We start from the raw sequence: 288,358 nt of genomic DNA, 5'->3' as shown, positions 1-288,358 counted from the left end.
AGGCAATCGCTGGAGCAAGCTCTGAGTTTATATTCAGAGATTATTACTTCATCTGCATGGCTTTTGGGAATCTTATAGGGAGAGCAATGTGGAATCAGAGCTTCTACCTTATATCTATTTCCTTTCCTTCTGAGCAATCGTTCCAATACGGGCAGCAATCCATTGGTTGCCAGAGTTAGTGGTGAACTCAGGATAGTTCAAGCAAAGAGGGACAGGAAGGCTCCCACTGAAAACTCAGACTCTGACATGTATGTGTGCTGTTGGTTTTCAGCTTAAACTCTCCTTCCACATCTTTTCTTGCTTTATTCCTATTAAATTGCCAATTTCATTTACAATACATTGAAAACCACTCAAGCCTTTACTCAAAAGTTAGGTCACATCTGTGCTTTTTGTTGCTGTGGTTATAGTTTCAGAAACTCTGACATTCCTTTCCGTGATATAAATGGTCATATTTTATACCATGTGACCCCATCCTCACTGGCCACAGCAGCTTGAACTAGAACTGGACACTTAACCCAAGGGAAGCCAGTCCAGGGCTCATCTATGACATGCCTTCTCTGCTAGTCTGACAGTGGTAGCCTCCCTTTCCCATCTTTAAAAAAAAAATCATCGGGGCGCCTGGGTGGCTCAGTCGGTTAAGCGGCCGACTTCGGCTCAGGTCATGATCTCGCGGTCGGTGAGTTCGAGCCCCGCATCGGGCTCTGTGCTGACAGCTCAGAGCCTGGAGCCCGTTTCAGATTCTGTGTCTCCCTCTCTCTGACCCTCCCCCGTTCATGCTCTGTCTCTCTCTGTCTCAAAAATAAATAAACGTTAAAAAAAAAAAATTTTAAAAAAAATCACCTATTTGGGGCGCCTGGGTGGCTTAGTCGATTGGGTTTCTGACTTCTGCTCAGGTTATGATCTCACAGTCCATGAGTTCAAGCCCCGCGTCAGACTCTGTGCTGACATCTTGGAGCCTGGAGCCTGCTTCAGATTCTGTGTCTCACTCTCTTTCTGCCCCTCCCCCACTTGTGTTCTTTCTTTGTCTCTCAAAAATAAATAAATAAACAAAAAAAATCACCTATTTTAGGGAGGCCTCCATTGCGGAGTGCTCAGATTCTTCTGAGGATTAAAAAAAAGGGGGGGGGCTAATTTAAAAGACAATTTCCAGGCCTCTGTCTTAGAGATTCTGATTCAGGAGTTTGGATGGGGCCTATGAATGAGTTTGCTTAACAGGGCGCCAGGGATGTCTTACCATCAGCAAAATTTGGACAACAGGTGCCTATTTTATAAAGTCATTGGGAAAAGGGAAGGAATTTTCAAACTTCAGTGGCCATACCAGCTACCTGGATCTACCACAGAGATTCTGACTCTGTAGATCTGGCTTGGGGCCCACGAATCTCCCTTTTACTCCCTTAGATGCCTGATGTGCACACTCAACTTTGAAGACAGCCGAGAGTGAGATGGCTTCAACAGATTGTTTTGTTTCTGAGATCTCTTACCATAAAATAATGTAATTTTTTTTTTAATTAAAAGGTACATAATGGAATGAGGACAATTTTGGAGCAGACCGCATTCTCCCTGCTCCTAGGGACGTGTGATGGGACACCATGGGTCGCTTAAGCACAGCTCTGGGTATTTAGGACCTGAGGCTGGGGTAAGGGTGAGGCAGGGGGGCAGAGACACAGAAGCTCTGTTCCTTCCCTCCTCCTGGCAGCCCCTCAGTCCAGTCTAGTAACTGTTACCAGCCTGACTTTTAACATTGAGCATGTGCCTGAATGACAAAAACCACATGGAACAGCCACAGGACATGATAAATGCCTTTGTAAACTGCAGCTTGGACTTAGTCTTGGTGAAGACAGCAAATTACGCCCTGGAGGTTCCCAGCCCCTGGAATCTCCTTATTAATATCATACATGGGCTGCCCTAGCCGGAAACCAGGATGCCAGTTCTCAACGAGGTACTTATCATTGCTATCAAAAGACCACACAATTCATTTTACAAGAAGGTCCAATTGCACTCTGCTTATTCTCCTTCCTAGAAAGAATTTAATGACTTGTGCCAGCTTGATTGGGTGCAATAGCTCTTCGTTTCTCTTACTAGAGAAGTATTGTTGGCTCACCTCTCAGGATTCATAGTGAACCACTACCTCCTGATCTCTTTTATTCTGGTTACTGCTTTTCAGGTCTGGAGGCACAGGTCACATAAAACAAGCTTTATTTTGCTCTGCAGCAATCTATCCCTATCTATCAAACTGTATATTGACTTATTTATTTTGTTTTCTGCCTCCCTGTACTAGAATATTGGTTCTGTATGAGAGCATAGTTTTGGGCTGTTTTGTTCCCTGGGCTTTAGATGGTGCCTAGTTCTTAGTAGACCTTTAGTAAGTATGTGTTGAAGGCATGAATAGGAGTAAACAGATTTGGTCTTATCTCTGACCAGTTGGGGGAGAGGAGGGTAGAATGGGTTGAAGCTTGCTGAGCCAAAGGACAGGTAGGAGTGGTGGGTTCTAGGGTCCAGGCTTAGACAAAGAATATTATTTAAGGCAATAAGAGATACCACGGGCAAAGAGGCAATCTGAACCAAAGTTTAGCAGTTTTAAGGCCCTAATCCTGGAGTGAACACAAAGCATGGATACCAAAGGGCCCAGGGGACAGAAACTAAGGTTGGAACCACAGACCCCAGAGGTTGGACATAAGGTCAGAGGCTGAGCAGGAGAGAAAGGGCAAGGCAGATGAGTCAGCACAACGACACCTGACCCACCAAATTCTGCTTCCCACTGGTTTTCTCTTATAAAAGTAGGACTTTGAAAACTGGTTTTTGTTTTTGCTTTTTAATTTACATTGAAAAGTAGCAAGTTATCATTAGTATTAGATAAATTAGCACAGAAACGTCTAAGAGATAAGGAAATACAAGATAGGGTGAACTAGTAACAGCATACCATTTCCCCCATTTATTGTACCATAAAACCTGACAAATTCATACCTATTATGAGACCTAGTTTGAATCTCAGAGTATTGCTTTACATATGTTTCATTTTTTATTTTGAAACAATTCCAGACTTACAGAAAAGTCTCAAAAAAAAAAAAAGAATTTTTGTATACCAGATTCCCCACATATTAACATTTACCATGTTTACTTTACCATTCTTTCTGTGTATACTTTTTTTTCAAACCATTTGAGATAAGTTGTAGATATAATACTCCCTAATCCCTAAACATTTCTGTGTGTACTTCCTTTAAAAAGGACATAACGGGGCGCCTGGGTGGCGCAGTCGGTTAAGCATCCGACCTCAGCTCAGGTCATGATCTCACAGTTCATGAGTTCGAGCCCCGCGTCGGGCTCTGTGCTGACAGCTCAGAGCCTGGAGCCTGCTTCACGTTCCGTGTCTCCCTCTCTCTCTGCCCCTTCCCTGCTCATGTTCTGTCTCTCTCTGTCTCAAAAATAAATAAACATTGGGGCGCCTGGGTGGTGCAGTCGGTTAAGCGGCCGACTTCAGCCAGGTCACGATCTCACGGTCCGTGAGTTCAAGCCCCGCGTCAGGCTCTGGGCTGATGGCTCAGAGCCTGGAGCCTGTTTCCGATTCTGTGTCTCCCTCTCTCTCTGCCCCTCCCCCGTTCATGCTCTGTCTCTCTCTGTCCCAAAAATAAATAAAAAACGTTGAAAAAAAATTAAAAAAAAAAAGGACATAACTACAGTACAATGGTCAAAATTAAAAAAATAACTTTGATCCACTACTATATTTAACCTAAGGGCCTTATGCAAATGTTGCCAACTGTCCACTACTCTTTTACAGCATCTTGCAGGAATGGCCCTGTGCTGTAAGCCCGGCTGTGTCAGTCACTGGCTGGGAGCAGCTCAGCGTGAACACCATGGCAGATCCAGACAGCTGGGGCTGTCACTGAATTCTCATTCTGCAGTGAGACGTCTGTGTGGTGAATTTGCATGAATGCAAAAAGCATCTTGTAACCAAATCAGAAAGGCCAAGAGCATCCCCAGAGGTCCATCCTGAACAAGATTGGACTGCTGAACCCCTGCCAGAAACTACCTGCCTCTAGACCTCTTGCTAGGCAAGAAACATACAGTAGTCCCCCCTTAACTCTGGAGACACATTCCAAGACCCCCAGTGAATGCCCAAAACCATTGATAGTGCCAGACCCTGTATACATTAGGTTTTTTCATATATATATATATATATATATATATATATATATACACACACACACATATATATATATAATAAAGTTTAATGTATAAATTAGGCTTATTAAGAGATTAAAAACAACTAATAATAAAATAGAACAATTATAACAACATAGTGTAATATACGTTATGTGAATGTGGTCTCTCTCTCAAAATATCTTATTGTACTGTACTATACTCACGTTTCTACGAATAAGGGGAAACTACTAAAAACCCTATGCATTTAAGCCACTGTAAGTCAAGTTTTTTGTTATTTATAGCTATAAGCATTCCTAACTGACATAATCCTCTAAAAGTAGAAATACCAGATTTTTATAGCTGTATGCCCACAGGCACACACGCACGCACACACACACACACACACATACATACAAACTGCTCTCAAGAACAAATTTAACGAATGAACTACGTAATATATGAGTGCACCTGTTTCCCCTCAGCATATCCAATATATTTTTATCACTTCAATTTATGTTGATGACTTTAATAGGCATAACACCCTTCTTTAACAATTCTTACAGGATCACAGAATTTTAGAGTCAAAAGAAACCTGAGTGATTATCTCATCTAAAGTCCTTCACAGTACATATCATTTTAAGAAATGTGTTTGCAAGCAACAAAAGTAGTCACCAAAGGGGAAGAGCAGCAGGTAGGAGAAGCAGTTGAACCCAGGGCAAAAGTACTTCAGTGATCCCAAGCCAAAAATCTAAAGCTGTATTCATCAATGTGTTCATTACACATTTTCCTACAATACTCTGTATAGTCAGAATCAGTAAATTCTCTTTTTTATAGATAATACAATAGTAATTTTAAAGACATTCATGATGATAAAGTTTACTATGTCATTATACCAATACAGTGTAATGGAGAGAAGCAAAGCCTTTGCTATCATTGCTATCAGCCTCAATCAATTTTACTGTAGGCTTCACCACTTGATAAGGATATAACCTTGGGCAACTGATTGGTCCTCTCTTTGCCTTAGTTTCTTTATCTATAAAATGGGAATGATAGAATAGTTCCTAGTTCTTAAGGTTGTGTGAGAATTAAAAGAATTAATATGTGTAAACACTTAGAACATGTTAGCTATTATTATTACTATAGTGTGGTAGGTTAAGCCATATACACTAGTTACATTTTGGAAATGAATATGGATTATTACATTATCCTGGTATTTATTGGCCTCAGATTGTCCACCTTAGGGTTAATGAACTTTGGGATCTATCTTCCACTGGATCTGACTGAGCCCTAGCCTCTATGCCTTTCCATTGTTGGCAGGATGCTAGACCTCAGATCTTTGTACTTTGAGAACCTTTGAACCTGAAATTGCAACAAAAGAAGGGCAGTTTATTTGGCAAGGTTTTAGTCATGTTGCCATGGAGATTGAATCCTTTTCCAGCCTTCTGTCCACACCCTCCAGTGCAGAGTCACTACTTCTTAGCAGACTTTTATTTTTTTTTAATTTTAAAAAAGGTTTATTTATTTTTGAGAGAGAGAGAGCATGAGAAGGGGAGGGGCAGAGAGAGAGGGAGACAGAGTATCTGAAGTAGGCTCTGCGCTGATGGCAGAGATCCCGATGTGGGGCCCAAACTCATGAACTGTAAGATCATGACCTGAGCCAAAGTTGGATGCTTAACCAACTGAGCCACCCAGGCACCCCTCCTTGGCAGACTTTCAAAAGACACCAGCAGATACCCTCAGGAGCATCTAAAACACCCAAACCAGGGCCTGAGGCCTTCTGTGCAGTCCCTTTAGTAAACCATACAGATCCTTTCTCTAGAACTCATGAAATGTTGTAACTTTATATTAATAAGTGGAACTATGTCTATACCTATGCCTGTATTTTCAGAGCAGAAACATTTGTAATCTAATTGTCTATGGTCCAGCTGAGGTGTTGTTCATGCATGAAGGCAACAGAAATCCATTCTTTGTTATTCAAGGGCCCAATCTATTACCTTCATAACATTTCTGAAAAAATTACCCCAAGGTATACTAAGCACTGAGAAATAAGTTAAACTTAATAGTGGAAAGTTCATGGCATAAAAAGGACTAGTGATGACCACTGAGACCAGTGAATTAAGGCCAAATGAATGCCTTTTTTGCTCAAAAGGTAATTGTAAATTAATTATATGGGCTATTTGTGCAACATTTTGCACTTTATAGGTTGAAGCAAGTAATAGTGGCTTTTGAAAACTTAGCTTAGTAGCTACAGATTTCCTTGAAAATTTCCTGGTCCACTTTCTGCAGGAGGTTCAAGCTCATCTGCAGCCTACAGTAAACAATTTAAACAGAATTTTTGAAAAGTCAGATGAGTTCCTTACTTACCTATACTAAGCTGGGGCTAATAATGCTTCAATTTTTTTTTTAAGTAGGCTTCACGCCTAGTGTGGGGCTTGAATTCATGACCCCGAGAGCAAGAGTTGCATGCTCTACCGACTAAGCCAAACAGGCACTCCAGTAATGCTTCCATTCTAAATAAAATTTCATTTCTATCCTATGGCTTTGGATCAGATAATCCATCTTTCCCTACTGTCTCTAAAAATCATATATATGATGAAGAACAAGTTGTACCAAAAGAATTGTTATTCCCACTCCCAGCCTTTTGGGAGACCAAGTGACATAATAGAAATAGCAAGTCAGTCAGGCCAGGGAGTCAATGCTGAGTCTACAAATTATTAGCTATGTAAATGGAAACAAATCACTTCATGCTCTTTGTCTCAAATTCTTGATTTATCCTTTATTCTACAGCAAGAGGAGACAAAGGAGGTTTCCCAATTCTCTCTAGTCTGGACTCAAGTGAGAGAGGAAATTCTCAGCATTCAGTACTAACTAAAATGACAAACTGTTTGAACAATCCTTCAAAGATAATGAGATGAATTCACGTGCCAGGAAAGCTTTAAAAACTAGGATTGATATGAGATAGAATGTACAGAACTTATATCCTCCCCAACAAGGGGCGTAACAATTGTATTCACATTTGTACAGTTTTCTCTATTTTTTTCAGTGGGCCTGAGTGTGTGTGTGCGTGTGTGTGTGTGTGTGTGTGTGTGTGTATAATTTGATCTTTACCAGTCTCTGAGGAAAGAATTGTCTCCTTTTTTTTCAAATGGTGAAACAGAGGTTAAGAGAAATTAACTATTTATTCAAAAATGAATGACAAGACAGAGTGGAAAGATGATGGCAATAGTGAGAATGGTAGAACCTCTGAAAAGCTGATCTTCCATAAAAACAACAAGAACACTAACAAAAATGGCCAAAACAACTTGTTCAGAACTCTGGAAATTAGTAAAATTGTAGTATTCATGTACAAAAAACCTGCTGTATCTCAGTAAGCACAGTGAGCTTTGTGGAATTTTCACTTGCTCTATTCCCACCCTTCTCCCCAGCTCTGCAGCAAAACAACACTCATGCAAACCAGCAGCCTAGTAGCCACTAGAAGGGACAGAATGGGTTTAGAACTCCCAAAACACCATTCTCAGAGAAAGTTATCATTTAACATGTCTGGCAGTGCTCCAGAAAACCCTGTTTTTAAGGTCTTGTCTTAATTTGAACTGGGTCAGAACAGCTTCTTCCCCTTTTGACATTTGTCAAAAACAATCAATAGCAATTATTTAACACCACAACTGCCTGAGTCAGTGGTAATAATGGAAACAAACAAGAAGCTGAACAAAACAAAACAAAAACAAAAACAAGCAAAAAGAAAATTAAAAGGGAAAGCTGAGAAATGAGATAGTCAGAGGGAGCTTTGAAAAAGTTCAATGTATTCCTAGAAATCTAGAAGGATGCAAACGGGTGAACTGTGCACATGCCCAGGAAAGACCTAACCAAATGGAAAGACATTTTGTGTTCATGGACACCTTAATGGTGTCACCGTTAAGGTGGCAATACTCTCCAAATGGATCAATAGATTCAATCCCTATCAAAATTCCAAGTGTCTTTTTTGCAGAAATTGACAAGTTGATTCTAAAATTCGTGGAAATACAAGGGACTCGGAATAGTGAAAACATGTTTGAAAAAGAAAAGCAAAGTTACAATTACACACTTCCAAAAGTTACTGCAAAGCTATAGTAATCCATTCGGTAAGGTGTTAACATAGGATAGATATATAGATCAATGGAATTGAATTGAGAATCCAGAAATAAATTATTACATTTATGGTCAGTTAATTTCTACAAGGGTGCCAAGATAATTCAATGGGGCAAAGAATAGTCTTTTCAACAAATGGTGCTGGGACAACTGGATATCCGCATGCAAAAAAATAAAGTTTGAACCCTACCTGTATTAGTCATGGCTCTCCAGAGAAACAGAACCAATAGCATATGGGTAGATATATAGAATGGGAATTATTTTGAAGTAGTGGCTCACACAATTATGAAGGCCAGGAAGTCCCACAATCTTCTGTTTGCAAGCTCAAGACCCAGAGAAGCCAGTGGTATATTTCCTAAGAACTTGGGGGCTGATGGTATAAGTCTTAGTCTAAGTCTGAAGTCTAAAGAACTAAGAATGCCTGTCCAAGGGCAGGAGAAGATGGATGTCCTACCTTGAGCAGGAGAGCAAGTTCATCCTTCCCCCACCATTTTGTTCTATTCAGGCCATCAATGAATTGGATGATGTCCACCCACATTGGTGAGTGTGAACAGTCTACCAATTCAAATGCTAATCTCTTCTGAAAACACCCTCACAGACACATGTGGGAGATGCAGGAGAGAACCATCAAAGGAAAAGACTTCAAAAGGGAAGGTCTGGAGAAGGTGCAAGGCGTTAGGACGTGTTTACATAGCTGAACTCGGCTGCAGCTCGTAAGGAACGCCTAGAGCCATTAACATCGTCCAGGGCCGGATCCTCCTTCACATCTCCTTCCTAGTGATATAGAAACCAATTAACTCGAAATTCAACCTTGAAAAGCTAAACCATTAGATTGATTAACACACTTGCTTAGCTGACTTTATGCACATAGTCTTTAGCAATTATACTAATAAAAAGAAGCTTCATTCTGGAGTCGGGGCCTCACTCAGTCTGACTCGAGTATGAGGACCTTCACTTAACTGCACTTTGTTTGAGGACTCATCTTTTATGACTCTGGCCATACCCCCTGCAACAGACACGACCAAAAATAATGTTTTTCCAGCTCTCTGGGCATCTCTTAGCCCAGTCAAGTTGACACATAAAATTCACTATCACATTATCCACCAAAATTTTAAAAATCAGTTACAATCAATCAAAGGCCTAAAGGTAATGTCTAAACTCTATAACACTCTTAGAAGAAATAGGAGCAAAACTTCATGTACAGTGGTTTCTTAAATATAACACCAAAAGCATAACAACAAAGAAAAAATAAATTGCACTTCATCAAAATTTAAAACCTTTGTGTTGCAAACAACACTACCATGAAAGTGAAAAGACAACCCACACGATGGGAGAAGATATTTATAAATGATATATCTGATAAGAGACTAATATCAAGAATGTATTAAAAACTTGCATAGTAAAACAATAAAAAGACCAATAACCCAATTTAAAATTGGGCAAAGTGTGAATAAATATTTTACAGCTAATACAAACAAATCTCCAATAAGCATGTGAAAAGATATTCAACATTACTAATCGGTAGGGAAATGCAAACTGAAACCACAATGAGATACCACTTCTACCCACTAGGATGGCTATAACAAAAAAGATGGACAATAACAAGTGTTGGTGAGGAAGGATGTAGAGAAATTGGAACTCTAGCACACTGTTGGTGGAAATATAAAATAGTTCAGTCACTTTGGAAAACAATTTGGAGTTTAAAAATGTTAAATATAGAGTTACCATATGACTAACTCTTAGCATTCCACTTTTTCTTTAAGATTTTTTTTTTAATTTGAGAGAGAGAGAGAGAGAGAGAGAGCACACGAATGGGGCAGAGGGGCAGTGGGAGAGAGAGAGAGAATCTCAAGCAGGCTCCATGCTTAGCATGGAGCTCCATGCAGGGCTCCATCCCACGACCCTGGGATCATGACCTGAGCCGAATTCCAGAGTTGGACATGCAACCAACTGAGCCACCCAGGTGTCCCTATTCCACTTCTAATTACAGCCTTCTGCTCCAAGAAAATTGAAGACATATTGGGGCGCCTGGGTGGCGCAGTCGGTTAAGCGTCCGACTTCAGCCAGGTCACGATCTCGCGGTCCGTGAGTTCGAGCCCCGCGTCAGGCTCTGGGCTGATGGCTCGGAGCCTGGAGCCTGTTTCCGGTTCTGTGTCTCCCTCTCTCTCTGCCCCTCCCCCGTTCATGCTATGTCTCTCTCTGTCCCAAAAATAAATAAAAAACGTTGAAAGAAAATTGAAGACATATCACAAAAGACTTGCACATAAATGTTCAGAACAGTATTATTTAAAATAGCAAAAAGTAAAAACAGCCCAAATGTCCACCAACTGATGGATAAATAAAATGTAGTGTATTTATTCAAAGAATAGTATTCAGCCATAAACAAGAATGAAGTACTGTCACATGCTACAACGTGGATGAACCTTGAAAACGTGATGCTAAGTGCAAGAATCCAGACACAAAAGGCCACATATTGCATGACCTCAGTTATATGAAATTTCCAGAACAGAATAATCCATACAGACTGAAAGTAGGTTGGCTAGGCTAAGAGGGAGGTTGGGGTGAAATGGAGGCACCACTAATGAGGATGGGGATTCCTTTTGGAATGATGGAGGAAAGTGTTCTGAAATAAGAGAGTGGCAATGGCTATACCACCCCTGAATATTTAAAAGCCACGGAATTGTACACTTTAAAAAGATAAATTGTATGATATGTGAATTATGTCTCAATAAATTTTTTTCAATTAAAAAAATAAAAGATAGAGGTATGGCCAAGAAGCAGGTATTCCAGCTGTGAGATCAAGGGTCCTCTGCTATACTACCTTCAGTGAAATGTGTTGGCCAACCCCAACTACTGGTTAATGAAGATGCACAAAAAGAAAGGGGATTGGTCTTTCTCCTGGATGACAGTCATGAGGAGTTGCGAGACAGTTAGTAGTCCTTCTGTGGTCCTTTGATAGTCTCATAGCCCCCACTGGGACCTGCACAGGGTAAATTCTCAATAAATTCCTGCTAATTACGTAAATGAACTAGGTCTTTGGTTCTCTACTGGAAAAATCTCATTGGGAAGATATGTTTAACAAGTTCTGGGTAATTGTCATCCTCTCCCCCCTAGAAATGCTTAGTAAAAATGAGAGAGACACCAAGGAATCAGAGCATATTGGTGTTTCTTACACAGGAAGCAAATTGGATTGGAAGTCTTCCTGTGTCTGTGGCATACCTCGTTTATTCTAAACTAATCTCTGAAAAAAGTTCTTCCCTTAGTTCCAGGCATGACAAAATGACTGATTTTATGGAATTTCAGAAAAGAAACTCAACCTAAGCTTGTCTGTGTGAAGAGCTATTCTGCCAATAATCAAAATATGCTTCTTTCCCTTTTAACATTAATTTTGAGCAAATAATATAGATATCAAATATACCATACTTGGTAAAATGAAACTCCTAACAAAAAATAAAAATAATGAAAACAATAACTAAATATCAAAGTTTGCTCCATAGTTAAGGACCTTTCTAGCTTTATGGAAATTCTGATTCTTTGCATTCTTCTAGGGAAAAATGGTCATGGGGGTGGGGGGGTGGCTCTTAGCTTGTTTTTTACTTCAAGTGTCACTATATGAAATAGTAAATTCAGTATATGTGTTGAATGTCTTCTATGGTCAAAGAACTGTGTGGAGCATGGTCAAAAATGTATGAATGTCATAAGGACATGGTAGACCTTGGCATCAAGATTATGGCCTTCTTGGGGCGCCTGGGTGGCGCAGTCGGTTAAGCGTCCGACTTCAGCCAGGTCACGATCTCGCGGTCCGTGAGTTCGAGCCCCGCGTCAGGCTCCGGGCTGATGGCTCGGAGCCTGGAGCCTGTTTCCGATTCTGTGTCTCCCTCTCTCACTGCCCCTCCCCCGTTCATGCTCTGTCTCTCTCTGTCCCAAAAATAAATAAAAAATGTTGAAAAAAAAAAAATTTAAAAAAAAAAAAAAAAAAGATTATGGCCTTCTTGTGAGGCCTTCTCTGATCACCCCCTTGAGAAATTTAAACCTCCATACCTCCCTAACACACTCTACTCTCATCCATGCTTCATTTCTTTCCTTAGGAAAATGTAACATACTGTGTGTTTTGTCTACTTATGCTTTTTTGTTCATTGCCTTTTCCTCCCCACGGAATATAAACTTCATGATAACGGGCACTTTGTATGTCTTGTTCACCACTGCATCTTCAGTGTCTAGAATGGTGGTTGGAATTTTATATAGATCTAGACCTAGACCTAGATAAAATGGGAGGTGCAGAAATGAGCCTCTCGTTGGTAAATTGACAAGAATGAGCCAGATGGCTCAGCCATGACTGGTACATGAAGACATGGCTTGGAAGCAGAAGCTGGGTCAATTGCTGGTGTGAGTGATCTTGGACAAGGCATTTTTTTTTTTTCATTTATAAAGTGAAGAAACTGGATTATCAGGACATTCAAATTTTCCCATCTTACAAATTATCAACCATGCCACTAAAGAATCTGAGCGCCTCTATGAGAAACAAAAAGCCCATTCTTTTCCAAGAAGAACATTTATATGCATGTCTGAATTCTGCTGTATTTTTCATGTGTGACAAGTTTTAAGAACATAAAAATTATAATATTATAGATGGGAGTAAATTTGATTGCTATGATTTATAACATAATAAATAATAATGATATACACAGTTAAAATTACAGCAATGCCTTTGGGAATATTTTACTGTAATGCCAACAATAAACACACTAGTAATAAATTAAAAATTGCAGTAATGTTATTAGGGGAGATATCACGTATGTCTCCTGAAAACTACTTATAGTCTTATAATTTACTTTTAAAATGTTTCATACCATAGTTATGTAAGACATTACCATTAAAGGAGACTGTATGTGCCTCAAGAGAACCTTTTAATCAGACCAACACACCTAAAAACCCCAGAAAACTGGGAACTTAATTGAGCTTACAGAACAGGTGGTATAAACCATATGCTGCTTGCTAATAGAGTTTGCTCTAGAAAAATAGGCAGCAGAATTTGGTGTGAGGCTCACATTGATTATAACCAGTTATTCATGTGTCATGATTGAGTTGGGTGGGTGGGTAGTTAATTGTCTCTCCCACCTTAAATTTCTTGAGCAGTTACTGTCATCTTACACAAAGAAGCTGAGTGCTGTGTATGATCCAATTTTCTCAGGTCAGTTTGCAATAGTCCTGAACTAGTTGACAACCTGTGGGTAAAATAACCTTTGGGTCTCCTCCTTTGTAGTCAGAAGATCGTTGGAAAACACACGTCAACAGGTCAGGTCACCACCCTACTGAATCTCCTCCAATGGCGTCTTTGAGCCTTCAGGAGAAAGCCAAGCTCTGTAACAGGTTTTATGGCCCTCCAAGATCTGGACCAGCTACCCATTTCTGTTCATAGCTGAGCACTCCCCATTCACTCTCTGTTCCAGGCATTCCTGTAATTCAAGCTTCTTTCAGTTTCTCAAAAGTGATGCGCTCTTGTTTCAGAATTTGTTTTTCAGTTTAAAAAATGGAGATAAAATTCACACAACATAAAATTCACCATTTAACTGTTTTAAAGTGTATAAATCATAATGTTACGCAACTGTTACTACCACCTAACATCTCCATCACCCCTGAAAGAAACTCCATACCCACAGGCAGTCATACCCCATTCCTTTTTATTCCATCCCCACAACCACTCAGCTACTCCCTCCTTCTATGGATTTACCTGTTCTGGACATTTCATAGAAATGAAATCATACAATATGTGTCTGGATTCTTTCACTTAGCCTCATGTTTTCAAGGTTCATCCATGTTGTGGCATGTAACAGAACTTCATCCCTTTTATGTCTGAAAAATATTCCACTGAAAAAATATCCCATTTTGTTTCTCTATTTATCAGTTGGTATACAATTGGGTTATTTCTCCTTTTTTGGATATTATGAGTAACGCTGCTGTGAACACTTGTGTACAGGCTTTTATGTGAACATATGTTTTCAATTATTTTGCATCTATACCTAGGAGTGGAATTGCTCAGTCATATGATAACTCATGTAGGTAACTTTTTGAGAAACTGTGCAACTATTTTCTCTCCAGGGTATTTTTATTGGCTGCTGGGATTATTTTATAGGTGTCATTCCTTACTCTGGTGCATTCATCCTTTTAGGTCCCAGCTCGGACAATACTTCCTCAAAGAAGCCTTCCCTGACCACTTAACCTGAAACAAGACGTCCTTAAACTCTAAGGTAGAGTGGGGTGTCTGGATGGCTCAGTCGGTTAAGCGCCTGACTTCGGCTAAGTTCATGATCTCACGGTTGGTGAGTTTGAGCCTCCGGTGGGCCTCTGGACTGACAGCTTGGAGCCTGCTTTGGATTCTGGGTCTCTCTCTCTCTCTCTCTCTCTCTCTCAAAAGTAAACATTTAAAAAAAGGGGGGCACCTGGGTGGCTCAGTCAGTTAAGTGTCTGACTTCAGCTCAGGTCATGATCTCACAGTTTGTGAGTTTGAGCCCTTGTATCAATCTCTGTGTTGACAGCTCAGAGCCTGGAGCCTGCTTCTGATTCTGTGTCTCCCTCTCTCTCTGCCCCTCCCCTGCTTGCACTCTGTCTCTCTCTCTCTGTCTCTCTTTCTCTCTCTCTCTCTCTCTCTCAAAAATAAATAAAAGTAAATATTAAAAACATTTTTTTAATCTAAGGTAGAGAATACTACTCCAGCACTCACCATATTATTTTGTACTTGCTTGTTTCTGTCTTTACCAACACATCCCTAGTCTCTGCATTCTGTTAGGAGGAATATGTGTATCATATTCTCTAGCACAGTGCCTGGAATCTTGGGAGGCACACGGGGAGAAACTGTTAGATTGAACACTCACAGAATATACTCTATTCAAAGCAACAAAAGCCTCTGTTAAATGATTCTTTCACTAACAGAAGTCTACATAAACTGATTTATGGAGCTATCATTGAAGAATGATAATTAGTGAATTGTTTATATACAAGTGTATATGTACCGACATACATATATCACTAACGTTCATGACTAATTATTTTAGTGGTTGATTTTTTTTAAGTGTATACGAATAAAGTTTAGGGACCATCTGTTATGCCCAGATTGAAATTGCATTAATTTGTACAAACGTTTCAAAAAATAATTGTTACTTTTTAACCAAGTAATTTTACTTCTGAAAATCCTAAGGAAACAATTTTAAATGCAGAAAATGTTTTCTGCATAAAAGTACTGACTGAAGAATTACTTATAAATAATTAAAGGGGTGTCTGGGTGGCTCAGTCAGTTAAGCATCCAACTTTGGCTCAGGTCATGATCTCCCTGTTCATGGGTTCAAGCCCTGTGCTGGGCTCAGTACTGACAGCTCAGAGCCTGGAGCCTGCTTCTGATTCTGTGTCTCCCTCTTTCTTCACCCCTCCTCCACTCATGCTCTGTCTCTCTCTGTCTCTCAAAAATAAATAAACAAAAAAAAAATTTTAATAAATAATTAAAAATTGGAAACAGGCTCCCTCAATAGGTAATAAAGGAAGGGCAGCATAAATTCTACAGGTATTAGAAGTAATGTTCAAGAAGAATCTAGAATAATGTGGTAGAAATTGTATTATCCTATGATTACAACTATTGAGGAGGGAAAATCCCAAAGCTGTAGTCAGAAATATATCAAAATGCTAACAATGGTATGGTGTGTGTGGTGGGATAATATAAGACTTTTCCCTTTTATTCCCTTTTCTAAATTTTAAATGTGATTTTATTACCATTATAATTTTTCTAAAAGTGTAGTAAACATTGAAGCAAATAACATGAAACTTTTTTGAAGCCCTTCTGACTAAAATGTGTGTCTCTGGTGAAGTTTTTGTTTAGGACTTTGACTTTGAGAATATAGGGACAAAGATTTATGATGTTTTATGAGATCCTGTAGGAAACTGGCAATTCAAAAAACATTTAGCCCAAATCAACTGCAAAAACTCTCTCAGACTCCCGGAAATATTGGTGGTCTTATCTGAAATTTTCCACATTATACAATGCCTGAGGAATGCAGAGCAGAAGTCAGTCCTCAAACTTCAGTGAGCAGAATAATTACCAGAACCTCGGAATTAAATGAGATTCCCCAGTCCTGGCCCCAGAGGTTCAGACTCACTAAATCTGGGTTGGAGGTTAGGTTTCTGCCATTTTTTTCTAAAAAGAGGAGTAATGATACAGATGAGCCATAGACCACATGCTATGAAAAACATGCTTCCCATCATCTTCCAAGGTCATGACCTATTTGTAATCCAGAAGTGGCCAATTGTCCTGAGCTCTGTCTGCTACGGAAGATAAATTCTGCAAAGTTCACCAACTTACAGCACGGCTGACCCCTGCCACCCCAAGTTGGAAGCTTTACAGAGCACTTCACATTCGCTTGCCTGCTCTGATGGAAAAAATAGAAAATAGAAAAAAGAAAAAGAAAATGCCTATGCTTTAAATTTGAATCGGTGTCTTATGTCTTGTCATTTTGGGATAATAACACTATAGGTGAGCAGTCACTTTTATCACTACTAAACTGGCAGCTTTGATAGGTCTGTTAATGTAAAAAAAAAACAAGCTGAAGAATCGCTCTAACCTTCCTTTCCTGATTCTAAGAATCTCTGCTACTCAGTCACTGGACATGCACTTCGGATAAACAATGATAATATCTCCTCAGTGCTTCAGTGTAATTTTATCATCTTAAAACTTGGAGGGTGCAGTGAGAGTCTGGCTGTCTGGCACGGATTCCTCTCCCAGAGGTGCCCTAGAGGCGAAAAGGTGGGATGTCCACACATTCCATGTGATCACCATCCTAGCACTTGCCAAATAATACATCCAACTGCTTGGAGACTATGCTGGGAGGAAAAGGAAATCTTTGCTGGAAGCTTTCACCTAATTCTAAAGGGAATTTTATTCCATTTGTAGCCAGCCCCGAGTTCCACTTCTCCGTCAGGAGTGTAATTAAAACACAATGATTCTTCAAGAGTCTGAGTCATAAAGTGAAGCTTGTAAGAAAAAAATTGCTTCAACACACCCATCAACCGCTGTGCTGCTGTTGTTGTTACACTGTATAATTTAACTTCTTCCTTATTTCTCCCCACCACCCCCCTTTTTTTTCTTACCTCAGGTTAAGGGGTTGGTGCCGGTGCATATATCTACCTCTTCCCCACTCCAGAGGGCGTCTCTATGAAATTGGCTGGGTAAAGGAGTGGTTAGGTCAGGAGACTGTGGGGTCTTTGGAAAACTACCAGCAGAGAAGACAAGGGCTCAAGATACCCTTTTAAAACTCAAGTGATTTTGGCAGCTGGGTGGCTCAGTTGGTTAAGCGGTCTGACTTTGGCTCAGGTCATGATTGCGCAGTCTGTGGGTTCAAGCCCCACGTTGGACTCTGCTGACAGCTCAGAGCCTGGAGCCTGCTTCCGACTCTGTGTCTCCTCTCTCTGCCCCTCCTCTTCTTGCGCTCTCTCTCTCTCAAAAATAAATAAACATTAAAAAATTTTTAAACTCAAGTGGCTGCTAGGATATACTTCAGGATTACACTGGAACCTTTATTTCTCTGGCCAGAAAATAGCCTGTAGTTATTTCCTCCTCCAGCCCTGCCCACTTCCTCCTTGCAGGCACCTGGATTCTGCCCAGTAACATGTCATTTGAGATTCCCATTGGCTGTGACTAACCTTAATTAACAATATCGGCAACACCCCTTTATTACATTGAAGGAATAATTATTGTTGGGTCATTGAGGTTAGGTTTAGTTCAAGAAAGGGATCATCTGTTATATATTTTTTAACTTTTTAGTTTGAAATAATTTCAAACTTGGAGAAAAGTTACAAGAACTGAACAAAGAACTAGTTACCTTTTACTCCTATTCCTCAAATGTTAACATGTTACCATCTTTATTCTGTACTTCCCTTCCTATCTATTAATAGACTTATTAAGAACAACTTTAGATTTACAGAAAAACTGAGATAGTACATAGAGTTCAGATATACTGCCTCCCCCACCCCCACACTTCCCCTATTAGTAATATCTCACTAATAAGATTACTATAGGGGCGCCTGGGTGGCGCAGTCGGTTAAGCGTCCGACTTCGGCCAGGTCACGATCTCGCGGTCCGTGAGTTCGAGCCCCGCGTCGGGCTCTGGGCTGATGGCTCGGAGCCTGGAGCCTGTTTCCGATTCTGTGTCTCCCTCTCTCTCTGTCCCTCCCCCGTTCATGCTCTGTCTCTCTCTGTCCCAAAAAATAAAATAAAAACGTTGAAGAAAAAAAAAAAAATTAAAAAAAAAAAAATAAGATTACTATAAACAGGTATAGTACATTTGTTACAATTAATGAACCAACATTGATAGCATATTGGTATTAACTAAAGTCTACAGCTTATTCAGATTTCCTTAATATTTACTTCCTTGCTGGTATCACTTTACCTTGACTCAATCTTTCTGAAGTACAAGCTGATAAATGTAACAAAAAAACTAAAATTGCACCTGGTAAAATAGCCAAGAAATAAAAGAACCTCCTAATTATTTTTTTACAAAGATATTGACATCAGTACTATTTGTGACCTTGAGAAATGACCCAAATGTCAAACAGTAGGGGAATAGCTAAGCAAACTATCATATATTAACATAGCGGCGTACCTTCTGGCTATTGAAAATGTAAACTAAATTGTTTACATTTGTTCTGAAAATAGTTTTAATGTATGGAATATGTTGTTAATGAAAATAATGCAGGGCAAAATGAAATATGCAAGCTAGTTTGAATTAGGCAACCCAAAGTTAAAAAGGAATGTAAAGGATTGGAAATCATTAGAATTTATTACTCCTTAGACTATATCTTATGTAAGCATGACTGAATTGCTTTTAAAAATTATTACAAAAAAATAAAACTACAACATTGTTCATCTTCAGAAAATGCTTTCAATAAAAGATCTATGATAAGATGTAATATATGATAAAATAAAAATATTTTAGATTCTGGGCGCCTGGGTGGCTTGGTCGGTTAAGCGTCCGACTTCGGCTCAGGTCATGATCTCGCAGTCGGTGAGTTCGAGCCCTGTGTCGGGCTCTGTGCTGACAGCTCAGAGCCTGGGCCTGCTTCAGATTCTGTGTCTCCCTCTCTCTGCCCATCCCATGCTCACGCTCTGTCTCTGTCTCAAAAATAAATAAACATTAAAAAAATTTTTTTAAAATATTTTAGATTCCTATTCTCCCTTCTGCATCCTTTCGTTGAGTGGTAAAGTAGTTCTAAAATAGACTCCCTAACTCTCAGGAAAAATAAAGATAAAAAAACTGGACCAGTGGTACTGGTAGATCTAGCCCATTTTGAGTTGCAGTCAAGCGTAGTAAAGGTTCTTCAATCATATCTGGCCCACACCTGTCTCACGTCTCCGCTGCCCCATAAGCAGTTACAGGTGAGAGATGGGTAGTCACATTTGGGAGTTCCTTCCCTGGGTGGGAGCAGGCAACCAGTTTCCTGGAGGAGGGCCCTCGTACCTGAAAAATCGTGCACCCAGAACAATGGGCAATGAAGCTGGACAAAAACAAAAGAAAATTATTGCTTCTAATGAAAGGAATGCAAAGAATGACTTTTTAAATAATTCAACACTTAGTACATTTGAGATATAGTTCCTTGGCTGCCAGAGAAAGGAAATGACACTGAAGCAGAATCTGGTCTACAAATAAATTCTGAAGTGGCCCACATTCAGCCATCTGAAGACAGAAATTTTCTTTACCTTGAACTCAATATATAATACCTAATTCAAGTGGGAAAATAACAATACATTAAACAAAATAAGTTGGGGGCGCCTGGGTGGCGCAGTCGGTTAAGCGTCCGACTTCAGCCAGGTCACGATCTCGCGGTCCGGTCCGTGAGTTCGAGCCCCGCATCAGGCTCTGGGCTGATGGCTCGGAGCCTGGAGCCTGTTTCCGATTCTGTGTCTCCCTCTCTCTCTGCCCCTCCCCCGTTCATGCTCTGTCTCTCTCTGTCCCAAAAATAAATTAAAAAAAAAAACAAAAAAAACAAAAAAAAAAAACAAAATAAGTTGGAAACTGCTATGCATAGCATCGTTTCATTTTGTTATAAATTCTGGAAGGATACACACAAAAATATTATAACTAATTCCCTTAAGGTGAAATGAGGGCAGTTTTTGTGTTCTTTTCTTCTCTTTACCTGTGTTATCTGATGTTTTTTTTTTTTAGCAATAAGCTTGTATTATTTGTATGATTTTCAAATTTTTTAAAATCATACAAATGATGTAAAATTTATAAAACTCAAACTTTCATCAACTGACTTTGGTTCTGTGCATCTAAAATGCAGAGATAGGGGCACGTGGGTGGTTCAGTCGGTTAAGCGTCCGACTTCGGCTCAGTTCATGATCTTGCGGTCCGTGAGTTCGAGCCCCGCGTCGGGCTCCATGCTGACAGCTCAGAGCCTGGAGCCTGTTTCAGATTCTGTGTCTCCCTCTCTCTGACCCTCCCCCGTTCATGCTCTCTCTCTGTCTCAAAAATAAATAAACGTTAAAAAAAAAAAATTTAAAATGCAGAGATAAAGGGCACCTGGGTGGCTTAGTTGGTTAAGCGTCCAACTTCAGCTCAGGTCATGATCTTACGGTTCCTGAGTTCGAGCCCCATGTCTGGCTCTGTGCTGACAGCTCAGAGCCTGGAGCCTGCTTGGATTCTGTGTATCCCTCTCTCTTTGCCCCCTCCTCCATTTGCGCTCTGTCTCTCTCTCTCTCAAAAATAAATAAACAAAAAATTTTTAATGCAGAAATAATTGATATTCATAATGATAAGCACAAAGCACTTAAAAATCTGCATCGTTTTTTGAAACACATAAATTACTTTGTGCTTAGTTTTACTGCTGTGTATATTTAACTGTAGTTCAATTATCTTAAACTATTAATTATGTAAAGCATATGTAAGAAAACTCTGTTAACTGGAATAATTTATTAATCAAAGCAATCCATTTCCCAAACCTACCAGATAATGGGAATATTTATAATGGTACCTTTCCACATCACAAAATACTACTTCACTAACCTCTCCTCATATAAGTTTTCTATTTCTTTTTATGAACACCAACAATCCATTACTTCAAAGCCATTTTCCATCGTAAGTCAGTATTTAGGTGCTGCGGCTTTACATTTATAGATAGGATTTCCTCAACGTTTTCCCAACTCACAGACAATTCATAAAGGCATAGGGAGTTTTGAACTGAAGAATATACCACACTAAAACCTCCAAAACAGAATCTGAGTCAGAGATGTACCACAATAAAGAGGGAAGCATTAACTATGGCAGAATAAGAGCCATCTCGTGCCCACAGTGCTGGGATTGCCAGGTGATACTTGTCCACCTGCTCTGCCACTTGGCTTTTAATGCTTTGAAGAAGCATTTATAGGGAAAACACCTGGACCCAAGAGACCACAAGAACGTGTTAGGTGTCACACATGTAAGAGACAGAGAGTTACGGTTAGGTAACCTCTAATACAACTTCTGCCTACAGATGTCTGTCTTTGCTCTGTGCTTAGAGAATTAATCCTTTTCTCAAAGAATCACAGGCTATTCACAGGATTAGGAATTTTAGTGGTCTCTGGGTTAGCTGCCTCATGCAGATGCTTTCCTTCACTAGCAATCGGGAACACATCTTAAATAAGTGCAATAAATCCTATGGTGGAAGAATACAGCTACAACCAGTTCAACTCCCTATTATGCCGCCTTTAGAACATACATGGTGGGTGTGGGGGTGACAAAAATATCAATAACACCAGTAATTGATGTTTTCAAATAATTTTACCATCTTAATAAGTAGTCTTGCGTTTCAACCCTTCAGTCAGTCCCTGACTAAAGCCTGTAGCTGGCCAAGAACGAAGATCAGAAGAGAAAATGCCTGTGAAATATCATCTACACTGAAATTCACACTGATTCTGAAAGAAGTGCTTATACCTCAGTTTTGAAAGGTGGTTCTAGAATTTGGTTTTCCCAAGTATCTGTAACAGGCATCAGGAATCTTGCCCAAGAAATCAGGGCAATATTTTCTGATCTCTCTGCAATGCACAGAGAGATGGCTCCACGGATTAGCTAATTATATGCCATTAGGAAATGTTACTTAGGTCATATGCCCCTTAGGAATCAAGAATTAAAATCACTACTGTGAGAAGATTTGGCCTCAGGATAAAGCAAAATCCACCTTTTATGGTTTCCCCAAATTTGCTGCTACCTGTTAGTAATATTGCACATTTCAGCACCTTCCATCCTGAAGATCAGAGGCCAACTTGATGCCATTGGTCTCTTTTTCTTTTTCTTTCCCCTCTCCTTTCCTCACAAAATCAAGGCTCACAGAGATTTCATATTCAGCATAGAGCAATTTAGTGTCATACGAGGTGAAAATTAAGAGCATTCAGTCAACATACACTGTAAAGGCATAGCTAGTCCTATGTAGGTGATATATGCTAGCCCTTTCCAGAAAGAAAAATCAATATGACTCCCTAGACCATCAGTTCAGACAAAGCTATTGGCATTAGCTGAATGAATACTCATTTGGTCACTTTTTTTTTTTTTAAGTTTATTTATTTTGGGGACAGAGAGAGACAGAGCATGAATGAGGGAGGGTCAGAGAGAGAAGGAGACACAGAATCTGAAACAGGCTCCAGGCTCTGAGCTGTCAGCACAGAGCCCGACGCAGGGCTTGAATCACGAGATTATGACCTGAGCCGAAGTCGGACGCTCAACCGACTGAGCCACCCAGGCACCCCTCATTTGCTCACTTTTAAAAACTTTTTTTAATGTTTATTTATTTTTGAGAGCGAGCATGAGCGGGGGAGGGGTGGGGAGAGAGGGGCACAGAGGATCTGGAGGGGTCTCGAAGCAGGGCTCCAACTCACAAATGCAAGACCATGACCTGAGCCAAAGTTGGCCGCTTAACCAACTAAGCCCCGCGGGCACCCCTCATTTGCTCACTTTTTAAAGTTCATTTTAATTACAAACTCCAAATACTCTCATCGAGACAACCTTATGTGATCCGGCAAGCCTAAGTCCTCAGACCACTAAGGAAATAGGACTATTCCTGGCCTGATTCCTCCTGGTCTCAGTCCTACCTTGACTGGCTCAGTCATTCGTACTATGAGACCCCTCGTGGGATTGAGGTAAATTGCTTGGTTTCACTATAGTCATGTCCCTGCATCACTTCCCTAGTTGACAGCAAAAGATAAGAGTTCAGTGGAAAGCTGATTGTATTTCAGGACATAAATGGCAAAAAGCTTCAAGTCCTGTAAGATTAACTCTTATGGTTTCAGAAAGACTGATGGTATAGAAATACCTATTAGAAACTGCTAGATTTGGGAGTGTTTACTCATCTCAACAGAAGAAATAGAACACAGAAAAGAATTAGACCCTCTCAAAACAGGGTGCTGGCTTTGGTCCCAACAAACTAGTTGAAAATTATCTTTATTTGTCTTATCATTTCCTTGCCTAATTGAGGCATAATTTACATACAATAATGCTTTTTTTTTTTAACCCAACTCTTAAAAAGTAGAAGAGTTAAACTTGGAGGTGGGGATCAAGAAGTACTATTTTCAGACCAAAAAGGAGGAATAATTTAATATGTCAATATTTTTTTTTAGATTTTATTTTTAAGTTATCTCTACACCCAACATGGGGGTTGAACTTACAACTCTGAGATCAAGAGTTGCACGCTCCACTGACTGACCCAGCCAGGTGCCCCAATGTCAATAATTTTTAATCCACTTCAATGAGATTTGATTTTGACCAAGTTAGTGAAATTTTGACAAAGTTTACTACATAGTTGAATTTAGATGTTTTAAATTTCACAAGTGATAATGGCTTCAAATAACCACACGCTCAACTCCTCATAAACCTTACCTCTTCAGAGTTTTGCCCAGTTTTTAGTTCCAGGCCAGAACAGAACTGCTAATTTGACAACTGTCAGTTTATGTGACTTCAGTTCGACATAATTCTGTTTAATGACATATCGTAATAGCTAGTGATTGTTACACACAAGGGATAGTTAAATAGACTTTTTCATCAGAAATGAGAAATGTGACCATCTTTTTTTTGTAGGAGCATAAGGAAAAAGGTTTGAGTAGCAAACCTTGTTCTTGTAGCACCTTTTTAATCAACCAGAGGATTTTTGTCTCCAGCATAGATGGAAATTTAAAGTGAACTGCTTTAATGCTTTTAAATGGTGTTAAAAATAACAACAGCTGGGGTGCCTGGATGGCTCAGTTGGTTAAGTGTCCGTCTCTCGATTTCAGCTCGGGTCGTGATCTCACAGTTTTGTAGAATTGAGCCTTCTGTGGGGCTCCATGTGGACGATGTAGAGCTTGCTTGGGATTCTCTCTCTCCCTCTTTGCCCCTTCCCCACTCATGCGCGCTCTCTCTCTCTCTCAAAATAAATAAACATTAAAAAAAAGATTCTCTCTCTTGTCCCTCCCCTGCTTGTATGCACATGCTCTCTCCCTCTATAGATAAATAAATAAATAGGTAACAGCTAACATTTATTCAAGATCTATTGTGGACCAGGCACAGAGGAACTCAGGCAACCTAGCTTCATTGTCATGTGCTTAAGTACTGCACTTCCCTATGCTTTCATTACACATTTTGAATTATTTGTTTGATGTTAGCAAACATAAGCACACACTCTAGCTCTGCTATGCTGATCAGCCCATATAGAGTTTGACACTCTTAGATCCAGTGGCATCATGAACCTAGACAGTCATCAGAGTAATCAAATGATATAATCACTGAACAAGGGCAGTTTACAGATGAGAGGAAATAGAACCTTTTGGTTCTTCCCTAATTCTATTCAACCAAATCAGCCTCTCTGACTAGAATTTGCTCTCCTCACTGTAGGCAACCAATCTTATTCACCTTATCTGGCTACGATATTTGTAATATTTCTAACATAAATCTAAGAAACTATAGTGACTGGTCTCTGCTTCTTGTTTGTTTCCCTTACCCTAGCAAGAGGAATCTGTTTTGCTTCACTCTACATAAATCATTCTCCTGCAATAAATTGTCAATGGCTTCCCATTGCCTGGGTCAGTGGGTCTCAAACTTATACAGGAATTTATTGTGGTGATGGTTGAGAATACACTAAAACCCACTGAAATGTATGTTTTAAATAGGTGAATTGTATGGTATGGGAATTGAATGTCAATAGTTATTTTTAAAAATTTACAATCAGGGGTGCCTGGGTGGCTCAGTTGGTTGGGCGTCCAACTTCGGCTCAGGTCATGATCTCACGGTTTGTGAATTCGAGCCTGGTGTCGGGCTCTGTGCTGTCAGCTCGGAGCCTGGAGCCTGCTTCGGGTTCTGTGTCTCCTTCTCTCTCTGCCCCTCCCCAACTTGTGCTCTGTGTCTCTATGTCTCTCAAAAAATAAATAAATGTTAAAAAAATTTAAAAAATTTACAATCAAAAATGTCTGGAAGCCTTGGCATGCTATAGGTAACATCCTGAAATGTTGAACCATAAGCGATTTTACTAGAAGGAAATAAGACTGTGGTATATACCATATATATTTATAAGATTGAAATTCACTACTTTACAACTATGTCTACACAAAAAAGCAAGAGATTGAGCTAAGGTTATCCGACAGTTTCTGATGTTTGTCTTTATTATTAAATTGCCATTTGTTAAATTATTCTGTTGCCTACCACTACTTCCTGGCAAATAAGCATTAACAACACTGAACACTTAAGAAAGATTTGAAAGGGAAACTTTTAAACTAAGTACATCCTACCTAATACTTTGATATATATTTTTGTCTTCATATTAAGACTTTAGGAAATCATCTATATTTGCAATAACACTAAGGCTTTCTGGAGGAGTTTCGACAATCCTTAGCTTCTTAGAAAGCGCCTATATTTCTTTAAAAATATTTTTTAAATGTTTATTTATTTTTGAGAGAGAGAAAGACAGAGTGCAAGCAGGGGAGGTGAGAGAGAGAGTGAGACACAGAATCTGAAGCAGATTCTGAGCTGTCAGCACAGAGCCCGATGCCAGGCTCGAACTCATGGATGGCGAGATCATGACCTGAGCTGAAATCAGACGCTCAACTGACTGAGCCACCCAGGCACCCCGAAAATGCCTATATTTCTTGACATAGCATAAAAGACCCTTTTCTCAACCTGGCCTTAAATTACCGTTATATCTTCATCTGTCTCCACACTACCTCACCTCAGCCTGTGTATTCGCCACAGCACAAGTGTCCAAGTGTCCCTCAAACACACCCTGCAGCTTTACTCAAGCTCCTTCCTTCTTCTGGAATATTCTCTCCTTCTTTCTCCACTTGGCCCTTCAAAGACTAACTTCCATTTTACCTTTTTTTTTGTTGTTATTTTGTTGTTTTCTTTCAAGAGAGAGTGTGAGAGCATGAGGAGGAGGGGCGGAGGAAGAAGGAGAGAGAATCTTTTTTTTTATTGTTTTTATTGTTTATTTATTTTTGAGAGAGACAGAGACAGAGTGGGAGCAGGGGAGGGGGCAGAGAGAGAGGGAGACACAGAATTCAAAGCAGGTTTCAGGCTGTGAGCTGTCAGCACAGAGCCTGACACGGGGCTTGAACTCACAAGCCATGAGATCATGACCTGAGCTGATATTGGATGCTTAACTGACAGCCACCCAGGTGCCCCAGAAGGAGAGAGAATCTTAGGCAGGCTCCACTACCAGCACAAAGTCCCACAGAGGCTCACTGGATCTCACGACCCTGAGATCATGAGCTGAGCCAAAATCAAGAGTCACACAGTTAACCAACCGAGCCACCCAGGCAACCCCATTTTACCTTCTCAACTTCCCTGGTTCTGAAAACTGCTGTGAGAGCAGGAAATGTGTGTATCTTATTGGATGTTGTATTTCTATAAACATGTTGTATGTCCTACAAATATAGAGCCTAATACAAAGAAAATCCTCCACAAATACTATTCTCGTAGTCTAGATGCACACATCTATCCACCTACTTTGCGGTGCTAAAATTATTTTTCAGTGACCCTCCTTCCCCAATAGATTATGACTTCTTGAAGGTAAGAATTATATCTTTGTCACATAGTAGATGTTCCATAAACATCTGCTAAATTTTGATGCATTGAAAACGTATTCTCCAATCTTCAGACGTTCAAAGTCTTCAGGAAAAATAAAACATTCAAACAATTTATTAAACTGCCCTGTGGCAGAAACTTTCAGTGAAGTGTGTGCACAGCATTATGAGAATTCTTGTGAAAAAGCTATACATCTTCTGGTTTGGAGGTGTTTACCCTGGAATCTTCTTAGAGGCTTGACATTTGAGCTGTCCCTTGAAAAATAAGGAAAAGGTTGCCACTTAAACTGTGATAGGGATTCTGAGCTGAGGGAATTTAGCACCAAGACAGAAACTGAGAGGGTAGGGCCATTAGCACTCCAGTGGGTCTGGTGTGGCTGCAGTTTAGGGTTCATGCCAGGGAGTGGTTGGCAGGAGGCTGGAAAAATATGCTGTAGGCCTGTCAGCCCTCCTAGCCTGGACTTCACAAGTTGAGCAAGAGAGTGACACAATCAGATTTGTATTTTACTCTGCTCTCAGTACCCTCTTCAGCCCTGCCCCCTCCTAACATAAATGTTGACCATGTAAGAGAGTTAACCAAAGCCATAAGTATGATGTGTGGACAAAGGCCAAAGGAACCTGAATCCTCATAAGAATCAACATAAGACCCAGGACTGTGTTCTAACCAGTGAGCCATCTGTCAACACCAGTGCTATGCAAATCACACACTGAAACAGATGTCAAGAATGTGGTAGAACCAATAAAGCTGGTTTCTTTGGAAAGCCAGCAGCATTCACTTGAAGATCCCAGGCCTCCATGGGAGCCTCCATGAAGCCCTCCCTGATTTTCCCAGCCCAAGGAAATCTCTCCTTTGAAATTCTCTGGAGCACTGAATTTTGTACTTAGGACACTTTGAAAATTTTTTCTTGCAATGTGGTTGTTTTGTCCTCATTCCTGGTACCACCTTTTTTCTCTTTGTCTCATTTTGTTTTAAGTAGGCTTCACACCCAGTGTGGAGCTCAAGGTGAGACTTGAACTCATGACCCTGAGATCAAGAACTGAGCTGAGATCAAGAGTAGGACAATTAACCAACTGGGCCATCCAGGCGCCCCACTCTCTGTCTCATTTTAAAAGCTTATATCTAATATAATGCAGCTTTGAAAGACACCTTGGGAGCAAGATACGATATACATCAATCAGCAACAGATCTCATTAGATTTTAAGTTAAGATGAATTATTAGATGGTAAGTTTCAAGAAAGGTGAGGTCACAGCGCACTCACCCTTGTAAACCCCCCAGCACTAGGCAATAATATGTTTGCTGAATAAATTGATGTTGTGATGAAAATATGGTAAGGTAAAAACATTCCTTGACTTTTAAAAAAAAGTTGATATTTATAAATTTTTTTCCTTGAAAATCTCTCACTAGGGTACTTATATAGTTGTTTATCTTTATGCTTTCAAATTTCATTTCTCCTAACCATGCCCCCACCGTCTGTGATCGTTGTTTTTTTCTTGATTTGATTTGCCAAAGCTTCATCTCTTATAAAGGTCTTTTTGGAAAAAAACAACCGGTAGAGTTATGTATTATACCTATCTTGTAAAATTATACCTATCTTGTAAAAAAATATGTTTTCTAATTGAACAGAGTTATATTTATTTCAGCAAAATTATAAGGTAAAAGTACAAAGAAATATTTGACACTCATTTGAAACACAATTTTCTAAAGAAGAAAGTCAATAGTAATCAGCATAAGTACAATAACTTATAAAGATTTGTTGATATTTCAATGGTGAAAAATAACCAGAAGAAACACAAAAATACTGTGAAAATACATCACTGACATTGCACATGAAAACATTCCATAAAAAATTAACAATTTCCATATGGAAATTTAATTTTTCAGCTCTGTTTGAATTTACATTCTGAAATCTTAATGTTCTACTGCAATTTACAGAGTAGCCATTCTCTCATTCCATGGACCCACAGAGATCAGAACCATCACAAACAAATAAAAGGAACACTTCCTGTTAGAGATACAGCACTTCAAGGCTAATGTTTAATCTTAATTGGCAACAAGTTTAGTGCAAATTAAATTATATTTTTAGCAGCTTAGAAAATTCCCGGTGGGGAAGCATTTACCTCTTAACCCTTATTGCTTCCCCAGAATATGAACATTGGCTCTTCCATCCTATTGACAACTACTAATGCTGATTTTGCCATTTGTTACACAGGGAGTTTCCATGAAAGATGATTTCAGCAACTATGCAAATGAGCCAACAGTTTTTACATTTGGAAAGTTTCCCTTAGGTTGATTTATTTAAAAAAGCAGAGCCTGAATGCCAGTCATAACTGGATCTTACCTAACTGCTTCTCTAATCGTGGAGAAGAGATACAAATAAGGTATTAATCATCTCACATATTAGCCACCTTAGGTTGTATTCAAAGGAAGATCTGAAGATAGGGCTGAGGAATCTTAAAATAAGTTCAACTCTCCAGCAATAATTTTATTTCATTGATTTGGAAAGAAAGAAAAGAAAGAAAGAAAGAAAGAAAGAAAGAAAGAAAGAAAGAAAGAAAGAAAGAAAGAAAGAAAGAAAGGGAAAGAAAGAAGAGGGAAGGAAGAAAGGAGGGAGGAGGGAGGGAGGAAGGAAGGAGGAAGGAAGGAAAGAAGGAGAGGGAAGGAGGAAGGGGAGAAGGAGGGGGAGGCAGGGAGGGAAGGAAGAAAGAAAAAGAGAAAAAGAAGAAAATAGGAGCCATCTGATTTCAAACCTGGTGCTTTCCACTCAGCCAGGATTTATTCTCCAAATGAATAGAGGCCAGAGAGGTACTAGCCAGAGGATTTTGTTTGAGCTTCCTCAATCCCTTGAATTGCCTCCCTTTTTCTTAAACATCTGTTCTCTCTGTAGTCAAGGCCTGGGGCTGCTGCTTCGAAAACCAATGTGGCTCACTGTGCCCAGATCTGTGGTGACAAGGAAAGAGGAAGACTATTTACTGGGTTTTAAGTCTGACTCTGCCCTGTGTCTAGGTTTCACTGGCCCAAAGACTTGAGCTGTCAGAAAGTTTGGGTGACCCCTAAGGTCCAGGATGTGCTGACATAAAATCCAGGCAGGTAAACACGAGGTAAACCACATCAGACGATCTCTTCCTTACCAACGCCTCAGCAATTTTTCTATTCCCCCTGAATTTTCTCAATGAATACCTCAAGGATGTGCTGGTGTGTGGTGTGTGGCTGCATGTTCAAAAGAGGGGCCCACCTCAGTCACTGTACTCTTCTCTTTCCCTTGGATTGGGGAATTTCTCATACTGGTTGGCCAATTTCCATTTGCTGTGCTGACTTTTGAGTAGTGCAGCAAAGGAAGACTTCCGGGTGATATTTCTAGATATTTCCCGGCTCTTGGCCTTCCTGGTGGGGGAAGAGCTTCGGACTAAAGGATAGACAGGAAAAATGGGCCTTCCCCGAGGGGCTTCCAGTAGCTGCCATACCTCCCCAGAGGTATTACTGGTCAGATACTGCCATGGCTTCTTCCCACTGCTGTCCCGGACATTGACCCGAGAAGCCAACCTCTGCACTAGCACTTTGATGACCCCCTGGTGGCCGTGAATGGCTGCAAGGTGCAGAGGGGTATATCCACAACTGGACTTCACATTTACATCAAGAGTAACCCCAGCTTTCTGTGCACTAGAGACAAAGTCCTGAAGGGCCCTGAGGTCACCATGTTTGGCTATCCAGTGCAAGGCTGTGTACCCAGTCAAGAAGTCTTTGTGCAGAGCCAGCTGGGGGTCCTCCCAAAACAAAGTCAACACGTGAATCCAAGAGCCACTGGCAAGCTTCACGATCCATTCATGTTCCCTGGCATCTAGGGGGACCAGAGATGACTTGTGCTCAGGTCTGTGCGGGACCAAGGCTGCAGATTCCTCCCTACCCTCGGCCCAGGGGGTGTGAGGACGCCACTCAGCAGCAGCAGCCTTAATGTCTGCAGGTTGTGGTGTCAAAGCAGCATCCACTCTTGGGCTGGACACTGCTCCTGCCTTGGAGGGTTTCCTGGACCGTGGTGGGCGACGAGTCCTTTTCAGCAAGTCCTGCTCAAGACACTCCTCATCGGAAGAAGACAATTTGGCTCTCCCTGCCTGTGAGCTCCTCCTGAGGGCTCTCCTTAACTTGGGAGTTGGCCAGGGGAAAGACTCCTGGGGGTGGCCTACAAGGCCATTAGCCTTTGTCGAGACCTGCTGAGAGGTGTGACCATCCCCTCTGTTTCTGAGGCCCTGAGGGCTCCTGCTGGGTCTGCCCTCTTTTGGAGAAAGGCCCCCAGCCGGATCCCTGAGCTTTCTCCAATCTGGGGTTCCCAGGGTAACTTGCAGCCCCTCTTCAGAACCCCCTGGGGACTCTTTGGGCCCACTGCTGCTCTCCTCGCTTCCATGGCTCTCTTGGTCCACAAAGTCATCCAGATCTTGGAGGGACAGCTGACTACGAATGCTACGAAAGATCGTCAATGGAGGATTCTGGGGACAGGATTCCGGAACAACAGGAAGGAGAGAATGAGATGAAAGAGAGGGGTCTAGAGGCTCTGAGTCAGGTTCTGGGACACAGAAGTTGGGCTCAGATGGTATCTGGGGGAAATTGTCTGGCAGCACTGACCAGGCTCTGATGGGTCCTTGGTTCCGGGCCTTGGGTATCTGGGGATGTCTGGCCACCCATTCCCAAGTGCGCTGTTGCTGCTGCTGCAGGATGGAATAATGCAGAGAGCTCGGGGTCAGCAGCTCTGGCTGGTCTGCAGGGGAAGTAGGGAGGGACAGGAGAGGAGGCGGCCAAACACCACTTCCAGCAGCCTCGACGGTTGCAGGAGGAGAGCAGGGCGCTGTGGGCACCGGTGCGTGCTCAGCGGGCAAGCCTTCCGGCTGCTGCCCGGGAGGCTCGCGATCATCCCGGGCCAGCGGGACACGCGCCGGCTTGTCCCCGGCGGTGGCGGTGGCGGTGGCGGGGTCTGGGACTGCGCCGAGCACCTGCTCGCCCGGGAGTCCCTCCAGGCTGTTTTGGTGGCATTCCCAGCAGCAGCGGCCCTGCGTCTCCACAGCCGCGCACCTCGCTCCGGCCCTGTGGCCAGAGCCGCCCCTCCGCCCGCCGCCTCCCCGGGCTGCCTCCCGGGTGCGGCTGGCGGTGAGTCCATTACAACCTGCGTGGGCGGCTGGGGCTGCGGCACCTGCTGGCTCCTCCTCTGGCCCCTTCTCGTGCCGCCGCCTCCTGGGCGGCTGCGGCGGCGGATCCCTTTGGCGCGCGCCTTGCGGGGAACAGGGAGCAGCTCTCCCTGCAGGGGCGGCGGCAGCGGGCGGGTCGCGGGGTCGCTGCAGCCCCTCCTCCCCCAAAAGGTCCCTGTACCTCCTCTTGAGCACCACATACTTGGTGCCGTCGGGGTCCTGGCGCACTGCGGCTACCGAGTTGACGAAGCCCTTGAAGAGCTCGCGGCGGCGCTGGTGTTGGCTGGGGGGCGCGTCGGGGTCTCGGAGAAAGCTCTTGAAGTGGCCCAGCAAGGCGGCGTTGGTCACTCTTCCTCCAGCCTGGCACAGAAAATCCAGTAGTGCCTCCTGGCTCAACTCTCGGGCCATCGCTGCCTTGTCGTCCCCTGGCCCCGGGTGTCCGCGCCCTCCCAGCGCTCTCCCCTGCCAGCCGAAACCCTGGCCTGCGGTGTGTCACCTGCGCTCGGGGCGGCGCCACCCGCCTCCATCAGCCGTGGAGGGCGGCGCTGCTTGCAGTCCCGGAGCGCGCCAAGAGCGCGCGAGGCCCCCGGGCTGAGCCCCCGCACGCAGTCCGGGTGGGAGAGGGCGGTTCCCCCACCGCCCCTGCGCGACGCGGGCCTCTCCCAGCGAGTCCCCGCAGCGAAAGTTCCCGGGATAGGTCGGAATCGGTTTCACCTGCGCCCCGGCGACGCCTCTTCCCTGGCTCTGGAGGAAGGGCCCGGCCCGCCTCCTCCTGTCCTTCCGCTCTCTGAGGTCTCCCCGGCCCTGCCACCTCTCCCAGATGAGTCAGGCTGGTCCCAGCCAGAGACAGCTCCGTAGGTGAGTCGCCAGCCAGAGGGAGCCGGCAGCGAACCTCTCTGCAGGACCAGGAGCCCCTCCCGGGCCGGGAAATGGAAAGCAGGTAAGCGACCGGCCGCTCCTTTGGGTCTCGGCCACATAGAAACGAAAGCAAGGAAAACCCGTTCCTGCGCAAGTCATGGCGAAAGTCGATGGGTGGGGAAGAAGGTGTAAATTTACTGGCATTCTGCGGTCTCCCAAAAAGGTGCCTTTATTAACGCTCTGGGGTAGTAATTTCAGATTCCCTGAGGTGGTATTGAAGTCGTGGTATTGAAGACTTTGCGTCCCAAATAAGCCTTCCTTGATCTGGACACACTGCCCCGGCTTCTCCTCCGGCACCCGGCTGCAAGAGATCTAAATACACCTAAGTCTGTACTGAAAAGAGAAATCATGCTGAAAGTTGCCGGTTGGTTTCGGCCTTTCTTTGCCTTAGTAATTGTCTCACGTTTAGGAAAAATCAGATAGTTGATTGCCCCAGCAGCTTTAAGGGAACAGGAACTATGCAGTTAAGGTATTTGTTGTCTATTGTTACCTTGCTACTATTTACTCCAAAGTTTGTGAACAGAAGAGATTTTTATGCAGTCCCTTTTGTGTTGGCCTGAGTGGTGTTTCTTGTCTTTTCTCTCAGAATGTAAGGTTTCTCCCCACACGCTGAAGCCTATTAAGGTGCACATTACAAGCTTGCCTACTTTAACCCCACTGCTCCCAACCTTAGAATGGCGGCTTGACTCTCATTCCCATTGAGAGCCTGCAAACTTCCTAATATCCAGTCCATTTGTAGATTGGAGCTGTCTTTTTCATTGGCCTCAAGACTGTGGAATTACAGTGCTTTTCCTAACAACTGCTTTCCCCTTCCATTTCATCTGTTTATTTTCTTTAATTGAGGTCTTTGAGTGGAGGTCTTTCTTGTTTGTTGGTTCTGTTTCCATGCCCAAGATACTTTTATTGTTTTACCTGTGTGTGTACCTGTACAGTTCCATGCCCTCCCCCACCCTTTCCTTCAGCTGTATTTCCTATTATAAAGTCTCTATCTCCTACCCTGTCACACCACTTTTCTCTCCTATACTCCCCGCTTATCTTTGCACTTTTCCTTCTGCTCTACTACTTTTGGTGGTTTCATGAGTCCCTATCCTTTTTGCCTAAGGGAGGGTGTTGAAAGTATGTTGGCCCGACAGTTGTCAACACGGACCAATCTTCGTGACTGCCAGGCACATGAGCTTTAAGTTCCCAGTAGTACCCTGGTAGTTTTCCATGAATGAATTGGAATCCTTGGCTTTACATTATCTAGGTCAGAATGAAGAACTGGGAACGATTGTTGTCTGTTTTTGGCATTTTCTTTTTTTCTTTTTTTTTTTTTTTTAATTTTTTTTTCAACGTTTTTTATTTATTTTTGGGACAGAGAGAGACATAGCATGAACGGGGGAGGGGCAGAGAGAGAGGGAGACACAGAATCGGAAACAGGCTCCAGGCTCCGAGCCATCAGCCCAGAGCCTGACGCGGGGCTCGAACTCACGGACCGCGAGATCGTGACCTGGCTGAAGGCGGATGCTTAACCGACTGCGCCACCCAGGCGCCCCAATGTTTTTGGCATTTTCAAATGCCAGCGGTGGTTCAAACCCAACACTGGGTTGAGAAGGGGATAGGGGTTTTTGCTGAGGTGGAACATTAACATCAAGTTTTTCAGATGATTATTAAAATAAAAGTTTTGTATTAAACTTCAGCTTCCTTTTGTGTTTATTTCCTGGTGTGGAGTTTTGATGGGACTGAGGTGTGTGTATGCCTAGGTCAGGAAGGAGTCCAAATGGTAAACTCAGGTGGGCATTTTAGAGCAGAAAGTAGAAAGAACCACCCTCCCCCTCCCCGCCCTTTGATATTTCTCAAAACTTCTGGTTAAAACAAGGGGTCTTGGGGCACCTGGGGGGCTCAGTTAAGCATCAGACTTGATTTCAGCTCAGGTCATGATCTCACAGTTGGTGAGTTGGAGCCCCACATCAGCCTCTATGCTGACAGTGAGGAGCCTGCTTGGGATTCTCTGTCTCCCTTTCTCTCTGCTCCTCCTCTGCTCTCTCTCTCTCTCTCTCTCTCTCTCGAAAATAAATAAGAAACATTTTTTAAAAATAAAAGAAGGGGTCGGGGCGCCTGGGTGGCACAGTCGGTTAAGCGTCCGACTTCAGCCAGGTCACGATCTCGCGGTCCGTGAGTTCGAGCCCCGCGTCGGGCTCTGGGCTGACGGCTCGGAGCCTGGAGCCTGTTTCCGATTCTGTGTCTCCCTCTCTCTCTGCCCCTCCCCCGTTCATGCTCTGTCTCTCTCTGTCCCAAAAATAAATTAAAAAACGTTGAAAAAAAAATTAAAAAAAAATAAAAGAAGGGGTCTTATGGCAAGGAGGAGTGATGATATGGACATAAGTTTGGACTTGAAGCACTACTCGTACACTTGTATTGCAAGACATCATTCATTTATCAAGTTAAAATTTAATAGAAATGTTTGCTCATCTTGCAGAACACTCGCAGAACAAGTTACTGGTAATCCAGGTTTTACTGTACTAGGCTTTAAGGAAGACTGTGTGCAGATGTGCTGGAAAAGAAACTGGAAAAGCAGGAGAGTCCGAAAATGAAGGGCCTATAGCATGGAGGGGAGTGGAGGTGGGGTGTTGGGGGGGACGGGGAGGGGAAAGGAGGGGAGCTTTGAAGAATTTTGGCAAAGGTAGTGACCTGACTAGATTCGTACTTTAGAAAGATCATCCTGGAGGCAGTGCTGGTTTGGAATCATGACCCAGATTAATAAGTAAAAATAGTACATTGCAGAACAGTAGTATATTTAAGAAATTTAAGATGCCATGGATTGTATGATACATTTTGGTTTCAGAGATGTTAAATGTGAGGAAAAACAAGTGCCTCTTAAAGTGAAACAAATAGAATATGTTGAATATGATCATATTTTTAGAAAAACCAAAAGGCTTATTTTGGGAGTAAGATTTGAGGACTGGATTAAGGTGACTTTAACTTTTTCTTTATGACCTTATAAACTTTTTGGCTATTTTACAATAACAGTGTATTACTTTTTAGTTTGAAAAAGACACTAAAGAGAAAAAAGGACATAAATGAATCGCCATGACAAAGAAAAGAACAGTATCAAATCTCCAGGCTGGAGGAGGGAGAGGAAGCTCTCAGCAGGGAGAACAGTCCAGAAGTTATTGAGATGATCCAGAACAAGGTTGTGAAAGGTCTGAGTTCAGCAGTGTCCAAGACAGGGAGATGAACAGATGGATTGAAGAGATAGCTAGTGGGTAAATTCGACAGGATTTGGAGCCAGAGGAGCCAGGACGGTGGGGAGGACACAGTTGAGGTGGGGAGGAACAAACTTGGCTTCTCTCTTGCATCTAGCCTGAGTCACTGGATGGATAGTTGTTATATCTACATGGATAGAAAATATGGAGGAAAGCCAGTTTTTGAAATGGGAAAGATTATAAATTCCATTCAAGGCATATTGAGGTGGAGGTGCCTGTGGGCCATAAAAACAGGAATATCTAGAAAGCAATATAGGTTTGAGACTCCAAGAATGTATGAGATTAGCATATGTGAATAACTGTTGAAACCTTAGGCAATGACAAAATTGCTTAGAGAGAGATTTACAGGCGGTGGGAAGGGAAGGGGTGGAGGGTAAATCCTCCCTTACCAAAGAGAAAGAGGAATAGAAATGAGTTAGGGAGACTTAGAAGGAGCTGCTGGAGGGGAAGAGGAACACCACAGAGTGGGGTGGCACAGAAGCACAGAAGCAGAAGAAGGGACAGCTTTCTAGAGATGACGCCAAGTTTGATAAGAAGTGAAATAGGACTGTAGCTTGTTAGGTCACTGGAGTCTGGTCTGGAGCAGTGTCAGAAGAGTGGTGGGGACAGAAGTCAGGTTTCAGAGGGATGAAGAGTGAGTGGGGTGACCGTGGGGTGAGAGACTTGGCCATGAAAGGAAGGAGATAAATCTAGATAAGGAGACTATCAGATCCTGTAATCTAAGTTTGGTTGGTTGTTTTTTCAGTAGTTGTTTGAAGAGATACGATCTATGTGCTGAGGGAAAAATGCCAGGAAGAGATAAGTTGAAGACCTAGAGGAGAGAGTAAATAATTGATAAATTAGGAGCTGGAGGTGGGGCTGGAGTCCAGAGTTCAGGTAGAGAGATTCCCTGGGACAGGACAGGGAGAGCCACTTTACCTATTGAGAATAGAAAGAAAAAAAAAATAGCTACTACATTAATTGGTGGGCTAAGAGATGGGGAGAAAAGGTTTGAGGAAGTCTTGGTGGGGTTTGAAAAGCAGGGACAATGGGAGTAAGTGAATATGAGAGCTAGAAGGGTGGGATATTGTGAGCGGAACATCAAATATTCTTACATCTTCTGGCTGAAGGTTTCCACAGTGGAGTTGTTTTGAGGGTACAATAAGATTCAGAGTGCAACCATGAGGATGAAGCATAGTGGAAGTGAGAGCATTGTAACATTACGGAACCATGAGGGGGTGCTGAAGGAGATATGGGAGTCATCTGGGATAGAGAGGACACCGAAATCGCCTTTGTAAACCCCCCAGTCTTGTGGCATGAGTAACACAGAGGGCATTTTGCCAGGAGTACTCACTCTCCTCATCAGCAGTGTAATATAGTGACTTATCCATGTGTGGCACAATCCAGATCACTTCCCTTTATCTGATCTTCAGAATACATGTGGGAAATGTGTAGAGTAGAGACCATTGCCTTGCACAAAGTAGCTCTCTTTGCTATTAATATGATTGTATTTCTTGTAGGATGTATTCTGCTGTGCTTATCCTTTGCCTTTGGTCCAAACCTCTACAGTGGATATAGAATGACATTTCCATCCAAGAAGGTGGAACTGCCCAATGTCCATCATCCAGGTAGGCAGGGAGATCCTCAGGGGAAACCAGAGCTAAAGTGAACCTTACACAAGCATGAGAGTAAACCAGGGCTCCCCACCACTCTGTCTTTCTCTCCCAGTCTCTCTTTCTATCTCTTCTCTTCCTTCTCCTTCCCCTCCTCTTCCTTTCTGCCTTCCTCTTTGTCTCTCTCTCTCTCACTCACTCACCCACTCACTACAAGTCTGGGTAGTCCCCAGGGCACTCTGAAGTAGCCAGGGGAAGGCATTTTCCTGCTGAAGTTCAGGGCTCTAACTTACAAGTCAGATGAACTAACGATACAGGGCTCTCTGCACTTATGTCCTTTCTCCAGCCCAGAGCCTACCTTTATTTATTTGTTTGTCTGTTCATTGGTATTCATTGAAGGCCTACCATGCATATGCATTTTTCAGAGGCTCCAAAACCCAGTGGTAAACCAAACAGACAACTTACATTCCAGTAGGGAACATTACAACTTACATTCCAGTAGGGAAGAGTCACAATAAACATAAAAGTGAAAATGAAAATAACACTAGTGACAAATAATTAGAAACAAAAGCCAATGGATATGATGGAGACTGACCAGAGAGCTACTCTAGCAAGGATGGACAGAGAAGGCCTCTCTCCGAGGATGACAGTAAACAGAGACCTCAGTGATGAGGACAGCCATATAAAGATGGAGAATAGCAGAGCAGGATGGGGAAGGCACCCCAGATAGAGGGAATAGCTAATGTTACATCAGAAATGAGTGTGGTGTGTTTCAGGAGCAGAAAGCAAACTGGGGACTAAGCTGGATCAGAGAGCGAGAAAGAGAGAGTGAGAGATGCGGAGTGAGAAGAAGTCCAAACAGTGAGCAGGGTTGGATCTTATAAGGCCTAGTGGGGTTTGGGTTTTAATCTAAGTGTGATGGGAAGCCTTGGAGGTTTATAATCAGGAGGGTAACCAGTGATTTCCATATGAAACAGTTTATCTGGTTGCTGTGTGGAGAATAGATTAAGGGGGATGCTGAGGTAGAAGCAGAAAATCCACTTGGGAGACTACTGCGGTGGCCCAGGTAAGAAGAGATGGTGGTAGTTTGCAATAGCAAGTATCAGGTGTAGAGAGGGATTGAGATTTGGAAAATGTTCTGGAGATAAAACCTAGAGAATGTGCTAGTGTGTTGACTAAAACTCACCAAGATCGTGACTGCTGAGGTAAGACCTGGTTTGGGGGCAGGAAGTCAAGGGTCCCCTTTTGGAAAGCTTAAGTTTGAGATGATTATTAGACATCTAAATAATGGTCTAGAGTAAGGCAGCAGGGCATGTAGGTCTGGAGCTCAGGGGTGAATTCAGAAATGGAGAAATAAATCTGAGAGTCTTGGGGCATCTGGGTGGCTTAGTTGAGCATCCGAATTCGGCTTGGTTCATGAACTCGCGGTTCATGAGTTCGAACCCCACATCAGGCTGCATGCTGACAGCCTGTTAGTGCAGAGCCTGCTTCAGATCCTCTGACCCCCTCTCTCTGCCCCTCCCGTGCTTGCACTGTCCCCAAAATAAATATTTTTAAAAATAATAAAATTATTGAAAACTTATTTTATTATTAAAAATAATAAAAAATTAAAGCTAATGGATGAGATGAATTTATCTACAGAGGGGATCTAGAAGGTGAAACAAAGAGTTCCATGACCAGCCCCAACATTAGAGGTCTAGCCTTTACTAGTATCGTACTTAATATTATATAACGTGTCTCAGTCATACTAATGGCAAAGAGAGGAACTGTAAATCCATGTTTTCCTCCCATGGCCCATCTGCTGGTTGTGGCTGTGAGTGTGACAGAAATAAGAGTAAGGTTAATTTCAGGGTCTGGACTAAGGTCCAGCTACTGCTCTCCAAGTGGAAAGACTCCTCCCAACTTTAGAAGGTATAGGTATCAATTTGTCAAAAGAGTCAGTAGATTTTCCACATACGTCCTGATTTTACCCGTGGGAAAACCAAGTCTCTCAGAGTTTAGCATCTTGTGGAACTGATACTCAAATCAAGTTGACTTCAAATGTAGCATTTTGCACTAGAGTCATACTCTTCCCTCAACTTTCTGGAGTATTTGACTCAGTTGACCATTTTAATCCTTTGAAGTCTCTGTCTTGGCTTCATTACTCTTGTCTGGTGCTTCTCTTACCTCCTTGACCACACTTTTTGCTAGCCCTTCTTTCCATTTCTCCTTTCCACATTCTCTGCTCATTCACTGTGTCCTACTTGAGTTACTTTGACTGTGTGCCCAGATTCACTTACCACTTCTATTCTTGGGATTTCCAAATCTATATGTGAAGCCCACTCAGGGAAAGCAGACTTTCAATTGATTAGTCAAGTCTTGGCTCTGCCTCCAACTATTTCTTTAAACTTGGCCAATTTACAAACACTCTCAGCCTGAGTTTCTCCATTTGTACAATGAAGGCATCTGACTAGATGATTCTGAAGTTCCTTTCAGTGCTCACATTCTGATTCTAAACCTGATGCTACTTTTAATAATGTTAATAGTAATAATGACATTTATTGCATATTCATTGCCAGACACTGAGCCAGATACTTTAAACACATATTAATATATTTAATCTTCCTAACAAATTCCTATGAGGTAGGAGCTATTGTTATGCTTTTTTATAGTTGAGGAAATGAAGATCCAGCGAATGTAATTTCCTACTATTTTACAACCAGTAAGTGACAGATGGTTTTAATCTGGAGTCAACATCATTTAGCCTTTACTCTGTACCTGTTTCCCTTCAAAGACCCTGATACCTACACTGTTTTCCCACGTTTGCCTCATAGCATCCCGCCTGCTCTGAAACATTACTCCTTCTGAACCCCTCTGCCCTGAATCTGCAGCCTCTTCTCATCACCTCTACTGGCTGTTTTCCTTCCTAAAGTAAAACAAAAGCAAAAATGAGAGCCTTGTTTGGAACTGCCCTACCTTTAGTCACTGCTTTAGCTCATCTATTCTTCCTGCATATATCACCTCCCCCAGACCATCTTGATCAGTGTCCCACCTCCATGCATCTCAGGCATTTCTATTTGGGAAAAGTTAAGTTTGAGATGCCCGTTAGACATTTAAGTAGAGATGGCAAGTGGGCAATTGGATATAGAATTCGGAGCTTAACTTTCATAGCCCCTAACACCTACTACTAGAAATAATTTATGGGGGGGGGGGTGCCTTGGTAGCTCAGTTGGTTAAGGGTTCAACTTCCGCTTAGGTCCTGATCTCAGGTTGTGAGTTTGAGCCCCACATCAGGCTCTGTGCTGACAGCTCAGAGCCTGGAGCCTGCTTTGGATTCTGTGTCTCCCTCTCTCTGTGCCCTTCCTCTGCTCATGTTCTCTCTCTCTCTTTCAAAAATAAATAAACATTAAAAAAATTTTTTTTAATTAAACAAAAAGAAGTAATTTATAGGGGCACCTGAGTGGCTCAGTTGGTTAAGCATCTGACTCTTGGTTTCGGCTCAAGTCATGAGCTCATGGTTCATGAGTTCCAGTCCTGGCTTGACACTGACAGTGCGGAGCCTGCTTGGGATTCTCTCTCTCCCTTTCTCTCTGCTCCTACCCCACTCATGCTCTCTCTCAAAAGCAATAAAAAAAATTAAAAAAAAAAGAAATTATATATTTGTTCATTTTTGTGTGGCCCTCTCAATCAGAATGTAGGCTCTATGAGGGCCAGGACTGCATCTTGTTCACCACTAGCAAAGAATTAGTTGTGCAGAGGACTCAGAATAACAATGTGTATTATTCCCGGGGCTGCTGTGATGCATGGTCACAACCTGGGTGGCTTAAAATAACAGAAATGTATTCCTTCATGGTTCTGGAGGTTAAACGGTAGAAATCAAGGTGTTGGAGGAGCTGGACTCCTTCTAGAGACTCTAGGAGAGAATCCTTCTCTTCTTCTTCCAGCTCCCAGTCACTGTCCACATTTCTTGGCTTCTTTGGCTTGTGGCCACATCACTCCAATCTCTGGCTCTCTTCACACGGCCATCTCTTCTTCTGTCTCTTACAAGGATATTTGTCATTGGATTTAGGACCCACTCAGAAAATCCAGGATAATATGATCATAAGATCCTTAATTTAATTACATCTATAAAGCTTTACCTTTTTTTTTTTTTTTTTTTTTAATTTATTTTTTGGGACAGAGAGAGACAGAGCATGAACGGGGGAGGGGCAGAGAGAGAGGGAGACACAGAATCGGAAACAGGCTCCAGGCTCCGAGCCATCAGCCCAGAGCCCGACGCGGGGCTCGAACTCACGGACCGCGAGATCGTGACCTGGCTGAAGTCGGACGCTTAACCGACTGCGCCACCCAGGCGCCCCTAAAGCTTTACCTTTTTACAAGTAAGGTCACATCCGCAGGTTGCAGGGATTTGGACATGCACATATCTTCCTGGGACCCAACATTCAGCCTACTACACAAGAGAACAAGAAGTTCAGGAATGTCTTTCTCTATATCTACCCTTTTTCCCCTTATGTTAGCTAACTTAAATTGACTTCAAGATTCATCTCAGTTGCCACCCAATTGAGGGAGCCACACTCCTAGGCCCATTACCTGCCCCTCCTATAATAACAGTTAATACATATTCAGCACTGTTTTAAGGGTTTAATGTGTAGAACTTATTCAATTCTTGCTACAGCCTATGAGATAGTCCCTGTTACTATCCATATTTTATTAAATCCTAATACTCTGTTTTGTTGTCCCTCTTCCCCAGGCCATCAACCAAGACTTAGTCATCTCTCTGTCCCTGGCACACACTGTGGCACATCCAGGCTCTCTGTAAGGACTGATGGGTTGAATAAAAGACTGAACAAGAGATAAGTTGGCAATAGACTGAGAAGAGTTTTGAGTATTGATTTAAGACATTTGGATTTTATCTTTTAGATCACAGGTGTCCAACAGCCTTAAAGCTGAGAAGTGATAGGATGAACTTCTCTTTCAAATGTATCATCTCTTTGGGAGAAATCTCATCATCAAATATTGTTTTAATTATCACCTCAAAATAGGTCATTGCATTTGAGCCTTCCTCCTGAGCTCCAGTCTCACATTGCCAGCTTTTTTCTGGGTCTCTGGGGCTCAAATTCAGCATGTCCAGACCAGCCCTCATTATCCTTTCCTTCCCCCAAAGTCACTCTTCCTATATTATCAAGTTCACAGGCATCCAAACTAGACAACTTGAATTAATGCCAAACACTTCCACACCCCCACAGCCAATAAGTCATTAAGTCCTATCAACTCCATCTCTTGAACTTTATCTCAAATTCCTAGCCTTCCTTCTCCAACTCCAGTCCATCCTCCACCCTCCTGCTCATCTTCTAAGCCTAAAAACTAGATCTGATCATGCTGCTGTCTTGTTAAAACAGTAACAGAAAAGGTCTACAACTCTGCAATGGTTCTTCATTGCTTACAGGGTCAAGATCTTTAAGATCTACCTACAAAGATCTACCTTTTCTCCCTATTCATTCTTTCATTCATTCAATACATGTGTATTGAATGCCTCCCGTGTATATGGTATTGTGCTCATTGACTTTATATACTAATGAGGGAGATGCCACACGCATATATAGATGGGCACTTGGACCGCCTCGTGTTGTAGGCAGTAAGGGAAGTACCCTAAGGGAAGATGCTACAGGTTGATGGTGGCATCCTCACCTCTTTGCTTTAGTATAATAGTTTTTATACTAAATAGTTTTTGTTTTTATACTATACTATAACATTGTTGGTATTTGTATACCTTTTTTAAAATAAGTGTTTATTCATTTTTGAGAGAGAGAGAGCACGCGCGCGCGAGAGAGACCAGGGGAGGGGTGGAGAGAGGGGGACAGAGTATCCGAACTAGGCTCTGTGCTGACAGCAGTGAGCCACCCAGGCGCCCCTGTATTTGTACACGTTTTGAGTGAATTTGCAGATTATATTATGTAGTTTTAAATTAATCTTCACCAAGAAGGCAAATGATTTTTTAAAAATTCTCAAAAGAAACTACAAATTAAAGATAATACTTAATTTTAAGCCTAAGGGAGGCTTACACCTAGTATGAGCCTTAAACAGCCTTAAACTTAAAACAGTATCTACATCTGACAAGAATTGGGCCCCAAATTTAAAACTGTAGTAAAGAACATTTGAAACAGTGATTTATATTCTCCATTTTTAATGATGAGCTACTCCTCAAGTGTGAATTGGGGCTTGAAGTATTAGCTGATAATAGTATTAAAAGCCATCATGATAGGGGTGCCTGGAGCTCAGTCAGTTAAGCATCTGACTCTTGATTTAGACTCAGGTCATGATCTTACGGTTCATGGGTTCGAGCCCCCCTTGGGGCTCTGTGCTGACAGCTCAGAGCCTGCTTGGGATTTTCTCTCCCTCTCTCTCTGCCCCTCTCCAGCTCTCTTCCTCTCTCTCTCTCTCAAAATAAATAAATAAACATAAATCCATCGTGATTAGCAATATCTTTTTTTTTTTTTGGCAACATACACATAGAGCCTGCTGTGACTATAATTTTTGTGTTTATAGAATGATGGTTCACAAACATTCCCAAGTAGCGTATCATGCTTTTATTAGCTCTCACGATCTTCCCCACTTTCCCAGAGAAAGTAAAGCACCCAGCCAAACAGAAATAAATTGTTCAGTTTCATATTGTTAGACATTACAAAGTTAGAAAATAAATGAATGAGCTTTCAGTTCTCACTGTTTTTAACTACCTAGTGCTCACCATGGTCATGATTACAACTGCTTGTTTTTTCCTTATAATTTTTATTTATGTTTGTTTTTATAGTGTACATTAGTATAGCAGTATATGCATATAGTTTTAAATAAATAAATTGCCCTGGGCTACTTGTCATTCCCTAAGCCTGTTCCATTTTTTTCTACAGTTTTATGCTTTTGTTACTTTTTCTCAGTCTGGTTTCTCTCTTCTCCATTTGGCAGGGTCCTAATGATTGTTCAAGACTTCTCTAACATCCTGAGGCACAAATAATCCCTTTCTTCTCTACTCCTTTAGAACTTACCTCTGTGCTTGTCTTGTTAGCATCTCCCTAGTGGATTGTGAGTCTCCAGAAAGGAAGGATCATTCTTAGTCATCATTTGTCCCTATGCCATACAGCTCTTGTGAGTGGGTGTTGCAAGTGTTAATTGAATTTAATAATCTCAAAACATTCTTTTTAAAAAATGTGCTTATTTATTTATTTTGAGAGAGAGGCAGAGAGCCTACGTGGGGAGAAGATCAGAGAGAGAGTGAAAGAGAGGGAGAGAGAGAAACCCAAGTTCCACTCTGTCAGTGCAGAGCCTGATACAGAGCTCACACTCATGAACCGTGAGATCATGACCTGAACTGAAATCAAGAGTCTGATGCTTAACCAACTGAGCCACCCAGGTGTCCCTCAAAACATTCATTATCTTAAATCTCCAACCAACATGAGATACATATGAGATATGCAGAAACATATGAAATATAAAGAAACAAGAAACAGAGAGCCGCAGATTTAAAGCAAGAGCCTTAATTTCACATATAACATTTTATAAGGATGATTCTCAAGGTATGACCTATAGCTCCTTCTGACAGACTGTAAGTTTAGCAAATGCATATCTTCATTCGCTACATGTGAAAGATGTGTAATTTCAGTGATTCTTCTTTTTGCAGGTGGCTAAGGGCTACTTAGTAATCTACTAAATGGGTTATTAAAAATTGACATTTATAAACTACAATTGACACGTATCAACAGAGTGCTAAAGATTCTAATTGAGCTCTCTACTCTAGTTTTTTTTTTCATATTTATTTATTTTTGAGAGAAAGAGCATGAGCGGGAGAGGGGCAGAGAGAGAGGGAGACACAGAATCCAAAGCAGGCTCCTGGCTCCTGTCAGTGCAGAGCCCTATGCGGGGCTCGAACCCATGAACCGTGAGACCACAACCTGAGCCAAAGCCGGACGCATAATCCACTGAGCCACATCCCTTAACTCTCTACTCTAAAGCCTGGCAGCTACAGAAATGCTTGGCCAATGCACATCTGCGGATAGTTGGATTTCCCTCCGATTTCAAACAGTCCATTTCTTATGTATCATCAGGAGTAAACTGAGGTAGCTGAGGCTCTGGTTACAGTTCTTCTTATTTATTAATTATATATTACTGTTAGTTTAGTATTATCATGGTCAATTTGTTCTTGGTTCATTAATTTGTTGGTGTCTCAGCCGGACAGTTTCAGACATGAGCTCTGGAGGCAGTGTCTTCTGTGTGTAATTTGTGTGAACTTGGGTAAGTTATTTAATTGTCCTGAGCCTCAGTTTTCTATCTTAAACTGAAGGGAGGTGGTAAGTGTAAGAGCACTTATCTCATTGGTTTGATGTGGAGGATCACTGAGTTAAGGCACACGGAGTGTTTCTGTAGGATGGTACCCGGCCCAGAGAGAAGGTGCCCAGCACGTTCTGGTAGACGATTATTGGTTAGGATTCAGTTCAGCCAAGAGTGACAGAAAACCAGTCACAGTGACCTAGTAAGATAAAAGTTTCTTTCTTAGGGGAACCCTCTTGTAGGTGGGAATGCAAACTGATGTGGCCACTCTGGAGAACAGTATGGAGGTTCCTCAAAAAGTTAAAAATAGAACTACCCTACGACCCAGCAATTGCACTACTAGGTATTAACCCAAAGGATACAAAACTACAGATTTGAAGGGGTATATGCACCCTAATGTTTATAGCAGCACTATCAACAATCGCCAAACTGTGGAGAGACCCCAAATGTCCATTGACTAATAATGAATGGATAGAGAAGATGTGGTAGAGGCGCCTTGTGGCCCAGTCAGTTAAGCATCTAACTTTGGCTCAGCTCATGAGTTCGAGCCCTGCGTCAGGCTCTGAGCTGGAGCCTGCTTCGGATTCTGTCTCCACCTCTGTCCCTCTGCCCCTCCTCCGCTCATGCTCTGTCTTTCTTTGTCTCTCAACAGTAAATAAACATCAAGAAGATTTTAAAAAACACAATAGAATATTACTCAGCCTTAAGAAAGAATGAAATCTTGACGTTTGCAATGATGTGGATGGAGCTAGAGAGTATCATGCTAAGTGAAATGTCAGTCAGAGAAAGACACATACCACATGATTTCATTCATATGTGGAATTGAAGAAACAAAACAGAGGAGCATATGGGAGGAGGGAAAAAGAGAGAGAGGGAAACAAACTGTAAGAGACTCTTAAAGATAGAGAAGAAACTGAGGATTGACAAAGGGAGGTGGGTGGGGATGGGCTACATGGGTGACGGGTACTAAGGAGGGCACTTGTTCGGATGAGCTCTGGGTGTTGTATGTAGGTGATGGACCCCTGAATTCTACTCCTGAAACCAGTATTACACTGTATGGTAACTAAATAGAATTTAAATAAAAATTTGAAAAGAAAAAAAGTTTCTTTCTTTACACACGACCACAAGCAGCCCAGAGTTGGTATGACAGTGTGCAATCATCATACGTCCATTTCCTCCCATCTCGTTGTGCCACTGTTTCTCAAAATGGGATTTTCCTGTCATAGTCTAGATGGCTGTCCCACCACCATCCATCACATCTGCATTCCAGCTGCCAGGAAGGAAGAACTGACCCTCACCAGGCCAAATAAAATCTTTTCCCTGGTTTTTAAAAATTGGCGTTAGGGCAAGCAAGCAAATGAATAAACAAAAAAGCAGAAACAGACCTCATAAATACAGAGAACACACTGATGGTTGCCAGAGGGGTGGATAAAATGGATAAAATGGGTGAAAGGAAGTAGGACATACAGGCTTTCAGTTATGGAACAAATAAGTCATGGGAGTAAAAGGTAGAGCATAGGGAATGCAGCGCATAGTATTGTAATAGCATTGTGTGGTGGCGGATTGTAGGTACACTTGTGGTGAGCATAGTGTTACTGTAGAGACATGTCAAATCACCATGTTGTACACCTGAAACTTATGTAACATTGTGTATCAACTATACTTCCATGTAAAAAAATGGAGCTAAGGGAGGAGTTTTCATTTCTTCATGGGTGAAGAGATAATATCCAGTGCTGTTCGCACACTCCTGGGAGGAAAGTAAAACAGTGCTGCTACTTTGGAAAACAGTAATTTTCCCAAAGGTTAAATATGGAGAAACCATGTAACATAGCAACTCTACTCCTACTCATATATCCAAGAGAAACGAAAACACGGTCACATAGAAACTTGTACCTGAATATTCATACCAGCATCGTTCAAATAGCCAGAAGACAGCAACAGCTCAAGTGTCACACACCAAATTGATGATGATTTTTGTTTGGATGAACAAAATGTGATCTATCCCAATGGAATGGAATATTGTTAGTCAATAAAAAGGAATGCAGTAATGATGATTCATGCTACAACATGGAAGAACCTTGAAAATATTATACTAGTTGAGGGGTGCCTGGGTGGCTCAGTCAGTTAAGCATCCGACTCTTGGTTTCAGCTCAAGTCATGATCTCACGGTTTGTGAGTTCGCACCCTGCGTCAGGCTCTGTGATATCAGCACAGAGGCGGCTTCAGATCCTCTGTCTCCCCCCTCTCTCTGCCCCACCCCTGCCTGCCCTCACTCTCTTTCTCAAAATAAATAAATGAACTTAAAGTTAAAAAAAGAAAATATTATACTAGTTGAAAGAAACCAATCATGAAGACCATATACTATATGATTCCATTTATACAAAATGTGTAGTATAGGCAAATCCATAGAGATGAAAAGTAAGTTACTGGCGGCTGTGGGAGGTGGCAATGGGTAAGGACTGCTAATTGTATGGGGAGACTGAGACCAAACACATAACTGTGATTTAATCAATCATATCTATGTAATAATGAAACCTTGATAAAAACTCTAGAGGTTCAGAGTTGGGGAATATGTTAATGTACTGGGAGGGTGGCATAGGCTTCCAACCTTTCCTCTTCCAGACCTGGTCCTATATGTACTTCTATTTGGTTTTAAAGTTAATAAACTAGAATTCAGAAAGATTACCTGCCCAAGGTTACATTGCAGGTGAGGGGCAGACCTTTATAATAAAGTTGATCCTGAGTTGATCCTTTATAATAAAACAGTAATTAAAAGTACAGTGCTTTCCTGAGGCGCCTGGGTGGCTCAGTCCATTAAGCATCCAACTCTTGATTTAGGCTCAGGCCAGGATCTCACAATTTGTGAGTTGGAGCCCTGCATCGGGCTCTGTGCTGACGGTGCTGAGCCTGCTTGGGATCCTTCCCCTCTCTCTCTCTTTGCCCCTCACCTGCTCACACTCTCTTTCTCTCTCAAAAAATAAATACATAAACTTTAAATAAATAAATAAATAAATAAATAAATAAATAAATAAATAAATAAATAAAAGTATAGTACTTTTCTGAGTTCTATGACTCATTCTAGTGAATTATGAAACCTCAACAGATCATAGAAAGCCCCAAATTTGTAGTCAACCTCTTCTATATAGTGCAGGTGGCCCCCTGGACTTGCAGATGTTTGCCAAGTGGGGGCAGTCTTGTGAGACTGAGCCCTTAACCAGTGGGGTCCTCATAGTGTCAGATTTGAATGGAATTTTTTCTCATTTTAAAAGATTGCCATTAGAGTCTTACCACGGGTCTTTATAGAGTGCCTTTACACTAGAGAAAATGTCTTATGTTATTTTCCTAATATTTTAAAACTATAGGAGTCTCTGTTCATAGCACCTTGAGGAAATGGCGAACATGAACAAAATTATGTAGACTATTTTCAGTTTGCTAATTGAATAACACTTTATTTCATTCAAAGTGGTTCCTAGAGACCATAACGAATAAGTAGCTCATTTATTTTTGATTGCTTATTTAATTTCAGCTTTACTACTTTTATTTAGGAAATTACTTTATAGGAGAGAAAGTATCAGGCAACACGAAGAGAACTAATCAAATACGTAATAATCTTTAGGATTCCATCAGGCAGGACTCATGATACTATTTAGAAGAAATGAGGCCATTCTGTAATTTTAACTTCCAAATGGAACGTATATTATATTTGTGATAAAAATAAATATGTATCTTTTTATTTTCTCAATGAGTTAAATAAATTTCAAAAAGGGCTGTGCATTATAGTGGAAGGAAACTGTATGGAAGTCTCAGGTGTTGGTTCTAGGTCCTACTCTGAAACCATCCAGCTCTATCACCTCAACTCACAAGTTAATGCAGCATCCTGATTCCTTACCCTGGGAAACAGACTTAAGAATCTCTAATGTACTTCCTGGCTCCAAATTTCTGTAATTAATTCTATAATCTTCAGGGTGTGCCTACAACATTAACATGTTGTAGGAGTAGTAATGAGCATAGGATTGTAGTCGCACTAAACGGATCCCTGGTCTGCCCCTTACCTGCAATGTAACCTTAGGCAGGTAGTCTTTCTGAATTCTAGTTTATTAACTTTAAAACCAAGTTAATGTTGCGATGAGCACTGGGTGTTGTATGGAAACCAATGTGACAATAAATTTCATGTTAAAAAAAAACAGGTTAATACACTGACACTGTCAATGCCATGCTCCATTGCCCCTCAGCCCACTGCTGCTGCATGGGATAGCTCCCATGCCCTGTCAGCTGCCCGCCTCTGGGCTGCTTCCATCTCTTTCACTGCTCTTGGGCTTTTTCTGGTGCCCAGGGACTTGGACAGCCCAGAAGTACAAGGAGTTAATGTCCCCAAATGCAAACCTTCACCAGTGAGAGAGAATCTTCCTGACTCTCAGTGGGGCAATTTGGGGCACATTAACAAGCTCCTCAGTGTGTCTCCAATTGGACTGAGCCCCACAGTGGTAACCAGCTTATTGATAAACTCTGTATTGGCTTTTCTCACCTACTTGTCTCACTTTTCCTGCTACCTCCCTTGTGCTTCCTGGGATCACCTTCCAAATAGTCTATTTGCACGTAATTTCTTGTCTCAGATCTTGCTTTTGGTAAGCCCATTTCACAATTGCTGTGATGACTGAGAATGTGCGGATAGCACCTACTAGATCTTATAGTAAGATCCTAACAGATAGTAATTATTATATCTGACAATTGAGACAGAATTTCATGGTTCTAGGCAATGCTTAGATTGTGTTTCTACAGTAAGCCAGCGTTGATGTCTTGCTAAAGCATATTTACATAATTTTGTGAGGTTATCTAAAATATACAGAAAACTTTGTAAGCAGGGAAATTTTAGGTATGATTAAAAATTCAGTATAGAAAGTGGTGCCTGGCTGGCTCAGTCAGTAGAACATGTGGCTCTTGATCTCAGGGTTATGGGTTCCAGCGCCGCATTGTGTATAGAGCTTACTTAAAAAAAAAAAAAAAAAAAAAAAAAAAAAAAGGAAAAAATAATCTGGTACAGGAGAATATTTGGGAAGAATTTTTTGCTCTTTCTTTCTCCTTTCTCATTTCTCCTTTTCGTTGTGTTTCTATATTGAGGTCATAGTTCTACTTATATAAGAAATGTCATAAATCGAGTACTATTTCCTTGAAGAAATAAGTAGAAGAGCATTAATAAGAAACAACTTGTATATAAATATAAATCCTTTGACTACTATTCAACGATTCCACAAATGTTTAGTCACAAAAGGTCATTATCTAACATGACAATTCTACAGAAGAATGCTAGAAACTTTGTGTTTCTCAGCACTAGGATTGAATTTCTTTAATTATTTCTTAGGCTATATCTTTCCTAGACAAGTATATTTAACAAGTATGCTGTTGTTCGCTGTCAGTATGTCCCTTTTCAATTCACAATACTTTTGTGGCTTATGTGGAAGTTCTAAAAAATGGTGAAAATGGAATAGAATGAATCTTGTAATAAGCAGCCGTAGGTCTGTCAATACAAGTTCTTAATTACACATGCTAATTGAAAAGACCACTGTAGGACTTCTGGATTTATCTGAACAGGCTTAAAGAAGGGCATCCCTTGGGCAGCGCCGGGTATGTGCAAAGGGAATAATTTGTCTTCTATTTTTAAAATTTTATTTTTATTGAGGTATAATTGACATATAACATTGTGTAAGTTTAAGGTGTACAATGTGTTAATTTGATGCATTTATGTATTGCAATATGATTACCACTGTAGCTTTATCTGATAGCTCTATCATGTCACATAATTATCATTTCTTTTTTGTGGTGGGAACAATTAAGATGGAACTCTTAGTAACTTGGATGTTTATAATTCAGTATTGTCGCATATAACTACTATGCTGTGCATTAGATCTCCAGGACCTATTTATCCACTGGTTGCAAGTTTGTACTCTTAAACAACATCTCACCAATTCCCCCACCCCTGGTAACCACAATTCTACTCTCTGTTTTTGTGAGTTCGGCATTTTTAAATTCCATATATAAGTAATGTCATACATTATCTGTCTTTGCCTGACTTATCTCACTTAGCATACGGCCCTTACAGTCCTTTGATATTGTTGCAATGGCAGGATTTGCTTGTTTGTCATTGCTGAATGATATTCTATTAATATTTATATATATAGTGTATGTGTGTGTATATATATATATATATATATATATATATATATATATATATATACACATCTTCTTTATCCATTCCTCCACTGGTGGACGCTTAGATTGTTTCCATATGTTGGCGGTTGTGCATAATGCTGTAATTAATGGGGCGGGGGTGCAGATATCTCTTTAATATCCTGTTTTCATTTCCTTTAGATACATACCCAGGAGTGAAATTGCTGGAACATATGGTTGCTCTGTTTTTAAGGAAGCATTTGTCTTTATGAAAGTGTCTTGGCCTGGGGACCCCAATATATTAGTAATGGGAATATAAATTGCTTGGTTCTTTCTGAAAAATAACTCTATATATCAAAAGTTTTAAAATATTCATATTCTTACATCCAGTAATTTCACTTCCAGGAACATCTCTTAAGGAAATAATTACAAATTTAGACACATGTGTGCAAAGATGTTTATTGTGTTTTTTATAATAGCAGGAATAAAGAATAAAAGGAAGGAGAGATGAAGGAAAGAGAAAAAAGAAAAAAAAAACATGGAAACAACCTAACATTCAATAATCAGAGAATGATTACGAAATTTTGATGCACTGATACAATGGACTATTTTGTAGCCAGAAAGATGTTTTATATATCTATAACAATGGTTGATACCCTTCATGCATAAAAACTTCTATGATTCAATAAAAAAGTTAAATACTCCTTATGGAAATAATAGGCAAACAATACAAGTAGAAAATTTACAAAGAAAGAAAATAATGGCTAATAAAAATATTTTAAAAATTCAACCACTAATTGTCATAGAAATTTAAATTTAAAAAACTACAAAAACATAAATTTAAAAAACTACAAACTGTCATTCGTTACTATGGAAATGGCAAAGATTTTTAACAGTGATACCCAGTGATGATGTATGGAAGTATTGATTTGCTATATGGTACACCTGAAACTAATATAACACTGTATGTTAACTAACTGGGATTTAAATAAAAACTTAAAAAAAAAACAAACTGAAACTCAATAGTGGCAAGAGTGTAGAGAGCCTTCCTGTAAAACATCAATATGGATCAAAACCTTCAAAATGTGCACACACACAAAAAGAATCCTAGCCTAATTAAGACTTCTTAAAATTTTCTTTATAGGAACTTGTTTCTATCTGATAGTAGTTAGATATTGAATGAAAGGTAAAAAGGAGGTATGGGCATATTGCTATCTGAAAAAAGTCAGCCTGAAAAGGCTGTATAATGTATGATTGCATTTTTGTGACATTCTGGGAAAGGCAAAACTATAAACTCTGTAAACAGATCAGTGGTTGTAAGGGGTTTGGGAAAGGTTGACTAGGTATAATACCGAAGATGCCTTAGGATGGTGAACCTATTCTGCATGATGCTGTATGAATCATATATGGAATGAAACCGTGACATTATGCATTTGTCAAAACCCACACAACTCGCATAAAGAGGGAACCTTAATGAATGTAAACTAGAAAAAAAAAATCATTTAGGAGGTTGGGGATCCCAGGATGGAACACAGAGTGTGACGAAGGAATCTAACTGTATTACAGATGAATGAAAAGTCCTCACTGAAGGGAAAGGTGCTGACCTGAGTAACTCTGGAAATGAGTGAAGTCTGTAGATTAAAGTCAAAAGAAACTGTACACAAGGTAGAACACATAATAAACACTGTGCTCCAATTGATACAGTTGTTTCTTATAGGGTGTATGTTAACAATTCTGAAACTACTTTACAAGTACACTAACATTGAACAACTCACTAAATGAATGGTGGATGATTTGAGCCACGTTTCTCATTGCTGAATTGGGAGGTTACAAACAAGGAAGAAGGCTAGAATGTTCTATGGACTAATGGATTTGAGTTGGGGACGTTCGTATGGACTCATGTTTATCTTCATATAGATATAAATCACTACGTACAAAAATATGTGTAGATATATGCAAATACACAGGTAAGTAGACACACATATGTCCTTACTCCGACACTAGGAGGGCCTAGAAGCAACCATACCCCAATGAGCAATGAGCACCCCTAGCACCTAGATCTCAGTTTCTAATGCCATCCTCCAGTGAAAGGAACCAAAGCCTATTAGAGAAGTGGCAGATTCTAGGACTGGAGCAGGGAATATACAAGATAAGCCTGAAGCATTTTGTAGTGCCAGAAAATAAGAAAGTGCTCAAACACAAAACAAAACACCACCCCCCCAAAAAAACCCCAAAAAAACAAAAACAGAAACCACACCCAAAAACTAAAACAAAAATCAATAAAAGAGGTATGTTAAAGGGACACAGTAGCCAACTGAAATAGCTCCCAATGCTATTCTCATTACATCATATCATGGATACTATACTATCAACATGACTCATTGTTGATATTGACTTAATCATCAGGCTGAGGTAGCGTTTGTCATCTACACTGTATGATGTAATTAGAATGGCACTTTACCTCTTTAATCTTCCTGCCACAGACTCATAACCTCAGTCTAAGCTTGAGGAAAATATCAGACAAATCCAAGCTGAAAGACATTCTACCAAACACTTGAGCAGTACTCCTGAAAAGTGTCAAGGGAGGGGCACCTGGGTGGCTCAGTCAGTTGAGCATCTGACTTGGGCTCACGTCATGATCTCACAGTTCTGTGAGTTTGAGCCCCACATTGGGCTCTGTGCTGATGGCTCGGAGCCTGGAGCCTGCTTCGGATTCTGTGTCTCCCTCTCTCTGACCCTAACCCACTCGCATTCTGTCTCTGTCTCTCTCAAAAATAAATAAACATTAAAAAAAGAATTAAAAAAAACCCATCAAGGGCATCAAAAGCAAAGAAAGTTTGAGAAACTGTCACAGCCAAGAGAAGCACAAGGAAACACGACAACTAAATGTGCTGGAACAGGAAAAGGACATTAGGTAATCTGAATTACCTGATGAAGGAAATCTGAATAAATTATGGATTTAAGCTAATAATAATGGATAAATATAGGTTGATTAATTCTAGTAAGTGTACCATAAAAATATGTTAATAATCGGGAGACTGAGTATGGGTTATATGAGGTATGCCATCTTTACAGTTTTTCTGCAAACACAAAAACATTTTTAATAGAATATTCATTAAAAAATGAGAGCCAATAAAAAAAATGAATAGCTTTGAAACTGGGAAAAACTTTAAAGGACCAGAAGCTTGTAGTAAACAAATAAATACTACAGATCCCCTTCAAGGAAGGATTGGCTTTCCAGCCACTGGGAGTGCAGTTAGCAAACAGTCTCAACTAACAGTTCCTTCAGAGTATGCCTGAGCTGTGGAGAAATGCCCCTCCTAAGGTCACAGCTTCCAGAAGCCATCATCTAGTGACTGAGCAGGGTGGGTGTAAAGGCCTGGCCATCTCTGCCCAAAGACAGACAACTCTGATGGGTAGTATTTGCTCTAGAAGTCCTCACTGGGGGCGGACTCTCCAGTATTTGCTCTCTTCTCTGTTTTGGATTACTTCGTTCTGGAAGGTCAGTTGCTGTGTATGTCACAAGGACACTCAATCGGCCCTGTGGTGAAGTCTGCGTGGCGAAGAACTGAGTCCTCTCACCCACAACCAGTGCCAGTTTGCAGGCGTCTGAGTGAGTCACCTTGGAAGCAGACCATTTACCTCTGCCAAGCCTTCAGATGACTGCTGCCTCGACATTGCGAGTGAGATGTCATTAAGAGACCCTGAGCCCAGAATCACCTAGCTAGGCTGCTTCTGATTTCCTGACCCACAGAAATTGTGATAATCATTGTTTATCCAGTCACTACATTTGGGGGTAATTTGTTATACAGTAACAGCTAACCAATATTCAATATCATATTAGTGTCCTATTTGTCTTCTGCTCCAACATCAGACAATTGAGAGAGCAGAGTTTGAGGGCAGCATTTTTGGAAAAAAGAAGGGATGCTGAGGGCTATGGACACATGCACCAACTTGTACGTGAGGATATATAAGGGCACCTCTGTTCGGAATACATGGTTTTCTCTTTAAGTAAGAAGCATAAAATAGCTACTAGAGGAAATGTCAGGCAATAGAAAAAAACAAAAAGCAGGTGTATTGTGTAGATAGCACAAATATATGGTGATCTGATTTACAGGGCTCTTATCTTTCTCCCTCCATCAATTCTGTAGTGTAGGAGTAGAAATGATGAAAATAGCCAGCAACTGGGGAAAGCCCAAGGGAAAAGTTCATTGAGGGCCAACATATTCAGGGCATTGGCATGGGAGGAGTGATGCCCTTGGTACTAACATGCGTATAATTTCTTTCATGTGAACACTATGGCTAGTAATTTATACTATAAAACTGCCAGTATTTGGAGTACCAGGGTGGTTCCGTTGATTAAGCATCCAACTTTAGCTCAGGTCATGACCTCGCAGTCTGTGAGTTCGAGCCCCGCGTTGGCTCTGTGCTGACAGCTCAGAGCTTGGAGCCTGCTTAGGATTCTAGGTCTCCTTCTCTCTCTGGCCCTCCCCTATATGCTCTCTCTCTCTCTCTCTCTCAAAAAAAAAAAAGGCATTAAAATTGCCAATATTTGACTATTTTGACATATAAATATGTCAATTTCATATAATTCCACCTATATAATTCTATAAAGGGTAACTCCACATCCTTAAGATTAAAGGGAATTTTTGTTAAGTGCGATTTCCCAATGCTTGGAACACAATGAACTCTTAAAATCTTTTAAAATAGATGTACATGCACATGATTTAAAAAGCAAAATACAGGAGATATATAAAAGGAAAAATGTCTTTATCTGCATTCATTGTTTTCAGCTGCAAGTAGCAGAAACTTGTCAGCTGACTAAAACTGGCTTGGATGATAGGGAAATGTATTAGTTCGCTTACCAGAGAGATGGGGATAGGGTTCAGAGTTAGTTGATATAGCAGCTTCACAGTATTGTTAAGGACCCAGATTTTATCGGTCTTTCTACTCTGCTGTCTAGTCCATGGGCTTTAGCCTAAGGCTGAATTCCTTTTATACTTGAAAAATGGAAACCTTGGGCTTCATGGTTCCTTGTTTGCATCCAACAGGACAGAGAAAAACTGACCTATGAACTTATAAGAGTGAGAAAGCATAAATCTGAGAAGCTTCCAGCAAACCTCTCCTCTCATTTCATTAGACAGAATTGGGTCACCCATAACAGGTCACTGTCAAGGGAATGGAACCATATTTATACCAATCAGAGCCATCCCTGGAGAAAAAGTCAGTTTTCCAGATGCATTTGAATAAAATGGATATGGTTGAGTCACCCACAGTGTTTATTACCTTGGTTCACACCTGCCCCATATGCCCTTTCACAGAGGCAAACAGTATTTCCAGTTTCCTTTGCATCCTTCTAGAGATATTCTATGCATGTTCATTTTTAGGAGTTCTTCTCTTTTTAGAGAAATGGTGGCACAGTACACATTGTCTTACATTTTTTGTATAGTACATTATTGGTAAATGTTTAATAAATGGTAAGAACATGTATTTTGTAAGCCAGATGGGTTTTTAAAAATATTTTTAAATTTATTTATTTAGAGAGAGAGTATATATGCACATGAATGGGGTAAGGACAGAAAGGGAGGGAGAGGGAGAACCCCAAGCAGGCTCTGTGCTGTCAATGCAGAGCCCGATGTGGAAGTCGATCCCACAAACTGTGAGATCATGACCTGAACCGAAATCAAGAGATGACACTTAACTGACTGAACCACCCAGGTGCCCTGTAAGTCAGATGGTTTTTATCCTAGTTACTGACTTTGCTTATTTGCCTTTTGTACTTCACTAGCATTAAAGTCTTGTTGTAAAGTTCTAGCCAATTTCTATTGGGCTAAGGGGCAAATAGGGAGGAGTTTTTGGCGAGACTGAGGCCAAAGCATTAAATGGGATCAGTGGACTCTGGATATCAGTATAGTGGTGGCAGCAGGAAGAGATCCTAAGAATTAGTGAAAATGATAGAACAACAACAGTAATAGCAAATGTATATTGAGTGCCTCCTATGTTCCATGTTGTGCTAAACATATACTCTGTAAGAATCAGATTAGGTCTGCTCGGTCAGCTATCTCTTCCCATCTAAAGATTCTCCTTCAAATGCTAAAGCTTGTGTTAGTATTTTAATAATGCAGCTTATTCTTGGTAAGTAAAGCTCCAAAGAGCTGCATTAAGAAAGATGCAAGTGCTAAGAAGGAGGGACACAGCCTGATGATGAAAGACGTGAATAATGAAGTCTAACAAACCTCAATTTTGATCTTCTCTGCCTCTTACTAGTGTCGCGATGATGACTGGACGCTGGACAATTTTCTTAATGTCTCTGTGCTTCACTATCCTCATCTGTAAGGTAGGGAGATATCAGAGAGCTCTTGTGAGGACTAAATGAGATAGGCATACAAAATACTTTGCATGGTGCCTGACAGAGTAAGCATTCAATAAGTCTAAACAGAAATTTGATGGTATGTGATGACTTCTAGAGAAACAGACCTATCATAGAGTTTTTGATTATAAAAGCAACTACATTGGTACAGTGATTTTTTTTTAATACATTTTTTTAACGTTTATTTATTTTTGAGACAGGGAGAGACAGCATGAACGGGGGAGGGTCAGAGAGAGAGGGAGACACAGAATCTGAAACAGGCTCCAGGCTCTCAGCTGTCAGCACAGAGCCTGATGCGGGGCTCGAATTCACGGACCACGAGATCATGACCTGAGCCGAAGTCGGATGCTTAACCGACTGAGCCACCCAGGCGCCCCAGTGATTTTAAAAATAAATTTTATTGATATATAATATACAATAATACATATCCATTTTAAGCATATAGATCAATAAGCTTTGACAAATTCACCTGTATAATCACTACAATTATAGAACATTTTCATTACTCCAAAAATTCCTCTTGTGCCCTTTTCAAGTCAATTCTCCCCAGTTGAGACCCTAGGTTACCACTGTTTTGCTTTCTATAAGTATAGGTTTGTTTTTATAATTTCATATAAATGGAATCACATTGTATATACTTCCTGTCTGGTTTCTTTCACTTAGCCTATTTTTATTTTTTATTTTTTAACTTATTTTTGAGAGAGATTGAGCATGAGCAGGGGAGGGACAGAGAGAGAGGGAGACACAGAATCTAAAGCAGGCTGTAGGCTCTGAGCTGTCAACACAGAGCCCAATGCCGGGCTCGAACTCGTGAACTGCGAGATCATGACCTGAGCCAAAGTTGAATGCTTAACTCACTGAGCCACCCAGGCTCCCCATCACTCAGCCTATTTTTTAGATGTATCCACATTTTGCATATATCTATAGTATATTTTATTGCTAAGTAGTGTCCAGTTGTATTGGTATATCACAATGTATCAACTAACCAGTTGAGACTCTTGGATTCTTTCCATTGTTTAGCTATTATAAACAAAGCTGCTACAAACACTCTTTTTGTGGATACATGTTGTCATTTTTCTTGTGTAAATACCTCTGATAGGAACTGTTGAGTTACATAGTAGATAGATGTTTAACTTTATAAGAAAGTGCCAAGCTGTTTTTCAAAGTGGCTGTATATTTTACAAACAATGCATCAGAATTCCAGGTACTTCATATCCTCCCTAACAATTAGTATTGCCAGGTTTTCTGATTTTCAGCATTCTAGTAGGTGATATGTGTGTGTGTGTGTGTGTGTGTGTGTGTGTGTGTGTGTGTGTGTAGTCTAAAGTTTGCATTTCCCTAAAGATAATGATGTTGAGTGTCATTTCATGCACATTTGGCCAAATATGTATCTTGTTTTATGATGTGTATATTCATGTGTTTTGCCCATTAAGAAAACTAAGTATTACAGATTTTTTTTTTTTTCCAATGTGTGGCTTGCCTTTTCATTTTATTAATAGTTTCTTTGGAGAAGCCAAAGTTTGAATTTTGATAATGTCCAATTGGTTAGTGCTTTCTGTGTCCTAACAAATTATTGCCTAATCCAGTCATTAAAATTTTCCTATGATTTCTTCTAGAAGTGTTACTTGTTAAAAAAGTAATCTCTTGGGGCGCCTGGGTAGCTCAGTCAGTTGGGCGTCCGACTTCAGCTCAGGTCACGATCTCGCGGTCCGTGAGTTCGAGCCCCGCATCGGGCTCTGGGCTGATGGCTCAGAGCCTGGAGCCTGCTTCCGATTCTGTGTCTCCCTCTCTCTCTGCCCCTCCCCCATTCATGCTCTGTGTCTCTCTGTCTCAAAAATAAATAAACGTTAAAAAAAAAATTAAAAAAAAAAAAAGTAATCTCTATGCCCAGCATGGGGCTCAAATTCATGACCCTAAGATCAAGAGTTGCATGCTCCATTGACTAAGCCAGCCAGGCACCCCAAATGTTAGTTTTAGTGTTTACATTTAGGTTTATGACCCACTTGGATTTAATCTTTGTGTATAAGTAAAATAAAGGTTGAGGTTCTTTTTGTCTATATGGACATGTAATGGTTCTAGTAGGATTTCTTGAAAAGACTATCCTTTCCCATGGAATTACCTTGGCATCTTTATCACAATTCAATTGACCATACATGTGTCGGTTTATATTTGGATTCTCTGAATCATTCAAAAACTATGTGACTATATTTTGGCCAATTCAACGATGTCTTGATTATTTTAGCTTTTTAGTAAACCCTGAAATTAAGTAGTTTAAGTTCTCCAACTTTGTTATTTTGTTCTTTTTCAAAATTATTTTAGTTATCCTAGGTCTTTTGTGTTTCTGCATTAAATTTTAGAATCAGGTTTTCAATTTCTATTACAAAAGCTCCTTGGGATTTCAATTGGGATTACACCAAATCCATAGACTGATTGGAGAGAATTACATCTTAAAAATATTGAGTCTTCTAATCCATGAACATGGTATATTTCTCAGTTTAGGTTTCCTTTCTCTCAGCAGTGTTATGTAGTTTTGAGAGTACAAATCTTATGCATATTTTCATAAATGTATCTCTATTTTATGATTTTGATACTATCGTAGAATAACTTTATATTTAGTTATTTCATTATCATAATGACCCTATCTATGAGGTAAATATGAACTTCATTTTATAGGTACAGAAAATGAGACTTAACGAGATCAAGAGACTGGCTCAGTATCATAGGATCGGCTAATCTTACTTCTGGAAATGTATCTTACAGATATGCTTTCTCATGTTCAAAATTACAAACACAAGGTTATTATTTCAGCATCATTTGTAATGGTAAAAGATTAGAAACAACCCTGAATTTATCAATGGGACTATTAAATAGATGATGATACAGCCTTAAAAGTACTAGGCAACAGTATAAAAGAATAAGAAAGATAACTAGTCAGTCATATAAAAGGATGTGCAAAATAGTGTTAAATAAACAAAATAAGGTACAGAATGATCTGTGTGGTTTTTCTTTTATGTAAAACTTGGGATAAGGTAAGAAATAAGAATATATATTTAAATTTGCTTGAAGTTGCTTTAAGAAAACTCTGGAAAGATATACCAGATACTAATAAATTATTTATCTGTCAGGGAAAGGGATGGGGACTGGACAGATGGTATATGGAGTGGGAGACTTCATTGTACACAATTTTATATTATTTTTTTAAACTACGTAAATATAGGGGCGCTTGGGTAGCTCACTTGGTTAAGCGTCCAGCTTTGGCTCAGGTCATGATCTCATAGCTCACGAATTGGAGCCTCTGTCAGGTTCCATGCTGACAGCTCAGAGCCGGGAGCCTGCTTCAGGTTCTGTGTCTCTGGCTCTCTCTGCCCCTCCCCTCCACACACTCACTATCTGTCTCAAAAATAAACATTAAAACAAAATTTAAACTATGTAAATATATTACATCTGAGACTGATTTCCCCCAGTATCTATTTTTCATTTCTTCCTTTTAGCGTGGCATTTGGTGTCATATAAGAGATCACAAATCCTAGCCTCCCCTGCACCTGAGTACATTTGTGTGACCGAGTTTTCGCAATGGATTGTGAGCAGAGGTGATGCATACTATGACCAGGTCACTTCCTTAAAAGGAAATTGCTTTCTTTCCGTTGCCTCTTCATCTCTTTCATCTTTCCCACGGGCTGGACTATGGATACGGTGTTGGTGAACCAGCTTTATTCAGAGTGTACAAGATAATAATCAGAACTCGATGGGGCAACAAGGTTGCAACAAGGAATGTGGACTTCTGGATGGCCTCAAGAATCACAGCTGCCAGGCCTCTGGACTGCTCACCACCTCCTCAACTTTTCATCAGACATAAACATTTATCTTTTTCGGGTCACTGACTTTTGGGGTGTTTCTTTTCTTTAACAATTTTTTTTAACGTTTATTTATTTTTTTGAGACAGAGACAGAGCATGAATGGGGGAGGGTCAGAGAGAGAGGGAGACCACAGAATCTGAAACAGGTTCCAGGCTCTGAGCTGTCAGCACAGAGCCCGACGTGGGGCTCAAACTCACGGATCGTGAGATCATGACCTGAGCTGAAGTCAGATGCTCAACTGACTGAGCCACCCAGGCACCCCAACAATTTTTTTTTTGAAGTTTATTTTACCTATTGAGAAAGAGAGAGAATGGGAAGGACAGAGAGAGTCAGAGTGGAACCTAACAAAGGACTTGAACTCACCACTGTGAGATCATGACCCGAGCAGAAATCAAGAGTGGGTCGTTTAATGGACTGAGCCACCCAGGCATGCCTGGGGTGTTTTTACTATAGAAATAGCCTATACCCAAATCAATATATCAATTTAAGAAACTGCATAGCATATGATATTTGGCAGTGCAGGAACATGACCCCTATTGTTCTGACTCCCAAGCCCATGTTTTTTTGCTATGGATGAATATGGAGGAAGCCTTGCAATGGCTGACTCTATTATTCTTCTAAAGAGTATAATGGCGAGGCATGAAGCATAATCCGCTAAAATTTATCATACCAACTGACTGATATCCACTTCTGTTGATCTAGATGGACTAAATGAAAACAGAAGAAACTTGGAATATAGTGCTGGTGATTTTTGAAATCTCAGGTTGGAAAGGGAGAATTAATGGCAAAGCAAACAGAACTTGGAAAACTTAACAGAAGGAAATGAATGCAAGTGGACAGATATTGGTAGATGAAATAGCAAGGAACCTATGGCTGAAATACGGAAGTATTACCTCATTCAAAAGGAACAAGTCTACAAGACAAGAAATGTAGGTGCAGAGTAACCCCATGAAATAGAATTATTCAGCTGGTGGAAACTGATAATGGTGGAATGGTAGCTAGCAAATAGGTTGAGACAAAAGGTGAGAATATAGAAGCGATATTGCTGTCATAATATACAGGTGCATATATAGGATTCTCTTCTCTGTGGCAACATCTAGTAGTCAGAGGGACTTCAACTACATACTTTTTTTAGGCTCACAAAGAGAAATAATAACTGACATGGAAATGACTGCTCCCAGGGAGAAAGGAATTATCTGATAATTAGGGGTGCCACAACAGGGGAACTGACCCTACTCCAGGGCTGGCTGCCAAAGAGAGTGGCCAGTGTCCAAGTCCTCATATTCCAGGGAGCATGTCATTTCACAGGGTGTTTCTTAACAAGATCAGATTTTAAAAGAGCATGTATTAAAGAGTAGCACAAGCCTACAAGGATGAATACTGTAGGCTTACATAATTTTTGCTTTTAAAAAAAGAATACCAAGGAATTTCCAGAATTTTTTTGTTTTTCAAGTAATGCTTGCCACAAGAGGGTGAACAAGAAAGGATGAAAGCCACTTCTTGGGTTCTGAGGATACAATGCTATCAAATGACAAAAAGGGGTGGGGGGGACAAGACCCCTCAATTTTTGTCTCCTCTCTTAAAGACAGTAATTTTTTAATGAAAAAAAATTATTTTAATGATTAAAAGGCTACTAAAATCCAATGTGGTTAACGAGAAACCAATTATTTTAAGTGAGTTAAACTTTCCAGGCCTAAATGAATTATCCATGAAATACTTAGCATAAGTGATTGTGGAATCAATACAGTCAGCTTTGGAAAGCCAGAGAAAAGAAATGCCAGAAGACTAAAGAGGGGCAAATATTGTCCTGATTTTCAAGGAGCATAAAAAGCAAGAGAGAATTTGAGAATTACTGGTAAATTTACAATGTTTAGAATGAATTTTTTAAAAAGTAATCTCTACACCCAATGTGGGGCTTCAATGTACAGACCCTGAGATTAAGAGTCAGAGGCTCTACTCACTGAGTCAGCCAGGCCCCCAGAATGAATTTTTTAACAAATGTTTTCACAATTAGGAAAAGAGATTGAGCTCATGGATGACAATTTCAAGTTTTTGTGTGTTTCCATCTATATCTACCAGGTTCTTAGTGGAAAAAAGAATTTAATGCAGATTTTTCAAACAAAGAAACTTAAATAAAGGAACTGCTTATCAACTGTAAACCCTTGCTAGTCTAGTATGATTGATTACCAGACCAGCAGTATCAGCATCACCTGGGAGCCAGAGGGAACTGGAGACTCTCAGGCCCCACGTAGACCTAGTGAATTAGAATCTGCATTTAAACAGATCCCTAAGAGGCACCTGGGTGGTGGAGTCAGTTAAGCCTCCCGATCTCAGCTCAGGTCATGATCTCACAGCTGGTGAGTTCAAGCCCCGCATTGGGCTCTGCACTGATGGTGCAAAGCCTGCTTGGGATTCTGCCCCTCTCCCACGTGTGCTTGCTCTCTCTCTCTCTCCCTCAAAATAAATAAACTTAAAAAAATAAACAAACAGGATCCCTAGGTGACTCATAGGTACTAATATTTGAGAAGCGCTGAAGTAGGCAAAGTTAGAAGGACAAATAAGAGATGGCAAGTCATCCCAAAATTAGTAACACTAAGAAGCCGTTACTACTCCTAGGGCTAAAGGAACAAAGTAGAATGTCTTTCTTGCTCTCTCTCCTGCTCCACTTCCTTGGTGAACCCTTTCCTGTTCTGACAGGTGAATAGTTCCTTTTACCATACTTTAAAATCCCATAATTCATATATCTTTTCTTTTTTTAAAAAAATTTTTAATGTTTATTCATTTTTGAGAGACAGAGCACGAGCAGGGGAGGGGCAGCGAGAGAGCGAGATTCCAAAGCAGGTTCCAGGCTCTGAGCTGTCAGCACAGAGCCTGACATGGGGCTCAAACCCACAAACTGTGAGATCATGACCTGAGCTGAAGTCAGACACTCAACCGACTGAGCCACCCAGGCGCCCCCATAATTCATATCTTTTCTAGGATTTGTCTTATCTAGCAGAATTGTTTAAACATCTGTCTCTCAGCAGACTGCACACTGGTTAAGAGTCAGAGAGACATCTGCATTTAAACATTTTTAGTTCTTACCACAGTATAATCTAAAAAGGTAATCTAATCCCTTTGTAACTCTATTACGGAAGAGCTATTATTAAACAGATTTTAAGATGAGAAAATTGAAGTGCTGAAAGGTTAAGTAACTCGCCCAAGGTCACACAGTTATGAAGTGGTAAAGCCAGGATTTTTGAACCTAGGTAGGTCTGGTTGTAGAATAATTATTTAAATAGCTTCATAATGAGAAATGACATTCTGAAATAGCCTTCTTGGCCAAAAGTAATAAAACTATTTTTATTAAATATATTTATGCCTACCTGCCAAAACAAACAAAAAGCAGAGGGGGGGGAACTTAAGGCAATGCTCCTTGTCAGTGACAAAATTCAGGCAGAAGTGGGGTAAACTGGGATCATTTTGTCCTAAAAGGCTTTCTTCCAACAGTTGAGCTGTTGGAATAAGTGACTTTAAGCTTTTGTGATGAGAATAAACTAACCCACCCACCAAGTAGCGAGTTCATAGTCTTACAGTCTAATCTGAGGTTTTCAACATAAACACGAACCGAAGAAGTAAATAAAAATAAAAACAATTAATTAAATCCTGCTATCTGGCCTGGTCAACAGAACACAAAATGGAGAGCTGGTTTCCAATTGCCCTTACATCTGGTTGGCAAGGTGAAGAGCGATGTTTTTTTTACAGGGTTTACGTGAGACCTTTGGTCCGTGGGCAGTGCCACTGTCTAATCCTCCCTAAGGGAGAAGGAAAAAATGGCTATATACAGAGAGCAGATCAAAGTATTTCTCTTTTCCCCTTCCCTTTGCACGTCACCCATCCACACGGTCATCTGAATTCAACACGTAGTGCCTACTTTATGCCTGGCATAAATGTTGGTCCATTTCTTCAAAAGATTTGAAGTCAAGGGGGCAGATATTGGTCAAAACTGACTAGGTTCGTTCCCTGCTAGTCTGGGCCCACCCACACGCACAACAGGTCTCCATTCAGAGATCCTCATCTTGCTTTCATCGGTACTCTCAGCCCTGCGGGTGGAATTCAGCACTGAGCCCCTCAACCCTTCCCGGGGCAACCCAGCGTCTGCTTCACAGCGGCTGGGCCCACGCCCGGAGCCCACTCATCCTTAGCCAAAGGCGGCGCGTTCTAATCCTGCGGCCCACGGTGGGTGGGTGGATGGGTGGGGGCGGGTGGACAGAGGCAGACGCAAAGCCGCTACAAACCTGGGCGCTTAGGTCAGACTCCGAGGCGCCTCAGTCTAAACAGGCGGTTTGTCTTTCACCTAATTCAATAGGCCCAGGCTTTCCCTGAGGGCGCGATCGCGTGGGCTGATCACCACCCTTCACCTCGGCACCACACTTTCCCCGCTCTCCAATCCAGCCGCGGACAGGTTGCTATGCCCAATCACCTCGTCCTCGAGGCCCGCTCCTCCCGCTCCACGAGGGGCCACGGTCACCTACAGCAGCTCTAGCACACCTCGCCACTCAGCACGCGCCAGAACCCTGCCATTCCGTCCGCCACACAGACACGCAGTAACGCCCCAACATCTGCTGCGCAAGTCCTTCCCCACAGCAGAGGAGTTCTCCAGCCCCACGCGGCCGGAGTCGCGCCGACTTCACGGTCACCCGCCCGGCGCTGTCGCCGAGCCCCTCCCCAGCCGCACTCCCGCCCGCGCGCCTCCGCGTCGTCGGGTCTGTCTGTCAGCAATCAAATAAGGTCGGCTGAGCCCCCACGGGTGACCAACGAGCTCTCGCTGCACCCGGGGAAGGCCTTGGCCCCACGCTCTGGGGCTGCCAACAGCTGCGTGAATTCTCCAGCGGGGGCGTCCTTTTCTTCCTCTGCAGCCGGCGGTGGTTGGGTCGTCCGCAGCCGCAACTACTATGGCCTCTTCCTCTCCATGTGATCCCCTACCCAGCCGCGCGCTTTAGGGACAGCTTCCAGCCTTTTAGTCTCTCCCTTGTGAAAAGAATTGTGGAGGGGCAACGCTTCCTCGTGGGGGTTTGCCCAGCCCCACCTCGGTCGCCCACCGCTCTCTCTCTCCCAGGTTGGCCCGCAGCCCTTCCAAGCCGGTTCCTCCGGGTGGAGCGTGCTTGCCCTGGGCTAACTGGCCGCGAGACGCTGTCCCCGCAGACCTGTCTAGCCCCAGTGTCCCTTCACCTTCTCCGCAGCCTCTCCTGCTTGGTGAAGCGCGTGGCGGAACCCGAGGCTAGGACCTCCGCGCCCAGGATTTTACTCGGACTCCAGCACGTGGTGGAGCGGGGGGGTGGCGGCCAGAGTACAGGCTGCGGGAGTCTCGGTGGCACTGGAGAGGGTCGTTTCGGGGCCCACGGCTACCTTCGCTGAGGGCGAGTCCTGCGGCCTGAGCCCGCTGACCCCGGCTGGAGCCCCGCACGCCATCCCCCCTCCCACCGCCTCAGCCCGGGCGCGCAGACTCACACCCCTTCCCGGGGAAGCAAATGGTCCCTTCCAGGCGGGTGGCCATGTTGCTCTAATAAAGCGGGAGGGGCGGCGGCGTGGGGGGAGCAGATGCCGCTGGCTTCGAGCGGGAGCCGGGTGTTGGCAGAGCGCAGCCGCGAGGGAGGCGCGGGGGAGGCGAGCCAGAGCCCGAGCCCGAGCGGGAGCAGCAGCCAGTGTTGGCGGAGAGCACCCGGGCGCAGCTGGAGTCGGAGCCGCAGCCGCGATGGCCGTGGCCGTGGGGAGACCGTCTGTGAGTGCTGGGGCCTCACCACCCTTGCCCGCGGCTCTCCCGGCACTGGGTGGTCCCCGCTTTCAGGCGGGTGCCGGGGGGGAATACCGGGGCCCGGGCGGGGGCTCCGGATGGTGGCGGCTGTGGGTGTGTGCGTGAGATTGGGCGCGCGTCTGGAGCTGAGGGGAGGGCTAGGAGACGAGAGGCTGGGCTACTACGTGATGCAACAGTGTATCGCCTCATCGCGCCCGGGTTCCCGAGATGTGGGAGAGAAAGGACCCCTTCCCTCTTTTCCCTTTAAAAGGTTTCTTTCAGGCACGGTATTTCTCGGCTGCCTCCCTCTCGGCGTGCACACCTTTTCTCTCGTGACAGTCGAGAGAGGCACCGAGTGCGGGGGTTTCCTCCTGACTCCCCCTCGCCGAGGGGCGACCAGGGCATGGGAATTGTTCCCCGAAGCGCGCTGTCACACGGCCGTAGAAGCGGGTCAGAAATGGAAGGCTGGGATTTCCGTGGTGGCTTCCCCATCGTGAGAGCCGGGACACCCCCAGGCACCCACCCGGCTGACCTGGCCCTGCCCAGGATGTGGACAAAAGCCCTAGCTACACACACAAAGTTTTCACAAGGCCCCCTTGTCGTGGTGGGTGGAAGTATTAAATGCTCCGAGGTTAGAAGACCGGGGGCGGCGAACCGAGGAGGCGCGGACGCGAGGAAGAGGAAGGTTAGGGCGGGCGAGTGGAGAACCCGGTGCCCCGCGGCTCGGGGCGAGCGAAGGACCGAGGGTGCGCTCCCGCCCCAAATTCACGAGCCGGGCAGGGGCAGCGCCTGGTGGGGTGCAAGACTCAGCTCGCGATTCAGAGCCGGACTTTGAGGGTGCGGTCTCAGTCGGTGCTCCGCATCCTAGGGTGAAAGGCGGAGGGGGGGTGGGGGGAAGGACGGCGGCGGCCCTTCCTTTTTTATTGAAAGGAGCAGAGCCGGGTGGGAAAGGCGGAGTCCTCCTTCCTTCTCTTTCCCCATTTCTTTGTCGATGTTCGAAGTCCACTTTCGCACCACCGGTTTTGGGGCGCGCCTCGAGCGAGGTTTTTCCCGCTCTGCCTCCTTCCTTTTCTCCTCTCCCTCCCACAACTGTGTGGCCGCAGGTGGTGGCTTGAGAGGTCTTGTGGTTCCACACGAAAGACTTTCAGACGTACTGGAAGCTCCGATGCTCCAGGAAAGCAAGGCTGTGCTCGGACTCCAAGCTCTTCCTCGAACTCCTCTCCAGATACACGCGCCTTTTGCTGCCCCCGCCCCCACCCCGCCCCGGGAACTTCGCGGGGTCCTTCTGCGTGCTTTAACTCGGTTTGGTGGTTTGGCTGCAGGCGTGTTTTCAAAGACGTTCTCCACTGTCACAATGTGCTGTGGTCCTATTGAAGTGTAACTGGGTTTTTTGGGCATTTTATACTCTAATATTTAATGACCTGACGCTTAAGAATCAGGTTTCCTCTTGCACACAAATTGTGCCCTTGATAATTAGTGGTCCTGGATTATTGTTACTGAGGGAATTTACATAGTCTCTGTGCTAATCCCTTTATTTTTCTGGTGGGGGAAATTGAGGTACAGAGAGGTCAAGTTTATCTGGTTAAATTATTCCCTTCTCTCTCACCGTCCCCACACTGTACTTATTTCCAGGGCACATATTTCCATAACTAAAATAACTGATAACTGCTTGAGATAATTGGAGAGTGTCTAGGAATGCAAATTTGGGGGGGGGGGGCTGTTCAGTAACACCTATTGCTGGTGCATTCTTGAGGCTTGGGGGAGGTGGAAGAAATAATTTGCTGCACATTTTCTATAAATTAGTTAGTTCATATATGTCAGTTAAATAGGAACAGTATGTGGATTTGAGATTTAGTTGTGTGGCCATAATCATATCCAACACCAGGTCTGCCAACCAGATGTGAGCTTAATCCCACAGAATTCTTCTCTAAGACCTCTTATTCAAATAATAGAGGAGATTCCAAAAAGAGTATGTGTACAGAGGAGGTAACTGCTTTCTCTGCACATTCCCCGTTGTCACTGGAATTAAGATTAAATTGCAGTTTAAAAACAGAAGACTTTTTTTTTTTTTTTTTTTGGACTGAGCCGTGGTCTGGGTGATCAAAAGTTGACTACAAAGTTGAAAAGTCTTTTCATACATTTCCAACGAATTGTTGACTTGTTTTACTTTGTTCATTCAGTTCTTGCCTTAAGTGTGGTGCCTATAGTCGTACCTTCAAAACAACCCTCGTGAATACAGATTTATCCAAACCCAGCTCCAAGGGATCAACACTACATCCTTCATCTTAGAATTCTCTGCCCCTCCTGTTCCTTTATCTATTCTCTGATTTGAACAAATGAAAGGAAGGGTGTGTTGAGAGAAAAGAACCACTCCAAAGTTGATCTATGTATGAATGGAGTTTCCCTAGTTACTCCTTTAGAATTTAGACTTTTTAAAAAAGTTGTTTAGGGAAACATGAATAGATCTCCTTTCCCTACAAACTGCCTCTCCCATCCAGATTGAGGGAAAGTTCAGTTAGAATAATTTGCTCTCAATGTTAGGCATTCTTGAACTTGAATGTCTTTGTGTGATATCCTAGGTAAGTATGAGATTTTACTGGGGAAAAACCTTGTATGTCAGATGCAGTATTTTCTGTCTTATGAATTGGCTATCTTCAGTTATAACCATTTAAACCTTAAGGCTGAATTAAGATGTTTCTTAAGTTGATTTGTTGGCTGGAAAACAAAAGTTTGAGTTTAGTGTGATACTGTTTATTTTTGTTCTAATCTCAACCCCTAGTGTCTCCATTTTCTCTTGGATGGTGTTGGTGCTTGGCTCTGAGAAGACCCAAAAGCACATCTGTTTCAGAATATAACTAATGATTAACGAGAGCATTTCTCCCTTAGGGATGTGTCCACATTTTGGGTGAGTTAGTATTTTTGCATCCAAGTCCCAGGACAGCTATTATCTTTCTTTTAAACAGAACATGGTAATTTACTCTACCTGGGAATCAGGCTTTATGTAGCTGATCCACTCTCTCTTACGGTGTGGTGTTCAAGTTATATAGCCTAGGAGTTGAAAGGAACTTTAAGAGATTATTCAGTTCAGCCTTCTTCCCAATGCAAAAATATTTCTTACTTTATCCCTAACAGATGGTATGTATTTAAACTTTTGCAGCGATGGAGATTTCGCATGATATCCTTCAAGAAACCTATTTAATTATTCTTTTATCTGTGGAGCCAAAAGAAATGGAAAAACCAAGTTTATTGACTCATTTAAAAGTATTTACCGAGTACCTCCTATGTGCCAGGTACTGTTCTGGGAGCCAGGGTTACATCAGTGGACAAGAGAGACCTTCTCTTTTTACCTGGAGCTTTTATTTTCTGAGAGATTTAGTGTCTGTGCGTAGTGAAGAGATGAACTTCAGTGAGTATGGAGTATGTAAGCCATTTAGGGAGAAAGGAAATTATGTGCCTGTTGCTGAGTCAACACTTATGATGCAGGTAAAGATCTTGTCTGGGAATCATTAGAGATCGTTCCTGAAGATATGGTCTGTTTTCAGCAGGAGGAGGATGAGGGCTGACAGTGAAACGTTATTTTCCCATGTTACAAAATTGCCATTTCTAAGACTTGATGCTGTGGCCCTTGCATGAGGGATTCTGTCTCTTTTGTACCTCGCAAAAGCTTAATGGAGCTGAAAAAGGTCTTCGGGATGGCTATCTAAATGATAAAGGGACTGTCATCTAGGGGGAGGTCTTTAAAAATTAAAATTCTGTCAGTAGTATAAATTATACACACTGAGACTCTATAAGCAATTATTAAGGAATGCTGGAAGTGTTTGAGGTATAGTAATCTGTCCTTTTCAAATCTTTGAAAGCTATAGTTTTTTTTTTTTATGCTTTAAAATATCTTCCTTAAAAATGAAGTGTTTACATTGCAATGAAAAACAGACCCGTGGAAATTGATTAAAAGAACAAAACTACCCATACCCCACCATCCTGATGTAAGAGTTATTAGATTGTTAGCACGTTTTCATCAACTTTGTGAGATTTACACAAGTAAGCTTAACCCATCTAAAAACTGTGACTTAGAAACCAAACTGTGTGTCTGCTAGACCCTGTCTTTTTGGACACCCATATAATTGACACCAATGCTTAGTGCTTTCAAAGGGGCCACCCTCTGTCTGTGTCCAGACAAAGGAGCGAATGATTTGGATGTCCTACTTTGATTGATTGCCAGAAGGCCTAGTATTTATATCCACTGATGATGCCACAGCTGATAATGATCTTTGGGTTTAGACTTCCTGTGGGGCAGGGTATAGAGTTTTCTAAGCCAGTGTTTCTCTTTATAGGACCTTAAACTTGACTGGGGGTGGGGTGGGTATGGGCTGCTCTTGGATTTTATAATTTATTGAAAACTCTTTCATAGTGCTAGCTAGACCTGTCTCAACTGGGGTCAGTGAAGTGAACCATTATTTAAACAAAGACCCAGCAGATCCAAAGCTTCTATCCTGTTCCCTAAGGAGATCTACTTTACAATATAATTGATACCTGCTTTGTGGTTGTTGTTTTTTAAATCCAGATTGACAGAAAACTCCCTCCCAACTAAGCAGTACTGCCTCTGACCCACTCAGGCCTGCTGGCAACCTATCAATGCAACCACTGTGGAACATGAAAACCAATATTTGGGCTGAGGTGATATAGACAGGCTTCTAAAAATAATTTGCTGGGTGATATGAAATCAAATTTGTGTCCTCTCAGGGTTGGTCTCAGGTAGAAATCAGGAGTCTTTACCCTCATATGCCAGAACCAAGGCATTAGAGCCACCTTTTTAAGGATCCATGCCACTGAGTGTGAGTGTCTTTCTCAAGTCGAAGGATGCAGGAACTTGACCTATGTGGTTGCATTCTGTCCACCTGCTGAACTGTGACCGTGTGGGATTGAGTGTGATATGTTGTGGGAGGGGCAGGCTGAGATGAAGAGGTTGATCAGGCTTCATGTTCCAAAAAGAATGTCTTTGGTATCCAACAAGCAGAAGCTTTGTTCATGCCCCCCTCCTTTTTTTGCATTTTAAAAATTGTGGTGAAAAAAATACATAGCATAAAGCATAAGCCTCTGAAAAGAATAGAGTATGGCAGCTGAAAGCTGGGGAAGCAAAGCCAAGATGTTCCTGATTGAGGGGCTTGTGCCAAAGCTGGACTCTGAGGAGGTGAAAGGGAAGATGCTCGAGGATGTGATCTCCTCCATATGGAACTTCCTCAGCTATGTGGCTCTGCTGCAAGTCACATCTTTTAGCCTAAAGAAATTGGAAAGCATATGAAGATGGGCGTCACATGTGAATGCATGATATGAGGAGCCCAGTTACAATTTCTACTCCTATCTGCAAATGAATAGGCCCAGAAAGATGTGAGGGACTCTTTGATTGAATGGATATAAAAATTCTACTTGTTAAGAACAAGAACAAGTTTGGCTCTGGTAACTGACCTTCATAGCTATAATTTAAAACTACTTGAGAAGTAAAGACATTTTGTAGTGATAGTACACCCATATGCCTGTGACATTCAGCCTGTGTGAATGTTGAAATAATAGTAAGTAATGTCAAACTCCATTTTCTAGCAAGTATTAATTATAAGGGAATTATGTCTCCAAAAAAAGTGTGTGTGTGTGTGTGTGTGTGTGTGTGTGTATACACATACCTGTTTTGATAGTTAAGTAACATTACTTTGGGATGAATTTATGATTTTCTTCATAAGTTTTTTCTTATAGAAGTAACACAGATAGCTTAGAGATTGAAACACAAAACAACCCACAACAACCTAAACACATCAATAGCCATTCTTAGTTTCCTAATCCATCTGCTTCATCAGATATTTCTTTCGTACTTTCTCTGAGCAGATGCTGAAGTTATGATGTTGAGTATTTGAGATGCCATCCCTGCTGCTCTCTAAAAATTTCTCTGAAGGATGGGTAAGGAAGCAAAAGGATGAGTAAGGAAAATGAGGTGGAAAAGTGTACTAAGCCAAGGGAATACCTCCTGCAAAGCTCTGGGTGTGAGACAGCCTTTTGAGGAAATCCACCTATGACGTCACTGTTCAGGGTGGGGTAGAGAAAATAGATGTGAGTCGAGGCAGGTGGGAGGAGACCAGATAATGCAGTGTATTCTTTAAGACACGTGCATATTTTCTACACAGTTTTAAAGATATTTTATATCCTACCCACCCTGTGCCCCAACTTAAGATATCTCAGATTCTTGGAATTGGTTGATAGAAGACCTTGAAAGTCTGCAGAGTATTGAATTCTTCAGGATTCAGTAGAATAGAGGGGAGATGAGAAAGGATAGAGGAGTTGATTCCTTTCATGACCAGATCGCATCCTTAAGAATAGAGGAAGTGAAGACAGAGGAAACACACAAAGAGGAGGAGGGATCCAGTGACAACATCCCCAGCATAGGTCTTCCTCTGTTTAGTCTTCTGTATTGAGGCCTTCCTCAAGATGTAGAACTACAAAGTCTTGTTTTCTTAAACATTGAAGCAAGTGAGTCCTAAAGGGTGGAAGAATGGTAGGACCCCTTCTATCTTGGACTACAAGTGTCCAACAGTGTTCTCCATAAAGAATATTAAAAAAAACCATAGGATTCTATGAAAGTAGGCGTAAAGCTATGGTTTTCTTAAGACTTAACACCTTTTCATTCACTACATCCCTTTGTGTATTGTTTTCATGTCAATATAAATTTTGTGAGTATCATTAAGGGTGCCCATTACATTTACTCAGACCTACTGTTGAAAGGAAAAGGCTTAACCAAAACCATCTGTGCACAGGAAGCTGTTCAGCATCCTGATTTTTAATTTTTTTTAAAGATGAAAGAAATTGATGACACAAATGGAAAGATATACCATGCTCTTGGATTTGAAGAATTAATATTGTGAAAATGTCCATACTACCCAAAGCAATCTATAGATTCAATGCAATCCCTAGGAAAATGCCAATAGTATTTTTCATGGAACTAGAACAAATAATCCTAAAAGTTGTATGGAATCACAAAAGACTTCAAATAGGGCAATCTTGAGAAAGTGCAAAGCTATAGGTATCACAATCCCAGATTTCAAGATACACTTCAAACTTATGGTAATTAAAATAGAAGGTACTGACACAGAAATAGACACATAGATCAATGGAACAGGATAGAGAGCCCAGAAATAAACCCACACTTATGTGGCCAAGTAATCTATTACAAAGGAGGCAAGAATATACAATAGGGTAATGAAAGTTTCCTCAATAAATGGTGCTGGGAAAACCAGACAGGTACATGCAAAAGGATGAAACTGGACCATTTTCTTACACTATATACAAAAATAAACTCAAAAGGGATTAAGGACATAAATGTGAGACTTCAAACTATAAAACTCTTTAAAGGAAGTAGTAATCTCTTGGACATTGACCTTAGCAACATTTTTCTAAATATGTCTCTTGAGACAAAGGAAACAAAGTGAAAGTAAACTATTGGGACTATACCAAAATAAAAAGCTTTTGCACAGCAAAGGAAACCATCAACCAAACTAAAAGGCAACCTAATGAATGGCACGAGATACTTGCAAATGAAATAGCTAATAAGGGGTTAATATCCAAAATATATAAAGAACTTTCACAACTCAACACCCTCCCAAAAAAATCAATTACAAAATGAGAAGAGGACCTGAATAGGCATTTTTCTAAGGAAGACATGCAGATGGCCAACAGACATATGAAAAGATGCTCAACATCATTAATCATAAGGAAATGCAAATCAAAACCACAATGAGATATCACCTTACACCTGTCAGTACCAAAACAATAAGAAATAACAAGTGTTAGCAAGGATATAGAGAAAAGGGAACCTTCATGCACTGTTGGTGGGAATGTAATTGGCGCAACCATTGTGGAAAACAGTATGGAGGTTCCTCAAAAAATTAAAAATAGAAATACTATATGATCCTGTAATTCCACTATTGGGTATTTACCTAAAGAAAATACAGACAGTACTTCAAAAAGATATATGCACCTTTATGTTATTGCAGTAGCCAAGATATGGAAACAACCTAAGTATCCATTGATAAATGGATAAAGAAGTTGTGTATGTGTGTGTGTACACACACACACAATGGAGTATTACTCAGCCATAAAAAAGATCTTGCTATTTGTGACAACATGGATGGACCTAGAGGGTATTATGCTAAGTGAAATAAGTCAGAGAAAGATAATACTATATGATTTCACTTAGGTGGAATCTTAAAAACAAGGTGAATGAACAAACAAGATGCCAAACATAATCATAAATACAGAGAACAAACTGATGGTTGCCAGAGGGGAAGGGGTTGGGGGATGAGCAAAATAGGTGAAGGAGATGAAGAGAATACAAACTTCCAGTTATAGAGTGAATGGGTCACAGGAATGAGACTTTCGGCATGGGGTATATAGCCAATAATATTGTAATGGTGTTGTGTGGTGACAGATGGTAATTGCACTTATGGTGAGCATAGCTTAATGTATGGAGTTGTTGAATCACTATGTTGTGCACCTGAAACTAATGTAGCATTGTATATTAGCTATAATTAAGTTAAAAAAAAACAAAAACCTCTGTGCACAGCAAGCCTTCTTGGCATCTTGATTTTTAAATTTTATTTGAATTGTCAAGATAATTATCTCACTTTATCCTTACAAAATTCCCAAGAAGTAACATAGACAAGGAAACTGAGGAACAAAGAAACTAACACCTAATGTGTACAGCCAGTTACTGGGAGCACTAGGCTTTAGAACCAAGGTTCTTAGACCAATATACATATAGACCTACAATTTGTGTTGGTCTGTTAGACTAACTTATGCTACAATTTGTGTCGGTCTGTTAGACTGACGTATGCTGAAGTAACGCATTTGTCCCAAATTTTGGTGGCTTACGCAACAAAGGTTTATTTCTTAACCACAATCTTTGATTCATCCTCTGAGATCTCCATGCTGTTCTGACCCCAGGATCCAGGTCCTCTATCTGGACCTTGCCAGTCTGGTGGCAGAGGAAAAAGATATACTGACCCCTGAACTATCAAGCTCTTACCATGGGTCACTTCTACATGAATTTCATTGGCTAAAGTAAATTTTCACTCCTAAATTCAGCAAGATGGCGATGGATAATCCTTCTGCAAAGAGTGGCTCTGCCAGTCAATTGACCAAGACTTGAGGGCCCTGGAATGAGGATTTAATTCCCCATCCTGGGCTGGGGTGGGGGTGATTATTTTGAATAGTAACAGTTCACCATACTGTCCTAGTCAGGGAATCTGCTACGGAGCCAAGGGTCCTCATTATTTTTGAAAAGTCTTTCCCAGTCTGTAATGATTTTTCCCACTCTCTGTCCTGTTCTGATTCTAGTTGGACATGGTAGAATGCTGAGGAATAGTGTGTGTGTGTGTGTGTGTGTGTGTGTGTGTGTGTGTGTGTGTGTGTGTGTGTTAAGCAGCCAGAATGAATTGAAGGCAGAGGATGTGATTATTCCTATTGTTCACTCACCGTGAGTTTGCAGTAGCATCCTAACTAAGTAAGGGATGGGTGGTGACCTTCTGAAAGACCTTCTGTGCTGTTCTCTGGTGGCCCCAACTCTGGGACTGTACTCTCTGGGAAATGGTTTTGAGGCCATTAGGACTTCCAGCTGCTTGACAGAATTATTTCCCTTGGGATGCTTCCAAATCTGTCCTTTCCCAGCCCATCTGTTCCTAAATGCAGATGCATCAGATGGCACCCTTCTCTTTCTTGCTTTGTTTTCTCTCACTGAGAGGCAGTAGTACTATATCACATTTGGATTATGAACATAGGCTCTACAGTCGGACTGCTTGGGTTCTAGGGTATCGGCTCTGCCATTTAACCATCTCTGTGATCTTAGGCAAGTTACATACCTTGTGTACATCTCATGCGTCAGCTATAAAATAATAATGGTACCTTCCTCAAAGATTTGTAGGATTAAATAAGTTAAGACATACAAAGTGCTTTCAGTGATGTGTGAAACATTCATCCTCAATAAAAAGGAAATAAATATGGAACTAATAATGACTTTATACCAAAGACTGGGCTCCAGCCAGAACTGCCAACCCACCGCACCCCACCCCACCCCAGCAGGAAGTGAGCATTTGCCCCTTCTCTCACACACCTAAAATGCAGTCTTCCCTTTTTCTAATCAGAGCACACCTCTGAGGCATAGATCCAATATACTGTCTGCTCGAAGCCTTGACTCGCCATCCAAGTTTTGGTAATTTTTCTGTCTCTGAATTCCTGCAGCAGTGATTGCCTGCAATGCTCGTGTGTCACCTTTATGGTGTTCTGGAGTCTCCACCCCAACCCTCACCACTCCTTTCTTCAAGACCCTATTTAAAATAAATAGGAATGGGGCACCTGGGTGGCTCAGTTGGTTGGGCATCTGACTTCAGCTCAGGTCATGATCTCGTGGTTTGTGGGTTGAGGCCCTGTGTCCAGCTCTAGGCTGATAGCTCAGAGCCTGGAGCCTGTTTTGGATTCTGTGTCTCCCTCTCTTTCTGCTTCTCGTCTGGTTGTGTTCTCTTTCTCTCAAAAATAACTATACAGGGGCGCCTGGGTGGCGCAGTCGGTTAAGCGTCCGACTTCAGCCAGGTCACGATCTCGCGGTCTGTGAGTTCGAGCCCCGCGTCAGGCTCTGGGCTGATGGCTCGGAGCCTGGAGCCTGTTTCCGATTCTGTGTCTCCCTCTCTCTCTGCCCCTCCCCCGTTCATGCTCTGTCTCTCTCTGTCCCAAAAATAAATAAAAAATGTTGAAAAAAAAAATAACTATACATACATACATACATACATACATACATACATACATAAACAGGAATGATCAAATATAGCTGTGAATGTTTTTAAAAAAAATCTCTCAGGGGTGCCTGGGTGGCTCAGTCAGTGGAGCACCTAACTTTAGCTCATGTCATGATCTCCTGGTTGGTGGGTTAGAGCCCAATGTGGGGGCTCTGTGCTGTCAGCTCAGAGCCTGGAGCCATGATTCAGATTCTGTGTCTCCCTCTCCTTTTGCTCCTCCCCCACTCACTCTCTGTCTCTGTCTCTGAAAAATAAACATTAAAACATTAAAAAAAAATAAATCTCTCATTACCACAAACATATGTTCTGCTAGCCTTGACCACACTCATGTATTCTTAGCCTTCCAGATTTGCAGGGAGAGACTGTGTTGTGCACCCCCCCCCCCCCCCCGCCTTCCCCCCTGGTTAATAAACATGTGACTGAATGAACAAAATTGATCCTTTGGATAAGACTTGTGCCAGCCTGCTTCCTCTCAGTCCACCTTTATGTAATTCATGCTGTTGCTGTGTGTGTTTCAGGCAGGTGTAGACCTCATATCTATAGCTTTCTCCCCCAGGCTTCTCTGCTGTAGCCACCTGGGCTCTGCTTCACTATTTTGACCTATGTACACATCTGGCTGTCCAAGGGCGTTTCCATCCCATGGGCCAACACTTGCCTGATGGGAGATGGAATCTGGTGGACAAATACTTCTCTCTTTTGTCACTAACTTTGGACAATTCTGAGGCACAATATATATGGCTTCTCAGAAGGTCCCACATGGGCCCTAGCCTCAGCCCACAGTGTGATTAGCTCCATATACATATGTTTAGGATGACTGTGCCTCCTTCTCTGTTTCATACTTCTCAGTCCCCACTCCTGTTCCTTTGGATCATTTCCCCAAAGAGCTTTATGTGTGCAAGCCCTAGTCTCAGGCCTCTGCATTTTGATGAAAACACCTTGTTTCCTGGTTTGGGACTCTTGTACCTTATGCAAATGAGGGAGTGTGAATGTTACTTGGTAACATACCAAATTCCTCTGGAATTAAAAAAAATATGCTGAGAACAAACTGATATTTCTTTAATCAGGGTTTTACTATTTATTGGAGGGAAGACTTCAAACTATTAAGAGCTATGCTCAGAAAAGAAGAAAACTGGATGCATCATCTAATCTTTTTTATAATTTTCATTTCTACTTCATTGGAGAGGAACCCACAGTCTCTCAGGATGGAAGTACTTGTCTCTGAATGTATAGTGCTTACTTTGTTCTGTGACTTCTTTAATGTACCCATTTCAAGTCAGTTACATATTTTATAATCTAGAAACTAGATACAGAGTGTATGGGGGAAAATGTTTTTGATACATGAACTGTGAACTTGGGCCAAAGCTTAAAACTGTTTTTGAAAAAGAAATTTTGTGGCCTATACTGCATAGATTGGAAGAATGAGGTAAAAATTTTTGAGGCAACTTCTTGTGAGCTAATGTTCAGCAATTTTATGGGCCCAGATTAACTTAAGTATCTGCCTGAAAGTTCTTCAACTCATCAGAGTTATTCACATCATCTCTTCACTTTGAGCCTATCCCATAGGCAGTTTCTGATAATGTAGGGGACATCCTTGGAAATACCACAAGCCAAACAGATTCATTCTCCAGTTTTCCCCAAATATCTTACCTTTGCTTTCACTCTGAGGTTGGTGTAGACTTTTTGGGGGGTGGGCGATAAATAGGTCTGTACCTCTGCCTTTTGGAATGACTTGATTGTTTATTATATACTTCTTTGTTTTCAAAGCCTTTTCCAATCCTTTGTTTTTTATTCCAAAATAAAGGGAGTGGGAGGGAAAACTTAAATTGGATACTGAAATGTGTTATTTCTCAAACTAAAACTGGAATTATTTTTCAGATTTTTTTTTTTGTCTTTAAACATACATTTGGAATGTTGCTAATTTGCACATTGCCTTTGCCATTGAACTCCTTGCACCCACTACAGTGGTGTCCTAATTGAAATTGTACAATTCTACACATTTTTCTTGTTGATTAGCTTTCATTGGGTAAACATTGATCTTTACAGTTTTCTTATGAGGTAGTCTGAGTAGACACTGTTCTTGAACCCAAGCTTTTCAGCTCCTATTTGATGGATCAGGACTCAGACTTGCCATGGTAAATAAGTTAAAGTCTTCTAACTACTGGTTATAGCTTCTTTCCAAATGGAGATACAACCCTAGTCTGCAGAATAATGCTGTCAGAACTTTTTGCAATGATGGAAATGTTCTATTACTGCATTCTCCAGTATGTATTCACTATCCATATGTAGCTATCGAACACTTGAAATGGGGCTGGTGCAACCATAGAATTAGATTTTTTTTATCTTGTTTAATTATAATTAATTTGCATTTAAATTTAAATAGCCACATGTGGCTAGTGGCTACCATGTTGAACAGTGAACTTTACGAGTATTGTCTAGGGGGCACCTGGGGGACTCAGTCTGTTAAGCGTTCAACTTTACTTCAGGTCCTGATGTTGTGGTTCATGGGTTTGAGTCCCACGTTGGACTCTATGCTGACAGCTCAGAGCATGAAGACTGCTTCGGATTCTTGTCTCCCTTTCTCTATGCCCCTCCCCTGCTTGTGGTCTCTCTCCCTCTCCAAAATAAATAAACATTTAAAAAAATAAAAAATTTAAAAATTTTAAAACAAGGGACGCCTGGGTGGCTCAGTAGTTTAAGCATCTGACTTTCGCTCAGGTCATGATCTCATGGTTCATGAGTTCGAGCCCCGTTATCAGGCTCTGTGCTGACAGCTCAGAGCCTGGAGCCTGCTTCAGATTCTGTCTCCCTCTCTGTCTCTGCCCCTCCCCAACTCAGACTCTGTCTCTTTCTCTCTCTCTCAAAAATAAATAAAGATTAAAAAATTAAAAAAATTTAAAACAAGAAGTATGGTCTAGAAGTATTTATAATCTGATATTTCTTTCTCATATTTTAGAAAACTTTATTAAGAAAAATTCCAAACATTACACAAGAGAGAAGGTATACTCAACCCTTCTATCCTATCACCTAGGCCATTCTTATGTCATCTCTTACCCCTTCTCTCTAACCTCCTCTCTCCTCATCCCGACCCCCCAAATTGTTTGTTTTTTCAAGTTTATTTATTTTGAGAGAGAGAGAGCAGGGGAAGGACAGAGAAAGGGAGACAGAATCCCAAGCAGGCTCCACACTGTCAGCACGGAGCTCTATGTGGGGCTGGATCTTACAAACCGTGAAATCATGACCTGAGCCCAAATCAAGTCTGATGCTTATCTGACTGAACCACCCAAGCGCCCTTGTTTGTTTTTCAAGGTTTTATTTTTTAAGTAATTTCTATACCCATCTTGGGGCTTCGACATACAAACCTGAGATCAAGAGTCACATGCTGTACCAACTGAGCCAGCCAGGCACCCCAAGTTTGTTTTTTAAAAACTATTATCATTATTATTATCATTATTATTATTATCATTATTATTATTATGTAATCTCTACATCCAGCATGGAGCTCAAATTTGTAACCCTGAGATCAGGAGTCATATGCTCTTGCTCCAGCCAGTCAGCACCCCCCCGCCACCACGCCCCTAGTTATTTTGGAGTAAATCCCAGGCTCAGTCTGATCTCATTTTGTTTTAAGAGCTATGCTGGTGACCTGGGGGTAGGAGGAACATGGCATCAGGAAGAGGTATTCAGGGATCTTCAAAGTGAATTTGTGATTTAAAACAAAAGACAAAAAAATTTCAAGTGTATGGATGGTAAAAGTTATAGTTTGTCAAAGATAGGTACTGAGTATATAGATGAGTGATATTCTCTGTAGTTGAGATATTTCATCATCACCATCATTGTAATGAATGGCCAGGCATGAGTGCATAGATGGAACAGTTACTGCCCCAAGCTTGGTTACATGTGCTTTTCTTGAGCTTCGGGTTCATGGATAATTTAATCATTTAAACATTAATACGCAGTGTTTATCATGGAACCTTATTGAATGCCAACAGTGCTATAGAGTCATAGGATTTTTAAAGGTGGAAAGCAAGCTGAGGATCATTTGGCTTTAGCCCAATCTCCTCAGAATGTTTATTTCCAGAGAGGAGTAGCTTGTTCTGAGCTCCCTTTGAGTGGCCCAGCACTTGGTCTGTCACCCTGGCCTGATCAGCTGACTAGCTGAGGTAAAACTGTAACATTAAGTCACGCTTACCTACTTTTTAAAACGGCAGACTCTTAGGGCCTCTTTTAGAGCAGACATGTTTTTTCTAAGTCTATTTGAGGTATTATAGATACTCTTTTGGAGAGAAATGTTTGTGTAAATAACAAAATTTTCTCTTATGGGTTGAGAATTTATGCCTGTTACTGGTGTATATTATTATAGGAAATGCCTGTTTATTTTCTGTATTTCTGTTTATAAAAGAAACTCTTGTAGCAAGCACATTTTGATCATGTGGACACATTGAAGGAAATAATGCTTGCATCATTGATATTTAAAAGTGCTTTTTTTCCTTCACAACGTAAAGCAAGAATTGTTACTGTGCTTTTGTAGTTGAATTTAGGAGCTAATAATAATTTTCTTCCTTATGATATTGTGCAGAATATGTATATTCTAAATTTGGAACTTAGGATTTAAGAGGAAGAATTTGTGATGGTAAAGGATCTTGTATCATCAGAAATGTGCCCAGGCCTTGGCTCAGCTGTTTTATTGATGGAAAAAGATGATATGTTTCAGAATAAGAGCTATTAAAAATTTCAGCAACATTCTGAACAACTGCAAGCTTACTGTTGCAACAGGATGCCATTCCTTTTCCATAGTTAACTCTCCAGGAGTTGTTCCCTGAGCTTCTGTTAACCACATTCCTGGGAGAGAGGGAAGAGCTATGTCTAATCTCAGCATCTACATTGCAGCTTCGTCCAGTTTGCTTTTATTGCATAGTTCCTGGAGAAAGCGAATAGTTGGTTAATACCCTATGTGTTGATGTTACTGTGACTCAGGATTTATGCCATTTTTTTGCAAATACTCCAGTGAAATGGGTTTTCTTATATCTACTGTCCTTTTCATGCAGGGTAAAAACAAGTAACTAGTAAGGCTTGTAAAATGACCATGACCTGATTGGGAAATACAGCAACTATTTTCAGCAAAGAGGGTGAAATATTAGTATGAGTAGCAGATTTTTCTTAATATATTAAGTTCACATATTTAGAAAAAAAACCAAAATTTAAACCCAGCAATAACGCATCTTGAAAAAGAAAATAAATTCATGTAATCTAGGTCTCAATTAATGCTTACACTTTATTACAGTTAGAAAAGTGCTGAACTTGATGTAGCCATCACATTAATAAAAAATAGAAGTTTGCCTTATGTATTCTCTTTAAAATAGTTAATGAACAGTGGTTTATCACAGCTTTGATAGGCCTCAGTTTGGTTCTGGATTGAATTATTTATGGCATGGTAAAATAGTAAGGGAGAGATATAAATAAACCATTTTTGACCAGCTTCATTATTTGGCCTATTGATGAGAGGAAAAAAAAGTACTGAAAAGGACAACCCTCAGATTCTTCAGTTAAATGTTGTAAATGGGCCACCTCTTAGCTCTACCTGGCTAAATGAGGACCTCAGTGGTACCATAGTTTTCAGTTTTTCAAGAGAACACGGACATTTAGAGTTTGAGGTGAAATTTCCCCATCTGAAAATGTTGGCAGTTAAGTCAAATATTTTTAAAATACTGTGTGGGCCACATAAACATGTTCGTGGGCTGAGACTGCCAGTCAGCAATCTGATTTCCATTGAAGATAATTCATTTATATTTTCTTGTATTTGAATAAAGAAGCCATTAACTTTTGGGGGGGGGTGTCTTTTTAAATGCTTTCAGATTTGAATAAGCAAAGCATTTTTTCTAGAAAATGTGCTTGTTTTTAAAACAGAAGTGAAGCAATGACTTGAAGGCAGTAAGGAAAATGGTTTCCTTAACAGGGTATCTCCTAACAGGTTTGAGCTGTAGGAGATCAGATTGGGAGAAGCAGGACCTCGTACAGTGTGTCTAGGGCCCACAACGAGAGAGCAGGGGGGACTCTTGAGTGTTGGTGTCCAGTGCCAACGTCCCTCTGCAAAAACGTGTGCTATATATAGTGAACGGGGTTGGATTTTTTTTCTTTTTGGTTTAGGTCCAATGACAGTTAATGGCTGTTCCTTACAGGCTGTGACATTATTTATGAGTTTGGCAGTAGGATGATGTGAAATGCAAGTGGAGATAGGTAGAATAGGGTCTGTTACCAAATCCCAATAAATTGTTAGCGCTGGAGCCAGGACAGACTTCAGAGGTCACCCAATCCAGGGCCTTCCTTTGAGATGAGGAAACTGAGGCCTGGGGAGTTGGGCTGAGGCTGAAAGTTCTCATTAACTCTTTCCTGTCCAGCAGGAACCCAACCCTTCCTTTCTTTTCCTCTCTTCTTCTTCCTGCCTATAGGAAAATGTGTCTTCCAGGATTTATTTGTGGCAATTAGACAGTCTTTCAGAAAAACAAAGAAGTCAGATGTTTAGTAAACAGAATAGGTAGAAAAGATCTTCCTAGGCTGTTGATTTAGTTTGTCCTTGTTAGAACTTTTTTTTTTTTTTTTTTTTAAACAGAGCGAAACAGTGAGTGTGTGCCAGTTGGGGTGGGGCAGAGAGAGGGAGAGAGAGAATCCCAAGCAGGCTCTACACTGACAGACACCAACAGGGGGCTTGATCTCTGGAACCGTGAGATCATGACATGAGCCAAAATCAAGAGTCAGACACTTAACTGCCTGAGCCACCCAGGCGCCCCAAAACATTTTTATTGTTAAAATTTCTGGTGCCATTTTTGTTTCAGTTTTCATACGCTTCTTTCCAAAAGCCTACCTTTCCATACTATTTTTAGAAAGCAAAAACCAGTTAGGTACTCAACAGGAAAATGTGGCAATTTATTACCTTTCTGCAGTTTCCTAGTGTTGGGTTGAACCACATGAAATAGTTGATTTCAGTTGTTTCAACTACAAAAATGGTAGTGTCATATGCTTCAAGACAGTAGCTTGAGCAAAAGGGTGATGAGTATTGGGGTAGCTTCCTGTTCTTCTAAAGGCATGGTTGACATTTTACATGGTCATCGACCATTCAGCCCTTCTCATGTTACCCTGCTCAAACATTGTTATACTAGAGCATTTTTTTTTACAGAGAAATGTGGTATTGAAAGCTCTGTGTGCATATGTGGAACAGTCTTTCCCCCACGTGCTATGTTTGGCTTGAAAAGCCTCCCTTCGCCTTGAAGAAAAGACAACCAAGCCAAAGTCAGATGCTGGATTTGTTTCTGATTTTTCAGGCCAACAGAAGTCAGTTGAAATGAGAATGATTTTCATTTTGTCTTGGTCAACAGCACAATACTTTGGTATGCAGTTATATTAATATTACACCCCGAGTTGGGGATCTGAGACTCTTGAAAACATTGCCCTGTTACTGAAATTGAAGCCTAATTGTGATTTGGTGGTGGAGGAGTCGGGGGAGCAAATGGACCCACAGAAAGAAATGTCATAAACTTTAGACCTTTTCTTCTACTAGTTTTCTGAATTGAATCCACTGAACATTGGCTTTCTCAAAACAACTTTTGTAAAAGATGTGGCATTTTAGTATTTTGGGGATTACAAAACTAAGTATAAAATAAGAGACATGGGGACTTAACTCTGATAGGGGAAAATTTATTTGAAGGATATTATGACCTCTGAATCATATTTGAGACCGCTGACAAAATGAAATATATCTTTTGACTTTAGGCATCAAGGGAATTAATATTTAATATATGCTCATTTTTCTTAATAAATTAGAAAACAGAAATCCAACCTAAATCCAGTCAATTGGAGAAAGCCAAACTACAAAATTCATGGTTCATAAAGATCTTAGTGCGCCACAGCTGAATAAATACAGCTAAAGAGCCATCACAAACAGCCACTTGGAAATACGATTTTTCTGTACTACTTTGAACTGGAGGGTTAGTTAGAAATTCACTTCTGACATTTCAGGCCCCTTTTGACTATTACTTTAAATTCGAGTGCTTTACTCTAGTTCTTGAAAAGAACTACAGAACTAAACTTTAGAACTAAAGGGCCTTTTTATTGGGGTAAAGGTTTTCTGAAGGAAAAAAGTATCGGACAGGCTGAGTCTGTTTTCCTCCCTCTTAATTTATTTCTGCAAAAATACCCTTCCCTACTGTTCTCTTCAGGATGAAGGCTCACCTCCCCAGGATGGTATGCTGGTCTTTCCATGATTTGATGCCTTTCTTTTCATAATCCTCAATTGGTTCCTGCGGTTCCTTGCAGGGCCCTGGGCACCATACGTCCCCTTTTTTCACACTCTGTCTTGCACCTCATGTAAATGCCTTTCTCCTGGCCTCTTCCCAGCCTCTGTAGCTACTCATCCTTCAAGACTTTCCAGGCCCTTCTGCTTTCCCTTCACCCAGGCAGAGTTTGGAAGACAGCTTTCTGAATTCCCATTTATCTTAGGCTCTTGTAATAAGCAGGTATGTTGTACCATAGTTTTCATGCCTGATTCATTTTCGTATTGTCCATTCAGCAAAGAATAGTGCCTGGCAAAAGGAATTCCTCAGTAAATACATCAAAAATAACTGTGCAGTAACAGGCCCAGGCTTTCTGCCTGTATAGTGGACTTAATCAGTAAAAATAACTGGCATAACATCCTGGAAGGAGATTACAGAACAAAGAATTTAACGATCTGCTAAATTTCCCCAGGAATTCTCAGCATTATTTAATGGTTGACAAGAGGGAGCTTTGAAGGGCTAAGAAATGAACACAAATGCAGTGGGCTGAAGATTTAATTTTCATTTCACCTGTTTCTTGTCTCAGCCCTGGGTTGCTCAGACCATAAAAATTGGAGTTGACAAAGCATAAGATAATTTGCTCCTGTTCATCAGAAAATATTGTGGAGTGACCGGGTGAGGCAGCCTTGGGAAATGGTAAAGGTTGTTCTCTTTGTAGTTCTCTTTGATGCTGCGTTGAGGGTCTTCCCTGGGTTTATTTTTCCTAATTATTGAAATTATATGTATGGCAACAACCCCTGAAGCTATTCTGTGTAGCAATTAGTGTGCTGCTTGGAGTGTTTTTATTACTTACTACCTTCCTGAGAACTGCCAACATGCTTGGTGAAAATGCTGGAGATTATAGCGTGAGAAGTGGTTTTTCATAGATGTCTCGTCCTGTAGAAGTGAGGATACAGGATTCATGGGAAGAACAAATCTTCACATTTTTTTACAGTTTATGTGTGATATCTGTATGTGTGTACCATATAAATGTATTCAATGGCTAGCAGAATTGACATTAAATTGATAAATATTTTAAATGTTGTCTACTATGAAATTGCTCAAAGTGGTCAAGACTATACCAGGGGCTTTCTATTATGTCAGTTGAAACTATAGCAAACCTTTAATATCGATACTATCCCTACTTTACAATTAAAGAAAAGGGGACTTAGAATCAACCTGCCGCAACAGTTGCAGAGCTGGGTTTTTTTACTCGTGACTGACTTGTAGCTGATGCTTATCACACTGTTCCATGCATCTTTGTGTTTTTTATATTAATTTCAGAGAGTTCTTTTTTCCCAAGCCTATCACTTAAGATATTGGTATTTAAATATTAAATTAGATCTAAAAATGGCACCAGAGACTTCATGCACATTTGCCTGAGATGTCGGTTGGTGAGAGATCACACAATTTTTAAAACTTAAATCATTTTATGCGTTGTTCTGTAACAGAGTATTGAAGTTCATTATTTTAGCTAAATGTGTCTTAATTATGATCACTGAATCTTGTCTGAGTGTAGCATAACACTTGTGAATATACCAAGACTTTTACGAGCTACTTAAAAGGGTAGTATTTGCTTGGGAAAGTGGGGGAAAGAGAGCCACCTTAACATGGTCATGACTGTGGGGATATTTGGTGATACACTGCTCATCTTAAAAGAATATCGGAATGAGCCAGTGAGGGTCTGGGTATGAAATGCCAGGTGGTACTTACAGTGCCTCTTTTCTGTCCAGCTTTACATGGTCCTTTAAAACATAGGCCTTTTAGGGGCGCCTGGGTGGCGTAGTCGGTTAAGCGTCCGACTTCAGCCAGGTCACGATCTCGCGGTCCGTGAGTTCGAGCCCCGCGTCAGGCTCTGGGCTGACGGCTCGGAGCCTGGAGCCTGTTTCCGATTCTGTGTCTCCCTCTCTCTCTGCCCCTCCCCCGTTCATGCTCTGTCTCTCTCTGTCCCAAAAATAAATAAAAACCGTTGAAAAAAAAATAGGCCTTTTAAAATATAGGAATGGAAATTACTTTCCTAAGTAATTCTTAAGTCAAGATGGTCAGTGGCACTGCAAGATACAATAATCTTCAGGTGGTTAGGCTATCTAACTGCCATGATTATAGTGAGGATGAACATCTTTTCATGTGGTCATTGGCCATTTGTACTTATTTCTTGTGAATAACCTATTCACATGCTTGCCTTCCACCCCTCCCCCCCACTCCAACCCCCAGCTGGGCTATTTCTTTCTATTTTGCTGACGTTCATCCTTTTATATGTGCAAATAATCTTCTCCCAGTCTGCCATGTATCTTTACTTTTGTTTTTGGTGTCTTGTTGTACAGAAGCTTTAAATGTGTCATCGTCTTTTTGGTTTGTATTTTGGGTCTTGCTTTAGAAATCTAGTTCACTCTTCACAGAAGTTCATTTAATTATAGTTAACAACTGTTTTGTCTTTTGCTCAGTGGTTTAGAGGGAACAAGAATGTAGCAACTGTTAAGAAACAGAGTCTATTCATCCAGTGGGAGATGTCCTGAAATAATAAATTAGAAACAACTCAAAGAGGAGACAGAAAGGGAAGAGCTCGGAACCCAGGACGTGAAAAGTAACAGAGCTCAAGAATCCAGCCTTTTTTACAGAGATGCAGACATTCAATGCTCTGTGACTTGAAGAGACTTTTATGAGTTAATTAACACCTAACTTGTAATTAACAGTTGAGTACACACTGAGCTAGCTGGAGGACAAGCAAGGGAGCTTGGGTTAGTGATAGGGCCTTTACGTTAGCAGTTTGGAGGTGGGGGAGAAATCCCCTTTTAATATTCCTTTCAAGTGGGTTATTTCCAGGTTTAAAAAGTTCTCTTAGTAATAATAATAAGTAATAATACTGGATACTCAGTGTATGGCAGGTACTGTGCCTGAGCACTTTATATGCATCATTTCATTTAGTCAAACTTACGAGTAGGTGCCATAATTATCCCATTTTACAGATGAGAGAACAGACTCTAGGAGGTTAAATAACTTGCCCAATTCACACAGCTGGTAAGTAAGTGGTATCAAGATTTGAGTTCAATTCTTTCTGAACTATGTGCCATCCAAAAGTGATTGTTACACATTTTTGGAAATAAAAAGTATTTGTGAAGATACTGAGCGATGAGTCCCTGGAGTCAATGATTGTGCCTGTTCTACTTGAAAAGCAGGCTCGGTCAAGCATCTTTTGGCATGCCCTGAGTTAGTTGCTCTTAGTGGAAGCAAGAAGATTTTGCAGGACTTTATTGCTTGAAACTTTTAAAAACAAATCAAAGCCCTTTCCTTGCAAGGGTCCATCTTCTCTACCCTTCTTTGCTACCTTCTGCCTGGGTGAGGAATGGGCCAATTTCTCCCAAGCTATGACCTGGCTCTCTAGCACCTTCACTCAGGTCAAGGGCAAAACTCCATGTTGCTGTACGGGATTGGGGATCCAATCGCTAAAGGGACTGGATGGACCTTGTTGGCATGTCTTCATGAGACACACGCATGCATATGAGGCAGCCACACAGAGCATGCACAAGGAAAGCAGGTGTCTTGCTGATACTCAGAGCATGACCATCTCCCCAGGGCTCCTCCATCCATGGTTCAACTCTCCAGCTTGGCATGCATTTTGTCAGACTATCCTAAACTTAACCTTCCACTTCATTGACAGTGAGACACGAGTCAAGCAAACCAGACAAAAACTAACATTTGTTTATATGGAAGAAATGCTGAGGTGAATCACTAATACAATTTCATAGTGTTGAAGCAGGTTAAAAATTCTGGCATTGCTACTTACTTGCTCTGAGACCTTGGGCAACTTTCTTTATATCTCTGTGACATCTGTAAAATGCGGATCATTGTATCTCTCTTATAGGGTTGTGAGGATGCATACTTTAATGCATATTAAGCCCAGGATATAAATAGAACCATGTGAATGTTAGCACATTTTATAGATTTAAAGCAATAAGCTGCTATTTCTAGAGTGGGGGTCCTTGTACAATTTCAGTACACTTCATGGACATCTTTATATTCTTATCTCTGATAGTTTGGGTGAATTGGTAGCACTTTTACCTCCCCTTGTTGATGAAGGCATTTCTTAAGGTCTCTAGAGACGTAGGGTTTATTTGAGCCTCCAGAATACTCCCTCTGGCTTTGGTTCTTTTTTCACTGTCGCCATGTTCTTTTGATCACTCAAATGAAGTCCCCCCATTTAAACCTAAAGAATTGGGTTCTTTCCCCTTCAGTATTAGTGGTGGTCATACATTTTACCCAGAAGCTGAAATCTGGATTAAAGTATCCTGTGGGCCCCTGCGTGGCTCAGTTGGTTAAGCGTCTGACTTCAGCTCAGGTCATGATCTAAGTTTGTAAGTTCAAGCCCCACTTCAGGGTCTGTGCTGACAGCTCAGAGTCTGGAGCCTGGATCCTGCTTCAGATTCTGTGTCTCCCTCTATCTCTGCCTCCCTCCTGCTCACCTTCTGTCTCTGTCTGTCTCTCTCTCAAGAATAAATAAACATTAAAAAAAAAATTAAAGGGGCGCCTGGGTGGCGCAGTCGGTTAAGCGTCCGACTTCAGCCAGGTCACGATCTCGCGGTCCGTGAGTTCGAGCCCCGCGTCAGGCTCTGGGCTGACGGCTCGGAGCCTGGAGCCTGTTTCCGATTCTGTGTCTCCCTCTCTCTCTGCCCCTCCCCCGTTCATGCTCTGTCTCTCTCTGTCCCAAAAATTAAAAAATTAAAAAATTAAAAAAACCCCAACATCCTGGATGTCCCTGTTGATGCTCCCTACTTCCTCTTCCTGTTGCCCTCTTCCTCCTTAAGATTACCCCTTAGCTATGGTGCTTGTCAACTGTTTACAGCTCAGTAACCCATGTTGATCCCTGACATTCTGCCACACCCTGTCCTAGATGCTGTGGAGGCAAAATTAGCCTTTGCCTTCGGGTTTTTGTTGCTTGGGCTTTCACAGAGTGTTTGAGCAGGAATGATTTTTAAAGAAGTAATCTCATCCAGCTCTTTCATTTGACAGAGAAGGAAGCCAAGACCCAGGAGAGTAAGTGACCTGCTTTAGGCCCACAGACTCAGAACTGGAGCCAAATCCCCTGACTTTTGCTTATACTACAAATCCAAGGACAGTTGAACTGAGGCATTCTGGATAGGTAGTTTGTCAGCAGATTCTTTGGTGGTTTCTAGTTGCCCAGTGGAGAAAACCTAAACTCCCCTTTCAGGCTCTTACCTCATGTTTAGGACACTGGTCACCCACTAGTTTATGATGCAAAATATCTTAACGGTTTCAGAGCTGGGCTGCAGATGATATTGAATCAAGTTTAACTTAGGTCCTCAACGCACTTGGACATTTATGGTGAAGCACGCTTTGTAAAAATGTGAGCCCTTGTAAAAGTGTTATGTAACACAGCTTGGGCTACTGTTGGTGCTGTGTGTGCCCCTCTAGCCTGTAGACTAAAGAGTATCCAATGACTTAAAACACAGAGCACCATTTGAAATTCTCTGCCATCCCAAAGTGCTTACTGTGACAGTGTCAATTTGGGACATACTTGGTTAGTTGGCATACTTTACAAAACAAAGTGTGTCCCATAGCCATTCCCAAGGGGTTTTTGTGACAACATCAATCCAGTTTTGTTTTTTTAGGTTTTAAAAACATTTATTAAAAATATTAAAAATAACAATGATCACATTCTGTGTTAACATACGTAACAGTTTTATGCAATATAAATACATTTTTCCAAACCAAAACATTGATGAGATGCATTGTTTTATATTTTTGCAGATCTTTTTAATGTCTGACTTAATAGAAGACAGCCTGGTCTTCATATCTGCTTTTCATTTACTCTAATGCAGTATATCGTTGTAGTTGAAGTACATGAAGAAGATTTAGCTGCGCAGAAATATGGTTAGAAAAGGAAGAACTTATACACCCCAAAAAAGTTCCCAGAGAGGCCCCAGGAAACCTCTGACCACACTTTGAGAACTACTCGTTTCAAGTAACTCTCCTAGTCTCTGTATCCCCATTCATTCCCCTCCAGGGAAGAGGATTGGATTTCCTGATAGGTGGCATGAGGAAGGAAGTAGGCACTTCTATTATTTTGAAGTTAGGACTCTTAATGACTATGCCGAGGTGGTGTATAAGTAACACTATAAAGAAAAACAAGAAAATGATTTTATGCAAATCCAGGATAGAGTTTGCATCTGCTGGTGGCTATGAGAGACAGGGATGCCATCATATAGGCTGCTCTGGGGCATCAAAGCTTTCGGTTAATGTTCAGTTACTTCGGCTGGATGTTTCTAGTACTTGGGGGAAACGATGAATCTGTTCTTTTCCTCATCCAATCCTTTCTGCTGTTTTGGCATAGATCTCTTGACTCTTTCTAGCTTTAAAACACACCTGTTTAGATACACGAATTATAATTATATCTATCAGAGTCCCTTTTCACTTCCTGTACTTGTGTTAACACAAGAGCTAAGGCTTATGATTCCCTTATTGTTGTATGAGTAAAAAAATTAGAGACTTTCAAACTGAAATATGGGGCTAGAATCATGAGCTCTCTTGGTGTGGGAATGGTCTAATGACAATGGCCTCCCACTGCTTCAAGCCTTCTGTGTCTCATTGATACAGGCCCACAAAGGCTAGTTAGTTGTTTTGCTTTCTGCTGGAAAATAGGCTGGTTTTGTGGTTTCAAAACTGTACTAAAGTTTGTGCTTCTTGGACAGGGCAACCAACTATTTGACTTGCATTAGGATCTGTCCCTCCGTTGTTTCTTCACATTTGGCTTCAGTATTTTATACTTTTGTTTTGATGGCTGAATATTTGTACTAAGGTACTCTAATGTGGGCTCTGGCAGCTTTTCTTCTCTGATCCCATTGTGAGTGATAGAATCTCGTAATTTAAGAAGTAGACATCATTCATGTACCCTTGCTCAACAACCCCTCTCATCTGTGTTGTAGATGATGAAACTGAAGCCCAGAGAAATGGTAGTATGTGTCATTTAAAGTATACCCAACCTGGAATAAGGCTGGAAGCCTTCAATGATTTTTAGCTTTGGAACATAATGGCTGAAGTAGTTTTATATGTGTGTGTGCTTATTTGCTTTAAGGTGGCTTTGTCCAGCTACACAATATAATATGGAATGAGGTGGGGAGGAGAGTATTCTGAAGGGTACATATTTGGTGAGAGAGAAATTTAGACCATAGGAAAAATCTTAAGAAAAAGCAACTACCAGTTTTTATTGGAGGGGAAGAAAATGGTATTCGATAATATGTAACTTTAGATTTATTAAAATTTGATTTTAGAATGTTTTGCCATTTGTTTCCCAGGCAGAAATATTATTGCCTAAATAGATGAAATCTGAATATGGTTTCCATGGCCTTGAGTAAACTATTTGTAATTACCTCATAGATTGTTAGCAAACAAAACAAAACAAAACGGGTATTTTGTGTTGGTGCCACAGTGGCTGGCAGTCTGGACATTTGTTTCAAATTGTAAGCTGCAGAGAAGTGCATGTAAAGGAATGTGATTGCAAGTAAAATGCCTTCAGAGATGGGAGTCTGAGTAAATATTACATTAAGTGAAACAACATAAGTGAAATTGCCAACCAATGCCTAGATCAGGGTGAGCTTTAGAATTATGAATGTTAGTAACCCTGAGGGTGAAAATATTACTAGTTTTAAAGGTTTATTTTTATTTTTATTTTTTTAAGATTTCATTTTTAAGTAATCTGTATACCCTGTGTAGTGCTCGAACTTACAACCCTGAGATCAAGAGTTGCATGCTCTACTGACTGAGCCAGCCAGGAGCCCCTAAAAGGTTTATTTTTTAATATAAACTCAGGAAAAGTGGAAAATGGTGTTCCATCAGTATATCAACAGATATTTATTTTCTCTTTAGTCTTAAGTATGTGACTGATAAGCCTCTTTACCCTCTTCTAGACTGGATAAGGTAATGAATCTGGAGATGTCCTCTTATCCCAAAAGGGACATCTTTTTAAAGAAGAATTAAGTTGATAAAATGGCTTGCCAGTTCCTTGCACACAGTAAGCAGGGATACAGAAAATATTTCTTCTTCTGTAGCCCTTACTTCCTGGAAGTTTTAGGGGGAAATATAACCATCTTTGCCTTCGCTCCTCAGTGGTCTGTGAGTAGCCAAGGTGGAAGTGAGGAATTTGAGGCATTAGTCATGTGGTTTTAATTAGTCCGGATGGCTAACTGCATTTCTTACTCTATCTCTGATGCATGTTCCTTGCATCTTCTGTATGAGCTTTGGTTGATTTTCTTCTGTGACTGGTTTTTATAGCCTTGCTAGAGAGAAATAAGGAGGCTTGCTAAGTTTTGCTTTTTAGATGAGTGAGAGATTGCTGTGGGCTGTTAGCTTTAATCTATAATCTTTAGTTTAGACTTGTTCTTTTTGTGTGCAAAATAAATCAGTTTGGGCAGTTGTGGAAATGCATCGCTTCTCAGATTCTTACTCCTCTTGCTTCCTGCTTTCCCCACGCCCCTTAGCATGGCTAAGGGCCACATAGTGGCTTAGGACCTGTGGTCTGGCAGGGCTACTCTCATTTCTGACCCCGGGGATGGTGACCTCAGTAACAATGCACTTGTGTGAAGCTGTGGATATGCCCTGATGGCCAAGACATGCATATCACTCTGTGGTATATAAAAGGTTGGCCAGGCCTTACTAACGTAGTAGCAATCACTTTGGAGGTAGTCTGCCTGGCTTGGAACCAACCACCCTGAGCAGCTCAATCTCTGAGCTTCAACTATAAAATGGGAATAATAATAGTACCTATCTCAGAAGTGATGATGAGAGATAAGTGAGATCAATGTAAAGTACCCAGGATGGTGCCTGGCATATGCATATAAATCTATTTATGGAGAGAGGGAGAGAGTGCACATAAGCGCTTTGTAAGTGTTAACTTTAACGTAGCAGAATGATTATTTCCTGAGAGCAAGAGCCCGTATGATGTTGGACTTCACACTAGGCACAATTGCTTGCCTGTAAGTATTGGGAAGAGACCATACTGAAGCATGTGGCTGAAGCATTAATCTCTCTTCTCCATTTTCCAATGACCCTCTTAAACCTCATCTCTTCCATCAAACACACCCTGGGCATTTTAGCCCATAACGAATGCCACGCCTGCATGGCAGTCCTTTTTTGTTGGGGGAGGCAGAGGAAGACTGTTAACTCTGTGAGAACTGTGTCTCTGCATTCATTCACCCTAAATATACAGCACTGGCACAGGTGACCTTGTGGTACCGTACAGAGGAAGAGGAGTAAAGCAGGTTTCCTGTCCTTAAGAAATCCACATTCTTCCCAGGGCCTGACCAGTGGAAAGCTAAATGTAGTATTAGATGCTGGATGTGATGAGTGGCCCCAGTACAGTGAATAGAGAGCAGTGGTGTGTAATTTAAGGAACCAGGGAAGCTTAATGAAGAAGATAGGATTTTGCCTGGAATTTTAAGGATGAGTAGGATTTCTCACATATAGTTAAGGATGGAGGCATTCTCGGTGCAGAGATGGGTTGCTTCAAAAAGAGTCAGTTGTCCAGTTTAAGGTATTGGTGGTGATGGATTTGGAATCTGGCAAAACTGGTTTGAATGCTGGTTCTGCCATTTAATTGAGCTTTGGTTTGTTTCCTCATCTATAAAATGGAGCTAATAACATCTGTTTCACGAGGTCATAAGGATTAAGCAGGAAGATTTTTTTATAAAGGTCCAGGTACAGTATGTGGTAAAAAAAAGTATCCAGTAAACCATTATTTACATGACGGTTGTGGCAAAAGGAGGAAAATACTCGAAGAGACCACACACGGTCATCTTGGGGTATCTTGTTATCTTGTTTGTTTTTGCTAAACCACACTTAGCATTGTAGTCTTTACATAAATCTTCAGTTATTGCTTTTTGGTTGATTGATCAAGAGAAATATCACCCCCCCCACCCCGCTTTTTAGTTCTCTGGCTAAAGTAGTGGTAGAGCCTGTTCCCTCTTTTCACTACTCTGAATACTTTAACCTTCATTGTTCACGTACTCCAGGCAACTTTGAATTGATACCTTTAAAAGATATCAGTCTACTTTTCCACCCTGATCCCAGAGTACAAAGTACATTTATTAGTGCTTTACTCTTCTGTGAGGACTGAAGCTTCACTAATAATTAGTGATTATTCCCTGAGTGTTTTGTGCGTGTGAGTAGCCAGCCAGATGACTTGTGGCTGTCACACTGTCTTCTGAATTATTAATATCTGGGCTAAAGAGTGTGTAGGAAGTTGGCTTGAGCAGGAGTCCTGGGGGGATAGATGCCAAGTTTCCCTACATTGGTGGTTGCAGCTACCACAGTGCACAAAACCCACTCCTGGTAATAACCAACCTCACTATGCACAGTTGGTGCAATTGTGGCAAAAGGGGTTTAACTCTGTGTAGCCATGATTATAGTAAGATATATGGTCTGACCCTCTTTATGTGGGAGGGATTTGAGGCTTGGATTTTTCTCAAATCTAAATGGCCAAAGTTGCTTTTCTTGTTTTTGCCAGTGTAATTACCACTTTTTCCCCCCTGCCTGCCTTTCATTTTCACTATGTGAATAATAATTATTCTAATGAACCATTAGGCTTTGGAAGAGTTTAAAGGCAGCTACTTGGATCAGTGCCTAAGACTTTCTTTCACACTGGCTCTCATTTAACTTTCTCAGTTTTTCCTTCGTACCGAATATATGAATTACAGTAAGGATCTCTTGCCAAGGTATAATTTTTCAAGTTTTGATTTCAGTTTAATGCCTCCCTCTAATCGTGCTATCAGAGACTGTCAGAAACATATTCCCATTCACATATCCCCTAATTCTTAATCTGTTAATCGAGGAGCATTGGGGTGGAACCAGACCCCATCTCAGTGAGAAGTCTGGGCTGCTGACCCAGCCCCTTTGTGCTCTGTGGGAACAACGTGCATGAAATTGTAACCTCTGCTATTTGCTGCACATATTTTATCATCTATTTTTGAGAGCTAATGGGATTTTATAACAATGTTGTATGTAGTAGAGGTTTCCGTCCATCCTCCTTTCGTCCTACTTGGTTATTCAGAAATACCATGATAATAATGATAATGAAAATGCTTCTTTAAGAGACAATGGAGGGGGTGAAGGGGACTGTGGGAACATTCTTCTGTGGCAGCATGTGAAAAGAAGGTTTGTTTTGCATTAGCTGATCAAGACAAGGAAGCCAGCATCCAAAACCGTCCATCAGTAGCAAACATTTGAGAATAGAGGAAAATTATAATGTAGTCCCTTGGGTCTGCTTTCCTAAGCACACCAATATGTGTGAGAAAACCCCTAAACCACCTTTCTTTTATGGCTGGATGGATGCTTCTATAATATGCAGTTAACTTCTTTAAGGCAGAAAGTTGTCTGTTCTGCTGGTGGAAGTATTTCTCTTTTAGGGGTTAATTGGTTCTATTTTTTTGAGGAGAACAGAGTAAGAAAAGAAGAAAGCTTTAGCTTGATTAGAATGGCAGAAATTATAGTCATAACTACTGGAGTCAATGTATTAGGTTCTCTGCAAGATACACTTTTTTTTTTTTTTTTTTTTAAATGCTCTAAAGGAAGTTTGCATGAAATAGCTTACCATTTGGATGGTTGCCCAGGCTTCTAATCTGGGTTAAAACCTTGGCTAGAAGGCAGTTCTACACTCAAGATCCCTTGGTCTGTTGCTCTGGTGAGATGTTCCTAAGTGCACTGGTTGGAACAGAAAAATCTTTCATGATGACTGGTCAATGATTGTTCCTATTTCCCATCCCTCACTCAGCACTGGAACACCCAGCAACAGAGCCTGGGCATGTATTTAGTTATGTATTGCTTATATGTTTCTTTATAATACTTCACTTTAAGGAATATTTCCAGTAAACTGAAATGTGAACCAGTTTTAAAGTCTTATATCCTCTATTCTTAATTATTCTTCACTTTTTCCAGTTCGTTGATTTCCTTGCCCTGTGGATCTCTTTGTTTTCCTGCTGCTTCCCTTGACAGACTACTTCTTTCTCTCCTCCCATCTCCATTCCTTCTCCACAACACTCTGAATCTAATTTAACCTTACCATGACCTAGGTCAGATCTGTCTTCCTCTAAGGAAACCTTACTTTCTTGCTAGGGCCGATGTCCATCTCCATTGTCCAATCTTGATAAGCTTTGTGCTGTATTTCATCACCAGACATTTTCCATTTGTCTTCTGTTTTGTCTCAGTGACTTTCTCCCCTAATAAGGCTTAAGTTCCTTAAAAGCTTTTGCATTTCCTAGAATTCTTATTATGTAGAGGCACTTAAATATTTGCAAAGTTTACTTCCGTTATTGGAAGGAAAGGCAAAGTGACTCTCTAGTTAGTGGTAACGTGCCTTGAGGGAGATCTCTTTCACTATGCTTTTACTAATTTGTCTTTTTTTTCCTGGAGACTTAGCTGTGTTTTGTTTTGAGTTAGGTAAGTGCTAATATTATCCTATCCTAAAGTTACGTGGGAGAATATAGGCATATTATAACACAGAATCATAAGATGGCCCCCAAATCCCAGTGCCCTGGTGAACACACCTGTATAACCCCCAGAATTTGGGAATATGATGGGACAGTCACTCCCATGATTGAGTTATGTTATGGCACAGCTGACTTTCAGATAAGAAGATTATCCTGGGTAGACAGGACCTAATCAGTCCCTTAAAAGGAACTAGACTCTTCTTGAAGGAGATTTGAAATCTGAAGAGGGACATGAGGGATTCCCTGTTGGCTGTGAAGAGGTGGTGGCCACATGGCTAGTAACTGTAGGCGACCTTTTGTGTCAGTCCCTGGCTGATAGCCATCATGGACAGGAGGACGTCAGTCCTACAGCTGCAAGGAATTGAATCCTGACAATAATTAAAATGAGCTTGGAAGTGGAATTTTCCCCCAGAGCTTCCAGATCAGAACTCAGCTTGGACACCATCACCTTGATTTTAGCCTTGTAATATCCTGAGCGGAGAACGCAGCCATGCCACACCCAGACTTCTGACCTTTACAACCAAGAGCTAATAAGTAGGCATTGTCTTAAGCCCCAGGTTTGTGGTAATTTGTTACATGGCAATAGGAAATTAATACATGCCCCAAATGTATGTAAACGACCTCCATTCCACCCTGATAGTGTTTTATCCAGGATTGAGATTAAGATGCAGTAGAACACTTAGGAAGACTTGAGAATTTTGGCCAGGATTGTTTAATAATATTTGCTGAGTGATATCAAATGTTAACTTGTATGTCTATTTCCTGAGAATGTATTAACCATGGCGTTGGTCATTTTCGGTATAGCCCCTCAATTCTCAGGTGCTAGAAATGTATTGCTGCACTCTGAGATGTTCTAGACCAGCCTGATTTAGGAACTGAATATGGCTACTTTTCATTAGCAAGGTTGGGGCTGAAACATCCATGGTGCTTTTGTTTCTGACTGCTTTAGAGCTGGTTTGGATTTTTTTCTTCTCCTTTTTCAGAGACTACCATTACATGGTCATTGCCATAACTGAAATCCCCTTCCATTATCAGAAAGGGACAGGACAAAATGGTATCTGTCAAAAAGGAAGTCGCTAATTTATATCCGGTGATAGAAATGGTGGCATAGGGAAGGAAGTGTCCCATCCATATTTCATTATTTGCTGATTAATGCATTCAGTGAATAGAAATACATGAACTGAGCCACAATATTTCTCAGAAAGGAAGCACTGAGGAATTGATGTGTGAATATGAGGAGTGGAACTGTACATGAGAAGTTGAGGAAAAAACTCCCAACTGATAAGGGCCATTAATTATCTTTGACCTCCTATTCATCACTGTTTTGAAAAAGCTTGCATGGAAGCTATAGTACACCATAAAGGCAGGCAGAAGGGACAAAAATGACCCACATGAGCAACTGTGAGACATTTGGGTGTTTTCTCCTCTGCAAGATAGGTGATATGTTTGAAATGGAATCCAGTTACTTGGGATCCCACTGCAGAGCCAGAGGGTTTTTAAAACATTATGGCCCTCCTCCATGGTTTTTTCATTAACTTTCCTAGGTGGCTAGCCATGGGAAGGGCTTCTCATCATCTCTGTGATGTGGAGTGGTGCGAGAGAACAGCTGTAGCATCTGTTTCTAATTGGATCGTGCTTTTATAAATACTTCTTGACTGTTTGTCACATTGCTTCCCTCCCACCTCGTCTTCCTCTAAGTACTGCAAAATTTGTAAGAGTCTCTGGAATGCACATGTGGGCCTTGTCATTCCCAAACATGAGACTTTCTGCTGATCAGCACTTTGTAACGTTAGGCTGTTACAGGCATTAGTCACTTTGACTCAAAAAGAAAGACTGGTCTTTGGAAACTTAAGAAAATGTCTTTTTTGTTGTTGTTAATTCTTGGCATGCAGTTAGACTTAACCTCTCTGAGCTTATACGGACTTTTAAAAACACATTCTGTCTATAAGAAAAAAGTGCTCCCACTTTTGCAATTTTTGGATTGTCACACTCGGTGGCTATTTGCTGAAAGTCTGCTTTACTAATAATTCAACACCATCTCCCTCCTCCCCCTCCCCCACTCCCTCACAATCCAGGGTTGTAAGCGGCAGCTGGGGCTCTGTGCGCTTCTCATACCCATTTCTGAGGACTGCTTTTAAACAGTATCTTTCCTAATTATGTGAGAAATCGAATTTCTGATGGGTCAGAGGTGGGACTCTAATCACAACAAGCCAGCCAGGTCTTGGAGGAAGTGTGGGACATTGCTGTGTTATGTGAGGTAGGATGTAGAGAAGACAGAAAGGAGCTGGGGGGTACCAGTGAACAAGAACCACGCCAGCACTGTGTGTCCAGGGCTTTGGGATCAGGCTTCACTCAGCAACCGCTGTGAATTCTTCCCTTCAGAGCCAGGCCAAGTGTAATGGAGAGAAGGGCAGACCAGGCCCCAGGTGCTGGGTGTTCACTGCAGTGCTGTCTGTCCACCTGGCCCAGTTTATAGGGAAAACCAATCGGGAGCTGTACTTGCCTCCTTATCAGAGAATGAGGAGGTGGAGAATATGACTGTGTGAAACATTACACAGATACAAATTTTGGTGAAGTCTAATGGGGGTAGTGTGAGGAAAAGGGGAGTATCCAAGTCATGAAATCAGCTGATAGACTGGATTCAGTCACTTAAAGGGTTGGGTGGGAAAGGTTTGGCCAAAAATGGTGTGGTGGGTGGTTGTTACATTTGGACACAAAGGAGAAAAGCCAGCTTGGTACGAATGTCCTCAAGAAGTCTTCACGGTTGGGGGGCCTAGGTGGCTCAGTTGGTTAAGCATCTAACTCTGGCTCAGGTCATGATCTCTCAGTTCGTGGGTTCGAGCCCCACGTGGGGCTCTGTGCTGACAGCTTGGAGCTTGGGGACTGCTTTGGATTCTGTGTCTCCCTGTCTGTCTGCCCCTCCTCCACTCACACTCTGTCCGTGTGTGTGTGTGTGTGTGTGTGTGTCTCAAAAATAAACATTTAAAATAATTTAAAAAAGAGAAGTCTTCACTGTTGAATTCAGAGGCTAGCAGGGGGTTTAAGATGATTATGCAGTGGACTTTTTTTTTTTTTCCTGCAAGAGGGTGGAAGCCTATAAATTTATGCAGATTTTTATCAGGGTTATAGCAATATGCATGCTAATCAATGTTATTCTAGGGACTCACTGATACCTTGAGGTAGATGTTGCCACTTGACATAAGTAAAGGTGAGGAAGGACAGATTTAAATTGAGAATGGAAGATAGGATGAGCTCCACTTGGGAGATGTTGGCTTAGTGATGCTGGCACCAGGGATGCCCAAGAGGGAGAAGTGGCTACGGGTTATGCCAAGGCAGTCATTAGCCTTTGGAAGGTCACTCAAGTGGCGGGCTAGGAAGAGGTCATCTGAGAAAAGTGTGTAAACTGAGGTGAGGATAGAGAATTATGCTAATTCCTGCAATAGCCCTGTGAAGTCCTTTATCTTAAAGTTGACAGAATTGAAGCTGAGAGTTAAATGACTTACCATAGGTCACACAGCTAAATAATGCCAAAGTTGCCCTTGAGCCCTCTGACTTTACATGTCAAGCAATTTCCACTGCGCTGTTCTACTTTTCTGCTCACTTTTATCACTTTCAATGGGACTTGGTTCTGTTATTAGAAAAAACCAAATACTTGCACATTTTATCCTGTTACCCCTTTATTATTACTTCCTTTAAAACGATTTTTATAATTTGTTATTTGTTATTATTGCTTTTAGCATTTCCTGATGTTTAAAATCTTTTATTTCTTTTCCATTTAAAAGGTGTGAGGTGTTTGTTCATAATAAGTCAAATATTACAGAAACATAACAATTAGAAAGTAAAATTTCCGTGTAGTCATATCATTCCCAAAGAAAACCCCTACACCAAATTATTTTTGCAAGGATCTGGCAAAGCAAAATTTGTTCCTCCTCTGGCAGTCTTTTGGAGAGACTTAACTTAGAAAGGACACTTGAAATTGGGACAGTTACTCAATATTTGTCAAAATCTTTTCTGGTTATTTGGTGGTGTTTTTAAGGGTGGCTCCTTGGGTTTGTTGGGCAGAGCTGATCTACCTGGATTTCTGATTTGGGAGCTTGCCCCTAGGGATGTTCCTTCTCTGGGTTTTGTGACTTGGGAGCTGCCCCCTGGGGATGCTCCTTCCTTGGCTTTGTGACTTGGGAGCTGGCCCCTGGGGATGCTCCTTCTCTGGCTATGTGACTTGGGAATTGGCCCCTGGGGATGCTCCTTCCCTGGCTTTGTGACTTGGGAGCTGGTCCCTGGGGATGCTTCTTCTCACTCAATTTTTTTTCCTCTTAGGGTTTTCCTCGTGACTGTTCGTTCTTCCTGACTGTCTCTATACTGCTGCTTGTGTGAGACAATTTCCTTGGGGGTTTTCTTGGCTCCAACATTGGGATTTCATGGTATAGATGACAAGCAGCATAGCCAGTGTTTTCCAAGTCATCCTTAAAGAATGGGATCCTCGTTGGTAACAAGATGCTTCAGACGTTTTATATTATGGAAATTACCCCAGCAATGCCTGGCTTTAATGGCATCCCCCTGCAGACTTCATAGTTGTGGTTTGAGATACTTCACATTCCAGGGTTTTCCCCTTTGCCTGGGAACTAAAGGCGTCTCCCATCTTCCCACCAACTTTGCTTTCTTTAAAAGAATACGAAACCAGTTCAATACTCTCTAAAACGTGGTGTTGATAAGAATGTGTATTTATGAAAATGATCCATCAGGCACTTGGGTATAACTTACTTCTTGGGAAGTTGGTGAGGCCAGGATCTCTCCAAACACTGGCTGGTGTTCAGTCAAGGATTTCATGTAAGGCACAGCATGTTCTTCTCTGCCCAGCTTCATCTGGGTGGCACCCGTACCACTGAAACAGGACCTCATGACAAGGCACTACCTAAGATGAAGAAGGATACGCACCTTCTCTTTTCTCCTAGTGGGCATCATCATTATGGGGATAAGACAGAGCAGAGGGAGTATGTCTCCTGGTTCCATCTCAGCAGTACTTAAAATTGGACATTTGCTTTAAGACTTGAGTCTTAGTCATTTCTACCTCCACCCATCAAGCAATGCTGGTCAAATAGACTCTGCTTTCATCTGAATTCAACTATACATAGGGGCTATATACTAAATTAATATCTGACAGTGGTGCAGGCTAACACCGTTTTTACATACTCCAGGCAGGTGGATTCCCTGGAAGAATGACTAGCTAATCACATGAGTTATAAGGTTGCACCACATCTTGTACTTTGGATAGTTTATGATTATATGTTAGTGACTACTTGATTAACATCGATGTGCCCCACTAGACTATATGGTTCATGAGTTAAGGATGCTTTATTTTCTCACTGTCACCTCCTTAGCATTTTGCAGTGTCTAGCACATAGTGGCACACAATAAATATTTGTTGAATGAATAAAAGCATGAATAAACATTTACTTTTTTTCTTGAGCACAGATGATTAACTTACACAGAAGAGTTATTTTTTGTTTTGAGGCTATAAATCCACTTTTCAAAAATCTTGTGGAAGTCAGCAGATACAGCTGAAGGAATAAAAAAATGTTTCTAAGCAGGGCAGCTGTAAAGGGTGGGTTTATAACATTTTTTAAAAATTAACTCATAATTATAGTTAACTTTACATTTTTGTTTGTTTAAGCCAGAAAACAGAGGTATACACACAGATTTCAATTAGGTTTGGAGTTTCCCAGGATAAGTGATAGAAACTCGCTTTCAAGGGTCATTTAAAAATTGAGCCATCTTGATTTGGGAAGAGAAAATATACTATCAGGAATTTTCCACCTTGTGTTGGCTTTCTTCAAGCAACATGACAACTGGATTTATGTGTCTGTGATTTTCATACTCAAGAAACCATAGGGGACACCTGGGTGGCTCAGTGGTTAAGTGTCGGACTTTGGTAATGATCAGGTAATGATCTCTTGGTTCGTGAGTTCAAGCCCCGTGTTGGGCTCTGTGCTGACAGCTCAGAGACTGGAGCCTGCTTCAGATTTTGTGTCCCCCCCCCCCCCCCTCTGCCCCTCCCTCTCTTACACTCTGTCTCTCTCAAAAGTAATAAGCATAAAAAAAAAAACAACCATAGAATTAGCATTAGAACGAAAGACTTTGCTTAGAGGCTTTTTGGTTAAACCTCATTTACAGATGAGGAAACATAAGCCCAGGATTTGACTTGGATCAATATAACTTATTATCTATAAAATGAAGCTTTGAGAAGAATGTAATTGCCACTTCTTGTCAACAAAATCTCCAGTTCTCTAAATGAATGCATAAAAGTTATTGCTTAAATATATATGTATATATATATATATTTTTTTAAGGGGTGAAATCTTTGTAAACTTAAATGGTAATATCTACTTTTAAAAGTAAAACTTAAGTCTAATTGTTTGCGTGGTACATTAAAACCTACATCACCTTGGTTAACATGCTCTCTTTCTTGTTTCTGTCTGATAAGGATCGGCAGCCATAGATCACCTAACCACACCCACAGAAGCCTTCAGTTTTAAATGTAAAGAAAGGGGCTAGCCTTTCACTTTGAATATGGTGAATAGAACCCATCTGGGCACATCCAGTTTGTTCACCTCTGGAGGCTCTGGGCTGAATTAAAATACAGTGAAGAGTGAAGCGGGGAATCCAGAATGGTTTCCAGCTGTGGAAGATGTTGATGCCTCCAGACAGGAATGTGATTCTGTGGCTTCCCCCCAGCTTTGTAAATGACTTTCCTATTTAGGGTGAATTTTCTTCCTGTTAGCATCTTCTTTCTCTCCTTCACTTCCTTTTTGTTCTTTCTGTTCTTCCCTTTGTGATCTTTCTTTCTTGGTGAGTCTGAGGGTTTTGCTTATCAGCAGCTTCTCCTGGGGTTCCCAGCAGCACTAGCTGAGCTCATTCATTTCTGATTTTAAACTCACAGCCGTCTCTTCCTCCCACCCAATTTAGGGAAAGGAAACCCAGGTTTCCTGAGGACCTGTTAAGTGTTAGGCACTCTCATACTTGCTGACTCCTTCACTCCCAGCCACCCTGCCAAGTGCTCCATCAGACTAAGAAAAGTAGGAAGCAAAGCTGGCATTCAAATCCACGTCTGTCTGACTCCAGGCCCTTTGCCATCCTGCTCCTGATTAAGCAAGATTTGGAGTTGTGGAACTTATTTTAAAGTAGCACTCGGGGCGCCTGGGTGGCGCAGTCGGTTAAGCGTCCGACTTCAGCCAGGTCACGATCTCGCGGTCCGTGAGTTCGAGCCCCGCGTCAGGCTCTGGGCTGATGGCTCGGAGCCTGGAGCCTGTTTCCGATTCTGTGTCTCCCTCTCTCTCTGCCCCTCCCCCATTCATGCTCTGTCTCTCTCTGTCCCAAAAATAAATAAAAAATGTTGAAAAAAAAAAAAATTTAAAGTAGCACTCATGGGGCGCCTGGGTGGCTCAGTCGGTTAAGCATTCTGACTTCGGCTCAGGTCATGATCTCACAGTCCGTGAGTTCGAGCCCCACGTCGGGCTCTATGCTGACAGCTTGGAGCCTGTAGCCTGCTTCAGATTCTGTGTCTCCCTCTCTCTGACCGTCCCCCGTTCATGCTCTGTGTCTCTCTGTCTTAAAAATAAATAATCATAAAAAAATTTTTTTTAAAGTAGCACTCAGAATGTAGGTGTTGGCATATATTCTTAGATAACTTATTTTATAATTATTTCAATAATGAAATCAGTTAGGCATCTTTGAAAAACTTGTCAATTATAAACTTCAGAGTCTATATTCATAGTAAACTGACCCTTTGGGCAAAGACAGGCTTTTCTGGAACACTGGAAATGGTCGATAAATATTTATCTAGAAGGCTTCTGCAATTTGGACTTCTTTCCCCTGGTAGAGTTGGGGAGCTCTGGCCTCCAAAAGATGTTCCTTGAATTTCCCTAGCCAAAAGCTACTTCTCCCCCTATATCAACCTGTCTCAACCATAAAGTCACTTTATCATTTTTATCCTCAGTAGTATTACATTAAATTATATCCTGCTACATGGTAAACCTGTTAAAGGCAGGAAGAGTTAATCAATGAATAACAAAAATAACATCTGCTCCCTTAATGCTTTGAGCAGTGAGTATATTTTTTTAATGTTTATTTATTTTAAGAGAGAGAGAGAGAGCAGGGGAAGGGCAGAGAGAGAGAGAGAGAGAGAGAGAGAGAGAGAGAGAGAGAGAGAGACAGAAATCAGGAGCAGGCTCCAGGCCCTGAGCTGTTAGCACAGAACCTGAGGCGGGGCTCAAACTCACAAGCTGTGAGATCATGACCGAAGTGGAAGTCAGATGCTTAGCTGACTGAGCCACCCAGGTGCCCCTGAGCAGTGAGTGATTCTGAGTGAACAAATACATAATTGTGTTCATGTGGAGGTGACCTAAAAAGAGAAAATGAGGCCATTAAATTACTTTATACCATAGAATTTAGTCACAACTCATTTCAAGATGGAGCGGGCAAAGAAATCATGTAAGCACAGACCCTCCATGGATAGATTAGCAAATGGAGGACTAACTCAATTAAGGTCTTATAGTTAGTTACCTAGTGGCTCTGTGTTGGCACTTTCATTTAAAGAATGGTCAAAACTAAGCCTTATTATTGGCTTCATGTGTCATGGCTGCATAAATCAGTCTGGCCTTGGCATTGCCAAGACCAGTGAAAATATATTTGGAGCTACTTTGCCAATTCTCATTCTCAACTTCCATCTCTAATGGTTGCCGAAGAATTATGATTTTAGAGAATTTTTTTCTACTTTAACATAACAGATTTTGTTAGTGGCTGAAACCATTGTATTGTCTGGGGCTACCTGAGAACTTAGTCGATCATCCTGTGATACCAGTGACTAAACGCAAGGTCTCTGGATTCTAGAACCTAACTTCTGGGCTCAGATTTCAGCTCCTCAGCTTATCTTTGTGACCTTGAGCAAGTTACTAAATTTCTGTGCCTGTTTTCTCATCTGAAGTTGAGGTTGGGTAATAGTAACTACTTCATAGAATTGTTAAGATAAATTAACCAGTTCACTCGTTATTAAGGCTTTTCTGGAACATTGGAAATGCTCAATAAGTATTAGCTGTTATGATGAACATGGAATACCAAATACCCTGACCCATCTTTATCCAATCATTATTTTCCTTTCTTTGCTAAGGGGAGTATTTATTGAAAGTCTGAGATTTAATAATAAAGATAATGCTGAAGATCAAATTTCAGCAGTATCTGGAAGGTTTGCATATGTAAACATTGGCTATAAATGTCCTTCCAAGTAGAGGAAATGGTGTGAATAAACTGTTGGGGAGAGACATGGGGGTTGTCTGAGGAACAGTAAGTAATTCAGGTTAGCTGCAGTGGAAGGTGCTCCATGGGGAGAAGTGGGAGAGGAGGTAAGGGATTTGGGGTTAACCCATGGAGGCCCTGAGATGGCAGGCCAAGGGGTTTGGATTGTGGGTCTTTGTGTTCTGAGATCCTTTTGCAGCTACAAAGATTAGGGGGAGTGGGGTGGGGGCAAGGAAACAAGTTGGAAGGTGGTTGAGTAGGTAACAATAAAGAGGAGGATGTGGTCTTGGTAACTCTCTGGAATTTATGCAAGGTGTAGGAGGGTCTCAAGCATAGGTAAGTGCCATTAACAGAAATAGAGAACTGTGGAGTAGGAATGGGTTTGGGATAGAGAAATACAATTTCAGTTTCAGGAACATCAGTTTGAAGTACAGGTGGGACAACCCAAGGGAACCATTCCAGAAAGTCAGAACTGGAACTCAGGCAAAAAGTTCAGTATTAGAAAATGCTGAGAGTCATTTCTAGATGTGTGGTAATGGTAAGGACATGAAAATACAGTAAAACCTTGGATTGCAAGTAACTTTTTCTGCGAATGTTCCACAAGACGAGCAAACATTTCTAATAAATTTTAACTTGATAAACAAGTGATGTCTTGTAATACAAGTTTTACGTGGTGCCAAATGTCACGTGATCACAACTGAGCCAGTGGTTCTTGAAATTTACTTTGATATATGAGTGCTTTGGATTACAAGCATGTTTCCAGAACGAATTGTGCTTACAAATCAAGGTTTTACTGTATATGAAATTCCCTCAGACCGCATCCGTAACTCAAAAGAGATCCCATACTTTTTGGGGAGAGGCAGCTAAGGCAAGAAGCAGTAAACATGGAAACATAAAATGTTGGAGTGCAGGAATTCAATTCAGCTGCTGTGTGGGACTTAGAGCCTTTCTTTGCTTTGCTTATAGCACTTTCCAGTTTTTAAACCGGCTCATGAACCACAGAAGGAACTTCCTACTTGCCTTTTCCCAATCACATACTGATGGGCAATAGCCCTCAGAATTTTTTTAATCCTGGGCAGAGAATTAGGCTCAAATTATGGAATTTTAAAATGGCAATATAATATTTACATATTTCATATTACAAAGTTAGAAGACTCTGAAGAAATAAATTTAAATTTAAAAAATTTCAAGACCAAACTGTTTTATAACCCTTCATTTTGTATGTGGTTTTCAGCGGGTATAAAAATACTCAGTGGGTGTGTGGGTGGTTTCTCGTGTTTTGGAAATGGTGAGAATATGAGATGCTGTGCATTGGGTTCTGGGATGAGAGCTATAATTACTAACTCTGATTCTTTCCCAGGATTGGCTCATGGGTGGATATCTATCTGAATCTAAAAACCCAACAATGTGGAATCCACAGTAATAAACCACTCTTTCCTCACCCCCACCCTCCTCCGGAAATGAAAAGAATTGTTGTGGTGGGAGGAGGGGGAGGGTAGGATGATGGTTCTTCCTTGCTTTGCCTCTTTTCAGGCCCTTCACTGACTGTTCAGGTCAGTGATGCAACTAAAATGAAGGCTCGTGTGATGGTGTCTCCCGGGCCTGATGCACGACAGCCATTGTGCAGCTGTGGTGGAAAGAGATCTAAATATAACCCAGACTCCTTTCAAATCCTCCTCCCCCAAGTCTTGGAGTATGTGGTAAACACCCTAAAAATACCTGATGTCTGAACCTTTGAGGTATTGAAGAGGCAGGGGCAGGTGGTAGAATTGGGGCCACACAGTGGTATTGGGAGGCCTGGCCAGCTCCCAGGCCTGCTGTGCATGGGGCCCTGCTACCAAAGCTGCTCGGGAGCTGTCGACCATGCCATCCTGTTCAAGGAGAAGTGCCTACTCTCGAGTCTCATATTGACTGTTGGCAGGTTTCAAGGAAACTATTCATAGACCAGGCATCTGTTCTTTGTCCCATTGACCTCAAACCTGCAGCTGCCATCATGGTATTCAGGCAGTGTGCTGGTTTTTAGTTTTATTTCACAGAATTAGAATTTTAGAATGGCAAGGACCTTAGGCATTATAATGTTCATAAAACATTCCATTAAAATCACTATATTTAGAGAGTCACATTTCCCTGCCTGTATAGTGACCAGAGAGATGTGAAAATGGAGTCTCAGTCCTTGATTATTAAAAGAAATCACTCTCATCATTGTGTAACAAATAGAAGAATAATGAAAACCAATCTTTTTGAAAAGAAATACTGATTAAATGATCCTGTGCAAAGCTTTTTTCTTTTTTATTACAAAAATAGAATTTTGAGGGTCATTTTCTCACTCAAAGTTCAGTATTTTGAATTTACCTATTTATTTATTTAAGTGATCTCTGTACCCAGCGTGGGGGCTCGAACTCATGACGCCAAGATCAAGAGTAGTATGTTTTACCTACTGAGCCAGCCAGGTGCCCCTAGTATTTTGAATATAAAGACCTGGTAAGAGAGCCAGAATACCAGGAGTCTTGTTTTCAAGGAGGCTTTCAGTATCTAGTTTCTGGAATCCCAAACCATAACCATGATGTTGTAATTGAAGGACCGTAGCTGACCTCTGTTTCCCTGGAAAGAAAGTTTTCACAGATTACCTCCAACACATATGAGATTGATTCAAAGTCATGGAGGCAGTCAGCACATTATAAAGAATATAAACCACCCAACTTTTTAAGTGTATGATGACTACCTTATCCCAGTCTCCTTCAGTAGACTCTGAGAAGTCCCAGTGAACACAGAGCCTGTGCTGGGTGCTGTGCAGGGTGAAGCAAAGATGCCCTGAACACCTGTACAGCAGATGGTGGAGATGGGATCAGTTCAAGTGCCAAATAGTTTTAAATATGTTGCATGTATAGTGGTTACAGAATTTTTATATTTGTAACAAGTATGTATCCTCCACTCTGAGGGTCTCAAAACTCCTTCCTATATCTAGAAGAGTGTTACTTATTTTTCATTCTGGGTTGAAAGTAAATTGGAAGTTTTTTTTGAATTCTTGAAGCCATCAACATGATTGTTTTTTATATCACTTAATGCATATCTGAAGTAGCCACCTCCGGAAGCTCCTATTTCCCTGGGCCAGTACACTTTTAGCAGGAAGCGAGATGCCTTGGGATAGAATCTGCTTTGGGAGTCAGTGTGATTTTGTGGTAAGAGCATGGCTTTGGAATTTTTGGTCCCATCAGCTGTGCAGGAGCCAAGAAGGATGTGGGTATAGAGGGAATCTCCTTCTTCCATACCTGTCAAGAAGAGAGGAAGGAAATGGTAATGTCCACAACGTGGGAGACCCAGGTGGCATAGTTCAAGAATTCTCAAATGTTTCCCCTCTGAAATTCTAGAATGAAGAGCTTCGAAACTTGTCCCTTTCTGGCCATGTTGGATTTGACAGTCTCCCTGACCAGCTGGTCAACAAGTCTACTTCTCAAGGATTCTGTTTCAACATCCTCTGTGTTGGTAAGTGACTCATCTCTTGCTGCTGAGCAAGGAGTCTGACCCTTAGCTGTTGGCAGGTGACTGTCAGAGTGGCACTTTTCAGGGAAACAGGGGAATGATAATTTTGTTCGCTTTTTTCATAAAGCAGGGCAATAATACCCGCTCTGTATATGTCACACAGTTACAGAGGTTGAGACTTGTGTTTGGTAAATGTTTTGTAAGCTTTGTGATGTTACTCAAATTGTTTTTATTTGTGTCACATCATCAAGCAGTCATTCAATACTGTTATTAAAATATTTATTTTAACTTTTTTGGGCGGTGGGGTGGGGAGGACTTAGATCCTAACTAGACTATAAGAAATTGTAAGAAGGAACTGATATGTACACACATTGTAAGATCATTGAAAAGCATTTTTATTTCCAGGGTCTCTGACTACAATGCAACAGTTACCACCGTTGAGGTCTTTTTAAAGATATACTACCTAACATAAGTAAAATCTGAAATTATTCTTAACTACCTTAATAAACATAATGTTTAAATTTTTTGTTTTTAGAGCAAAAGAATTTAAAATTCTATTTTATAGTTGAAATAAATTTTCTGCCTGAATTATCAAATTAAACTTCGTTTTTATTTTTTTTAATTTTTTTTTAATGTTTATTTATTTTTGAGACAGAGAGACAGAGCATGAATGGGGGAGGGTCAGAGAGGGAGACACAGAATCTGAAGCAGGCTCCAGGCTCTGAGCTGTCAGCACAGAGCCCGACGTGGGGCTCGAACTCACGGACCGTGAGATCATGACCTGAGCCGAAGTCGGACGCTTAACCGACTGAGCCACCCAGGCACCCCTAAACTTCTGTTTTTAAATTGGAATTTAAAATTGACCTTAGTTTATTCCTGGTAGATAACTGGAAAAAAAAAACCCCAAGAGACCTGATTTATCTGCTTCCTCAATATGTTTGTTGTTGTTGTTGTTGTTGTTTCAGAGTGGGTGCCAGAGGGGGAGGGGCAGACTGAGTGGGCAAGAGAGAATCTTAAGCAAGGTCCATGCCCAGCATGGAGCCTGACCCCAGGGTCAGTGTGGGGCTTAATTTCACAACCACTGTGAGATCATGACCTGAGCTGAAATCAAGAGTCAGATACTTAACCAACTGAGCCACCCAGGTGCCCTACCTCCTCAGTATGTTTTATGTATCCTGTAAATGTTGTACATTAGCCGAGGCCTCTGGCCTTGCTACTTTTCTTCTGTCTTAGCCATATCCTTTTTAAAGTAAGAGAAGGAAAGTTAGAAATGAATGTGGGGGAAAAAAGAGGAAAATAGAAATATAAATTGGTTGGTTTAAAGCAGAAATGTCCCTGGAACAGATAATGGCCTTTCCTTCACTGTCACTCCTGATGAATGGCCAGGCTATACAGCAGTAAAGTGCTTTGGACTGCACTGTTTTGTGGCCGTTGTCTTCTGGGCGTATACTTATGAGATATCAGTCTGAGATGGACAGGAAGAAATTACACATAGGTAGCCAAGTGGACCATCCTTTCCCTAAACTTGGCAGAATGTACCAGACTGATTTCTCTCATCCAAGTAAAATGAAGTGAATTTAGAAAAGGTATGCATTAAACATAAGAACCATCATTTTTAAATTTTCTTGGTTATTGGGAGAAGGGGCAGATATTTTCTTTTTCAGAAACTTCTTGGGGCCACCTCGCTGGCTCAGTTGGTTAAGCATCTGATTCCTGATATCTGCACAGGTCATGATCTCACAGTTCGTGAGATCAAGCCCCAGTCTACTCTGTTGACAGCATGGAACCTGCTTGGATTATCTCACTCCTTATCTCTCTGCTCCTCCTCCTCTTGTGCATGCATGTGCCTTCTCTCTCTCTCTCTCTCTCTCTCTCTCTCTCTCTCTCTCTCTCTCAAATAAATAAACTTAAAAAAAAAAACAAAACTGCTCGAACGTATTAAATATGGCCCCTGTACTGGGTGTTCATTTGTGGAGAGCCACAACTGGCACACGAGATGAGCTCCCACTCTGGCATTATGTCTTAAGCATTGGATAAGAGAATAACTGGAGAGAAATATGACCAAAGCAGCCAGCTCTCATGCATTCCCCTTTTCCCTGCATGAAGCCATTTAAAATTCAGTAGCAGAGCTCCTGAATGGCAGCTAGTTCTACAGCGTGGCATAAATGAGTTGTCTTTTCTCTTAGGGTAAATGCTCATTGCAGAGCAGGGCAATTCTTCATTAGCGTAGCAATTTGTTGGCAATTTGTTGATTTTCTATTGAAAAGTGTGCTAAATTGTAGGCCAATTACTATTCTGGCTTCTCTTCCCCATTCCCCCCAACCCTGTCTCTAAAATCAGCTTCAAGAATACATGTGAGAGTTATGTCCCAGCCCCTACAAGCAGGGTAAAGCGTTTCAGTGGGGTTGGGCTGGCTGGAAGGACCTGGTTTGACCCAGTATGTAGTGTGCAGTGGGGTGTATTGGCTCATTGGCTGACCCTGTCTGCTAAATAGCACAATTAGGATGCTGGTTGGAATTCATCACAAGCCACATGCATGCTGCCCTGATGGATTTGTAAAGCAGCTGCTGTCCTGACTGTCCTAGGTGGGTGAACATGCCTGTGATTCTTAGATCTTTATTCTGGGCTTATTTTTGTCTTGTTCTTTTCTTTTCTTTTCTATTCTTTTTTTTTTTTTTTTTTTTTAAGGGAGAGAGGGAGAGAGTGCAAGTAGGGGTGGGGCAAAGGGAGAGAGAGAATCCCAAGGAGGCTCCATGCCCAGCCTGACTTGGGCCTCGATCTCACAACTGTGAGATCATGACTTAAGCTGAGATCAAGAGTCAGATGTTAACCAACTGCACCACCCAGGTGCCCCTGGCTCATTCTTAAACATTAAAAAGAAAAAAAATTTTTTTTTTTTAATGTTTATTTATTTTTGAGAGAGAGAGAGCACACAAGAGAGAGCAGGGGAGGGACAGAGAGAGAGAGAGACACAGAATCCGAAGCAAGTTCCATGCTGTCAGCACAGAACCTGACTCGGGGCTCAAACTCAGGAGACTGCAAGATCATGACCTGAGCTGAAGTCGGATGCTTAACCAACTGAGCCACCCAGGCACTGCTCATTCTTAAACATTTTTAAAATTAGTTTTGGGGCGCCTGGGTGGCGCAGTCGGTTAAGCGTCCGACTTCAGCCAGGTCACGATCTCGCGGTCCGTGAGTTCGAGCCCCGCGTCAGGCTCTGGGCTGATGGCTCGGAGCCTGGAGCCTGTTTCCAATTCTGTGTCTCCCTCTCTCTCTGCCCCTCCCCCGTTCATGCTCTGTCTCTCTCTGTCCCAAAAATAAATAAAAAACGTTGAAAAAAAATAAAATAAAATAAAATTAGTTTTTAATCTAATTAAAATAATATGTATTTGTTGCTTAAAAAATTATAAGGTCTCCCCCAGCCCTTTTCCCCTCCTATCCTATTTCTATTCCATAGAGGTAGCACTGTGGAATCCTTCTAGAAATCTTCTGTATTTTTCCATACTTAAAAATTATTTTTGGTGGCTTAAAACAACACCAATTTATTATCTTACCGTTCTGTAGAAGTCACACATGTGTCTCACCAGACTAAAATTAAGGCATCCATAGGGCGGTGTTTTTTTCCAGAACCTCTGGGGGAACATACATTTCCTTACTGTTGCCAGCTTCTAGAGGCGACCTGAATCCTTGGCTCGTGGACCCTTTCTTCCATCTTCAAAGCCAGCAGTGTTGCATTTCTCTTTGATTGTTTTTGTATTAGGAAAATTTCCACAGAGAACTCCAGAAATCTGGTTTAAACTCAGTTAAGAGGCCTCTGCAACTCCAAAGCACACTAAAAAAGTAATCTGTGGAATCATGTAATTAAGAACAGCTGTCTCTAGGGATCCGCAGCATGTTTTCGAGACTATGTCTCTGGTTCTTGATCCTGCTTGCTTCTGCTTGGCTTCATGTTCAGGCTTTTTCTTCATGGGGGTAGTATGGCTTCCAGCAGTTTTGGCCGGCTTAACAACCCCAGAGGAAAGAACCAGCCGTTCTGACAAGTCTCGCTGAACAGTCACAGGATGTCTCTGATTGACCAGGCCTGAATCATGTGCCCACTCAGGGTGGGATCAGGGGTTAGTCCACCGCAAAACACAAGGGGTTCCCTGTGAGAAAGAAGACACAATCAGAGAAGAGGTTGGGCATGGACAGATACAAACAGATCTCTCACAATTACATAAATACTTTTATGTTTTGCTTTTATACAAATGAAATCATGCTGTTCATATTCTTCTGTTACTCCTCCTCCTCCTCCTCCTCCTCCTCCTCCTTCTTTTTCTCCTTCTTCTTCTTCTTCTTCTTCTTCTTCTTCTTCTTCTTCTTCTTCTTCTTCTTCTTCTTCTTCTTCTTCTTCTTCCTCTCCTTCCCCTCCTTCTCCTCCTCCTCTTCCTCCTTCTTCTTTTCACTCCACTGTGAATCCTGGCTATTCTTCCATGACTCCTTAGAGCCATTTGGCTGGAGCCAGCATTAGCTCTTTGGGACACCAGAGTGTCAGGATTAAGTATTAAGCATACTTATCCACAGAGGGTAGAACACATCAAATCCCTTTGCCACAAATATTTTATAGCAAAATATCTGTATACGAAAACAACTCTCACTGCCAATTAATGGTCCATCTATTTTTAAAGTAAGGGTGTATGAAAAAGTAACTAGTTGATTGAAATATTTTGACAGCCACTCAGAGGAGTAGGTGTCATTTAAGTGTATCCATGGTACTTTCTTTTCACCTTGTCATCCTAATGTCCCTTTGTTTTTCTTTAAATTTATTTATTTATTGAGAGAGAGAAAGAGAGAGCACATGACAGGGGGAGGGGCAGAGAGAGAGAGGGACATAACGCATAGCCCAACTTGGGGCTCAAACCCATGAACTGTGAGCTGAGCTGAAATCAGGAGTGGGAGGCTTAACCACCTAACTGACTGAGCTACCTTGGGGCCCCGTGTATTTTAACACATTATGCACATGTGTGATAGTTATAGCATCATTTTCATGTGATAAATATGGGAGGGGATTGAGAATTTTAAAAAAAGAATTGTGATCCTTGAAAGGAAACTGATCATGTTTATCAAAAAGGTCTTAGAATCTAATTTTATTTTGTGGCAAGAGCTTTTACCTTGCAAAGAAAGGAAACAAACCAGGGCAGAAACTAATCCTGTCATGAGTTTAGTGTAGTTTTAAATTTTTTTTTTTTAACGTTTACTTATTTTTGAGACAGAGAGAGACAGAGCATGAATGGGGGAGGGTCAGAGAGAGAGGGAGACACAGAATCGGAAGCAGGCTCCAGGCTCTGAGCTGTCAGCACAGAGCCCGACGCGGGGCTCGAACTCACGGACCGTGAGATCATGACCTGAGCTGAAGTCGGACGCTTAACCGACCAAGCCACCCAGGCGCCCCAGTTTAGTGTAGTTTTAGAGGGAATGAATTAAATGTCTGGTATGGTATTAGAACCCATCTCTGTTGAGTCCTGGAAAGAAATGTAATAAAGAGGAGAGTAGTATTCACTTAGCAGGGACGAAAATTCTTGGTGTTAAATTGGGCATCAGAACACCCAGGAGTTCATAGTCTCCCTTCCTGCCTTCCATCTTGCTTATAACACACAAAATCACCCCCCCCCCCCCCACGTTGCACTTGCATTTAAATAAAGCCCTTTCTTTCTTATTCATGCTGTATTTCTCCAGAGAGTCTAAAATTATTCAGCCTTTCTTCACAATCTTAAATTTATATATCTTATTCGTTTTCAAAAATGGAATTTGATCTATGAGAAGCTTCAACATCAGTCCAGAAGTATGTAAGTTCTTTGTGCATATACAAAGATGGATAAAATACTGTACCACACATGCTTTCGAAGAACAACCAGTTCAGTAGTAGGGTCAAAGTAAATTAATAATACATCTTGAAAATAAAAATCTTTCTTATAATCCAGCTATAGTTGTTTTGAGAGGATGATAGAAGAGGAATGGAAAACACACAAGTTTAAGATCATTTTAGCCAAGACTACAGTATCAGCATAAACTGTGGAATTTTACACCTCAATTTTTTTTCTAAAGAATTTTATTAAAAGATTTTTATTTGGGAACAGCTGACACAATGTTACATTTGCTTCAGGTGTACACTTTTATCCTGGTTTGCTTTTCTAGGAAAGGATATGAAATGGTTTATAGGGTGAAATAATGAGTAAATGCATAAAGATAAGATTAACCTGAGAAAATAAAAGAAGCCAGAGATAGGGTCAGAACTCAAAGCTATCAAGTCAATCTGTGCCAATTAATTCTGTCAGGGATACATTTGTCTCTCAGCCAGTGGTCAGAGCTTAGAGTGAACCCATTCATTCAAAGGACACTCACTGAGCACATATTGTGTGCCAAACATGAGTTAAAAGTTCAACAGTGTCAGATTTATAGTATTTGTAAAGTAAAAACTAAATAGTTGCTCCAGATGAAATAGTTTCCCCTAGAAAAATCTCCCCAGGGATTTTGAGAAGAGCTATGGTGTGTGTCACTACAGCTAGGCCTAGGTTCCTGGGTATTCCCTAGATCGCTGCATTAATCCATGCAATGCCAAGTGTCATAATGCCGTTCTTTCAAGTCCCTCATGCAGGCTGGTGGTATTAGCCAAAGCACGTTTCATCAAAGGAGTTAAAAAACACAGCTTAGGTACATAGCTCTCTGATTATGTGGCTCCGTCCAAGAATAAAATCTGGAATATTTAGAGGAGGCAGGCAGACCTTCATGCACAATTACTTGGATAATTATATAGGTTGCCAAATGTGGCAATCAGTAAAAGATGCTGAATCATCGATCAGCATTGATCAGCATCATCATTGATCAACTCAATCTGCAGTTGCCTTCTAATTAATAATACAATCCTTCTGTGTCTTTTTTTCTTTTTCTTTCTCTCTCTCTCTCTCTCTCTCTCTCTCTCTCTCTCTCTCTTTGTTAATGTCCAGCTTAGGGCTTGTGGTTTAAATAAGCCTGAGAATAGCATGGAAAGTAGCACTGCTTCCCTCTGTGATGTGGGTGTCATGTTCACCAGCACTGGCAGGAGCAAGAAAAACAGAAGCCACAGATAGCACTTGAAGAGCAAGTCTCTCCTGCAACAACGGAATGTTTAGGCAGATGTGTTTATAACAGAATACACAACAAACTCTGAAAAATCTACCAGAATGGTAAATCTCAGTATAAATTATCACCATGATCATTTTTCCCCCCTCAATTAACTTTAATAAATGCCTGTTCTGTGCCAGATAGTCTGCTAGGGAGTTCTGAAATGCTTCAGAGTTGGTGTTAGTCATTTATTTTCTCAAAATATTGTTATGGTTATTGGGTTTGAATCCAAGCCTTTGCCCAGTAGGCTTTCAGTTACTCAATTAGAATGAAGCCTTTTTGCTCTTTTGGGTATCTCAGAATTATAGAGGATGCCCCACTTTCCGAGGATACAGAGAGGCCTCACAAGCTAATGCACTCAAAACCTTCCCTAGTTCTGTAATTCCTTTTATTCCAAAATCTGTCATTTCCTTCTCAGCTGCTTTTGGTGAATCACACTGCTGCTAGAGTAGCTGCGTCTAATTACGGCCCTTAAAAGCACGGAGCATAGAAATGGAAAGCAAAGCACTCTGAAATTTAGAGGAACAGTGGTTTTTCCAACCCATTGATTAACCCTGTGCTATAAGTAGTGCCTGGAATGCTAATTGTTCATAATTTCCACCTTAATGTACATGATAATTAAAATTACCTTGCCTTAAAAAAAAAAAAAAAAAAAGAAAGAAAGAAAGAAAAAGCACGATGTTCCTGATTCACACATGCTTAACTAACTCTCAACCTAGTAAAATGGGATGGTAATTTCAGTCCTAAGTAACCAAGAATCCTTACCATGTAAATTGAAGTCTTGATTGCTGTTTTAGGAAAAGAGATGAAAGTTAAATGGGTCACTTTGTACTGACAGAAACTTTAACCTTGTGGAGAGACGTTTATAAGATAGTTCTGCTCTTGTTCCTTTGTCCAAGTTCTGAAAATGGATAAATCCTGAGAAGAAGTTGGCTGCACTTGAGAAAGTTACACAGGTAGCAGGTGCTTCAAATGACTCCAGTGCCTACAGTATTGACTTGCCTACCAGATTCTAAGTATATAGAGTGAGAGCTCTCTTTGTTTCTGTATCCATCACATAGTAACTTTGTTTTGCTCAAAGTTATTTTTGTTAAGCCATGAAACATGGATATGAATGTTTTGAGCTCTATCACATTAGGGAGCAGAAACTAGTTCAGATGACTAAAAAAATATTTTTTTTAATGCTTATTTACTTTTGAGAGAGAGAGACAGACAGACAGAGTATGAGTGGGTGAGGGGCAGAGAGAGGGAGATACAGAATCTGAAGCAGGCTCCAGGCTCCAAGCTGTCAGCACAGAGCCCGACACAGGGCTCAAACTCACAAACCGTGAGATCATGTCCTGAGCCAAAGTCAGATGCTCGACCGACTGAGCCACCCAGGTGCCCCTAGATAACTTTTATTGATGGGCTTTTTTGTAAGAATATTCAAGAAGCCAAGGAAGACAGGAAACAGTCTTCAACTGTTGCTAGACTTTGTGAAGATCTGGGATGACATTCAGGATATTATAGAAGTTCAGTCAGTATCATTTGTATTCTCTGTAGCATCTATGCTTGTCACAGAGTACTCAAATATTAGTAAGGAATGAATTTTGGATACTAAGCTCTACCTCATCTATCTGCTCTCTTTTCCTGTATTCTCAACTAGTTGTCTGTCAACAACACATCTTCTATTTATTTACAGCCTTTTCTGCCTCAAGGCTTCTTTTCCATGCTGTTGCTTTGTGTGTGGATTGTGTATCTCATTCAAACTCCGAAAGAGAGAAGTTCTAATTGGATGGACAGGTCACTGTCCAGTATGAAGCACTTTCTTAGAGCTTAATGATCAGGCTGCTCTAGGTATTTTTGGTCAAGGGGGCTAATCCTGGTCCAGTTACCTGTGGTTACTAGCAAGATCACAGGGTGTGTTCTTGCTCATAAGAGGAATGTAGTTATGGCAGACACTTAGAATATCATTCCGTAACAATAAATTAGAGCCTGACTGCTATTCATTCATGTTCCAGGTCAAATTCTAAGCAATGGGAGAGCACCATATCAAGCTAGATCATTGTTGTATTCCCAGAACTTGGCACAAAGTAGGCACTGGAAAAACTACTGGCTAAATGAAGCCTGGTGAAGGAGGACATTCTTTGGTCTTAGATGTATAAGGGCCCAATGGGAAAGGTTAAGGAGTAAGGCAGATGTACTTCAACAGTTTTTATCCTGTGAGTGAATTGTTATTGACAGTGGTAAAACATAAAGCTTCTAAGAGAAAGCTCAAATCCAAAAAGACTCCATCTTCACTTTCACATTGTGTTTGAAAGCCATGAGTATTATTACAGAACTTCTCATTAATATGTGGATTTGTCGTTACAGTGGGACTGTTGCTTTAAAGCTACAAATCCCAGAGCTCTTCTTTTTCCCATAGAACTGTCACCATCCTAAAAGTCTTTATAGCAATCCTTTAGAAGAGGAACATCATGGGATTTGGATTTGTTGAAAGAGCTGCAGCATATTGGCATGTTTAAATTGAACGGGAAGTGTAATTGGGAAATTTTCCAGATGTGAAAAACAAAGGCATTGTTATGGATAATGTTTCTTGATTTTTACCTCCCTCTTTCCGTGATCACACACAATCACCACCACCACCCATGACAAAGGTAGGTTCTTTCTCATTGCCAGCTATTTTTGACTCAACATAAGAATTGGGTTGAAGAGAGAATCTTGCCGGGTGCCTGAATGGCTCAATCAGTTAAGCATCTGACTTCAGCTCAGGTCATGATCTTATGGTGTTTTCTGCTGTCAGCACAGAGCCTGCTTTGGATTCTCTGTCTCCTTCTCTGTCTGCCCTTCCCCCTCTTTCTTTCTTTCTTTCTTTCTTTCTTTCTTTTTCTTTTCTTTTCTTTTCTTTTCTTTTCTTTTCTTTTCTTTTCTTTTCTTTTCTTTTCTTTTCTTTTCTTTTCTTTTCTTTCTTTTCTCTCTCTCTCTCAAAACTAAAGATTAAAAAAAAGAGGGAATTTTGCTTGGCATGATTTTGGAGGCCTAGCTCACGTTCTTCATTGCTCCCTCCACATTTGGGTCTCATCATTTTGATTAGAGTAGTGTTACCAGTCCCTGCCACTCTTCTTTGTACACATTAGAGCTGCGATAAACACATATTTAACTATCAAAGTGAATTAACAAGGCCGTTGTTGGAAGTCATTCAACTGCATTTAGTCTCATTGTCACAGATATCACCTTGAAACTGGGAAAACTATGTAATAAATGTTTCCCATCTTGATTCCAGTTGAATAAAGAAAGAAAATGGAAATAATAGGGAGGATTCACACAGATGCATAACTAATATTAGGAAAGATCAGGCCGTCGGTTTCTCTATAATAGTAAAGTCGGGATGCTGTGTTGGTTGAGTGTAGGTGTTAGAACCACACAAACTTGGGTTTGAACCCTGACTCTGCCACATAACAATGTGACTTTAGACAACACCCTTTACCATAGTTAGGCCTTACTGTCCCATCTGTAAAATGAAGGAAACCTATTTAATGGAGGACAGTAGTAGGATTTAAATGTGATAATGCATGGGAAGGCCCTGCTACAGGACCTGGCACAAAGTAAGCCCTCAGTAACTTTAGCTGGATTTGTTATTATTGCTGTAATTGTCAAGAGTGTTGTTTTGAAAAATGTAATTCTTTTCAACTTTAGATGGTATCAGGTAATTTGGTGACATCAGATAATATAAATGAGATCAGTCTTTTTTTCCTGGTATCAGAAACAATAGAGTATTTTTTAAAGTTCTATAACTTCACACATCAACATTTAGGAGAAGAGATACAGTTTATGTCTTTGTAATGTACAAACTGACCACAGGCAAGCTTACAGGTTCTTTTTCTCTATATAGAGGTTAAGAACAGCATCCTGACCTGTAAGTACAAGATCTTTTATGCTAATTGGTTTCTGGAATTCATTAAGACTTTTCTAGGGAGATATTTGATCACATAGGTAAAGAACTATCTTTTCATAGTGGGATTTCTGGTGATACTGACTTCTAAAATTTTTTTACAAATATAAGAAATTCCTAATGAATTGAACTGATGTCTGAGAGGCATTGACAGACACATTCTCTGATGTCTCTCTTGTGGCCACGTAGGTGAGACCGGCATCGGCAAATCCACGTTAATGGACACTTTATTCAACACCAAATTTGAAAGTGACCCAGCTACTCACAATGAACCAGGTGTCCGGTTAAAAGCCAGAAGTTATGAGCTTCAGGAAAGCAATGTACGGCTGAAGTTAACCATCGTTGACACTGTGGGATTTGGAGACCAGATAAACAAAGATGACAGGTACGTTTTGGGATTTTGTGGGGATAGAAATGGATCAGGAGATAGCAGGACTTGTCCTGGGTAAATTCAAAGGCTAAAAGTGTTCACTAATTATGGGGCTGATTTTCTGTTGCCTAAAAGATAAGACATTCTTTTCCTCTGAGAAGTTTTCTTAGAATGTTCTTCCCCGAGGTCAGAATGAGACAACACAGTTGATTCTAGCTCGTGTAAGGAAAAAAGGAATTTCTTAGGAATACATTAGCTTATGGCATTTTTCCAGCAGGGTCATGGAATTAGATTTGGGACCTTTCCCAGCAGGAAAAGCAATCTAGAGAAACACTCAATGACCCAACAGGACAGTTAGCAGAAACCCCTGCCACTGGTCACCTGCCACTGGTACCTGTGATGCTGAGGGGAGGTGTTTAGAACCTCCACCAGTTCTGTCCTAGAGTTGGGACAGTGTTACAGGATGATGTTTATTGCCTTCCCCATCCCTTGCAAGGAGAACAACGGTGGCCTCTGCTGTGTGTTCCTCACTCCCTGCTTCCGGGTCTTGTGTGGCTGCATCTGTATGGTAGAAACTAAATTACATCTAGAATACTAGCTGCAAGAATCTGGGAAATGCGTTGTTTTTGTTTTGTTTGTTTGTTTTGCAACTCTGCAAAATAAGAAGGCATTAAAGAGTCAGGAATTCAAAAAAGCATCTGCCAAACTCTCCTAGTGCCTGAGGCACATTGGGATTTTGACTTAACCCCCAAATTCTTACAGATTTTGAATGAAAACTGAGAGCTGATGAGATTCTGCCAAAGAATCCACAGCTCAGGATTTAGGCGACCTGGGTTAGAGCCTGGATTCTGCGATTGACAGGTTATGGGACCTTGACAATTTATCTCACTTTAAGGGAATGTCACCAGACGATCTCTGAGGTCTCTTCCCGTGTGATCCTGTATTCAGTCCTATTCTTAGGCAGAGGCCTAAGGAAGGACGCTGTGAAAGGCAAGGCCTGGAAGAGGGGTATGGTAATAATAGGGGGGTATTCCTGTATTTTGATGTCTTTGGTCAAAGTGGTATTAGCTCCTAAAACCTCAAAGTGAAGAAAGCATTTTTATGGAAGATCTGTTGGAAAAATCTTGATTTCCAGCTGGCACAGATCTTGCTATTGGTGTGAGTGGTTGGTGTGAGGCACTGAGTCTTCTGTGAAGTGTCTGGGTCTTTCTGTAGGCTGCTAAAGGGGTGGGCAGCATGCCTGGTGCAGAATTGTCAAATCGAGTCTGAGTAATGATTGTGGATTCAGTCAAGCCTAATGGGGAATTGAGGTCAGCTGGATTAAACTTTCCCTTTCTATCCAGTGGAGTTTGTTAAGCTAATAAAGTAATGTATACAATAATCCATATATGTGGAAGAAAAGATGTGTTTAAGCTGCTTAAGAAATAAAATACTTTCTAAGAATTTTGTTCCAATAGTTTGTGTGTAGATAGAGGCTACTACCTGGTAAATCAATCTTATGTATTCATTCATTAAAACTGGTTCACATAAACATGAAGATATAATTATAATACAGTAAGGTTTTATTTTTATTTTTAGAAAACACATACTCAATTTATAAAGCCAAGTAAGTTTGACTCTGCTCTCTGAGTTGCTATATGCCTTTATTGAGAGAAGCTGTTAATCTTAAAACTTCCTGGTGCTCAACCCATAGGTTAACCTCAGTCCCAAAATATTGTTCACACTCCTCGAGATCATCCATCCTATTCATCATTCTCAACATCAAGTGTCTTAGGACTATTTTGAATACTGTATTCATTTTCAAAAGAAGTCAGAGAAAGTTAAAATTTTCCCAGGCCCAAAGATGATTCTAGAAGGAGGCTTCCAGAGACATTTTCGTGCAGTGACAACATTAAGGGAGTAAAACACCACATCAATAAGTTATGTTTGCTTAGGGCTCAGAAATTTTATTAGTACCAGGGATTTTTCTTTAAAAATTTTTTTCTCCAAAATGGTATGTATTATATGTATGTGTTTTGTAAAGAGGAACTTGAACTATTTTTTTAATCTAGAATGTGTGTGTATTGCCTAGAGATATTTTAAGTATCCCTGATGTATACGGGCACCATAGTAATTAGGAAGAAATATTTAATTCATTCTCTAGCTGAGCACTGAGCTCTATTTTATCTATAGAGCAATTTAAATGCTCTTCAATAAACATTGTCCTGTAATAACAGGAGCAATTGTTACATGTAGTGAGAAGGATTTTATTTTGCATCTGGTCAAAGTGAACTATCTGTACATTGTGCGGGGTGGGGACAGCTAAGCTCAGACCCTGCAGCTGGGCTATTGCTCTTCATTTATGACCTCAATGCCAAGGAATGATGGAGAGGTTACTGCCTGAAGGCTGATTGTGATGCCAAGTGAAATAGATGAGGGGAAAGCCTTGGCAACAAGAAAAAGAGCACAGGTGCATTGTGGGAGCTGGGGAGAGAGCCAGGGTTCCTGGTCATTGGGCAATCACAGTGTACTCAGAGCAAGATGTATCTCCATCTCTCCAACCCACATAGGTTTCTCTCTGGGGTTAGAGAATGTTATATTTGTGCACTCTGATTGGAAGGCAGTAACTGGACCTTTTCAGGGTCCCTTCCTGCAGGAATGAGAACATCTGCCAGCATCTTGCTGCTAAGATTCCATTTGCTCTTCCCGCTCAGGCTCATTGCCTCAGTGTTGCCACTGAATTGCCTGTCCCCTAAGTGGGGATTTTCCTTTAGCCTGGTGGATTTTCACTGGCCAGCACCGAATAGCCAAGTGGCTACTACAATACCAATTCTCATATTTGCAGCTGGAGGTCCCTTTAAGAAATTATCTGACTCATTTGGGTCAAATAATAGTTTCCAAGGAGATTTAGAAGAGAGGAAGTATGATATTAACCTAACCTAGATACCAAATTTTTTTTTTCTTCTGAAATTTCTTGACAGCTGTTGCATAACCTCTTTAAATGGCATTTAGAACTCTGTGCCCCAGAAGGCATTGTTGACACTGTTGACTCCAAACCCAAGTGATTATTGTCTTAAAAAAAATTTTTTTTTGGACAATCTGATTCCATAAAAGAATTGGATGTGAGGTATGCATTTTTGCATTGATATGTAATCATATGGGAAGCAATATACTGTTTCTCTAAACCCATGATTATTTTTACTACTTTGGGGATGAGGCAAGCTTTTCTGCCATGAATGCAGGACTTCAAGAATGTCCCAGCTTGTTTATATAGGCTTCAGTCATGTCAGCATGCATTCCTGCATGAGTATCTGCCTGGGACTGAGCTAGCTAGAAGGGGGCAGGAAGAGAGATCTGGTAAGGTTTCCTGTTATGTTTAATAGCATGATTAACTCTTCATGGTTTAAGGGCTTCCTTGTTTTGCTGTCTGTACTTTCCAGTGAAGAAGCAAAGAGGTCTGGAGAAGGAAAACCAAGTTTTGTCATAGAACTGGAAATAGAATAATTCATTTGCCCAACATTTGGGAGATGGGAGCTAGAATATCAATGGCATATTGCTAACTGTGATGATTATTAGCCCTGAAAATCATGGATAATTGAACTCCTCAAACTCACCAAATCTTTATATCAGAGTTATAAAATGGTAGTGAAGTGGACCATTTGGTCTTTAATTTCTGTTTTTACCACCTTTCTGATGGGGAGGTAGTTGAGAGATGAGGAAAACTAACTTTCACTAACAGCAAGATAGAGAAAAATATATGAATGGTAGGTATCTGGCCATATGTAAAATGGAGAGTCACTCTCTGAACAATGCCATTGGTTCTTCTGGAAGAATGGTCAGTGGGTAACTTGGGTGGATAGAAAACATTGCACAAAATATTTCTCCCATCAGTTTTAGGTCAACCTCTGTATTTTGTTGTGAATTCTGTGGCTGGAGGTATATGAAAAGAAATGAGTTGTGGGTAAAAAGGACCATCCCCATGCCTGAAAAGGAAATGATGTGAGAATGTAAATACTGCATATGATTTGCCTTCCTTCACTTTCCCCTGCTTTGTATGGCTGAAACCCAGAGAAGTTGGAATTGGCCAAACAAAAACCAGATGGGTGTCTTTTCTATAAAATGGAAACTATCAAAAGGCAAAATTGGGATTAAACCTCCTTATCTTTATGACTGGATGTAGATAAGAAGTGGAAAGGAGTAGAAGAGGGGCAGGTAATTTGTTTAAAGGATTGTGAAGGGGAATACAAAACCACTGGCTGACTTAAACATAGGGAATAATGATTTTGGTAAATAGTTCTCCTGGAATACGTTTCTTTAATTTGTTTATAATAGTTGGAAGGTAAAATTGGTGGAATTTCACGCTGGATTGTGTGGAGGAAGTAGAAGAGGAGGTCTCTGATTGGTATGGATGGAGGTGCCATTCGCCAAGCTAAGGAAAACAGGGAGATGGTTTGGGGGCAAGATGAAGAGTCCCATCCTGGACACATTTAGAAGAGCCAATGCAGATATCTTGTAAGCAGTTGTATGGATGGGGCTGAAACTTGGGTGGATGATCTGGGCTACAAGCAGAAATTTGTGATTTATCATCACTTAGATGGTAAGTAAAACACAGGAATAGATGGAATTTTCTAGGGAGATCACATAAAGGGAAAAAACGGAGATTGGATGATTGGCCAGAACTCCCTGACAGGGGAAGGCAGAAAGAATTCAAGGTATAAGAGGAGAACAAAAAGTTTCTTTGGGTATATTGAATCTAGTGCAGAAAACATGCCTCACTGGAAAAGGAGAGATGTTATACCTCCTATAATCTTGGAGGATTAGAATCAACACCAGAGGCAACAGGGAAATTAATAGAAAGCAGAAACCTATTTGGACCACTGCTGGGAGGAGGTGCTGAGAAGCTAAAAATCAGGAACTAGTGAGGCAGGAAGGAGCAATTGCTTGTGAGCTGCTTTTCCTTTCCTAAGAGGGTGCTGGAGAGAGAGCCTGGTTCCCCAAACACATGCCTCAGTGTCAGGAGACTGGAAGATCAGGCTCTTGGCTGGCATGGGTGAACCTCGGTGGAGTGGCCCAGTCCACTTCCCTACAGGGCATGAGCACAGTAGCAGGATGGTTACCATGGAACTGAGTGAGTGTAAGGTTCCTCCCTGCCACCCCCAACTTTCTCAAAAGTCAAGCTTGCTTTTCTCTTAGTTGTTGCTTTTTTAAAATTATTATTACTGTGAAATAGTTATATCTTTTATGTGCTAGGCCTTTACATATGTTAGCTCACATATTTGTCACAGTAGCTCTCTGATATAGGTACTTTTTTGTCCTTGAGTTACTTATGAGGAAATGGAGACAGAGAGGTTTAGGAACTTGCCCAAAGTTACATATCCTGTAAGTTGTGGGGTTGGAGTCCATCTGTCTTGAATCCATGCTTCTAACCACCATCCTATAATATTATCACTGTTGCTTCAGAATACCCACTTGTATTTTGAAAGTGGAAAACATAGAAGAAACTTCTCACTTGTTCCTTCTTTCTATTGGAATTTATTGGGATTTCTTTTGTCCTATTTACTTACTGGTGTATCCTACTTTTTCTTTTAACCGCTAGAGTTTTTGTCTGCTCAGATTGAATCAGTGGATTGTAATGAATGACCAAAGAAAAATATCAAAAACTGTTTTCTGAGTGCTTTTGGTTTTTGGTTATAAATGTGTTTTTTGTTTTGTTTGTTTTTTCTCTTAGAGTGTGTGCTGTCATCCTTATTTCAAAGATTTGTTGTTCCCTTAAGGATTTCAGTTTAATATATGAGTTGGGGGAGCAAAGTGTTGAAAGGTTTTTATTTTTCTTAAAGCGTAAGTCATTCCTCAGCAAGGTAATAGGTTTGGGGAGAATTAACCCATTGTGTTCCTAGTAACCCAATCTCACTGCTGCTCACACTGGTTTCTCCTGAGCAGGTCCCTGGAAACCTGAAAGTTTATAGCTTTTCCACAGCAACCTACCTAATGTACTGCTTAGTCCTTGGAGAACATATGGTTTATTGAATGCATATTCCCAATATGTTATTAATGATGATGGTCTGCTAATAGAATCATACATAATTATTCAAAACAAATTTGAATTATGATTTGGTGAGAAGAAAGGGATATAGAGTTTACCTTCAAATCATAAAATTTCAGAGTTGGAAATAATCTTGAAGCCTATAATGGCCCAGGAGCACTGGGCTAGATGAGAGCACAGAGGGGCCCTCATCTCTGGAGGAATGGGACAAAGCATGGGGGCAGAGCTCCCACTAGGTTATGCCATAGCCTGAAATCAAAAACCACTTTCCTTTTGTGCGCCAAAGCCAATCAGTTGGTAGAGGCTGTCAAAATCACTTTACTGAGACAAATTTTGAGACTTCCATTTTGGCCCAGCAGGAAAGAATGCCACAATGTCTTAGTAATGTCTTCCATGGGAAGTGACAGCATGGTTCACATATTTATAATCTCTGCTTTAAAGGATGAATGTTAGCCAGGGGAATACTAGGAAGGAGACTGTTCCGGGTAGGGGGTTAGCATGAACCAGGTCATGAAGGCAGCTGTGTGTGATGACTGGGACAGAAATGGTGAGCCAGGGAGGAAGTGGGAGAGAGGAGCTGGAGAGATGTTCAGGAACCAGATGATGGAAGGCCTGGGATGCCCAGGTAAGGAACTGGGACTTCAGCTCTTAGGAGAGGGAACCATTGAAGACTTGACTGCCTGCATGGAGCTGCACAAGAGGTTGAAGGCTAGAAATATGCTGATTTGAAGATGTGTTTAAAAAAAAAAAAAAAAAATTCTTCTGCATTCTAGCTATAAGCCAATAGTGGAATATATTGATGCTCAATTTGAAGCCTACTTACAAGAGGAATTGAAGATCAAACGTTCTCTCTTCAACTACCACGACACCAGGATCCACGCATGCCTCTACTTCATTGCCCCTACTGGCCATTCACTGAAGTCTCTGGACCTAGTCACCATGAAAAAGCTGGACAGCAAGGTACTCACTGACACTTTGGTGACTATCCACTTGCCTTTTGGATCACCTTTATCTGAAGGCCCTGATTTATTTCCTTCTTTTAATGTAATTGGAGTTGTTTTGTTTTACAAGACAGTTTATTGCAGCAGTTTTAGGTTCACAGCAAAATTAAGAGGAAGGTACAGAGATGCATGTATACCCCTGCCCCACGTCAGCACCCCCACCTGATGGGTCCCATTGATGGGTTGTTACAGTCGACGCATCTATGTTGACACACCATAATCACCCAAAGTCTGTTACTTACATTAGGGTTCACTTTTGTTGGTGCACAGCCTGTGGGCTTGGACAAACCTACAAAGACCTGTATTGTGGAGGCATACAGAGTAGTTTTCCTGCCCCCAAACTCCTCTGTGCTCTTGCCTATTCATCCCTCCCCCTTCCTCCAACCCCATAATTGTCTTTTCTGGTTTACAGAACAATAGGGTTTAGCAATGTGAGAAAAATGCTTCAAAACCTCTGGATGTTAGGCTAAACAAAATAAAACAAACAAATAAAACCATGGAGCTCTTTACCAAGTATTTTTAGTTCTTAAATTAGCACCAGCGGATGCTCTGATGAAGGTTGGGGAATTATATAGCGGAGACATCTAAATGGTCATAGGAAGGGTTAAATTTAGGGAGATTGAAATATAAAGTCACAAATTGTTTACTTTCCTAAAACCTTCTCTAAATTTCTGTTTTAAAGGTTTGGCTTTAATATGAAGTTTTGAGTGAAAAAAACAGGTGTTAATTTTTTTCCTTATGTGATAAGGACAGTCCAGCTTCTTAGATTTAAAACTGAATTGCACCCAAATGTTTTTAAAAAGTGGTTTCAGTTTGACACCTGGGCTTTCCACATTAATAAACTCTTCCTTTTACAACATTTGAAGAGAGGTACTGATAAGTTTGATAACATTAAGTGATGTACTTTACAATTAATTTGATTTTTCATTTTGAAATAAATGGAAGGCAGTATATTCTGAATTGAAGAAGCAAATGAAAAGGAAAACAGCCAGAAAAAGAAGCTGTGGTATTTTTTTTAACTTTCCTTGGAGTTCCATAAAAAGTTGTATCATCTTTAGGGGGTTTTGTTGGGTGTTATTTTTTTGTCCAAACAATGCTGTTTGAAAGATGCTTTCTCTCCAGAGGAACGTAATGGAGGGCAGTCAGATGACCAGCTGTCCCCGAGGCCTCTGGCTGAACTGGCCGCCAAATGGGCTGCAGTGGCTGACACAGGGCTTCCAGCATGCACAGAGTTCCTTGGACTTCCAGCATGCACAGATACCTTGGTTTACAGAAAAATGGTCTAGTGATGTGAAGGGACTGTTGAAGCTGGAGGACTCTCGGGAGAATAAATAGAATCCTTTTCATGCATTTGTGTCCGCAACAGTGAGCCACGGGCAGGCAGGCAGTTGAGGGCTCTGGGCCATGAGGCTGGCTCCCCAGGCTGCCGTGTCCCTGGTAACAGGGCTGGGGAGGGGCAGAGATGGAGGTGGTGTCCTAACTGAGGCCATGTCTGTGGACCAAGCCCGGCAAATATTCAACAAAGGGTTATGCTTAGTAGGGCTGGTTTAAAAAGGGAAAGAAAATAAGGCAAATGAACACAGCTGGAAAAAAAAGTCCCTGAAAACAGGTTAAACTGCTTTTAAAGAACCGATACTGCTGTAGAGATGGAGGGCTGGAGAGCATCTGAAAATGGTATTTGCAAAGGGTGTTTATACAAGTGAAGTGAAGAGTTAAGGTGCTTAAGTATATATATCATAAACATATAATTTCAGAAATGATTTTCAAGCACCTGCCACTGAGGAAAAAGAGGTTTTAAATCTCAATTGCCTGTGGCGTCTATCTACTCTGATCAAACTGGTCAAGAAGGTATGAACCTCTGCCATTTTGTCTGTGTAATAGTCACTGAATACTAAACATGTACAGAAGATAACCAACAAGAACAACGGGGAAGTGTTTTGTTTCTTGGGCTCTGACCCAGACATATCCCCACCATTAGTGTTTCTTTTGCTGGATGAGCCCAAGCATGATGAGGTAGGAGCGGGTGGAGGAATAGGTGAAGAATATGTTATTCTATCCACATGTCTTCTCATTGTGGTGTATCAGGGGTTTTGATTCGGCTCTTGGAATAAAAGAAGCAAAGGAATGCAGACATGACCAAGAAAACCTCCCTAAGGACTCCGTCATCTCTTGCTAGTGTGGCTTTCTCACTGAGTCTGTCCCCCTTTCCCCTGAGCTGGGAGAGCATGGCCCCAGGTGTCAGATGTCAGTTGTGTCTTACTGAAACCTCTGTGGCTACCAGGGAGTGGAAGAAAGTTAATCTTAAAAAACGAATTTTTTAAAATGTGCTGTGTGGGCAGTGCTGGGCAAAGTTGGGAGAATGACCCACTTTGGGGTTTGAGGCTTGGGCTTGAGGGTGTCCTCAGCTCTCACGCTGGGCTTTCTGCCACTGTTTTCAAACTCTGCCTTCTCCCTGGTCTCTAGTCAATGCTCTGAAAGCGAGCCTTTGCCGCTAGGTTTCATTCTGACATGAAGAAGTAATGTGCTAGAAGCTGGTGTTTCAAAAGAATTAATTGGTGTGATTTTGAAAACTTTAAAAGTAGGTGAAGCCGTCTTTGTTCTGGTTAATACGTAGGTTCTCTACCCCTAGTAGTCATTAGAAAAAAAGAGAGGGTGTTATCCTGCATAGAGATGAATATTCCACTATTCTAACACAGTCTTTGCTTTGCACTGTGAGGAACATGCAAAAATCAAGCTTTTTAAGTAGCTGGGAGGGTCTAAAAGGAGTGGTTGGTTATTCAAAGAATAGGCTTCTTTGTTATTGCTATTTGTCATAGAGTAACACTTCCTTCTACTCTGTTAAAAAAAAAAAAAATGAGGTAGCACAGAAGAGGAAATTACAAGTATGCTGTCAGTGCCGGATGGGAGGAAGTAAAAGTGTTCACAGATGGAGCCAAAAGATTATCCATGTCTTCTTAATTTTCCCTCTGGGCACAAAGCCTTATTTTCAATATCTATTTTTTAAGTGAAGCTTTACAACTTTTGTTATGTTTCATTCATTTGTCTTATTTTTCTTATATTGGAATTGTGTAAAAATGGGTATGTTTGTTTTATAGGTGAACATCATTCCAATAATTGCAAAAGCTGACACGATTGCCAAAAATGAATTGCACAAATTCAAGAGTAAGATCATGAGTGAACTAGTCAGCAATGGAGTCCAGATATATCAGTTCCCCACAGATGAAGAAACGGTGGCAGAGATTAATGCAACAATGAGTGTAAGTCCTCAAGTTAGGAAGAACTTACCAGAAATTGTCCTGAAAGCTTTTCTTTGTAGCAGCATTGTAGAGTGACTGGAGCACTGGGCCAGGAATCGGATTCTTTAGCGTTGCCCAGCTCTGCCACTATGGCAAGTCATTTAACCACCCTACTCCTCAGAGTATCCATCTATCAAATGGGAAAGTTAGACAAGCCTATCTCCAGTTTCCTTCCTGCTCCAACAGGCAGGATTTCTACAGCAGACCTCTTGGGAAGGGAATGCCAGCCCAGCACCGTCTCACACAAAGCAGCTTAAAGGAAATAGATCTCTGCTTGTTTCTGCCATTGTTGGCAGAAATATCTCCACCTGCCTTCCTTTTGCTTCTGTGATGGGTTCCTGCCTTTCGCTCCATTCTGTTTCCCCTACTCTTTCCTGAATCATTAGGTTAATTGGCAGTTGAGGGTATAATTTCTCCATGTCACAGGCAGAGAACAAGAGAGAACTGAGTAAAGCTTCAGCAATTCTAAGTGCACCTGTGATATGATGTCCGTGTCCTCATGCTATCTGCTGATCCCGAATCTTTCTCACTGCCTCTTTGTGTATCTCACAAAGAGATACATGGCTCATTTCTGGGCCACAATTCCTATACTTTTTTTTTTCCATTTGGGAATGCAAAACTTGTGTAAAACTAGCATCCTTTGCACATAGTAGATGACCAATGATGGCTTTTGGGATTCTTAAAATTGTAGGTTAGCTTCTGTGAAATATAATTAGAAGCTATTAAATAAGTTGCCTTCCCCTGAATACGTGCTAAAAATTGATTCAAAAGTGTGCTGGTGGCAGCAGAAGTCAGTGTACATTTTTAAATTGTGGTAGGTTGAGCTGTGTTCTACTTTCCTTAGATCTGATCATGAAAAGTGTCTAATGAAGTAATTATTAAATTGCCCTGAAGGCACTCTTTTTTTTTTAACAGCCATATTGAGATATAATTGATGTACTGTACAAGTTACCCGTTTAAAGCATACAATTCAGTGGTTTTTAGTATATTCACAGAGTTGTGCAACCATTGCCACCACCAATTTTAGAACATTTTCATCACCTGAAAAAGAAATCATGTTCCTTTTAGTTGTCAACCCTCTAACCATCCCAGTCCTAGGCAACTACTACTCTACTTTCTTGTCTCTTCTGGACATTTGCCTATTCTGGACATTTCATATAAAGGGACTCAGACTGAAGCTCATCTAGAGAATTAAATGGCTTAGTCAAAGCAGCACTGAGATTTCAACCCTGATACCAGTTTTGTGTTGTTTGCGATCATAATTTAGGAGAACAGAGATATTTCACAAAACTCCTTCTTGTTTCTTCAGTTCAGCATATGGACTTTTCTATATAGCACTGTTATCATTTATGGAGGAATATTTTCCTTAAATTTTTCCCAATATGACTAGGACTTTGGAAGCAAATGTAACTTCTCCCTTATCTGGGGCTGTTTGTATGAATTGAAAATTTAGGGGCCCATTAGAGCAGAGATTGTCCATTCTCCACTCTGCTCTAGTGTGGTCACACTCGGAGTTGTGTGACCTACTCTGGTTGTCTTGCTCCTGTGGCCAGGATCGTGAAGACTCTGGAATTTGTGAAAACTGGGGAGCAGATTCTTCCTGGGAGGATGGCCGGAGGGGGTACGAAAGGAAGGTCATCATGACGGAGGGTAACTGTTCTCATTCAAAAGACAGAACTGAAGGGTAGTGAGGGGTTGGGGCCCAGCGAGAAATGAACGTTTGGCCATCGGTGCCACCGCAGCACAGCAAGCACCCTGTGGAAGGAGTGAGTTCCCATCACAAGGTGGTGGACAACAGATTCCGTATCTCAACTCATTTAGATACTGTAGAAGCAGGATCGAAATGGATAACATGTGAAGTCTCTCCCACGTCTAAATTTCTCTGGCTATGGGTACTGAGAGTTTCATAGCCATCATAGCACCAGTCATTTTTGACATTTATGGAGGATTTACTGTGCATCAGCCACCGTGAGAGGTTTTATTTACATCTAATCCTCACACCAGTCCCATAGGTAGGCACTATTATTATCCCTAACTCGCAATGAGGAAACTGCAGCCTGGCATGGTCCAGCCATTGGTCGTGCAGGGAGGATTTGAACGCAGGCAGCTCAGCTCCAGTGCCAGCAGAGCAGTGTGCCTGTTTTACAGCATCATTAGAGCCCAGGCTGAGATAGCGCTGGTTTATTCTGCTGTAGAACTTCAGTTTGGGGTTCTTCTGCTGTAGAACTTCAGCATAGGATTCAATAAATGACATGAGTGAATATTGTCTAATGTTCTCTTTATATCTCTCCCCTTCCTTTTAAATTATTTTGGGTGCTCATGAAACTAAATTTGTGTTAAATTTCTTGGAAAGAAACTACCCATGGGGATGCCTGGGTGGCTCATTCGGTTAAACATCCGACTTTTGCTCAGGTCATGTTCTCGTAGTTACTGGGTTTGAGCCCCGCATCGGGCTCTATGCTGATAGCTCAGAGCCTGGAGCCTGCTTCAGATTCTGTGTCTCCCTCTCTTTCTGCCCCTCGCCCACTCACTCAATCTCTCTCTCTCTCTCTCTCTCTCTCTCTCTCTCTCTCTCTCAAAAATAAACATTAGAAAAAAGTCCCATGAATCTTGGCTCTTTGTCTCTTTATCAGATTAATCAAACTGATAGTCCGAAATTAATCTTGTTCTTTAACAAGAATTTTTTTTAAGTTTCTTCCTTGCCAATAATTCCTGGTGATGAAATCCCATATGATATGTGGAAAACAGATTTCACTGGCAGTTGCTTTTGTCACTCAGTGTGAGCCGAGAAAACTCTTTCCTTGGTCATTATGGCAGAATGGTGGCCAGCGGGGCCCTGTTGCTCCTCAACTTCAGGGGACACATTACAGTTCCAGACTTGGAGTCTGTGAAAGGGATGTGCTTTCTTTCCTTCCTATAGAGTGTGAGATGAACCAGAGAATATAAGTATCTTGAGCAGCAAATGAAGTACCACCTGGGCATCCTGGGCTGAGGGTTATGTCCTCTGTGGGAGAGGATTTGGCTGTAGGACATTCTCATCTTTCTCAACTTGCCTACAGTAGAAGAACAGTGGATCAAGGAACTGAAATAATAATTCTCAGAACAACCATTTCAGATCTTCTTATTCTTACATTTTAATAGAAAAAAAGATGGAATTACTGTCCCTACCACCCACACTCCCAGAATGTAGCCATAGCTACCAAATAAAGCAACGTGAAATAGTCAGTTGTTTTGAACACCACCTCTGCTTGGGAGAAGTCTGGGTTGCAAGGCTTGGGCCAATAATTTGGGCCAAAATGTAGTTCTGATTTGAATTTTGTGCAATGGCCAACTGTAAAGCAATGCTGTTAGAAATATAATATGAACCACACAAACAATTTACCATTTCCCAGTAGTCACATTAAAAAAAGTAAAAGGAAATGTGAAATTAATTAAAAAACTTATTTAACTGAATATATTTAAAATATTATTTCAAGGGGCGCCTGGGTGGCTCAGTCGGTTAAGCGTCCGACTTCAGCTCAGGTCACGATCTCCCGGTCTGTGAGTTCGAGTCCCGCGTCGGGCTCTGGGCTGATGGCTCAGAGCCTGGAGCCTGCTTCCAATTCTGTGTCTCCCTCTCTCTCTGACCCTCCCCCGTTCATGCTTTGTCTCTCTCTGTCTCAAAAATAAATAAATGTTAAAAAAAAATAAAATAAAATATTATTTCAATATGCAATCAATATAAAAATTAATGAGATATTTTCATAGTAAGTCTTTGAAATCCAATGTATATTTTACAGTTACAGCATATCCCAATTTGGAAGCATACCCAAATTACTCCTAACACACTTGAAAATTTTTCAACATGAAATAAGTACCAAAAAGATAATTTTCCTCTAATGTTTTCATCCACATTGAGTGAACTAGTTTTTTAGTTTTTTGTTTTGTTTTTTTTTTAGAAAATTTAAGTTTAAAGCAAAATGAAGTGCAGTCCCAAAACAATACAGTTTTATTTCACGGAAAAATATTTTGTTATATTTTTAAGTTCAAAGGTAAAATAATTAAAAGTAAATAAAAGTGGGACATCTGCGTGGCTCAGTTGGTTAAGCCCCCAACTCTTAATTTCAGTTTAGGTCATGATCTCTTGGTTTGAGAGTTCGAGCCTCACATTGGGCTCTGCTGTCAGTCAGGGCCTGCTTGGGATTCTCCCTCCCTCTCTCTCTGCCCTTCTCCTACTTGCGCTGTCTCTGTCTCTCTCAAAATAACTGTACTTAAAAAAAAAAGAAAAGAAAAGTATATAAGACTAAAATTCAGTTTCTTGTTCCTGTAAGCCCTGTTTCTGATGCTCAGTGGCCACATATATTAGCGGCTACAGTCTTGGACAACATGTGTCTGAAGCTTCCTGTGTGGTTGCAAAGACACCTACGGTTTCCTTTGAATCAGCTCATACCACATAATCAATATTTGGTCATAGGAGGAGTGGGGTACACGAAGCCCACCTCTGCTGACCTGCAGAGCTTCCTCCCTCTTCTACCCACCCTCCCCTTTGTCTCCCCCTCACTAAGTGAGGCTGGCAGAAGGGGTGGAGCCTAGGCAAGGTGGAGAACCAGCCTGGGCAAGACCTGGAGAAGGTAACAACTCTGTCCTTGTGTTGCTTCCCAGGTCCATCTCCCGTTTGCTGTGGTCGGCAGCACTGAAGAGGTGAAGATCGGCAACAAGATGGCGAAGGCCAGGCAGTACCCCTGGGGTGTGGTGCAGGGTATGTGCACATTAGGGGGAAGGGGTCTCCACATTTAACTCCTGTGGTGACTGTTCTGGCTTCTTCCCTCTCTGCCATGTTTGGGGAGGTTTTGGGGGAGGTCCTCAACCAAAGGCAGGACGAAGGGAGGGTTGTACACATGGCAGTTGTGAAGTGAGGAAGCAAGACCCTGTGACCAAGTAGGTAGATGGTGGGGAGAAGTGACCACAGTGCCCTACTTCCGGTGAGGCAGCCCCTCAAGAATGTTGGCTTGTGTGGCAAATTGAGTATAAATTCCTGGTAGAAAAGAGCTCTTCCCTAGAAGTTTCAACAACTTTCATACCAGTTTCATCAGGAAAGTATAATAAGAAAGCTGCAAAAGATTTCTTGTAAACAAGAAGTTACTTGTTTCTCCATTATCTCTGGAAAACCTGTCTTCCAATTAAATGTTATCTCAGTGGATATCTGAGAATTATGACCTGTTTGGTGCTGGGAGACATGATCATAGTCTCTGACCTGAAGAAGCTTCCCATATGTCACTTTGATAGGCAAGGACCCTATTTTCCTGCCTTTGTGTGTTTTGAGGGAGGACATCTGATGCTATAGGTTAAGTAGGATAGCTATAGAAAGTTTCTTCATTAGTTTAAGATCTATCAGTCCCCCTTTTCTTTTTTTCTGAATAAAGGCAATAAATCTGTGAGAAGGGAAAAGAAATTGTACCTTTCAGATCTCTAAGAAAATTACAATTTTTATGAATCTTACCTATTTCTCTATAATAAAGCTTTTTTCATAGTGTTGATGAAATTAAAGGAAGTGGTATGTAGAACCTGCCTTGTATACTTCCAGGGGGCACAGAGTAGTGGAAATAGACCTGGCTTTGCAGCCAGATGTTGTGTTTGAACGTAGATTCTGCTCCCAGTACTCAGGAAGTCAGCTTCCTTATCAAAGCCTTGCTTCTGCATCTATAAGACGAGAGTCACAATGCCTACTTGGCAGAATTGTTCTGAAGGATAAAGACAATATTTATAAAGTTCCTCTTGCAATGCCCTGCCCTGAGCAGGCACTCTGCGATCACTGTGGTCATCAACATTATGGTCCACATTGTCGAAAATCTTGTCCTCGTTGGGAATGTAAGGCGAATCCAGTGAAGGGTCTTCACAGCTTTGAGATTTCAGGAGCGATGGTGATAACTTTTTGAAAGTGTCACTTCAGATTTTTAGGGATGTCATTGCTGATAGCCGCTTCCACCTTCCCATCTCTTGCAGTTGAGAATGAAAACCACTGTGATTTTGTGAAACTTCGGGAGATGCTGATCCGCGTGAACATGGAAGATTTGCGAGAACAGACTCACACCCGCCATTATGAACTGTATCGGCGCTGTAAGCTTGAGGAGATGGGGTTCAAGGACACTGACCCTGACAGCAAGCCCTTCAGGTATGAGGGCACCTAGCAATCAGCTGTTTCCCAGACAGTGGCTTGAATGGTGTGTTGTTCCATCACCAAAATGCTTATCGGATTGAGATAGCAGTGATTGAGGGACCTGGCGGGGACACGTTAGTAAGCATAGTTGCCAGGCATTGCGATAACCACTTTACTGGTATTATCTCAACTAAGCGATGTAGATGATGTCACTGCCATCCTCATTTTCCAGATAAGGAAACTAAGGCACTGAAAGTGTAAGCGACCTACCCAAGGTCCTACAAGTAGGAAGTGATGGAGTGAGTTTTGAACCCCTGCTCTTAATCATTATACTCACAGAGGCACAGAGCCTGGTCTAGGCATTTACAGAGGTGTGGCCGCTCAGTACAGTTTGCTCCGTTCGTTCATGGTTGCCAGCCAGGTTTCACTTCCCAGGACTCTTATCAGCTCTCTGTGTTTCAGTCCAATGCTAACAACTAATGAGGAAGAAAGGGAATAACTTGTAGAAAGTTTCTTGTGTGTTTTCCCACATCATCGATGGATGGAGATGAAGTGGCAAAATGTGAGGGGGGGGAATTAATGCAGAATTAGCGGCCCAGCAAAGGCCCAGCTGCTGTCAGAACCTAGGCCGTGGGGGAGGGGCGGCAGGGGCTGAGTACCTTGGCCACAGAGTGGGGAGGGAAGGCAGGGCCACCAGGCCAGGTTTGCCACCTGTGGGCCCAGAAGAGGATTGCTTTGTCCAAACTGGGCCCACACTGGGTCTTAATGGAGATTTCAGTTGAGGTGATGTGAGGTGTGCCTGGGCATGATTAGGGGCTGCCGTTTCTTGGTAAAGACTGTTCCCTCTTCTGCTCTCTCTGTTTTTGGCATTTAAATTAAAATACCTCCTGCAAGTGCAGGGTAACTGCCCACCAGAAGGAGGTGTTGCTGGGTAGGTCCAGCAGGGCTCTTGAAGGCCTGGCCAAGCTGGGTCCAGCCTCCTGCTCTGGCCTCGCTCACTTCAGGGACTTCAGGATGGTGGCAGATGTTGTCCAGGCCTTTTGACTTGTAGAGGATATGCTTTATTCACACATCTTCCATGTCCCATTTGGTTCCATTTCTTCTGGCCTAAGGTTTCCTTTTTGTTTTGTTTTGTTTTTACATCTCACTATATTTATTTTTTTTATTGAGGTATAATTAACATACAGTATTATATTCGTTTCAGATGTACAACACAATGATTCGGTAATTCTGTACCTTCCTCAGTGGTCACTGTCTGTCACCAAACAACATTATTACAATATCATTGATTATATTGCCCATGCTGTACTTGTCATCTCCATGACTTACTTACTGTATAACTGGAAGTTTGTACCTCTTAATCCTCTTTACCTATTACATCCATTCCCCTGATCCACCTCCCCTCTGGCAACCACCAGTTTGTTCTTTATATTTAAGGGTCTGGTTTTTGTTTGCTTGTTTGTTGCTTTGTTCGTTTGTTATTATTATTATTATTTTTTAGATTCCACATATAAATGAAACCATATGGTATTTGTCTTTCTCTGCTCAACTTGTTTCACTTAGCATAATATCCTCTGGGTCTATCCATGTTGTCACAAATAGCAATATCTCATTCTTTTTTTTATAAGCCGAGCAATATTCCATTGTGTATACATGCCACATTTTCTTAATCCACCCATTTATTGATGGGTGCCCAGGTTCCTTCCATATCTTGACTATTATAAATAATGCTGCAATAAACATAAGGTACACATATCTTTTCAAACTAATATTTTTATTTTCTTTAGGTAAATATTCAGTAGTAGAATTGCTAGATTATATGGTATTTCTATTTTTAATTTTTTGAAGAATCTCCATACCGTTCTCCACAGTGGTCGCACCAATTTACATTCCCACCAAAAGTGCATGAGGGTTCTCTTTTCTCCACGTCCTCACCACTGCTTATTATTTTTTGTCTTTTTGATATTAGCCATTTTGAAAAGCATAAGGTGATATCTCATTGTGATTTTGATTTGTATTTCCCTGATGATTAGTAATATTGAGCATCTTTTCATCTGTATGTCTGTATGTCTTCTTTGGAAAAATATCTATTCAGGTCCTCTGCCTTATCAGCTATTTCATTTGCAAATATTTTCTCCCGTTCAGTAGGTTACCTTGCCATTTTGTTGATTTCCTTTGCTGTGCAGAAGTTTTTTATTTTGGTGCAGTCCAAATAGTTTATTTTTGCTTTTGTTTCCCTTGCCTGAGGAGACATATTTAGAAAGAAGAACAAAGCTGGAGGTATCGTAATCCCAGATTTCAAGATATACTACAAGCCTCTAGTAATTGAAACAGTTTGGTACTGGCACAAAGATAGACCCATAGATCAGTGGAACAGGGTAGAGATCACAGAAATAAACTCACCCTTCTGTGGTCAGAATCTGTGACAAAGGAGGCAAGAATATGCAATGGGGAAAAGATAGTCTCTTCAATAAACGGTGTTGGGAAAACTGGGCAGCTACATGCAAAAGAATGAAAGTGGACCACTTTTTCACACCATGCATATAAATAAACTCAAAATGGATTAAAGGCCTAAATGTGAGCTCTGAAACCATAAAACTCGTGGAAGAGACCACAGGCAGTTTCTCTGACATTGGCAGTAGCAACATTTTATAGATGTCTCAGACTTTCCCTCTGAGGCATTTCCAGCATCCCCAGCACTTCTTGAGCCTGGGACCACACTGAAGGGGTGCAGTGAGGGGACCCTGCATGAAGGGCACCACAATTAAGGGGAAGCAAAAGCTGCTGCTGATTTGAGTGGTTTCCCAAAATTTCATCTTCAAAGCCATCATTCCCAGATGCTCTTGGGATTTTTTTCCATGTGAATTTTGGGTGAGCTGGGAGGAATATAAGTATATTCCCAAAGCAGAGGATTTCTTTGTGGGTGTACAGTGAGGTCCATCCTTCCTTTGAGCACCCGGTATCCACTCTTTGTCCTCCAAGCTGCTCTTGTGTTTATAAAGCACAGAGTAATCTTAATCTCTAAAGCCAAGGCTAGTAAGGGGCAGCCATCACCTGAATATATCGTACAGCAGGAAGCAAAACCAGGAGCTGGACAAACACAGTAAGAGGCTGTATGAAAGCCTTGGAAGTACGTCGGAGCCAGTAAAGCTAACTGAATGTATTTCTGGTGGTGTCCTTGACCTGCCTCAGTTTAGAGTTATGTCTTTGTTGTCCTGTGGCAGAATCTGTGTATCTGTCTACCTACCTACCCACATGTCAGCTTGCTTTCTCCTGTGCCCATCTTACCACCTGCTGCCCTGTGGTCTTCAGCCCAACCAGAGCAGCATGCATTCTCTGGACCCAGGTCCCCCTCATTGAGACCTTGGCCCCTTCCGGCTGGCATCTGAAGATGCCAGAAGAGGGAAGAGGATGTAGGACACAATAGGGACTGGACTGATCCTGTTCCTGATTCTTTTCTCCTGAGACTCCTTTGTACTTTACCCCAACAGTCCCTGTCCAAACTGCCCATTCCTTATCTCAGAGTGCCCCCTTCCCCTGACTCTTGTCAGGTCACAAAAAGGGTTTAATTACCACTATTCTCTCAAGAGATCACAAAGTTTTCAGGTTCATGAGACCCATTTGTTTTGGGGAACATGCGGACCTCTGTGCAATGGAGTGCAGTGGATAGAGTTCCTGTCTGAGCTTGATGGCCTGGGTGCAAATCCCAGGTCTGTTACTCTTCATTGTGTGACCTGGACAGATTACTAAACACTTGTCTCCAAGTTTCTTCATCTATGAAGTGGGAGGTAGATAGTAATACCCACCTTATTGGGTGTGTAAGGATTAGTGAATTCTTGTGTGTAAATTGCTTCGTACCACTGGTGATGTGTTATTCTCCAGGATACCCTTCACCAGGTAGTTCCAGAAGATTGTAACAGAGAGAGAATTACACTGTGTGAATTACCAGAATGAAGTCTGAACTGAAGTACCTATTCTCATTCTCCTTTCCCTTGAAAAGGGAGATCTATTCATTATCATAAATAAAAAACAGAGATTCCCCCCAAATTTTATAGCAGGGAGAGGTCATCTTCTGCCTTCAGCAGTTCTGATCTAAATACTGGTAATGAAGAGTTTATTAGATGCTAACAAGCAAAATCAAATCCATGAATTAGTTCTGTCAATACATTTCTGTATCTCCGTGGCTATGTATCTTAAATCTCAAGTCTAAATATTGCTATTAGTAAGTATTAGCCAATGTCAACATTGGCCCAGAATGTTTTTGTTTCATAAGTGAAAGCTAAATATACCTCTGGAAACTCAAAGTGCTCGATTGTTCATTAACAGGTGAGTGTGGACACCCTTGGGGGTAGGAGAACTTATTTTTAATCAACCAATAAAAGTGTTGATTATAGAAGTATAAGCAATCCTATTGAAGACATTTTCTGACTGTTTGACTCCGTCCTTTTTCTCCTTCTGAAAGGACCAGTGTGGATGCTGGGAGGCAGCTCTGCATGGTCCCCGGGGTTATCCACAGGTTATCCACTCCAATTTGGAGTCAGCACTTAGGATGAATTCAGCCCACGGGTAGAGATGGATATTCCGCAGACTCGCATTACCGTAACGGGTGCTGTTCTAGGGAGACCAAGGGAGAACTAGAAACCGCACCTTATCAAATATCAGCACTTGTCTCTCTGTGTAGGTGTAGGTATGGGGGTGTGTTTTCTTAAGTTGTGTTACCAAAAGCAATTTTTCTGCCAATATATTTGTTCTGACTTAGAGGTAAAGCTGAATCTAGCATTCAATTTAAAATATTGGGCTCAACGTTCTGTAGAGAGTCAGGAGGAGGATGGGATTTAAGATAAAAATAAAACTCTTCCCTGCTCTACTTTCAATTGATAATATAACTTGAAAAGCAGCAATTTTCTATAATATGTTTAGATATACTATTGTCTCTAGATGGTTCACTGAGTCTGTTTTCTGAATTGGGGGCTGGAGGGAGGTGAGTGGGGAAGGGTAATATTTGCTAAGCACTGATGGTATATCGAATGCTTTACTCACTTTGCCCTCACTGAATCCCCATAATCCTATCCCTAGAAGGTAAATGCTGGTGTAGCTGCATCTTACACAGAGAACACGGAAGCATAGGGTCTGTGCCCATCCCAAGATCAGTCAGTAAGTTGCTGTGGCCAGAATCCAAACCCTGGTGTGTGTGGCTCCAGTGCCTTTGCACTCTCTCCCTACACTACTGCTTTCATTTTTTAAAATTCTAACTCTCATCTTGGTGTCTACTTGTTTGCTGCTCTGGAAAATACCAGCCAGTCCAACCCAGGCTTTCTCTGTGTGAATAGAGATAGGATACACTTAGCCAGTAAGACATCCCTGTAGTGCCAAATTGTGTTTATTGACTCATCTCTGGCTCTTGATGTGCTTGTCTTTCTGATCACTGCATAACTCAAAAGAAGATGGTGTGCCATTTTATGTGTCCTTTGATATGGTAAGTGGCAGCCTTACCTATTTATTGGAAGCAATGAGTAGAAATTATATGAGCTGAAATTTCCTATTCAACTTCACAACACTGTCCTTGGTTTGGCTTTTGAATAGTCTTCAGGAGACGTACGAAGCAAAAAGAAATGAATTTCTGGGAGAACTTCAGAAGAAAGAAGAAGAAATGAGGCAAATGTTTGTTATGAGAGTGAAGGAGAAAGAAGCTGAACTCAAAGAGGCAGAGAAAGAGGTAAGCCATCTGTCCTCCTTCAAGTGAGAGAAAAATAAGTAAGATGTGTTATTAATACTTCACATTATATAGAACTTCATGCTCTCCTAAGTACTTTCTACATATATTTTATCACATGAGCAGCTACCATGGTAAGAGAAGCAGGTCATGTATTATTCCCATTTTACAGATGATAAAACTGAGAGCCATAAAGCTTAAATGAGTTATGCAGTCCCATACCTAGTAAGTAGCAGAGCTGAAACCAAAACTAGACCTTAGGTCTTCAGGCGTGGTCTCATGTTCTCTGTAGCTCAATATCTCCTTAATTCATAAGTCTTGCAACATAAGAGTTGGGATTCTGGGACTATTATTACTACTATTGTCTTAGTCTATGAGCCAACTCAGTGAGCTAAACAGTGGATGGGCCCTTGGGCACAACCTGATGGGTAATGGTCTCCATATGCCCTATCTGTATATGCATCTTTTTCCTTTGTGGGCATGCTCTCCCTGCTCCAGCATCCTTTGACTCCTCTCATTGCCCGTGACCAGGCCAGATTAACTGCCTCCTAGAAGGTCATATGGGTTTCTGCATAACACTTTTCTCATATGGAGAGCGTGAGAGGGGGAGGGAGGGAGAGTAATCTGTTTGTCTCTGATGGCAGATAATGAGTATCTCAAGTGCATGACCTATAGCTATATTCATTTCCAAATTGTCTAAATAATTTCTTCATCATTCTCTTTTCATTTATCTTTATAAAGCCTATTGAAATTTAGAGGTTATTTAAATAGCTAAGCACTCAGTATAGTTTTGCTACAGAGAAAGGAAAGTTGAGCCTTATTTGTTGTTGATTATAAATACCAAGTGGATGCTGGATGGAAATCTAGAATTATCTACTAAGAGTTATTTCCTTCATTCTTTCTTCCCTCCCTCCCTTCCTTCCTGCTTTTGTTTCTGCCTTGTGATAATTTTCTGAATTTGGTTTGTCAAGAAATTTGCCAGAAATCTCCCAACATATTCTTATTATTTGAACACCATACATCATCTGTGGTCACTGTGTATGTCTCTAAGTAACTGTATATTATACATTTTGAAAAAGGACCAGAAATAAAGAACTACCATTACCACTTGGGTAATTTCTGTTAGGAGCATGGATAATTTTTATTTTCTTCCTTATGCTTTTTACAATGAATATGTATTTTATTATCAGTAAAAATGAACAGAATTCCCTTTAGTGAGTGCCACAGGCTCCAAATCTCAAAGGCTCATAGGGCTCCGAGGGGTGATCTTTGCCCTCTCAGCCTGGCTCCTCCAGGAGTGCCAGACGGTGCTTCCCTCGTGGGATTAAAGCACGTGCAGGAACACGAAGCATGTTTGGGGTTTGAACAGATGCAGAAGATCTTCAGCTGTAACTTTCCACTCCCCTCACCAAACTTGGCCTCCTCTTTTCCTCTCCAGCTCCATGAGAAGTTTGACCTCCTAAAGCGGACACACCAAGAAGAGAAGAAGAAAGTGGAAGACAAGAAGAAGGAGCTGGAGGAGGAGGTGAACAACTTCCAGAAGAAGAAGGCAGCGGCTCAGCTCCTGCAGTCCCAGGCACAGCAGTCTGGGGCCCAGCAAACCAAGAAAGACAAGGATAAGAAAAAGTAAGCGGGTGTCCCCCCCATGCATCGGGGCCCTCTAACCATTGATTCCTCTTGCATGTTTCTACTTTTTCCCATTTACAGACTGGAAACTGGTCTGTTACCAGAAAGATAAATGCAAGTCTTTTCTCTACAGTGCAGGGAAGATGATACAGGTTTTTAAAGTATTTGTAAAGGGTACAGAAATATTAATTTATAAAACTTGACCACATGACCAAGCAATCAGGGCTGGAGGAACCTGCTGTCTCTGGTGGCATCTTCTGCACCAACACTAGGACTCTTGAGAAGACAGTCCATATCTCTTCACTACTCCCTGGAGACAATCCTCATGACTCTTGATAAAGGGCATCCTAAAATGATGATTGTTAAAATTTTTCTATCCTGTGTCGTGAGGCTTGATAAGCCAGTCACTGAAAGCCTTGTTTCCGAAATGGAAGATCGGGACGAACCGCTAGTGGCCACAAGTTTTCCCTTAAATTCAGTAAGATGGTGAATTGTTTTATTGTGGAAATGGGATCAAAATACCCTTCCAGTTAAGACACCCTCACCAATCCTCAAAACACACCTATCTCCATACCAAAAAAAAAAAAAATTTTTTTTTAAAATATGGCTTTGACTTAATGTGCCAAAGGGTCAGATTCTGCTCTTAAAGTAGTCACTTCCTGTAATATTCCAATAGTGGCTGCCTGAATCCAGTGGGAGACTTGGGCCTGCCTTGAAATTCTCTCATGATTTGAAGCTCTACATCAAAGCACCTTAACGACTAGAGAGTGCGGTTTTATGACAATCGCTACTGGATTGACAATAAGCACAGTGGTCAGTACAGTACCTTCTAGGAAATCTTTTGTGGCGGCTGGATGGCGAACCCACAGATACTGCCCTGCTTGGTCTAACACACGGTGCTCCTAGGGCAGCGATAAGGCAGCCCCGAATGTGTTTCAGGATTCTTGCTCTTTATCCTTAGATGCCGAGATTCTAGGGGAAAAGCGGACAATTAAGTAAACGATAAAAATGTTGGTACTTGGGTAGGCAAAGCATTAAATTTTAACAAATAGAACAGATAGGATTGAATCTGCGCAGTAATTGAGACCTATCATGGGGGACTGGGCACAGTGGTGGTGTCCTTAGTCTTGGTGAGCATGCAGACTCACCCCTGATGGACCTCATTACACTGCCTGTGGCAGAAAGCACAATAGACTTCTACAGTGATACACGGAGAGAGTTTTAAATTATGCCTTTGACTTTCCAAGCTCTGAGACAGCAGAAAATGTGTCAAGAGAGCAAAGAAGTAAGCATGTTTTCTAAGCAATAGAAAGTAGCTGGTGTAGATGTGGTGTGATTTCTATGGGGTTGGTGCAGACCCAAGTGTTCAAGGCCTCCCAAGGGCTGAAACTTTACTTATGCTGGATTAATTCTGGGAGTAACAATTGCCCAGATTTTAATCCAGTTCAAGAAAGTGCCTTGTGCTGTGCTTGTTGGGAGAGTATCAGTCACTCATGGTGACGTTCCCCATGCAGAGATTCAGAGATGAAATGAAAGTCATTTGGCATATCTATACACTTGTTGATCCTAACTAACCCAAGATAAAAAAGAGAGAGAGAGAGAGAGAGAGAGAGAGTGTGTGTGTATGTGTGTGTGTGTGTGTGTGTGTGTGTGTGTGTGTGTGTGTAAATGACCACATCCATAGGCATGGATGAAACAAAAAAGCTGCTGACTCACAGCTTAGGAAACCCAAAGTCAAGTTTTTCTTACCCTTAAGCACTAATGTGCATAAAGGTACATGTTTCAGAACTAAAAATGTTTTTAAAAGACCAGCAGTGTTCCAAGGATATTTCACGTACGCTGGATGTGCCTTTAAGCAATACTAGTTCCAAGAGCGGATCCGTACTGTGCCTCCATTAAAAAAAGGTCTCTCCAGTAATAGACTTCCCAGCGTAGGGAGGTTTTCCTTGCCCTTTTGATCATTTTAGGTTATTTTCACCCCAGCCTTGGGCCTTAGTGGTGTATAATGCTTTTCAAGTTTACATGAAATATGTGCAAATTCTATTTTAGCCTTATTTATACATTCTTGTGTATCATTAATAGAATTAGACTTCATTTGGTGTGCAGTAGTGACCAGGTTTTGTACCTGACGATGGCACATATGTGTTGGCAGGTTCTTAACCTTTTCTACAACTTTCCCATTTGAGCACAGAAAGCAACTGCAAGTTGGAGGCCTGAAGTATAAAAGTTAACCACCCCTCTCCCACCCCTGCCACCCCTTCCAGCCAGGGGAGAGTTCTGGTTAGAGAGGACCACAGAAAGACAGTCACCAGGGTAACCAGAGCAGCTCTTTGAAAATAAATGGGAGACTCTTGTCTCCTCGTGTAGCTGGAAGAGATGCTGGAGTCACCATACATGCCACTTAGGGGCTGGCTCTGTTTCAGGGAGACAATTTTTACGAAAGAGACGCTTATTTATTCACCTGGTATGCTTCCACCTCGGAAATTAGTTTTTCTAATAGTTTTAAATTCTGTTTTTTCTATTCTAATGACGCGCCCTTTATAACGTAGGTAAGGCTTTATGCTTCTACTTGAGCTGTAGTGGCATGAGAGCATATAACCTTCCCTAAGATTACAGACAAAGTAGAGCTAACCCTGGCACTGCCGTTAGCCGGACCCCACCTCCTGCCCTTTCTGGCCACCAAGGCACTTCCCTTGTTTGCGGCTATGCCGCAGTGGTGCGAGTACCCGAGGGTAAGTTGTTCAGTGGACAGCATTCTTTTCTGAAACTTTGCACAATTGCCAGTGGGCGTTGGTGGTGACGTTTCATCCATCCCAAAAGGAAGTTTTAAAATCCATCATTTTAAAACTGTACCTGGCATCTGATAACCATGGTTTATACAGTCATCCACTCATCTTAAAAAAAAACAAAAAAAACTCAACTTTTTTTTTTTTTTTTTTAATTCTTGCTAAGGAATGAAGTTGCATGTTTCAGACTTGCCTAAAATTAGATGTGCGGATCTCGGGTTTGGTTTTGCGTTGTACCTAAACGCGGGGGAAGGCTCCTGGCACCTGCTGTAGCTGTAGCCACACGATGCTCATCCTGTTTTCCCTTTCCAAGTAGATTAATAGCATGACCACTCACTGTATCCCAGTCCCCAAGTTCATCTTTTGAAGACGTTATTGTAGATTTATTCTCTGACTCCAGCCGCTCAGTAATGGGAAGGTGTTGCTCCTATTCAGTACCGATGTGATGACCAAACCTAATAGATTGTGATTTATGTTATTTGAGAAAATGAAAATCAAATAGCAAATCCTTCCACTGTCACATGTAGTGGTTTCAAGAAGTCACTCGTAAATTACATGCAAACGGAAACTAACCATGTGTTTAATTCAGTATTAAAATTTTGCTTTTGCTTGTCGTGTAGAATAGTTTACTCAAATTTGTGGTTTTAATTTCTGTCGATTCCATAATCATTGCATGAGCATTCACCATCACCGAATGCTGGTGCTGGCACTCCTAATTTTCCTTTCTTTTTTATTTATTATTATTTCTAACTTTTTTGTTTTGTTTTTTAACTTGCAGTGCAAGCTTCACATAAAGCCTGGCAAGCCAAGGATGGTCCCGCATTCACCTGCTTTTGCAGTAATATTGTATCTCTGCCATCTGTGTCCTTTTGTTTTATTTTATTTTTTTACCCTTCCCCAGACACCAATAACTATTAACTCATTTTGCTGAATGTTGTTGGGTAGTGGAAAATGATAGAACAAGAGAATAACACCAAAAGCTCTGTGCAGCTGGACTTTGTTTCTGGAAAGTAAATGATTTGCCTTTTATGCCTGTTCAGAGCGGCAGCAGGAAGCATGCCTGTTGCTTGTATGTTGCTTTGGACCGAGGGACGGAGGGTCAATGGCTCCATGTACGTCTGTCAGGAGAACTTCTCATCGTCTCAGCAGCTGAACCATAACCCTGAATAGCCATGACAACAACTTGGCTTTTCTTGATTTCTCATCTCCATGGTGGCAGAAGCCCTGAACTCACTCTGCCTCTTCTCCACATGTGCCCCAACCAGGGTAGCTTTGTATGTAGGTAGAACAGTGGGTCAGCTTTTTAGGACCTATGCATTTGCATGGAGATTCATTATGATAATTTTATTTGACCCATGTTGTGGGTCTCTTCACACTGTCCCCTCATATGGCTCTCAAAATATGTCTGAACCCCTATCTCTCAAATCCTGGACAAGTTGGACTGTAATGAGAGAACTGCTGATGGTCTCTTTTATCAGTACAACCTGATCCTCTCACAGTTAGTGATCTCCAAGGTCAGGTCATATAACATTGCCTAGTAGAAGAATCCTCTACTAAGGATGATGGGTTTCCCACAACCTCCCTTCCACTTACAATGAGCACTCTTTCACGCTCTCCGTGGTCAATGACCGATTCTAGGATATCCGTACTTCTAATAATACTTTTCAATCATGAGGAGAAAATTTTCAGAAATGCTTCAAATAGAAAATTTGTTAAACTGTATATCATCTGCAGCACAAATTATGAGGGGATCTCATCAATTTAAGGTAGAAACGGGAAGGGGGGCACGCCTGGGTGGCTCAGTCAGTCAAGCATCCGACTTGGGCTCAGGTCACAGTCACAGTTCATGAGTTCAAGCCCCGCATCGGGCTCTCTGCTGTCACCACAGTCTGCTTCAGATCCTCTGTGCCCTTCTCTCTCTGCCCCTCCCCCTGTTTACACACACACTCTCTTTCTTCCTTTCTCAAAAATAAAAAAATAAAACATTAAGAAGGAAATGGGAAGGAACTTGACACAAAGCCATGAGTGAAGAAGGTAGAAATTCAGCTGCACATCTAGCTTCTGTGCATGGTCTCCTTTCCATATTTGGCGATAACGGGGAGGAGAACTAGAGCAGCTGGTCTTTCATATCCAGTTGTCTTGAAGGAGTTTCTTCATTTTGTCCTCACCATGACTAGCTCCACCTGCTCTCTGTGTCCCAGCCCGTCACCCTGTCATTGAGAATCAGGGCCAACCCACAGGCCACGACACAGACCACGGAAAGGGGCATATTGACTCTCCTTTCGGTTCTGTTCCTTTGTGAGGCTTATCCCTTCATCTTCTTGATTTTTTTTTTCCCCCTCCATTAACAAGATCTTCCCAACTTCTAACTCAATAGTCTCCTGTTCCTTGCTTAAAAGAGTATTCTTTCTCATGAACCTGATGCTCCTGCTCTGTGCTTCCTCCCAGCCTTCACTAGTCAGACATCAGGTAAATAGGATAGAAGACACTGTACCTTCGCTGACACACACATGCAATCCACCCCCCTCCCCCTTTTTTTAAATAAGTCTCTAGTTGATTCCAAAAAAGTTTCTTTTTTTTCCTTCTCTTCACTCTCAATCATACTTTCAGGGGAAAGAAGTTATGGTCTTCCATGAACTGAGTTAGGCTTAAGTAGGCAAAGTAAAAATTCAGTTTCACTGAAGCCCAAACTAAGCTGGGCTAGAAACTGCAAACTAGAATCAGCAATGGTGGTATAAAGACTGATTTAGGAGGTACTGGACTAATGTTTTTGTTTTGTTTTCTTTAATGATTCTAGTCCAAAGCTAGTTGTGGAGCAGCCAAATACTAGATGGCATGCCGATTCTAACCATGGCTAAATTTGCTCATGTGCTGTGCACCAGACAAAAGCTTGAATACTTGTGTTGTATGCTTGTTCCAACCGCTGCTTGTGTGAGCATTTTTGTGCCTTGTAACAGAAAATATACATGTAAATTCCAAAAATGGTCATTTTAAAATTACCATTTTTAATGCATCACTGAAACCTTTTCAAAAGTGAGCCTCGCTGTGAAAGGCATCCATCCAGCTGACTTTTTGATTCCAAGATTGTTGATTTTTTTTTTCCTCCCATGAAAATTTTCATGACAAAATGAATCATACGGAGAGTCAGGGAATAAAAAGTCAAAAGAAAGTTCTAGAAGCTTTTTTTTTTTTTAACATGTTGCTTCTGAACTCTTTTCTACTCCTGCTGCCCCACCCTGTTTGGTTTGTTATTGCTGCCCTTCTCTTCTTTCTGTATCTGTGCCTTTTTTCACAGTAGTCCTTGGCTCTGCACGGAATAAATGATACCCTCAAATCTAATTGGATGTGCTTTCGCCTTTGCATGTAAGTACAGTAGTAAGAAAACTTTGAGATCTTTTGGACTTTTTTAAAATTAGAGAAACAAACGGGATAGGTGAATTTTTTTTTTTTTTTCCTTTTTTGGAGGGAGGTATAGGGAGGTAATGGTTTGAGTAGCCTTTGCTTACAAAAAAAAAAAAAAATATATATTTAAAATAACCACATTTGTACCTTTTCCACAAGAAATATAAATTCAGTTTTTTCTTGATACCAGTATGGAGGTCAGAAATTATTGTTCCCAGCTGTGTTCTACACAGCATTGTGGGCATCGCTGGAGATTAGAGGGTCCTTGGTTCTGACTATGTAAATAAAGGTAGAATAAGAAACTACCACCTTCCATTGGAGAAAATCAAGAGGGAAATGTTTTTTATGCTAAGCTGCTTTTATGACTGCTTAATTTTTTTGACGATCTTGGTTTAATGGTCTTTCCCTCATGCTAACTGCTAGCAGTGAACACACCTGTTTTTTTGTTTTTTTGCCAGATCTAGCTGGCCTCTCCCCAAATCTTTTGTTCAACCATAATGACCATTGCTTCTGGACTTTAGATACTCGTAACAGTTGTACATGCAGGAGAATGTGATGGAGAAGCATTTTGGGAATTTATTAGCAGTTAGAGACTATGTTTTCCCAACCTAGGCTCCTTCTTAACTGGTCAAAGTTTTGTCCAGAAAGGGCATCTCAACCAGGGGAACATTTAATGTCACACTGAGCACAGGTTCTTTATTACCTTCCTTCTCTGCTTTGGAATCTCACCAGCAATAACACTTAGTCTTCATATCTTGTGCACCTCAAACAAATGGACTGGGTTTCTTCACTTTCTTGACATATCCATTAGTGTGTCACATACAGACTGTTGAATCTTGGTTTCAGCTGTTATCAACCCATGTCATACTGTCTCTGTGTGGTCCTTCCAAACCGTCCTTTCAGATCCCTTTGCTTTGCCATTTGCAAGTGTCTGAAATCGTCAAGTCTCAGCTTCCAGAAGTCTTGGTTCCATTGACAGGATACATATGTGATGACTCTTTAGTGGAAATTATGACCTACAAAGTCTAGATTGTATGTAGGTATGAAGGGAATTTTTTAAATAAATTGAAAAGCTGTGAACAGCATTAGAACTTCGTCTATTTCTTAATTTTAAAATATGCTGATATGCCTTAAACTGTAGTTGTAGAACACTGTCATTTTGCTGTTTGAAAATAACCAATGTGTTTCTAAAAAAAAAAGTGTTGTGTAATCTACTTTCAGTGTTAATGCAGAATTGTCATATATGTAAGCTGCATGTTAGACACTCGTCCTTTTTAAAAACTAAAATAATTGTATCGATATGAACTATATCATTTTTTTCAAGTAAGAAAGTAATCACTTAGCAAACATGCTCCGTAATTTGGTGTCTGTTAAGGTAGGAGAGTGGTGGACAGGTAATCTATGCATATATCACTAGTGCCATGACATAAAAGTGGGGGAAAATATATTTTTACCCAAACAATGTGTGCCCTTTTGTGAGTTCTTTTTAGTCAGTGTTTGGTATGCATATGTACACATGGTTATTATGTTGGGCAAAAGAAGTAGGGATGAAAGAGTCTCCTGCTTTCCTGCCTTGTCTGGTGGATTTCAAATGCTACCATCTGCACGGCTCCAGCTCCTCCCAGATACTTGCCATGTGGTATCCTGTATTTCACATATGGTCTCTGCTACCCTTTCTCCCATTCCCATTCCCTTCTGTCCTGATTGGTGTTCCTGGCACCACACCGCCTCCAGGCCAAGCCGAGGTCTCCTCTTCTTCCCTGGCCTCTGGTGCTACCGCTGCTGGGCTGCTCAGCCCCAGCTGTGCTCCGGGAAGTCATCCCTGTAACTGATACACTGCTGTTCTTTCACAGTTGTAGAAAAGCCCCCCCCCCCTTTTTTTTTTTATTTTTTAAGACTTTAAGAATCAAATTTGAATCTGAATCTTTCTTTTTTCTCTTCTGTAGCTTCTTCTTTATGTAACCATCCTGTTGACAAGCCCTACTCTCTCCTAATGGACATAGAGCATTAGAAGAGCAGGAGCTGTCTGTTCACACGTGTTGGGGAAGAGTTACCTCATTTCCACCATCGCCTCCTATTCTTTTAAAGTCTGGGTCAAATATTGCATTGCTGTTTGTACTTGTCAATGTCTGTTTACAAACCACTGCCCATAGTGGTTACTAAAGTGACTCATCACTACCAAAAACAGGAATACTCAATAGTACTTAAAAGGAAATTGAGTGAAAAAAAGAACTTGGGCCAAGACCCAAGATAGCCATGTGTTGGAATCCTCTTGCTTAGCTGTCATGTTCTTGAAGCTGATCTGAGAACTCACGGACTGAAGACAGCATGTACCCTACTCTGAGGTGGTCACCACCTCCAGGGTCCGCAAACTTGATTTCATGTTAACTCCAGACCTCTCTGTCCCATGAGCAACATTCTGAACAGCCCCATCAGGACCCTCAACCATCAATCAGGTCATAAGATCCGGGCAACATTCTCCTTCCTTTTGTTAGTTTTATGAGTTGTTTTCGCGTTTGGGATTTTTTTTTTTTTTTTTTTTTTTAACATTTGATATTGCATGAACAGAGATGGCTACAATTTTTTTATTCGGAGTGTTCTATTGATGCAATGTTTTTATTTTTCAGCTGACCATCTGCCTCTTGAGAGAGAGAAGTGGGCATCCTTCCTTTAAATTCAGGAACCATTGTTGTTTTATTTAACTCTTTTTCTGTTATCTGCATCCCTTATAAGAGTTGTTTTGGGTTTGGGATTCTGTTTTGGAAAAAAAAAAAAAAATCCAGTTAGCCAGTTCTGTTTTATGTATTGGTTATTCAAACTTAGTTTGGTATCGAAATTATGCCAGTTTTAAGTTCAAGGGGAAATTTAAGTGAAGTTTAAGTCACAGAATTCTGGTTAAGAATCTGTCATCTCAGATACAACCAAAAGATCCCTCTGCTGTCACTGGGGTTATGACCTACAAGTCTTAATCATGTTTAAAATGTGCCAATGTTGGGTAGAGGACTTTTCTGCCTCTGGGACTCACTTTATACTTAAAGGTACCTTAAAATAACTTTCTGGGCCCATCCCTGCCTTTCTATGTACTGTGAACCTCCGCTTTACCTTGTTTCCAGAGTTTTTTGTGTCCCAGACCATGGGAACAAACCCCAACAAACTATAAAGCTGTCCCAGACAATCGCTTCAATACAATGGTTCTGATCACATTGTCTTCTCAGTTACCCAGGTGGCTTTCTCTACCATGTCTGTGGAAAAAAGTTTGCTAGAATTCACTTAAAGTACACCCAGCCTGCAAACACAAACTTTTGCCAGTTGAGCCTGTGGTTTCTAATGCTGACCCAATTGTGAAGGGCTGGAGAGATGGAAGGGCTAGATTACTTTATTAGCAGTCACCTATTAGGGGCACTTTTCCTAATCAAGGGACAACTTCTAAAGTCATTTCTGTTCTAGAGCACGAACATGCATTTAAGTTACCTTATAATTTCATTACTTGTCTATATCTAGTCTTTGCTTATTTCCATCACTTTTCAGCCCCATATTAGGAGGACCATGAAAATACTATTGGTGGCACGGGTTGCACTTGGGAGTGTTCTCCTCCATTTAAGAATGGTAACACGTGCTTCTGTGGTGAAATGAAACAACAGTCCCTACCTCTTAAATCATTTGAATCATTTGCTTCTTGGAAAGAGGTTTCTTTAGAGCAATTGGATGAGCACACTGGTGAGAGTCTTTCTTAGATACTGTAATTAAATGCAATAAAGTCAAATTCACCTGAGCCATTAAATGATCGAAATATAAATGTCAAGAGCCATCCCCTCCATATTACATTATAATCTGTAAACATATAAACCTGCTAGTGATGTCACCATTGGTGACACTAGTGATGCTAGTGATTGGTTTAGGGGTGGAAGGGTAGGTGGCAACTCCTTAACTGATACCAGAGCATGACCTATCAGTTTCATAAGTTAAACACAAACACCCTATTATGTGGAACCATGTAAGTACTAAGAACAGTAATGAGATTTATTTTTAATATTTTGATATGAATTTAACCCTATCAGTCATGTTAAAAATGAATTCTGCATCAGCTGGTAAAGACCTTTTTTTGAGCAATATTTAAAAATCCAACCAGGTAGTTTTTTTTTGTTTTGTTTTTTTTTTTAAAGTAGAGAAATGTACAGTCTATTGTTCCTATTCCCTTTTTTCTCCCATTTTGGCCAGGTTAGAGGAAATGTGGGGGAACAAGTTATTACAATAGGTTAGCTTCTGTTCAGTGACCTAGGGAAAGCTGACCAGATACCACCGGTCAAGTGTGCTGCCCTCTCCATTGATTTGGAATTTTACTTCAGGTGGTTCCTTTTCTCAGGTGTTGAAAAAACTAATAGGTTCTCAAGTTCTCCTGGCTGACCAGTGAAGAGATGTGAAACCATCCCAGAACTAATTATCATCAATAATAAAAATCATTTGCTTATCCCTAGCTAGATTGTCGAAAAGAAAAGCAAGAACTGAGCCAACTGAACGGATTTCCATTGGTAATGGGCTTTTTATTTTTCATTTGGTCTTTTTAAAAATATTACTTGATTTCAGATACAGATTGCCTTCTTGCTTGCTACAAGTGTAGTCTAGATGGTCTACTTGAGATTGGCGCATGTATGAAGGAGAGATCTTCTGAATCAGTATTTGCTGAGCTGGAGCGGAAAAAAAATTAGCTCATCTTCCCAATATGTTAGGCCAAATCCACCCCCCCCCCCCCCCCAGTCCAGTGTATCTACCAAATGAAACTTCCTTCTTATTGATGGGTTTTTGCCTATTGGCCTAGCTTATAAGTAAACCGTTCTGGATGTCTGAAAAACTACAGAACCTTCACTGTATTTCAATGCTGTTTCTACACCAAACCTTTTGCTTTGCAGATGACTGTCCTTTCCACCCTGGAGACAGTGGTATCAGTGTGGATCCCTTTGAAGATCCTTGCACTTGAGTTCTTAAGACCATGGCATTTAGTCCTTGTGACTGGTACCATCTGGCTTTCAGATCAGTCTCTAGCAAGTAGCTGAAACCCCCTTGGCTATCGAAGGGATTTAATGTGTTGATTTGAAAAGACTAATTGTAGTTTTGCATAGTTGCACTACAAGAAGAAAAGATGAATTGTGAGCCTAGATATCGACTCACCTCCCTTCCCAACCTTCCTAACCTGACAAGTAGCTATACAGAAATGAGATCTCTTGGCTGTCAGTGGAATATTGTTGAAGCACAAATGAAGATCTAACATCTGCCTCAAATCAGTTACTTGCAGTGCTGTGAGTTGAATGGTTCATGTAGAAACTTTCAAAATTACAGCACCTAGATCAGAGGAGGCAGAGGCTATTATAAGGAGGCTGGTCCCTGTCCCACATTTAAAACAAACAAAACCCCAAAAGTGTGTATGGGGTAGTGTAGAATAATAATTGTTCAAAGAGTCCAACTTAACCATGCATTCTCTGCCCAATGCTCTTAGAACTGTGAAGGCGCCATTCTAGCACTCCTGCCCTTTATTCACATCCATCCACCCACCTTCCCCACACTGTCCCTCTCTCTCCTTACAAACACTTTATTCTCTATACTGTACCAGGCCTACATTAGATGCTGGGAATGTAGCCAAACACACTGAATTGCACTTGTCTCTGTATATCTTATGAACACAGCAAGTTTTTGGAGCAAAAGGTAAGCCCTTTCAATGCTAAATTGCTTAAAGACATTGTATTCTGAAAAGCAAAAGCCCTCTTCCCCACCTTGCCCAGATTGCTTTTCATTGATTGCTTAAGGTTGCCCTTCAGTCTGGAGTGTCCTCTTTCCTAACAAAATAAGCTGTTTCTGAGAAATGAGAAACCAGTTCACCGGGCCTGTACTTTTCTACTACTCTGCTGTTGTGTAACACATTAAGATCAACAATTCTGGCATTTGATAGGCTATGAAGATTGTACTTTATAGTCAAGACAAAGGGAGAGGTTTTTCCCAGTTCACCCTTAACTCAGAAGCTCCTGGAAACTAAAAATGAATTGTGAGCGCTGCCCAAATTTCTCTGGTAAGATATTCTTGGTTACCTCTTATTACACTTTTCAATAATAAAGGGCTTGCAAGACAGAGGTCTCTATCCTACACCTGGGTCTTAGGCATATTGTTACATCATAGAAACCATAAACTCATGGTGAGTGAAAGCTTTAATTCCTTGATGCAATCTATGCTATATAAGCCTGTACTTCATCTTTTCTGTCTTAGTGAATTTGGTCAAATCAACTTAACTCAAAGCTTGCTGGACTCAAATCCAGCAAGGTTTGGGGGGTTGGCTATTTTCAAGTATTCTCAATCGCATTTCTAGGTTATTTTGCAGGACTAGACAACTCACAAAAATTATGATTAGTTTTGTAAAACTGGTTTTGTTTCTGTTTTTGGTAGACCTGTCGTCACAATCTGCTCCATACCATGGCAGATCTTGGTCATTTTCCCTCAGTCCCAGATACATACACAGGTCTCCTGTGCTTAAATGTGAATTTATAACTGCAAATGATGTTAATGTTTAACAAGAGACAAGTGTTAAACTCCTCACTCTCCTACAGTCAGCCCAAGTGACTCAATTTCTCCCAGATACTTAAAAAGATGTTTTATTTTCGAGGCACCACCTAGTGGCCAAAGCTCAAAACATTATTTAATAACAGGAACAGGAGACATTCTATTAACAATTTAAAGGCTAATTTCAAGAATTTTGGAGGTTTCAGAAGTAATTACATTAGACAACGCCTTGTGTTATCAAATATAAAGGGCAAAGGTTTGAGTTAGAAATTGAGCCTTATTAAAAATTCTTAGCTATGTGGCATTAGGTAATTCTCTAACCCTCAACTTGCTAATGCAGACCAGGGGTAGGAGTTTTCAGGATGGTTGTGAGACCATCTGGCATAGTATCTTCCCTTTCCACTTGAAAATGTACAAACTACCTTTAGGACAAAGACGAGCTCCTTACCATGTTGGCCTAGTATCAGCAGTCACATTAAGTGAAAGGCCAGTGTTGCTCTGGGCAGTAATGTTCAAGCACGACTTACTTTCTTATTTCAGGAACTCCAGAATGAGTAAATTAGGAAGCTTGAAAATCCAGGTATGTAGAGTACAGCGGACACACATATGTTGTTTCTAACAGAAGAAAAGAAATACTACCTGGGGGACAGGCACCAATGTCTTAATTCCAACAGTGGAGATGTTAAGCTCCGTCTCATCAGCTCAACTGAGTGAAGAGCTATGCTCTAGCTTCCTTCAAACCAAAGGCAGTGTCAGCAACACTTGTGGCAAATTGGTTTTACCTTTTTACTGGCATTTGGGAACACTCCCCATTCCCAGCCTTCCCCCTCCCCCACACTAATACATCATCTGTGGAAAAAATTCAGTTCTCCACAGATAACTTTATACTCTCAAATTGAACAAAAAATATTTAGCTTCTTCGCTATAGTCTGATCTTCAAGAGGTAGAGCATTCACTTTAACTTTTTCTGTTAAATGAAAGATTGGATAATTTATACCCGTTTATTCCCTTGCCTTTGTGGAGGTTTCATGGAATGATAGGCTTTCTAACCACGTGGAGATACCAATTACCCATAAAACTCAAGTTTCCAAATACTGAAAGAATAATTTGTGATGTGATGCCAAGATTTAAGACAAGTAACTCGGGACAGAGTAATGAGCAGGAACATATTCAATGAAAAACTCCATGCTGTTCAAGAATATTGTGCTTTTTCTGTCTCAATCCATGAGTTCAGGCTCCTCAGAGCCAAGAACCCATGGTAGCTCAGGTCTCTGGAACAGTGAACTTTTTGAAAAGGGTGCTCAGGAAGGTCTGGTCCCCTAAGTACCTTCATTTAATTGAACTATGGGTTAAATAGCTTTGAAGCATGAAAGCTGGCAGCCCAACCATCCCAACTCAGTTTCCCATAAGAACTACCATGTTCTGGGGCACCTGGGTGGCTCAGTCAGTTAAGTGTCTGACTTTGGCTCAGTTTATGATCTCTCGATTCATGATTTCGAGCCCCACGTTGGGCTCTGTGCTGACGGCTCAGAGCCTGTAGCCTGCTTTGAATTCTGTGTCTCCCTCTCTGCTGTCCTGCTTGTGTGCACTCTCTCTCCAAAATATTTTAAAAAACACTTTTTTTTAGAAACAATACTATGTTCCAAACTGATTTATCAGTTTTTGGTAAGATTAGAAAACCTCAAAGTCAACTAATTAAAATCTTATTGCCCTCTTATATTCAATCTGTAGTGGCTGGACTAGAAATATTCTGATGTTAAGAGTTTCATCCCTAGCTTGAACATCTGTTAAATGGAGGTAGGGGGGATTAAGTGCCATTTATTTAACAGAAATGGTGAACACATGTAGTTGTAAATTTCTTAGAGCTCCCCAATGCAGGAGAATTAAGTAACAGACCAGATGAAAATTAGGGTAAGTGTGATTTTTTAAAGTGTGTATCTACAAAGCCAATCTCTTGCTATCTTCACCCATAAACAGTTCATGTTTTTAAATCTTCCCTCCCACTGCCTGTACTTACACGGAAGTAAAAGTTTCCCATTTGAATGGATTGCAAGGTTGTGCAGGCAGTCAAACCTTAGTAATTTCAAAGAAGTCAAGTGGTGACCTAAGAATACTCTTGCTCTGCTAAACCAGAACGAAACCAGTGGGCTAAAAATGATGTCATCCAGACATGGGTGCTCTCACAAACCATTCCATCAAATGAAAATTTACTATTTGGAAGGTAAGAAAAAGAGATAATAGAAAAATTCTTTACGTCAAAACCTACATTCCTCAGTCACATTTAAATCCTGTTTTATTTTCTGTGAGCATATTTTGGGATTTTTATCCCAATACCAGTGTCTAAGCAATCAGGAACTTGTACCTCTTCACAAGCAGAAAAAAAGTTAAAGATACAAAGGTTAAGGACAACTTTTATTGCTACCAGAGGCTTTTTATCATCAGCACATGGTTCTGACTGCAATACCTTCTTCAGACTGCACAGGGAGCTGAGGATCCAGAAGTCATTAAGAGAAATACAGGTAGGGTAAATAACTTCCATCAAGAAAATCCTAATAGCTTAATATAAATCTAGGGCACTGAATTCAGTTATTACATGTTATAGACCCGAATCATAGAGCTGCCCCGACATCTAGACAGTCTCTCCTACTGATTACAAATGAATGAAAACTGATCAGTTACCAAAAAAAAAAAAAAAAAATCTTAGTTGTTACAGGTTTCTTTGGTGAGCACCTGGATACATGAACTTTATCACAAATTCTTTTATATAAATTTCAAAAATGCTTTCAACAAATCTAACCATATCCTAATTACATGCCACTTTTAAGCTTCAATTTAAGAAAAACAAAAATAAAAACAATAATTTTGTTTCCAGACTCCAGGAATTGAAATAAGAAACACAAAATCAATGTGGTAATGTCAGTCCTTTTTCTATTACCACTTCTCATTCATATGGGGCAATTTTAAAGTACCCTTTTGGGATTAATTTGAATCATGGATTAAACATGGCTGTCACACTGAAATGAATTTATTCACTAAATTGCTAAAAAATAATTTTGAGGGTTTCCTAATCAGTGGAAGTCAGGCTATAGATCAACATGCATAAAGTTCATTTAGTATTCAATAAACAAGCAAGCAAAAATGAGGAAAATTAAATCAGGATGCTGGTGACAGAGTGTGCTAGCTATGAATTTTGGAACTTAAAACACTTGAATATAAATTTTTGACATGGGGTCAATCTCCATTACATCTTAGCAGAGAAAAGAATGGAACTGACAAATACTAAAAAAAACTTAAAAAAAAAACTTGATCTTTTTTGAAGTTTCTAACTTTTTTGGTCTTTAAATGCTTAAATAATGTTGATTATAATTTGCTACCCAAGTAAATGGGTTTTTTTCTGGCTCACTTCAAATCGGCCTGATAAGGTATGTAACTTTATAGAACCTTTCCTGGTTTTCCATGTTCCTAATTCCCAGAGTAGTCTACCTTAGTTTGCACTTGAAGGTAACACTTGAAGCTACATGACAGAAACTGGCTGCAAAGGTGGACAAGGAGAGGTATGTCCCTCTTGCCTTGACAGATCAGTGCCACAAACAGAACCCACACTTTCTGAAGCATTATCTTCATTATAGAGCCGTTTGATTCCATCATAGAAGTCATCCACTTCCATTTCCTCTACTTTGCGTTTAGCAGAGGTATGCTTGCACCCACTGGCAGCTGGGAGATGATGGTAGAAGGCTGCTGCACCTCTGACTGGCACTTCTGGTTTGCTGTTGTCCTTGGAGAAATCTAAATCTGGGCCTGGGACAGAGGAGGGATGTAATCTGGACACTCCTTTGTCACAGGTCACCAGGGTGTGCTTGAGGGGACGGTAGACATAAACGGAATTTAGAGGCAGGGAAGACTGCAGAGAAGAAAGGTGATGTGCCACAAGCTCCCGACAGTGGATCAGCTGGGAGCTAGCCATCTGGGCCAGGAAGAAAAAAAACAAAGGTTGATCATGTAATTAATATGCTGGCAGCTTTTCCTCACTGCGCCCTCTGTCCTCCCCAGCTTTGTCTCTCCCCACATCTTCTACTTGAAATCCAGCTATTCCTCCAGTCTATCCATCATCTTCTTAGGGATTATGTCCAAATCTGTACTTCTAAAGGAAGTCTCTTTGGAACTTTAATTCTGTAACTGCAATTATATGCAACATCTTCATGAAAACAGAAACTATTCTCTTTTGTTCACTGTGTATATGCAATGTCCACTCTTGTCCAGTGTATTCCTCTTGTCTACAGGGCCCTTCACTCCACCCTCTTTGCCACTTCCAATCTCTTCATGAGGACCAAGGAACAGATAAACACAAAATTCATTAAAAATTTAAGGAAAAAACCAGAGGCACAAAAAAATTTAAGTAAGGGATGGGGAAGATCATCTAGCTAAGAATTTAGAACAATTTAAGTATTTTGTTTTTAAAACCGCAAATGAGAACTTTTGACAAATTATATTTTTGTAGAAATTAGCAGGCTTGACAACTTTAAGAAGAAATGTTTTTAATTTGGGGTTTGACTAATTTCTTCTTAACCTTCAGGATAGTTCAGGTATCCTTTCTGAAGCTACCCTTAACTCCTCTTGCCACCACACACCCAAATTCCAGGGCCATCTATATCTATTTCAACCTGTCATTACACACCACATCGTATTAAAATAATCCATTAAACATTTACTTTTTCCATTACAGACTATAAGCCCCCAAAAGGCAGCCATTGTATCATATTCATTTCTATTCCCAAACTTTCTTTTCTAGCACAGTGACTATAATAGGAGGCTTTCAAGGAGTCTAATTAGTCTCTCTGTCCTCCTTTCCCTGTAATTATAGCTCTAGTTAAAATAATCTTCTTCTAGGCAACATACATTTCTTCCCCTATTCAATTTTTTTAGCGGCACCCCAATGCCTACCAGAAATAAGCTAACCTCTTTAGCTTGGTATAAAGGCTCTCTACAATCTGACCCAACCCTCTTTTTCAGCCTTATTCCCTGACTTATCCCAATTTCTGCCAAACAGGCCTGCTTTCTCTATTCTGTGTAAATCTTGCCCTTTCTTACTTTATCCTTGCTCATCCTGTTTCTACCTGTTAAAACTGGATTACCAATTCCATCCAGACCTGGCTAACTGCCACCACCTCCAGGAAGCCTATTTAAACTATTAACTATCGGGGTCACTTTCTAGTCTTGTATATTTTACAAGTATTTTTGGACATTTCTTAACCACATCTTATTTATACCTATATAACCTGCAGTACACAGCATAACTATGTGAAATACCAGAGAGAAAATAAAGTAATATGGTCTGCGATAACAGAAACATATTTGGTCACAATACTATTTTTATCTGTAAGAATATTATTTGTTATGCAGGAAAGCATCAGTGGAAAGAAGAAATCAACAGCAGGTGCTTTCACAGTACAAATGTTAAAATGCCTAAAACTGTCAGAAATAATACACGAAAATGACCATTTTTAATATCTACCGTTTTGTTCACTAAATTTTTTCCTAGCTTAAAAAACACTAGGTAACACCTTAAGGGCAAAATACTATTAACTAGTCTTAGAATTTCTTTTCTTCCCTTAAAAGAATTTATAATACTTAAAGATAATCCCCAACTATTAAGCTTACAACCATAGGCTAGGGCTTATCATGTCTCAGGGATGCAGAACAAGCTGAGTCATGCTAAGAACAGTGGAACAAAAAACACAGAAGAGGAATGGGGCTTTAAAAGTTCTTTAAAGAAAGAGGTACCCTAGCCAATGCTTCAAGAAGCCCACAAAAGAGTGGTAACAGAAATGAAAGACACAAATTGGGAAATGAAAAAAGGGTTAGAGTATAATACTGTTCTTTAGCAAATGACTAATGCTCGGGGGCCCACAAAAGTATCACAAATACTCTAATGCCTTGGCCATGGGGCATAATACCACAGCAGAGTCCTGAAAAGTAGAGTTCATATAGATGCTATTGGTTTGAAAAAAGACATGTATTTCAAGTAAAAGGAAGAGTATGCCACTATAATCTTTCTCTGTGAAAAAATTAATAGATTTTAATAGAACGTTACACAGTTGACCCTTGAACAACATGGGGCGGTTATGGGCACCAACCCCCAAAGTTGAAAATCTGCATCTAACTTTCAACTCCCCAAAACTTTATTAACAGCCTACTGTTGACCAGAACCCTTACCAATAACATAGTTGATAAGCACATATTTTGTGTATGCATTATACACTTACAATAAAGATAGAGAAAAGAAAATGTTAAGGAAATCGTAAGACATATTTATAAGAGCGTACTGTAAAAAAAAATCCATTTATAACTGGACCCATGCAGTTCAAACCTGTGTTGTTCAAGAGTCAACTGTATTTTAGAAAATGACAGAGCTAGAAAGACATTATTCAAACCAATACCATCTATATGAATTCTATTTCCATCCAACTAAATCCTTTTTCCAAAATAACATATCAGAAGAAATTCCTTCTAATTTACTACCTGAATTTGTTCTACGTAAGAGTATGACCCTTGCTGAGATCCAGTGGAGGAAACAAAACAAGCACATAAACCGGAATTACTACAACTTCATACACCAGACAAGTCCTCTAATGAAACTGTTTTAAAGTGAACTCATTCTAATTGTAGGATGTTAAGAGAACATCTATTGTTATTTTTCATGACTACGTTCACAGACTTCAAATACGGTAAACATTTTTAAGTATCGCTTGCTAAGAAAACAAACACAACTGTAATGTAGCTCACCAAGGAAGGTGGGGCAAGTATAGGACAGACATCCAGATGGGAAAGGGGCGAAGAATACCATCACATAAATGATAGGTTCTGAAGGACCCATGTTTGGTGGACAGCATGAAGGACTGAAAACACCTGCTGCAGCAGTCTGATCTTAGGCACCTTAAAGAAGAACTGGGAGATCCTGGTGAGGAAGGCCTGCTTCTTTAATTCCCTACTCTAGTTAAAAATTTTTTTTTTTTTTTTATTTTATTATTATTTTTTTTTTTTTGAGAGAGAGAGAGAGACAGAATCTGAAGCAGGCTCCAGGGCCTGAGCTGTCAGCACAGAGCCTGACACCAGGCTCCAACCCACAAATCACAAGATCATAACCCGGGCTAAAAGCTGGACCCTCAACCAACTTAGCCACCCAGGCACCACATAACACCTTCCTCTAGTTTTAAACTACTGGAGAGAACATCAACTGTGACTACTGCTTGGCTAGGGACTAGGAAGACCACCACACTCTTTCAGCAAAGTTAACATCCTGAGATTCTCAAAGGTGGGCCACATCAGTCAGAAAGAGGAAGATGTGAGTACAGCTACAGAAGTAGGGCAATGAAAAAAGGGGTAAGAGAAAGAGGTTTGGCCATCTCAAAATGGCGACCAACATGTAGCTAAGAGGCAGGGGTGGTCAACTAGGAGGGAAGCTTGCCTTTCAAACCAGGGAAACTTTGTCTGAATTCCAGAGGGAACAAAGGCAGAGCCAGTGACAGTGGCCCCCGCACAGCATGAAGTATCTAGGATAAAAATCAGCAGTCCTCTCAAACCAGGATACTGGGAAACATGTTATAAGTAATTCTGGCATGGTCTCACCAATACTCCACAAAAATTTCCTATACTAGACCCAAGAATCCAGGAGGAATATTTATTTGAACCCATCTAATTACAAAGATATTAGACCTCATATTCCTACCTAAACACAAATGAACTTAGCAAACATAGCACTGAGCCTTCAAGAATCCAGATCTACCAGGTTTAGGCCACATATGTTGGCTATCAGTCCCAGCTGGTTTTAGAGAACTGTTAAGACCAAGTACCAAAATCTCAAGTGCTGTGACAATTGTTTTTATCTTCTCCATTAGAATTTGAATACTACACGGGGCAGAACCTTTTTTTTGTTTTTTTACAACCACTGTATTCCCAGTGCCTGGATCACAGATTTTCCAGTAAAAGTTTGTGGAATATATTTATGTATGTATAAGAAAATTAAACACTGGTTTTCAAACTATATCCAAACAACATGCAGAAGGGAAGGGGCCATGTTCAGACTCTGCATCCAACAGGTCTCTGCCCCAAATACATTATTACAAAGAAATACTTTCCTACCTTACATTCTGGGATTGTGTGTGTACAAGATTTTACTGGAGTCAAGGGAAGGATTCCAGTTCTAAAAGAAATTCTGAAAACCACTGAACTAAATCTTTAAGGTTTGTATGGACAAAGCATTGGTCCTTTACTAAGTAGTCCTGTGGGTCTCTGAGAAAGTACCAAGTACCCTGAACTGCAGATTTAAAATAAAGGAGTTGAATGGAATTTCTAAGAAGATCCCTTCAAATTCCAAGAATTCCAAGTCTATAATACTACTTCAGTAAAAAAGGAACAAGTTTCAATGAACATTTTCTTAACACAAAACACCAGAAGACTTATGAAAGAGAATAAGCATATTTCCCAGTGTTTTAGAAATAAACTCTCAAAGCTACAGAATACATACGTTATTTATCACATTCTTATTATTTATGCTTCAAAGTCCGTCCTTTCTTTTTGACAGTAACAGTTCATATAACAACTTTTCCTGTACTAGCTTTGGGAATTAGCACAGAGATCAAGTCAGAGCATTTAAAGATGTCATTTGTCCCAATAAAAAAATGAAAAATGAAATGTAGAGGTTTTCTATTAATGTCCCATACCCCACTACCACAGTCTAATGTAAACGATTAACATTCAACTTCACTTTCCAATACAATAGATAAGCAAAGTAAATTTCCTGTACCACACTATTCTCTTCTATGATTTGTGATAGTTTCTAAAAATTCTCACTAAATAGCAACTATCTCCTAGAATCTACTTTCACTATAGCATTAATTTCAATGGAAAGAAATACTTTTCAATTATAACAATCTAAGGTACGCTAGAACTTATCTCAGGGTGCCTGGGTGGCTCAATCGGTTAAGCGTCTGACTTCAGCTCAGGTCACGATCTCGTAAGTTCATGGTTCGAGCCCCATGTCAGGCTCTCTGCTGACAAATAGCTCAGAGCCTGGAGCCTGCTGCAGATTCTGTGTCTCCCTCTCTCTCTGTCCCTCCCCTGCTCACGCCCTGTCTCTGTCTCTCTCAAAAATAAACAAATGTTAAAAAAAAAAAAAATTGAAGAAAAAAAAAATCTCTCTCCTGTAAAAGAGAAACAGCCTGTGTTTCTAACTAACATCATATGCCTATCTATCCCAGGGATATAGAACAAGCTGACCCATGCTAAAAACTAAACAAAACAGAAGAGGAATGGGCCTCTAGCTAATATACTGTGTTGATCACCAACCTTCTATGAAAAGACCCTCAATCCTTCTCTGCTCACAGACTAGGGCCTAAAATTTTCAGAGCTAAGAGGTAGCACTGAGGTATTTCTATGTCTGCTAACTTTCACAGTTCATATCTATGACATCAATTATAAGCATCTTACAAAACACCAAATTCAAGTATTATTCTCATTTTTCTTTAATAGTATTCTAAGTTTTATTAGTTCAATAACTGAAGCTCTTTGCTAAGACTAGTTTTTTTATTATAAAATATAATTAGCTCAGAATTTAAGTCTCTTCTCTAAATAAAATCCAATAAAATATATCAGAATAACTACTACCAAATAAGAATAAATAAGGACATATAAAGGGAAAGTGAATTCATAAGTCTTTTATGGACTCAGTTGGCAGAGGCATATGGTTTGCAGATCTAAACTTTACATTCTATTGGGTGACATAAGATTATTCAAAGCATTTGCTAACATATAGTACCATTACTAACTATCCATTTGAGAATTTTCTCCATTAAAACTCTTACATTTTATACAGATAGTTGACAAAAAATTTAACTGGCCTGTAAAATTTTATGCGAATTTGCAGATAGAAGTGATTGACTAATTTTAGGCAATAATAGGAACTACCAGGACAAAACCTCTTTCAGAAAGTTAGCTTCTACTTGACAAAGTCTAGTACAAATACTTCACTTTCTAGTCAATTATTTGCTTGTCTAAAAAGCAAACTTCTTGCCATTTATGTTTTTGATTTTTACAAAATAAGCGAAGTATAGATGTACTATGGTGAAACCTACAAATATAGCTAAGAAGGTTCTTCATACAAAACTAAAGGACAATATATTATAGAGAATCTTATTAATTTGTCAAGATTCTTAAAAATTTAAGTAACTTAGAAGGGTTGAAAAGAAGCAAAAAAAATACTAAGCTTTACAAGAGAAAAAAGTTCACCTAGCCCGTAAGTTTGAAGTGTATATTACTTTACTCTTGTCTCCTCTTAAAAGCAGTTTGCCATTATAAGATTAGAAATGTCTCTTAGTTTTATAGTCATCTAGCAACCCTACGTATCCCAATGAGAGATGAACTTAAAATGAACACTTAATTTGATTGGCACCTACCTGTGCTTTCTGAAGCAGTTCAATTGTAAGAGGAAGCCAATCAGGAATAAGTTTCTCCATTTCCAAACTAACCATGGCCAGAGCAAGCATGGATCCTTTGAATTGCAGAAGTTGGTTGCAGGCCATACAATGAAGGAGTTGCTTGGTAAGGACTGCCAAATGTTGAGATGGGCTCAGTTTGGGCAAACTGAAAAGTAACTGAGGCCTAGCTGACACTGCAATGGCATGGAACTGAAAAGAAATCGTAAGAACATCATACTAGTTTTATTTAAAGTTTTAGGTAAATTATGCACAGAAACTGATATTAACCTCAGGTATTACTCAATTTCTTAAGTCTGTAGTTTTAGTTTCAGGTAATTTGACATATATGTTAATTTCCCAGTTTTCCTTGGTTATCTATGGTAATTTTTCTTTTCCTAAAAATCACAACAAAAAAAATGAGTTGGCAATCTACTTTCTAGGTTACTAAAATAAGACTACATATTCAAATAAAAATCTGAGAGATTCAGGTATACTTACAATGTGAAGAAAATCCAATGGCGTAGCTGTGTGAAGATCCCAGTTCAACTTATCCAGAATAATTCTCTCCATCCTCAGAATTTCAGATGAAGAACATCCACAAAAACTGTCTCTTGCCAACACCTTTAATACTGGAATTCTCTGTCAAAAGCAAAGAGGAACACGGCAGGGCGAAGAGGACAGAAAAAAATAAGCTAATTTTCAATTTTTGTTCACATAAATAGAAAGCAAGCTAATAAATGGAGAGAAATTTTCAAGAAAAAGACATAACTAATCTTTAAAGGAAAATATTTACCTCATCCTCCTCAACAGTCTTGGCAGCTAGGAAAAAACAGCTGATTGCAATACAACTCAAGTATTTTGGGTGGGCCTAAAATTTTGAAGAGGAGAAAAAAGCAACTTCAGTGATTTTTCAAAAAGCTGTAAGAGTTTGTTAAAAAAACAAACAAACAAACAAACAAACAAACAAAACTAGATATACAGGTGAGACAGTATGCACAAAATTCTAAGGAATAATTAATCTGATTCCCACCCATTGTTTTCTAAGACCAGGACCAACTTTTTTAACTTCACAACCCTAGCCATATTATATTCTATGAAAATACTATACTACATTGCTAGAAATTCAACCAATGCTAGTTAGCTAAAGTTAAATTTCTATCCAGCAAAAAAGAATTTAATTTTAGAAGACAATTTTTTATTTAATAAAGTTCCAAAAATTAACTCTTTGTACATGTGTGTATTTTTTGAGCTAATTTTAATCTTACTCTCTTTACCTGTCACGTCAGTAATATTAACATACTAGATGTTAGGAGAATTAAACCGAAAGAATATAAAAAAAAGACAATAAACACATTCGAAATGCTTTAAAAATTATAGGTTGGCAGATGAATAGAAATTTTCTAATTAAGTGTCCACAAAAACAAATGTGTATTGTGTGTGTGTGTGTGTATATACATATATACATATTCATATATTCATATGTATATGCATCATACATATACATATATACATATACATATATTCAAGTTCCATAAGAAAGGTTCCTAAATACATACAGAATCAATTAGTAGGGGGGAAATCTTTCTAAAGGGTTTAACACACATAGGAGGGCTTGAATTTGCCTGTTTTCCTGATCTATGACAAGGTAGACCTACTTTCTATCTTATTGGTAGTATAAGAGTTTGCCAACCCAGCATCAGAATACAGTTTCAAATAACCAGAACAATTAAGTCCAATTATACTGAATGACATAGATGTAACACAAATAAGCCAGCCCTGTTTTGACATTTATTTTATACTCAAATATTACATTCCTGTGAAATTATGGAAATCTTCAGGTAACCTGATGCAGCTTTGATTAACTTATTTAATAAACACGCCAGTGACCACTGCCTTAAAGTGGCATACTGTCTAGAACCTTCTAGTCCTCTGCTTACACGAAAAATAACAGCTGGTTCAAAACTATCAACATTTTTAGGTAATCATTAATATTAATCAGAATATTATGATTTAGAAAGCACTTCCAAAAATATTGTCATGTCTATTATGTCTCAGCAGTTAAGGGACATCACATAAGTGATATAGGAAGTGAAGGCAGATCTTGCAGCTAAGACCATTTTCCAGGCTCCCTTATCTCCCCAAGTATACAACAGACCAAATCCTTGAGGTAATCAGAGTTCACTACAAAGAAAAGCCCAATAGTTAACAACTTTAGGTTAGGTAATGCAACCCTTAAATCAAGGGCACCAATAAATTTTATAATAAAAAGAATCCCAATAGCAAGTGTGATTTTTTTTTTTTTTTTTAAAGAAACAGTAGTTCTCACTCCTGGATGTACATCAGAATCATCTGTGCAGTTTGTTTTGTTTCTTTAAATACAGACATCCAGATATCACCAACTAGAGATTCAGATTCAGAAGCTAAATAGGGCTCAGGGTTCATACTTGTTTAAAAAATTTAAATTTATTTAAGTAATCTCTATACCCAAAGTAGGACTCAAACTCATAACCCCAAGATCAAGAGCTGCACACTCTTCCAACTGAACCAGCCAGGTGCCCCATCAGGGTCCATACTTTTGAATTCAAGAGCTACGTAGCATTTTCTTCTGCACAGCTAGGATTGAGGCTCCATTCATTGCTGCAGCCTTGTATGGTCTGCTTTTATTTAAAACATGAATACATATTTCAACACAGATTAACCACCTAAGAGAATCTTATGCTAATAACATGACAGGACCCATTAAATAAGAAACATGAAAATAATGACATTATACTTGGCAACATTCTCTAACTGATCCAGAAACTCCCCCAAATTTGTTTAAAATGTTCAATAATAAGGTAAGAACCTTTTCTGTGACAGAAGCTACAATAAGGTTATTAATAATTTGTGAAGGACATAAAAATCAATAAAGGACACTATCTTTCTCTGTAAGGGAGGTTAGCTATAGGAGGGGGAATGTGAGGGGGGGACTTGATACAGAGCTAAAAGTAGACATCTCAGATTACCTACATTTCAGGCAATTAGTATCATTATAATTAAAAATTCTTTAAGTCTCTTAAGAGTACAAGTGTGAAACTTTATAAAAAGGTAACTGAGTGGCCATCCAAATTCTTCCACTGGCTTCTATTTTTTTATAACAAAGAGTACAGCATCCCCGACACTGAATTCGTAGTTCCCCCAGCTTACATATTCCTAGGCATACAAATGACAACAAATGATTTACTCTTCTACTTTTTCATGCCTTGCCATTAAATGAATGCTGTATTTCTGATTTAAATCAATTGAGGGCCTACTATGACAAATTTCACATAATATAGCCAATGATATATTACACCAACAGGGACAATATAAACTTCTTTATGTATTTTTGTATGCTGTCATTCAACAAAAACATAACAAACTTATTTTACGTTGTTCATCTTGTTATACTCCAAATGTATGCCTCTAGAATGTATTTATATATTTTCAAAACACTACACAATATGGATATTCAATAAATAAAGAAAAAAATGTGCAACAGGCTTATACTTTTCTAGTCTAGTTCACTGTCCACTTCTAGTACACCAATGTGTTTAAAGACAACGTTCTGCTGATATACGGTATTTAAAATCAGGAAATCAAAAATTTCACAGGTTAAGTATAAGTTATGAATACTTGTAGCAAAAAGAAAATTACAGAATACAATTAGAAATATTTCCAAAAATGTAAAGCAATGGCAAAAAACATCATGTCTTAATAGGCACATATACCATTTCCAGGAAGGTTTTCCACTCTTTTTCACTTTCCAGAATGCTTACTAATTGCCCCTGGTTTAGCATATAAACCCTCAAACAAGAGGTTGTGTTTAAGTGTATCCTAAAATATTTACCTTTACAGTAGCTAAAAACCTGTCCAAAAGACTGCTAGCCAAAGCAAATGTTTCTGGGTAAAGGTTGAATTGGTACTTGAGTTTGGCCAGCCACTGAATCACTTCATCTCTCTGGGATGGAGAAACATTCTATAAGGGAACAAGTAAAAGAGAAAGAGGAAAAAAAAAAAAAAAGAGAGAGAGAGAGAGAACAAGTGAAGTTCCAAGTTACCATCAAGAATGAATTCTCTCTTATAAAAGGTTAGCAAATGCAATGGAATACATTTAGATGTTAAAAATGTTAACTTTACTCAAAATCTATCAAGCTTGAGATGAATGAAAATAAAATGTTATTTACTGATCATAGCATTTATTATCAATATCCACCAGTCTCTTTTTCTTTATTAAATAATCTTCATTATGTCATTTCACCATATACTTATACTTCAATTAATCTAAGGTGTCCAGGGAATATATAACACTCTAAAAGTTTAGGTATCACTATTATCAACTGATAGTAACTTTGGAATTAAGTTTCCCAATTCTAGAGAATAAGAAAATACAGGGAATTTCTTTCTAAGGCAGCAAATAGCCATTAAACCATCTTAGGAAATACAAATGGAGTATGGTAATAGGATTAATAGCCCATTAAAATTAAAACTAAAATCAACAAGAATAAATGAAAGATACCAGTGACAACAGATGAATTACAAATTTAAAGATCACAGAAAAATACTGAAGAGAAAATCACCTGAATTAATTTACCAATGGAGATATTACTATACAAACATATAATGTTACTGCTTCCTATATATTATTTTAAACTGCTTTATAGGCTTAATTTTTAGATGGTATACACTTTAAAGTAATTATTATTTAGATAACTTTACCCTTGAGTTTTGCAGGCCCCACAAAAAAAAATAAATAAAACCTAATACTTATAATAAACAAAATAGATCTGTAAGTACTACTTCTGCCAGGTAAACACAACAAAGTAGAGAAATGACTGTGATTAGTGGAAAAAAGTATTTTTAGTAAGTGAGGGTTCGTTCCAGACAAGTAAAGGTTTAATATTTAACCCAGATTATAAAGCACTGCAGTCTTTATAATCATAACCATTTTAGATGGAAAGCTTTTAAAATATATTATTTATCTAATTCCTTAGAAAGTAGAGAGATCATAGCTTAAACCTTTTTCCTGATTACTCTGGGTCAATTTTATGAAATTAATTCTTATAGCACAGAAAGATACATTAAGAGCTATTAAAACATGGAGGGCTGAGGTGCCTGGGTGGCTGAGTCAGTTGAGCGTCTGACTTCAGCTCAGGTCATGATCTCGGCAGTTTGTGAATTTGAGCCCCACTTCGGGCTCTGTGGTAATAGCTCAGAGCCTGGAGCCTGCTTTGGATTCTGTGTCTCCTCCTCTGTCTGCCCCTCCTATGCTCATGCTCTGTCTCTGTCTCTCAATAATAAATAAACATTAAAAAAAAAAAATTTTTTTTTAAAAACATGGAGGGCTGTATATCTTAACAACTTTATCTCCTCCAAGTTTAAGTTGGAATTTCTCTCTCTCCCTCCTCCTGGCTTTCTTTAGTCTTGTGAGAAATACATGACTTGGTGCTCATTAAAATCTCTGCCATTGAACTAGCTAGCCAATTTCTCATTTTTTTCCAACTTCTCTGTCACTTTTCACTTTGGCACAACATAGTAAAGTGTTTCTTAGTGTGGCTCAAACCAACTAATCACACTTATTATCATTTTTACATCTAACTCTAAACCCAGTTTTAACTGGTATTTTAGAAGATTAACTGCCATATCTACCTTCTGGTCAACTCCTTTTGTCAATAAAGAATGACCCTAGAATACTACACAAGAAATACGGACAAGAAAATGAGATAAAAATGGTTTACAACCTCTTATGTTAACATCTCACCACCAAACTGGTGTTAAGACTATGACCAATAATCTGAAAACATCTGACAATCAAAACATTTAATTCAGTTCATATTAATAAACATTTAGTGTCTATCATATGACACATCCTGGGAATACAATGATGAATAAAAAAACTTCCTATTTAAACTCTGAAACTTAAAGTCTCATGGTGAGGCAAACTTAAGAAAATATCAATCAACTGTGATTAGCGTAAAAGAGAGGTATGTACGAGGCACTAAGGGAGCATACTGGAAGGGCACTTGGTCCTGTGTGGAAGTAGAATGAAAGCTTCTTATAAGAGACAACAACACATCTGCATCTTAAAAAGTGAGGAAACAATATGATCATTTTAAAGGCATGGAAAAGAGCTGTTTTTTTAAGCCTGTGAACTTTACTCTGAAGGATAGGAATGATGTTAACGCAGAGGAAATAACCTATTGTTAAGCTCTTCTGACTTACAAATAAAATCAAGGTGGGTGAAAAAGACTGCTAGAAACAGATACTCTGAGAATCAGTGGTATAATGCCACTGATCAAAAAGAAACATAAGGCAGTTCATGAAACTGAAGCTATGGGCTTGACAGGTTCTGGGTGCATAGAGTAGCAAGGGAATTTATATCCTGCACAGACTACTGTCCAACATGACAGGGGAAACTGGAGTTAGGCTATTAGAACCAGGAGCTTCAATTCTCTCTCAGAGTCTCAAAAAGGTGGCAAAACATTATCATCTGGAGCTGGAGCTTCTTGAGAAAGACGAGAGGAAGCAGACACAGACTGACAGCTAGGCCCTGAGTCAAAAAGCAGTTAGCATAGTCACTGGTTATAATATATCATTTTCCACAGAGCCCTCAGGTGCTACTTTAAGAACTAGTTCCGGTCTAGGGGCTCCCTGAGAGCCAAATGAAGGCAGTCACGATACTTGTATATGGAGAGACTTAAGCATTCAAGAGAAATTAAATTCCTACCAAGATGAGCTTTTATCTAAAATGCCAAAACAGAAAAGTAATGTTAAGCAAGCCATCCAAACAAATCAATGACATGGAAATACATTCATGCAAGGAGAAACAGATGGTGACAGAATCTGATGGAACTGGGGAGGTTTTAGGGAGGTGAAAGAACAATGATCTAGAGTATCAATGAAAGAACAAAGACACCATTAATTCCACCTTCAGCTCAGACATCTACACAATGGGGATAGAGGAGAAAAAGATCCCTAACTCATAAATTATATTACATAGTGTGTTTATTTGGTATTTTTGAATTAAACAGATTAACACAAACATAACTGTAAGAAGTGCCACAAAAGATGAACATAATGTGCTATAAGAGTATGTAACATAGGGAACATGGTTATATAGATTTCATATCGTAGCTATAAAACTAAATGTAGAAACAGAATGCAAAAGGCACTTAGAATACTAGTTTTGTTCTTTCCACTTCTAAAAATACCTGATGCTCTAGTGATGCCAGAAAAAATTTACAAAATATTACATATAATTTTTAAACCAAGTATAATACAACTAGTTATAAAAGAGATAACAGGATCTTTAGACTTTACATCTTATATTAAAATTCGGGAACAGAGCCAAGAAAGCATTCCTGCATGGCTAGTATTAATATCACTAGTCAAAATTAACAAAAATAACAACTACAACAAAAAACTCACAAAAGGTAACAGTTTAAGACTCACTCTTAGGGAAGTCGTACTAACATCACTTTTTCAAATCGATTCAAGCATGTACTTATGAAACAGTAATATTATTAGGATAGCTTTAGAAAAATTAAGTTCTGTGTCTAAGTAATCCCATTCAGAAGGAAGGACAGAAGGAAGAAAGGAAAGCAGAACTGCCTGCCCACCGCAGATAGTACTTCTTGATCAAGGGATGTTTTCTTTTCCGTGGATTCCTCAAATAGGGTTAAGAGAGTTCAGTTCATTGGTTAACAGCCAATCCTCAAGAGAATTTATAATGCATTGATTCAACCTGGTAAAACATAGGGCTTTATATTTCACATGTTACATTCTGATCATTAAAATACAAATCCTCCCCAGCTTTAAACTCTAAAAGGCTCACCATTACCTAAAAGATTAAGTACAATCCCCCAGGCATGGCATACAAATCCCTATGATCTACCTCTCCAGCCTCACTCACCTTCCATCTCTTTCTGCCTTAAAATTCATACTGTAAGGATAGCACTTGTATATTTATAGTCCTTCCTTGCTTCTGCCATGCTATTTTATTCTATCACTGCTCCTCTGTTCATACTGTTCCCTCTGGTTGGAACACACCCCTTCTCTTTTACCTGTCCTATTATTTATCCTTGAAGAGCTATTTCAATGGTCACTCCTCACTACACTTTTCCTAGTAATTCTAGTTGAGCAAAGTACTTTCCTCTGCTCCCACAGCCTCTCCTGTCACATCTCTAAAGTTGAACATTAAGAAAAGTTACATTTCTGCTTTTCGCTATGACAGATTAGGTAATAACCTACAGTCCAGCGGAGAACTAGAAAAGCTATTCACCACCACCACCACTACCACCACCACCACCACCACCACCACCACCACCTGTTTTGAAGTCATCAGAACTTCTAGGACCACCAGGCTTTGCAGATCTAAGATCCTGGATGCGAGGTACAGGTATCCTCAAATTTCAAAAGTCCATGTTATGTCACTTAGCTTTTACTGAAAATCTACATTAGTACATGAAAAACTGTGAAGAGAATTTTTACTTTTACGAAAAAAGGCAAAAAGTAAACACAGCATTCAGCACTTGTTTTGCAACAAGATGTTAAGGAGATGGTGATGGTACACCCAGAGCAGATCGGTACTGCCAATCTCCTTTCCCCACAACTACACTCAGTATCTCAGCATCAAGCCACCATGGCTTTGAACATTGTCTGAGAGCATCAGTACTATCTTGAGTTACTTTGTCCATCTGTTAGCAAGATGTGTCCTAAGGTATCAGAAAAGCCAAAGAGATGGTCTAGGAACACTCAAAAAATTTCCCTGATAAGTTAATGGTAATTGTTTCTTCACTTTACAACGTTTCAGCTTACAAAAGTTTTCACAGGAGTGCTCTATTCACTTTTGAGTATGGGGAAACCTTAAATGAGAGGAATCAATATTCTATAGTAGTTTTCCTTCAGGGCATCTGCCCCTCCTGTGAGTATGCCAAAAGACTGAGTATGGGCAAGGAAACCTACAGAGCTTTTGAGGCTTTTATAGGGCTAGAGACAAAATATGGAGACTTGAGGAGCCAAGAACCTAGAGGGACAGGGAGGGTCAGAGAACTAAATGTGACACTCAGTTGATTTCCCCCTTAATTTTGAAATGAAATTTTAAGTTTATTATTTATTTATTTTGAGAGAACTAGAGAGCACGTGGGGGATAGGCAACAGAGGGAGAAAGAATCCCAAGCAGGCTCTGCACTAATAGTGCAGAGCCTGACATGGACCTGAACTCATGAACCATGAGATCGTGACCTGAGCAGAAACCAAAAACAGGACTCTTAACTGAGCCACCCAGGAATCCCTTGAATGAAATTTTCTGAATGAAATTCTGAAGTTGGGAAGGATAGAGATGTAAGAAGCTAAGCAAAAGCCTCTGAAAAGGAAGAATGAGTTCAGCACCCTTCAGCAACCTCCCAAGTTCTCAGGTGGAATTCTTGGTTACACTCTAGGAGGGGGGCAAACCATAGGGAGATGAAGCCATACCCAACTGCTGCCCAGACTTCAATCAGCACCATCTCTGACTGGGTTAAAGTGATTCATCTCCTACTCAGTTTGTCCAGCAAAAAAAGACTGAACCCTTCTGTAACAAGAAAACATCCAGAGCCTTTACAATTTTTCATTATGTTCAGCATCCAATTAAAAATTATTGGGTATGCTATATAGTATAATGCTAAGCAAAGTCAGTCAGAAAAAGGCAAATACCATATGATTTCACGCATATGTGGAATTTAAGAAATGGAACAAACGAACAAAAGGGGAGAAAAAGAGAGAGACACACAAACCAAGAAATAGACTCTACTACAGAGAACAAGTTGATGGTTGCCAGAGGGGAGGATGGTGGGGGGGGATGGGTGAAATAGGTGAAAGGGATTAAGAATACACTTATCTCGATGAGCACTGAGTAAGGAATAGATATACCGAATCACTATATTGTACATCTGGACTCTAATATAACACTGTATGTTAACAATACTGGAATTAAAATTAAAAACTTAATTAAGAAGAATTAAGCAGGTATGATAAAAGAACAAAGTGACCAAAAACCAAGAGAAAAAAGAGATAGCAACAAAAAGACCTAGATCTTTGAAAAGGGCTTAAGGGACACGTGGGTGGCTCAGTCAGCTGAACATCCAACTCTTGGTTTCAGTTCAGGGCATGATCTCATGGTTCATGGGACAGGGCCCCACATCAGGCTCTGTGCTGACAGTGCAGAGCCTCTGCTTGGGATTCTCTCTCTCTCTGCCCCTCCCCTGCTCATGCTCTCTTTCAAAATAAATAAATAAACATTTTTAAAAAAAGGAAAAAAAGAACTTAATATACAAGAAAATAGAGGAAAAGCAGGAAAATAAATGAAAAAATGAAGAATTTCACTAGAAAAATGATACCTATAAAAAAAATCCAAAAGGAAATTCTAGAACTAAAAAATATAGTAACTGAAATTAAGAACCCCATGTGAGGCAAATGAGACATGGTTAAACAACTACACTTCGAGGAAACCTTAATTTTAAATGTGTATCTTAAAATACAAGAATCAATTTTTTAAGCATCTACTTCAAGATAAAGAGCAGCAAATTACACAAAGGTAACAGAAGCAAGAAATGAAAAAAAGAGCAAAACTTAAAAAGAAAACAAATGTGTGGGGTGCCTGGGTGGCTCAGGTATCCAACTCGACCTCAGCTTAGGTCTGGATGCCACAGTCTTGAGTTCAAGCCCCACAATGGGTTCTATGCTGGGTGGGAAGCCTACTTAAAAAAAAAAAAAAAAAGCAAATGTACAACAGGGAGTATCAACAGAACTAAAAGACTAATCCACAGATCTCTAGAAACACTAATCAAGAAAAAGCACAAATCAATAAGTAAATGAAAAAAGAACATCATTATGAACTTTTTCAATGTTAAAAAGATATTATAGGGCTGCCTGGGTGGCTCAGCTGGTTGAGCATCTGACTCTTGATTTACTCTCAGGTCGTGATCTCATGGTTGTGAGATCAACTCCCATGTGGGGGCTCTGTGGTGGGCATGGAGCCTGCTTACAATTCTCTCTCTCCCTCTCTCTCTCTCTGCCCCTCCCCTGCTCATGTGTGCACTCTCTCTACCTTTAAAAAAAAAAGAAAAATGATATTAAACAACTTTACACAAATAATTTGACAATTTAAATGAAATAAATGAATTACTTGAAAAACACAATTTACAAAACTAAAATAAGATTTAAATGAAGACCTGATTAGTCTCACATTTACCAAAGAAATTGAATTATTTAATACTTTCCCACAAATAAATCTCTAGGCCCCCAGTGGAACCTGCCAACCTTTAAGAAAGAAGTAACACCGACCTAAACAAATTGAGAGAGAGCATTTTTTTTAAAAAAAGCAGGAACATTTCCCAATTCATTTTACAAAGCCAGCATACTTTATTATGAAAACCTGACAAAAGGCATCACAAACCAATCTTACCCATGAACATAAATGCAAAATTCCTAAGCAAACTGTTAACAAAATCCAATGATGTAAATAAAAAACCTTAACACCTATTTAGAAAAAAATCTCTTGACAAATTAAGGGAGATAATCTTCCTAATCTGATCAAGATGACCTAAAGAATATATAACAAATATTATACATAATGGTGAAATACTCAAAACTTTCCCCTCAAACTAAAACTGAGACAAAGATACTTGCTGCTTATATTCAGTGGGATTCTGGAGGCCCTAGCTAATTCCATAAAACAAGAAAAATAAATAAAAAGTATTAAGAACTGGATAGGAAGAAACAAAACCATGATTATTTACAGTAAACATGTCTATGTATAATATACAAAAATACAAATGAGTCCAGGATGCCTGGGTGGCTCAGTTGCTTAAGTGTCTGACTTTGGCTCAGGTCATGATCTCATGGTTTGTGAGTTCAAACCCCACCTTGGCCTCTGTGCTGACAGCTGGAGGTCTGGAACCTGCTTCGGATTCTGTGTCTCTCGCTCTCTCTCTGCCCCTCCCCAGCTCACGCGCTCTCTCTCTCAAAACTAATAAACATTAACATTTTTTTAAATAAAAAAAAATACAAATCAGTCTGTAAGCTAATTTAGTATAATCAATATATAAAAAGCTATTTTATTTCCATATACCAGTGTACAGAAACAGCATATTAAAAAAATAAAAAATCTAAAATACCATTTGTAATAGTCTCACCAAGACTCAAATATCTAGAAATAAACCTAAACTACCAACCATTATTAAAAGAAACTTAGGACCAACTTTAATTTTTTTTTTTTTTTTAACATTTATTCAGTTTTGAGAGACAGAGCACAAGCAGAGGAAGTGGGGCTAGAGACAGAGACAGAGAGAGACAGAGAGAGAGAGAGAGAGAGAGACAGACAGAATCTGAAGCAGGCTCCAGGCTCCGAGTTGTCAGCACACAGCCTGACAAGGGGCTCAAACTCATGAACCATGAGACCATGCCCTGAGCCGAAGTCAGATGCTTTATGGACTGAGCCACCCAGATGCTCCGGAGGACCAACTTTAAAGAACATGGAGAGATAGTCTATGTTCATGAAATGGAAGACTCATATTACAAAGAATTCTCCCCAAACTGACAGATTCAGTAACTGACTCCCCAAACTTTTTAACTGACCAGTGCATTTTAAAATATATTCAAAGAGCAAAGGGCTAACAATAGCCAACACAATCTTGAGAAAAACACAAAGTTTATGCCACCAAACACTTATTATAATGCTATAATAACTAAGGCAGTGCAGTATTTAAAGAGAGGGAGGGGCACCGGGGTGGCTCAGTTGGTTAAGCATCCGACTTCGGCTCAGGTCATGATCTCACTGCTTGTGAGTTCGAGCCATGCATTGGGCTTTGTGCTGACAGCTCAGAACCTGGAGCCTACTTCGGATTCGGTCTCCCTCTCTGCCCCTCCCCCCTCTCACCCTCTGTCTCTCTCTCAAATATAAATAAACATTTTTTAAAAATGTTTTAAAAAAAAGGCGGCTTTAAAAACAAGTTCAATAAGCCAACATTGACACTGCTGCCAAAACTAAACTAAACAAAATTTAGGCTGCTTTAATGAAATTATCAAACCAAGATAAAGTAATAGTTTCACTTCATTGCTTATTATTAACTACAACTGAAAGATCACAACTTAAGAAACACGCTAAAAAGAGTAGATCTTGAAAAAGAAACCCTGGGGTGGTATGAGAGAAATCTTAATCAAAAAATGGTTAAAAAACAAGAGAGATGTCGCACAGTGAAGGAAACAATCAACAAAACTAAGAGGCAGCCTACAGAATGGGAGAAGATATTTGCAAATGACTATTGGATAAAGGGTTAGTATCCAAAATCTAGGAAGAATTTACCAAACTCAACACCCAAAAAACAAATAATCTAGTGCAGAAATGGGCAGAAGACATGAACAGACACTTTTTCAAAGAAGACATCCAGATGACTAACAGACACATGAAAAGATGCTCAGCCTCACTCGTCATCGGGGAAATACAAATCAAAACCACAATGAGATACCACCTCACACCTGTCAGAATGGCTAAAATGAACAACTCCGGAAACAACACATGGTGGCAAGAATGCGGAGAAAGAGGAACATTTTTGCACTGCTATTTGGAACGCAAACTGGTGCAGCCACTATGGAGAACAGTATGGAGGTTCCTCAAAAAATTAAAAACAGACCTACCCTACAACCCAGCAATTGCACTGCCAGGTCCGAAGGATACAAAAATGCTGATTTGAAGGGGCACATGCACTCTAATGTTTATAGCAGCACTAACAACAAAGTATGGAAAGAGCCCAAATGTCCATCAACTGACGAATGGATAAAGAAGATGTGGGGTGTGTGTACATATATACATACAATGAAATATTACTCGCAATTAAAAAAATGAAATCTTGCCATTTGCAACAATGTGAATGCAACTAGAAAGTATTATGCTAAGCAAAATAAGTCAGTCAGAGAAAGACAAATATATGATTTCACTCCTATGTGGAATTTAAGAAACACAACAGATGAACATAAGGGAAGGGAAGCAAAAATAAGATAAAAACAGGGAGACAAACTGTAAGAGACTCTTAAATACAGAGAACAAACTAAGGGTTGCTGGAGGGGAGGTGGGTAGAGGAATAGGTTAAATGGGTGATGGGCACTAAGGAGGGCACTTTTAGTGATGAGCACTGGGTGTCATATGTAAGAGATGAGTCGCTGGGTTCTACTCCTAAAACCAAGACTACACTGTATGTTAACTAACTTGAATTAAAAAAAAAGAAGGAAGGAAGGAAGGAAGGAAGGAAGGAAGGAAGGAAGGAAGGAAGGAAAGAAAGAAAGAAAGAAAGAAAGAAAGAAAGAAAGAAAGAAAGAAAGAAAGAAAGAAAGAAAGAAAGAGAAAAAAAAAAAAGGGAAAGAGATGACTTTTTGGGCTTAACACATCTTTGAATAGATAAAGGGCTACCACTCAAAACAAGGAGATTTATTCTGTATTGCTCCAGTGGACAAAACTAGAACCAGTAAGTGGCCACTAGAAAGAAGGAGTTTTCAGGTTCAATTTAGGAAAAACTTGACAATAATTTATAGTTTTTCCATAGTAGAATGAATAAAATATCCAAAACAGAGGATCACTTACCAGAGATGTTAGAAGGAGAACTTTTCTACTGTGTGGTTAGAGTAAATCAGTGATTCCCAAATCTAATTCATGTTAACAAAACTATAAAGCTTTTTAAAATACATATTTCCATAATTGCCACCACAAGCCCAAGAAGTCTGAGTGAGGTCTGGAATCTCTGTAAGAAGTCTCCTGGGTGACTCTGATACACTCAGAAGCCCAGTGGCTCGAGATCATGTATTGGAAACTACATAATTATATGGCCTTTGAAGATTCCTTAGAGTTTCAAACTTCTAATGAAAACCATCTTTATAGTAACGGCTTCAAGCATAGTTTTGTCTTTGCATATGAAAAGCACTTTAGCAAAATAAAGAATATCTGAAAGTGCATGTCACTTTGACCAGTCTTCAATTTTTCCCCCAAATTCATATAACAAAATTATCGTGTAATTGAACGTACTATTATGTAAAAGAACTTCTCTAACCTGAAATAATTACAAAGAAATGAGATGTTTACTACTATATTATATGCCAGTAAATGTTTACTACTATATGTCTATTATATGCCAGTAAATAAAATAACACAACCCTAGCCCAAAGGAACTCACAATCACATCATTAGGAAATTATAATACTGTGTGCTATAAGGGAAGTAAAAAGTGCTGTAGGAGCACACACACAGGGAGTGATGGGTGTATAACATTCTCGTGTGACCACTCTGTTCTAAACTTGGGGATACGAGCTGCAGATTAAAAGAGAACTGTAAGAGAGTGATCCAGAAGTACAGTTTAGGTAGAGAAAGAAACATAAGGAAACTGAAGGAAAGACACAAAGCAGAAAATTAAAATATTTTATTTTTCCATTTTTACCAGCACTTAAAAAAACATTAGAAACGTTGGACAAAGTATGTATATGGCTTAACAACAAGACTGTTTCTTTTCTGCAAGAAATCAAGAAGGGAAAACATGATTAGAAGTAATAGTGGAAAAAGAAGTAAAAAAGCCAGTCCGTGAAGAGTGATAGAAGAAAATAAAAAAATTAGAACTAGAATACAGAAGTGTCCTTGGGGGTTACTATAGAAAGTGGCTCCAGCCCTTACAGCTCTTTCCTCTTATCCCTACCTTATTCCCTATCTCCATCAGAACAAGCCCATCCACATTTGAGAATTAACTTTGGCTTCTACTTGATGTTACTAAAAGCAAATCCTTAAGTATTCCCTCTTAGAAGTTTAATACTGTTCTATTCTCTGGTATTACCTCAGTAGTATTTACTAAGTCACCTATAGAAATAGGCCAGGTTAAGTGATAACATAGCAATATACTACAATCTTGGTAGAGTACCACCTTTAAAGACTATGTTGTAAAAGAATATTATTGTTGGTTACATGCTGACTCAAGGAGACAGCAGAAGAAGGAAGAAAGAAATGGTTCTAAAGCCAGGTGTATTTAAGCTTTGAGGCATACCAGAATGTCAACATAAGGACAGGAATTTCAGTTTTCTCACTGATGTATCTTCAATGCTTAAAGTGCTCAGAATGTAGCAGATACTTAATGAACATTTACTGAATGACTGAATTCCCAAGTAATCTAAAAAAAATCACACAAGATGGGGTGCCTAGGTGGCTCAGTTGGTTAAGAGTCCGACTCTTGATCTCAGCTCAGGTCATGATCTCATGTTTCATGGGATTGAGCCCCACATCGGACTCTGTGCTGATGGCGCAGAGCCTGCTTGGGATTCTGTCTCTCCCTCTCTTTTCCCCTTCCCAGCTTGTACTCTTTTGCTCTCTCTCAAAATAAACTTTAAAAAAATAGTAATAAAAAAATTAAAAATCACACAAGTACATAAAAGTCAAAACTGAAAACAAAGTATAATGGGAAGAGAACTACCTCAGGTTCAAATTATAACTCTACTACTTATTAAAGTCTTGAGTCCTGGGGCACCTGGGTGGCTCAGTCAGTTAAGCGTCCGATTTCGGCTCAGGTCATGAATCTCAAAGTCCGTGAGTTCGAGCCCTGCATCAGGCTCTGTGCTGACAGCTACAGCCTGGAGCCTGCTTTGGATTCTGTGTCTCCCTCTCTCTCTGACCCTCCCCCATTCATGCTCTGTCTCTCTCTGCCTCAAAAATAAATAAACGTTAAAAAAAATTATAATTATAAAGTCTTGAGCAAAGGGACTATTACCTATTTCAAAGGATTAAATATGGTAACACACTCCAGATAACTAATTTCAATCTGCTAAATGACAAATAAGTAACAATAAATGCAAAACATTTTTCATCAGCTTGTGACAAAGAATGACAGAAATAGGTTAGAATTAGAAGATGCATTTAGATTTCAAAAACCTACAAACAAAGGTTAACCTAAACCAACAAAGGAGGAACTCAGATATTTGCTATTCATTTACCTACACAGATCAAAAATTTCTTGGCCACTGTTCTTTATCCCAAGCACAATGCAAGATACTAGGGATAAAAAGAGCTTATACAATAAGCTTTGGAAGTGCATAAACTGAATAATTATTTGTTAAAAAAAAAAAAAAACATTAATAGGATTATATGTTAGAAGCATATACATTTCTAAAAGAAAAGGCATATGGCTAATAGTTAATTGAGTGGTAAGAAGCCTATCTCTCTAGAAGCATCCAACATTGGCATTATCTTAGTAGCTTACTTGAACCCCTTATAAATATTCAAGAAAGAAAGAACAATTTTTGTGTACTAAAGATAATTTCAGCTTCCATAGCTAACTATATACCTAGAAATAAAGAAGGCTTATTGGCGTTAGCACTGGGCTGTAGTGAAAGAGAACAAATGTATCTTCTTAAAGCTGTAACTCAGATAACACAAGCTAACAAAAAGTTCATTCTTGTTTCAGAATGAAACAAGAAGTTTCTTAAATAAAAAATAGAGCATATCCTTTAATAGTATGTATTTCTCCCAGGCAGTGTCAAGACACCACTATATGAGAGTAGTACACTTATTTCTAAGTCATCTATCTAGAGTGAAGAGAAAAACTATTACCTGATTGGTAGGCATTTTCGGCACATTCACCTTCCACATCTGGGCTTCCCTAGAGATTGCCTTTTCCAACAGGAAAGACAATCTCTGGTTTTCCAAAGGCCCTGGAAACTTCATGATATCCTTTGGATCTGCCTGCCTCCCAGCTTGATGTAGCTACCTATAAAATCAAATATAAAACAATGCTTTTTCTTTAATTATAGAGTACATGTAGCATTGTACAAATATGTTGTTCTTATTAAGCAATTCATAAAACAAAATAAGAATGTTACAAGGCAGTATAGATTTCATAGGTCTTTAAAATACATTAAAACGTTACAATAATTATGTTACCTAAACATATTCACTTTTAATATGAAACCCAGTAGTAAAGACAATAAAAACATGGACATATAATTGATAGAACCTATAGACTCTGAAGAAAATATATTATTACATCTCAAATTGTGCCAACAAATTTTAAGTCATTGGATTTTCATACTAGTAATTCTTAGTAGTAGTTATCTCAAATATTCCTCTTAAAAATCTAATCAGATAAAGGTTACTAACCTTTTCTTTCATTAAAAAAAAAATGAAATCCATAGCATTATATCCCACTCATACCCATATAATCAGTATGAAATCGCCTTTATTTGTGCTTCCAATACAGTGTCCGCTAACACAGAACTATTTATATTAGAATTAAATGAAGTTAAAATATAATTTCTCAGTCACAACTGCCCCATTTCAAATGCTCAATAGCCACATGTAGTTTGTGGATACTGCATCAGATAGTGCAGAAAAGGAACATCTGTATCACTGCAGAAAGTTCTACTAGAAAGTGATCATCTAGAAAACTCAACAATAAAGTGACAGGCACCCTAAAATAAGCAAGTCTAAAGAGCAACAGTCCAGATCAGTGCAGTGCAACTGAAAGTCCAGGAGAAAGGTCTTTAAGTTTTTTTTTTGTTTTTTTTTGTTTTTTTTTTTTAAATAATAGAATAAAATAAAGAAAGAAAAGAAAAGAAAAAGAAACTAGAGACTGAGAGGTACAACCATGCTTAGAAAATTGGATTGAGGGGTGCCTACGTGGGCTCAGCTGGTTAAGTATCTGACTTGATTTCAGCTCAGGTCACTATCTCAAGGTTTGTGAGATCAAGCACAACCCCACTCCCCCCAACCCCACCCCCAGTGCTGACAGCACAGAGCCTACTTGGGATTCTCTCTCTCTGTGCCCTTCCCCCACTCACACTCTGTCCTTTTGTCTCTCTCAAAATAAAAAGAAAATTGGATTGAGAAGCTAAGATGTGGCAAGACTCAACTAGATTTGATAAAAGCTAAGGAAATGAAAGGGTAATTAACATCAGAAAAAGATTATGCAAGAAGGCAAACGTAATAATATCGACATTTACATAACAATAATAATGAATATACTAAATAGGGATTTTATCAAACAGATAAAACTGCACTGAGAAGATGAGAGGTATTACAAGGTAAAACGAGAGCCACCCCTTTACATGTCACAGTAGGAAAACTATTATCTAAAACTGAAATATCAAAAAACAGTAGGGCAAGTTATTTGAAAATATCTTAAATAACAAGAGAAACAGATAAGTGCTCAGAGATTCACCTCAAGAAAGTGAGAAAAGGGTGAGAAAGTCCAGAAGCAGGAGACTGCAGTTCTTCATTATAAACCTTATATAACGATTTCATTTTTTTTTATATTAAATTTTTTTTTTTTTTAACGTTTAAATTTATTTTTGAGACAGAGAGAGACAGAGCATGAACCAGGGAGGAGCAGAGAGAGAGGGAGACACAGAATCAGAAGCAGGCTCCAGGCTCTGAGCCATCAGCCCAGAGCCCGACGCGGGGCTCGAACTCACGGACCGTGAGATCGTGACCTGAGCTGAAGTCGGACGCTTAACCGACTGAGCCACCCAGGCACCCCAACGATTTCATTTTTCAACTGTGTATATTATGTATGCACTTCAAATTTATGGGATTTAAAAAAAATTTAAATGTCTAGAATTGACATGAAAATTTGTTTTAAATAAAATTAAAAATTTTTTAAAACAAATAAACTTATTCAATTTCCATGCCACCCTTATCCTCAACTCCAGGTACTCTTTCTTTTCTGTAATTTAAATCCAAGTTAGTTTAGAGCATAGTAATGGTTTTAAGAAAATTAAGTGACTCATCACTTACATATAACACCCAGTGCTCATCCCTAAAAGTGCCCTCGTTAATGTCCATCACCCATTTAGCCCTTCCCCCCAATCAACTCCCCTCCAGCAACCCTCAGTTTATTCTCTGTAATTAGGAGTCTCTTGTGGTTTGCCTCCCTGTTTTTCTTACTTTTCCTTCCCTTCTCCTATTTTCATGTTTCACTTCTTAAATTCCACATAGGAGTGAAATCTTATTTGTCTTTCTCTTATTTTGCTTAGCATAATACACTCTAGTTCCATCCACACTGTTGCAAATGGCAAGATTCCATTTTTTTTTAACTGCCGAGAAATATTCTCTTGTATATATATACCACATCTTCTTTATCCATTCATTAGTTGATAGACATTTGGGCTCTTTCCATACTTTGTTGATAGTACTGTTATAAACATTGGGGTGCATGTGCCCCTTCAAATCAGCATTTTTGTATCCTTTGGATAAATACCTGGCAGTGCAATTGCTGGGTCACAGGGTAGTTTCTGTTTTTTGGGTATTTTTGAGAAACTATTTTCCAGAGTGTCTGCACCACTATGCATTCCCACCAACAGTGCAAAAGTGTTCCCCTTTCTCTGCATCCTCGTCAACATGTTATTTCCAGAGTTGTTCATTTTTGCCATTTTGACAGGTGTGAGGTGGTATCTCATTGTGGTTTTGATTTGTATTTCCCTGATGATGAGTGAGGTTGAGCATCTTTCCATGGGTCCGTTAGTCATCTGGATGTCTTCTCTGAAAAAGTGTTCATGACTTCTGCCCATTTCTTCACTAGATTTGTTTTTTGGGTGTTGAGTTTGGTAAATTCTTCCTAGGTTTTGGATACTAACCCTTTATCCAATAGTCATTTGCAAATATCATCTCCCATTCTGTAGGCTGCCTCTTAGTTTTGTTGTTTTTTTCACTGTGCAGCTTTTTATCTTGATGAGGTCCCAATGGTTGATTTTTGCTTTTGTTTTCCTTACCTCTGAGACATGTCTAGTAAGAAGTTGCCACAGAGAAGTCGTTGCCACAGAGAAGTCAAAGAGGTTATTACCTGTGTCCTCCTCTAGGATTTTGATGGTTTCTTGTCTTACATTTAGGCCTTTCATACATTTTGAATTTATTTCGTGTACCGTGTAAGAAAGTGGTCATTCTTCTGCATGTTACTGTCCAGTTTTCCCAACAACACTTGCTGTCTTTTTTTTCCATTGGATATTCTTTCCTGCATTCTCAAAGATTAGTTGGCCACACATTTGTGGTTCCATTTCTGGGTTCTGTATTCTGTTCCATTGATTCATGTGTCTGTTTTTGTGCCAGTACCAGGTTCTATCCCTTCCCACTATACCTCCTATGAAATAATAAACGATAGGATAATGAAATGATACCTACCAATATTAGCTTTTTATCACTCATAGAACCCTGATAAAACTGGGACTCAACCAAAGGCTGGTTTCAATCCTTGGGGCAAAAAACAAAAACAACCAAGAAGCAAAACAAACAAACCCAAATCTAATCTTTCACAAGCCAATCCTTCAAATGTTTGAAAGCGGCTACCATGCCCACCAACTCATCTTTTTCATAGCTGTAAAACTGTTCAAGGTTTCCTCACATGGCATGATTTTTGTTCTTCTAAATTAGCACCAGTTTAAGTATTGATACAGTCTAAGATCATTAGCTATTTTTTCGGAGTCTGCATCACACTATCAATTCAGATAGAATTTATGGTCAACTAAAACTCGTAAGACTTACTAAGGTACACTCAGGCAAATTCTCTTCACCTGCCTTACTCCATTGTGCGTGCAGTTTTGGTGCCCTTTTTTTGAAGGTAGAGGGGACCTTGTTCAGGACCATAAATATACTCTTTCTTTTTAAAAAAAGTCATCTTGAAGGAGAGTCACCTTATTAGATTCTAACTATTGTTACATTATGCTGAGGTGTTCTGAGATTCCAATTTTGTTGCCTTGGTAGTTTTCCCAGATTCTCTAAAATTAGATGAACAAAGTCACTATAATTTCATCTGAAGCAGATATAAATATTAACCTTGGAAATGGAGTATAAGCTAGATGACCATCTGTTAAGAGATATTTAGAAAAAACACCTATATTAGTTGGAGATTAAACTTCATTGGTTCTAAGGCTTCTTCTTTACCATTTTAGTACATAATTAACTCTTGTCGAAAGTTACCTGTTTCATTCCATTAGCTATACCCAACAGGGTGGCTCACCAGGATCCCCCAACTTTCTCAACATTCTCCAATGGCTAGCTGCCCCTGTGATTACTCTTCCCTCAAAATGTTTGCTTTGAAAATTACTTTTAAATCGGATGAATAGGGGACAGAGATGCACGCACAGCATCAAATCATGTAAAGAGTAACATCAGATTCAAGAGATTCCTGTTCTTCAATCTTCTACAGTTAAGATTCTAAGTAAGACTTTCAAATATTTAGATGCTTTAACAATTGTTTTTAAAACAAAGGAATCTGGGTCAAAGAAGAAATCATGAGGGAAATTAGAAAATACTTCAAGATGAATGAAAAAGAAAACCTAATATGCCAAAACTTATAGGGTGCAAGTGGAGCAAACTATACCAAAAGCAAATCAGAAAAAAATATGAGCAGAAATTAATGAAGGAATAGAGAAATAGAGAAAAATCAATGAAACCAAAAGTTGGTTCTTTGAAAAGATCAACAAAATTGGCAAACCTTTAGCTACACCAACCAAGAAAAAACAGAAAGGTTAAAGTACTAAAATCAGGAATAAAGAGAAGACATTACCACCTATGCTGTAGAAATAAAAGGTATTTTAAAGAAATTTTATGAATTGTTTGCAAATAAATTGGACAATTTGCATGAAATGGACAAGCACCTAGAACCACAGATTATCAAAACGGACTTCAAAAGAAACAGAAAAAGCTGAACAGCCATACAAGAAACTGATTCAGTAAACAAACAATTGTCAAAGAAAAGCCTATGCCCAAGTGGCTTCACTAGTGAATTCTACCAAACATCTGCAGAAAAATTTTAAAAATTCTTCACAAACTCCTCCAAAAAATAAAGAGCATTTCTCAACTTACTTTATGAGGCCAGTGAAGCAAAAACAATAGCACTAGAAAACTATTGATGAACATCTATTCTTTTTTTAATTTTTAATTTTTATTTATTTTTGAGAGAGAGAGACAGGCAGAGACCAAGCAGGGGAGGGGCACAGAGAGGGAGAGACACAGAATTCGAAGCAGGCTCCAGGCTCTGAGCTATCAGCACAGAGCCCAACGCAGGGCTCGAACCCATGAACCATGAGATCATGACCTGAGTCGAAGTCAGACGTCTAACCGACTGAGCCATCCAGGTGCCCCATGAACATCTCTTCTAAATGCAGATGTGGAATTCCTTAACAAAATACTAGCCAAAAAAAAAAAAAAAAAAAAAAAAGATTATACACCATAATCAAGTGGGATTTAGCCCAGGACTGCAAAGTTGCTTTAACATTCAGGAAATCAATTTATGTAATACGCCATATGAAAATGAGTAAATAAAGGAACCATTCTTTGTTCACACTAGGGGAATGTAACAAAAAATAAAGAGTTAAACCTTCCTTTATCTTTCAAAAATAAGACATAAATAATCCAAGTGAAAGAAAAAAGCACGGAGGACACTTGCAGAAATATTCCAGATCAGAGGCTACAGAAAAATGGAAGTTCAGTATCTGACCGTAGACTCAATCCTGTACTGGGAAGATAAACTGCTAAAAGTCATTACTGGGTCAACTGACATAATGGGAACAGACAAATTAAAGTAGATGTTATCAATGTTAAGGTCACCTGGGTGGCTCAGTCGGGTTGAGCTCAGGTCATGATCTCACGGTTGGGAGTTTGAGCCCCATGCCAGGCTCTGTGCTGATAGCTCAGAGCCTGGACCCTATTTGGATTCTGTCTCTCTGCCCCTCATGCTCTCTCCTCTCAAAAAGTAAACATTTTAAAAAGATTTTTAAAAAATGTTATCAATGTTAAACTTACTAATGATAACTTTACTGCGATTCTATAAGAGAATATTCCTATTTTTTGGGAAATACATAGTAAAAAAAGGGCCATAATGCATGCAACATATATATGCGACAAAGAAAGAGAGGATAAATGATAAAACAAGTGGGGTGATATATTAATGACAGATGAATCTAGGAATAGGGTTTCTTTTTGAAATTACTCTCAAGTTAAGAATGTTGGAAAACCTCCCCCCCCCCACCCCCCCCACAACAGAAGACAAGTTATGGAAGTATTTATATTACCAGGACACCTTTTAGGCTCCTTTTTAAAGATTCTAGTAAGACAAATAATGGTACAGTGAAGAAAACATTAACTTGAGTTTTGTTTCTCTGATAATGTACAAGTTTGTTTTCTGATGTGTAAAACATTAAGTTAGATGAATAATGAAACCTGCTGAAGAATAAAATACAGGGGCGCCTGGATGGCTTAGGTTGTTGAGCGTCCAACTTCGGCTCAGGTCATGATCTCACTGCTCATGGGTTCAAGCCCCATGTCCCGTCGGTGCTGACAGCTCAGAGCCTGGATGGAGCCTGCTTCGGATTCTGTGTCTCCCTCTCTCCCTGCCCCTCACTTAACGCTCTCTCCTTCTCAAAAATAAACATTAAAAAAAATTTTTTTAAAAAGAATAAAATACAAACACTTAAAATATAATTTTACTGTTTGAAATACTAGAACTTTATGGTTATGTGTATCTTATTATTTTATGCCATTAGTTACATCCAAAACTTTGAGTGCTCAGACAGCTAGAAGTCTCTAGGAACTAAGAAACAAAAAGACTGTTTTGGTTGGCATACTCCATACACTTCTAACTTTACAGTAGTTTCACATTTCTCCTGCCATTCTTTCAATTACCACTGCTGCTTCTTTCTCCATGTTTATCAAATAACTTAATGTATGAGTGAATAGTTTATAAAATGCCTACTGCACAGCATAAACTATATTACAAATCTACATACAGAGCCTCCTGCTCTTCTAAGAAAACGTGCTGCACAGGGCTGGATAAACAACAGAAACTTTATTAATACAGAATTCTTATATTTATTATCACCATAACACCAACTCCATTAAAATAATTCTGTACTGATGCTGACTTCTGGAACTAAGTTCCTATTCTAAAAAGAGGGATTTTAATGTGACCATCTTGACTTTATGTTCCTAACCTAATAAAGAACTGCAGGTACTTGTAACTCCAAAACAGCCTGCTGTTTGCTTCCCTAGCTCCATGCCTTTCCACACACTGTTCTTTCAACCTGAAATGTCCTTCTCTAGCTGGCACTTCCCTTTCTACGGAGCTGTCATTTGCACAGGTCTGTAAATAGTACCCTGCCTTCTCACATCTGTACTTGGACATAATCCTACTTTTGAATTTATCTGCTGTGTGATAGACCTGTCTCTCCTACTAACCCTGAGTTCTTTGATAGCAAACACTCCAGAGTTTAGCACTATGCCTAATAAATAGCTTATGCTTAAGTTCTGAATAAGAAAAAGCAATCAGTGCTTACGACTCAGCCAGGTATTGTTCAAAGTATTTATTACACCATATGAACTCATTTAATCCTTATACAACCTAACAAAGTTGGTATTATTATTAAACCCATTTTTAAAGATGAAGAAAGGTACAGAAAGGTACCTTTCGTTTTTAAAGTATTTTACAATCGGAATAAAACGTGTACATGCTCTCAGCTTCCAATCTTCACCAGAAAACATCGTAGAGCTCCATTCTAACCTACTAGGAGTCACACTGTCGCTTAAACCCAGTTATCGGTCGCTGCAAATCATCGCTACCGTGCCTTCCCCACACATGCTGATTCTAACTAGTCTGCTCTACATCAGTAGTAAGAAATTTATCCCAGTCCAGAAGTTCAGAATCTCCCATCCTTCTGGTTCCAAATCTGCAAATCTAAACCCTGTTCATTCTTCACCTATTTGTCCACTACCTTCTATCTCATCTACCACAAATCACGTGGAAAAAGCAGAAGCAGGTAATCCTATCGTTAATGTTTTCAACAAATGCATTTTTCGGTAAAGAGACTCTACAACATAGGCTATTCGGGTTTGAATTCTGGCCATCCGGCTCTAGCTCTGTCACCTACAGGGTAGATTACTTCATCCTGTGGACCCTCAGTTTTCCTCTTGGATAAACTAAGGCTCCCGAACTACCTGCCTCACCACGAGTCCTTTTGAGGCTTCAGTAAGTTGCAAACTGCTTTGAACAATGCCGTCAGATAAAAAGGTTCAACAAGTGTTATTTATTAACATCATACCCTGCTCCTCAAACGCTGAGGCGCTCTCCACTGAGAGAATAAAAAAGCTGAAGACTTGAGCTTGACATTCAGAGGCCTTCAGTGACTCCATTCTACCTCCCCAGGAACACCTTCCACTACTTTGCTACCCAACTCTCAACCCTTGCCCAAATGACCTGCAAAGGAACCTCGAGCTCAAGAGGGGGCCGTTCTGTCCTCTTTTCAAAATTTCGGGTACTTCAACCCCGCCTTTCTATCTCACCTCCTTTCCAATTTCCCCCACCCATTCACACTCGGGGTAACATTCCCCTCCCGCGAGTGCCCGCAGTACTGGCCGTTCAACGGATCGTTTGGCATTCATTCCGCTTTGCAATGTCAATTATCTTCCTTTGGCTCCCGCAGTAGCGTTGAAGTCTAAGGGTGGGGGTGTGTCTCCTTCTTTGTGTGTTACACAGGCTCGAGGTGCCCAGTGCACCAAAGTAGACAATTTGCTGCTGCTACAAAAAAGTTCCTCGCTGACAAAAAACTAGCCCGAAAGGGAACACAGCAGTGCCGTTTACAAACTGGGCAGGTGCTGAACCGTTCTGGCGTGGAGAGGGCGGAGTGGGGGGTGGTCGCGAAGGTTTCCTTTGGAGGGGGAGGCGGGGGCCGGGCCTCAGCCGGGGAGCGCGGCTCCCGGAGCTTCCCTTCGAGTGGCACTGGGTGGAGGGGCAATGGGGGCGCGGGAGGCGGGGCGCGAGCGCGGGGCGCGGAGACGCAAGTCCCCCCCCCCCCCCCGCCCCCTCACCTTCTCCTCCTCTTCCTCCTCCTCCTCCTCCTCCTCCCCGGCGGAGCTGTAGGCCTCACAGTGGTGACGCGGGGTCATCCGGGGGCCCGTTACCACCCCATTTTCCTCAGCGCGCGTCGGCGGGGCGCGCGGGACGAGGACCGGACCGACTGAGGAGGGAGAAGAGGGGGAACCGGGCCGGGGGAGCGCGGGCGCTGGCGATCGAGCGGGACGCACGGCTGTGGCCGGTGGGTCAGCGAATTAGTTCCATGACTTCCCCGGACCTGAGGCTGCCGCGGCCACCGCCGGTCCCACTCCTCCAACCGCCGCCGCTAGTGCCCGGGTGGGGAGGGGGTTCCCTCTCGCCATAGGGCGGCGGGGGCCGGGGAGAGGCGGGGGGTGAGACCGGCTCTGCCCCTGCCCGGGGGAAGCGCCTCCGAGGGGAAATGGTGAAAAGGGGGGAAGGGGAGAAAAAGGAAAAAAAAGGGGAAGGGGGGGAAAATAAGAAAAAGCGAGACAGAAGCGCTGCCGCGTCCGCTCGCGGGGAAGGCTGGGGAGGGAGGGGAGGGAAGGAAGAAGTGCCGGTTCCTCGGCTCCGCCCTCGCGGACCGATTCCTAGACTTGCTCACTCCCTGTAAACAAGGCTGAACTGGTCTCGTGCCCTGTCGTTTTTCCATTCCGCCGCCTTCCTCGTCCTGCGAACGTACAGAGGAGCCCGGCAAAAAAAAGCTGAGCTGTTGGAGACGGGAGGGAGAAGTCTTTAGCACTGGGGTGGAAGAAAGGAAGACGTTTTCTGTGTGCCAAGGGAGGTCAAAAGTGCACGGACTCATTTTCCTTGGAGAAGCGGAAAGGCACATCATCAGCTTCACGGTGACGTAAGCGCTCTCCGCTCGCTGGCAGAGGCGTGCGGTGGCCGGAGAGTGCGCTGCGCATGCGCCCCGGGGAAGAAAGAAGCGGCTAAGAGCTCCGCTTGGGGGGTGGGGTTTTGTCTGGATGCTCTCCTGGACGACCCCAGAGCTACCTGGTTTTATCCAACCTAATAGGTCTCTAGAGCTTGTAAGAAGGGTTTATTGGGAAGGGGCTGGTGCTCTGTTGTGTAAAGATCTTGCATTCTTTGTTGACCTCGCAAAAAAGTGTCTGACAATTACGTATAAGTAGAATTGCGGTTTTTCTCTGTGGCGCATAGTGGATGGAGGTAGATTCTCAAGGGCTTTAGAAATCTGGCAGTTCGGAGGTTCATATCCATAAGCACCTTCTTGGGTGCTAAAGTAGTCTTTTACAACCGTAAATTATACTCCTGATGGTGGGGAACCTTCTTGGTAATGCGCCAAGGGAATTCTATACACTTAACCAACACATCTGAGTATTTGAGTAGGTTTTATTACCAGGTCTTTAATGAGTGTGTGGGGACATATAAATGTGTTTTATTTGAGGTTCTTTCATTCACCTATGATAATTTTGGGCTCATCTTTTAGTTGCTGCAATTATAGAAAGAAGATGTGAAATTACAGAAAGGAAAAAACCCTCAAAGTCAACTATTTACAGGAGTAGCTCCTATTTTTTATAGGCCTATTTTACCAGTCATTGACAAAAATTATATTGAGCATATTCAGCACTTAGACTCAGTGCTAAGGTCTAGCAAACTGGAAGTAACCAAGACAGAAATAGCTCCTGCCTTCATGGAGTGTACAATCCAAACAGGATAAACATTAATCTGATTATCACTATCTAAAATTACTCAGTACATTTTTACCCAAAGATTACAAAACACTAATTTGAAGGGATATATGCACCCATGTGTTTATTGCAGCATTATTTACAATAGCCAAACTATGGAAGCAACCCACCTGTCCATTGATAGGTGAGTGGGTAAAGAAAATGTAGTGTGTATATATATATATATACATATATATATATGTATACACACACACACACACACACACACACACACACAATGGAGCATTATGCAGCCATAAAAAATGAACTTGCCATTTACAACAACATAGTTGGATTTACGGAGCATAATGCTAAGTGAAATAAGCTAATCAGAGAAAGACATATATCCCTCGTGTGGTATTTAAGATACTAAACAGCTAACAAAAAAAGACAAACAAAAAACAGACTCAGCTATAAGAACAAACAAATGAGTTACCAGAGGGAGGTGGGGGGGGGGGGGGATGGGGGAAATAGGTGAAGGGGATTAATAGTACACTAAACTGGGTGAGCACTGAGTAATACATAGAACTGTTGAATATATTATACACCAGAAACTGATATTGGAATAAAATAAAATGAAATGAAGAATAAAATTACCCAGTATATTGAGTTGTATACATGTAGATGTATTCCCACCCTAAAATACAAGATCTAGGATGACAGGGATCTTGCATATTTTGTTTCACCCTGTGTCCCTGTCCCTTTAATAACCTCTCAATATTTGATTACTAAAAAATTACCGGATTCGAAAGTATTAAGATGGAAAATTGCAGACTGCAATGGAAACACTTAACCTTAGCCTAGTTAGGGATATCAGAGAGGGTTTCTCTGAGGAAGTGACATTTAAGATGAGACTTGAAACCACTAGGCAAAGAAGTGGGGAAAAAGTGATACAGGCAGATGAAACAACATATACAAAGGGTCTGAAGCTGAGATGTTCTAAAAATCTCTGAAAGGTAGTATATATAGCTGTCTTGAGAATTGAGGGGGAGAGAACTGAGGACTACAGGTCCTTAGGACAGAGCAGAGAATGGGAAGCCCAGGAAGGATTTTAAGTGGGTTGTATCCTGCTTTTTTTTCACTTCATGCGGCCTTTTCCCATATTGCTATGTGGTTTTCCTTCTACATGGCAAACATTTTTCTGCAGAATACTTTTGAGAGTGTAACACTTCTGCATAATACCTTTGGGAGCACAGCATAATTACATTGTTGGACCATGATTTTCACTCCTATAAGAATCATTATAAATTTTACTTCTAGATATGTAGCCAGGAAAAATGAGAACATGCCCAAGCAAAAACTTGTTCATGGGGAGCACCTGGCAGGCTCAGTCAATAGGGCATGCAACCCTTGATCTCAGGGTTGTGAGTTCAAGCCCCACGTTGGATGTAGAGATTACTATAAAAATAAAATTTTTAATTAAAAAAACACCTGTCCATGAATATTCATAACAGTATTATTCATAATAGCCAAAAAAGTGAGATATCACAAGTGTCCACCAACTGATAAATGTATAGATTAAATGTGGTACATCTAAACAATGGGATATTTGGCCATAAAAAAGGAGGTACTGATATATGATGTAACATGGATGATCCTTGAAAACATATGTTGTCTTTTGTGCCTGGTTTCTTTCACTTAGTGTAATGACTCCATTTATATGAAATGTCCAGAATAGGAAAATCTATAGAGGCATAAAGGATTAGTGTTGCTTACCACTGGTTGCAAAGATGGAATTGGGAGACGATAGCCAAAGGATGTTGGGTTTCCTTTTGAGGAAAATGTTCTAAAAATTGATTGTGATGATGGTTGCACAACTCCGAATATACTTAAAACTATTGAATTGTACATTTAATTGAATGGAATGAAATGTGAATTATATATCAATAATGCAGTTGTCAAAAAAAATGAAAGAAACAAAAAGAATCCAATTAACATCTTCATTTGTGACCTTTTTTGGGTTATTACTGGGTCCAATAGTACTTACAGCTTCATGGCTTTTGATGAATACCAATTTGCCAGGCCATTTGGCAGAGGGGTTAAACCAATTAAAATGTAACTGGGAACATTTAAGAGCTTCTACTTCATTATGTACTTAACCCTTTTGAACTTTATGTTTATTAAAACTGTCTTACTGTCTGTCAGAGTGCCAGTGACAATTTAATCTACAATACTATAAACGGAATTTCAAGTAATTAATAGGTGGTAAGAACAAGTTTCGGTTGTCCCAACAAAAACTATCAACTTTCTTCTACCCTGTTCACCCATAAGACCTTGCAATCAACATCTCTATTTTCTTAATAATTGTGAAATTGCTTTTACAGTGAGTATAGTTGTAAAAAAGGAAAGCCTTTGAAGTTCCCTTAGAAAAGAAATAAGGCATATGAAGTAAATATATTAATATCTATGTATTGGCAAGAAATTCATCGTTTTTCATTTTTTTCAGTCTTTTTAGAAATGTTTCCCTTTTGTCCTAATAGCAAAAATAAATATCTTTCCATATGGCACTTGAAAATAATGATAACTAAAATACATTGGTTACTTACTATGTACAGGCAGTGCACTCATGTTGCATTCTCTCATTTTTATTCCCACAGCACTCCTCCTCCTCGATAGTAGGTATTTTTTGTTGTCCCCATTTTACAGAAGATAAGGAGGTAAAGTAAATCTGCAGGCGTGAAGAGGCATAGCCAGGATTCAGACCTAGGATGTCTAACCCTGGAGCCTGGTGTGCTTCCAATTACTACCCTTTCCTGCCTCACCCTGTGGATATTTCTGGCCTACATTAAATCTTTGAACAAAAATACTAACCCTCTGGTTATTTTTGTCTTGCCTTTAATCTTAGAACACATAATTTTTTTTTAAGTTTTTAGTTAGCAGTTTATATTTGTATTTCTAGAGAGTTGATTTCTGCTTAAAAGGGGGTTATTAAATTTTCTTAGACCTGTTTTAGTTCATGACTGGAATATTGAATCTTGAAATAATAAACCTGCCTTGCTCCAAATGCAGAGTGGTAGAGTAGGGAAACACCTGAGAAACAGTGTTACTGTCATAAGAAAGGCTCTGTTCGGAAATGCAAAATAGTGTAAAGTGAGACAACTGAAGGGAATCAAGTTGATGAGCAGAAAATGGTTTGCCGTCCTTAATCTTTAAAGAAAAATAATTAGAAGTACACTGCTTACATTTTTATGAGTATAGAAGACAGGCTATTAAATCTTTAATGACAGAAATTTCTGGTCTCCTTTGTCTTAAATGAAACTTTTAGGATAATGTTCCCAGCAGAAGATTTATGAAGATACTGTCTTGAAGGAGAAATACTGAGGCCTACAGGAACCAAGGAAATGATTTATTTCCACTATAACCACTTATCTTTAGCATCTGCTTACACTTAAGGATCCTTTTTACAGCTTCCAAAATATGTTTTCATTAATCACTATGGTGGCAGAATGTAAGAGGAATAAACCTCCCAAATAGACATCAAGAGAAATCAAATAATATAAAGACCTCCTACTTACTAGTAAGTGGGGAGAAAGGGCTCAGACAAAACAAGTCAAAAATTCAAAAATAGGAAGCCACAAGCTGCTTTCCAGACTGACCAACTCTGAAGGCAAGCTGGCTTTAGTTTAGGTTTTTCATATTCAGGTGCTTATTTAGAAAGACCTCACCCAAAGGGATCATTGGTTGCATGCTTCATTAAGAAGGGCCTCAGAAGTCAAACAGCAGTCACCTATTTTAAATTTGTAAGTCAAAGAGTCTTCAGTAGAAATATTCTTTTGTTGTTCTTGTTGGAACAAAAATACACCATTCAAATGCCACCACTTTACTCTTTCACAAACTGTTTTGAATCTTGAACGACCAAATTTAGTAACTTCAGGGAAAAAAATCTTTTTAAACATATCTAATATAATCAAACTACCAATACATATTGTTTCTTGTAAAACATTTATGGGGGATGTATGGACAGAGAGGTAAATATCTTCCAAAGTTTTAGTCTCATCACAACATATGTTTACTGCAACCCTTCTTCTTATAAGTAAAGGAAAAGAACTATTTGGAGAATCAATTGAAATTATCCACAATCAGGGTTTCCAAAACTTCTTTCTCACATAGCTAAGCTACTTTTATTACCAGATGGTGATTTAGTAAATACTGAGTCCCAGTCGCATATTGGGCTAGGCACTGTATGGAAGGTGAGTCATACATGGTCCTGTTTGTAAGAAACGTATTCATTCATTCTGTAATTCAGCAACATTTACTAGCTGTGTGCCTGTGAGCAAGTTAATCAGCTTCTCTATAACTTGACCTCAGTTTCATCATCTGTAAAATGAGGGTAATAATATGTCTCGTGGTTTTTATGAGGATTAAACGGGAAAATATTTGCAAAAGACTTACTTAGATCAACGTATGACACTGGAGACACTAACAGGCTAACTATTGTAAGAGTCCTTTATGTGCCAGGCTTGAGTGTGATTTTTTTTTTTTTTTTACACTTAATACAGTTAAAGATGGCCACCCTCAAGCAGCTCTCAGCCATGCAAGTGAAACAATCGCATTAATGAACATTATTCATATAACATGAAAAGTTTTATAATAGTTTTATGCAGAATGCTATGGGTAAACAGAGGAGAAATTCTGTTGATCAGGGGTGCTTTTATAAACTTGAATGTGGCATTATTTGCTGTGTATCAAATTTATATTTACAAAATAACAGCTGTATAAAACAAGTATTTAGGGTCTTACACAGCCTTGGAGGCTCAAGATCCAGGAGTATCTTAGCTGGGTAGTTCTAATTCAGGGTTTCTAATGAGACTACAGGGAAGTTGTTGGCTGGAGCTGATGCCATGAGGGGCCTGGAGAACCTGCTTGCAAGTTCATCGTGTGGCTGTAGTCAGGAGGCTTCAGTTCCTTGCCACAGGGCCTCTCCAAAGGGCTGTTCATGTTGGCTCCCTCATACAAGTGATGAGAGAGACAGAGGCAAACAGAAACAGAGAATCAGAATACCAAGGTGGAAGCTGCAGTCATTTTATAACCTAAACTGGGAAATGATGTACCGTCACTTCTACCATATTCTTCTACTAGTTAGAAGCAACTCACTAAAACCAGGCCATACTTAAGGAGAAGGGAATTAAACTTGAAGAGCATCAAAGAATTTGTGAACATATTTTTAGGACCATCACAGGTATGGAAAGAAGAGTAAGGTTTAGCTCAGTAGACAGGAACAAACTTATGACAGGCAAGGGAAGAACAGAAACAAAAGAATACAGAATTAAGGGAGTTATTGTTATTCCCATTTTAAAGATGAGGAAACAGGCTTAGAAAGGTAAAATAACTTTCCCATCATGTGTTAAACGGTAAGTGGCAGAGCCAGATTCTGAACCCTATTTTCAGTTCTAGAATGCAGATCTTATCACTACCTGTATTAGGCAAGTTTCTTCAGAGAAACAGAATCAAAAGGATGCAACTCCATCTATATCTACATTTATCTCTATATGGAGAGAGAGAAAGGGGAATTTATTCCAAGGAATTAGCAACCATGATCATGGAGGTTTGGTAAGTCCAAAATCTGCAGAGTAGGCCGGTGGTCTAGAGACCCAGGAGGGAGTTGCAGTTCAAGTCCAAATGCAGTCTGCTGGCAGAATTCCTTCTTGTTCAGGAAAGGTCAGTCTTTGTTCTAGTAAGGCCTTCAACTGATTAGATGATGCCCACCCATGTTATGGAGGGTAATCTGCTTTATTCGAAGTCCAATTTAAATGTTAAATCTCATCCAAAAAAAACACCTTCACAGAAACATCCAAGATAATTGTTGACCAAATATCTGGGGACTACAGCCTAGCCAAGATGACAGACAAAATTAACATCATATTACCCTGTACAGTACAGACAATTTGGGGTTCAGATTGCAAAAGGGCCCCAAATACCATACTCAGCAGATTGCTGAATTTACAAAAATTAACCAGTGGCTCTCTCATGGCTTTCTGATGTCTAACCAGACATGACTTTGAACATCTGATATTGGTGGGGCATTCCCATAGAATATTGTAATTCTATTAGGGAAGGTATATTGGAATATTTGTCATGCTTCATCTTCAGTACTATTTTGACAAGTGAAAAATTTGGTTTTATTGACATTACACTTTTTCCTTTGAATGATTTCCTTTCCAATCCACATAGTTTTAGTAATTAGCCTTTCCCATATTTCAAAATGTTTACTCATTTCAAAACTATTTTTCTCTATTCTCCTCACTTGGACTTTTTTCTCTTAACTTTTTCTTTTGTTTTCGTGCCTTTTTTCAAGGATTCCTTTTAAGCCATGCCTCCTACCAGACTGAAATGCAAAACTAGGAAGAAAGACAAAAATGTAGGTGGGAACTAAAGGACCCAGTTTGTATACCAGCTGGACTTGGTGGTTCTAAAAGTATAAATATTGTTCAAGCATCTTTTCTTTGCAGAGGGTGCATAAAAGAAAAGCTGTTTCATCCTTGCTGCTGGAGATATTTTTCTTTGTAGCTAACATCGAGCAGGAAATTCTTTATGTTTATCTCGGAGCTTCAGAACTTGAAGTCATAATGGTTTCAGCCTATTCTTTTGGCCCACTCCATTCTGGGCCTTCGTCGAGAACAAGACACATATAGCGTGGGCAGGAGAGTCTTGTGAGGCCACTGGAAAGTGATCTGAATTACAAGTCTGTGGTTACATCCTGCCATAGCCAGAGAGAACAGGAAGCAAAGTCTGGACAACCAGCAGAGCCAAAGATGCAACAAACTAGAAGGGAAACAGAGCTGGACTTGCAAAATAAATGAGGGCAGAGACCTGGTGGTAAAGCATAAAAGAAGGTAAGAGAGTTTGGGAGTTAGTTCTATGGATATAGGCCAATTTTCACTTTCCCTCTTAAACACATCATTATATAATTTGTGAGTTTCAGAGCACCCATGGGTGGATAACACCACTAGATGGGTTGGTGAATTCTATTAAATGAGCAGATTTTGTGGGTGAGTGAAGAAGACATCAACATCGTTTGAAAGAGATGCTAGCTTCCTAAAAAAGAAATATTTAATGCATCAGTGCTGCTCTGTGTTCTTTTCTTTCCCCCACCATCTCCTCGTTGCTACTGATCATCCTACAAGCTCAACCAAGTGTGATTTCCATATTTAGTGCGTTAGGAAAAGGGCTTCATTAACAGTATGAGGAAACAAAGGTTTTATCAAAATCAGTTTCTTTTATTTTCAAATATATCAACACAAATACTAGGTCAATGAATAAAGGAGATTTTGATCGTTTCTTTATCTTTCTGTCTTTAGTAAAATTAAATCTAAACCATCTTGGAAAAATAGTTTTCCTGTTTTACCTAGAAAGATTGCCACTGGAGGTATTCCATAAATCCTCTTAACTAATCCATTCTAAAGAAATATACTCCTCCTTTTAATTGTGTTCCTTTGCATATTTCAGAAAACTATTCCTTATATTATTACTCATTTGAAGTCTGTGATGGCAGAAATGAAGACCCCAAAATCTAATGAAACAAAATATACTTTGGATCAACCTGTGTAGAAAATGATCAGCTAATTTTGACTTAAATCTTCTCTGTATTTATAACCACTTGCATTTTAAAGCAAAAAGAAAAATACCCCAAACTCACTATTCTGTAAAATAATTTCTATTCCTGAGTCCATATTGTCTTCTGAATGCTTGGGGATGAGGTTGGTAAGGAGGAAAAATAATGCTGCAGAAATAATATTGAGAGGAAACAACTATTGTGCTAAAGAGACTGCAGTATTCCATGGGACCTTCCATTCCTCCTAGGATATCAGATATTCTCCATCATGCCTCTCAGAGAGAGCCACTGATCAATTTTTATAGGTCCATTGAAACTTGGCTTCCTGACCACTATAAGAAATTTATAACATACATATAAATAGGTAATGAATATTAAAAGACTGATTTGAATGCCAAGTCAGGTTTTTTTTCCACCCAGAGAATTGTTGAATAGAACAGACTTCTTTTGACAACTACTCCCACATGCATTATAATATATGCACCATATTCTTTACTGTAGAAAGTTATAGTTAAGGCCACAGAAACTGGATCTTGTCTATGTGAAAAAACAAGGCTATCTATGTTACTGATAATGTTGGTTTTATATTTATACATAGTATCTTGCTATTTGCCTTTGCTTTTAACATATTTTAGTGCTTTAGTTTCTAAAACTATTCAAAAGCCAAGTAGTTATTCACTAAGTTCTCACTATTCACTGAATTCAAAATGAATTTATAAAACTTTTAATGTCAAGTGGTAGCTGTTGACTTTTATAAGTTTGATATACATTAAACTAAGGAACCGAGACAAATGTAATTTCTATGCTAACAAAACCAGGATCCTTTATCATAATACTAAAATTATTTCTAATTCCAGGAGTTGAATTACAGTAAAAGCCAGCATTAGAAAAGATTTTCAACAGGTTTTTTTGAGTGGGGGCTTTTTTTGGATTAAGAGTCAACCATCTTACATTAAAAAATTTCATTAAAGCTTGCTGCAATCAGTACGTAGCCTCATGTCCTACAGCAGCTTGAAGGGGTATAACCCAAGGGGTAGATGCCATGACAACAGGAATTGCTGGCTCTGAGCAACCCCTGTCAATGCTGGTGCCCCAGTCCTCCTGGCACTCAAACTTTCTACTTTCCCTTGGCAGGTTCGAGAAGAGTAAACTTTGATCTGTTTGATAGACGTTGAAAGAATTTCATCTCTGTTCTCTGCCTGGTTGCCTTTGCACAGCTGCGCTGCTGGCTCTCTTCAGATGTGTACTGACCTTGGCATGACCTGTGGGGGTCACTGCCTCACATTTTATGCTTAGCCAACCATCGCTGTCCTCATTGCTGTTGTTGGATTAGGTCCCTTGCAAGTCAGTATCTATGCTGTTCTAAGTAAAGAAAGAGTGAAGTGAACTGAGGGATTCTCTCTTTGCTGGTGTTATAATCCTTTCAATGAATTTCTAAACGGTGTGGACTTGCTTTCCATTTTTATAGAGCTCACAGTGTCAAATTTTATGTTGACACATTTCTTACAGCTTTTAGCTCTTAATGCTCTGTTGTCGACTTATGTGGCACTGGATCAGGTAACATTTAATGTGACACTACTTAACTCCTGAAGTGTCTGTGTCTGGACACTTTAACTTGCAACTCTGCAGAGTGAGTTCCCTGCCCACGTTAGGTAACCCCCAAAGAAATTAGGGGCAGCCTCTCTCTCACCTGATCCTTTCCTATAGAGACTACTGTGAGTTCCAAAGTATTCTCTCTCTCTCTCTGACCCTCTCCCCATCTCTCTTTCTCAAAATCCATTAGAGCCTTTGGTGGCCCTACTTTCTATAAAGTGCGTAAGTAAAGCCCCCATATTAAACATAACTCTCACTTTTAAGAGAAAAATTCACTTTCTGTTAACAAAGGAGTAGAAACATAAAATTCTTTTTATAATAGACTTATAATTACTTACTAATAGAATTATTACTATGAACAATAATATGACTTTTCATTTAATATTATGGTTAGATAAGAGAGATAAGGAGAAACTGTTGTAGCTGAAGATTATATATGAAATCAATCTTTATTATTCAGTTTTGTAAGTTTTATTTTTCTTATCAGAAACTTTTTGTATTTAGATTGACCATCTCCATTCTTTAGAGTTAACTGGGTTTTTTTAAACTGTTATCCACTATCATTCAATAGCTTTTTTTGGGTCAAGCCTCTTTTCTGAGTAGGACCCCCAGAGAAGCTGCTAGAAAGAATTATTTCCTGGGATGAAATATCCTGGCCAGAGCAACATCACTCCATGTTGTATTTGCCAGTAAGTTGATGAGATTATACCTTTTCATTAGGGCCCCCCCCCCCATTTCTCCTTCTTTCAAGAGTAGGTATTGTAAAAGATACATTTTAAGTAACTTCCAAATTCTTTAAGATGAATGCAATAAATTCTTGAAGGCATATTTAAACATATCCTGGTACATCGTGTGGTACAGACTGAGGCTAATGTCTGTTGATTTTGCAAGCTACATTTACTAGTAAGAACTGCAGTCATATGGGACTCCATCTGACTCTGTAAATACCCAAATATTTATTGAGTATCAACTGTGTATAAGGCCTTGGGCTGAGTTGAAACATTAAGCTGAGCACAAGCTGACCACAAAAGCAGGAGATAATGTTACAAACACAAGTATACTTATTGGGAAATATGCAGTGATCATAATTTTAAGGGAAAACTGAGAATAGCTATGCAAATATTTTGTGTAACTTTCCTATGTATTCTTAGAAAATGCTTAGAGTTTCTGCTTTCCTAAATATTCTTTTTTTCTTTTTTTTAGTTTGTTTATTTAATTTCAAGTTAGTTCGCAGTGTAGTATTGGTTTCAGGAGTAGAACCAGTGGTTCATCACTTACATATAACACCCAGTGCTCATCCCAACAAGAGCCCTCCTTAATGCCCGTCACTCATTTTGCCCACCTGCCCACCCCTCTAGCTAGCACATCCCTAAGTATTCTTAAATATTCTCTTTATTCTAACCCTCCTTAATGCCCGTCACTCATTTTGCCCACCTCCCCACCCCTCTAGCTAGCACATCCCTAAGTATTCTTAAATATTCTCTTTATTCTAAGATCCTGTTAAAATCTCAGTGGATCTATTTCACCTCCCGGGGCTCTGTTTCTTGCCCCTGATACGGATTTACTGTGCATACCTACCATCTCTTCAAACATGTTCTGTGCTCTTCCCTTAGATTTATGTCAGGTTCCAGTAAATGGGGAGAGAATCATCTGAAAGGTCTGCACAATGATGGCCTTATTTAGGATACTGCCTAGGTTGTTGAAACAAAAGACTCAAAAATAAAGATACCAAAGTGGTGGCTCTATAATATAGAGAATCAACTCTGTCCGTCTTGTTGGTTTTCCAGCCCTAGAGATTTGGCTTCATTTTTGTGCCCCGAAAAGAGCTCACCAGCACATCCTGATTCCAAGCTCACTTTGAAGGAAAAAGAGTGAAGAAAACACCTGACCCAGAAGTTGCATATGTCATTCTGCTTACATTCCATTTACTATGCTGTCTTTAGCTATATTTAGATGTAGCTTAAACTGTCATTAGTATGGGAGACAAAGGATGTTGAGAGGACAATTAGCAAACTCTGCCACATATTAATATGATCTGTATCTCTTAAAAACATTTTAGTCCAGGACCAGATGGCTTCCCAGGGGAGTTCTACCAGACGTTTAAAGCAGAGATAATACCTATCCTTCTCAAGCTATTCCAAGAAATAGAAAGGGAAGGAAAACTTCCAGACTCATTCTATGAAGCCAGTATTACTTTGATTCCTAAACCAGACAGAGACCCAGTAAAAAAAGAGAACTACAGGCCAATATCTCTGATGAATATGGATGCAAAAATTCTCAATAAGATACTAGCAAATCGAATTCAACAGCATATAAAAAGAATTATTCACCATGATCAAGTGGGATTCATTCCTGGGATGCAGGGCTGGTTCAACATTCACAAATCGATCAACGTGATACATCACATTAACAAAAAAAAAAAGAGAAGAACCATATGATCCTGTCAATCGATGCAGAAAAGGCCTTTGACAAAATCCAGCACCCTTTCTTAATAAAAACGCTGGAGAAAGTCGGGATAGAAGGAACATACTTAAAGATCATAAAAGCCATTTATGAAAAGCCCACAGCTAACATCATCCTCAACGGGGAAAAACTGAGAGCTTTTTCCCTGAGATCAGGAACACGACAGGGATGCCCACTCTCACCACTGTTGTTTAATATAGTGCTGGAAGTTCTAGCATCAGCAATCAGACAACAAAAGGAAATCAAAGGCATCAAAATTGGCAAAGATGAAGTCAAGCTTTCACTTTTTGCAGATGACATGATATTATACATGGAAAATCCGATAGACTCCACCAAAAGTCTGCTAGAACTGATACATGAATTCAGCAAAGTTGCAGGATACAAAATCAATGTACAGAAATCAGTTGCATTCTTATACACTAACAATGAAGCAACAGAAAGACAAATAAAGAAACTGATCCCATTCACAATTGCACCAAGAAGCATAAAATACCTAGGGATAAATCTAACCAAAGATGTAAAAGATCTGTATGCTGAAAACTATAGAAAGCTTATGCAGGTAATTGAAGAAGATATAAAGAAATGGAAAGACATTCCCTGCTCATGGATTGGAAGAATAAATATTGTCAAAATGTCAATACTACCCAAAGCTATCTACACATTCAATGCAATCCCAATCAAAATTGCACCAGCATTCTTCTCGAAACTAGAACAAGCAATCCTAAAATTCATATGGAACCACAAAAGGCCCCGAATAGCCAAAGTAATTTGGAAGAAGAAGACCAAAGCAGGAGGCATCACAATCCCAGACTTTAGCCTCTACTACAAAGCTGTCATCATCAAGACAGCATGATATTGGCATAAAAACAGACACAGACCAATGGAATAGAATAGAAACCTCAGAACTAGACCCACAAACGTATGGCCAACTCATCTTTGACAAAGCAGGAAAGAACATCCAATGGAAAAAAGACAGTCTCTTTAACAAATGGTGCTGGGAGAACTGGACAGCAACATGCAGAAGGATGAAACTAGACCACTTTCTCACACCATTCACAAAAATAAACTCAAAATGGATAAAGGACCTGAATGTGAGACAGGAAACCATCAAAACCTTAGAGGAGAAAGCAGGAAAAGACCTCTCTGACCTCAGCCGTAGCAATCTCTTACTCGGCACATCCCCAAAGGCAAGGGAATTAAAAGAAAAAGTGAATTACTGGGACCTTATGAAGATAAAAAGCTTCTGCACAGCAAAGGAAACAACCAACAAAACTAAAAGGCAACCAACGGAATGGGAAAAGATATTTGCAAATGACACATCGGACAAAGGGCTAGTATCCAAAATCTATAAAGAGCTCATCAAACTCCACCCCCGAAAAACAAATAACCCAGTGAAGAAATGGGCAGAAAACATGAATAGACACTTCTCTAAAGAAGACATCCGGATGGCCAACAGGCACATGAAAAGATGTTCAACGTCACTCCTTATCAGGGAAATACAAATCAAAACCACACTCAGATACCACCTCACGCCAGTCAGAGTGGCCAAAATGAGCAAATCTGGAGACTATAGATGCTGGCGAGGATGTGGAGAAACAGGAACCCTCTTGCACTGTTGGTGGGAATGCAAATTGGTGCAGCCGCTCTGGAAAGCAGTGTGGAGGTTCCTCAGAAAATTAAAAATAGACCTACCCTATGACCCAGCAATAGCACTGCTAGGAATTTATCCAAGGGATACAGGAGTACTGATGCATAGGGACACTTGTACCCCAATGTTTATAGCAGCACTCTCAACAATAGCCAAATTATGGAAAGAGCCTAAATGTCCATCAATTGATGAATGGATAAAGAAATTGTGGTTTATATACACAATGGAATACTACGTGGCAATGAGAAAAAATGAAATATGGCCTTTTGTAGCAACGTGGATGGAACTGGAGAGTGTGATGCTAAGTGAAATAAGCCATACAGAGAAAGACAGATACCATATGGTTTCACTCTTATGTGGATCCTGAGAAACGTAACAGAAGCCCATGGGGGGGGGGGGGGGGGGAGAAAAAAAAAAAAAAGAGGTTAGAGTGGGAGAGAGCCAAAGCATAAGAGACTGTTAAAAACTGAGAACAAACTGAGGGTTGATGGGGGATGGGAGGGAGGGCAGGGTGGGTGATGGGTATTGAGGAGGGCACCTTTTGGGATGAGCACTGGGTGTTGTATGGAAACCAATTTGACAGTAAATTTCATATATTAAAAAATAAAATTAAATTAAAAAAAACAAACATTTTTTCGGAAAACAACCTAGCAGTTGGTGCTCTGGCAGATACATCACTTTCATCCTAGTTCCCTTAAGGTTCTTACTAGTCTTTGGAGCAAAGGAGTGGAGGTAGTAAGAAAACAGTAAAGAAAAATCTCAGCCCACTGTGCAGCAGTATCCCTTAATGCTGACCGTCGCTGCAAAAAGTGTCACCTTTGCACCGTCACTGCACTGTCACAAAGGGCCAGCCCATCAGGCTGAGCTTCAACACTCGACGTGCATCCCACAGGAAGCCCTGCAGTCTTGAGTACATTCACAGGATGTGTGCTTCCTTCCTAGTTAACTCTGAAAACTGTGGCTGATAAGCTCAGACAGTCTTGCTTAGGGATCTCTGCCAATGGCAGCAGAAACCCCCTCGACTTAACTCTCTCACCATGTGTGGGAAGGTTATTTATTGAAGGGATGCAGGGAATATCAGGGAATCTAATTTCAGAAGGTAGAGTCCTATTTCACAGGAAGTAGCTGGCCGTCCAAAAACTACTTTTTCTCATCTCTGCTCCTCTGGGTATGTCCACTTGTTCCATCTCCTCTACATCCCCATTTCTGATCTTTCTAAAGCTTTGGAAGTTGACTCCCCTGTAATTCTCCTCTGAGACTTTGATTTGCCATGGTATCATATTTGCCCCAATCCTCCATGGCTGAGAGCTCCTCTGCACAATTTGACTAGTCTCAATCTCTGTGTTCTCATTCAACTTCTGACATGAGAACATCTAATTGGCTCAGGCTGAATCAGATGTCTACCCCTGGTTCAATCAGTTGTAGCCAGGAAAGCAGAGTCACCTGAGTGAGACAGGCATGACCAAAGGCAGAGTCTTTTAGAATAGTCATGGCCAAAGGCTAGAAGGCAGATTCTCTTAGAATAGGCTGTGAATGGAAAGATGACTGATAAATCTAATACAGACATAATAATTTTTTTATGTTTTTAATCCCAGTTCAAATTGGGCTGATCAGAGTTGGTCCTAGAATAGTGTTAAACCTCTGGTTAGTTACAAAATACCATCTGACCAAATACCATAACTGGTACCAGGGGTGATCCCCCAAAAGGCACTATAGGTCATCTATTCCCATGACCGTATAACTTTCTTCCCTTGCCTTCATTCACTTTATGCTCTAGAACTGGCAGCTTCAGTCTCCTCTCAGGTGGCATCAGTTTATGAAAATGTGGTGCATTTTATCATCAGGATTTCTTCTTTATTTGGATAAATAATAATAGATAGGAAGAAATAATAGATTTCTTTATCTCCTTTTGAAATCTTTCATGATTTCCATCATTTCCTTTGATTTACATGATCTGTGAGTAGCATTGATAAATGTCCTTGGCATTGGTCTTGGCAATGATTTTTTGGATTTGACACCAAAATCAAAGGAAACAAAAGCAAAACTTAACAGGAGGGACCACATCAAACTAAAAATCTTCACAGCAAAGGAAACAATCAACAAAATGAAAAGGCAACCCACAGAATAGGAGAAAATATTTACAAAACACACATCCAATAAGGGGGTAATATCCAAAATATACAAGGAACTCAGTTACATAGCAAAACAAAAATGGAAACAAAAGAACAACAACAACAAAACAAAAACAAAGAAACAAAAACAAAAAACAAACCCACATAAAAAATGGGCAAAAGACCCAAAGAAGACATAACAAATGGCCAACATCTGAAAAGATACTCAATATCATTAATCATCCGGGAAATACAAATCAAAACTACAATATCACCTCACACCTGTTAGGATCTCTATTACCAAAAGGACTTGTCTTTACTGACCTCTCCCCATTTCCCTCATTGCTAGTGAGATATGGAGGAAAAGGGAATCCTTGAGCACTGTTGGTAGGATGTAAACTGATGCAGCCACTTTGGAAAGCAATATGGAGTTTCCCTCAAAAAATTAAAAATATAATTAACATGTGGCCCAGTAATCCCACTTTTGGGTATGTATATTCAAAGGAAATGTAATCATTGTCTTGAAGAGATATATGCACTCCCATGCTCATTGCAACATTATTCACAATAGCTGAAGTATGGATAAACCTAAGTTTCCATCAGCAGGTGATAAGAGATATCTGTATATCTATGTCTATGTCTATATATCTATATCTATATCTCTAAATCTACAATGGAATATTATTTAGTCTTTAAAAAAAAAAAAAAGCAAATCTTGCCATTTGTAATAACATTGGTGGGCCGGGAGGGCATTGTGCTGAGTGAAATAAGTCAGATAAAGACAAATACTGCACGGTATCACTTATGTGTGGAACTAAAGGAAAAAAATCAAACCCATATAAACAGAGAGCAGGATGGTGGCTGCCAGGAGGGTAGGGGGCGTGGACAGAGGTTGGTAAAGAACACAAGCCTTCAGTTATAAGATGAATAAGGTCTGAGGATCTAAAGTATAACCTGGTCACTATAGCTGTTAAATTGTATTGTACAATTGAAACTTGCCGAGAGTAGAAGTGTTCTCACCAAAGGGGGGGGGGGGGGGGGAAAGAAGGTAAATATATGAGGTGATGGATGTGTTAATAAAGTCAAATGTGGGAATCCTTTCACAATGTATACACATATCAAATCACTTTATATACTTTAAATATATTACAATTTTGTTTGTCAATTATAGCTCAGTCAAGCTGAGTAAGCACACATGTGTAAAAGATGTTTGTAACAGTGCTACTTGTTGGCTACTTTGAGAGAAAAACCAGATTCCTGGGTCAGGTCTGGACTACTGAATCTGAACTTCTGAGATGAAGTCCTGAATCTGCATTTTAACTGCTGCACCCTCAGGTAGGCTGAAGATTGCATTTTGAGATAAGCTAAGTGAACTCTGGAGTGAATTAATAAGATTTTAATGATACATTTACTACAGATTCCAATTATTATTATTATTTAAATGTTTATTTATTTTTGAGAGAGCACAAGTGGGGCAGGCAGAGAGAGGGAGACAGAAGATCTGAAGCAGGGTCTGAGCTGACAGCGGTGAATCCTATGTGGGGCTTGAACTCACAAACTAGGAGATCATGACTCGAGCTAAAGTCAGATGCTCAACCAACCGAGCCACCCAGGAGCCCCATAGGGATTTCCATTATTATCAGTGCCTGAAAGAATACTAATTTTGTATATGGAATTTAAGAGGGATTTGTCATAAACTTGTATTTTAATTTAGCTGTTTTATAACCAGAAAGAATAAGTCAATGAAGAGAAGGAAAATCAGAAGCTTCAAAAGATAACAATGAATATCATAATGTTTCACAGAATATTTGCTGTATTTGGGGAATAAAAATGCCCCACAGATGTCATTTTTCCATATCATAAAATAAGAAATAAACACATGAATACCAAATGTAACTTTAAAAAATGAGGGGCACCTAGGTGGCTCAGTCTGTTAAGCGTTCAACTCTTGGTTTCGGCTCAGGTCATGTTCTCACAGTTTATGAGTTCGAGCCCCACATTGGGCTCCATACTGACAGTGCAGAGCCTGCTTGTGATTCTCTCTCTCTCTCTCTCTCTCTCTGTCTCTCTCTGTCCCTTCCCAGCTTGCTCTCTCTGTCTCTCTCTCTCAAAAATAAATTAATTAAAAAAAATTTTAATGAAATTAATTTTTTAAAATTACTCCAAGTACTATAATGATTGTGAAAGAAATATAGAATATGTTTTAAAATGCGAAGTGTTTATGTTACACTGTTTATGTTATAAAGTGTTTATGTTATAAAGCATACACACACACACACACAAAGATTTAATAATAGTATAAATATACTCTGGTTAACCTTACGAGTTAAGGATATTTTGAATGAATAATTGCTAATTAATTCACACTGATTATTAATATGCATAAAGTTCAAACCACACATGTCTAAAAAGAGGACTTACATATTTATTTGTGACAGAAAAAAAAATCAGTTAATAGAGTTGACTGATTTATGTTACTGAACTAACTTGACAGCCTAAACTGTTAGTACTCAAGCAAAATCTCTGTGCATCTCATATTTATAATGAAAACATTCCTGAGCTAAGGAAAAAAAAAAAAAGCCTGCCTTTATAGCTTCAGGGAAATACTGTTAACTAAACTTAGGGGACTTCCAGAGGTAGCAAAATGAGGAGGGGAAAACCATAGAATGATCTCACTTTTCTGATAATTGAAACTCAAACTCCTGGAACATAGCTGCACAATTTCTACCCTTTTCTTTTAAGGTTCGAGGTCTTCCTGGACCTTGAAAATAAAGGGCAGAGAGGTAGTACCTCAGAGTTGGGAATCAGAAATCAGATCCTGAGGGTTTGGGAGTCATAAGTCAGCCAAGGATACAGAGTTCTCTAGAACGGAGCTTTCTTGGGACATGAATCATGTTTATTTTAGACGCAAAACTTTCTAGCTCCAAATAGAAAAAAAAAATCATTCTTACTTTATGAAAAATGTCTCTGCCAGAATGTTAGGAAACAAGTGAGTCGTCCAAGCACTGAGGCTCTGTGGCTCATTTGCAAAGTTCCTCTTCTTCATCTGCTCTCAGTGCCTCCTCCCTGGCCCCGGGCCAGTCTCAAATTCTCAGTTCTACCATTGTGCTAAGGACAAAAGTATGTCTGAAGTGTATGCTGCATTCTCTAATGAGTTTGTCTACCTATTCCAGGTAAATCAGAATGTCTCAAGAGGATCCTTGGGACACAGAAAACATGTTGTGCCTGATGAATGCAACCTGTGTGTGAGCCTGCTTCAGAAACTGTCATTGGACAACACCATAGCTCTCTGCTTCCTGGAGAGGTTCCTGCAGGAGTTTTAAAGTTGTTACATGATGTGCAACTTTATTAATTTTAGTTGCAACTGTGAGCGCATACACAATGCGCTATTTAAATTTTTTTTTTTTTTTAATGTTTTTTATTTATTTTTGGGACAGAGAGAGACAGAGCATGAACGGGAGAGGGGCAGAGAGAGAGGGAGACACAGAATCGGAAACAGGCTCCAGGCTCCGAGCCATCAGCCCAGAGCCTGACGCGGGGCTCGAACTCACGGACCGCGAGATCGTGACCTGGCTGAAGTCGGACGCTTAACCGACTGCGCCACCCAGGCGCCCCCACAATGCGCTATTTAAAACACTATTTTAAACACTATAGTGAGTGGGGTTGTATTCATTTGGTCCCTTGCAGTTTACTATAGTGTTGTAAAGATAAAGTCTCAACTCTTAAACTAAGATCTCCAGATGTGGTGCCTATTCCTGCACAGCCTCTTTTGGGCAGTACCCATATATTTACCACTACCACTTTTAAAGTTGGTTACCAATAGAATTTTGAGGTCATGGATCTAGAGTACCATAATCTGATTTGTTGTCCTCAGACCTAGAAACTGGAGCAAGTGATAGCCTCCATTTGGAGCAAGGTTTCTCAATCTTGGCAATATTGATGCGTTGAGCTGAGGAATTCTTTGTTGAAAGAGTTGTCTTGTGCATTGAAGGATGCTTAGCAGTATTTGGTTTCCTCCAGGCCCCAAGCTTATTAAATGCTGTAGCTAAATGTAGTCAGCAAGTTTTGTTTTGTTTTATTTCCTCCTTCAGGCAGTAAGAGCTGATCTCTGGTGCCTTCTGTTTAAGTGGAATACTGTGAGCCCATTTTTCCTTTAGGAGCCCTAGTCTAATGATTGCCAACTTCTGAATCCGAGCTCTCCACCAACTGGGAGCCTCAATCCACTCTTTTACATTTCTTTTTATTCTCTTCTGTGGGCTACCCCATATCCTTCTAATGAATTCATTTTACACTATTAATTTTTCCCCCAGTTCAGTAAATAGCAACTCCATTCTTCCAGATGGTCAGACCAGAAACTTCCGAGTCATCTTGGACTCCTTTTTCACCTGCTGTGACCTCAGGGTCCCTGCAGGATACAAATAGCACACTAAAAGGGTATCTGAGGAAAATTCAAAAGATTGTTTAGAAATATGTGGTCTGGTTAAGGGAAACTAGTAAGAAATGGTGAAGTGCCCAAGAGGTAGCAGGTAGACTTTACTCCCTGTAGGCAGGAAGGAGCATGGCAGGGGGGGGTGGGGGGGTGGAGGGGAGGGTTTGCCAGAGCCAGCAAGAGCTATAGCTATGGGAGATTGCTGCCTAACAGGAGAGAAGGGTAGTCTTTGCCAGACTGAAGGGTGGCAGGGAAGGATCCAGGAGAATAACCGTCCTGGTCTTGTTCTCCTCCTGCCCTCCAATCTCCAGTTGTCTGAACCCAACCAAAGAAGGACAGGAGAATCCAGGTGTGTGGTCTGTGGAGGTCAGACTTCCAGCCTATGGGAGAGAATGGAGTGTGGATCTGAAGGGGAAATCAGAGAACATCTATGCACTCTCACCAGCAAATCTGTCAGCTCTACCTTGAAATACATCCAGAATCCAACTCTCACTACCTCTTTCATTACCTTCCTGGTCCAAGACACGATTTTTCACATTGACGATTGCATTAGCCTCCCACCTCTATCCCTCACTCAGTTTTTTTAAAATGTTTATTTTGAGAGAGAGACAGAGAGAGTGCAATTGAGGGAGAGGCAGAGAAATAGGGAGAAAGAGAATCCCAAGCAGGCTCCTCGCTGTTAATGCAGAGCCCTATATGGGGCTCAAACCCATGAACCATGAGATCATGACCTGGGCCAAAATTAAGAATCAGACACTTAACTGACTGAACCACAGAGGTGCCCCACCAGTTTTATTTTTTTTACAGCATTTATGACTCCCCCCAAAATATTATATATATATATATATATATATATATATATATATATATATATTATGTCTCTCTCTACTGGAATGTGAATTCCATGAAATTATAAACTTAATCTGTTTTGTAATACTATTAAATTCCTTATACATTCTAGGCAGGCAATAAATATCGAATTAGTTAAGTAATTAATCTTAAATTAATCTGATTTGGTTTCTGTTGCTTATATCCAAAGAACTTTAGATGATTCAAGTGTGTATAATGTAATCTCATTTTGGTTTTTGAAAAGTTTATTTGTGCACAGAGAAAATAATGAAAGTATATTCAAAATATTAGATTTGATTACCATTGGAGAATGGAATTTGGGGTAATTTTAATTTTCTTCTTTGATTTTAATACTTCTGAAATATTCTACCATGACCATGTATGATCCTTGTAATCAGATAAAGAGAATAGCTTTATTTTAAAGTATGGCCTAGATCAGCTGGATCTTCCAGAGAAGCCCAGCAATTCTTTTTCATGTTTTGGCTCCTCATCCTTTTTCTCACTTGTCATTGCTGAACCTTTCCCACTCTTCTTAAGCAGTTGTGTTGGACCCATTCTACACCTTACCTACCCTGCTCTGTGCCCAGGAAGCTGACCATGAGGTTGCAACAACCTGGATCCCTTGCCCTATGGCTTCTAGTTGAGTTCCACGAATGATTTTAGCTAAAATCTAGAGGGTGGGAGGAGAGTGGGTCAGATTGTTTACTCCCGAGCTACCTCCTTACCAGTTCCCTGCAGGTGGGCTATATCCCTTTACTGAAAGGCCATAGTTCCAGTCAGATGGTCCTCTCCAAACAGCTATCTCTGGTCTCAGTAAGTGTCCCTCCTTTTGCTTCTTCAGGCCTACGGATGGTCGTAGTCCCACCTACTTCCAGCCCTGGGGTAATGCCCCATCCCTTGTTCTTCTTCCTAAGCCTTGCTCACAGCTCTATAAACTCCCCTCAAATTACCCAAATTCCAATGGTCTGTATCTTTTCTTCCAAGGTCCCAACTAAGCATTCAGCCTCATCCTCTTCCATTCACTCTCAGCAACTGGTCTTGCCTTATTGTTTTTTACTGAGGTTGAGGCCTTTATTTCTCAGCTTTCTTGGCATTCCTTGAATGTCTGCACCATCACTTTACTAACAGTAGTCCATGTAATGGCCTGCTTTCACCTCTAATCCTGACCTCTCAGAGCACATAACACATCTGGCTCATTAGCAGGGCTTTACCCTGTTTTCCTCTTACTCTAAGAACTTTTCATACAGAACAAACTGGTGGTTACCAGAGGGGAGGTGCGTGAGAGGATGGTGACATAGGTAAGAGGATTAAAGAGTACACTTAACATGATGAGCATAATTGTACAGTCAGCCATGATAATCTTCTTGCTAGTCTTGCCATTTCTGGACCCAAAGTGCTCTGTCACCTTGCCAAAGACCATCCAACCACTCAGTCTCAGTACACACGAAAAGCTGGTTTGTCTTGAGTCTAGCATTTGCCATGGACAAGATAACAAGACTAATGTGATTTGGGATGAAATTCTATTCATCAAACTTAATCCCCATAGGTGAACTTACTAGTCCCATTATGAATGAAGTCGCCGCCTGGCACATAAAGTGCAGAATAATTCTGTGAAAACAAAATTCTTTCCAGTGCTCACAACTTGAAAGTTTTCTGCTGTCTTTGGAAATTAGTCTGCAAACAGCTGGAAGGAGATGCATCCCAAGAGCTCACCATTGATGCCATGTTGAAGAACATTGGGATGACCATGACCGGGCAACACAGGCAGCTCAGGAGTGGTGGCTTCTGCAAGGCAGGAAGAATTTTAGAACATTTAGGAAACTCCCAGGATCACCTAGCTACTGGTGGTTGTGGGATGCAAGCTCCACATGAAACTAGAAGTCTGCTTTTAATCTTTTCTCTATGCTATCCACATCGTTCAACATGACTTCCAAAGCATGCCACAAATTGCTCCCACCCTTCTGAGCTAATCTCGCTTTTATTTCTCTCTATTACACTGAGTTTGCCAATATACTGTAAACACACCATGTTCATTTCAGTTGTTTGCCTTTACTTTTGCACCTGCAGCTTTTCTCTTGTCATCAAATCAAATCTCTTCTTGAGTTAAGGTCTCATTCCAGAGCACAATGAAGTCTTCACAAATGCTATAGTACAGCTGGATCTTTTCTTGGAGCCCCTAAAACCACTTATTGTCTGTCCCATTAACTTTCACATTCAATTATGGAGCACCTTAAATTTTTATTTAACTGATACATGTACAATTGCTATTCATTCATCCCGGAAGAAAATACTGAGCCCTTGTCATTTGCCAGGTACTGTTTAAGTGCTGGAATACAAAGATGGGTATGATTCAGACTCTGAAAGAGTTTAATCTTTGGGGGTAATAGATACATTAACTAAACTATGACAGTATGCTCTAAGTGATAATATTGGAGCATTGTGTTGCATAATAGTTTAGCACATGAGTTTCAGAACTGCCCAGATCCAGATACATTTTCCAGCTCTGCTCTTCAATCCTCTACATTTGTACTTGCCTTTCTCCTCTGCCAACCAGTATTTTCTAAGGTATATGCAAACTAAGGGTGATATTAATCTAGAAAACATAAAATTAGGAATATAAATGGCCTGTTATAAAACCATTCAAGTATACGGTGTACTTTTTAAAAACACTTATTTGTAGATCATTCTTATCTTTTTCACTCTGCATTAGGTTGACATATTTATTTAATTCTTGTCTCAATTTTTTTTCACTTTATATAATTTGAGGCTATGGTATTAATAATGTTATATTACTGATGAAGTGAATTTTCCATCATGTATCTCTTTTATCTCTAATATTGTCTTTTAATCTTAAAGTCTATTTTAGTATAGTGACATCAGCTTTTGCTTTTGCTTTTTTTAGTTGGTATTTGCATGCGCTAACATTTTCAACCTTTTCTTTTCAGCCTTTTAGTGTTACTATGTTTTAAGTGTGTCTCCTGTTGTGAGTCAGGATTCTGGTAGGAAATAAAAAGGCAGTACCCTCAAAATGTTCATTGAGGAGAGTTTAACAAAATTTCTTTAGAGAGGTATTGACAGCATTAAGGAATAAGCAATAAGAGATAGTAAAATACTCAGACACTAAAAATACAGAAAACATTTATACCCTAGTTCTGAAGGGTCAAAGAGAGGGAGCACTGTTAGTAGAACCCAGTATAAGCTGTTGCTGGGAGAGGGGACACCTGCAGGATCTGTGATCTTAAGTAGAGATAACACTAAAAAACTCTGGCGCAGCGTAAGGGAAGCTGGGGGAATTAATACCCCTACTTCTCTCTCCTCCTGCCCTGTGATCTTCTGCCACTATCAGCTACTGACCAAACTCAACTGGAAGTTAAAGAGCAAAGGATCTCAGGAATGCAGAGCACAGACCTGGGCATAGAGCCAGAGAAGAGTAGAGAAGACCCAACACACATGTAAACAGCTCAACAGCTGGACTTTGTTGTTATCCAGTCTAATAGCTTTCTTTTAAATGGAGCATTTAGTCCATTTACTTACATTTATTGAGATTGCTTTTGTAATTTATTTCTCAGCTTTTATTTCCCACATTACCTATGTTTTTTTTTTCTTCTGTCATGACTTCTTTTTTATTATTTGAGCAGTTTTTCTCATTCCATCTCTATTATTTTAGTGGTTACTTTAGAAATTTATACTATCTTTAATTTCCTGCTAAACCATAGAAAGATCTTTGGATCACCTTTGCTTTGATTACCCCTCTCCTGACTTATATACAATTGTTGTTGGCTATTTTAACCCAATAACACATTATTGTTGTTATATTATATCTATATATGTTATATTTAGATAGAACTATATATTTATGATATATAGGCAATATTTATTTAGATGTATTTTCTTTGCTCACCATTCATCCTTATATCTTAGACTTTTCACCTGGAATTACTTTTCTTCTTTCAATCTTTTGGACATTCTGTGTTAAGATATATTGGTGATAAACTCTACATTTTCTTGCTTCTGGAAATGTCTTAATTTCACCCTTTTGCTAGATATATAATTTTAGATTTATATATTTGAAGATTTTATTCTTTTGACTCAGGGCTTTCATATACCTATTGAGAAGTCTGATGTCAGCATAACTGTTAACTCCTTGGGAGAATAGATTTTAAAATATTTTTTTTTTTTTTGTTTCTGGATTGCAGTTTCACTATGATATGTCTAGATATGGATTTCCTCTTATATATCCTGCTTGGGATTCATAGATAATTCTAAAACTGTAGACTGGTGTCTTTCATTGGCTCATAAAATTATCAGATCTTATCACTTCAAATATTGCTTCTACCTTATTCTCTCTCTCTCTTCTCCTTTTTGAACTCTGAATGGGTAAATATTAGGCCTTTTCCTCTATCCTCCATGCTAATCCTTCTTTTATATTTCACATGCCTTTAACTTTTTGTGCTACTCTCTGTAATTTCCTCCAATCTATCTTCTAGTTCATGATTTTTTCTTTAATAGTGGCTAATCTGATGTTTAGCTCGCCCACTCAGTTTTACATTTTAATGCTCATATTCTCATTTTTAGAAATTCTTGGTTCTTTTTCAAATTTGCTTTGTCATTTTTATGGTATTTTCTTCCATTTTCATATTTTTGCCTTTATTTTATTCATTGGAACACATTAAATAAACAATTATTTTATTTTCTGTGCCTAATAGTTCCAATATCTGAAGGTTTGTAGGTCTGATTCTTCTGTTGGTTGCTTCTGCTAACTTTGCAAAAATGTCTTCTTTATGAATTTTATGTATTTTGTGATTTTTGTGCTGCTATTCCTTAGGATGTTTTCTGGGGAAATACTTTGAATTCCGAGTTGAAAAAATGCTCTTCCAAAAAGAAATCGCGTATGCTTTTGGATAATGGATTGTATGTGCCAAAGATGGTGACAACAGTATCATGCATTCCACACGCTCTTCTTACAATGTGACTTTGACACTCTTCCCATTGAGAAGTGGGGTCTATGTTCTTGCTCCTTGAATCTGGGAGGCCTTGTGGGTGAGGGTGGAAATGATTCTATGGGACTTCCAAGCCTGGAAGATAAAAGGCAAGATAGTTTTCCCCTGGTTCTATTGGGATGCTTTGCACTTGGAACCAGCCACCATGCTATGAGAAAGCCCATGCAGCCACAAGGAAAGGCCATATGCAGGTATACTTGCCAACAGGGTCAGCTGAAGTCCTAGCCAACAGGCTGCATCCACCACCAGACATGAGAGTAAACTAGTTTACAGATAATTCCAGCTTCCAGCCCCTCAGTGACCCCCTGATCTCAGTCTTCTCAGATAGGCACCAGACACCATGGAGCAAAGACAAGTTGTCCCTGTTGTATACTTTCCAAATTCTTGACCTACAGAATCCATAAGTATAATAATATCACTGTTTTATAGTACAAAGTTTGGAGGAATGTGGGTTCTTATTCGGCAATCAGCGACCAGAATACTTCCGCCAGATACCTGGGAATAAGACCAATATAAGACTCTAACTTAAATTCTTGGTTTTAGAGTGTTTTTGGGCAAAAAAATAGTATGACTCCTGGCTACTGACTTGCTTGAGGCTGGTTTGTAACCATGAATTGTTAGAAAAGGAATTTTCCCTTCACCCAACACCATGATTGAAGAGTGGGAGTTTTCCTGGAGGTCCCATCCATGGTTTGCAGGTATGAGTAGGGGCCAGGTTTCTTTCTAGCTCACCCTTCCACTGAATGCTTATCCTTTCAGTTTGAGGGGGATTTTATTAGGTTCCATACTTTGAGTAGGTCTTATGTTTCATCTCCTGTTCTCTTTTCCCTGTAAATTAAAAAGCAAAAGCAAAAAAACGGATGTTTACATTTACCAGGTTTTGACAAGTAATCTCAAAGTGAAAACAGTTTCTCTGTTCCCTTTATTTACCTAGGTTCCACTTTAGTTTTTGGCCTGTTTGTGTGTATTTTTTTTTCCCTCTCAGCCCCTTGATGCACTTAAAAAGATGCATTGCTTATTATAAATGGAATGTTGGTGGTTTTCAGCACCAAAATTTGGTGCTGGGGCTCTGTTATGAGCTGAACTGTGTCCCTCCTAAAAGTTATATGTTGTAGTCCTAACCCCCAGCACCTCAAAATGTGACTGTATTTGAAGATTGGGCCTTTAAATAGGTGACTAAGTTACAATAAATAATTAGAATGGGTTCTAATCCAATGGGACTAGTGTCCTTTTAAGAAGAAAAAATTAGAACTGCAATGAAATATCACCTCACACCTGTCAGGACAGCTATGATAAAAAAACACAAGAAACAACAAGTGTCAGTGAGGATGTAGAAAAAAGGGAATCCTCTTACAATGTTGGTGGGAATTCAAACTGGTGTAGCCACTCTGGAAAACAGTATGAAATTTCCTCAGAAATTTAAAAATAGAACTACCCTACAATCTAGCAATCACACTACTGGGTATTTACCCCAAAAATACAAAAACACTAATTCAAAGGGACACATGCACCCTGATGTTTATTGCAGCATTATTTACAATAGCCAAACTATGGAAGCAACCCAGGTGTCCGTCAATAAATGAATAGATAAAGAAGATATGGTATGTATACAATGGAATGTTATTCAGCCATAAAAAGGGATGAAATCTTGCCATTTACAATGACGTGGATGGAGTTAGAGAGCATAATTTTGAGCAAAATAAGTCAGTCAGGGAAAGACAAATACCATACATTTCACTCCTATGTGGAATTTAAGAAACAAAACAAGTGAGCAAAGGAAAAAGAGAGAGAGAAAGAGAGAGACAAACCAAGAAACAGACTCCTAACTACAGAGAACAAATGGATGGTTACTAGAGGGGAGGATAGGTGACATAGGTGATGGGGATCAAGAACACACTTATCACAATGAGCACTGAGTAATAGAATTGTTGAATCACTTTATGGTACACCTGAAACTAATATAACATTCTGTTAACTGTACTAGAATTAAAATTTAAAACTTTAAAAAAAGAAAAAAAGGAAATTTCGACACAGACACGTATGTATAGAGGGAAGATGATATAAAGACACAAGGAGAAGACAGTCACCTACAAGCCAACGAGAGAGGCCTCACCGAGAAATCAACCCTGCCAACACTTTGATCTCATACTTCTTTATTTTTTAATGTTTATTTATTTATTTTTGAGAGAGAGAGACAGAGCAAGCACATGCACAACCAGGGGAGGGGCAGAGAGAGAGGGGGAGAGAGGGAATCCCAAGCAGGCTCCGCACTCTCTCACGAACCATGAGATAATAACCTGAGCCCAAAATCAAGAGTTGGGATGCTTAACCGACTGAGCCACCCAGATGCTCCTGATCTGACTTCTAACCTCCAGGACTGTGAAGGAAAATAAATGTGTTGTTTAAGCCATCCAGTCTGTGGTACTTCAGTATAGCAGCCCTAGCAGACTAGTATAGGAACTCCTCCCGTTCATGTGGTTAATCAATAGTTGAGAGCACCATTACTAATAATTTATGAAGGGACTGGCTATTCAATTTGTGTTTTTTGCAACTTCTATGTTTCTTCTGACTTCTCTCCTGCTGTCTCCCTTTTGACCAATGCATTGCTCTTCAACACTCATTCACAACATAAGAGAGGAAAATAGAGTCAAGAAAACCCCATTTCTTCTGTTGTCTTTCCTAGTTCACATCTCGGGTTATTAGGGTGATGTTGGAGGGGAGAAAGTTTTAGGCCAGGTCAAGTTTTTACACACCTCCATGTGTCATTCTGTGTGGCTCCACATATTTTAATAATACAGCCTCTTATTGTTTTGGCTATAAATGACACTACATAGGTCAATGTGTAATCTATGCCAAAGAAACAAATTTGAATTGAGTAAATTTTAAAGATCAAATTGACACTGCTTAAAAGCACAAAGTTGAACAAAAGTCAAAATGGTTGCACTAATGCCTCAGCGAAGCTCAGTTTTAAAGTAACCCTTTTCCTCTCTATTCTGCATACCTCTCCTCCCTTCTTAGCCTTTTGTTTTAGGAACCCCATATCACCCTGAGGAGACAAATGAAGCTGGCTGACAGCATGTGCACAATTGCTGTCAAAACTGGCTAGATCCTGTATTTCCCTGTAAACCCTCCCACCCCTCACCCCCACCTTCAGCCCCTTCTTTTGGGTGGGTTTGCAATTTTTGAAGGACTTGGCCTGCTGCAGCCCCCTTTGCCCGGCAAAGCAAGAAAGTTCTATTTCATCTTTATCCCAAACTTGGTCTTTGAGTTATATTTTGGCTCAGAAGCATGGAGGTCGGTTTTCGGCAATATTATTGGCTTTATTCAATAATTCATAAATCAAGCAGCATCCAGAAAGGAGCTCCGAGGAGCTGTGCAAAATGAAAGGCTTTTATAGACAGATGAGAGTTGGAACAAGGAAGTCATACTAGGCAAAAAAGTGAATGGTTATGGCAAGATCACTTTCCTTTAGGGGACGGCACGGTTCTATCAGGCAGATTACCTAACAAGTGCTGATGAGGTGACTTCTGATTGGTTTGAGTTCCATTCCTGGGAGAACTGAAACTATAATAAAGTATAGGTTTGGTGACATGGGGCTTACAATGAACTGATTCTGTTTTGGGCCCGTTGTCTTATATTTAACATCTACAGTGTATTGTATGTTACCAAAGATTCATGGGTTTTAAGCTACTCAAATAACATGGCAATGTGAAGTTGCAACAGGGAAACCTTCAGGGCAGTTATATTATTCAGATGTTTTAAATTAGAAAAACACCCTTTAGTCCATCTAATTTTTGGAATTTTAATAAATAGAAAACTTGAAGGAATCATAATTTATTACTCAAATTAGTTGCAATTTTACAACATAGGCAATGAATCAATTTTCCTCAATGAAAATCTGATGCAGGCTTTTCTAAAATTTTTTAAGTTATTTTTGGAGATAACACAGAAACTGATGAAGAATCAGGAACAAATACTTGTTTTATCAAAGAAAGTTGGAATTGGGTTGAAGTACCAAGTGAGTCACAATGTCTGTTCTTTCAGACCAGTTTAACTTCATTATAATTACTCAGGCTTAACACAACAGTCTTCACATGTGTTCGATCTATGACTTACAAGAAGTACATTTTGGTCATCTGAATAAACAAAATATGTATGTATTTTTTAAATGTTTGTTTGTTTAGTTATTTTGAGAGAGAGAGAGAGAGAGAGTGCATGCAAGAGCAAGCACAGGCAGGGGAAGGCAGAGAGAAAGAGGGAGAGAGAATTCCAAGCAGGCTCCCCTCTGTCAGCACAGAGCCTGATGTGGAGCTCAATCTCACGAACTGTGAGGTCATGAACTGGACCGAAATCGAGAGTCAGATGCTCAACCGACTGAGCCACCCAGGCACCCTGCAAAATATATTTCTTATATATATTTGGTCTTCCACAGTTCTTGGCTCATAGTTTCCCAAACCCACGTCACTTCCTAAGTGTTGAGAATGATCAAGGTGTCTTTTGTTATGTTAATAAAGTGACTTCTGGAAAGTATTTAAGGGAGGGGGTTGGTTGCCAGGAGGACCAACCATGCAATTAGAGGTATGGAACTTTCAGTCCTACACCCTGACTGCCTTGAGAGGGCCTGGACGTTGAATCAAATCAATGGCTAATGATTAAATCAGGTGTGCTTATGTAAGGAAGCCTCCACAAAACCCCAAAAGGGTGGGGTTCAGAGAGTTTCTGGGTTGGTGAACACATAGGTATTCTGGGGAGAGTGTCACGCTGGGGGAGGCATGGAAGCTCTGTACCCTTTTCCCACACCCTACCCTCTGCATCTCTTTCATATAGCTAGCTATTTCTGAGTTATATCCTTTTATTAAAAAACCTGTGATCTAGTAAGTAAAATATTTCTCTGAATTTTGTGAACCACTCTAGCAAATTAATGGAGCTCCAGGAGAGGGTGGTGGGAACCTCCAATCGGTAGCCATTGGATCAGAAGCACGGGTCATAACCTAGGCTTGCCACTGGCACATGTGCGGGAAGGACAGTCTTGTAGGACTGAACTCTTAACCTGTGGAATCTGATGCTGTCTCCAGGCAGATAGTGTCAGAATTGCTTGTTGGCATGTAAGGAACCCCACACACATTGGAATTGGTACCAGGACCAATTTTAATTGAAAAAGATGTGATGACATGTATAGGCATTTGGTTGGGGAATTTGGAGATTCTGGGCCCTCTAATAATGGATGCTAAAATGAGACTTCAAAAAATATGACAATCTCATACTTTTTATATTCTGAGTAAGTTAGGGCATTTCTTTATTAAATCAGAGCATTCCAAATTTTCAGAAAAGAGGTGGTATAAAAATATATTTCCATAATGAAAATAAAGTCAGATTTCCTAGAAAAAGTCGACTATGCATCTCAGTTCTTAAGAACATAGGAAGGAGAAATGTTAAAATTTGGAAATAAGGAAGGCAGTGGAAATTCCTACTCAGCCAGCTGAGATAAGGGGAGGTCCAGGAGAAGGGGTGTTCTAAAAAAATCCACACAAGGGCAAGGCCGGGTCCAGGGTGGGGAGAAAACTTGGCTATCACTGAGGATTCCTGGGGACAGGCTTCCCAGAAACCTGTCAGATCTTCATTTAGGAGAGAGAGCCTTTTGAGGAGAGACTCACAGAGCTGTGATTGGAGAGAGAAAGACAGAGAAAGAGCACAAGTGGGGGAGGGACAGAGAGAAAGGGAGACACTGAATTTGAAGCAGGCTTCAGGCTCTGAGCTGTCAGCACAGAGCCTGATGTGGGGCACGAACCCACAAACCATGAGGTCATGACCTAAACTGAAGTCGGACACTTAACCCACTGAGCCCCCCAGGCGCCCTCAGACCTGTGATTTTTGACGTTCACTTCAGGAGCATGAAATGATCTTGATTAGCTCCCATTTCTGGGCCACCCTACTAATAATCCTGTGTGATTTCATAGACCCTTTGTCCCCAAAACATTCTGAGTGTGGATGTGTAAAATCCCATCAACAGATAGCTCTATGGCTCCACAAGCAGAGATAAAAGACTTACAGAGAAAATTCCTGGTTGTGATAGCTCACTGGGAGAAATGTATTCCTACCTGTGAGCAGTTAATCAATTGAAGAGAATAAATTACTGATTAAAGCAGTTCCCAGAGTTTTGGGAAGAGGGAATTCAGCGTAGGTAGCAGTGGGTCGAGTGGACAGAGCTAAGGAAGGAGAGAGCTCAGGGCCTCTTTCTTGTCAATGTTTGCTAACACAAGGGTCTGTGAAGGTATTTTTATGCGGGTGACTTGGGAGTATTGCCTCTAGGCCCCGTTGTGCTACCAAGGTTGTGAAGCAGAATTTATGATGATTTTATTGGCTTATGCAGTTGCTAGTGCCACCAACAGTATTAATAAAGAAGTCATTTTCACAGAGTCCAGTGAGCTGATGTCTCATGGACTGCATTCAAAGGAGCTACTCTAATTTCTCGTGGTTTACTCAACAGAGTGGTCATCCCACATTTTTTTTTTTTTTTTTTTTTTACACAAGTCAGGAGTGCCTATTACGTACAATTGTATTTTATTATATCCTACCTCCTTCCACGAAGCGTTTCAGGCTGCTAGCGGGAAATACACTTTATCAATGGAAACCATGTCATTTTGCTAAAGAAGGTTGGGGTCTTGTTGCTAATCACTGTGAGGGGGAAAAAAAGCCGGGGCTCACCAACTGGAGTGAGGTGGAGTGAGATGGTGCACACCATCAACCTGTCAAATCTAGCTGACCTGAGGCAGCAACAACCAGGATTTGTGATGCAAATCCTACCAATCCAGGAATTCAGTTGTTTATGCTGCCTCACGGACTCTTTTTCTTTTTTTAAATGAGCACTTGGTAACCCAAATAAATCTTTCTATAAATGGAGGAAACATTTTTGAGGGTTGTGGAGGTCTTCCAAATTCCTCATTATGAAGCCTTCTGAAAGTTGCCCAGGGAATTTTTTTGGTAACTTTTTTATTTTAAAACTTACATAGGAAGTACATTCTTATTGTAAAAGTACAGAAGCAGACAGATAAAAGTCCACCTTCACTGAAGACTTTTTTATGCCTTTTCTAGAACAGAGGCTCTTTCTTTGTAGCTCTGGAAAGTGGTGAGGAGAGCAGGGCTGGGTATATATACCTCCTTGCATCTGTTTCTTCATCTCTCTCTGCATTAGTCAGGGGAGGCTCTGCTATGCTGCAGCAATAAATAAACCCTAAGTCTTCACTTAACTCACTCGTGCAAAGTGTACTATAGGTCCAGTAGCTTTTCAGGGAGCTTCCTTGCAAGTGATGACTTAGGAATCAGGTTGCCTTCATCTTACAGCTACTCTATCTGAAACACAAGACTTCCAGCAGCACTGAAGCAGGGAATGAGAGAGAATGAGAACACACATGTGCTCTCAGTTGCTATAGACTGGAAATAACACACATCACTCCTGCTCTCCATTCATTGGCCAGAGCCCATGCATGGCCCCTACTTAACTTCAAGGGAGGCTGGAAAGTGTTTGTGTGTCCAAGACTGAGTAGGAACCCAATTATGATGACCACTACTGAGGTTCTACCATATTTTCTCTCTTCCTAATGTCCCTTCTACCCCAGTACTCAGACATGCAGCAGTGATGACCCCAAATGTCCTTAACTTGTTTGTAGGTATCTTTATACCCACTCCTGAGGACTATCCTTAGCAGTAAGCTAGCTGAGTTAGGATAGAGGCTAAAAAAGGAGAGGGCTTGGACACTGGGTGTGATATATATAAAGGACTAAATCTTTCAATGGACAAGATTCTTATGTTTGAGAAGAGAGACACCAGTCAAAACCAGTTTTCCTTGCCCTAAACCTATTTGCCATCTAACCCTACCGTGATATGATAATGGGGGTAGTAGAATTCTCCATCTGACCCTGTCACTGTATAATGATGGGAAATGTTTAAGATTTATCCTTAGAGACCTATGAACTTTCCATTTACTTGCCCATGACTATTTATCCCTGCCTCTCCAAAACCAGCTTTCCCTCCCACTTCACACACGTAGTTATTTACAATTGCAGTAAAAACACACACAAATACAGAGTCAACTTCAGAAATTCTCTCTCTAAATCAAGTTGCAAAGCCTTCTATGCCTCTACCCCCAAGTCCTCGGTCCTGGTGGAGCCAGATGATTATTCTTGAGGTAAATACCTGGCATAATTTGTGGTTATAAAAGCCTTTATTAATTTATAATTTAATCTATATGTAATTTATGAGCAAACATTTTAATTAGGCTATTAATTCCACTCGTGTTTGCATGTATATATCCTATGCAGTTAGATCTTTGCATTTTTCTGATAGGCCCTTATTCCCCAATTTTCTCTAATTTTAAGGGCTTCAGTTACATAATTTCTATAACATGATATTTTGGCCAACCTATCTCAATCCATTTAAAAAATGAGGACTTTCTTGGATGTAATCTGGCCCCCACTCTGTGAGGTATATGAGGTATGGTCAGATGATTGTAGACAGGGAGAAAATGGTCACCAGTTTCTCTAGGTCTAAGGAGGAGGATGGACAAAACCCAAAGCAGAGTGAAAGAAGCCCAGTGCTCTTGCTAATGAGGGAGCAGTGTCCCTTTGGCAGTAACCTCATCAGATTCACCATGGAGATCTCTCTACCCTCTATGTACATACATACAGAATGAGGCCATGTGCATTGCCCATGTGCGTTATAAGCAAAGACAAGCTCATCTGAGCTCTTCTCTATCCACAGCAGAGTGTGTAAGCTGATTCTAAGTTTCCAGGAATGTGTTCTGGAAACATTAGAGCTTCTAGCCTCCTCTCTTCTGTAGAAAGGTGTTTAAGATAATTCTCATTCATGGTGTATACCATAAAAAGGGTTAACATAAAAAGAGAGGTTCGAAAGATGTAGTCAATCTGAAATAAAACAGACCATTTTAAGGAGTTATTACTCTCCCTTCCTAAAACTGAGGGTTTGGGAGGTTCAGTGACTTCACTTGGACATCCAATGAGAGAGGTAATGCTAGAATCTCTGGGTTCTCAAGTTACTCTTCCAACCACAAGACCACATTTCCTTCCTCTCTTACTGATATGCAGAAAGCAATATAAAATGTAAGCAGCTGGGGTGGTAACAAGGGCATGAAGGGAAACACCACAATGTTACTTAGCAATGGGCAAAATTCTGAATTTTTAAAATTTTTTATTTATTTATTTTTAATATTCATTTTTGAGAAGGAGGTGGAGACAGAGCATGAGTGAGGGAAGGACAGAGAAAGAGGGAGACACAGAATCTGAACCTGGCTCCAGGCTCTGAGCTGTCAGCACAGAACCCAACATGAGGCTTAAACCCACAAACTGTCAGATCATGACCTGAGCCGAAGTCAGATGCTTAACCAACAGAGTCACCCAGGTGCCCCAATAAAATCTGACTTTAAATGGCTCTTTTAAGAAACTGCTTTTGTGAATTCAATAGGTGGGGTGCCTGGGTGGCTCAGTCAGTTAAGTGTCTGGCTCAGGTCATGATCTCACAGTTCATGGGTTCAAGCCCCACATCAGGCTCTGTGCTGACAGCTCAGGAGCCTGGAGCCTGCTTCGGATTCTGTGTCTCCCTCCCTCTCTGGCCCTCCCCTGCTTGAACTCTGTCTCTCTCTCTCAAATATAAATAAAATATTTTAAAAAATTCAATAGGCTACTCTCACTATGTAATTTAAATCAATGAAACAGTTTATTTAAAAAAACCCACTATAACTAGGCACTGTGATAAGTACCAGGGATATAGAGCATGTACAAAGTGAAGTCTCTATTGTCATGTGTTAAAACTCATCACTAAAGAAAAATGAGGAGCATTATGGTAGATGTTCCCAGCCCAGATCCCCTTCATAGGCTGGGGCAGCCATCCTTCAGCAGCTGTGCTAATAGCTTATAGCTGTGACTTTCTCCAGAGACTTGACCTGGGCTAAGTAGGGCTCCTTCACTGGAGATTCCTGAGCGATTATACCTTCCCTTCTCCAAGTGTAACCAAGGACTAACTCATTTCCACTCTTTCATATTTTTCCCAGATTTTACCAGGGACCATATCCTTACTCAACTCTTTTCTATACTGCTTCTTCTCCTCCTTACATTACAGGTTTTTCCTAAACGGCATTCACTCAGTAAAGTATACATATCAGAACCCTTTCTTGGCCTCTGCATCTACAAAACCTGATCTAAGGCAACAGGTGTTGTTTTAAGTTATTGAATAGTTTCCTAGATGCATTGTCTGGGATAGGATTGGTAACATTATGTAAAAGTTTTAATAGAGACCTCAACATTTTAACATGTTGCCTCATATCCCCTCTATTTTTCTTCTGAAGACTAAACAACTAGTTTTTTAATGTGACTTTTTAATATTTTTTGGCACTTAGTCTGTCCTCCAAGGAATATCTCTAACAGAACAGTAAATATGTATGTATCTATATGAATGATATATGTTTTAGCACTTTCCCACAAATTTGTGGTCATTAAAAGCCATTCAGTCAAGAAATGTTTTTCCATGCTTCTTGCAAGATAATAGAATAAAACCTATCTAGGGGAAACCGGTAACCTTCCTGGAGAGGCAATCATCTTTATCAGAGCCCTAACAAGGTTGGGAGATTTAGCTATTATATTCCTTATTTACGCATCTCAACAGATGAGCTTATGACTGCATGATAAAGAACAATATCAATGCAAACCTTATCAAAATTAAAATAATTTTTATCATAAGACCATGTTTTTTTTTCTGGTGGAGGTAATTCTTGTTGTCTCTTCTAACTCTCACAGGCTGGTCCTTCTAAACAATTACATATTCCTTTTCAACTTTCCTATGTAGTTAAGGCATAAACATTCTACTACTAACTCCTAAATATTAATAAATTAGATTAAATTATTCAAGACAAGATTAAAATATTAGAACCATCTCCCAAATACATTTCTTCTCCCATGCTGCACAAGGATGATTGATCATTTAAAAACAAAAACAGGGCAGTGTTAAAGAAAAAATTATTCATGACACTTGTTAGAGATGGTAAGGCAGACTTTATTCAAGTTGGGGCTACCTCAGTGAAGTTCTGTAGTAGAGGAGAGAGATCTGACTCCACTCTGACTCCAGTAAGGACAAGCCAAGGTAGGTGGGGGAGTCAGTGGATGGAAAATTACTAAGAGGAAACATTATAAGTTAAGGAGGATTCTTGCTAGCAGGTTCAATAGAATTCTTGCTGAAAGCAGGCCAGGGTGATAAGAGATCATTAAACTGATTTAGCAGGATTCTTGCTTAAACTGGATTCTACAGGACAAAGAGTGAAACCTAAGGTCTGACCTAGCCCAGCAGAGAGCTCATAGGAGGCTGGTTAAAATTAGGTCAGGGAAAGAGTATTCATCAGCAATAACCAAGAGTCAGTGGAGGTTATAAAGTTAGTGCATTAATAACTAATGCTTAGTATGGCCAGTGTTTTTTCTTTTTTTTAAAAAAAAGTTTTAATGTGTATTTATTTTTGAGTGAGTGAGAGAGACAGAGCATGAGCGGGGAAGGGGCAGAGAGAGAAGGAGACACAGAATCCAAAGCAGGCTCCAGGCTCTGAGCCATGAGATCATGACCTGAGCCGAAGTCAGACGCTTAACAGCCACCTAGGCGCCCTGACCAGTGTTTTTCAAAGAGCTTTGCCATATTAAATAATCTTCACAATATTTGTAAGAGTGGATAATGTTATGATTCCCATTTTGCAGGTGAGGAAAGTGAGGTACAGAGAGTTTAAGCGACTTTCCCTAAGCCTCCCAACTATTGACTGAAAGGTTTAAATCTAGGGAGTCTGGTTACGTGTCCACAGTCTGACCAGTAAGGCATACTGTCTTTTTGTGCAAGAGAGAAGTAGAATTCAAATCTATGATCTGCGTATAGATTTTATAGCTGACAGAGTGAGGTGGAAGCTATGACAGAATAATTTATAATCTCCTTTTGTCGGTTACTGTACCACAGTTACAGAATTTTAGATTAAGTAGGTCAGTTTCTAAGATGATTTGCAGCCCCTTAAATGAGAAAGGAGCTGAAAATATGGGTAATACTTATTAAAATGCATGTAAACACCCATGTTCCTTTTTAAAAAACCAGCTCTTGCTGGACGCTTGTAAATTTGCATTTTAAGAGGACAGAAACTGCAAATTTTGGAAAATTCCCACCTTTGAAAACTCTCTTAGGGCTCATTAAAAACTAAATTTGTTCATTCTTTAGGATGTTAGAAGGTATTGCATAAATGCAGACTCCTTAGGATTTTGCATGTAGTGCCTTCTGTTTATAATATTATTTATTCTTCAAAGAACACAGCGTGATGGCTAAAATGTGCAAACACACAGATAGCAATTACAAAGTAGGTCTGGAAAACAAGACTACTGTTTGGAATGGGAACAGAAGGAAAGGTCAAGATCCACATTTTAGGAGAAATGGGCTGCATTAGAAGTAGTACATTGATGGGCCTCCTTTCTTAATGTATCTTTTTTTTTTTTTTAAGTGGCCCAGGGTTGTTGTTGCTACTGTCAGAACCACTTCTCTCTCTCTCTCTCTCTCTCTCTCTATATATATATATATATATATATATTTGGTATATGTCTTATTTGGAATGGCTAACAGTATCAGACAATTAAAACTCTAACACAGGTTATTTTTCCAGCTGTTATCATGGAGGAAAAGACTGCAATATAGAACAGATAGGTAATACTTGGGTGAAGAACAGGTCTAGAAGGTAGAGTAGTGCATGGGCGATGGCCAGCCCAGGTTTAGTGACAAAGTGGGCTGTGGGAGGCATAAGGCATATGCTGGGGGAAGTCTGCAAAGGGAGAGATTTCTCAAAACATATTTTGACATTATTGCTGGGCGGTTCAGAAAGTGGTTCAGAAAGTGGTTTTTGTTGTTGTTTGTATTTTGAGGGTGGTAGATCTCAAATGTCCTTTTCCAAAGCCGTGAGATGGAGCCTCATCAACTTGGAATCACTGAAGAGTTGTTTTCGCTTAATGGGGTGGTGATATATGGTTCATCCTTTGTAGTGGACATCTTTTGGAATCAGCCAACTAATAAACACCACCCCTCACTTAATTGCTCCATCTGGTGATTCATGGTAGTAAAACCAAGCACTCCCCAACTCCTACATTATTCCAACCATCAATTCCATTTTGTGTAAGGTGGTTCCTTGACTCTGCTTCTCAGTTGCAGTTCATTGTACCAGTGATGAATATTTGACTGAGGCGAGACCAATCAGAGCACTTTTTCTACAAATTTGGAATTGAGGTAGATGAAGAGTAGAGGGAACAAAGAAGGCAAGGAAGGAGGAAACTGGTTCAATTTCCCTGGGAATTAGATGGTGACCTGCAAAGTCAGGAGTTGTGGGTAGCCTCATTCTACCGGGGAGGCAGAAAGGTAGGGTACATGGACAGAAGAATGCAGTGGTTACACTTAGAGAAACATGATGGAGACACAAGGAATCCAGAGGTGGCTCTTTCTGAGGCTGAGCATCTCTTTAAGTTTCTATGAGATACCCCTGCAGTTTATAATGAATTCTCCCTGTTAGCTTAATTTAATTCAACTGGATTTGTTTTTTGTTTTTTGGGGTTTTTTTTGCAACTAAAATAATCCCAACTGGGGACACCCCAGAAAGCAACAAATTCTCCAACTACACAGTTCCCTCTGGCTTGTAGCCTCTGTATTTTATGTATTTAATGGCTTATGGAAATGAAAGTCATGTCAACCTTGTTTGTTCCCATTGCACCTGATGTGTGGGAGCATTGTTGGTACATATGTTTAAGCCAAGAAATATGGCTTAAATTGAGACAATGATGTGAAAGTACCCAGCATGATGCCTTCCCTAGTAGTTAGGAGTTCATCGGACTGCAGTGGTTACAAGGAACACTCAAGTTTTTGTTTTTGTTTTTTTAAACACTGGGTTCTTGGAAGGAAATACATAGACAAAAGGAATCTCAGTGGAGAGCTGAGGCCTGGCACAGCTACTCTAAGAACTGGATTTTCTAGTTAGCCTTTCAGTAGCAGGAGTTTTTTGCCCTTTTACCATCATGATGGCTTGGTTCCTCTTCACCTCTTTTTGAGTTGCTTTTGCAGCTCTACTGACCAACTTGCTCACCCTCTCTTCAGCCCCCTTTCTCTACTTCATCTGTTTTCCCTCACTCATTGTCTCTTTTCTTGTAGCTTCAGCTTATTATAATTTTTGTATGCTTGTGAGCCATTATAGCCCTGACTACCCCATTTCTGATCTGAGTGTTTTTTTCCCTCTCAGCTTCTATGTCATCTACACTTGCTGATTCTTTTTTTCTCTAGTTCATATTTTTTTCTTTTTTCTTTTTCTTTTTTAATTTAAATTCCAATTAGTTAACATCCAGTGTAATATTAGTCTCAGGTGTGCACTACAGTGATTCAACACTTCCATATATCACCCGGTACTCATCACAACAAGTGCATTCCTTAGTCACCATCACCTAGTTAACCCCTCACCCCCATCCACTCTCTTTCTGGTAATAATCAGTTCTCTACAGTTAAGAATCTGTTTCTTGGTTTGCCTCCTTCTCTCTTTTTTTCTTCTTTGCTCATTTGTTCTGTTTCTTAAATTCTACATATGAATGAAATCATATGGTACCCGTCTCTGACTTATTCCACTTATAATACTCTCTAGATCCATCCATGTTGTTGCAAATGGCAAGATTTCATTCTTTTTTATGGCTAATATTCCACTGCATATATATATATATATATATATATATACACACACACACACACACACACACCACACCTTCTTAATCCATTCATCAGTTGATGGACACTTGAAGTGTTTACATAATTTGGCTATTGTAGGTAACACTGCTGTAAACATCAGGGTGCATGTATCCCTTTGAATTAGTATTTTTGTATTCTTCAGGTAAATGTCTAGTAATGCAATTGTTGGATAGTGGGGTAGTTGTATTTTTAACTTTTTGAGGAACCTCCATAGTGCTTTCCAGAGTGGCACCACCAGTTTGCATTTCTGCCAACAGTGCAAGAGGATTCCTTTCTCTCCATATCCTCACCAACACCTGTTGTTTTTTGTGTTGTTGATTTTAGCCATTCTGACAGGTATGAGGTGATATCTCATCAGAGTTTTGATTTGTATTTCCAGAATGATGAGTGATATTGAGCATCTTTTCATGTGCTTGTTGGTCCTCTGTATGTCTTCTTTGAAAAAATGTCTATTCATATCTTCTGCTATTTTTTGGTTGAATTATTCACTTTTTGACTATTGAGTTTTATAAGTTCTTTGTGTATTTTGGATACTAACCCTTTATCAGATATGTCATTGGCAAATATCTTCTCCTATTCTGAAGGTTGCCTTTTAGTTTTGTTGATTGTTTCCTTCGCTGTGTAAAGCCTTTTATTCTGATGAAGTCCCAATAGTTTATTTTTGTTTTTGTTTCCCTTGCCTCATGAGACATATCTGGAAAGAATTTGCTACAGCTGACGTCAAAGAAGTTACTGCCTGTGCTCTCTTCTAGGATTTTTCAGGCCTCACATTTAGGTCTTAATTCCATTTTGAATTTATTTTTGTGTATGGTGTAAGAAAGTGATCCAGTTTCATTCTTTTGCATGTTGCTATCCAGTGTTCCCAACACCATTTGTTGAAGAGACTGTTTTTTTCCCATTGGATATTCTTTCCTGCTTTGTCAAAGATTAATCAACCACATAATTGTGGGTTCATTTCTGGGTTTTCTGTTCTGTTCTCTTGATCTACATGCCTATTTTTGTGATTCTTCTTTTTTTAATTTCTATATTTAAATTTTGGAGAAAAGGAGTCTGATTTCTGTTTAGTTAATCTCTGTTTCAGAATAGCTCTTGGATTAATGTCGTTGTAATATCCTGGTTGCTCTGATCCTCTATATTGGGTGTCCTCAGTCCAAAGTCATAGCTGGACAGTAATAGGGATGTTGGGTGTTATGAAAAAGCTGTATGGTCTCATGGTAAATCATGACATTCCAGAGGTGCTCCATCTCAGGAGAGACCATGGACATGATTCATTTGTTTAATACAGCTCTCAATAAGTTCTTTCTTTCCTTTTCTTTCTCTCTTTCTTTCTTCTTTCTTTCTTTCTTTCTTTCTTTCTTTCTTTCTTTCTTTCTTTGTGACCTGGTAAAACAACTTCCCAAAAATGTTCAGTCATTCACATTTGTATGGCCCTTATATATATGCAAACCTCCCAGAAGATGACTTGTGGCTAGATACTTTTTCAGTTGTCTTGTGCAGTGATTCTCAAAGTGTGGTCAATGGACTCCCCGGGAGATCCTCTCTGGAGTCTGTGAGGTTAAAATTATTATTATTTTTTATTTTTTTAACGTTTATTTATTTTTGAGAGACGGAGTGTAAGTGGGGGAGGGGCAGAGAGAGAGAGAGAGAGACAGAATCTGAAGCAGACTCCAGGCTCTGAGCTGTCAGCACAGAGCCCGATGCAGGGCTTGAACCCACAAACTGTGAGGTCATGACCTGAGCTGAAGTTGGACACTTAACTGACTGAGACACCCAAGCACCCCCAAATTATTTTTATTTTAATACTAAGATAGTACAATATTATAATACTGTTTCTCTGTGTTAACATTTGCACTAATGGGATAAAGCAATAGTGGTTAAAATTGCTGGCATCTTAGTATGACTCAAGGCAGTGGCACCTAATTGTACTAGGAGTCATTATATTTTCTCACCATCTTGCACTCGCAGTAAAAACCATGAAAGTAAGAAAGCAAGCAAGCCAATTTCCCTTAAGAATGTCCTTGATGGAGGGGTGCCTGGGTGGCTCAGTTGGTTAAGCGTCCAACTTAAGCTCAGGTCATGATCTCATAGCTCATGAATTCGAGCCCCGCATTGGGTTCTGTGCTGATAGCTCAGAGCCTGGAGCCTATTTCTGATTCTGTCTCTCCCTCTCTCTCTGCCCCTAACCCACTCACATTCTGTCTCTGTCTCTTTCAAAGATAAATAAACATTAAAAAAAAAAAAAAGTCCTAGATGGAATGGTAAAATAAATTTTCTTGAATCTTGACACTTGGTTATATATTTTTCAATATTCTATGTAAAGAAGTGGGAAATATGCATAAAGCACTTCTGTTGCAGAGAGAAGAGTACAATAGTTGCCTTGAGTAAAATGGCTTGGACAATTGCTGTAGATGTAAGCTGAACTGGTTGCTTTTCACATGCAACATTATTTCTTGAAAAAATGGTTGACAGAAAATGATAGTTATTCAGACTTGGGCATTGGCAAACACTTTATTAAAAATGCATGAAGTGAAACTGTCACTTAAAGGAAAACAATTGATGGTACTTTTTGCCAATGAGAAAAATAGGAGTGAAAATTAGAATTTTGGGAAACTTATCTCCACCGCAGTGAGCTTGATAGTTTCCGAGTATTAAAAACTTCACTGATGAGATTGGTGGTGATATTAGTGAAAATAATTTTTGACCTTATATAATGAAGCATGTCAATATTTGGAAGAGCTGTATAACTCAGTGAAGCAATACTTTCCAAATGACCAATGTTTTATTTTACAAAATCATGCTGGGTAAAAGATCCACTCAGAATGCAAGATAGACTAATGGACATTCTTGTAGTAGAGTTTAAAAGTTTATTGTATGGTTTCAGATTCCACATTATAACTAACCTTTAAGAAACTATCACTTTCGGGGCGCCTGGGTGGCTCAGTCGGTTAAGCGTCCGACTCCGGCTCAGGTCATGGTCTCACGGTTTGTGGGTTTGAGCCCCGCATCAGGCTCTGTGCTGACAGCTCAGAGCCTGGAGCCTGTTTCAGATTCTGTGTCTCCCTCTCTCTCTGCCCCTCCCCCACTTGCACTCTGTCTCTCTCTGTCTCAAAAATAAATAAACATTAAAAAAAAAAAAAGAAACTACCACTTTCTGAGTTTTAGTGTATTGTCAAAGAAGAATGTCCTCAATGATCTGAAATGGATATTAAAATATGCATTCTTCCTCCTTTTTTGTAATAACATATCTACGTGGGACCATATTTTCGTCATATACTTAAGCCAAAACAACATATCCCAATAGAATGAATGTTGAAGGAGATATGAGAATCCAGTTGTCTTCTCATAATTCATAATTAAGAGATTTGCCAAAATGTAAAACCATGCTCCTCTTCTCACTAATTATTTTTTGTTTTGAAAGTATAGTTACATTTTACAAAAATGTTATTTATGCTAACAAGTAGTGGGATTATTGTTGTTTTTAATAGAGCTAAGAAATAAAGAGTCGAAAAATTTCTCAGCTCTAATTACTAATGCTGTAAATATTTGCAGATGTAATTTACATAAACCAAAGTCCTTTGAAGTCCTTAATAACTTTGTAAAGCAATGGTGTGTTGGAGCTTGAAGGCACTGGTTCATGGGAGCCAATTGTGTGGATTTCCTTCCAGCTCTGCATTCAATGACATCATGTTGATGGCTTGACATCAGCGATGGAGGAAGGGTTTACAAAAGAAAAATCAGCATATGCTACAAATCAGAGTTTTTTTTAAAAGCTGTTTATTCAATATTTACCAGTATATTACTCTCCAAAGGAATGCTGAGATCAATATATTGGTGAACCACTGGTCTGCTGGCTACTCTCTTTCCTCTGTCATCTTCCCATTAGGAAACTTCCTAGAGTATTCCTTTACTCACCCAAAAAAATATCCACCAAATGTCTCTATTTTCTAGGCATTATTTTGGGAAATGGAGATGCCAGGATGACTAATTTAGAAATACAGAGTTCCCCATTTATCAGGGATATAAGAAAACAGACAACCACAAAATTATATGATAATTATTGTGCTAGAGGGTTGTTAATGGTAGTACGGAGGGAGAGAAATTTCCAGCCTAGAATGGAGGATGGAGCAGGTGAGGGAATCCTAGGAAGGTGTCTGTATCAGTCCGCATCCAGTCAGGAGACAAAAAGCACACCAAAATGTAACACAAGGAATTATTATCTAGGTACAATGTTGTTACCTAGCGAACCAAAAAAGACAAAAGAAAAACACCAAATTACTAGGGAAGTAACAATTGCTGGGAGCAGCCACCACTCCAAGGCTGGTGGAATAGAGAGATGTTGGGTTTATTAAAACTTAGAAGCTTGGAGCTGAAATTCAGATATCATAGCCTGAGGGATTGCTCAGTTGGTGCTGGTATCTCTCAAGTTTGGAAGAGGAGCCCTTTGGGCTGGAAGCCAGATCTCTGAGGAAAAGGTGCCTGCTGCCTGCTGCTGTCTTTAAAGTAGGGCAAAATGAGGATGGTTCTACAGGAAGAGGAAAAACTGCAAATAGAGTTAAGCTGCTGCTTTGGGAAGAAAAGAAATGGTGCTGCTAGGGTGAAGACATGATGTTAGAGCAATGCTCACAGGCACAGAAAGCAGGCAGAAAGTGCCCTCCTGCAGTTTTGCAGTATCCTTCTCGAATACCTTCTTAGTGGTGCCTAACAGACAGCCAGCTGGCAGAACAAAAGTGTGGGAGTTCCTGTATCAGCATCACAAAACAAGAGTAGAGAAGAGTGCATTTGCAGCTGAGAGATAACAGCTTAGTAACTGACACAGTTTACTCCTCAGCTACACAGCATCCATACTCACCCTGGTATTCGATCGGATGGAAAATGAAAAGAACTCTACATTTCCACTCAGCAAGACTCAACTATCCTTTGTGTAATTGAAGATATTTTTCCTTTCTTGTCAAATTGAGGAGACACAAGGTGCTGATAATCGTTGAATCAGTTTTTGGGCGTCGGTTGCACCACCTACATCTGGACCATGTCAAGTATTCCTCAAACTCAGTCATAGTCTCACCTGAATATTCTTCTACTATAGGCTAACTTGTAAAGGTAACCTCCAGCAAAACTTGTGTAAAATAATAAGGGGAAGAAGGAGAGAGAATAAAATCGTTTTTTTTCCCTCTTTCTCTCTGTATATACACACACATTCATGACAAGCAAGAAAAAATATACAAAGCTGCTACAGTCTTTATTTCTAAAACTGGTCACAAGACCATTGTTGATACTAATAATTTCTCTCTTTCTTTCTATATTTTATTTCTCCTTGGGTAGGACTTCAGCTGATAGGAATTCTTTGCCTGGTGGTATCATGTAAACTTTCAATATGGAGGCATCTAAATATTCAGTTGTCCTGACTTTTTTTATGGCTGTAGTTTTCTATTAAATTGAAGTAGTGAGAAGCTCCTCAAAGTATCCCCCTGGGCTCTAGACATAGTCCTCACCCCCTTCCTTTGTTGTTTAGTGGCAATTCAGTTTTACCTCAGTAATCTGGATCCATCGTTCCAGTAGTCTCAAGTACGCATTCAGCCAGTAATAAGAAGAGTCCTAAATAGGCAGGTATCAATTTTAACTTCCAATTCAATGGAGCCATTGTTCTTTCTCCTGGCAAATATAGTCTGCTCTTTGGAACCAAGATCTCCAAATCAACAGAACTGTAAATTGCAAGGATGGGTAACAAAACTTCTGGGAATGGTCATTAAATGTAATATTGAGGGGATGCATTCCCATGTCCCCCTTCATTCCCGAACCTGTGTGTTTTGGTTATGGAAGGGACTGCATTACACATTAGTTGCTGATTTAGAGTGTTTTTATCTTGTATGCTAGAGCCCCATTCTCTGGGAGACATTGTGAGTTCAGGAGGCTATTCCACTCTTCCTGTAAGCTAACTGCTTCTGACTGATAGACATGTGGTAAGACAAGTGAATTCCATGGGTAAACCCATTGCTTCTTTGCTTGTGAAATGAATTCTTTGACCAGGAGCGACGTTGTACAGAATGCCACTATGGCAAATAAAACATTCTTAAAGTCCACAAATGGTGATGTTTGCAAAAGCATTACAACAAGGAAAGGCAAATCTATCTCCAAAATACATGTCTATTTTAGTGAGGGCAAGTCTCTGCCTCTTCTATAATATAGGGATCCACCTTAATCAGTCTGCACTTGGTAGCTGGCTGGTCCCCTGGGGAACAGTGCTACATTGGGGACTCAGTATTGATCCCTTATGTTGGCCAATTATGGACTCATCAGTAACAGTGGCTAGGCCAGTCCATGTTGTTAAGTCCACAAATAGCTTCCATTCTTGCCACCGTGACCATGTTATATATGGGCCCAGTGAGCAAGCCCTGCAACGGCTGGTGAAAGAAACTGATTTATACAGACTATGTCATTTTTTCCTACCAACGTGATTCCTGAAAGCTTCCTCTGTGATGTATGCTGTTTGGAGGGTATTCACAAACAACTTCATACTCTGTGCTTATTATGAGACATCCATTCATACATGTTTGCCAGAGATCCCTTCTCACCATTATTCCAGTCCTTTTTTGTTGTTTTTTTTTTAACTAAGCCCCTGAACATCCAGTCAAACTGTTACCAACTGCCCATGAACCAGGGTACGTCCATACTTCTGGCCATCTCTTAGTTCAGAAAACATGGACAACCAAATATATTACTCGAAGTTCTGCCTTTGGGGCATATAGTTCTGAGTAGAACTATAACGCTGCAACTGTCTATTCCAGTTTGTCCCAGGATATTGTTTTACTATCTGTAAATCAGGACTGATCTTCTTCCTCCTCATTCAACTGGTAATAAGAAACTCCCCTATGGGGCTATAGATATGGATTGAAGAAGAGCCAGGAGTTGATATTGAAGGAGTAAGCCACCTGCTCGGGCAACTTAATTGTGCCCTTCTGGACCTGCTTGGGCTCAATCTCTTGTATACTATTTCCATTTGATGATAGTTGCTTCTTTGTATACCCAATCTTACGGCCAGGAAGGTCACCTAGTTCGTAATGGGAAATTCAGAATATATGTAAGGCATTCAGTACCGGTCTCACAGCAGAAGTGGTTTCTGAAAAGAATTTTTATCGGTGGACGAGGCATGCAGTTGCTTCAAAACCCTGAGTTCTACACTTGATTCTGCAACTGTTGCTTGCCAGAAACTTCACTCAACCTCCCATTTGTCACAGACAGTCCAAGTATCATTGAGTCTTCTGGGTCACCAAGAATAGCAGCTTGCCCTTCATCCCATACTTATTTTGGTCTCACTCAGTGCTGGCAGCTTTGCAGATTACTTGTAAGTGGGACCTAAGTAGTCCACTCAAATATGGCATATATTACCTCTAAAATCCAAAAAGGCACCAAGAGGTGCCTCTTCTTTAGAGGTAGACCGTTACAAGGTGCAGCAACTATCTTTCAGTTTGAAGGGCATCTTGAGATGTTCTATACTGTTTGATTCCCAGGAACTTCACGTATGTAATGAGCCTCTGAAACTTCATGGGGTTTATCTCCTATTCTCTGACTCACATGTGTTTTCTAAGTCACAGAAAATACCTGCTACTTCCTCTTGAGGTCCTGATCAGGCCCAACCAATATAATGCCCTCAATGCAGTAGCCCGGTGTGATTTTATGTGGACTGTGACATCAGCATAATCTCTGCCAAATACATTGTGGCAGAGAGCAGGAAAGCTGACATAGTACTGAGGCTACATCTGATAAACACAAATGGCTTCTGGTGGCCGGTGCACGCTGATATGGGAAAAGATTTATTTTCAAATCAATAGCCGCACACCAGGTGCCAGAGATGCTTGATGTGTTCCAGGAAAGAGGCTACATTTAAATAGCAGCTGCAGTTGAAGGCACCTGATGGAGTTTGCCATACTGCACAGTCATGTGCAAGGATCCATCCAACTTCCCTATAGGTCAAACAGGCAAAGTAAATGGGAATACTATATGTCTCGTTACCCCTGCTTTTTGTCAAATCTTTGATGGGAATGCTAATCTCTGAAGTTCCATCAGGGTTGAGGCATTGTTTTTAGGCTACAGTCCTAGTAAGGATGAGAATTTCCGGGGTCTTCTACTTGACCCATGTTTACGATAATGGTCCTCACTATGCAGAGATTCAGTGAGACCATTGTAGAACAAATGAAAGAATTATCCCATCTCTGAGCTATCCCACCTGTGTTGGCAGACAGATGGGTTATATATTCACCCACTCAGTCATTGGTTCAGGGCTGTTCTCACATACAGCCTGGACAGACTCTGGAGGCCAGAGAAAATGAACAGGTTACCTGCAGCTTCTGCTACACAGGTATTTGAATGGGACAGTTTCTGAGTTCTGTGTTGCACGCGTTGAGAAGTGAATGATATCCAGTAGGCTGTTGGATTAGTGAGTCTGAAATTCAGTAAAGAAGGTTTTAGTTTCTCCTCTGTACTTCCACGGCCCTGTGCTCACCTATAGTATAGCATTTACAGTGTTTTATTTGAATGACCTATGTGCTTGCCTTTTGACCAGTGAAGGGCTATGTTTTCTTCTTCCTTTTTCTTTTTTTTCCAGTGTCCATCATGGTACCTGGTACACAGTAGTTGCTCATTAAGTGCTCACTGAGCCATAGTGAATGTTTTTCTCCTCATCAATGTTTTTGTGCTGTTTAGAAAACTCTTCCAGAAGTGGCAGAGTAACAACTAATATATAACCCAGTAAATCTCTTTGGGTAGTAGGGAAAAACTTCTTCCAAAAGAATATTGAAGAGGCCAAAGTCTATAATTAATCTATAGTTTGGAAGCGAATACATTTCCTATATTAGGATATGATGTGATGTAAGTGCATTTAACTGTCTTACACCCCAAGGTAAGGCCAAGTCAGTTATTGACACCATATACAATCCCTAAAACTTAAAAACTGGCTGATAATATTCATATAGAATTTATTATTCCCTGAGAACAACAACAAAAAAAAAAACGAGTTACCATCAGCAGTGGGGTAAATATGTGAATCACACCATTTTATTTTTCAAATAGGAAATAGATTATTAACAACAAACCTATACACGAAAGGAAATATATTGTTTGATCTGAAACAGAATGCGTGCGTCTATTTTAGAGTCATTGAAACCCAGTGATCAAGTTCCTTCAGTTGCATTAACAAATAAACAGGTGTTTGATTCCCAGTACTTGTGCAACTGGTTGGGATAAGATCAGAAGTTACCATGATTCAGTGACTGCTGGGAACACACGCTGTTATATATTTATGGAGAAATAAAACAATATTTACTTGGTTTACATTACTGTTGTTCTGTATGCCACATACTACAATATACCAAAAATTTCATACTTTTTAAATGTATGTCACTTTATTTTTTTTTAATGGAATAACATAAAGGGTTAGCATCATTTGGAGCCAGAATTGTCCCATACAGCTGTCTGCTTTCCCTGGCACGTGGCTGGCCTGAATTTGGGTCATAAACTTCTTGGAGATGTCTGACCTCAAAGGCTGTACGGGAAAGTGAATTAAGCCTGTGAGAAGTAGCACGTGGCTTTTCTCCATAGATACCCATTTTGTCCACCTCTCAAAAACCATGGAAAAAAGACAACTGGGAAGAGACAGCCCAAGTCATTTGGTTGTAGAAATGGGCAATAAGGAAGGACAGAGTACAGAATTGTATCTTGAATAAGAAAGAAATCGGTCATGATTGAATTGTCCTTGTATGAAGTAAACAAGCAATATTAATTTTTATCTAAACATTTTATGAGTGTAATAGTCATCAAATTATAGTGATGTTGATCCTTGGGCTTTGCAACAATATTCTTGGCATATGAAATTTGTTTACATAGTTTATGTCCAGGTTGATTCAGCCAGTTAACTAATAAGAACAAGGGTCAGTTCTCATAATGGCAGGTTAGCTCTATAGAGAGAAAACATCTGTTTCTTTGCTTTGGCTTGGGTGCTGTCCAAATCAGATCTCTCTAATGTGCAGGTCATTGACCATATGGACAGTTCAGTATTATCTATTATGATTATTGGAAGAATGACTCAAGCAATTATTCTCCTGATATGGTAATAAGTTACAATAAGAACTAATAGTTACCTTTGCTAAGTCTTCACCATCCGCTCTGTGCTTAAGCTTGCCATATGTATTATTTCATTTAATCCTCATAAAACTGATATTTTCAGATAAGAAAAAAGGCTTTAAAAAGTTAAGTCACTTGCCACATAAGTCATAGAGATATTAAACAATAAAACTGGAGTTTGAACCCCCCAAAACAATAATAATGATAACAATAACAACAACAACAATTTACATTTGTTTAGCATCTTATGTTTTACTAATGGCATTTATATACATTCTTTAACCTAATCTTCCCAGACAGTTTTCTAAGATAGTCAGGAGTTATTTTCTGTTTTTACAAATGTGGGAATGGAGACTCTGAGAGATCACTCAGCTAGTAGGTGTCAGGGACAATATTCAGAGCTAAGTGTGATGGTTAGAGGTTTCAGGATCTTTCAACTATTAGACAGCTGAGGTCAGGCATATGCATACTTATTGTGAAATTAAAGTCTATGCAGTACAAAGTATAATGTAGATTTCATAATTACCCAGATTACTCAGGCCCTATCAGGCCCAGCCACTCCATTTTTATTTAATGAAAAATTAAAAACATGAATGAAGTGTTATCAGTGAAAATTAGAATATATACTACTTTAAATATGAGATCCAATACAATTCATCAGGTGTGATACTAGAAAGCTTATATTCTCTGCTGCTTACTTCATTATCTTTCCTGACTGGTAAAACACAACTTCTCTGCAGTTGAAGTATCTGAAAAGTATTGATTTTCTAATAATTCTCAAAATTATTAGAAAACAAAGTCAATTGTCTTACTCTTTGTAATGTATTATCACTTAGTAGTCATTTAAACTTTAGATAAGAATCATGTATTTAACTAGTAAGAAATGGCTTTATTTTTTTACAACTATCATTAAAATTTTTATATTCTGATTTTGAAATATGTCAAAATTGCATGAATCCACTGTCTTTGGCTTTAAAATTACCAAAGTCTTAAGTTGAAATTGATTGTATTGACAGATGAATAAAAGATATATATTTTTAAATAAACTTGGTTTTAAATTGGCAGCAATGGCAGGAGGATGAAAATCTGATATAGAGAAACAGTAAATTTAGAGTTTCAAGTAATTCACCAAAACTATTTCTTCTTGGATAGAGTCACATTTTTTAATTAAGATCACTTTAAACTGTGTATTTTTAAATTTTTTAATTTAAAAAAATGTTTATTTTGATAGAGAGAGCTTGCAAGTGGGGAAGGGGCAGAGGGAGAAGGAGAAAGAATTGGAAGCAGTCTCTGCACTGTCAGCTCTGAGCCCGACATACTGCTCCATCCCAGGAACTGGGATGTCGACCTGAGCTGAAACCAAGAGTCAGACCCTTAACCGACTGAGCCTCCCAGGAGCTCTGTATCTATTTTGTTTTAAGTTTATTTATTTTGAGAGAGAGAGAGAGAGAGAGAGAGAGAGAGAGAGACACCACATGAGCAGGGAGGGGCAGAGAGAAAGGGAGAGAATCCCAAGCAGGTTCTGCACTAGTGATATGGAGCCTGATGCAGAGCTTGAACTCATAAACCGTGAGATCATGACCTGAGCCAAAGTCAGACACTTAACTGACTGAGCCACCCAGGTGCCCCTAAACTATGTTTTGGCTTTTTTTTTTTAATGTTTATTTATTTTTGAGAGAGAGAGAGACAGAGCATGAGTGGGGGAGGGACAGGGAGAGAGGGAGACACAGAATCTGAAGCAGGCTGCAGGCTCTGAGCTATCAGCACAGAGCCCGACGCGGGGCTCGAACTCACAAACTGTGAGATCATGACCTGAGCTGAAGTCGGTCCCTCAACTGAGTGAGCCACCCAGGGACCCCCCAATTTTTTTTTAATGTTTATTTTTGAGAGAGAGAGAGAGAGAGAGAGAGACAGAGCACGAGTGGGGGAGGGACAGGGAGAGAGGGAGACACAGAATCTGAAGCAGGCTGCAGGCTCTGAGCTATCATCACAGAGCCTGATGCGGGGCTGGAACTCACAAACTGTGGAATCATGACCTGAGCCAAAGTCAGATGCTCAACCGACTGAGCCACCCAGGTGCCTCTAAACTATGTATTTTTAATTTGATTTCTACACAATTTGAGAACCTCTAATCAGTGGTTTCAAATGAGGAGCATGTGAAATGGACTACTATGTTCAAATTACAATGTTTTAAAACCCATTTAGGGGCGCCTGGGTGGCGCAGTCGGTTAAGCGTCCGACTTCAGCCAGGTCACGATCTCGCGGTCCGTGAGTTCGAGCCCCGCGTCAGGTTCTGGGCTGATGGCTCGGAGCCTGGAGCCTGTTTCCGATTCTGTGTCTCCCTCTCTCTCTGCCCCTCCCCCGTTCATGCTCTGTCTCTCTCTGTCCCAAAAATAAATAAAAAACGTTGAAAAAATAAAATAAAATAAAATAAAACCCATTTATTCACAGATTCAAATATCTAAGGAGGAACATACACACACAAACGTGTGTGCCATATACACCATGCACGTACGTGTGTGGGTGTGTACGGTAGAAAAATTTCAGGTTCTCTTTTTTTAACTGAAGAAATAGTGTTTCTTTGCCCCCATGCTTTTTGTTAATAATCAGGCATTATATATTGTGTTTGAGTGTATGTATGTGTCTGCATATATGTTTATGTATGTACGCATTTGTTAATTTAAAAATAAAAGCAGAGCATTCTCTTATCTATGGAAATAGAACTTGTATGTTTAAGTATAGTGGTCTTGACTTTTCTAGAATATAGTCTCCAAAATCTAGCAACCAGAGAATTTTTACTGAGCATCTGCTCTGTGGTTAGCTTTATATAAAGAAGAAGATACAGACTTGTAAGTCATTCTGAATTTTATTTTTACGTATCAAAAAACAGGTAACCTGTTGGTGAGGATGTGTCACCACAGGAACTCTCATAGAGAGTTGATGGGAATGGAAGTTAGTTCAACTTCTCAGGAAATCCATTGATGCTACTCAATCCAGTTGAAAATGCTCATGCCCTGAGGCTTAAAAATTCCACTTATAGGTATCTAACATAGAAAAACTCTTGGATGTATGTACAAAGAGATGTGGTGGGGTGGGGGGGAGGCATGAATTGCAGCAGTTTTTAAATGTTTTTTTTTTTTAACGTTTATTTATTTTTGAGACAGAGAGAGACAGAGCATGAACGGGGGAGGGTCACAGAGAGAGGGAGACACAGAATCTGAAACAGGCTCCAGGCTCTGAGCTGTCCGCACAGAGCCCGACGCGGGGCTCGAACTCACGGACCGCGAGATCATGACCTGAGCCGAAGTCGGACGCTCAACCGACCAAGCCACCCAGGCGCCCCCAGCAGTTTTTATAATCATGATAAACTGGAAAGATATCCAAAATCCATCCACAGTAAGATGGATAGAATGTAGTATTTTCATACAATGTAACATTATCTAGCAATTAAAATTGCTATGGCTGTAGGCAAACATGTAGGAAGCTCAAAAACATAAAGTTGATCCAGGAGGGCAGCAAAAGCTAACAGCATCCGGTGTCCTGAGGCTGGGCTCCCATTCAGGTTTTCTCTTAAAAAGGAAAACAAACCAACAAACCATAATGTCAAAAGAAGTCACAGACTAATGCATTCAATATGATTCTACTTACATAAAATTCAGACACAAAACAATATTTTGTTCAGGGATACACATAAACCAATCTATTTTTTAAAGGAAGAGAATGATTAACTGAAAATTTAGTACTAGAACTACTTTTAGAGAGAGTGGGGGATGTGACCCCAGTAAGGCATCCAGAGGCTTCAAAGGTACAGATTATATTCTATATATATTAACTTGAGTGGTGGATATATCACTTGTTTTATCATCGGTCTTTAAATGGTGTGTAAACTATACATACTCTCTTGTATGTATATTTCAGCAGTATGACTTTTTAAAAAATTTTTTATGTTTATATATTATTGAGAGACAGAGTGTGAGTGGGGGAGGGGCAGAGAGAGAGGGAGACACAGAATCAGAAACAGGCTCCAGGCTCCGGGCTGTCACCACAAAGCCCGATGCGGGGCTTGAACTCATGAACTGCGAGATCATGACCTGAGCCAAAGTCGGACGTTTAAACAACTGAGCCACCCAGGGGGCCCTCAGCAGTATGATTTTTTAAAAACATCAGAAAAGAGGGGCATCTGGGTGGCTCAGTCAGTTAAGTGTCCTACTTTGGCTCCAGTCATGATCTCACAGTTCGTGAGTTCAAGCTCCACGTTGGGCTCTCTGTGCTGACAGCTCAGAGCCTGGAGCCTGCTTCTCATTCTGTCTGCCTCTCCCCTGCTCGTGCTGTCTCTCTCTCTCAAAAATAAACATTAAAAAAATTTTTTTTTAGAACATTAGAAAAGAGACCAGCAGATTTTACATCACCACAATCACATTAGTTGTGTAGGATGGTTTGGTTATAGGTGATTCCTTTTTCCATATTTTCTCTAATGTGTTTTTATTATCTTCATAATTAAAATACATTAAAGGAATCCATTTATAGGGAAATGGCAATATTCTGACTTAGCCTAAATAAGTCATAAAATGTAATTTGAAGTAGTTTTAGTTAAGATAATGAATATCACAAATACCTGACAAACACCAGTGTTAAAAGAACATTCTGAAGGTAGAACTTCTACCAACATGAACACCTGAAAAACTCAGATGCTCCTAATCTGTTCTCAGGACAGAAGCAGCTCAGGTTTTTTTGTTTTTTTTTTTTTAATGTTTATTTATTTTCAACAGAGAGAGAGAGAGAGAGAGACAGAGCATGAGTGGGGGAGGGGCAGAGAGAGAGGGAGACACAGAATCCAAAGCAGGCTCCAGGCTCTGAGCTGTCAGCACAGAGCCCGACGTGGGGCTCGAACTCACAGACCGCGAGATCATGACCTGAGCCAAAGTCAGACGCTCAACCGACTGAGCCACCCAGGTGCCCCAGAAACAGCTCAGTTTTAAAAATAAATACAACATTCTGAGTTGAATGGAGAAGATAGAGCCATAGAGTAAAAGCAACTTTTCTAGAAGCAAGCAATAATCCTGTCCTATATACGGATTTACCTAATCTCCCTTCCCCCTCTTGATACAACTTGTTCCCAGGTCTTGTTTGCTATACTTTGGGCACAGTCCTAGATCAGAGAGTAATATTGTTATTTGTAGACTTGATTCTCCCTTACTAGGCTGGGAGCTCCTTGTGGGCAGTGTTTAACCGTAGCCACTTTGTATCTCTTATTTCTACCACTGTGCCTCCTATAGAGCAGCTGCCCTGTTAATGTTTATTAAATTGAACAAAGAAGCAGGAACAATTTTAAAATGCAGTGTGGGCTGCATTTATAAAACACATGGCTACAAAAACCTGAATATTCTAGAGGCTAATCTTCATGCAGAATGAGTCAATAAGTTTCTATTGTGTTTAAATAGAAGATCAGATATTATGTCCATCATAAAAACTTACAAACATTGCACAACACAATAAGCACAGTAAATTGGTAACCTCTGGGTTCATGCCAAGAGAAGTATCTTCCACATAGTATTTGTGCTACCCCTCCTCAGGTCCACCTTCCTTCTGTCCAGCAGGCAGTAAGGCTCAAAACTGCTATTTTTAGCAGTGAATGATTAGAGAGCTTGACTTCCTCATGAAGGTTCTGAGGAGAGTACAACTAACCATGGTAGGGCAATCAGAGTATTTGCTGATTACAATCTTCTGTTACAAAGAGAAAAAATATTTACATATCCTAAGATGGAAAACAGCCCAGATATCTGCAAAATAGCCCCTTATTAAGACCAGTAGGAACACAGCAGCAATTTCTCTCTAGTGCTCGGACATTTGCCAACTACTGATATGACATTCTCACATGATGTTTTAAGTCTTTAGACATCTCCCTGCAATGTCTAAAGAAAGGCAGAGGAGAAAGTGCCTCTTTTTTCTTCCCTTATTGGCTTTCCTGTGATTGGAGTGGTGAAATTGTGCTCAAACAATTGGCCTCTTTGTTAGAAACACATTAATTCAAAATTCCAGGGAAGAGTTAATCCAGGTAGGTCTGGTCTCTATCTGGACAATTTCTTTTTTCTTTTCTTAAGTTTATTTATTTATTTTGAGAGAGAGAGAGAGAGAGAGAGAGAGAGAGAGAAGGGGCAGAGAGAAAGGAAGAGAGAGAATCCCAAGCAGGCTCCACTCTGTCAGTGTAGAACCCTACAGAGGGTTCAAACCCATGAACCATGAGATCATGACCTGAGCCGAAACCAAGAGTTGGATGCTTAACCAACTGAGTCACCCAGGCACCCCTGGACAACTTCTTTTCAGATTACTTTGGCAGAGAAAAATCCGATTTCTTGCTTTTTAAGAAAAAAATAACAACAAAAGAAAAACACATTGCACAAGTATGCAGGTGGCTAATTTATTAATTTTCTTAGTAAAACATCCAAATCTAAATTGCCTTGATTTAGGCTAACCTAAACTACTAATGCAAGCATTTTACATGAATTTAAGAAATGCACTAAATGGAGCAAGCTTATGTCCAAATTTGGAGTTTTATGCTCCTTCTTCCTGATACCAGAATCACTATGTAAAATAGTGGTTAAGAATGTGAGGTCATAGAGGCGCTTGGGTGGCTCTGTCAGTTAAGCAGCTGACTTTGGCTCAGGTTATGATCTCACGGTTCATGAGTTCAAGCCTCTCATGGGGCTCTCTGCACTGGTGGTACAGAGCCTGCTGGATTCTCTCTCCATTTCTCTCTCTCTGCCCCCTCGCCTCTGGCTCTCTCTCTCTCTCAAAATAAATAAACTTTAAAAAAATTCTTTAAAAAAAAAAAAAAAGGAGTGTGGGTCATGGAGTCTGCTAGTGCATACTGAATCCACCTGAATCCACCAGTACCTGGTGTGGGATCAAGTTACGTAAACTCTCCGGACTTCTTTTTCTGCCTCTATGTGTGTTACAGCCATTAAAATTATGTCAATACATATAAATCACTTAGTATAATGGTTGACAGTTAATTATTGATTACTAAGTGTGGATTTATTGTGAAGCTGATGTGGATTTATTGTGTCGCTTTAGAGGACCTCACTTGCATAGGCTCTTCCTGAGGTCTCGGGGCAGGGGGGTGGGGGTCTAGCAGAGCCCCCCCCCTTTTTTTTTTGTTTAGTTTTGCAAAAGGAAGACATTTTAATTGTAGTCAGTTAAGGCTGCTGTCTCTCTCCATGTCAAATTCCACTGCACCATTTTCTCCTGTGTTTAGAGGTATTTGAGTGTCCACCAGTATTTTGGGATCTGGCTAAGGGGAAGTTGATCTGGGGACATACCACTTTAACTATTTTTAACTTAGAAACATGCAAATATTATACTTTAGGATTGATGTCTTATTTAAGAAAAACGTTATCCAGTTTTTTTCATGTATTATGATATTCCTAATGAGTCATAAAACTGAAAGAAATATCTTAAGGTACCAACAATTTTTTTATTTTAATTTTTAAGCCATGCTTGAGGAAAGACTAAATTTTACAAAATTCTATAGGAAATTATATTACAATATTATCATCTTATGAAGAGGTAATCGGAGAGTTTGAAGCCATTAACTTTGGCAAAGAGTTTTATAACCATGCATTAAGCAGTTTATTAATAAAAAAATTATTGCTGATTTGATATAAAATATTGATGTTGACACAGATAACATAAACTCAAAATATGTTTCTGCAATAAGGAAACAGAGAAGCTAATTAATGAGTATGGCTAGTTTTCAATGATGCCCTGAAGTTTTACAGCTCATACTGTGAATGAGAAAGGTCACAAAGATCTTCAAAAGGGGAAAAGGAAGGCAGAAGAGTCAGAGTTGAGAAGGATTTGAAGATTCTAGGATACTGGCTTTGAAGATAAAGAAAGGGGCTACAAGCCAAGGAATGTGATGGTCTTAAGAAGCTGGAAAAGGCAAGGAAATGTTTCTTCCATAGAAGCCTCCAGAAGGAACACAGCTCTGCCAACACCTTGATTTGAGCCTAGTGAGACTCATTTCAAATTTTTGACCCCCAGAACTATAAAATAATACATTTGTGTAGTTTTGAGTCACTAAATTTATGGTGATTTGTTATAGTAGCAGTATGAAACTAGTATAGAAACAATGTGATTGCCAGGGGCAGTTTGTAAAAGGAGACGCAGTGTTCACCTGGGTTTCTTTAAGCCTTGTCACCATGCTGTGAGGAAGTAAAAAGACCACAGAGAAAGGCCACACATGTAGGCATTCTGGCCACCAGCCTCAGCCCAGCCCACAGTCAGCCCCCACTCCGGACATGTGAGGGAGCAAGCCACAAGATGGCTCCAGCCCCAACCACCATCTCAATGCAACTTCATGAAGGACCCTGAGAAAGGACTGACTGCATCACTGAGCTCAGCCGAAATGAGAACTGTGAGTGACAATAATAAGATTATCGTTATTTTAAGCCATTAAGTTTTAGGGCGATTCACTGCACAGCAATAAGTAACTGGACCAGTTAGCATATATCAGCTTTTAAAAATTTACAATTTTTCTTGATTTGCTTCATCTTAAATAAACATTCACGCTCATATCTAATTTTGTATTGTTAATCCTACTCTTTTTTCCTAGAGAGAACTCCTCTAAATTGGAAAGCTTTAACCCCTCCTTAAAAATTTAGTTCTGTTCAGATGAACATAAGGGAAGGGAAGCAAAAATATAAAAACAGAGCGAGGGACAAAACATAAGAGACTCTTAAATATGGAAAACAAACAGAGGGTTACTGGAGGGGTTGTGGGAGGGGGGATGGGCTAAATGGGTAAGGGGCATTAAGGAATCTACTCCTGAAATCATTGTTGCACCATATGCTACGTAATTTGGATGTAAATTAAAAAAAAAAAAGTTAGTTCTGTTCTTGAATGTAGACAGAATTTCTTTATTTTATTTTATTTTATTTTATTTTATTTTATTTTATTTTTTTTATTTTTATTTTTGGGACAGAGAGAGACTGAGCATGAACGGGGGAGGGGCAGAGAGAGAGGGAGACACAGAATCGGAAACAGGCTCCAGGCTCCGAGCCATCAGCCCAGAGCCTGACGCGGGGCTCGAACTCACAGACCGCGAGATCGTGACCTGGCTGAAGTCGGACGCTTAACCGACTGCGCCACCCAGGCGCCCCAAATGTAGACAGAATTTCTTATTCAGAGTGTGGTTAAAAAACATAATAATATGTGTAATTAAGCAGACCTGAGGATCTTTGAAATTATGCAACCTTTCTTCTTAGAAATTAAAAAAAATCCTTCATTTTGAAGACACCTTAAAATAACAAAAGCAAAATTTAAGCTTATATTACTTATTCATATCACCTTAAATGTCAATTGCCTTTTCATCTGAGATTAAAATAAGTGATAATTACTTTCACAGAAAATGAAAACTTCCTTTAGCATTAAGATGATGTATTCAACAGATGTCTCCTAAATGATTCTTTACTGACAGTATCAACTTCCCAGAGCGCTGTGATGGCAAGAAAAGACAGGAAATATCTGACTTAGGTTATGGTTCTTGGAACAAGTCATAAAAGAAGAATGTGTTATGTAAATAATAATGTACAATGTCCCAGAATGCAGCCTGGACCACTTAAAATATATTTGCTTTGGGACAGATATACCATTTTGAGATAATCATCTCTGATTTCAAGAATTGCCAAATTATCGGTTGCATGCTCCTTTACCCATCTCTCCATGCCATGTCAAAGCTACTCCATTTATTTCAGTTAACTTTAGTGTAACAGAAAGAGTTCTGGACACTAAGTAATGAGTCAGGACACTGAGGTTAAATGTGCATTGAGTTCGAGGGTTTTTCAGAGATAGTTCTTATAAGGCTGACTCACTTGCAGGATAGTAGGACTGGGAGGGCCCAACCTGGCTGGCCGGCAAAAGGTCTCTTCAGAAGGTCTCTACCGTGTGGTAGGTCCCACAATTCCAAGGTTGAGCACATCACTTTTGGGGGATTAACTGTATTATGAATACCACTAACCCTCTCATGGATAAACACTCCCTCTAAAAGATACAACATGCTCCAACATTGACAACAACAAAAACAACAAGTTCTATATATAGTAAATAAATGGTAAATGTTGAATTCGCTAATTTCAGATTTGGGGGCTTGTCTATGAGAAAAAGTCACAAGGCAGAATATATGAGATGTTCACTCATTTATTGATTGCTTGGAGAAAGGAATTAATTGTCTGCATATAAAATCATCTCATTCCTTCAAGTTCAGATTTAGAAAAATGAGCACTTGGTTGAAAACCTGAATTACTTCAAGATGGCACCCCAGGTTAGTTTATGCTTTCCCTGTTCCTTTCCCTCCAGAAAGCATTCCTGTCCCCTTTGCCAGGTTCTGCTAGCAAGGTTAATCTAAACAGGAGGTTTGGGTCTGCAAAACACCTAAATGACAGAAACTAGCCAAGGCTTAGAGCCAGAAATAGTGCATGAGTGGAAGAGGGAGTGTGGCATTTTGTCAGCTTTACCAGTCCCCATCCTGAGGTTGTTTCCTTTCAGGGCTGCTTGCTATTAGATTCCTTTGACAAAGCTAGGGATGGTCCCTTCTTTTCCCTCAAGAAGTCACAGCATTGTGAAAGTCCTGACAGCATACATAGGTGGATATAGTGCTTTTACAAACGTTTCTTTACATATGAAGAGGAAACAATTACCCCTGGTGATTGTTCCTCCCTATTTTTCTTTCCAGATTACAAAGTTGAGGTTCAGTACAATTCACATTATTCAAGGTATTTAAGGTGCTATTTCTACTAAGTAAGGGGGTGCCTGGATGGCTCAGTCAGTTAAGCGTTTGCCTTCAGCTCAGGTCACCAGCTCACAGTTCGTGGGTTCAAGCCCCGCATCAGGCTCTGTGCTGACAGCTCAGAACCTGAGGCCTGCTTCAGATTCTGTGTTTCCTTCTCTCTCTGCCCCTCTCCCATTCACACTCTGTCTTTCTCTCTCTTAAAAATAAATAAACGTTAGGGGCACCTGGTTGGCTCAGTCGGTTAAGCATCTGACTTCAGCTCAGGTCATGATCTCACAGTCTGTGAGTTCCAGCCCCGCGTTGGGCTCTGTGTTGACAGCTCGGAGCCTGGAGCCTGCTTTGGATTCTGTGTCTCCCTCTCTCTCTGCCCCCCCCCCCCCCCCCCCGCTCATGCTCTGTCTCTCTCTGTCTCAAAAATAAATAAAAAAATATTTAAAAAAATAAATAAACGTTAAAAAATTTTTTTAAAAAGAAAGCTGGGACTCAAAGTCAGGCATTCAGATCCCTCGGCTAGGGCTTTTGCCCTACACCTCAGATGTACCAGCATATTCTGGGCATATTCTGGGACTGTGTTTTATTTACCTATTTTTGTATCCCTGAGGCCTAGTACTATGCCTGGTATCTAGTATATATTCATTAAATGTCTGTTAAATAAAAAGTTAGGATTTATTGTTTAAAACTACCATTTGTAAGAAGAAAGATGTTATCAGAAAAGTTGTATGGGGATTCTGATGCCTTACAAAGTTCAGGGAAAGTCCAAGTATAAAGCACTAAGGGAAGCAGTGCAGCAGCTGCATGGAAATACTCTATTTTATTTCCAAGGTAGAAGCTTAAGTGCTGAGTGGTTTGAAAGACACTCCTCAAGAGTCAAGGATTCGCTGAATGAAGGCTGTGTTTCTGTGGGCGTGCTGTTTATTTCCTGCTCTGTGCCCACTTTCTAGTTTCACAGTCTCAGATGTCACTGAGGACAAGTTCCCTGTCTGACCTTCATGGGGCTATTGGGGACAGATTATTACCCAATCACACTGCACCCCTATCACTGTGCTGTAGAACACCAAGTATCTTGTAATGAAATAAATCCCCTCAAAGTCCTTTTTGGGGACTGCTAGATTCCTTTTTTTTTTTTTTTTCCTTGAACTGTCAGCACAGAGCCCAACACAGGGCTCGAACTCATGAACCATGAGATCATGACCTGAGCCCAAGTCAGACACTTAACAGATTGAGCCACCCAGGCATCCCAGGAACTGCCAGATTTCTGATTCCCTGTTTCGTATGCGTGCCTAATGCAGGAAAGTCGCCCCCAAGAAAGCTTAGGAAACACTGAAAGGTAGCTGAAAGGTACGTAGAGGAAAATGTCTTTTAAATAAATAAGACCCACAGCTGCAGGAAAGTAAACTTAAGTGATAAGAGCAGACAAATGGAGCCTGGAGAAAGTCTGTCATTAAAAAAGTTTAAAAATTTGGGACACCTGGGTGGCTCAGTCTGTTAAGTGTCTGACTCGTGATTTCACCTCAGGTCCTGATCTCATGGTTGATGGGTTGAGCCCCACATTGGGTTCTGTGCTATAGCAGGGATACTGTTTGGATTCTCTCCCTCTCTCTGCCCCATCCCTTCTTTCTCCCTCTCTCTCTCTCTCTCTCTCTCAAAAATAACTTATTTAAAAATTTTAAAGATTAAAAAATAAAGGCTTTGGGCACCTGGATGGCTCAGTTGGTAGAGCGTCTCACTGCTGGTTTCTGCCCAGGTCCTGATCCCAGGGTGATGGGATCAAGCCCTGCATCAGGCTCTGCACCAAGCATGGAGCCTGCTTAAGATTCTCTCTCTCCCTCTGTCCCTTTCCCCCACCCCTATCATGCACATGCTCACTCTTGCTCTCTGGAAAAAAAAAAAAAAAAAAGATTTAAAAATTAAAATAAAAAAATGAAGGCCATATTAATAACCAAAAAAATGAGCATAACAAAAGAAAACTTGCATTATCAGAATATCATCGTTGTTAAAAGGAGGTGTTTTGAAAAAGAGGATGATGTAACTACTTGTCCACTATTTTTTGATGATTGCTATTTCCTTTATCTTAAAAAGGTAAGTGGATTGAGGTGGGTAAAGGGCTCCATACTGGACAATTTGATCAGTCTTTTCTCCCTTACTGAATAGAGCCTGCTGAGAGCAGGAAATTGAACACAGATTACCAAGCTTTCTTGTCTTACTCTTTGAGAACAGCTCATCATTCAAAAGGCTGCCTGATAAAAGATTAAAAAAAAAAAACCCAATTATGAAATATCATATAGTATACATTTTGTATAACTTTATAACAGTGATCTAAGTCAAGTACAATTTCTTGATCTCTTTCTTTTGCCTTATACCATCTCTATTTAAAAAAAATCTTCTACCACATAATTTTACATTTCCTCTTTCACATCACTTATTTTATGTTCCTTTTCTATCTTTGCCCTCCTACTTGAAAAAAGTTTTCATGTTTTGGCCACAAACTCTCCTTTCTCTTGAGGTGTATGTTTTCTGTCCAGCTGCTTTCTGTCTCTGGAGCCTCCTTATATACCGCAATGAGCTGTTATCTACTTAATTCTAATCTTAGCTTTATTTTCCATATTAGTTACATATCCTTACTTATGTTTTTCAGCACAGATTTCCAGCAAAAAGTTTATGTCAAATAAAAACAATAGTTTTAATAGTGTTTACAAGATCACAGGCATTGCACAAAATTATACAGTCTGTAAATCATTTAAAAGTAGTCTGTTAATGTAATTTTGTTTTTTTTCTAAAATAGGATTTGCTCTTTGAGTTTCCCTTCCACTCAGTTGCTCTTGTGCTGGAAACTCTCGTGTCTAGTCCCCTCTAATATGCATAGGGATCTATTTCTAAACTTCCTTAGCTGCTCTGAAAAGAAATCTGCTTCTAAAGCAGTGTTGTATGATTTCTCATATTCTACAAGTAATAAAACAATTCACAGAAAACATGCAGATGAACAGAAAAGAGAATCTGTTCCTCAGGGCTGATTTCTTAGATGAGAACTCAAGAACCTACTATTTACTGATTTGTGTATTTGGCTGACTGTGGCTGGGAATTGACAGAGAAAGTGAAGAAAGTATAAATGTTAGAAGGGAGTCTCTTACACCTCTCAAAGACATTCGGTGTTCAGGTTTGTTTCTCTGGCCTAAGGCACCCTTTGTTTTGCCTTTTTGCTCTGCTTCATAAGAGGTGTGGCCTCTTAACGTTAATTATAATGGACAATAAGTTATAATTTATGGGTGCCTGAGACCAAGAAGCCTCTGGGAGTCTTCATTAAAACAACAGCACAATGACAACCTCTGGAGGCATGATATTATAATGATTAAAAGTTTATGTACCCTTATCCACATACACAGATTAAGTTGTTTTTTTAAGTCCCCTCTTGTACGTGGAAAAATTTGAAGGCACATCAAAGTAAAAAGAATACTTATAACCAACACTCTTGTACCCATCTCCCACCTTCATCACCTCTTAACGTTTTCCCAATTTCGTTTCACTTATTATCTCTATTGTTTTCCTCTTGGTAGGAAAAACTTTAAAGCGAACGCGAGATAACATTTTACTTGCAAATATTTCAGTAAACACCCCCAAAATTTTATAATAACTTGATTGACTATTACCGTAAAGTGGACCCACAGAACAAAAAAATGTTTTCTAGCTGTTACGGCTCTTCTAAGGTAAGAGCGTAGAGTGGCATACCCCCAGGACGAGTGGAGGTGGGGGTGGGAGGGACTAGACCCCCGGGTAAGGTTTATAAATTCCTCCGGAGCCATCAGGCATGCGCAATCCAGACCCCAGAGTTGCTAAGGCCCCAAGGAAGATAGAGGCTCCGGATAAGACGAAAGCCAATCAGAGGACTCAAAGGCTAATCAGTTAGCCAATCCAGATTCTAGAGTGCATCAGATGCTCATCATTCTGATCTCTGTACCAGTATCCAATCGGAGAGCTGGCTGCTTTGGGCGGACTTTTCAAAACAGCGAAAACAAAACAAATGGGGACCTTTAAAAGGTGCAATGCGACCAGAAACCGTCTCCTTCCGCCTCTCAAGCCTATCACTCCCTGTCTTTCCCCTCTCCGGATCAATCGTGGAAAGCCGACGCCCAGATTCCACCCTCCGCCCAGGGACCGAGAGGGAGGGATGGCTCGGCCAAGCAAAACCGAGCTGAAGAGGGCACAAATCCGGCTGGGGACAGCAGTATGGGGTGGGACTCTTTTTCAAAGTCTTTTGCGATAGCCGCGGATCCCTCCGCGGGGAGTCACGTGCCCCGCCCCCTTGGGGGCGTCGAAAACTCAAAACAAAAACAAGGGGTTTGGTTCGGCCTCCGCTGTGGAGGCGGCGGTGCCCGCAAAGGGCCAGGGTTAGAAGGGCCGGCACTGCGCCCCAGCCGGAGGGTGGGCGCACGGGTAGCGGGATGAAGCTCCGGCTGTGAGGCCGAGGCGGAGGTGGCAGTGGGGGGGGTGGGGAAGGGTCCGATGCAGGTCCGGGGTCACCGCTGAGGCGGCGGGTCCCCGACCTCCGGAGACAGGTTCGGACGCCCCCGCCGTGCCCAGTCCTCACCGGACCGTGACGCCGCGGGCCGGTTGAGGCTCCTCTCCGGCACGGTGAGTGGGCTCGCCCGGGCTCGCGGGGTTTCTTTGTTTGTGGTTGGGACGTAGTAGGGGGATGTGGGAGTACCCAATCGGCCCCGGAGCGACTCCGGTCCTGCCCTCAGCCCTGCCCCGGGGGAGTGAGCACTGAAGACGGAAAGATGTTGGAAGGAGGAGTGGTGAGTCGAGGAGGCTGAAGACAATTCTTTAGTTGCAACCCACCCCCATTTTGTCACGGGGGCTCGCTGGGGTGGTGCTTCCTGGATTGACAGCCCCAGGGCTCAGCACGGTTGAGGAACCTGGGATCAGTGGATGGACGGGTGATGTCCAGGCATGGGGTGGGCTGGACTTCTGTCCCCCGACTGGGTGGGCCACGCCACCCCACCGCTCTCACGGATCGGGGTCTTGCCACTCGGGTGGAGCGGGGATAGGCGCTGCCGAAGCGGATGAGAAAGCTTGGGGACTGAACTCCAGCGAGAGGGGCTTCAGGAGCTGGGCTCCCCGGGAGAGGCGGGGCTCGGGAGTCTCCTCCCTCCGGTTCTTTGTTCAGTCGCGAGACTTTCTTTCCCCTCCCCCTTATTGTGTAAAGCGCCCACTCCCAAGACCCGCTGCCTTAGGTGCCCCGGGTGCTTTCCGCGGGCAGAAGCCCCTCCCCCCCACGGCTTCAGGTAGGGCGGACGGACACTGCCGCCCCAGGGCAGTTTCCGGTTTGTGAAACCTCCGGGAGGCTGGGGCTGGCCGGTCTGACCCAGCGCTGGCCGGCGGACGACAGCGCGGCCCCTCCTCCTGCCACACCTCCCTGGCGGTGGGGGAGGATTGCGCCGGGGTTCTGGAGGACGTGACTGATCCCCTCATCCGCTCCTACCCAGGGTGTGCTGGGGCGTCTCAAGCTTGAGGTATTGACCCCAGCTCTTTTTTTGCCCACTCCCCACCCCCTCCCCAGGATACCTACTCTAACTGTGGGTGGTGTCTTTGCTGCAGATGAAGGATTTAGGGGCAGAGTATTTGGCGGGTCGTGAAGGGGTCCAGCTCTTCGGATTGTTGAACCTCTATTTAGAACAGGAACAGAGATTCCAACCTCGAGAAAAAGGGCTGAGCTTGATCGAGGCTACACCGGAGGTAAGCTCCCAGAAAAGATGTCTTGCTCAAACAGCTGATAGGGCTTGGAAAAGGATAACTTTTAAGTTGAATCAAGATTAAAGGCTGCAAAGTTTCTTAAGATAAAATTTTGTCTTTCTAGAGTACTAAGATAAATCTTACAATCTTATGCACGAGAGTGATACTAACCCTCGAGAAGTGTTTCTTCAAATGTGGTACCTCCAACCTGCAGCTTCTGGGGTGGGGGGGGGGGAGACTCTTACGTCGGAATTGAGTAGTTCCGTTGTGGAAATAACCTTTGCCCGTGAAATACTTCATAGTAGGGCCTTTTCTTTATTAGAAAAAACAAAAATCTAATTATCTCCATTACAAGGGAGTTATATTTGCTATAACCCCTGGAAGTGACAACAGTTTTCTGAAGCTCTTCTGTAATGTAGGTTTTAAAAAAGCAGTGATATGTATACATATTTTGTACCTGAAAAGGTTTGTAGCATTAAATGATTCCACTCTTTCCCCCCATATTCTTAAAGGTTAAGGGAAAAAATTACTCTATTTGAATCTAATTGTGTGTATTTATCTAGTTCTAAGAAAGTCATAACTTTGGCTCTTGGTTTTTATTTCAGGATGATAACACTTTGTGTCCAAGATTGAGAAATGCCAAAGTAGAAGATTTAAGGAGTTTAACCAACTTTTTTGGATCTTGCACTGAAACTTTTGTCCTGGCTGTCAATATTTTGGACAGATTCTTGGCTCTTATGAAGGTATTTAACCAGTGTGTGTGTGTGTGTGTGTGTGTGTTTTGTTTTTGAGAGAGAGAGAGAATAAGAACGAGCAGGGAAAGAGCAGAGAGGGAAGAGAGACAGAATCCCAAACATGCTCCATACTGTCAGCATGGAGCCCAGTGCAGGGCTCTGAACTCAGGAACCCATGAGATCATAAGCTAAGCCAAAATCAAGAGTCGGATGCTTAACCGACTGAACCACCCAGGCGTCCCTATATCTTTATATTTCTAAACGTAGTGCACAGCACAGTGCCTAGGATACAGGGGTTCGATAAATGTTTGACAAGTGAATGTAATTATGTCACTGTGCATAAACATTTTTAATTGGAAGTGTGATCTTTAGTGCCAGGTTAAGAGATTACAGAATTAACTGTGTTGGATTTTAAGTTTGGTTTTGCTGTACCTCTTCTATGCCTTCTCTTTGCAGATGTGACAAAATGAAGAACACTGTTTTTAGGTATTCCCTATATACGTATACAATTCTCAAAATAAGGTTTTCACATTTTCATCTTTCATCACATTTTCTGTTGGAGCTTAGGTATTTTTAATACTGAAACATAAATTCAAGTATAGCAGTATGTTAAAGATGACCTACTGCCTTCCCTGTGAGAAGTCTTTTCAAAGAGGGGAACCATAGTCTTATTAACCAGCTACTGTTAGAAAAATGTGGCAATTCTTCTGCCAATAGGATTGCTGTCAGCTGCTGGGTCAGTTTTCAGGGCACTGAAAAGAAAAGGGCAGCCATCTGTCCATGGCAGCTTTTACATATGCTCTGTTCTGCACAACTGATGCAATATTTCTCTTGGGCAAATTTGCACTGAAATGTAGGATGATATTTAAAGATAAGTAGAGAAGAAGATAAAAAGATAAGTTACACGTATTATTTTTATATTCAAAGAAGTATATATCGGAGTTGAAAGGCTTAATTTATTTTGGGGGAGATTGCACTATTAGGAATTTCATGTTTGAAATACAAAGTATAATTCAGTGTTAGAAACCTAGCTGTTAAATTTGCATTTAAATTACTTAATTTAAATGCTTAAAATGCCTTTTTTAAAAAAGAGGAAGTTAAGTCAGTTTAAAATGTAAAAATGATTAATTATAATTGTGAATAAGGGTAAAGTATTGGTATCAGATTGTGTTCTGTCTTAAGAGTTAGGGACGTCATCATATTAAGTGTCGGCTTTACTGAATCAGAGTGACAGTTGTTAGAAGAAGCTTTTTGTTCTTTGCTTTTCAGGTGAAACCTAAACATTTGTCTTGCATTGGAGTCTGTTGTTTTTTGTTGGCTGCTAGAATAGTTGAAGAAGAATGCAATATTCCATCCACTCATGACGTAATCCGGATCAGTCAATGTAAATGTACTGCTTCTGACATAAAACGGATGGAAAAAATAATTTCAGAAAAATTGCACTATGAATTGGAAGCTACTACTGCCTTAAACTTTTTGCACTTATACCATACTATCGTACTGTGTCATACATCAGAAAGGTCAGTGGGATTAAAAGTAAAAATTTTGTGCTTTAGCGTTCCTGTAGCTAACAGCTGTAATGCCAGTGAAGTTTATATTTTTACTTTTCTAAACTTTCAACTTGGATTTTCAACAGCAAGTTTTTAGAATCATTTAAGTCTTTGGAAGTTTAATAAATAAATATTTTGTCCTACCTTTTCATTGTATAGGAAAGAAATACTGAGTCTAGATAAACTAGAAGCTCAACTGAAAGCTTGCAACTGCCGACTTACCTTTTCAAAAGCAAAAGTAAGTTGATTTCTTGCTTACATAGGTCTCGCTGTTTCTGTTTTTAATTTTTAAAAAAATTTTTTTTTTTTTTTTTTAATAGCCATCTGTGTTAGCTTTGTGCCTTCTCAATTTGGAAGTAGAAACTTTGAAATCCATTGAATTACTGGAAATTCTTCTGCTTGTTAAAAAACATTCCAAGGTAATTGATCTTCAGTTCTTATTCTTTAAAGCAGACTTGTTACCTAATTTATCAGTTTTTTACCCCTGTGGTGATTTAAACATTAAATAATAACCTTATGGGCCTTTTACCTTTTCCACTTTTGTTTTGTACCTCATGTGTTGACGTTCTCAAAATGCAGCTCTGACCGACAGTATTAAACCGGAAGGGAACCTGATCACTTACCCTAGCTTCTTTCTATGTTCAGATGTTGTATCTTCTCTGGTATTCTCACTTATTGATAACAGTGTTCTGCAGTGCAACATGCAGATTATTCAAAAATACATACTAGTAAATAGACTTAGTAAATATACTAATGGCAGCCCGTTACATCTGTAGGGCTGAATCATTATCCCATTAGTAGCATTACCAAAATAACTTGAACAATGTTTTTCTTTTTAAACCTCTTTAAGCCAGCTCAATAAGTTTTGCAGTAAAGGGTGTTAGTACTAAAAGGAGTGCCTCAGGGTTCTGTTAGCACAGAGGTAGGGCAGACTGTGAGAGGCACTATGACTGGGAGTCTCATTGGACCAAAAAAATCTTAGACAATGAAAGTTTGGGTAGCAGAGGCTTGTGGCCAGAAGGTTGGTGGACTAGAAGAGTTTGGGAATCATTTTAAGGTTGGCTTATAGTTGGAATGTCTAGGTGATAGTCAGAAGCCAGGAGTAAGGAGATCCAACTCAAATAGTGATTTTGGAAGCCAAGCATGGAAATGAGACAAGGAGTCATGAATGACCAAGATTTGAACCTAATGATGGGGAGAATGTTGACCCCATTGAAGGAAGCTTGAGAGACACTAATTTGTGATCAAATTATGATTTTGGGTATTTGTATATCTTTCAGGTAGGTAGATATTTAGCAGATATTTGGCAGCCTGGAATAAAAACTCAGAAGGTACATTGTAGTTGGAGATTGAAATATGGAATTTCTCATGAAGAAATAATAGAAACCATAAGAAACTTGTGGGAGTTCTTTGTTTAGGGGTCAGTTGAAACTCTGGGTTTTCAGTGTTGGTGGTTTTCCCCTTAAGAGTCCAGTGAAGGAGGGTACATGAGACAAGTAAGTGTGCCGTCAGGTTGGAAAAAAGTTACCAACAAGGAGGTGGCCAGGAATATTGAATTTAGATGAAATGCCCAGTATAAAAAGAATTGAAGGAGGCTATTCTATACCTAGAGGAGATGTCAGTAGAAAGAGAAGCTAGTAGTAGAAGCCAGATTGCAAAGGGGTTAAGATGTAGGTGGATTAGGTGGAAATGGAGACCACGATGATATAAAATTATCTTCTGTTTGTGGCAAAAGTATTTGTGAAGTGTTTTGTTTTTAGCAGATGAATTCTAGCTTTCATTTAAATAATGAACTTACTAGTTTTAATCCAAACCTTTTATAATAACGTTATCTGGAAATATCTTAAGTGAAAATTGACTCATTAGTAAATTGGGGCATTTCCCAGTGGTGGAGAGGCTATGCCCTTTTGGGGAAATTCCTCTTCTGCCATATTGCTAACTTCCCCATTAGCATATATCTGGTGTCTTTAGCAATCCGAACAATGCTATGTCACAGAAACCTAAATCATGTTACATTCCTTTCATTGAGGCTATTAAAGAATATACTTAATAATTGGCTGATTAGCAGACCTAATGTTTTTAGGTCAGTGTATTTTCTTAAAATAGGCAAAGCATTTTATTAGGTTCTGTGTAAATTGTTTGTATCTGTGATGCTCCTCCCTTAAATCAGCGGTTACCAAATTTTGACTGCTCATTCGAATCACTTGTGGAGCTTTAAAAAATCTTGATGTCCAGCTCACATCCCATATCAAATAAGAATATCTGGTGGTGGGAGCCAGGCATCAGTATATTTTAAGCATCACAGGTGATTCTGAGATATTTAACTTCTTCGTTAAAATATTTTTTTCCAGGTTAATGACACCGAGTTCATTTACTGGAGGGAGTTGGTTTCTAAATGCTTAGCTGAATATTCTTCTCCTGAATGTTGCAAACCAGATCTTAAGAAGCTGGTTTGGATTGTTTCAAGGCGCACAGCCCAGAACCTCCACAACAGCTACTATAGTGTTCCTGAGTTGCCAACAATACCAGAAGGGGGTTGTTTTGATGAAAGTGAAAGGTAAGCAGGTTCCTTGACAAATTAGACGTCCTCAGAGTAAGTAACACTGATTTTACACTCAAAATGGAACCTGGCAATACTACACAGTATTAAAGAAAGCCAATAGCATCATCTCTTCAGCTGAGAAAATTAGCTAGAGGTAGTTTTATTAAAATAGGTGAGGATTTAGTGATATGCTCCCAACCTCCCCCCCTCCCTTTTTTTTTTCGTTATTAAAAAAAGCAAAACATGATGCTCTGTATTCCATCTCCAGGACTTGTAACTGGAAGTTTGTACCTTTTGACCACTTTCGTCTATTTTATCCCTCCCTCTGTCAACCACCAATATGTTCTCTGCATCTATGAGTTCTGGTTTTTGTTTTTTTCATTCTTAGATTCCACACTGAAGTGAGATCATACAGTATTTGTCTTTCTCAGTATGACTTGTTTCATTGCCTCCCTTTTTGAAAACTGGTTGTTTCACATCTCCCTTGCTCTCTGAAATCTAGTTTAAGAACAAACAAAACCTGAAATGGCTTTACCAGCTTTTCAGGGTTAAATGACCAGAAAAGGGAGGGAACCACCACCACTAATGTGGCAGACTTATGTAGATATTTTTACGGTTTTGTCAGATGCCATTGTCTTGCTCAGAGTTCATTTTCGTTCATAAAATGAATACTTTTATTAAATTTGATTGTTTGACCATCTAGAAATAACGAGTTTTATTTTCACAGTTTACTGGTTTCTTGGTTTGATATTTGAGAGTAATAGGGATACAATTGTTAATGCAAGAAAGATATCAAAACCATGTGATTGAAGATATGTTGTCCTTAGTGTCCATTTATTGGATTTAAAGTGGTTAGAATTGTACTTAGTTGCTAATATGTATTAATTGGCACAAGAATAATAGTTTGGCAGATGGTAATTTATCTAAATCTCTTAGAATCTATATTTTCTAAGATTACAATAGATTACAATTCATTTTAGGAAGTCCTTATAAGTTAAATTTTGTCTCTATAAAGTTTAAATTTTGATACAGAAACCCTGAGACTAAAGATACCCATTTAGCAGTTTCATTTGGCCTGTAAAACCTTTAAGTATTTTCTAAATAATGGAATCTTCTTCTTGTGTCTTGTTCTCCCTTTAGTGAGGACTCTTGTGAAGATATGAGTTGTGAAGAGAGTCTCAGCAGCTCTCCTTCCAGCGATCAAGAGTGCACTTTCTTTTTCAACTTCAAAGTGGCACAGACATTGTGCTTTCCATCTTAGAAATGTAATTGTTCTGTGTCAGAATTTAAAGTGCGTATACAGGTTTCAAAGCAATAAATGGGGGAGTAGGTAGTTTTCTGGTCCATCCCCCATCTAGGCAGGAATCGCATAGACTAGAATACCTACCTTCTATTTATTACTCAGATCAGATCTGGCCTATTTTCATATTTAATCCTAAGCCATCAAATGGGTTAGTGCCTCGTAAACAATTAATGTTTTACACATTGGCACTTTATTTTTCTCATTGATCTTTAGCTACTTGGGGGAGGAGGGAAGGTGCTGATACCTTCAATTTATTACTTTTCAAGAAGATTTTTAAAGATGAATAGTGTAGCTTATCTTAAACTTTTTATAAAGCCTTCACGTGTCTTTCTTTAAACAGATTGGGAGCATAAAAGTGCTTCCTCAGCAGGGACATTGGATAATCCTTTAATGGTTTATCATAGATCTCCCCTACTTTCCATTCTCAGAACAGAGAATATACTCTTAAATGTCAGACAACTTTTTTTGTTGCTTTGTTGTTTTCTAAATGATCACTTACTCTCTGATGCAGACTCTATAAACTTAGGAATTATAATAGTGACATTTCTGTGAATTTTAGTATATAATGTGTTAATTGAGGTTTCTGCTAAAGCAGAAATCATTGACAGGCTAGGGTTGTTAGATAGTTGCATTTCTAATGCCTAAGTATTGTCAGACTATAGTATTATTTTAATGTTATTAAAACAATCCATAATCTATTAGTTATGCATGCATCTATATGAAAGCAGTACAGGAAGTTGAAGAGAACTATAGGTAACTGGAATGATAAATGTTGATCTTTGTAGCATATTTTATTTCATTTTCTTATATTAAAAAAAAGTCTGCATGATTATGTTTTATTCCCTTTATAATTCACGTTTCAAAAATATTGGTATTAGTGTATGGGTGCCAAGACTGAACATGAAGTAAAAAAAAAAAAAGTTAAGTGTTTGTAGCATTCTAGTTTTAAGCATATCCGTGTGGTGGTACAGCCATGAGAATAGGGATTTACAAACTCTGTACACTTGGGATTTTGTACAGAGAATTTTTTTTAACTTTATAAATTGTATATGAAAATGTAAATCTTTAAAAATGTACATAAAAATACTGTATTTTTTTACCTTGTGTGTGTGGTAGTCTAGTCATTGCATGTAAATATAATTTATTGTGTATTCTGTTATTCTAAGTAATACATTGATGACTTTTTAAATGGTCAGTCAACATCCACTGGATGTTTTCTGAAGTGAATCTTTTTGAAGTAATGATAGATTACAACTCAAAATAAAAAGATTAATGAATTATACTCTTCGTCTGCAATCTTATCTTAATTTTTTTGGCAAAAAGAAAAAGTGCTTGCTGTATTTCAGTGGGAAGGCTTGAAGTGAGGCTGGAGTGCCTCCAAGGTAAGCTGTCTATCTGGTTACCAGAAGTCCTCTAGGTAATATTTCTTCATCACAGTTTGGCCCTCAGCCTTGGAGATACTGAAAGCAAATCTGTCACTTGAGAATTGACCGCTCTCTGGGGTGGACTTATATTAAACAAAAGAGTGATGTATTGACCTGAATGCCTATTAATTTATAGCGAAAGGCAACAGGTATCAAGTACACCGGAATACTCAGGTTGGGAGATCGATAGTTTCTTTCTGCAGACACGCCAAATTCTAAACAGAAGGTTGCTTGGCAAATAAACACGAGGAGTGTTATTATGACTGACCCTGCCAGCCTCTGGCTCTTTGGACCTCTTTTTCCAAGACTTAGGCTTGTTTTGAAAGTCATGGCGTGTGTGTGTGTGTGTGTGTGTGTGTGTGTGTAGGAACATATGTTACCCGTCTAGTTAATTTTGCAGACTTGTTTTCTCTAGTTGGTTAGAAAATCAGATCTACTAATGTGGTTTTCATTTAATACTAATACCTCTTCTCCCTTGGAGATAGGGCCATGTTTTCCTAACCCTCCTAGGGGTGACTCTTGGCTTGAGGATGACCTTCTCCTTAGGTAATTTGGGTAATAGACAATATATTCTGCTTTCAGATTTTGATTTGTTGAAACATAAAAGGTATTGGTGGCTTTTTCTAAATCTCAAAACCCTCTTCATTCAGTTCAGGATTTCACTGCTTTTCTTACTAGATGCTCTTACTGTGAATTTGCACACATGGTTTCATCTGTTCCCCTTTCTGGCTTTCAGTACGTTTGGTCTAGCTGTCTTTACTGAGCTCCCAGCTTGTTTTTTCACAACTGGCCACCCCACTTGCAAGTTTTTGAATACTCCCAAACCTGCTATTCCTGTATGTTTATCTTGGTGAATAGGTATTCCATTTACTCAAGTTGGAAACTTAAGGGATATCCACATCTCCTACCTCTTTACTGGAGGTTTCCATTTATATGATTTCATTTATACTGTATAGCTCTTTGTACTACTCTGTCTTCTCTTTTCTGCCACTGGCTTGGTTGAACCCTGTACTTAACCCTGTACAGCAGAGTCACTACAAGATCTTAGTCATCTCCTAGGATGTGGCATGCATACTTCATTGCTTCTGCTGCCTCATGCTGCTGTATCATTGCCTGGTCCCTTGGTCTCCACCCATTTGGCCCTCAGGAAGAGAGATTGAACAAATAACATGTTTTAATCACCTGTCACACTCAGTTAATATTCAGGTCAACTATAGAGGCATTGGTTGTAGAATTCATGACAATTTTAACCAGGTTTTTTTTTTTTTTTTTGTCAAAGATTTGACTTTTCCCTTCAATTCCTTTTCTTTCAACACTAAGTTCTAACATGATGTTCCCCCTTGCCTCCCACCTTCCCCTGTGCACATACAAATTGCTAGCTTATTTAGGCAACCCATTTTTTTAAATTTATTTTTTTAATTTTTTTTAGGCAACCCATTTTACCAGGTTCTTACATGGACAAAGACCATGTACTTTGCATTTGTCACTTTTGAACCAAGTTTCTCTAATTATTTGTACCAGAAATTGGTCAACAACTTACTGTTTTTGTGTTTAGCAAATCAGGTTGTGTGGTAGATAGTTTCCTAATAGCTAATGATTCTTTCCATCCCTATGCGTACATGCTGCTCTTTCCCGTCAAGAGGTGGAGTCTGTTCCCCTTGAATTTCAGCTGGCCTCGGGCCTGGTTTTGCTTACCAAAGTGCAGTGGAAGAATTTCAGTGTATGTCCAACCCTAAGGCTTTAAGAAGACTGGCAGCTTCCCTTTTATCCTTCTTGGAGGCCAGCCACCATGCTGCAGAGAAGCTTGGGTTAGATTACTGAAAGAGGAGAGGCCAGGTGGAGACAGGTGCTTCTTGAGGATGAGAGGTCATCTTGGATGTTCTAGTGTTAGCTAAGTTTCCGGCTGAATGCAACTTGCACAGGTGTCCTCGGCTACAACACACAGAGCCAAGGAACCACCTAGCTCATCCCACTCAATCCACAGACTCATGAAAACAATGATTTTTTTTAAGCCACTAGGTTTTGGGGTGGTTTGTTATATACAGCAAGAGTTAATTGAGATAGGCTGCTTGTTATTTATTGTCTGATGGTTAGTTCTCAGTGCTGATATTATGTTTTTCTTTCTAATAATGCATATCTGTAGTTTCCATTTTTTCATTTTAAAATAGATTTGGGTTATCAGGGTATTAACAGAATAAAGAATGAACTTCAAAAAACCCACACTGATTATATCCTTTCTTTGATTAAAATCCTTAATGGCTTCACATTGTTCCTTCGCATCACGTTCAAACTGCTTACCAAGGCTTACAAGACCCTGCTTGATTTGATCCCTGCTCCCTTCTCAGCCTCATCCCTCATGGCAGCCATGTACACCTTTCCAGCCTAATTGCCTTTAAGTTTATTTGTGAGAGAGAGCACGAGTGAGACAGGGGCAGAGAGGAAGAGAGAATCCCAAGCAGGCTCTGCACTGTCGGTGCAGAGCCCCATGCGGGTCTCAAACCCACAAAACGCGTGATCATGACCTGAGCCAAAGTCGGGTGCATAACTGACTGAGCCACCCAGGTGCTCCAGCCTGATTGCCTTTTACCTCCTCCTATTCACTATGCTTCTGTTCACCTCAGTGGCTTCATGCATACTCTTTCATCTGCCTGGAACACCTTTCCTGTCATCCTCATCTGGCAAACTCCTACCTTCCACCTTCAGAGTCATTCCATTTCCTCCAGATATTTGAATGCCTATTAATGTGCGAGGCACTACAATAAGAGCTTTACACATAAAACCAAACACAATGCACAATGTCCCTGCTCTCATGCAACTTAGTGGTGAAACCAAACAATGCACAGCAAAGAATATGACTTTTAAAGGTTATGATGATATTTTCTTCCAAGAAATCTTTCTGGAGCTCCTTCATTTTCCTCTCTTTCTCAGTGCTACATGTTTCCATAAAACTATATTTTTCTTACCCTAGCAGTCAATACCCTGCTTGTCTGTCTCCCTTGTTTGCTTACCTTACCTGTCCGCTCTGGGAAGGCAGGGGCTGCTTGTTGCATTCCCAACACCCAGCATAGTATCTGGCCCTCCTTCTCCTCTGGCTGTTACCCACAACAAGTAACTTTACTGACCAATTGATATGTTTCAGGCACCCTACAAGAATTATTTCATTTTTGCCATAATCTATTAGACAAATACTGCTGTTGGTCCCATTTTACAAGGAAAGAAGCTAAAGATTAGACAAGTACTTTGACATAGATCTGATAAGTAGCAGGGCTGAGATCCAAACCAAGTCTGTCTGCCAAACCATATGCTCTTTCTTAACCACAATGCTAAACTACTACCCAGATGTTGATGGCACTCATTAAACAGTTGTTGAATGAGTGACATACAAGTTCTTATAAGGAAAACACTGCTCATTATACCAGTAAAATAAGTCACAGTATTCTTCTCTTCAACTTCTAAGTGCTTACACCCATATGAAGAAAAAGTGGCTAAGATTTAGAGTTAAAATGTCTTTAATTGCCTAGGAGTTAGAAGTGGTAATAGAAAAATTCAAGACCGTATATTGGTAGAGAAGATGAAGTCTCTCAAAAGCTGGGATTTTAATTTGCCCTGGAAACTTCTTTGTGTTCGCCTGAGCCCTTCCCAATGTGGGCCCTTCCCAATCCCTGGTTCCTTTTTATGCTTAGGTTATAGTTTATACTTTATCATTATCTTGGGTTCCAAGGCCCGCAGTCATTCGGTGTTAAAGAGGGTGGAACTTTGTATCAATAAAGGACTGTTTGGTTAAAGGTCTGCTTGCCCTTTGCTTGTCTTACTATTATCCAACGTAACCATCATCTCCCACTTGCTCATTTACTGTTCTGGGATTTTTCCAATAATTATTTCATGTGTCTGTGGTTTATTCCTTTGCCTAACTTCTAAGCTTCCCTTGAGAGGAGACCATGTGATATGCTTCCTTTTTATCCTTCATGGTGCCTAGTATAATGCTGGGTAAAACAGGTGTCAACATCTTCTACATGTATCTCACCTGATGGTGCCTTTCCCATTCCTGATTGCAGTGATTCATAGCTTGTAGAGATGAACTTCCTTGCATGCAAAGATGAATTCACCCTCCCCAAAGTTAGGATTTCACATCATTACTAGGCATGCAGGGGGCCATAGCCCACTGCGACAATTTATACACGTTATTCATGAGTTAGATGTAGTGATCAGGAACACAGGCTCTCTAACCAGACTGTCAAGATTTGATCCTGGTTTGGCCATTCAGTATGTGACCTGATTGGCTGTTAACTAAAGTGTTTGTGCCTCAGTTTCTCTGTGTAAAGGGGTAAGTAACATTACTTACTTGTTTTGGACACAGAAATGTGCTGCCTAGATGTTTCAGCTGTCGGGAGTGCTTTTGACACAAAACCTTCAGCTAACAACCCTTTTGAGGTCATGCACCCAGAGAACAGCCCCACCCAAGGTCATACCCTGCCCAGGAGAGCCCACATCTATGCCAGATTAAGGTGAGAGGAGGTATAAAGGCTTGGTCACTTTGGTCCAACACAGGAAAACCCAGATGGATCATTTTGGTCTCAGTGCTCCTCATGGGGGTAGGCTGAGGTTGCTGTTGGGCCAGCATTGTGGCTCAATTCCCTACACCCTAACATGCTTCCTTTCCCTCTCTGCCATGGATGTTGATCCCAAGGGTGCTTCCTAAGGAACATCCTGCACCATAAACTTTGTCTCAGAGTCTGCTTCCTGGACATCACCACAGTAACACTAACTGGTGGGGTTACTATGTGTATTGAATGACATGATGACACAAGATAAAGAATTTGAAACAGTGCTTGATATGCTCCCAGTAAATATTGGCTATAATAATTATTACCCTACTTTTGCCCAATCTTCTTACTTCGCTGCTAAGATAAGACTCAATTTATTCAACTATTGTTGAGCTGCTATGATGTACTGACTTTTACTCTAGGCACTTAGAATACAAAAAGGAATCAAAACCCAGGTGTTACCATTGAGAAGCTCATACTCTAAAGGGAGAGGCAGACAATCAATTACTATGCAATGTAAGAAGTACAATAACAGAAATATGTTCAAGGCACAGTATAGCATCTTCTGGATAGAACCAAATGATTTCTGATAATGATTTGGTGTGATTTTGGTAATTTCAGGGAGGCCTTGATGGTCCATCCTCTTTCCTGTGCCCCTCACATCCCTGTTTCCCTCTAGTGCATTCTGTCATTCTCACTTCTGGAAAATCTTTCTTTTAGCTAAAGATTATGAGTCTGAGGAAATGCAAATATCTCCAGCAGGGTTTATACTGTAATGGGATTCAGAAACTATGGTTTGAGTACCTGTTCACTGTGAGTATAGTTTTGGGCAAGAAACATGTGTTAGTTTGGGAACCTTAGAAAGCAGATGCTGAGAAGTCAGAAGTGCAGTAGGTTTGTTCAGGGGTGGTGCCTGTGAACGAGAAAGTGGGAGGAAGGTGGGTTGACAGGGAGAGCCTGGGGCTGTGAGGCAGGTCTGACAAAGACTCACCTAACCTGGGAACTCCAGCTGCCAGTTAGAACAGCCCCGTGGGTGGTAATGGCCAGGCTCAGTGCTCCCAGTGCTCAGTCACTGGCTGGGGTCTGTTCTCGAAGAGCATGGCCTGGTGCAGAGGTGGCTCCGGAAGGGGCTGCCCCTGCTGGCTGTTGGCTACTGGTCTCCTTACAGGGGATGGCAGGTCCTTTCCAGAGAAAAATGCAACTGGTGCATCTCCAAGCTGTTACCTACCATCTCTGAACAAGTGTTTTAATCTGAAAAGGGGAGATACTGAGAACTGCAAAAATTCTTAGCAAGATCACTCCATTCAAACCCCTGCACTAGAGACTTGAGCAAATTTTAGCAGGCCTTTAGCTTTTGGTTATGTCCCTGGGACAACCCCAGCCCCCACAGCTGGGAAGAGAACTTACGGTCCATTCTAGCCAACACCTGACTTCCCTTTCCTACAGCACTTACTAAAAAGGTCCAAACGTTGTGAATCCTTTTTCTAATCCTTTGACATGTGACACTTTTTCTAGCCCTTTGATGTGTGACACTCAGGAGTGTCTTTCTCAAGTATCTGAAAACCTCTGCGATGTAATCATTAGGAAGAGTAGGGCTTCTGTCTCCCAGTGTCTGTGGGAAGCTAGCATCCTAACTTTGAAAGCTGCTGGATAGAGGGTACAGCTGGCCTAACCACATTTACACTCACCAACTCTGTCACTTAAAAAAAAAAATTTTTTAATGTTTATTTATTTTTGAGAGAAAGAGAGACAGAGTGCAAGTGGGGGAGGTGCAGAGAGACAGGGAGACACAGAATCTGAGTCAGGCTCCAGGCTCTGAGCTGTCAGCACAGAGCCCGACACGGGGCTCGAACTCACAGACCGTGAGATCACAACCTGAGCCAAAGTCAGACGCTCAACCGACTGAGCCACCCAGGCGCCCCCAACTTTGTCATTTTTTATTGAGCCTCTGCTTAGCTCTTTCTCTCCTGGTTTCTCTTTTCACCACCTTAACTAATGCCTAGTTTTGCTAATCTTTGACAATGCTAAGATTTTCCTACATCACAGTGTTGTGAGGACTGAATGAGTTCGTGAGAAAATAGAAGTTGTTTTGTAAACTGGGAATCTCTTTACAAATATAAATGGTTGTCAGTGTGAAGGCATTGCATATATTTTCCTGAGAGACAGTTTTAAAAATTACATCAAAAATATTTTTTTCTGTTAATAAATCTCGTTTCTAAAAATGTAAACAATATAGAGAAAGTGATAATACCTACAATGCTACCCCTCAGAGATACTGTTAACAAAATGCTATTTATCATTTCATTCTTTTTATACAAGTATAAACATATAAACTTTTAAAAAGTTTTTTAAGTTAATTATTATTTATTTTGAGACAGAGAGAGAGAGAGAGAGAGAGAGACAGAATGAGCTGGGGAGGGGTAGAGAAGGAGAGAGAATCTCAAGCAGGCTCCTACTGTCAGCACAGAGCCTGATGCAGGGCTTGAACTCATGAACTGTGAGATCATGACCTGAGCCAAAATCAAGAGTCAGACACCATTAAGTGAGCCATCCAGGTGCCCATAAACTTTTTTTTTTTTTTTTAAATATAAATGGGACTCTACTCTCTATACACTTCTATAACCCACTTTTCTCATTTAACAATGTGCCAGGGCAAAAGTCAGTGTCAATTGTATGAATCTCCTTCCTTAATTTTAATGGCGGTGGAATGTTTCATTGCATGCTTATGTGACAATTTATTTAAGATCCCCTTCTTTTTTTTTTTAAAAATTTTTTTTTTTCAACGTTTTTTATTTATTTTGGGGACAGAGAGAGACAGAGCATGAACGGGGGAGAGGCAGAGAGAGAGGGAGACACAGAATCGGAAGCAGGCTCCAGGCTCCGAGCCATCAGCCCAGAGCCTGACGCGGGGCTCGAACTCACGGACCGCGAGATCGTGACCTGGCTGAAGTCGGACGCTTAACCGACTGCGCCACCCAGGCGCCCCCTTTTTTTTTTTTTTTTTTTTTTTAAATTTTTTTTTTTAAGATCCCCTTCTAATGGATGCTTATTTTGTTTCCAATTGTTCAGTATTTGTAATCAAAGCAGCAGTAAACATTCATATGCATACATTTCGGTTTATCCATATAATAATTTCTTTAGGATACATTGAAAAATTTTTAAGTTTATTTTTAGTAATCTGTACACCCGATGTGGGGCTCAAACTCACTACCCCACATCAAGAGTTGCATGCTCTTCCCACCGAGCAAGCCAGGTGCCCCTCTTTAGGATACATTTCTAGAAGTGAAATTCCTGGGTTTATTCTAAGGGAATACACATTTAAAATTTTATATTGTTGACCTGTTCTCCTGAAACGTTATACTTTCAGAATTTATACTCCCATCAATGAGCATGTCAATTTGTTTCCTTACTTCTGCACCAGAGGATTTTGATGGGGACAGGGGAAGGGGGTCAGAAAAAGTGATTGGGATCATTAGATTCCTAAAGGGCTCAGAGGAAGGTGCTACTGTGCAAGGGATGAGGGAGGGGAGGTAAGCAGTGACCCTGAAAGCTGGGCTTAGAAAATAACCTGCTGCCTGCTTTCCATTTGGTCCCAGGTCCCAGCTTGCCTGCTGTTGGGCAACACGCAAGCCAAGCCACCAGAACACCAGGACTCCTCTTTGTAGGATGTGGCAGGCAAACAACTGTAGGGGCTCTCCTTGGGCCTGGGCAGGCAAAAGCCTTTCTGCCCAGCGTTGAAGAAAGCCCTGCCTGCAGCTATACCTGCCTGGCTCAAGCTCTTGTCCCATCTTGTACATGAAAGAGGAACAAAGTTGACGTGTCCCACAAAGGAAAGTTGATCAAAGGCTAGACAAGGTGCCAACTCTCAGAAGTGGTGCTGTGCCTGAACTTGGGGCCTGGCCCCAGGAGCAGACATTTATCCTGCTTGCTCCAGGGAAGCCTTTCATGCTATTTTTGGGTGGGGCACCAGGCAGAAGAAGAAGGTGAGGGTGACAGGGAGTCCCATTTTACCTGTTTCCATGCTCGTGTTATGCCAGCTGCCAGGGTCCTTCCCTTTCCCTCTTTTTGTTTTCTTCCTTATTAATTTTTCTTAAGTTGAAAAGATTAGGGTGCGTAACTTTTATGGGAAAAAAACCTTAAAATAGAAATCTAAAGATCATCCACCATGTATCCATTCTAATGCCATGAATATTTTCACAATATATGTTACCTGCCAGCTGTTGTCTCAGGGGTTAGTATTTTTCACAGAGGTTCAGAGAGCTGGTCCCTTTTTCATTCACATCTTACACTAAGCGGCTTTAGGACACGATGGCACAGCTGCTTAACAGCTGTTGCCTGGACTTAGGGCAGGAGTCCCGTTTGAGGTTCAGTGACATAGCTCCTATAAACAGTTTCCAGGACTCTGAGATTTTGAGAACAGCCAGGGCCACTCAAGCAAGAAGTGAAATGGTCCTACAAGAGGTACTTTTCCTTTGCTTGGGGAGCAGAGAGAACTGTGTGTCTGCTTACTCATGGCCAGTCCCAGCATGTCTCAGAAATGCTTTCCCTTCCTTTTTCGATGCTATTAGAAGAATGTGAACAGAAATGGCACAGAAGAATGCAGGCCTAACCATCCATTTCTTCAAATCATTTTTACCCACTACTGGTTTGTTTAAATCCAGATTGTCTACTCTCAAAGGGCAAACAACTTAACCATAATCAAGGCCGTGCAATCATGCTCAATAGTTATTTGTTAATTTATCAACTTACAGAAGTAGGAAGGGCCCCAAAATGCTGAAGAGGGAAGCTGGGTGGACATTAGGGCCGTGCTCATGGTGACAGCATTTTGATGGGGTCACTAGAGTTCAAGGTCAGAATATCAGCTCTGCAGGCCCAGAGCTAGAGTCTAACACATGGAGTGCAAGGACAGGAAATGAGAGTACCAACTAATTGATCTATATTAGAAGATTTCCCTTCCTTGGATCTAGAATGCTAATGCCTGCCATCAGAAACATGCCCTTCCTGCTAGCAGAATATGCGGGACATTGAAATGGTTTCAGTTTGGTTCACATCTTACACTAAGAAGAATAGTTTTGTTCTGTGCATCATCCCGTGCAGGCTGGATGGAATTTGGTGCCTCTGCTTGTCTCCAAGAAGCTTTCTCTAGTTAATGTGATGGGACTTTGTGGTTTTTGTGCTTTGTGAAACTCTTCTCAGTCATTTATTTCCATTGCTGTATGGAGAGTTAATATCATCCATTACATTTTGATCTGATTATATTACAGAAGACTAATCCCCCTACAGGAACTTTATATCTTTTCTTGAAGTCCTGAGGGCCCCATGCAATTATTTCAAAACCTACTCTGCTGTCTCAGAAGTGTGTTAGTATTAAGCCCTGGGAATTCAGAAGCATTATTTTTCCAGTAGAATTTATAGTGTATTTGTGGAATTGTTACTTTAAAGATAGTTCAGGATTTCCATATACATCAAGCTTTTTTTTTTAAAAAGTACTAAATATAGAAGATACAAAGATAGACACACATATTGGTTTTCTTCCTTTACTGCTCACCAAGACAGAAAAAAACAAAAGGTTCAGGAATAGGAAACACACAGGACTGACAGGAATGCAAAAAATCCTGTGGAGGGAGAAGCAAGAGAGAAGGAAAGGAAACTGCAGATGACAGAAGATGAAAGAAAGGGGGGTGTGGTGGGGATTAAATATGGAAAAAGCAGAATTAGCTGTGGAAGCCAGAGAGGCCAGGCAAATTCAGTGTGGACAGCTGTTGGAAAGTGCCTGACTAAGGAATAGGGGGTTTTAGCGCCTTATCCATCAAGTCGTCTTACCTAAGCAAGTTAATCTATTGCTCGGGAGCTAATTTTCCTCTTTGTAAAATGAGGATATTGGGCTAGGTGACTTTCTGAAGTGCACTGTAGTTTGCCATTCTTTTTCCAAAACTTAGAGAAGAAAATACTACAGCAACACAAGACTGTTGTCTTCTGGGAGAGCGTTTCTCAAATCCTAGACTAAAGGGCTATCATTATTTCTAGTTGTAATCTCTTTTAAGATTATATCCAGTCTGTGATCCAGTCAAGTCTGTCTTGGGCTTTCTTAATTTGTACTTAGAAGGGTAGAACTGATAAAGGATTATATAAATAATTATGGTGGGAAAATGGAATGATAAACACTAATAAATGGGAATGAGCACATTTAGAACAAATACAATCTGAAACCAAGACAAGGATAAATGCCTTAACACATACATACTTGGGACGGTGCTGCAAATGTGCCTGTGCAGAAATAGTCACCAGTTGGGGAGCTCCATTATTTTTCAAGCCCTGGTGAGAGAGAAGCCATCTCAGGCAGGAAGCTATCAGCGGAGGGAATCTTAACGTGGCACCAGACAGTGATAAGCAGCATAGATTGGTAGAAAATAAGCCATATCCATATTTAATATCCAGTGCATGTAGAGAGGCTTATTGCCCTGAAAACCTTTGAAGTTGTATCTCATAGAGGATGGAAAATTTAAAATATTTAGGTGGCAGAAAAGCTCTGATGAGTGATTCACTCTTCTGTTGACTTACATCTCATCTCTTCTGACTTTTTTTCTAGTTTTGTTTAACTTCAAAACAGCTTCTTGGGAGAGTGCCTGTGTCTTCTTCTTTGTTGTATGCCTAGCACCTGCTAGAGAGTCTATCACTTAGTAGCTACTTAATAAGTGAAGGTTGAATGAACAAATAAACAAATGAAGCTACTTGAGGATTCCTCAGAAGAAATTATGCTCTAGAACTGATGCTACTTTATTTTATTTTATTTTATTTTAAAGTTTATTTATTGAGAGAGAGAGAGTGAGAGAGAGATAAAGAAGGAATGCACAAGCAGGAGAGGGACAGGGAAAAGAGGGAAAGAGAGAATCCCAGGCAGGATCCATGCTCTCAGCACAGAGCCCAATGTGGGGCTCTAACCCAAAAACTGTGAAATCATGACCTCAGCCAAAGCCAAGAGTTGGACACTTAACCAACTGAGCCACCCAGGCACCCTTAGAACTGATGCTATTTTAAAGACCGGCACCAACAATGTGGATGTAACTGGAAGGCATTATGCTAAGTGAAATAAGTTAGTCAGAGAAAGACAGATATCATGTTTTCACTCATATGTGGAAGTTGAGAAACTTAACAGAAGACCGTGGGGGAAGGAAAGGGGAAAAAATAGTTTTAAATAGAGAGGGAGGCAAACCATAAGAGACCCTTAAATACAGAGAATGGGGTTGGGGGGATCAGGAGGAGGGGAAAATGGGTGATGGGCATTGAGGAGGGCTCATTGGGATGAGCACTGGGTGTTGTATGTAAGCAATGAATTATGGGAATCTACTCTTGAAACCAAGAACACACTGTATACACTGTATGTTAGCTAACGACAATAAATTATATTTAGAAAAAAAATTAAACAAATCAAATAAATAAGTAAATAAATAAAGACCTGCACCAGAACCATGTAAGAAGTAAAAGGGAGTGGCAGTGAGACTTCTTCAGAACCCAGAGAATTGAAACCATAAAGTCAACACATAATGGAAGAGAACAGATTTTTGGCATATTATCCTTAAAGCAATAACAAAACAAGCAAACAAATGAACAAAAGAGAAAATAGAATGTCTTCCAGGTCCCAAGGTGGGGAAAACAGGATTGGTTACAGCATCCCATGTTGGAATCAACATTGCCAAGAAAGCAGAAGCCGACAGAACAGAGATGATTTTAAAGGAAAAAGAAAAAAGGGAGTCAGAGAAGCAGTGATCAACTTTGCCAGTGTTTACTAGTATAGGCTGAAAGCATGGATGTCCTTTCTGAAACACAAGAGAGGAATGCTTACATTAGGGATATCCTCACGGTAAAAGTGGATTCCTCAGAGTAGGCTAGTTTGTTCTGATCCTGTATTCTCTTAGCACACAAATATTATTTGATTTCCATGGAGATTTCTTTATAGGGAACAATTCTGCTGCCATAGGCCTTTCCTCTAAGTTCAGCTCCTATAGAAAGCAGATACTGAGATAGAGTTAGGAGTACGGAGATGTGGGGTGCCTGGGTGGCTCAGTCGGTTAAGCATCCGACTTCAGCTCAGGTCATGATCTCATGGTCTGTGAGTTCGATCCCCACAACGGGCTCTGTGCTGACAGCTCAGAGCCTGGAGCCTGCTGTGGATTCTGTGTCTCCCTTTCTCTCTGCCCCTCCCCTGCTCATGCTCTGTCTCTCTCTGTCTCAAAATAAATAAAAACATTTTAAAAAAATGTAAGGAGTACAGAGATGTATTTGTGGGATAATGACCATGAGAGATAAAGAGGGAGGAAACAGGACTGGGCGGGGAAAGTCTTCTGGCCACAATGCTGATCTGACATCTGTGAAAGGAAATGGGGAAGGAAGCAGAATTGTGCAGGGAGAGCTTCAGACTGTGATGTGGATCTGAACAAGTCTCTACCAGCTCAATAGGGATCTCTGGAACAAAGATGAGAGGAGTCTTGCATCGGGTGGACATGGCCAGACCCTAGTACTCCCAGTTTGCACAGTACTGCCTGAGGCTACACAGGAACAGTAGGGCCTTGGCTCAAATATGAGGCATATCCTTAAAGTACTGCAGCTAGAAGCTGTCAGCCAACTGCCCTGTCAAAGCGGAACCATGAGCTCTATTGAAGGGAGGTCTGTGCAGCACACCCTCCATAGCTGCTACAGTATCCAAGGCCATTTCCAAATCTCTTTCAGTGCTGACTCTTACCACTGAATAGGGGCTGGAGAGTTCGATGCTTGCTTTCCCAACCTCCCTGACAATTGGAACGACCATGAGACCCAGTTCTTGCCCATGGAACTTCTGGGATGCTAACTGGGCTAAAAGACAAACAAAGCCTTATGAAAAGAAAGTGTTTTCCCTCTCTGCCAACCAGCTATTTGTTTTCTGATTTTGAATGCAGTACTGATGTCTAGGGTAGCAGCCATCTTGTAACCATGAGGCCATAAGCAAACACGCGAAATGGTATAATTCCTTGCTGACGCTGATGAGACTGCTTGCTCTTCTTGTTGAATAAACAATAAATAATGTTCCTATGGCTTAATTCATTTTTTTCCCCTG

At 40.2% G+C, this 288,358-nt stretch overlaps 5 protein-coding genes and 1 long non-coding RNA gene across 14 annotated transcripts; 4 read left to right on the top strand and 2 right to left on the bottom strand.

Annotated features, from left to right (window-relative positions):
- Nucleotides 1–28,936: 28,936 nt before the first annotated feature.
- On the bottom strand, nt 28,937–33,443 carry SOWAHB (sosondowah ankyrin repeat domain family member B). The gene has a single exon (XM_058722171.1). It carries the CDS (start codon nt 32,898–32,900, stop codon nt 30,555–30,557), a length of 2,346 nt encoding a protein of 781 aa, XP_058578154.1. The 5' UTR covers nt 32,901–33,443; the 3' UTR covers nt 28,937–30,554.
- Nucleotides 33,444–68,513: 35,070 nt separating this feature from the next.
- On the top strand, nt 68,514–164,221 carry SEPTIN11 (septin 11). Of its 7 annotated transcripts, none has more exons than XM_058722174.1 (11): nt 68,514–68,698; nt 112,990–113,104; nt 124,362–124,557; nt 131,338–131,524; nt 134,661–134,822; nt 139,503–139,599; nt 140,844–141,012; nt 146,581–146,713; nt 148,149–148,336; nt 154,418–154,485; nt 157,152–157,314. In XM_058722174.1, exons 1-10 carry the CDS (start codon nt 68,672–68,674, stop codon nt 154,440–154,442), a joined length of 1,299 nt encoding a protein of 432 aa, XP_058578157.1. In that variant the 5' UTR covers nt 68,514–68,671; the 3' UTR covers nt 154,443–154,485; nt 157,152–157,314. The 7 variants fall into 7 exon arrangements, with proteins under 7 accessions (XP_058578157.1, XP_058578158.1, XP_058578155.1 ...); XM_058722175.1 differs by lacking the exon at nt 157,152–157,314 and adding an exon at nt 156,471–156,650; XM_058722172.1 differs by lacking the exons at nt 154,418–154,485; nt 157,152–157,314 and adding an exon at nt 161,608–164,221.
- Nucleotides 73,051–75,309, top strand: LOC131507428 (mitochondrial import receptor subunit TOM5 homolog). Its single transcript, XM_058722184.1, has one exon. The coding sequence runs from the start codon at nt 73,821–73,823 to the stop codon at nt 74,007–74,009; it is 189 nt and encodes a 62-aa protein (XP_058578167.1). The 5' UTR covers nt 73,051–73,820; the 3' UTR covers nt 74,010–75,309.
- Nucleotides 163,467–198,964, bottom strand: CCNI (cyclin I). Its single transcript, XM_058722180.1, has 7 exons — nt 198,409–198,964; nt 189,169–189,325; nt 175,408–175,536; nt 172,333–172,407; nt 172,038–172,178; nt 171,519–171,749; nt 163,467–165,031 (listed from the first exon to the last, which is right to left on the bottom strand). Exons 2-7 carry the CDS (start codon nt 189,280–189,282, stop codon nt 164,582–164,584), a joined length of 1,140 nt encoding a protein of 379 aa, XP_058578163.1. The 5' UTR covers nt 189,283–189,325; nt 198,409–198,964; the 3' UTR covers nt 163,467–164,581.
- Nucleotides 198,965–200,678: 1,714 nt separating this feature from the next.
- On the top strand, nt 200,679–218,859 carry LOC131507429 (uncharacterized). The gene is made up of 4 exons (XR_009259498.1): nt 200,679–206,936; nt 208,790–208,999; nt 216,642–216,805; nt 218,644–218,859. It is a non-coding gene; the product is annotated as an uncharacterized LOC131507429 (long non-coding RNA).
- Nucleotides 218,860–265,754: 46,895 nt separating this feature from the next.
- On the top strand, nt 265,755–274,581 carry CCNG2 (cyclin G2). 3 transcript variants are annotated; one of them, XM_058722183.1, is made up of 9 exons: nt 265,755–266,069; nt 266,924–266,950; nt 267,036–267,173; nt 267,776–267,913; nt 269,174–269,424; nt 269,614–269,692; nt 269,775–269,873; nt 271,806–272,011; nt 273,137–274,581. In XM_058722183.1, the coding sequence occupies exons 3-9, from the start codon at nt 267,036–267,038 to the stop codon at nt 273,255–273,257; spliced, it is 1,032 nt and encodes a 343-aa protein (XP_058578166.1). In that variant the 5' UTR covers nt 265,755–266,069; nt 266,924–266,950; the 3' UTR covers nt 273,258–274,581. The 3 variants fall into 3 exon arrangements, with proteins under 3 accessions (XP_058578166.1, XP_058578165.1, XP_058578164.1); XM_058722182.1 differs by lacking the exon at nt 266,924–266,950 and having other exon boundaries at nt 266,998–267,173; XM_058722181.1 differs by lacking the exon at nt 266,924–266,950 and having other exon boundaries at nt 265,756–266,069.
- Nucleotides 274,582–288,358: the final 13,777 nt, after the last annotated feature.

Source organism: Neofelis nebulosa, chromosome 3 (genome assembly GCF_028018385.1).
Source record: "Neofelis nebulosa isolate mNeoNeb1 chromosome 3, mNeoNeb1.pri, whole genome shotgun sequence".
Lineage (NCBI taxonomy): Eukaryota > Metazoa > Chordata > Mammalia > Carnivora > Felidae > Neofelis > Neofelis nebulosa.
The sequence above is the reverse complement of the archived record's forward strand: the minus strand, read 5'-3'. Positions and strand labels throughout refer to the sequence as shown.

What these genes read in the sequence shown, in the direction of transcription:
- CCNG2 (XM_058722182.1), top strand. Translation starts at nt 267,036, where the DNA reads ATGAAGGATTTAGGGGCAGAGTATTTGGCGGGTCGTGAAGGGGTCCAG. An exon ending in CTGTGTCATACATCAGAAAG is followed by an intron (nt 269,425 to 269,613) that starts GTCAGTGGGATT and finishes TTCATTGTATAG; the next exon opens with GAAAGAAATACTGAGTCTAG. An exon ending in TTACCTTTTCAAAAGCAAAA is followed by an intron (nt 269,693 to 269,774) that starts GTAAGTTGATTT and finishes TTTTTTTAATAG; the next exon opens with CCATCTGTGTTAGCTTTGTG.
- SEPTIN11 (XM_058722172.1), top strand. Translation starts at nt 68,672, where the DNA reads ATGGCCGTGGCCGTGGGGAGACCGTCT. An exon ending in CAGATAAACAAAGATGACAG is followed by an intron (nt 124,558 to 131,337) that starts GTACGTTTTGGG and finishes TCTGCATTCTAG; the next exon opens with CTATAAGCCAATAGTGGAAT. An exon ending in AGATTAATGCAACAATGAGT is followed by an intron (nt 134,823 to 139,502) that starts GTAAGTCCTCAA and finishes GTTGCTTCCCAG; the next exon opens with GTCCATCTCCCGTTTGCTGT.
- SOWAHB (XM_058722171.1), bottom strand. Translation starts at nt 32,900, where the DNA reads ATGGCCCGAGAGTTGAGCCAGGAGGCACTACTGGATTTTCTGTGCCAG.
- CCNI (XM_058722180.1), bottom strand. Translation starts at nt 189,282, where the DNA reads ATGAAGTTTCCAGGGCCTTTGGAAAACCAGAGATTGTCTTTCCTGTTG. An exon ending in AGACTGTTGAGGAGGATGAG is followed by an intron (nt 172,179 to 172,332) that starts GTAAATATTTTC and finishes TGCTTTTGACAG; the next exon opens with AGAATTCCAGTATTAAAGGT. An exon ending in AACTGCTTCAGAAAGCACAG is followed by an intron (nt 165,032 to 171,518) that starts GTAGGTGCCAAT and finishes TTCCTGGCCCAG; the next exon opens with ATGGCTAGCTCCCAGCTGAT.
- LOC131507428 (XM_058722184.1), top strand. Translation starts at nt 73,821, where the DNA reads ATGGCAGCTGAAAGCTGGGGAAGCAAAGCCAAGATGTTCCTGATTGAG.